This window comes from Tinamus guttatus, unplaced genomic scaffold (assembly GCF_059628265.1).
Source record: "Tinamus guttatus ecotype Peru unplaced genomic scaffold, ASM5962826v1 Tinamus_guttatus_pri_ptg000314l, whole genome shotgun sequence".
Classification (NCBI taxonomy): Eukaryota; Metazoa; Chordata; class Aves; order Tinamiformes; family Tinamidae; genus Tinamus; species Tinamus guttatus.
The window spans coordinates 11,987,903-12,270,204 of record NW_028288848.1 but is presented as its reverse complement, the minus strand read 5'-3'; the positions used below and the strand labels follow the sequence as shown (position 1 = coordinate 12,270,204).

The window sequence follows — 282,302 nt, the reverse complement described above, 5'->3', positions numbered from 1 at the left end:
TCCTGTCTGCACACACGCAAACCCCGGCTCCCAGCTTCCTCCTAACAGAGCCACGCATTCTCCAAAGGGGACACCCTCCCCTACCACCCACCTTCCTAGCCTATATCTGCTGCTTCCCTTAGCTTCCTACACACCCTCCTGACTTTCCCTGTCAGGGCACCGGCGCTGGGCTCCCACGGCACCACCCCATACTCTCCTCCCACTGCTTCCCAGGTCTGGGAGCAGAGCAGCTTGGGACAGGGTTGGAGAAGGTGAGGGCAAGAAGAGCTCTTAGGACTGTGATATTCAAGCCTAAACATCTCTCTTCTTCACCGGGGATGTCAACTACTTTGCCAGGGCTTTGGTTTTTAACCAGGGTTTTACAGTCACATCTCTATGGATCTGCTTTTTATTTTTCTTCCTTTCCCTGAACCTCCTCCTGATGCGCATGCATTTTTCTTGGGTATGCGTTGTTGTTTTCGGGTTGTTTTGTTGTTATTGTTGCTTGCAGCCACTAGAGAGTTCCCCTTCCTCTGGTTAATGGTCCATTAACTAGTTCTCTCCATGCGAAGGGTAGGCCCAGGGAATTGCTGAGTTCTGGAAAAACATCATGAGCAAGAAATGTTTCGCCAGTGACAAAATCCTCTCTTTTCACGTGGGGCTCTGTGCAATGGGGCGGTGCGGGGGGGACAGGCAGGCAGCCCCACGGCGGGAGGGCTGCGGAGCGGAGCCTGCAGGACCAGGAGGAAGGGTGGAGGGAGCCTGCCTCGTCGCTGCTTCTTCGGGAAAGGAGCTGGCGGTGGGCAAGAGGGGGGAGAGCAGACAGGAGTCGGATTGTTAAAGGATTCAATGAGCTGTGCCCAATGTATTCGAAAGGTGCTTAAGACAGGCAAAGCTCCTCACAAAACACACACCGCTGCGAAGCAACGCAGCCCACACAGCCCCGAGCAGCGGGCACGCACCGAGCCCGCTGGCTGCGGAGAGACGGCCCAAGGCCCCCCATGAGATCACTACCCAGGGAGCAAACCACATCTGATCAGACTGGACCAGGGGTGCTGCGTGCCCCAAGCATCCTGGTTATGTCCCCACAGATACCTGTCCCACACGCTGCACCCACCCCTACAGCACAGGCACCCCATATCAACAGCAAAGAGGGGGGCCAGCTCAGCCCCATCTCCTGCCTCCAACTATACCTTCCCAAGCAGGAGGTGAGTGACCACTTTATGTCATCGCATTCAAACAAACCCCAAGGTCAATCCAGAGAGGAGATGCAGGATTTTGCATAGACCTGAAAAAGGGAGGAAAAATACAAATTCTGGAACCAGGAAGACTAATGGAACATGAAAGCATTATGTCCTGATTCCTTGGCCTTGCTCCACTATGGTTGTCATCACCTCAGCTGACAGCCTCACCTTCAGCAAGCCCCGTTTCCACACACGGCCCCCCAGCTCATTTGCTGTCACTGGCTCCCAGCCCTGTGCTGCTCCGCCACTGGACACACAGATCCTGGCTGCCTGGCACAAAAGATGTGCAGACCTCACCATCACTGGCTTCAGTAGGAAACTTCCTTCTTTAACTTGCCATTAATTTTTGTTCATCTGTCAGGAGAGGAATAGTCTGGGGGGTCCTTCCCCTCTGTCAAGTAAAGTCTTGTTGACAGACAAGGTTGACAGGGAGTTTAGGCATTATTGCGGTGGGCAGGGAGACAAATGACAGACAGTGCAATTGTTCAAGCTTTGTTTCCTTGAGTGTAACTTAGAGAAAAGGGACAGTCTGTTTCATTAGGGAAAAGTTTAGATTCATAGTCATAAGCAATCGGCTCACCACAGCCTAACAAGTTACTGCCCATCAGTGAAGCTGCAGAAATCACTTTTCTTGGGGGTCCTGTGGCCCAGCTCCACTGCAAAGACAAAAATCTCTCCTAGGAGGGCTTCTGGAAGGTGAAGGGTAAGAGACAACCAGCACATACCCAGGGTCTGTCACCATGGATCAGCCAGAGGGTCTCGCAGAGGAAGCCACACAGCCACAAACCCATTCCTGAGGTGCTAGTGTACACTCACAGAAGGACATGGTTGATTTGAATGATATGTAAATACAATCTCAGCCTAACCCGACTACCATGGGCTAGGCTGGAAAACAACAGGACTAGTGTTCTTCTCTCCAGTTTCCATTTTCAGCCAGCCAACCAGTAGGTGCAGTACCTAGCTCACCTACAGATCACTACAACTGATAAACCTTCTGGTTTTCATGCGCCTCAAAGTGCATCACAAATGAAGTAAGCAGTCATGATTACCCCCACTAAAGACAGGGAAACTGAGAAGTGGTGGCAGGGGCAGCAGAGGTGCCCAAGTTCCTTGAGATACAGTCTGGTCCCTGTGCACCAGGAGCTCCACCTCTGGGTCTTTGCCATACACATGGGGTTTACCGTGTGATCCTCATACTCGTCCTGGTGTCGCCTTGCCTTACATCAGCTTTAGTCCAGGGTGGTCTAAGACTTGAGGGTGGCAGGGTGGGAAAGGGAAATTCCCTGACAAGCTTTTGCCTCATAGAAAGGCCTGAAAGAAAGTTCAGCTCAAGGTCCTGGTGAAAAGGATGTCTTCGGGCCCACCCGCACTGGCCTCCAGCCACTCCAAGGCAGTGATGTTGCTCCCTGAAGTTCTGGGGAAGCGAAAAAAAACGCCTGTATGGAGACCGAAACTAGCCCCACTGACTGCTCACACTGTTTGACATTAAAAAGTGCTGACAGGGGAGAGGGAGGAAGGGAATGGAAGAAGGGCCACTTTCATCTCATGACAGTATCCTGCCAGCCCCCAGCCACTGTGTCTCCCGCTCGCCCCACCCCTCCTGGCCCCTTTCTTTACGAGGCATTTTATTAAGTAGGGTCACAGCCTGCATTAGAGTCCCTCCCACAGCCCCAGCAAAATGAAAACACTTCCCTCCTCTCCCAGATCTCTGGCTCCTTTGCGGTTTCCCCCCACTCGAGAACAGAGATCCCCACACTACTACAACCTTGACGTTTCCCAGAGAAACTTCAAGGCAAAGGGCTCCAGGGAGGGGAAAGGTCTCTCCTTGCTTCTTTTTTCTTACATTAATTATCTCATTTCGTTGAAAGAAAAGTCCAAAAATGGAGCTTTCCCTCAGCAATTTACAATGCTGGAGCAGTAATTTATGGCTTGATACAATTTTATTTTTCTCATCTTTACACACACACACACACACACACACACACTTAAGGAGACACTAACCCGAATTTATCACACTAAGTACCTGCCTGCTGAAAGTAAAAGCCTGGACATAATTTACAGAGCAAGATGGGGAGGAGTTTGTGTGAGCGCGGGGGGGAACATTTAGAGGAGTTAATGTTTGAAAGTTGGTCTTTGAAGGCAGGAGGCTCCTCTGATAGAAAGAGAAAACCCAACTAATTAAAACTGATGTATCAGTTTCAGGAGAAGAATGTGCTGGTAATGAATCTGTGCATGGCTGCAAATAACGGCAGGCTGCGTTAGCAACAGCAGTTTAGACATCTGCTAGGAAAAACATCCCAATTTCAGCATCAGACCAGTAGGATGTGAGGCCTCTTTTACCAGAGCGGTAGCCAAAGTGACTGGCTTCATGAAGGTGACAGGACGTGGGTGCAGGAGGAAATGTGGGTCGTTGGTAGGGTTTGCATCATGGCCATGGCATGCCAACAATGTAAACCCTTGCAGCGCTGGTTATGGAAAGTGCTGGGAACTTTCTGCTGCAGTTAACTCTGCTGTTAACAGTATTTCAGGAGCAACCAGTCAACTGTGAATGGCCAAAGGAGAGGACAGTGCCTGCCCCAAAATACTGACAGGCAAGGCAGGGAGAGCAGAGGGCACAGAGGAGGGGTAGGTGACTTGTCCAAGACCACCTTGCACATCATTTGCAGAACTGAAATACATCTTGCTGTGCTTACCTCTTTGCAGACTAGACTGCCTCCAGGAGAGCTGGAGGGGGAGATTCGATGGAAACATCCTGGTTCGTCTCTTGCATCTTCCAGAGTATCTTCCTGAAGTGTCCTCTTCCCACCTACAGATGCTGGTGCCCCTAGCACCTCCCCAAGCACTCCTCTCCAAACCACTTGGCTTGGTGACCTTTGTGTCCAGGGAAGAGCTCCCTCCTCGCACTCTGTTCAGGAAGATAAAGATGGTGGAGTCTGAGCAATTAAGTATGCCAAGAGGAGAATCACGTGGAAGGCATCTCAACCACTAGTTGTTTTGCTTCTGTGCACATGAACTTCTCTAACTTCACAAAGAGTCTCCATCTACCTTCCAGCTAGGAATCTGAGCCATAGAATCCAGGTTCTCGAACATAGGTCATATAGCAAGCAAATGTCTTTAAAGCTATGACAGCCAAGTGCCAGGTGAGTCCCAGGCGGTCGGACAGGTCTTCCAGTTTGTGCGATCTCCAGCTGACTTGATTAGGCACTGGCCTTAGCCTCTATCCCACTTTCTTTGTATGGGATTAAGTGCACAATTTCCTCTGTATCACTGATTTCCCTTAACACTCCAAAATACTGAAAATCACTAGAGTGGAAGGTAATTGTGGGGATGGAGGAAGGAGGCAAGAAGAAATGACATTTTGTTTAAAAAAAAAAGAAAAGAAAAGAAAACAGGACTACACTGTAAAAATTATTTGACAACTGCTTGTTAGACAAATGCAGATTATTTCCAAAAGTGCCTTTTGGAAAAGCATGGTCAAAGTGAGTGTCCCTTTAAAGCAATATGGCTTTCCATCAGGCAAAGGTGTACAAGACGAGAGCCCGTGCTTGTCAATCTATGCAGCAAATTTCTAGAGCAAAACTACAAAACCCCAGAAAGTGATTTGTATGTTAAACACAGAACACCTGCTCAGTTTGGTAGGAAAGGTGTTATTTTTTCTTACTGCTTTTTCTGTAGACATCAGCTTGTTCACGAATCTTACACCAACCACAGCAGTGGCATTAAACAGGTGAGGAGAATAAGGGTTTTTTCTTATTGATTTAGGGGCAGTTCCATTTGTAAGCGAAAGGGCAGCTGTCAATAGACTGCATGATCTAAGCAGCAATCCAGGAAAACGCTAAGCACGTGAGCACTCTGAAGCAAGTATCAGATCTGGGGCTGCCGAATCGGGGCCAGCAGCTCAAAACATGTTTTATTTCATGTTGCATCATAACTCTACAGCATGAATGAGAGAGAAGTATTACTAAATGGGAGCCTGGACCGGGAAGAAGAAAACATGCCTATTTCTTGTCCAGTAATCTCAGTAATATATTTATAAAAACAAAACAAGACTAATCTTCCTTCTTCTGTGCTTCTCAGGGAGCCCTGTCTACATTGTCTGTTTTGCTTAGATTGCACACTCCTCACAACAGAGATTATCTATATTTTCTGTCTGGTAAAGCACTGGACACTTTTATATAATCTATATAATATATAATCTATAAAGTACACAAATAAAAGGATCAGAGCAAGCAGTAATATTGCAGAATTGTTTCTGCCTGAAATGAACAACAAAAATTTAGTTAAAAATATCTGTGTTTGTTTAGATAATAAAACAAGTGTGTGTGTGTTTCCATAAGCCTGTGTGGGTATACATAGGGACATTCAGTGGGATAAGAGAGACAAGGAGTGAGTAAGTCCTTCAAAGCCCCTCAGCATCATGCAAGTGCCCCGGGCACAATCCAAACCAATGGAGGCTCCGCAGGAGGCAGTGAAAATAGGTGGGATATTAAGAGCAACAAGCAGTCTGGCTGATGGCATCTGCCCTTGCAGAAGGAAAGCTGAACCAGTGCATCAACTTGGATTGCCATTACCCCCATTTGGGAAGCAGGGTGGTGCAATGCAAAGTACTGGTAAGAAGCAAGGAAACTGGGATATCTGGATCAGGGATATCCCTCATCCCTTAGGCTAAATCAACTCAGCGCCTGGGACCAGCCTCTTTCCCTCACCTGGTCCTGCTTTTGTCATCCTGAACATGATGCTGATGAGTTTCCCCTGCTCTTGGGGTGTTTGAGCAGAGAAGTCTGTGTAGGTGCAGCCCTGAGCCAAGGGAAGGGTTTGTGGCTCTGCGATGGGAGTTTGCGGCACGGGAAACACGACGGCTGCCAGGGAGAAAGGAAGGGTTGAGAGGGGAAGGCCTATAATCCCCTTGGTAAATCCATGCCTGAACTATAAAAGGATAATCCATGTGCAACCCTGGCCCCACTTATAGGATTTAGCTCAGTGTGGAATACTAATATTTGGCCGTTTGTTTATGCCTGTTAACTAATTTGGCAGTTTCTTATGATTCTCATAAGGAGAATTTATTCTTATTTTGATATTACTCAAAGCCTTGGGTCCCAGAGTCAAAAGATTATATGCAAAGCTTGGGGCAGACTTTTTTAATCCTTTCTCTTCAATAACTATTTGATATAAGTGCAGCAAAATGCTTAAAAACTGGCCTGCTGTTCCAGGGCACAATGGCACCAGAAAAGAAGCCACACAGTAATTACATCTTTTGAAGGCAGAGATTTTTAAGCCAGTTTCACAACTGGTGGGGATCGATGCCGTGGCTTGGAAGTGTCGGGTGTCCTTGGGCCAGGCTCCCTTCACAGATACTGGCTTGCAGAGTTTCAGCACCCAGTTGCCTGCTCCTAGCCCAATGGCATTGCTTTGGGACAGCAGTGTCACAGGTAGCAACAAGATCCTGCCAGGTAAGGTAATATGCAGTCACTGGCGAGGAAGGGGGCAGAGGGAGAAAAAAGCCACGTGTTAGGAGCAGGAATTCAACCTTCAATTAAAAAGTAACTTTCTAACTCTGGACAATGTGGAGAATGACTTGAAAATGTGACACACACACCCCTTAAAACAGAAAGCTGGGAAAGGAATCCCAGCTATGTTATTTTTATAATCTTGATAATTTGAGGGCTGTTTCTTTCACTTTTGAAGAGTTGAAGTTGATGATACTAAGAAAGCAGTAGGATTTTTGTTTTGTTTTTTAAATGCAATACGTAGTTTACATTGCAAAGTCTAAAGAAATGGAATGAAAACCACAATTCTCTCTCAATGCATTTGTGATTGTGCCTCTCCCAAGTAAAAGAAATTAAAGGTTGTAACTACAGTTAGCAGTATAGTTGTAGTATAGCTATAGTTAGCAGTAAGGCAAGTTACAATATTTATTAAATATTTGCCTCTCAATTCAGGAAAAAATTTATTTTAATTATATGCCCAAGACCATCCATTTCAAGAAGATTTAAGCACATGTCTGAAGTTGAATAACTGCAGAAGGGCTTCACCAAATCAAAGGAGGAGAAAGCTGTCAAAAAGATAACAAAATTTATCATGACAAAAAAATTCTCCCTTGGTAAAAACTGAGTAAAAAATTCCTAAAAAAACAAACCTTCATAAATCAGGCAAACAAGACAGGCAGATGAGAATCACATCAGGCAGTGGAAATGAGGCAAAAATAATTTAAATTATTCACACATTTTGAAACTTTGCTGTGCTGAAAAGGGAGGGTGAAACCCTGTTGAATAAATCAGAGACACATCCAAAATCTGTGAAAAGCAGTTTAAATTGGAAACATGATGTACAAACACCAGGAGTCCAACAGTGGAAAGTTTTTAAGGGATGCGACTGCATCATCGGTACCTGCTTTTTTGCCTCCTCCTCATATTGTACAGTGCCTGATTCTCTCTCGGGCTGCTCGCCTTGCAAGGCTGCCTGGACAGCAAACTCTGCTCAAGGCACGTTTACTTACCATGTAGCTGGGCTTCTGCATGGGAAGAGCGCAGCAGACGGGCAGTGGAGTGGGAGATAGGATGCTTGGGCACTCCGTAACGCTTCCGCTCATTCCCGCCAACACCCAGAGAATCTACGTGTGGTTAAATACACAGGTCTCTTGTCATTTTTACTCCTCGTTCAAACGTTGACAGGCTGTTCCTTCTCTGTTAAGAACAGTTAATAATTAACCTTTAATGATAGGGAGATTTGAAAAATATTTTTACATGAGTCATATTTTCCAAAATTTATTACAAAGGCGATGGGAAGAGGAACAATGTGTTCACACAGACAAAGGGCAGGCAGTGTTTGGCTGTCTGCTTTGCAAGGGTTTGGACTTCTTTTTGCTTTTCACCTTTTTTTTTTTTTTCCCTCAGCTTTATTTTTAGGGACAGAATTGAAGTACCCCCAACATTATCCCAAATTAGGGTAAAAGCATATTACGCTAGAGATTTGAACATTCATTTAGTTTATCAGAAAGATCAAGAGGTGACTTGCTTCCTGCATATAAATTCCTTCAAAATATCAGGTACTAAAAAGATCCTTAATCTGTCTGAGAATGGCACAAGAAGTCTGAAGACAGACTATTTTTATTTTATTTTTTTACAAGGAAGTCAGAGTGATTAACCATTAGACGAGGTATTAAGGGAAGGGCTACAGTCTCCCTTTCTTAACATCACCAGATCAAGACATGCATTTCTTCTAGAAACAGAGATTTATTTACACAAGTTATTGCTTTTAATAAAGGGGTAACGGGGTGACAATTTCTGGCCCATGTTACCCAGGAATCCAGTAAAATCATCATAAAGTGTCTGATGAGCTTAAATTGCACGAACAGCCTCAGGACCCCCAGCTGATTTTAAACAGAACATTTATTTTAAAAATTAAGGAAAGTGAGAAGCAAAAAAAAAATCCTGAAAACAATTATTTTTATTAAGGAGAAAAAAAAAATATGGCAGCGGATCTGAAGCGACAAAAGATCCTGGGATCTGGGCAGAGCCCTGGCATCAAGTTCGCGGTGCCCAGGGCTCCGCGCGGCTCCGTCCCCCAGCGCCGGTGGCCGCGGGGAAGGAGCTGCTCAGGCTCCATGGAGAATCCTGCCCTGCCGATTTCCAGCTGAGCAGCTTTCCACACTCAATGGCCGTCCCTGCTGCTTTCATGCAGGGATGTACTCTAGCTCGAAAGAGAGCAGTTCTGTTTAGATAGCCCCCAATCCTAGCTTTACCTCATCCCTTCCAGCAGAGTCACTGTAATTAAGATTTGTTAAGGTTTGGAAGAAATCTCATTAATCAGATAAGATCTGAACTTTATTTTCTTTTTAAAGACCCAATTTGATCTCTCTTGCTTGTGATAATTGCTCTCTTCTTCTGACATGGAAATTCATTTTCCAGGCACATAAAACACAATGGATTTCCATTGTCAACAGCAGCAACCCCAGGAGAGTTGAAAATATTCCTCCAAAGGCTAAAAAAGGGTGTTGGGAGCAAATCCAGACACAGCCAGCGAGAGGGAGAGAACAAGGCCTGGAGATTGTTGGAAAGTGATGGCAGGAGAGAATAGGGATTGTATGGTCCAGAAAAAGGGGCAACAGGAGAAGGGAGGCAGCAAGAATCCCATTGCAGCCCTCAGGATGCGAGTCTGAGCTAGCAGGTCCCACCTAGGAACTCTGCAAAGAGGAGGGGAAAGTTGTTGTCATTCTCAGCCCCTGACCTGGGGGGGAAAAAAAAAAAAAAAAAAAAAAAAGCCCCTTCTCCTGAGTTTATCAGAAACTAATGCTTCAAAGAGCGATCAGAAAAGCTCCTGGAGGGTTGACATTTCACATGAGGCAGCACCAGGATAAATGACACAGTGTGAAATATACTCTACTGCATCAAATCCTATCAATCAGCAGGATTCCTGGTTTCTAAATGTCGGGTGTGGAACATGAACTCCTTGGGAACATCTGAATTGGAGGGTGGCTCCCTTTGCCACAGCTCTCCGCTGGTTCCTTGTGGACACCAGTGGGCTCCCCTGCCTCTCCTCACCCGTGGGCAAGGGAACAAGAGCCTTAGCACAGGTAGATCCTGAAGTGGGTGGACCACGGGACAGAGGAGGAGCGGGGATGTGGGGTAGTTGCAGATGGAGGGGATCTTTCAGAAGAAGGAAGCACCTTTCGCCCCAGAGTCCATGGGGGTGGACAGGGATTGCATATCATCCGCCTCATCCATCCCTGCTGTCCACAGCCTCCTCCAGCTGCAAGTACAGCATGGGAACGTGCTGGGAGAAAGGATGTGGAAGGAGCCCAGCTCAGGCTTCAGCCCCATGTCTCCTGCTGAACGCCCATGGGAGATGAGGGCAGTAACACCCAGCATGCCAGCTGGGCCTCACCCAGGGAATACATTGCACACAGGGAAAGTGTCACCCATGGACTACAGGGACAAAGGACGAGAAAACCAGGGAGAAAGGAGCCACAGCAGCCATTCTGCCCCCTCCTTAGCCTATTGCACCCTCACCCTCACTGGGGCACCTCAGGCAGGCAGAAGGGCACAAGAGCGGGAGCTGGGCCCATGCTCTTCTCGCTGCCCAAAACCCTGTCCCCTGTAACCCTGCTGCATGCCAGTCTAACACCAGTCCCATGTCAGTCCCCTCCAGCATGTGCCCTGCTCCTTCTGCCACAACAGGGCCAGGAGGGCCCCAGCCCCAGCTGCACCAAGAAGCCCACAGCTAGAGGCAGCCTCAGCTGTCCTGAGCTCTCACAGAAGAGACTAAAGCTGAGCTGCAGTTTTTTCAGCACTTCAACAGGGCCCCAGGATCCTGTGGAGGCAGCAGGCTCTGTCACAGCTCATCCTGGCCACCTTCCGGAGATGCTGATACCCAGGCAGGAAGAGGCAGCGATGGAAAGCACTGCACCTTGGTTCCTAGAGCCTCCTAGAAATTGCTGTCTCCCGATGGCTGGACAGCAAGGCCAGCAGTGGGTTAGCAGGTGAAAGAAAGTAGGAAGAGCCGCTTGCACCATGGCCACGGGGAGACAGAGACCGGACACAGCTGGACACAAGGACAGCAGCACTGCAGGGGTGCTAATAGAGACCTAGGGTGAATGTCCTGGCCCTGCCTGCCTCTCTCCCTCTTTGCAGAGAGAATCTGCAAACATATTAATCTCATCTCACACACAAACCCTCCGTCCTGATCCCAGAATCCATATATTAGGAGATTTACATAAATTACCAGCTATCAATAGGGCACATGAGGTGCAACGGCTGAAAGCCAGCACCCTTGCCAAGAAAACAGTACAAGAGGATTGGAAAGGAGGGAGAGGGAGGGGGCTGCACAGGGGGCAGAGTGCACTGCCCTGGGGAGCAGGAGGGCTGGCTGGCAGTGGCAGGCTGTTGTCCCTAGGTTTCTCCCTTTTACAGCCTCACCTGCTCTGTGGAGGCAAAGGCCTCCTCCTCCTCGCTGTAACAGCTTCCCTCAGCATCTACCCTGCAAAGAACCTGGGCAATCCTGCCCTCCCTGCCCTCCATTGCCCACCCCAGTGAGCACCGGGGTACATGCTCTGAGGCTACAGCCTCCCTAGGGTAGTGGTTGCCTATCTAACAGGGCCTAGGCAGTGGGCCAAGCTCTTCACAACACTGCCTTGCTTCATCTGAGACTACATCTGTTGTCCAGCTTGAAGCTTGGCATGGTCTGTGGTCTCCCCAGGCCACAGCATCCTACCACATGCACCCCTGCTAGAGCATTCAACAGCTCCTCCACTTCCACTTGTTTCTCCCAGTGTGCTTTGTCTTTGCTGGAAAAGCAGCACGAAGGGCACATTTGCTCAGTCTCTGACCTCCCACCCAGCCACAGCAGAGTACTCCTCACCTTCCGGTGCACTGGAAAGGGCACTAGAGTCTCACTGAGCTGCAAAGTGCATGGGTGATGCTAAATGAGGGCTCTGAGAGCCAGGTACAGAGGTTTGGCATGTACGATCAGATTAGAATCCCAACACACTTGAAAGAATCTCGCTTCCAAAATGCTTCCCAGAAATATTCCGCAAGGATGCTGATGGCTGAGTGCAAAGCAAACCTGGAAGCGCTCAAACATGACAGCACACCAGGTTGATGCTAGTTTGCCAAAGCCACTTCCTTGGCACCGGGGCCAGCACAGAGCCTCATATCCACTGCTACAAGTGTCAGGTGCACAGAAGAGGTGCCCGTCCTGGGCAAGCCCAAGGTGAGCTCTGAGCTTGCAAGGGATGGGGATAGGTCCTTCCTGAGAAGGCCAACGTGCCTCACCTCTCCTGCAATATTTTTAATATTTTTGGACTATAGCCCTGGAAAACTCTCCTGCTTCTGAACAGCCTGGAATTGGCATCCCTTTTGTCACTAGCCGTTGGCCACTTCAAGAAGACCGTTTTTCCCGCAGTGTTTTGCTGCCCTCTCGGGCCCAGCACACACATTGCAAGCCTCTCTTGCCTGCTCCTTCACCAGCACCTTTCTCGACAGCACCGAGGCACATCTCCTGCTAGAAAAAGGTGCAGGTGGAAAAAGGACCCAGGTGAAGGGGACAGAGAACAGCCAGAGAGGCATCAAGGAAGTCCTGGGGCAGGTCTTGGTCCCAACCCCACAACTGTGGAAAAGGGTTGGGACAAGATGCAGTGTTCATAGGAGCTAGAGCTTCCTCTTTAGAAGGGCATTACAGGACACCTGTCATTCCTCCATTCCTCTAGACAAACAGACATCACCATTGCTCAGCCTAACATATCCATGGACTCCTGGGGTTTTCTACGTCTCATGCATGTGCAGTGCTGAATAGAGCATGATCCTGGCTGCCTCCAAAGGCTGGGCCATATTAGTCACCTGAAAGTTTTCTCTCGGCCTAAAGCACATCCCGGTGTTACTTCTAGTACTGGGAAAGATCCTGCTGGAGAAGAAAAATTAAGGGGAGAATTTTTCTTTAGCTTTCCTTTTCCACTACCATAAAGAATAGGGGAGTGTGAAAAGTCAGCATTAGTTTACATATACACACCCTTCCTCCTAGCAGTGAATAGAGTACACACAATCCTCAGCAGAATTACGTTGCTATAGGACAAAATGTGACACCACAAAAACATGACTTACAGCAAATGCTCCTAATCACAGTCAGACAATGCTTAACTCACCAGTCAGCACCGGCCTGCAGTGCAGTACCAAGGTGCAAGTAAGTACCTGCTTCCATGTATGCTCCCAGCACCCGTGTACACAGCCTAGGAGATATCAACTCAAACCAAATCTAGCATTTATATTCCATAAACAGTGACTGAAAATGGATTCAAATTTAGACCCATTGCCTCTGACACATTAGGACTGTGCTGGCAGGAGACACATTTCATGGGAAAGCTACTGCTATGAGATCTGAGATCAGAATTAGATTTTTCACCATTCTGAAATTGTCTGAACACACCTGCGAGAATTTTGGCATCTGGAGCACAAGCCCCTTTCCCTCAATACCTCAAGCCTTGCAAAGCCTAGGAGATGGTGCTCGAGTTTCACCTCTCCTGGCTGAAGGAAGCGTCTGAGGACCACCTTACCAGAGCATTGCCCGGGTGCCTGCAACTCAGCGCACTGAGGGAGCTGGGAGCTCCCGGCTCTGCTACCCTACCACCTACAAGCCACCTCTAAGGCAATGAGCCACCAGGAACCTGAGCTGCCCTCAGCTGCAGGCAGTAGTACCTCCTCCGGTGTTTCCAGCAAGTCCCTTTGCACGCGCCCAGGCCCCTGTGTCCGTGGGCGGCCTGCGCGTGGCCCACGGTGCCTGTGCAGCTCTGTGCAGATCATGGGCTCCACACTGTGGCCACACCGCGGCACCACACAGCAACCCGGGGACAGGGCTGCCAGGGAGGCCCTGCCCCATCCTGGCACCCTGTGGCGCCGCAGCTTTGCCTACAAACACCTCCACAGCTGCAAGTCCAGATCCCTTCCTTAATGGGGAGGATCATGGTTTTGTCCCTTTGTGTCTTCTTTCTCAGAAGAGTTTGTTCTCCTCTCTGCTTATTCCAGAGACCTGGCTGGTGGCCCGGTAGTACTATCCATACTAGCGTCCAGAAACCAGATTGTGGCAGAGCCCAGGCGCTTCAGAATTCATCCCTTCTAGGTCTGAACTCATCTCTCCTGCTCCCACAAGACAGCTTGCTGCTTGCTCATTCAGTTGCTGGCCAGCTCTGAATTTTAGTCCCACTACGAGATTCTCTTTAAGCTTTTTTAAAAGAACGCCATGCCCTGAAGTGTCAGATCCTAGGACTTTCACGCCCCAGCACAGTCACTCTCTAACTGAAATGCCCCTGTAAGCGCAGCATCCTCTCATAGGACCATATGCCAGGGCTGGGAGTTACCACAGAAATTTGCCATCTTGGAAGCACCAGAAGGTAGCAGGTTTGAGTGCTGCTCTGCTCCAGGAGGAGGGAGAGGTGCCTGACAGCTGTACAGAAACTACCAGAGGGAACAGCATTTCTTGGCCAGCTATACCAAGAGACAGCTCATCACAGTGGCTCCTGAGATGAGGAATGGCTGCCACAGAGCTGAGGAGCCAGTTTAGGAAAGATTGGCGTTCACTGGAGCAGCAGAGTGGGCCAAGGGAGTGCTCTGGTTTCTATCAGGTTCTTTATGCTGACAGGAAAAGAATAACCTAAAGAAGCAGCAGAGCAGTACTCACTGGCAGTGCTGGGAAGCAGAGAAACCAAGGAAAAATGGGAAGAGTGAGCAAGCAGTCTCAAGACCACTGCATTCCCTTCTTTCCCCCTAAACCAGCACCTGTTTTCCTTCTCAGGCAAAGGCCTGAGCTTTGAAGGCACTGACCACCCACAGTTATCTGCTCAAGTCAACTGTACCTGTAACAGTAAATGCGAGAGAAATGAAGGGTAAAACTAGTTGGAAGAGCTCTGCCTGGTTTACAGTAGTTACTCCTCTCTGATTCAGTCTGGATAAAAACACTGAAGAGTCAGCTGTCCCTCCAGACCCATATTGGCTTCTGAAAGCATATTGAAGTAGAAGGAGACCTTGTCAATGGGGCAAGGGCTCCTCTTGCTCAGCCTTGGGCTGCAGTAACTGAGAGGATCAAATTTCCGCTTTTGGCTTGTATTAAGAACATCACTAATTGTCCATCTCAGAAGAGCAGGGGACTGTGCCAATTCAAAGGGAGCAGTTTTCTGGTTTACCCACTATCTGCAAAGTCTCCATCACATTGCTCATGGGCTTACACATGGCCATAGCCCAGAAGACCAGGGTTGTTGCAACTGTACCATAACCCTTGTGAAAAGGGGCAGCTGCCAACAAAAGTACAACCAATTTGCGCTTCAGGTTCATGGACAGAAAACAGTTGTTCACATGAAAGCATGAAGTGCCCCCACTCTGTTAGTCCTTCTCCAGAAGGACTTCTCCACACATCTCAGACAAACACACATTAAAAAATGCCTCAGAAAATCCTACTACTCAGCATTGACATATTTGAAATCCAGGGAACATGGAGAAAACCTAGATCACTGTGGAGAGCTTCAAGAGGCCCATAAGTCCTAAGCATGAATTTTTCTGCAGCACAACATCTGTAAGGCTCACAACACAGAGGAGTTACATGACAGACAGGGGAGAGGACAGGTATTAGCTGGGAATTATGATACTAACTTACTCAGATACAGAAGGTATTACTGCCTTACTTTCCTCTGCTTTCCTGTGAAAATTGAGCAGAACATCCCCATCCAAATCCCAGCAGATGTGATTCTCTGTCTCAGCTGACAAGAAGTTAGAGCTGGTGCTCTCAGCAGAGAGCTGAGATAGATGGATAAAGACTCTGTTGCTCTGGGCACCATATGTACATGGTCTAGGAGACCCCTGCCTCCAGATCTATGTGCAGACTGATGAGACAAAGCAGGCAAAGGGCAGGGATTATTAACCCCTTCTTTCATGTGAGGAATTGAGCCTCAAAACTCCTGGACTTAGTGCTGCCGCAGTATGGAAATACTCAGAGAAAAGATTAAGCTGGCAAAAAAGACACAGTCCATGGGTAGCAAAGCAGAGAATGGAGTAGGCAGGGAGCAGAGTTCAAACAAATGCAGAGCCTGTTAAAAGGTGCAAGCCTTGAGAGGAACTTTACAACTGAACTTGATCACAGAATATTTTGCAGGTTTTCTGGGCAATCCTTTTAGGGTTGCCTTTGCTTGAAGGTTATAAAGACAGAGGGGGATTCTGCAGACAAATATATATATGTGTATTGGCAAGACAAGATTAAAGGTGAGCATTCCTCAGGTTTATTTAGCTGTAGCATCTTCCCACTTTTGTTAACTTAAATGATCTCTGTGTTGAAGAACTCAGTCTCTATCAACATATATCAAGGAGACACATATCAAGGAGACTACAGCTGCTACTGTAAACACGACGAGTGCCTAAGATGGCAAGGTAACATCAAGGCAAGAAATAAAATCTTTCTTTTTCACATATCATAGTTAAGGAGCTAAGACCAAAAGAAAAGATTTCTTAAAAACAAACAGGTAATGAAAACAAACAACACTTGAAAGCAATTTATTAAAAACTTCTCCTACCATCATGCTCAGTGAATCTATCCAAAGATGAGTACTTAAGATTGGCAGGAATGGTACCTTACCTTAAGTGCAGCCCCAGGGAGCATGCCAGATAAAGCTAAAGACATCAAGACAAGTCTGCCATAATGTCATTAAATAGACACACTGCCAATAGATAAGACGCTTGGGTTTCATTCCCCAGAATCTCGCCCCACATGCAAGAAAAGGCCTGTCCTCATGGTTGTCTATATGTTGGCATCAAAATGAAAAGTCCTATGGTGAAAGGTAGAGAGACCCTCTTGCCTCACCCACAAAAGCGTAGGGCACCACTGTGTCCTTATGCTCCTGCAAATCAGTCACTTGGGACCTATAGCCCAGAAGCAACATCTCTGTCTAGTTTTATTTGGGAAGATTTCTCCCCCAAAAGAGTCCAAATCACTCGAGTCTTGCTTGAGCAATTTTCCATTTTGGTACAATTTTCACTCCTTCAGAAGCTATTTCTCCCTCCAACTGCCAAACAAACGTGGTCACCAGATCCAGAACATTAGGGCTGTCAGGAGCTGTCAAAACTGTTTTTCCTAGTACTTGAGCCACGCTTCACTATCTCATGGGATAGGTAATGACAAGGTGCATTTCTCCCTACCTCACACTCACAGGTAATCTGCCTAATGTCAGAAAAAGGAAAAATAGCATAGGTCAACAGGAGAAAAAAGCACCTCTTTGGTACTTTGGCACTTTAACCTTTTGCTTATTCAGAGAAAACCACTTTCATATACTGGTCTGACATTCCTTTGTCCCCTATACGCACCTGGATCAAAGCAGCAAGTTTGGAGACTGACCACCAGCTGAGGCAGTGAAGTCCCACAGTGCTAGATAGTTCAGCTCCAAGAACTGACACAGCTCCATAGAGGGGCACAAAATGATGGCTCACAGGAAGAACCTGAACTGTTGCAGGCTCTGCAGTAGGTCAGAACACGCTTCCCCCAGGCAGTGTCAGCAGACAGAGATCAGAGGCACAGAAGTGAACTGGATCCACAGCTGCTTTTTGAGAGGCCAGGCCAGCCATTAACATGTAGTGACTCCATAGCTCTTGACCACAGCCAGACGTGATCCACCTAGCCCATCAGTTCTGCCTCATTGACTGCAGGCAACCTCTTCCAAATGCTGCTGTAAACAGGAGGCTCTTGGAGGAGGCTGGAAGGTGGCCCTTGCGAGGTTTGCAGGCCACCTCCTGGCTCTCTCCTCTCAGAGCACAGACACCTTGCCATGTGAAGGAAACCTTTGGCAGCTGTCTTGTGCTGCGAGACAGGGCTTGTTGAGCTTGGCTGAGTAATCCCAGCCGCTCCTGTCACTGCAGCTGTATGCATCCTCGTTCTCCCAACCCAAGGATCGCTGCCTCGCTGAATCACCCCATTAAATTGCTAATATCTTATTGTTCTTTAAGATTTCGAAACTTGCTGCGAAACGTTTACAGATAATTTTTTTGCCTGCAGTCACTGTGCCTAATGCCCAGTCATTGAGTGCCATATGTGTTTATATGCACTGCAATTTTCCACTTGATTACATTTTACCACAAACACTTTCATCCACTCCGCAAAGACAGCAGCAACACATCCATAACATTCAGAGCAGCCCAGACAGACAGAGCCCAAACACAAATGTCTCCCACTGGCCAGGACATCTGAAAATGTTGGATTCATAAACCCAGCTGATATAACCTCCAGTTCCAAAGTCCTCAAGGGCACAAGCACCTGCCACCTAAAAGCAACACGCAAAGTTGCCCTCATGCTTCAGTTTTCCTGTTAAGCACTGAGTGCTGCTCAGCGGTATAGAACTGCTGCACAAGGTGGAGATGTTTGCACATAACCAAAGATGTCTTAGATCTTCCAGGAGACATGGAATGACCCAGGCCACTACAAAGATGTTTAGTTCGTGGACCCAAAGCTGCAGCAATTCATGGAGACATGTCGCATGCAAGAAGATTTCATTCCTTCTTCTCTCCCTGCAGCACAGACCTATTCTGAAACTGGAACCTGCACCCCTGAAAGTGAGCCTCCATCCAGCTTGTCCATGCTGGGGATTACAGCTCCTGATTGCAACGCCCACCTGTTCGCAAATAGGCAAGTCATTTTACCACACCACTGCAGCACAGCGCACCCTGCCAGGAAGGTCGGCCATTGCTTGAGGACAACACTCCCCTTAACTCCAACTGGCTCAGGGCCACAGAGGCGGTTATACGGCTGTAAAGCCTTCCAGGATAAAACTGGCAACAGATTCACCTACACAGCAGCACTGATACCCTTCTGTGAGCTAACGCACTAACTGAGCCGAGGATCTGACTCAGCTCCAACAGTGAGACCTGAGCAGTGATGTAGGCCTCAGCGCTGTGCTGACGCAGCAGCACTGCTTCAGCCACGCAACCAGCTTGGTCCCAACCCTGGGCTGTCCCCACACTCTCTGCTGTATGCTCACTGGGGAGAAGGGACAAACCAGCCGGCCCTACTAACCAAATTTTGTCACTGTGGTGATACATGATGTCAAGCCAGGAGTCCCCGAAGTAGGCAGGAATCCCTAAAGCATACATCCCATTGCAGGTTATTCATGACTTGAAATAGGCTTCCTAGGATCGCCAGCACTAATTGCATTGGTTAGAGTTCATAGCTATCCAAAAAAATAAAATTAGATCTCTTTTGTGGAACTAACTGTTCAGGAACAGGTTATTTTCTGCTGCAAAATAAAGCCCTACTAATGAATGACTTGCAGTCCTAACTGAAGGCAATGGAGCAAATATAACATCTTCAGGGCCTCACATTGGAGACAAGACTGGAGTTGGTAGTGACTGCTGGCCTAGAATCACAAAGCCAGCCTTTCTCACCATTGACTTGCGAGTACGAACTGGGGAAAAAACGCCAGATCTGCTAGCCTAACTGCCAAGAAAGATCAACATTGCCCTGCCAAGCATCTACAGGCCTCTCCAACAACACTGTTTAGCATCACTGGCACAAAATCAATATTTCCTTAAGTTTAGAGCAACTCAGCAGTGACCTTGGCAGAGGTCACTCCCAAGTTGTGGGGCAGCACGTCTGTCAAAGGGAGCGCACACTGCCGTTCGATCTGCTGGCAAGCGCCGCTTAGCTCTGCTCTGCTTCAAGTCTTCTTACCTGCCAGAGATCTGATGCAGAGTAAGCCCCCAAAGGACAAAAATGCTTTGTCCAGATGAGTTCATTGCTTCTTGTTTGGACCTGGGCTGCATAAGCTGTTAGCTCTGTACTTCAAAGGAAATCTTCTCATGATGAGAAAACAAACAACTGGATGTTGTAGAAAGTTGGTGGTGTTTATTGTCCTAAGCATCTGTACTGAACATATCCAGCCTGGCACTAGTGAGCCCTGCTGCAAACACTGACTCTCATGCCACACATGTAAATCAAGAAATGAGGCTCACCTGCTAAGCCATATCTACTGATACTTCATAAAAGACTGTGAGCTCGCAAATAACTCCAGGAAGCGATGACTTGTGGTTAACTCCTCAGAGAGGTGTAACTACATTGAGCTGGGGGTATGGCCTAGTGTTGCCACATAGCTGTCGTCTCATCTCAAGAAGTGGCAACTTCTGAGCACAAACATCCATTTCCATTTGCCATGCTCTGTGCCCATCCTGAAGAGTTAGAGCAGTCTCACCCTAGGGCTTTTCAATCAGGATGATCCTGTTCACTGTCTTCTGGGCTCAATTCAAGACTTACTGAATTGCATGATAGAAATATGAGCCAAAAGGACCCTTTTGGACACTGTGTTGACTCCCTTGCCTTATGGTATGCGATTACCTTATGTAAAAACTCCACATCAAGTTCCATCTGACTTACAGCACTGCATCCTTCACTTCCATTTCTGTTTTACCATTTCCTACTATAAGCCTTTATCACAACTTATTGCTCTGCACAAAGGGCCTTCAGATCTCCTTAGAGCCCCTGGAGAGAACTGATTTATCCTGGAGCCTCTTCTTCCCCCGAAGAGAATATCTGTTTTCCAAATCTATGAACTTCCTTCCTCACAGCAACAGGAGAACACTCTCCCTTCTGGGAGTTTAGCTATTCCAACATGATGCTGAAGTAGCATAGGAATAAAGGGCATTTATGCTAAGAGGAGGAAGAATAACTATAGAAGCAGGGCATCCCTGATCCAGCGCAGGGAGGTGGGTGAAAGATGTACAGCCTGATCAGCATAGACTAGATCAAAATGCTTTGAGAAGTATGATATTCCCCAGTCCACCCCATATCTATTCCAGTCTGGAGGCTGCGCACTTGCAATAGCATTACCATGTCCACAGGGCTCCCTTGGCTGCAGATGGATGGAAAGCAACTTGATTACAATGTGATAATCCATGTGAACCATAGCAGACACTCAGGGATAACTTCCATCCTGCATGGGTCAAAGGGAAGTTTCCCAGGGCGGTTTCAACTCCCATCTGCCAAACCATCCCCATTTCTTTTCCTCTTGATGATCCCAGCCTGTTCTCCTTCCTTCTCCCATAGCTTTTCCCTCCAGCCACTCTGTTGGAAGCTAATATTTTTCTGAGCAGCCCGATTTCTTCCCAAAGTGCCTTTGCACTGAAACCCAGATTTGAAAGGGAGCTTGGGGAGAGGGAGAAGGCAAAATATGACACATTCAAGCTATAGTGAAACAACAGATTCATCACAGCTAAGGGGGGCCCACATGGTGCCTCAACTGGATACTGCCCCGATGCCCATTTCCCCAGCTGGCTCCGCTGGAGCTCTCGCTGCTGCTTCCCTCCTCCTCTTTGCAGTGGTGTCACTCCAAGAGAACTGGCTGGTCTGATTGGCGAGGGAACACTAGGGGTGTCAAAGAAGGTGCTCACAGACATTTCTTGGACGCCTCAAGGAAATAAAGGCCATTGCTGAGCCTGTCAAAATGATTAATCGCTTACAGGGAATGAGGGGGAGGGAGAGGGAAGGAAAAGGAAGGAGTAGAGACAGATGGGATGGGGAGAGCTATAAACAAACAGCAAAAAACAAGAGACACAAGATTGCCTCTGTGCTGGGGACAAGGTAGAAGCAAGGAGCTTGAAGAATGCTTCAGGTTGTGCTTGCAGTGAATTGGTGACAGATGAAAGGGATCCATCAGGGTCCCAGATTCACTCAGATTTCCCCTCCTATTCACCCCAGAGTTGCATCAAGCCTGAACATAAACTGAAAGAGTATTAAAGTCTGCCTTGCCCAGTGGTGTCAGACCTGACAAGCCAAGGAATGCTCCCATGTCACTGCCCAGCCCTTCAAATCTCTGCAGTTCACATGAATGAAGAGCAGAAATTTATTACCTAAGATTCCAAACAGGACTTTACTGTCCTTGTACCCTCCAGCTCTACAGCTTATATGGCTGTCATTAAAACCAAGGTCTGCCAGGACCACTATTTCTTTGTTACCTGAGGCTTATCACCCCTCTGAGGGGATACAGGATGGGCAAGAGCAACTTCTGAGAGACTATTGAAAGCTTGGACCCTGGCAAAGGAACTTCAAGCAGCCAGCCTTGCTGAGAATCAGTTCGGCATCCTTGGTACAAAGCTTTCCCACAAGAAACACTCCCTGGGATGCCACTGTTACCCTCTGATAAACCTTATCTGCAGCAAGACTGCCATTTTTTTTTGAAAGACAGATGATTTTACCTTACTCCTTTAGCAGCTTTCAGCTAACGCAATTGCTTATTGTAGCTTATTGCATGAAGTCATCTTTGCCTAAGAAGTTCACAGACTACCTAACTTCCAGCAGATCTCATTATAACATAATGCTGTGTAAGTACAGGACAGCACATACTCTTTTCCCTACCCTGGCTTTGCAAGGTAGTTCTTATGAAGACTTTCAATGATCCAACCCTGGCTATCCAAGGGAAAAAAAAACAAATGAGCAAACCCATAGTTAGATCCTGTTCTGAGATCTGTTCTTTTCTCTTTTATTTTTGAATTCTTCTGGTAAACAATACCAGCCACAAGAAGAGGCTAAAAATCAAATCTGCTATTTGTCTGATGTTGGACCCAGCTGGGCACAAGAAATTGCTCAGCTGTCCCCTCTGCAGATATCTGCTTTGATTTCTACTCGCAGACCGAATAATCACCCTGGAGACCTCTGCCCTGAGCGTACAGCCTTGCAAAGACACAAGCCCTTACTGAAACCAATGACTTCAGTAAGCTCATGCCTCAAGACAACACATCCAGCAACTTTACATGTCCCAGAACTTGCCTGTCATTCACCCCAAATTATTTTGGCTGATTTAACGATCAGCAGCCTCTTTCTGGAAACCATGCCCACTTGTTTACTTCTGCAAAACTTTGAAATACAAGTTTATTTTTCCTTTAAGAGAACTAAAACATGTCCTTCAGCTTTCCTTCAATAAGACACCCTTCATTTCACATGAGCCCTACTCTCATTGCAATATGTTCATAGCATCTCATATTTGCTATATCCATTCCCCTGTGAGAACCTCCTGTTCTTCTTTTGACTTTAGCTATCCTGTCATACTCTTTCTCTTCTAAATATTCCTTCTGTGTTCATCTTGTTGTTTCTCTAGATAAGAACACCGCAGCCTGTGACCAATTCCAACCCATATGCGTGCGGCTGACCAACTAGCTACAGCCTTCTCCAAATGGCGAGAGGAGAGTTGTCCTTGTACTCCCACTAAATAAGGTCATTAGGATGGTCTCCTCTACTAAGACTCTAATTCTTGTCATGTTCCTACCAGGTAAGTAGCTTTAAGGTCTGTAAGCTTTTACTGAAATAGGGAAATAGTTCAGGAATTGCAAGGAAAGACACAGAGAGACTGATCTTGGGAGGCGGGGGGCGGGGGGGTGTAGGCTATCATATACGTACAACTATTTCTCTTTGAGAGGTGTGAAATATCTTACCCAGTTTCCTCAACTTTTCTCCTTACAAATATTTCCCTCTAGACAGGGAACTTGAATGAAATAGTGAATGGTTAAACGTCTCACCACCAAGTGAAAAGTTGAGAGAGACAGTAAGCACCACACATCCTTTCTTTGTGGTGAGATAGGTAGACCTCCAGGCCCCCTCTCTCATATATATATTCCTCATGGAATGTTCTAGGAACTGTAAGAGGAAGAGGTATATGTTTACTCTAAACAAGTTTATGCCATCATGGAAAATAAATGTGGGTTTTTCCCCCCCCCCCCCCCCCATTTTTTGGCCCCCCCTCCCCAACTTGATTGCTCTGAGAGGGTTAATAACCACTGGTTGATTGCTACAAATGTATAGCATTATGTCTGGCAAACAATCAGAACTGTATTGAGCATTGAGATCCAAGGGTCATTCCACCAAAGGGAAGGAGGTTGACAAAAGTTGTCCTATGCCTACAGATCAGCCCAGCATAGGCATTGAAGCAGGGAGCACAGGTGCCCCTGGCTGCCATGTAGCCATTTATCCTTGCACTTGACCTGTCCTCTAGCCAAGCCTTGCTTTGGTAGAACATCAGCCCTCACCTGGGGGATATGAGTTTGCTTATCGATGTAAAGCTGAATATGTTCTGGTCACTATATCCCTGTCTGTGCCTCTGGACAGCAGCATTCAGACAGAATGCCTTCAAAGATGGCAGTTGTGAGAAAAAACAGGTAACAGCTTCATGTGTTCTGGTAATTTGATCAAAAAACACAAAAACAAATAAATGCATATCACTCGATTGTGCTTGGCTGGATGAGCAGCTAAGCCAGCAAATGACAGAGAAACAGAGCAGTCACAACTGTTTTCTTTTCTTTACCAGTCATGCGCCCATCAGGTTCTTCCCTGTTCTCCTAGCAAATGACATTATCAAGCTCTTTTCGTGAACTGTTTTTGTTTTGCTCATCCTAATCTTTCTGCATGCCAGTCAAGGCCTCTTTCTGCTCTTCTCCACTAGAAGCTGCAAGGCTGTATTCAAGGTGTGGGGAGAAACTGCCAGAATGTGCATGGGATTTTTTGTCCCTGGCTGTTTGCATGCAAGCACTGAAAAGAAAGCACGAAGTGTTGACAGGGCAGGAGGAGGGTTCCACAATACCGTCTTGGTTATAGAGCAGTTTGCTGAGGATCGCAGGAACAGCAAGAGAAGGATTCTCCTGGCTCCGTGCGGAAGCTTTTCGGGGGAGCCGAGGCCCTTGCTGCCGCTCCGCGGCTCGGCGGCGGGGGCTCTGCAGAGCAGCACTGGCACTCCGGAGTTGCGCGACTTCTGGACTTGGCCGCGGCTCCTGGGGCTGCCTCCATTGTTTGCAGGATGCTCTCCCCCCTTTCCTTCTTCTAACAAAGATTCTGATTAATGATCGCTCATTCCTAATTGTCAAATTTCTTTTCCTTCATCCTGTGTCTAATCACCAGTGACAGAAGCCATTACGCAAATGAGAGCAGACGACTTCCCACAACTGTTCTCGATGGTAAAAGCCTTGTAATTTAAAGCTCTGATTTGTAAAGGAAAGCTGCGCTTCCCCAAGGCGTCCGGGCATCTGTTCCACTTACGCTCCAAGAGCCTCTACTTCCGTTCCCTCCCCCCACAATTAGTCCTCCATTTGCAACAAATATTTGACTTTGTGAGGCAGTAATTAGAACTTACTTTGCATGTGTTTGTCACAGTAGCAGCATCTCCTCTTCTTTTCTTTGGCAGGAACTCCTACGTAGCAGAAATGCAGAAAAGTGCATATGGAAAACAGTGACTTCAGACCTTGCCAGGACATGGGCAGAAGCAATGCTGGCTCCGCAGCAGGAACAAAGATGGAAACCATGAAACAGCGCCAGGAAGCTTCTCACACCGATGTAGCAGGAGGGAAGCTTTGAGGAAAGCACTATGTGCCAGGGCAGTACTGCCCACTCCAGTTACTGCTCCTCTTCCAGGGGAGGGAGAGCAGCATGATTTGATCATTCACTAGCGCTAAGGCCTATTAAGAGATTGTCAAGGCCCTGAGCACAGTCTCCCCCTTCCAGGACTTTGACAGGCCAAGCTGAGGAGTAGTTGGTTTTGTTCAAGCTCAGCTTGTTTGCCTGTTGGTAAAAGGTGTTGTGAAGCAGAAAGCCTCAACCTGGGCTTACCTCTGTCTTTCTTGGGGGTTGCTTCTAAGCAGAGGCTCTACTTCCTCAAGTACCTATGGAGTGCTAGTAGCTGATGGGCGGGGGGAGAGAAAAAAATATGCTCTTCTCTTTCTACAGGAAAGCTCTGGTAGCCAGGACCTAAAAGGATTAAAATAAATATCTCTCCTCCCTGGAGAAATCCCACTTTTCCAAGAACTGGGTAATGGAGGAGGCAGAAGTTTTTAAAAAAAAAAAATTACAAGATCTAAGAGAAATAGCAAACCAGAAAGACTGGAGGTACTAGGGAAAACCTTCAGTCTTATCTGGTTTTCAAGCATCAGTTCTCATACCTCAACTCCCTCCATTCCTCTGCCCTCCTGGAAATGTTTCTAAGCTTTGCGGTACCATCCATTCGTGTTACCCAAGAGGCATGTGGAGAACACAGACCACAGGATCAGACACACCGAATACAGAGCAGTGTATTTGGTAGACCATTAACTGTGTGTTCAAAGAGAGGATGATCCCAGCATGCACAGCATGGATGGGCAACTGCCCATGACCGTAGAACCACATCCTCCTACCTTTCCTGCTCTCTCCATACACGTTGGCTCTGAGGGTGTAAGGAGAAAATGTCAGTTGTGAGACCTGAGTACCAGACAGCCGTTTGACACACACACACGCCCCCAACACCTCTATCCAGTTCTCCCCCATAAACAACATTAGAGTCTTGTTCAGATTAAGCCACCAATGTTTCATTGATGGTTGTAGGCCAAGGGGCCTGTAGAGCTAATATTACTGTAAAATAACTTTATTTTTAAAAAAGTAGATCGGATTTCACCACCTGAAGCTGTCAACACACAACATATGTACAGAAGAAGCCTACCATACAAATCATTTTGTCCAAAGTGTGAACCAGATAAAGGACCAAGGGGAGGACAAGATATCCCAAAGGAGAAGCTACTGGCAATTCCTTACACATGATGGTGTCAAGCAACTGGAGCATAAATCTCCTACTCGGCCAGCAGTGAAGGGAATTGTTTCATACTTGACAGAATTCCAGGATACAGTCTTATTCCCAGCTTTTTTTTCCTCAGACTTATGGAAATGTTCATGGGAAAATGGTGCACACAGCAATGAAGATAGCATTGCTATTCTGAAGGCAGTCTAGAGACCACAAGCCTTCACTAGCTAAGAATACAAGCAGAGTTATTAGAAAGACTGAATGATAACTTCAGGTGCACATCTCCTCGAAATGCAATCCTATATAGACACAGAAAAAGAGCCGCACACTTCTGTTGTTCAACGTTGGTTGTATTTAAGAACTACACTTCAGAAGGTACCGTGTGTTTTTTCACACCCCACCCCCTGCACACACACCGCAGCATAGAACACACACAGCTTCCCAATACCATGGCAAGGGGCATTGAAAGCACAAGGTGAAAAGGGAAGGGGGGAGTCAGTCCATCAGTGCATTGTAAATGAGCTTTCACAAAGTCAAGTGCAGCAAAAACTGTTCAGACACTTAGTTAGACCTTTGGCAAATAAAGTAAAAAATCCGTAAGTTCCACATGTACCATTCTCTCTCCACAAGGGATGTGAACTCCCACCCTGAGCTTCAAGAACTGATGGTGCCTAACAAGTAGTACTTGAATCTACCATGTGCTAAATAAGTAGCACAGAGCTGGGATTTCACTTGAACATCTTCCCACTAATGCAGAGGCTATGCATGTAACCCAGATTTCCTGGGAAGGCTTTGTTTTTTGCCGGAGTCTGTAGCCTGGCTTTCTTCCCCACCTGCCCAAAGGCTGCATATTGATAAGCATCCAGCTGACTGACCTTTGTCTTTTGTTTAACCAGAGCTCTGGAGAGTCTGCAACTAGTATAGCAATCAGATTACTCAGTGATGTGAACATATATTGTAATAACAGCCCTGGCAGCTGCCAATTACGCTTCATATTTTTTTCTCCTGACCTGTAAAGCAGCTAGAGAACAAGCCCCTTAGACTCCCATTAGAGAAGTTTTCCACCTTTACACAAGAGAAGCTCACAGCAAGTGGTACATGAGCAGTCTCAGGACAAGATGGGACCTGAAGCCAAAGATAAAGAGTGCTTCCTCAGCAGCCTCTTCTCAGCACATTTATCAGAAAACCATGTCAGAACAAGCCCTGAAGAACAAAGGAGAAAGCATGGGGAAGCCTAAATTGAACAATCTCCCACTAGTCTCTGGGATGAGTTAGATGGGGTATGAAACAGTTTCTCCTACCTCTAGCTCCTGGGACCCATTTCAACCGTACCAAGTATACAACTCCCTTGCTCCATCTCCAAGTCAGGAACAGCCAGGTGGTGCACAGTAAGGGAGGAAAAACAGCCTCCATATAAGCCTAAGGCTTTTGCATGGAAGAGGAGAAAAAGCACACGACTTTTCAGGGTTACTGTTGAAATGCCTCTAAACAGAGACTCTCCTGGTTACTGTGCCCTGTTTTTTGTAAGCTTTTTGCAAGCTTCCTGGCTTGCTATGTCAAGTCCCAGAACAGATAAAGGATGACTAAAAACTTAACCACGTTTAAACAGAAAGCCCTGACCTCTTTTACGTGACTATACAAAGAAGGGAATCACATACTGGCATGAATTTCCCTGATGGACAGGAGCCATACAACATCACACAAACACACACACCGCTGCGCAGCCACACACACACACACAAAAGTTCTTGCAGTTTCAGTAAAAAGGGCACTTCCCATGGTAGTCCAAGGAGCCAGCACCCTTGGTGGGGAAAAGGGAGGCTCTGTACCTATCTGACATGGCAGTTTGAGCTTCTAAGCTCATCATCCCTGGAAAACTTCTTTTAAAAATGTAGCTTAAACATCCAAGACTTGAAGAGTGCCCTGGTGTTTATGCATCTCCCTTCATAATGCTACATCCCCTTTTAACTGCAGCTTCAAAACAGCAGGAGAGAATCCTTTACTCTGCAGAGAAAGCTGCTGTCAGAAGGAAGAATGTTTTTCTATATTTCTACAACACAGATGTCATTTGGACAGCAAAGGATTCCGTGCATATGAATTCAATCTGATCTCTCTACTCTGTACCAAAGTTCCAAGAATAAATGTCTTGAGTTGAAGGAAATTAATAATTTGTCCAGTTGCTCCTCACACACAGGCCATCATGTGTTCATTTACACTATACAAAAAGGTGCCAAAATTGAGCATGGACAGGTCCTCTAACAACAGAGGACTGAAATCTAACATTTCTCATCTTATATCCACTGCAGGCACCAACACAAACTCAGACAGGGAACCCAAACCCAGGAGGCTGAGGAAACAAAACGACTCCTGGTTCCTCTCCAAGCTCTTCTTCAAATGCCTGTAAAATCCTTACGCAACATATCTGAGTGCCAGAAGCCATGCTCTTCGTTGTGGCAAACAGGGCAGAGGGAGGGGGAGAAAAATTAACAAGTTAGTGAGCATGAATCCAGCTTCCAGTAAGTGCAGACTCTTTCTTGGGAGGTTCAGTTAGATGAGAGTGGAGGATGGATGGGATACTAATGGTTCTGCAGTTCCAGAAGCCCCCTGTATTGTAGTGGGGCAGGGACAAGGATGGGCCAGAAAACCCATCAGTCTCTTAAGTGCTGCGTGCAAGACTAGCGCTCAGTATCTTCCATTGCTCGTGAACAAAGCAGCTCCAACATCAGTCACCCGGGCAGCCAGCCATTAGTCATACCGTCCCTTAATCATCATATTCAACAAGGGACCCACCTGTTCAAAGCAAAGACAGATCATTAGGCAGGACAGGTACACAGAAGTGGCAGCAGCACAGCTTGCTCCCTCCCCTTCATAGCAGCTTACGAGTTGAAGAGCTCAGGGTAGAGGATTTCAACACAGACTGAGCCTATGCTGAATCAATTTCAAAGAATTTTTTGCATTAAAACTTCAGGAAAACCTGAGCACATACTCAAACACCCTACCACAGTCACAGGAGTTAACCAGAACTCTCAATGAACCACTAATCTGGACTGTCACCAAAGCAACCCACTTGCAATTGGTTGAAATTTTTAACTTCCTACTCTAGACTGGAGCTTTCTCATGAGGTGCAACTAAAAAGTCAACAGCCATCAGGGGCTGCTTTTCAGAGGACAGAGAAGGAATGCTCTCAGGAATGTTCTGGTCCTTGGGGTCACTTGGAAGAAAGTCTAGTCTAGGCCTGAAGTTTTTGCTATGGTTTTGTTTTTCAAGAAAATTTCTCAGCATTGCCTGATCACTAAGGGAAGAACTTCAGCCTGCTATGGCATTCAGAAGACCCCAAGGAAAAAGCCTGATCTCACATGGGTGTGCTCAAGTTTGTTGCAGAGAGCATTACAGACCATGAAAATACATCGGGTATTTCCACTTTCATATCTACCGATCTTCAAAAATGATACCCTTTGTACTTCAAACCACTGTTATTTGACACACCAGTTGGTTAAAGTTTTAATAAAATTCAGACAAGGCTGGGACAATTGGTGAGAGGGAAGCACATGGCCAAATAGATGGGACTGCTCAGGTGTCAGAAATCTGTATTGAACAGGTAGAACACTTTCATTGCTTTGACAAATTCTGCGTATCTATTTCTCTTGTGGCTGCACCAAAGGCTAATGAGAGTTTGGGAGCAAAACCTCTTCCTGGTAGTGCCCAGAGCCAAAATAAACCACCCAGGTACAAGAACAATTATTCCCTTGTTTGTAGTGATCTTCTCCAGGATAATAATTTAAGGAACTTGCCTTTTGTAGCCCAAGGGTATTTTGAGAACAGAGCATGAAGAGCAGCAGCACAATGCTGCTTTCTGCCACCCCACAGTGACACCTGCAGAGCCAACCTGGCATCTTGACTTTTGTACTAACCCACAACCGTTTCAACAATACATTTCTCTTTCATACCTCTTGTGGATTTCCTAGGGCCTCTCCCAACATCTTCTCAATGTTTCTCATTATTGCCACTTTCTGATGAGCCTTTAATGGATATTCAATTCTCTTTGGGGTAGGGGCACCCTGAAACATGAAAAATAGCTCCTTGCATGTTTACTGAATTAACAGATTATTCCATTCTCTCCCAGCTCTTCACTCACAACATAAAAGGGAGAAAGCAGCCTTCAGCTTATGACAAGTCCTAAGGCACAGGATTTGGTGCGCTGAAGTTCTCACATGGCAGCACCTGCCATACATCTCCACCTGAAAAAAATCCTCTGACATAGAGCTATCCAAGGTGCATAGAAGGGTGCATATACTCACCTTGTACCAGAAGTTCACAGTGATGGTAATCCCCCCATTCAGGAGAGACTCAATGTGGTGCCACCTGCACAGAAACCACACATACACACACACAGAGGAGAAAAAAATAAAAGGAAAAAAAAAAAAGAAGAAGAGAAATGACTGCTACAGCCCATGGTTAAATACCTTGAACAAAAGTGTTCAGACTGCACTAAAGACCTTCATCTATTTTTTTTATCAACAAAATCAGAACTTCTGGAAAGCTCTGCTTATTTAAACACAGATAATTTTTGCACATACTAGTGGATAGCCTACACAATGTAGCACTAGAGAGAATTATCACATACATTTTACAGACAGGAAAGAGAGTCCAGTCCAATGTATTCCAACAAATGCCATATTGCTGGGAAAGTTGAAACAAAATTCTCTTAAAAGCCAACCCAAGATTAAAACAAACAAACAAAAAAAACTTTTAAACTTTATTTGCTGGTCACTGTGCACATCCTTCTTACCAGTACATAGGTATGTAGAGCACATCGCCTGGACCCACCACTGTTTCATAGCCTACAACACTCCGGAAATTTGGAAACTTCTCGTAGTCAGGATTGTCGAAGTCCACCTAGCACAAGCAGAAATAAGAAACTCAATTTCCTTTAATGACAGACCTCATTATAGGCTTTCAGTATCACATCCTCCTGATATTTTTCCTACTTTGCTTTTACATTCTCATTAGTGCCTAATTCTAAAGCGAGTTGCTGCAGTATCCTCAAAGCACCACCGACTCAAATAGGCATCCTGAAGCTTATCAGCAAGTAACCTGTCTTTTACCAAGTGAACAGTGAAACAGAACAGACGAAGCGGTAAGAGCTGCCCAGCCACACCACTGGTAGCAGATGCTTGTAATCCTAGTGCTTTCCAAGTCGGGATTCAAAATCTCTTGACCAGAACAAAGACTGCTGCTTTTTCCATTTATTTTCAACACGCTCTTCACTTAACAAATCTGGACACAGCTATTGCAAAGGATCAGAAAACCACGTGTGACTAATTTCAGTGCAGCTTCCTCCCACCCTGCATTTTCACAAATGTCTCTTTTCAGCATGGTGAAGAGAGTATCTGCTGCTCTCACCTGGCTCTGCCTATCGCATGGATGGTGCACAGGGTAAGGGTAGAGGCACTCAAACTGATCAGGAGGAAACAGGATACATCTTTTGTAGCCCTTAATCTGGGCAAAGAAGTTCTGCTGCTCATCATAATGAGCTGGTGTCACATTCCCTGCAAAGAGAAAAGGCTGATAGTCAAAACAAGACATTCTTACATATACTTATGAAAGATAGTAACAAGATACATTCTGTGCTGGGGCAAAGACAGTAAATACACTTCCACATATAGAGAAAACTAAACAAGGAAAATATTACATGTTACAAACTGATCATTATATCAGTCAGCCTTTACTGGAGCAGTTGCTACCCTGCTTAACAATTTCAATTCAAAATTCATATTCAGCAACTTATGCTCTGCAGAATTTGGATTTCCAGCTTATCTTCACAAACACCAGATGGTGATTGTTGATGAGAAGCTTTTTTAGAAAACCACTCCATTTAGTTGACAAATTGAGGAATTAATTTTTACAGAGCACTATTAGTTCACAGAAAGTGAGTCCTATAAGTTGATTTAGAAAAAAATCATAGTAATTGTGCAAAAAAAAAAACAAAACAAAAACAAAACAAAAACAAAACAAACACCAAGTGAACAAATCTTGTCATTGGACCTTCATAATACAATTGCCCCTCCTCTAGCCCGAGGACTGATTAACTGTTACTAAGCCTGACTTCCACCATTGGGTCTTAAATACATTAAAATCTTAAAACATAGCAGGTCAGTTTGTACCCCTATTAACTACTTTTTAGAGTTGTTTGACAATTCACTACACTTTCTATTCGTATCCTGTCCTTGTGGGCACTGCAGTAGTATCTATGTGAAGACACGTTATAAGTGTCTTCAAACTTCTCAGCACCCTCTAACTTTGCAAGACGAAATTTAGGTCTTTTTTGAAAAATAGTTCCTCCCCAAAAGGGAGCTTTGCTCAGCTTGTAAAGCCTTAGGTTCTAGACACTTTAAATCCACAGTATCTGAAGGGTTCAAATGATAAATAGGGATCCATCTCAGAATAAGATTAACAATCACTGGAAACATAGCCCTAACAGCACTGCATAGAGTCTTTGCATGAGAGTTGACCTTCAAGCATTCACTGATAGCAAGCTATCTTGTGTTTCTCTCTATACAGCCCAATTTAAGTTGTGACAACGCTCCTCTCCCAACCAAAGTTTTGCATTGCTTGCTCTGAAGAGATCATTACAAATTAGTGTAAAATTCACATGGAAGATGCTCTGGAACTGAAATACACAACTGCTGATCAAGTTGCTTACCTTCCATGCCAATAAGAAGCAAGTTAGAGGTCAACTGACCCCAGCCACGTTTCCCTTGCTGTTTGTTAATCCAGTTCCAGTTGAAGCCAAGAAAATCCACCACAATTTTCCTTCCAACTGTGTCATTCAGGGTTTGCTGCAGGTATAGCCTGTATTTCCCCAAAGCCAAGCAGAAATTATTACGCTTTTCCATGTATAAAAAGACACCTCTTTGCTCACCTTCAGAAAGGCACTTACTTGCCCCGCTATATACATACCCCTTCACTATACACAAGACATTCTAGGGCAGAAGACTGTTTCATCTACAGAAAGCAGTGAAAAATACTATCCTCCTCTGTACAGCATCAAAATCACATTTTCAGGGATTTTGTTTGATCATCATCCATTACAAATAATCACAGATGCAAGCAGCTTCAGCGTTCCCCCTCCCCGCCAAACTTTGCCCAAAGATTTCTTGGTACAGAACATTGCTCTGTGGGAACAAGCACAGGGGAAAAACTTTAGATTTTTACAACAAGAACAATCCCTGATGAGCAGGATGAGAAAATTCTCATCAAGTGGGCCACAATCAAATACCAAAAATACTCATGAACAGCCCCTGGAAAAATGCTCCAAGCCATTTGCCGTACAAATTACCTCTTTCACAGTGTAGAAGGGCAAAAGATGTCTCAGAAAAAAGCAGCACTTTTCAGTATTGAGTTATCTTAAAGCCACACATACACGTAGACACAGGAAATGGCACAAACAAAACTTCTCTATTAACAATCTTAGTATTACAAACTATTGTCTGCAATGTTGGGAAAAAAACAAAAATAAAAACGATTTTTAAAAAGTGTTTCTAAGCTTAAAGACTGCCTTCTCCCTTGGGGGAAGTATATGCAAAGCTGAGAAAGACAAGGGCAAGATAACCAGTAGACATGGACACACAGAGATGCTTCAAAAAGCCATCTGTAAGTCCTTCGAGAAAGCTATTTGGTGACTAGCAGTATCAACCACAGATATAAGTTGAGTTGTTAATAAAAAAGAAGTTCCTCTTGCTAATATACAGCTGTAAGCCATCTAGGTCAGCAGCATAAACAACATGCAGAGTACATATTCCACTCTTCCTCATCTTCCTGAGGAAAAGGCAACATTAATTATCACAGCATCCTGCAAAGAGTCGAGTGTCACTGCCTTTCTCTTCTCAGTGGCTACCTAACCTCCTTCTAGCAATATCACAGTCTGGCAAAATAAAGCAAAACTGGGGCATTCTCTACGCAACTCTTGCTATAGACAAAGCAGGAAAAAAACATCTCTGCAGACAGACAATTTAAGCAGTTTGCTTAGCTAACAGCATGACTTCAACCTGATAACACTACACTGTGATAGTACAGGTTCTTGAAATAACAGCTCCATCAACGGTCATTTAAATGAAACTTATTTCCTACTTAAATGTAGAAAGTCCTACATAATGCTTACTTCTCAGCACTCCCTTTCTGTTGTATTTCTTTAAGTCTGTCCACAAACTCGGCAAACTTCATCTCTTCTCTGCTCGACTTGGGCTTGAAGTTCTTGAAATTGCCCATCTTCTTCTCATCGTAGTACAGAAACTTGTGTGTGCTGGCACTATACACTGAGAAGTCCCCACTGCCAATGTTTTCTTGGAGGTAGTCCAGGTCCCATTTCAGAGCAGGATAAACCAGGTTCGTATCTGTCAGCACCACTGGCTCCTGGAGAGACACAGGGAGTTTATTGATTCAAGGACCTCTTGAACTTGAGAGCAAACACACTAACTACTGACACCACAAATTCCCCTCTAAACAGGGAATTGACAAAGGCATACAAAAGTAACAGATAACTTTGCCTAAGTAGAAAAACATGCAAAAAAATACAGGTAGTTTTAGGAAAGCAGTGGACTGCTCCCACAGCAAATTTATAGCAGCAATAGGAGGGACTCCCCTATCTAGTTTGTTAATCTCTAACATAAGGTTAGACAAACACTAACTGAAAACAGTTTTAACTCTACTTTGTCCCTCCAGGGAGACGCAGTAGACCCTGTCTGCTTGCTTGCAGCCCCGGCTACAGAGTCATAAATGGTGATAATAACATAGTTTTGAATCTGGAAAAAAAAAAAAAAAAGAGAGAGAGAGACAGCACAAGCCTCTTCACTGATAATCTCACGGGTAACTTCAAGAAAGAGCATGGGAGAGCCATTTCTCCATCTGTTGAGCATCAAAATAGAGCCACCGCAGGAGCAAAAAGAGGTGAACACTTGCCTTCTCGAGCACAGGCACTAGGAAAGCCAGGTGAGGGTAGCAGCTACACTCCCCAGCTGCACGCACACAACTCTCCTGACACTCAACTTTGCCACGATTCGTACCCCCAAATCAGGGCACTCAGAGCAAACGTTTCCCGCGAATTCTGCAGTGAAGCGCCCAAGGCGCCTACGGGGCACCGGCCGCAGCCGAGCAGAGGCTGCACGGGAGGGCACGGGACCGACACAGCCCTGCCCGACGGCCGCGGCGGCGCCCCCTCCTCCGCTGCGCCCCTGGCCCGCACCTCGTTCTCGATGAGCTCCTCGGCGCGCGGGTCGCTGTGGCTGAGGCGCGGGATGGGCCGCGTCTCGAAGGCGTAGCGGCGGAACTGCGCCTCGCTCCAGCCGGGCCCCGCCGCCGCCGCGCCCGCGCGGCCGCCCCCCGCCGCCGCCATCGCCGCTCCGCCGGGAAGCCGGAACGGCGAGCGCGGAAGCGGAAGTCTGCCGCCCCTTGCAGCGCCGGAAACGAGCGGGAACGGCGGCTGGGCGGGGGCACCATCGAGGCGCGCGGAGGGAGCGGCGCGGCGCGCGCGGCGCCCCCTGGGCACGGGGCGGACCCGCGGCGGGAGCAGCTCGCGCCGCCCTCGCGTCCCCGCCTTTCCTTCCCCAAAGCGGGGCTTAATGACCGTCCGCTACGGGAAACAACAACAACAACGAAAAATGCAGCTCTGTTCGGTGTAACCTCTGCCCCGGCACCATGCAGTGAGCGGGCGTTGTTTGATTTGTGCTCCGAGGCCGGAACTGCCAACACCTTTCTGTGGTGTGTGGTGTGTGTGGGAATCCAAGGCTACGTTTTGCAGTTACTGTGAGAGAAGCGAGCGCTACGGTCTCTCTTTCCCAGGAACGAGTGCCAGGGTTATGCATCACTTCTGAGGAAAGGCTGGTCTCCGGCACTGAGTACTGCTCATCTCACAGCTGATGGAGCTGTTGTTCTGGCCACGGATATCTCTGTGGTCACGAGAACAATGTAACTTATTTTTCTCTGTCAATCTAAGATTAATTAATATACTTAGTTATAGAAAAAGAAGTGCCCCCTTAAATCTAGGGGACTACTCACGCAGTTCAGGAAAAGCTCATGCAAGGCAATAGCAAAACGGGGCTTCGGGAAGCTTGAGTGAGGCCAAGGAAGACTCTGAGCATCAAGTGAAGGGCCCATGTGCAGAGCAGGAGCCTTAGTCCAACCCCAGTACGAGGGACAGCCTGCTGGTCCCCAAAGCGCCAGGCACTTGTGGGACGACGGCACCAAGATCCAGGTGCCTCTGTGCCGGCGGGCTGGGCTCCAACACCGCCGCTTGCCTAAGTAACTGATGCGGCAGCTTCCCTGCACGCTCGGCTGTTCACTGCAGTGGAGTCGGCCGGATTAACACACCGTCCCCGAAACAAGGCAAGGCCCTTCCTTGGGTTCAGTAAAAGATCATATTCTAGCCTGCCACAATGCTTCCCACCTCCGGCACGCTGGGCTTCAGATAGATCTTTGCGGTTCATTGCTATCTCAGTTAAATTACCAGGTTTGTAATTAATGTTGTTATTAGAACAAATGGCCCTAATGACAAATTATCCGTGATAGTTTTTGATCCGCAAAGGTTTATAATGCAGATCGTTATAGAGACATTACCCATTATGGCTGATGTGAATAACTGAAGGAAAATGAGTTCAACTACCACAGAGTTTACATAATGAAGTAAACTGCAGATCCCTTAATGCTGATATTGATCTTATCTGCAATAACACATCGCTTACATTTGAAAAATAACACCACTAAATTAACATGCCATTTCAGCTGGTCGCATTTCCCTGGCTCCACTGAGATAAGACAATTACATCCCAGTATTAGCTTTAATAATATTGATATTAATGCAAGAAAAAAATCAAAAGGCAATTTGCATAGCACGGCCAGGCATCGAATCGATCTTATTTAACATCGATCCCACTAGCCCCTGAGAGGCACAGGGCGGATAACGGCTACAGCGAGGCCTCCTTGCGCCGCCGCAGATGGTGGCGGCGGGCGGGGACGGCCGCGACGCTCCGCTCGTGACAGACAGCGGGGCCGGCCCGGCCCGGCCCGGCCCGGCCCGGTCCCGCCCGGCCGCCATTTCCGCACGGGCCGGGCGCGCCCCGCCCACCCGTCTCGGCGTCTCCCGGCAGCGCCCCGCCCCGCGCCTTTCTGTCCCTGCCGGCCGCCGTCGCCGGCGCGTGCGCGGTGGGGCGGCGATGGCGGCGGCCCGCGGTGTCCTCTGGCAGCGGGTGGGCGCCCGGCTGTGGGCGGCGGCGCCGCGCGGGGCCCGGGCAGGTCAGCGGCGGCGGGAGCGGGGGCGGGGGGAGGCGATGGCGGCGGCGCTCGGGCTGGCGCTCAGCGTGCGGCGTCCGTGTCCCGCCAGGCTCGGGGCTGCCCCCGGAGCTGCTGCCCGGCCCGTACCCGCGCACGCCCGAGGAGCGGGCGGCCGCCGCCAGGAAATACAACATGCGCGTGGAGGACTACGAGCCCTACCCCGACGACGGCTTCGGGTGAGCAAGAGAAGCGTAAGCGCTGGGGAGCACCGTGGAGCCCGTGAAGCGCTGGACAGGCAGGGGGCTGTAATTGCAGTCGGGCTCGTGTTTTCTTCCAGAGAGTGGGGCCTAAAGAAGCAGCTGCAGAGAGTGTCCTTTGTTAGGAGGGCTGATCCTGAGCTGACAGTCGTGGCACTAGTTGCATGCATGCATTTCAAGCATGTATATGCCATAGTTTGGGAGCTGCAGAAACTAGGAAAAAAAAGTATTGATTTTTTTCCCTTTAATAAATCTATAGTATTTTTGCATGTATAGAAACTAACATAGATTTTTTTTGGTTGTTTTTCATAGGTATGGTGACTATCCCAAGCTCCCTGATCGATCTGCACACGAGAGAGACCCCTGGTACCAGTGGGATCAGCAAGACTTGAGACATAACTGGGGGCAGCCGGTAGGAATGCTAGTAGCTGTTTCCAAGTTGCTGCTCAATTCTTCTTCTACAGAATGGTTACATACACTTCCATGTGGTGCTTTCTTTTTGTAACCTCGTAGGGTTCAAAGTCTTCATTGTAATCATGCCAGAAACAATCGCAGGAAAACCCTTGTGATGATCCTGTATTCTTGTCCTGCCTGGCACTGGCTTGTGTAGATACTCCTGCCCTTGAAGTGGGATAAGGTGTTGATTTGTAAGAAGTGTCTTTTGCTTATAACTTCTAGTTTTGACAGAACTTTGAAAAAGTGCTTGGAAACAGGGGAAAAAAGTGTTCCTCGATATACCATTGCTTATTTGGGATGGCTTTGTAGCATGGGAAGCAAGGTTCAGTTGCCTAAGCCTCTTACATGCTGTAGATTGTCTGAGATTATCACGTGGGCTTGGCCTTTTCTTATGTTTTTAGATGCACTGGGACTTTGACATGTATGTTCGGAGCCGCGTTGATACATCCCCCACTCCGATTCCCTGGCACACCATGCGCAAGCATTTCCTTATCTTTTTGACCTTCATGCTGTTTATGTTTGGTGTTGGAGAGATTTACCCATCTTACAGGCCTGTGGTGAGTGATGCCCTTGGGCAAAAGGAAGAAAAGTAGCTGCGTTGCACCTCACTTAAGGTGCCCGGGGGAGGGTTAAGCTAAAGCTGGGTGATGAGTGCGAGTGTGAAGCCCTGCTCTGAGCAGGCTTGGGGATAGGAGTTTTCCTGCAGTCCAGTCCAACCTGAAGTGTTCTCTTGGCTGGCTTGACTTAGCACGTTTTTGTCTCACAGTGAACAGAAGATGCTTCTGCTGTTGCTGTCATTGGAGCTAATTTTAAATTATCTGACTTACAGTTTTCTTTCTTTGGCCTACACATTGACTTTCCTGTGTGCCTGAGATGCATTTTTTCCCCTCATTTGTCTAGGCCAGTGCATAGAGACACTTTCTGTGCTCAGTCTTTTTATGAAGTATTTTGTGCTTCATAGAACGGTATTCAAAATGAATGCTCGATATCCTCTCTCTTTTCCTGGCTGGTGCTTTTGTTTACATCTTATATAAATTTGGTCATTTGGAATAGTTTTGATGAGTACGTCTGAATGTACATATGACTTTTGCAATATGTTATCCTTGTACTGTGCAGTGAACTGTTGATTAAGGTCAAGTGCGAAACTACCATGGTGTTTCTGTTAAAGGACATGAATTTATATTGAAGACCTCTATCCATCTCTGAACTTGCAGACTTTCCTACTGCTCAGTATTTCTACTGAAACACTTAAGAAATAAGAACTTAGCTGTAACTGGCAGCCCTTGATTGCATGTGTATGTGGGAAGATATTTCTCTGTTTTCCTGTGAAGTGCTTGTTTGAATGTAGTGAATTTGCAATTCATATCTGTCTGTCTTTGTAGGGACCGAAGCAATATCCCTTCAATAACCTATATCTGGAGAGAGGTGGAGACCCGAATAAAGAGCCACCAGAGGTGGTGCACTATGAAATCTGAAACCCTAAAAGCTATCGGAAGTACAAAGTTTCTTCTGTGTCAGCTCCACTTGGGATGGCACCTTCTTTGATGTTCACTGTGGCTTATGTTAATGTTTGTTCTTCAACGTTTATCCACTAACTGCAGTGAAATATATTGATGATACCTCATGTTGTTTGTCTTCTGTTGGTTTGAAAAGGTTATGCGATAGCCAATGAAATTATAAAAATGGAAAAGGTCATTTAAACAGGTTAATATCTGTGGGGAGACAGTTCCTCTTGGAGTACTGTCCTAGGACTGCTGCTAGTCTGTCTATGGTGTGCAGGTATACAAGTGTTTCTTAGCAAAGCCTGCACTATTCAGGTAGGAATGTTGCCTGTTACTAAGTTACCTTGTTGCTGCTGGGAAGTGAGGAACTAGTTATCACTTAATGTGAAGGGGCAGCACAAGCAGACTGCTCAGCCCTGGTACCTGGGAGTCACACACCACATGAATAACTGTCCTTCCTCACTGAAACTTGGCTCTGGCCTCTTTTTTTCTTCAGAAAAGCTCATAAGTGAGGCTTATAAAACCAGTGGGCAGCACTAGTGCGGTGCAGAGCCTTGCTGTGTATGACTCGTAGCTGGCAGGGGAGCTCTCTATAGCAGTGATACAACAGACTAAGGATGCAAGTCCAGCGCTGGCCAGACGTGTTTTGCTGTGCCCGAGCTTCGTTCCTGGGTTGAAGTGTGCAGACCCTGATCTGGTTGCTGGAGGCCAGCGCTGGCCTGCCAGCATTGGGGTTATGTCTGACCATGAATGAAGTGGGCCAGCTTTGCCGTAAACTAGTGTTTTGGGGCCTTCTGTGGCCCTAAATGGAAAAAAGATTAGGGCAATAATAGATGCTAAGACTTGGTCTGTGCTCGTTGGTCTGTGTAAAATTTAGTCACCACAATTGTATAGTCCTGAGCTCGCCTCAGTTCTGCTTATTGTACAGCAGTCCCGAGGGTGGCCCTGCCCAGCAGCGTCCTTGCTGCTGTTGCTGCGGTGTTGTAGCTGTGAACCTCCACCCGTGACTTGCTCTATGAGGTGACGTTTTCTGCACGGGAAGGCGTAAGTGCGAGGGCAGAGAACAGGGCTCAGAACTCCTCAAGAGGGCAGCCGTGCTGCGGGAGCCGGTGGCAACCTGGCAGCTAAGACAAGGCCAGAAGGCTGGTGCGCCGGGAGCGGGACGAGGCTTTTCGCCTCCAAAAGGCGAGCGGGGCTGCGGGCCGGGGGCGGGGCCTGCCGCCGAGGGGCGGAGTCGCGGCAGCGCTTCGCGGGCGGCGCCTTTTGGGCTCCTGGCGGCCGCCGTCGCGAGGTTGAGCTGCGGGAGGCGCCGGGACGGCCCGGGGCCGGTAAGGGCCGCGCTCGGGACCGCTCCTACCGACCCCTCCCGGCCCCAGGCTGCGCGCCCGGGCCCGCCCCGCGCGGATCCCGCCGCCTGCGGGCCCGGGGGTCCTGTCTCCGCCCCGGGCCGGGAGGCCTCGCTGTGCCGCCGCCGGCAGGAGCCGGGCCCAGCGCCGGCGCCGGGGGCCGTTCGCCCCGCGCCCTCGGGGCTGCGCGGGGAGCGTCGGGGCAGCGCAGAGGAGGGCGGAGCGAGGGGCTGGGCGGCCCCGGGCTCCCGCTCCGGGGAGTTTGTGCTTGGCCGCTGTGTCACGGCCGAGGGGCGTCCTTTAGCGCCGGGGGTTTCATCCCGGTGACCTTGGGCACGTCGCTTCTGCCCCTCGTTTCCCCACAGCGAAGGGGGGTGAGGCGGCCGGCTTCCTTCCCTGCTGGGCTGGGAGTTCAGCCTCGGCGGGAGCTGCTCGGAGAGGAGGGTCTGGAGCCCCGTGGGAGGTGGGGGGAGGCCGTAGGAAGGGATTTCAGACCTGCCGTGTGTCGCTGGTGAGCAGGAAGGCGCCGCTGGAGCGGCGCCAGGGCTGATTATCAGGGCAGCGCTCAGGTTCAATTAGCTAAGACAGTATCGACCACGGTCTAAGGCGATGCGCTCTAAGCAACAGGTATTTCAGGTTAGCAGGGGTGAGGTGCTTTTGCCTTTGTCAGCGCTGTTCGCGCGATCCACTGCGATTCGAGCGCGTGTGCGTTTAGTTTCGACTGCTGAGCTGGGGCCTCCCCGTGCCCCGGGTGCAGGGAATGCTCCGGGCCGCTGGGTTTCGCCTTGCAGACGGCATTACCGTCTAGGGACGTTGCGCAGAGAGCCTCGGTCGGGGGAGGCTTCGGGGAAATGCTCCTCCTGTCTGTGACTCCTGTGGGGCTGAGGCTCGTTAATACCTTAGGTCTGTAATCAGAGGTCTCTCTGCAGAAGGAGGAGGAGGATTGTCATGATTAATTAATTAGACGTGCTGAGGAAATCATGAGCTTTCTCAGAAGCCTTAGATGCTACTTGGGGAGTTAACAGCAGGTGGCAATCTCTCCTATAAATTTTCTTGTGGAACAGTGCAGTGCTTGTGAATTTTTGCCAGGTGTCCACAAGAGGTTGCTAAAAGCAAAACTTTTCTCCTGCTTTAAGGGGTCATAAGTCTGGTTCTGGATGTAGAGGTATAAAGCGTATGGAAGAATCTCCTCTTTCTGAGGAGACAAAACAAACTCTTTTCAAAGAGTTTGCTCAAGAGTTTGAGTTTGCTCAAAACAAACTCTTTTCCCTTTCAAATTTGGAGTCTATTAATATGCGGAGGAGGTGCTGCAATGAATCTCAGCTGTTAGAAGATGCTTGGGAGAGGGTGGGATACTGTGACCTTTTGGCTTCTTACACATCTTCTGTAGGTCTTCCCAAGTCTGTCACTGCTGCTTTGCCTTCAGGCAGAGGGACATCTGTGTCTTTTCAGGGGTTGTGATCTGTTAACAGAGCACTGACCTGAAAGGTGCATGTTTGCTTTCCTGTGACTGGCTTGGGTGCGTTGTGCAAGGTGCTTTGCCTTCCCGTTCTGTGCCAGCTTAATCTTGTGAAATAGGAGCACCAGTGTTGCCTTTCTATGCAGAAGGCTTTGTGATCTATTGAAGGGTTGGACGACTGATTACTGCTTTGAACATCTTTGTGTCTTGACTTTATATTTGCCTGTTGAATGTGAGTTGTGCTGCGCAACCAGTCTGGCATTGAGGGAAAGACGGAGTTGGTGCCATCGCTTAGCTAGTCCCTGATGGTTGTGCTTCTTGTTGCTTCCTCACCAATTAACTTAGGTGAGGGGAGAGGTCTCTTGGCCATCGCCCCTTAATTTTGATGGATTCGCAGGGGAGCGTGTGTGTGCAGTGAGCTCCCAAGGTGATGGATTGTAACTGGAGGAGGAAAAGGCAGGAAAGGGTCTGGTAAGGCCTTGACTAAGTTAGAATAAAGCTAATATGAGACTAGAAATAGGTACTTTGAGGTCTGAGAGATTCTGCTGTAGGCTAACGCTGACAAGCATTAAAGCAATTCTAATCAATCAGCATGTTCTGTGATGAGGGAATAGTGCCTGGAGGGGAGAGGGATGTCCATATCTTCTGGCTAGTGTTAGTAAAAAGAGTATGAGTTACTAGTCAGCAGGCCCAAATCCAAGAAGTAATGCCAACTAGATCCCCCTTTCAGGTAATTGGAGACCAGAACTTCATGTAAGCCGCAATAGATGCCTGAAGTTTCCTTCAAACTTTCTCTTTTATGTGGTTTGATCAGACAGTGGGTGTCTAATCATGTTTACAACCATGTTTATGAATCTGGCTCAGAATAAACATATATTCTGGTTCAAGTAAGACCAAGCTGCCAAAACAGGTGCTTGTAGCCCTGCATCTGAACAGACGGCCTGTGTGATGAGAACTGGGGCTTTGCTTTTAGCCTGGCTAAAGCAAACAGCATTGAGTAACCAGGGTAGATTAATCACAATGAGCTGTCAAGATGCAAAGGGTTTTGGTGTGCTGCCAGTTTTGCTTTATTCAGCACAGTATCAACTGAAGGCTCCGTTAGCAGCTCTGTTCAGCTAGAGTTAAGTGATTACAGCCAGATTTGAAAGGTTTAGGAGGCGCTCGTGAGCATGACCCTGCTAGCCTGTGAATGATGTATCTTTTTGAGTATCGCTACTGCTATAAGTTATTTATATTACTGACAGGCCTAGAAGGTCTGGGCGTAGCCTGAGTCCCAGAGGTGTTGGGGGCTTTATCCTCAGCAAGAATGGGGTCCTACATGAAATTGCAATTTGAGTGTTGCAGGCTCCTGGCTGCCTGTTGTTGAAGTTTGACTTACAATTATCCTGCTGCATTACCACCGAGCTAATCCCTCTTCAGTGCCATGGGGGAATTCTGATGCCCTTCTATAGGTGCCAGTGGATCTAACCACGGTTAATTAAAAGAATTGTTGTCAGAGTTGAGATCGAAATGCCATAGTTCCTTTTGGATCACTTGCCTTCTACCATTAAAAAAATTCATTTGACTTTCTTCTTCAGTTTGTTTCTTTGTGTTTTTTGAGCAGAGTGAGAACAAAGTACAGTAACTAAATTGGCACTTGATTGTATTGTACTTTGTTTTCTCTTGCCACGTCACTTTGCTGTTTGGAATTTAGCCTGTCCTGAGATTTTTTTCTGCTTCTTTTCCGCCTAGGTATATACTGACATGAGCTTATTCAGAGAGAGCAAGTAGAGCTTTGCAAAGACATTTGTTTAATTTCTGCAGCTGATTTAAATGAGCCTGGACTGAAGACTTGAGTATGTTGTTTAATTTAGATTCCCTTCCTTTTACTGGAACTCTCCTATAATGGGGGCATAGGAAGAAAAACTCTCCTATAACTGGGGCATAGGAAGAAAAGAGCTATGTATGAAAGAAAATCTGGGATCAAACATATGGCCTTTTATTTTATTTTTTTAATGAACTCTAGAATACCCTAATTCATCCCAGTAAAAATGTATTAACTAGCTTAGGAAGTATCAAATAATTCCTCCTGTAAGGGGAATATTTTGTTACTGGGGTGGTTATTTTCATGTTAACTTTGTCAGGCTGTTCTAACCACTGTGGGTTTTTTGTTTGTTTGTTTTGTTGTTTTTTTGTTTTTTTTTTCTAGAGCTTGGAAAATGAAGCTAAAGGAAATTGAGCGAACAGCTGTTCAGGCATGGAGTCCAGCAAACAACCACCCTGTTTATCTAGCAACAGGTAAAATTCTTCATAATTCAAGGAAATTAAAGTATGAGTCAAGGAGAGAGATTATGTGGTAGCAGTCATATCTTTTAACAATTCCCACCGAAATAAACACTGGAAAAATTAGAAGGTGTTTTTTGTTTGTTTGTTTTTTATTATGCCAGTTTTTGACTCCTTAAAGGACTCTTTTTTTTTCAAAGGGTGAAATTAGCTTCTAATTATGTCTGTTTGCTTCAAGTGTCTGAACTGTAACACCTACTTGCTATAAAAAATAAATTAAGGTTGCTTATTTGGTATGTCTGTGGAGCAAAGTTCATTCTAATCACATCCACTTAAGCTCATTTTTACTTTCCTATGTTTCAGACACTATCACTTAACTTGACAGCCCAATCATAGAAATCTCTCTCCCTTTTTTTTCCCCCTAAAATTGCCTTTTTCTGCTTACTTTCATTTTTTAATACTTCCGCAAACCTTTAAATTTGCATTTTGTTGATATTATTCACTTTTCTCTATTCGTATAAACCTTTTATTTCCTGAAGCTCAAAGTCAGCATATTCACCGAGTTGGCGGTAGGCCAGTTTATTGTCGGTGTGGAACTCGTGGCCTGAGTTGTTTCCCCAACACGAGTGAGCCATCCCTGCTCCTGGGTGATTGCACAGCACTGGATGTTGTTGCTGTTGGTTTTTTATGGGGCTTACCACTGGAGAATGTGACTAAAGTTCAATGTTGCCTTAAAAGCAACATTACTACTTTTAGGGAAGATGGTCTATTTTGTGATTCTCTAATAAGGCCGGAGTTTTTGTTATACCAAAGGCCTTGGCCGCATTCTACTTTAAAATAGAAACTGCATCATTTCATAATTTATTCTGTTTTTTTAATAGTCCCTTGGGCACTTCCCCTCCCATAGGCACTCATGGAGGATCGCTGTGGTAACTGGGCGATGTCCCATTAGACAATCTTAAATCTATTTTTAGATTCTATAAACTAGGGAGAAGCAAGGAAGTTGTCCCTGTGTGACTGCTACCTCCTTCTGTGTTCTCAGTGAACTTTTAGGTGGCTAAGTTTGAAGAACTTTTGCACTCGGCTAGGTTTAGAAGGCATGATCAAGACGTTCTCATCGTGATTGAGGACCCGCATACAGAAGTATTTGAGATCATAATATATGGGGTTTATACCTGGGTTTCATTACACAGTTGTGTTTGTGGCTTTGTAAGGACCTATTGTCAATGGTTGTGGCTGTTTGGAAGAGCCATATGAATTGCATCTCCCCAAAAAGAAAAAGGTATTTTTGCATCAGTGACCTGGATGTTCAGAATTTCTTGAAGTTTTGAGTTTTCAGAGTATTTGCCTTAGCTTTTGGCTCCTCCGTCTGCGCTATTCAGACATGTCCTTTCTTTGAGCAGGCAAGGACATGCTGAATATCAGTCAAGAATTGATTTGTTGGTGAACGATTGGTTGCAGTGCTAAAGCCTTGCTGCTCTTGTGTCTCAGGTTCACGTGCCCCCTTTTAAGTGTTCCCCTTATACTTCTGCTAGGAACGTCTGCCCAGCAACTGGATGCATCCTTCAGTACAAATGCCACCTTGGAAATATTTGAGGTTGACTTCAGGGATCCCTCTCTGGACATGAAGCAGAAAGGAATCCTTCCTGCCTCAAACAGGTACTAGAAGCTGTGGAACTCAAAAGGGTTTTTCTTAGTACAGGAAAGGGGAGAGGGTAAAGTCATGTTTTCTGGGTTTAAAGTGATCTTTTGGAATTACAGAATCACAGAATGACAGAATAGTTGAGGTTGGACGGGACCTGTAGAGATCATCTAGTCTGACACCCCCTGCTCAACCAGGGACACACAGAGCACATGGCACAGGGTGGCATCCAGGCGGGTTTGGAAGATCTCTAAATCACTCTTAACCCTCACCCTACTCCTGCTCAGTAGATATTCAGGGGAATATATGGCAAGGTCACTTACAGTTTGACTTAGTGTGCCTTCTACATATCAAAATACTGCTTAAGACAAATGTTATGAATGCCTAAAACAATTCAAACATAATTAGAACAGGAAAAATCAAAACAGCAGTACTTTGGAGTGGGCCTACACGCTTTGTTTCTGTTCTGAGAGAAACTGATGAAATTCCATAAACTGATGGAATGAGAGAGTTGAATTGAGAAAAATACATGGAAAAGCAGTGGGAAGACAGCAAGAAGGAATAAAGAGGGAGGTGAAGGCACCAGAGTGGGGCCCTGCTCACAGGGAAAACCATATTTAGACAGACCCAGAGGACAGACATCTGGCTGGTAGTGAAAGAAATTACCTTGTTACGAAGTAGGGAGAGCAACAGCTCAAATACTGCAGGAGATGTCCTAAACAAGGAGCATGCCTTCCTTCCGATTGCATAACTCACAAGAATTCTACCTCCTTACAACAATATTTCACAAAAATATTGAAAAAGTTTTGGGGAAATGTAAAGCAAATTATGGGCATTTCTCTGTAACCTCTAAGATTTTCAGTACTCTATGAGATTCTGATAATGTTATCATTCCTAACCTGCCTTTTTAACTTGTTTTCCCTCGGGCCTATTGCCTGTCTTCCCCCTCGGGCCTACTGAATTAGTTTGCCCTCTGCCTTTAAGGACCTGATCATTCTTAGCTTGAGACAAATCATGTTGGGTATGGAATGTCTTTGCAAAGGTACAGCAGTTGGATCAGTGGAGAAGCCTCAAAGGGCTTCTGTGGGGTGGGTTCTTCTGTCCTGTAAATGGGTCATGTAGATTAGCTGGGATTTTAGGTTTACAATTAAAAAAAAGGCAGTAGAGTGATGCTTGCTTTCTAAGAGGAGTGAATTTATTACACTTGCTGGGGATGTTTGTACTCAGTGCAAAATAGTTACCTTTGATTTGTAATTAGCAGGTTTTACAGTGAATAAGCTTTTTTTTTTTTTTTTTTTTTTTTCCACGTTTGAAGGCTGGGAAGAGCCTAATCCTACAATACAAGCTCCTAATCTTACAATAATGTCCGTATTGTGTAGTTCAGAGTATTTCACTTACCAAATGCCATGTGAACTCCTAAACTCTTTAAAAAATAAAAATAATTTTAAAAAGAAATCTATTGTAGCTTCCTTTTTCAAAGACACCGTAAGGAAGCTCATTTCTTTTTGGGTGCAGGAGCCACAGTCAGCTTCAAATGAGGCAGTTATTTAAGGTGTACAGTTTGATGTGTGTGTTTGATAGGGTGGAATATAGATGTGATTCTTGCAGGGTATCTTGACTTCCACTGAATATTGTGGCTTATGCCGGCTTCATCATCTCCTCCTTCAGGTTTCATAAGCTGATCTGGGGTAGCTTTGGCAATGAGTCTCCTGAGTCCTCTGGAGTGATCGTTGGCGGAGGGGATAACGGCGTCCTGACCATGTACAGCGCGCACCGCGTCGTGACTGCCAAGAGCGAGCCTGTGATTGGGCAGACGGAGAAGCATTCTGGCCCCGTTCGAGCCCTGGATTTCAACCCTTTCCAGGTACGCAGCCTTGAGACACTCGCAGCTAATGAAGGTTAACCACCATGAATATTTCCCATCTTTATGCAGATGTATAAGCTGAAGGAAGGGATTTAACCTGTGCGTGGGTTAAATGGCATAGAGGCATGGTAGTTGTGATGCAGGACTGGTCTGGAACTACATTTTTAGTTCTGTTTGTTTTGTTTTGTTTTTTCACTGAGTTCCCCAGTGGCCTTGATTAAGTTGTTAACTTCTTTGTAAATCAGCTGTTGCTGACTTCAGGAGCTTTGTGGGGTTTGTTTGTTTGTTTGTTTTTGTTTAGACTTATTTTTAAGAAGTCCATCCCTGTGAGCAGGAAACTCAACTGAGCTTTTACTTTACTTACAGAGTAACCTCTTGGCCTCTGGAGCAAATGATTCTGAAATTTTCATCTGGGACTTGAATAACTTCAATGTGCCTATGACACCAGGAACTAAATCACAGGTAAAGGAGTTTTACTCTGGGCAAGACCTCTGCAGTTTTGTATCTCAGTAAGCAAGATGAAATGATAGGAGGGTGTGGAGTGATCCTGCTGTATTCACTCTCTGAAGGAAGAATCCTCTTGACCTCTCTCAGGAGAAAGATGAGTCAGAACTGACTAATTAGCCTCATTCTGGGGAGGTGGAAAGAGTGGTATAGAGGGAAGGGAGTTAGGCTGTCAGCTTTGGAGGGATGTACGTTGCATAAATGGGTAGGCACTTTGTGGATTAAAATTGAGTTACAGATTGGTTTGTCTTGTGACTCAGCTAGGTTGTGTGTGTGATGGATTAGGAAGGCTTATTGGATCTTCTCTGAGGTGTGAATTTGCTTCAGCTGAAGCTTTTCATATCTTATGATTGTAATATTCCCAGCACAGCCAGTGAACCACTTAGTGCACCTTGGCCATTATTTCCAGATAATGTTTCCTGAGCTTGGAGGAGAAGCTTCTGCTCTTCCGATCCCAATTATGTTATTCGGGGCAATCAGCTCCCGAAAGTGGAAAGATCATAGTAAGCTTGCTTAAAAGCAGGCCAAGTTATCCTGCAGTAAGCATCCTGTTTGTTTCTTTGTCCATCTCTTTCACTGCTGTAGATAAAATAAATAATAGGAAAAAATAAAAAAATAACAAAAAATAGCCTCAAATGCCTCATTAGCCATCTTGCTGTACTCTTGAAATGTTGCACAAGGTCATTTTTCCATTTTAAGTTCACCTATGGGAGCCAAAGTAGAAATATCTATGTTGTCTCTGGTCTACAGCCTAATCAGTGTGGGCTGTTCTATGTGCATCTATTGCTTTATTGTGGAATTAATAGTTTTGGATGCGTTTGGCAAATGCAGACACTGAGTAGAACCTAATACCTCCTCGCAAGGTGCAAAGGAGCATTTCTAGATGGCACTCCCCTCTAGAAGTATCCTGTTCACTGCACTTTGCGTAAAGGATTTCCCCTGCTTCCTTGTGTTTCCCGTCAGTGTTACTGTTTCCAGTTAGTTGATCAGAGATTGAAGAGGGGAATCTATAGATTTGCAAATATTCTAATCAAGCTGCTGACAGAAACCTGCAATTGATGTTCCCTCAACATGGGGGTAATGATCTGTGGCCTTTCCTATCTTGGCAGCCTCATGAAGACATCAGTGTGGTGTCCTGGAATCGGCAGGTGCAGCATATCCTGTCCTCCGCTCACCCAAGTGGCAAGGCCGTGGTTTGGGACCTCAGGAAGAATGAACCCATCATCAAAGTCAGTGATCACAGCAACCGAGTGAGTGGAGGAAGGTTGTGATGGGCCTGCGGCATGTCCTGTCAGTGACTGCAAAACACTGGCACGGGCTCTCAGGATAAAGTGTTTTTGTATTGTGGGAGCTGTTGGGTTGGTCCTCTTGGAGCTGGAAGACTTTTATAAAAAGGCAATGGTGTGGGGAGTGGGAGTGAATTGTTCCAGAACATCCTTAAGCTTTAACAGTTCTGTGCTGCTGCAGCAGTGCTTAGAGACCCTGTTTGCAACGAGGGGAGAAAAGTTAAGGAGTAAAAGACTGTAGAAACAAGACATTGCCTTGCTCTTTGGAGTCCTTGTCCTGGGTCAGAGCATGAGGTGGCCAACTATGTGCATAACTGATGCTATTGCCGTGCTCTGGTTGTTACTCCAAAACCAGCATTTGGCTCATTTTAAAGCATGGAAAGCTGGAAATAAATGCAGCAAACTGTTATTTGGGAAGATATTTCAAGTTGCTGGGGCCTGAGAAAGATCTGGTTGTTGACACAAATCTCCTGAAGAAGGAAGTCCTAGGGTTTTGTGTGCTTGTGCCTACAGGCAGATGTTCATATGACCTTGCAGCGGAAGAGTTGAAGTTCGTAAAGGGATGTGTAAGGAAATCTTCCTATATCCAAGACGGGACTACCAATTGTGCAAGAATAGAGTATAAGTCCTTTGATTCATAAAAGAATGAGGTGGGGGAGAAAAAAAAGTTGTGATTGCAGATCTCTTCCTAGGCAAATGTAGAATTAGTGTCTCAACTTCGATAGGATGGGTGGTTTTTTATGTTCTGTTTTGCTGTGTTACCAGTCTGCATTGCTGAATTTTCAGCCCATGCTATTTTTGTCCCTAGATGCATTGCTCAGGCATGGCCTGGCACCCAGAAGTTGCAACCCAGCTAGTTCTTTCCTCTGAGGATGACCGCTTGCCAGTGATCCAAATATGGGACTTGCGTTTTGCTACCTCTCCTTTGAGCCAGCTGGAAGGGCACACGAGGTAAGGGCCTGCTTGTCATGCTGCCTTTTCAAGACCTCCGTCTTTAAAAGGAAGGCAGCTGGGAGACTGAGCTTTGGCAAGCTCTGACGTTTTTACAGACTGCTTTGTTTCACTGATTGATCTGGTTCAGGCAGAGATGAGAACCAGTATTTTTGGGCTTAAGTGCGAATGTATCTTGCTTTCTTGTTGACAGGACAGGAAATTGAATTGACTATGAAGTATGACTGTAGTTTCTTTCCGCTCCATTTTAGGGGCATTCTGTCTGTCTCTTGGTGCCACGCTGACCCTGAGCTGCTGTTGAGTAGTGCCAAAGACAACCGAATCTTGTGCTGGAACCCAAGTATGGGGGAGGTACGTGGCCACAGCTAGAAGGGCACATTGTCTGCTTTATACAGAGCTATAAACCAAGCCATGTGTGTCCCTTCTGTGTATTTGTGTGGATTAACAATGTCACTTCCTACAATTTGTCTTCTGCGCTCTTCCTGGCCAGAGGGAATGAAGTTGTCCATGTGCAAGATGAAAACAACAGAGACTTTCAGATATTTCCTCTGCCTGTATGCAGAGGCCATAGAAGGAAGAAAGTTTAAACTAAAACTTAGTTTCAACTAATCTTGATTACTTCTTTTTTGTTCATATATGTAGTGGATCGTATGACTTTTTGTATCTTCTTTCTCCATCCCCTAGAGTATTCAAAAGCTGTAGGAAAACCTCAAGAATAATGAGGAGCATTTGTTAGGGTCACAGAGAGTTACACTGTTCCACTAAAGATGTGTACAAGCTTTCTCCAGTACAGAAGTTTCACAAATGTGTGTTCATTGTGTCATGCATCTCAAATACCATCTTTGAAATACCTAGGCATCACAGCAGTTTTAAACATCTAAAATAAGGCTGTGCAAAAACTTCTCTCCTGCCTATTTATTCAGCGCAAAGTTTTTAGATGAAACTGGATTTTGAACTTTGAACAAAATTTGCTCAGTTGATCTTGATGATAGCATGGGCAAAGTACCCTAGTAACATCAACGAAGACCAGCTGGGAGCCCTAGGCCAAATGCATCTTATGGGACAGTTTCACTGAGCTGACCACCTTTTATTTGGAGGCAAGGAAAAAAGTTAAGCCATTTTGTAAAAGGTGTGAAATGCTTCTTTTGTGGTCTGTTGTCTTTTGATGCTATTTCTGTACAGATGTCTAGTGGCTAGCACAGATTCTGATTCTGTAACTTTCTTGGTGGCAATTTGTAACTGAAGTTAACTCCTGAAACACTGTTGTTTAAGAGAAGAACTTAAAAGCCAATTTTAGTAGAGATGGGTTGTCTTTATATGCATGCTTCTGTAGATTTGCAGGGTCTAAATTTAAGCGGGATGTTGTGCAGAGATGGTTAGGAGTCTGTACTTCAGGGGACTATTTTAGTGTCATGTGCTTTTGCCTTCTCTCTTTCCGTGGTAGGTGGTTTATGAGTTGCCCATCCGGAGTCAGTGGTGCTTTGATGTCCAGTGGTGCCCTAGGAATCCCACAGTCTTCTCTGCTGCCACATTTGATGGGTGGATCAACGTTTATTCGGTTATGGGTGGCAGTTTAGAGGCTCAACAGAAGACTCAGGCTGACAAGGTAAAGTCCTGTGGACATGCTAGGGCTTGAGGCATTGGCAGCTTTTTGCCTGGCTTCTGAGAGTGTGAGAAGCACATCCATGTAGCAGCAGGGCTTTAAGTGTTACTGTCATCTCATCCACAAGAATGAACTGCTGTGTGGTATGTGTGAGAGCCAGAAGCTCTGTGGGCGAGGACTTAATATCCATACGATTCCAGAAGGGTTGTAAGCCTATATTCCCTCTTGATAAAGAGTTTTCTTGGTATATTTTGTAAAATTCATTGAAGTATATAAGCAAAACCTAAATCAAGTGGAGTTCTGATCATACATGTGTATTCTGTGATTGCTACTACTAGACTAAAACTAAAGCAAAACAGCTATTAGAGTAACAAGCCTTTCTTGCCTTTAAATTGAAGTTAAATAATACTAATTAATACAACAATTTTTCCCTTATTAGCTCTAAAGAAGATCTTAAAAAGTTGCTTATTATCCAAGTCAGTTGACTATTAACTTGGAATGACTTAACATTTTTGAAACTAATAGCCATTATCCATGCGATGAATAGATGGCCAAACTTTGATCAAATTAAATGCCAGTGTTGTCTAAAATTTTAGTTTCAGCTTGGTGTCTGACCTGTTAACTCCTTTATTCTCTCCCAGCAAATAAAATATTAAAATACAGTTTTAAAAGAACACAGATAAGCATTTTCAAGTGCTACTTTATATAGTAATTTGCTTCTAAGTTTTGTTTCATAAGACTTGCATGAGAAAAGTCTTTATGGAGCAACAGCCATAGGAGATTAAGGATTTATATAATCCACGGAGAATTTTCTTTATGTGTATGTGACTACTCTTCCACATTTCAAAATCGAAGAATAGTAGTGTAGAACAACTCCCAGGTAAATAAAATAATAAGTACAAAAGTAGAAGGCGGTAACAGTACATCTACAATAGTAGAAGACAGTTGTTAAAGAGACAGGGGAGTTAATGACCTCTTAAGCTCTCTGTCCTCTGGATTTCATGGTATCAGGACGGAAACTCTTTGGCAAAGTTCTTCATTCTGATGTTCCTGATAACTCCATAGTGTGTATTTTGTTTTTTAAAGCTTGGCAGGGGGTGATCTGTTAAGTACAAGCTATTCCCCCAGGAAATGATCTCTTTTAGAACTATTTTCCACTCAAGTGACTCAGTGAGTTGAAGGAGAAAGCATCTAGGTGTTGCCTGCAGTTCTTCGTTTGGCAAGCTTGCCTTGCTCAAACTTTGCTTCCTTTCAGGTATGCCAGTTCCTTGGACCTATGCCCCATCATCCAGTCCCACTTCAATGGGGTTCTCCTTTGTAAGCGTCAAACCTGTGCCAACAATGTTAAAAACTGTGAATCCTTGCAAGCAGCATTGTGTATTTATAGTCACTGACTTCTTAAACGTCAGAAATCAAGGTTGGGGCCACTCCTGACACACTCTTGCCTAGACAAGAAAGTATGAAGAGATTTATTTCACCAAGCTCATCTGAAGTCCTATAAAAGCTTGAGACAATCCTTAAAACTAATGCTTTCAAAAGACCCCTGCAACAGAAAAGTGGTCATCATTTTTTTTTTTTAAATGAGCAAAACAAGAAATAAACTGGGCAACTTTTGACCATATGTAATTGCAGTCTTGCATAAAGAAAGTAATTTCGTAACTCTTGTGTTTGAGCTGGGTGCTAGGCCAAAAGCAGTGTTTGTTAAGCAATTTATATCTTACTAAGGAAAACTCATAAAATCTCTCAAAGTGGACCTTGCTTAAGAAATAATTTCCAGCACTGTTTGGAAATACTATTTCTCTCGTATAGAGGGTTGGTGACTCTCCAGAAAGAGGAGTAATAGTCTCTTCTTCTGCAAAGAGGGTAACTAACTACTAAGCAGTAGTTGAATATATTTATATCCTAAAAAGAGGAACAGAATTATATTTCACCCCTTTCTGCATTTGATCCTAGATCTCCTCCTCCTTCAACAATCTCGATCCCTTTGGCACAGGACAGACCCTTCCTCCTCTGCAGGTGCCGGAGCAAGTAGCTCAGACCACCTTGATTCCACCTTTAAAAAAGCCACCCAAGTGGATTCGTAGGCCTGTGGGGGTTTCATTTGCAGTAAGTAAATGGATCATCCCTAGCTGAAAATTCAATAGATTCCTCTTTTGTGATGCAATCCATTTCTCTTGTAAGAGAAACCTTTTTATTTTCCTAGTACTTGCTCTTTTTAATGCATGTGTAGGGTGCAGTGTGATGTTGCATACAAGAAACCTCTCTTGCCCTATGTTCAGATACGTTTTGAACAACGTCCTATAGCAAAGCATGTAAGTTGAAGGAGTTTGTGGAGCTAAGGAAAGCTTATACATTTTCCTTGTTGGCTGTAGCATATGCATTCCCACTTCTCTCTGTCTAATGCTTGCCATTCACATTATGCCTTTTAATCAGTGCAGCTGCCTGTCAGTTTCAGAAAAGAACAGTTTAGAGCAGTATTTCTTCCTCTGTGCCTCTCTGGCATTTGCAGTTGGCTATGCCTGATAGCACATACACAAGCATCATGGTTGTCAGTGAGCTCAAGGGCTTGTGATGAGAGCTCCTTCAGTGTCACTGGCATCCATAGGCATGCAGCTGTTTGTGTTCTTTGTGATTATGCCTGGAGCTTGAGTCAGCTTTGCCAGATGAAAAGCTGAGTTTTACATTCACTTAAAAGAATGCTTACTGTGTTTCCTTTTGTTCTTCTCAGTTTGGAGGAAAATTGGTTACCTTTGGTCTTACCAAAGTTTCTGGACAGCAAGCGCAGCAGACTTGCCCTCGCCAGGTGTTCATCAGTCAAGTAACTACTGAAACAGAGTTCCTGGTCCGATCCAGAGAACTGCAGATGGCCCTGCAGTCAGGGAACCTCCTTGAGTACTGCAAGGGCAGGATCCAGACAGCCAAGCTGCAGTTCGATGCTAACCTCTGGAACTTCCTGAAGGTAGTATGACTGTGGAGAAACCCAGGTGTCACTTCTTTTGCATTCTTGAGGTGGAATGTGTCTGTTACACTCCTCTGTAGCTGTACATGTTCCTATTCTACAAGACTTTAAACTGTACTAGATAGACTACTTAATTCATCTAAAGAAAAGTTTTGACAGTGGAAATTTTGGAGGCTGTCTCTCTTTTTAATTGCAATGGTCTTTATGGTAGACTATGTTTGGCTTCCTGTCTATACGCTAAACAGTTATAGCTTTGATAGCCAGCTATACCACACTTATTACTATGTGATGACTCAAAATTCACCTGTATATTATGATTGTAATGTAAATTCCAGAGGCTTTGGAATTAAGGCTGCACAGTACACAGTAGTCACCAAGCGGATTTGTCATAATTGGGTCCAAACTTTAAACTTTGCTGCAGAAGCAGTCAAGCATTGGAGCATGAAGTTGACGTTTTCTTCTCTTTTTCAATTTCCTTTGGGATCCAGGTGAATCTGGAGCAGGAGTCCAGGACTAAACTCCTCAAGCTGCTGGGCTACAGTAAAGAAGATCTGCAAAAGAAGGTAAGCAGTGTACAGCAGAGAGAAACCTATACAGGACTAGGGCCACTGAAGGCAAATGATGGGCTCCCTGCTGGAGATGAGTGAGTGATCTTGCACCACATGATGGACAGTGAATTATGAAATCTCACGTGAGGGGTATCTCCTTCCCCAAACTGAAACCTAGTGCATTGATCAGGGAACTACTCCGCAAAGAACATTCTGTAGTTTCTTTTTGGACTAGAGGTGCAGTGCTAAATCAGTGTATGATTGTGAAGCCTCTACTGAGCTCTGAGGCTTTCTCCCCAGATTTGAAAGATTAACTGCTTATCTCAAAGCAGACCTTTGAGAGAGTGTGTAAGAAGAAAAAGTCTGAAAAGGCTGTTCAGATTTTTTTTTTTTTGATTATGCTGGGCCTAGATCTCCTGAATTCCTATTGAAAAGCAAATGTTGGCACCCACAAGAATAAAACAATAGCTGTGCAGAATCAGACCAAAGAGGGCTTGAGGCCAATATTTTATCTCTGGTAGTTGATGCTCAGAGAAGCATATAACAATATGGTAGTTGAGAGACTGTTCTAGCTTCCAACTGTCTGCCTCAGGGAATTCTTCAGTGAGAAATAAAGTGATAGATGAAGGCAGTCTGCCATAGCACTGATGGAGCTGTGGCAGAAGAGACCCTTGCAGCAACATGGTCTGTGTCCTTATGAAAACTAAAGACAAGCTATTTGTCTCTATCTGCTACATAACTAAATAGTAGACAGAAATAGGGAGAGGTGGAACTTTTCAAACAGGTGAAAGAGCCAGGGGAATAGCCTGTGACTTGCTGGTCAGTTGGTTCTTTGCTGCCTATGTGTTTAACAGATGCTTCATCCTGTGAATATCTCCTCTTTTGTAGATCTCCTCCTGCTTGAATAATGGGATCCCAGATAAACAGGCCCTTCCTGAGGCAGATGAGAGGGATACTGTGCAGCCAGGTCAGGTATGTCCTATGCATAATTCCAGTCTGGGAAAACAGTGGAGGGCAGAATGGTAAGGTTTACTTCCAACCACAGGTTATTGGGCTCAATGCAGAAATCGCAGAGGGCAGTTCACAAGCCTGTCTGACCCTCACAGGGTCAGACTAAACGCTCATAGAGGTCCCTTCTGGCTTTAAAACAAATCAGCGAATGATGAAGATGGACTCCTGGCTGTTAACACTGCATAAAGGCTTGCTCCACCAGTGCTGGTTTCTCCAGTGATACAATTAGCCTCACCCCAACTTAACTTCATCCTGCAGTTCTGGATTTCCTCTGTGAAGCTTCTGCTGTGGTACCTGTTGTCTTTACTTCTTTTTCACCTCTGTTCTTTGAAATGTTAATTTTCACATGATTTGGGATGACACCCTTCAGATGCCTTCCAGGGCTTTGTTTAACATCCACCATTGATTTTGCTCTTCTAAGGTATCTAAAACTGCTTCACTCAAATTAGCAATCTCTTTTGCAAACTTTAAACACTTGCTGAGATGTTCTACGGGTAGCATTTTTAATTGCATTTCTATTGACTACCCAGCATGGCTGTGATCCTAGATGTTAAATACAGATATGACATGTTGGGCTTGTTCATATTCCATCCAAAACTGTTCAGCTTACTCAAGGGCTGACAGTTGAATGGATGAAGGCTGCCTACCAGTGCTGTTGTCACTGCATGTTTTACACCAACAGCTTTCCTAGGTTTGTCAATAACAGTACTGTTTTTATTACTGCCTCACTGAAGCTGTACAGATTGATAAAATAGTGACATGAGGCATGAATGATTTCCAGGCGGAACTCTGATTTATATGGGCATTCTCAACCAAGTGGGGAGCACCCCATCCTATTCTGTAATCCACTAAATTATGTTGGGAAGGAACTTGTGTGTTCAATGAATTAACTTCTTGTGCTCTTTGCACAGCTTTTGATAAATTCCAGTGATGATGTAGCTGCTGTTTCCTCCTCTTCAGCCTTTTTTGACAACCTCATCCCACAGGACTTGAGCACTTTGGAGATTCCTGTCACAGCAGGTGTGTTACGAGATATGTGTCTGCTCTTCCTTAAGGAAAGAGGAGGAGGAGAAAATGTGAAAATGGTTGAGACTGGAGTGGGGAGGAAAGGGGAAAACAAACAAAAGGGTCCATTAGATAAATGCTTCTAATACTTGTGACCAATCTCAATGTCTTGCAACATCTGTCTGCATTTTGCAAAAGAATACCCTTCAGAGATAAGAGACCCATGAAGGGTATGGGAGAACCTCCTAACTGTCAGAAGACTTACTTTCAAGTCAGTGATTTTTTTGGAGATACAAAACCTGATTTGTATTTCCAAATGTTCCTTAGGTTATTGTACTTACTAACTGCTCTATGAAAAGAACATGATTAATGTGTCTGGATGGTGCCCCCGTGGCTTAGGTCTGCTTTCTCACCTCTGCAGATACTGATGGACTCATCAGCCAGGCCCTTTTGCTGGGGAATTTTGAAGGTGCAGTGGAGCTATGTCTGCGGGCAGAACGCTTTGCTGATGCCATCATCTTAGCTATTGCTGGGGGGGAGAATCTCCTGAGAGAGACCCAGAAGCGCTACTTTGCCAAGAGGAAAACAAAAATTTCCATGGTAAGTGATGGTCTGATGTACCCACTGAGCAGTGGAAGGTGTGGGGTATCTTGGCAGATGTTTGTCCAAATATGTTGAAATGCTTTCAGGGAGAAGTGAAATGCCAGAGTCTGTTTTTCTTTTTGGCTAGACATTTATTTTCCATTTACTTAATACTTTATGCATGACAATTTCATGCTACCCACTTAGGACTTCCCATTCTCTGTTCCTTTCTTTTAATGATTTCTGCCTCAGCTGTCTGTGCCTGTAACCTGTGGAAAGTACTGTTCCTTTAGGGCTCTTGGCCATGAAGGTCATAGCTTACTAATTACCAGTTAACGGGGTTTGGTCTGCCCTAACCCAATATTCTCATCATCAATGCTAGCGGCTGTGAAACAGAATGTGTGCTAGATATTTGGTAAGGCCATTTTCATATTCAGTCGTGCACTTTAGTTGGTGCCTTTTTTAGCATTAACATGCCAAGAGGTAGTTGCTGAATATGTAGAAGCATGTCCCAAAGTGAGCTATCGGTATGGATGCCCTTGCTCAAACAGTCAGCATATCTTAGTCTTCCGTGACTGACAGATCACCCTCTTCTCTTACAGCTTCTTTCCTCCATTGTGCAGCAGAAGTGGCAAGATATTGTTCACACGTGTGAGCTACAAAGCTGGAAGGAGGCACTGGCTATCTTGTTAACATACTCAAAGCATGAGGACTACACCCAGCTTTGTGGTATGAAGTTTACTCTGTTTTGATATGGTTTAATTTAGGGAAGGACACCTCTGGACTACTTACAAAAAGAAGTATGTGGAAGCTGTGGAAAGACAGGTTCTTGCACATAATAGAACTCGTATCTAGCTGGAATTTGAAATTGTGTGGACTGTTGAATTAGGAGAATTAATTATGCGTGTTGCAGCTGAGAGTAGTGATGTAAAATGAGACATGCTGATATTCTGTGACACTTTCATCAATAGCATGGAAAGATCAGAATAGGTATTAAAAGAGGGTGATATTTATTGTTTTATTTGGGGAGAGGCTTCTGTGACAGAAAAAGGTCAAGTCCTCTCCATAGAGAGAGGTTTCCTTCTGCAGATTCCTCTCACTTTTAAGCTCATAAACTTGGGCTGTTTGGTGGCTTCAAAATACTTTTTGATGGCTTCAAAAGTTTACTCAGTCCTGTTAATAGTCAAATATACTAAGGAACCAGTAGCTCAGAGTTAGGGGGCAATCCAGGGACAGAATCACAAAAAGTTACTCAAATTGCTTTCGTCTGGTAAGTAGCTGATGGCTTACAAGAGAATGGCCGAGTGATTTGGGAGAAATGCCAGCACTTAGTGCAAGGGTACATGAAATGCAAGAAAACATGTCATCTTGTGTTGAACTAACTGTAGGGGGTGGAGAGTGGCTGTAGTGGTAATGAAAATTGGAAAGCACCAACACTATCCACTTTTGCTAGACCTTGATAACTACCAGGTTACTAGCTGTGGTATTGTATTGTCTACTATTGCATTGAGATACACACACGACTTTAGAAAGAGAAGGTTGGATTTTGTTCACTAAACTCCTCTGTCCTTTTTAAGGATTTTCCTTTATTTTGTATGTCTGGGCAGGCATATGAAAATGGACAGGTTTTTGAAAATGAGGGTGTGTTTTTTTTTTTTTTTTTTTTTTTTTTTTTTTTCAACCAAATTGGCTTTCTGATTCATTAATGATGTCTGTTTCTCTGTTATCCCAGAATTAGGTGCCGTTCTTAAGTTGTCAACACCTTTTCATGCCAACCCCAGAGTAAGATTGCTGAGAGAAGCTTGGGGTTAAAGAGATCTCCAGAACGAGACAGTTAAATGTCGGCTGTGCTTCTTCCTCTGTAGACATGCTGGGTGCCCGCTTAGAGTCGGAGGGAGATGCAGCCCTGTGCGATGACGCCTGCCTGTGCTACATCTCCTCAGGCAATGTGGAGAGGTTGGTGGAATGCTGGGTAAAAAACCATGAGACTTCGTCACCCCTTGCCCTGCAGGTACAGGTGCTATGATGTTGGTTTGACACCTCTCTAGGCCAATCTGTTTGCATTATAACACAATATTTGACTTTGGCAGACAGTGCTGTCACCTGGGTGTCTCCTCCTAGTCTGGATTATGTGGCTACATCTAAAGCTGACTCGCACCCTTAAATGCTAAGGGGTTTGTTTAGAGGGTACTGATTGCACTTCATGTAAATCTAGCTACACACAGGAGCTCTGAGCTACCTACCTGTCTTTGTATTTACTATTGTCCTCTCTAAGCTTCCATTTTAGTTAAAGAATTTTAGATTATTCCTGTTATCTGGCTAGTAGTTGCCTGGGAGCACATTTCCTGCTGTGCTATTCACGTTTAACTGTGATATACCTGTTATTTGGCTCTGCCTTCATCTGGAACATTTTGCCTCTGGCAGAATAGTGTCTAGACTGAGTTCTTCCCATTGCCAGCAGAATGATCATGTAAGGAAAGTCAGACAAGAGCTTGAGGGTGAAATTAGAGCTTCTAAATCCTAAATCAGTGTTGTTGTTGTCCTGTTCACTTAAGTCAGTAGCCCTTATTGGGTCCATCGGGCACTATAATGAATGAGACAAGTCTTCCACTGAGATACCTGCAGAAAATACTCTCTGCTATAGAGGTTCCTGGCCCTGCTGCCCTGCTAAGGAATGGCAGCAACAAAAAGGCATCTTCAGCATTCCTGCTTATGTTTAAAATTGTCCTTGTCCCCCTCTGTTAACAGCTAGTGCTGCTTACATCATTCCATAGTTACAAACATTACTTTGAATTTGGGGAGATGAAGGAGCATAGAATAGCTAAAGACCTGGTTGTTCTGTCAGCATTAGCAGTTCCTCGCAGTTAAAGTCTCCTGGTACAGCTTTCCCTTCCAAAGTGATATCTTGTAACGGCTAAAATTACAGGAGGAACCCCCCCCCCTTCCCTTTACTATAAAAGCAGGCACGTCAGGGTCTGCTTCTTGTTTTCCTCCACTAAGTTCCTGTGTTTCCAGCTCTGTGAATAAATGCTTTTCAGTGATTGCAGGGGTGTCAAGTGGATTAACTTTGAATCACCTTGGCCTCCATGTCAGCTGAAGGTGGAGAAAGCTGTCTGGCACTGTCTCAGCATGAGACAGACCAGTAAAGCTAATCTGTTTGAGGAGTCTGTTTATTCCCTGAGATTTTATTTCCCTTCCTGCCTATTCAGGATCTGATAGAGAAAGTGATGGTGCTGAGCAAGTCCATTGAGATGCTCCGAGGCACAGCAGGACCAGCACCAGGGCCCGTCTTGGCAGAACGAATCACCCAGTATGCCAGCCTGCTGGCCTCACAGGGATGCTTGGCAGCCGCAATGAATTACCTGCCCAGCAGCTCCAAAGAGGTGAGTGAGAAACAGGCTGTGGTAGGTCAGAGCAGTTTATGTGGAAGGGGGATACTTTGTGCAAAACACTTGTAAACTTGGGTTTCTACTCACACCAGGGCTTGAGGCTTCAACTTAATTGTGATAACTTGAGAGTATAGCTTTTAGTTTTTCTATGGTGCAGCTTTATCTTTTTTTTTTTTTTTTTTTTTTTTTTCCTCGCAATACCTTTGATTTGGAGAAAGCAAGAGAGCTCTAGTGCTGTAAAATGGTTCCTGGAAAGCAATGCTGGGAAGCAGCTTCCCAAGGAAGATGCACCTAATCCTGAAACCAGCTGTTGGAGGAAGAGGAAGGGAATGGGGAGGTCACCTTGTGGTTCCGAGTGAATGTGTTTAGCGTGAAAATGTTTGTGAAGAAATACCATAAATACTGGGGGGAAGGATCAGTGAAAGCTGGTTGAAACCTCTTCTGTAGAGGAGGTGATAGGTGGTTTCCCTGTGGCTTGCATTTTTTTTTCTAGGGGTTATTTGAGAAATGGTTAATTCTGCAGGTTGGTGCTCAGGGCTTTTGGTCAACCTGTACTTTGAATGCTTCAACAGCACCCTCAGTTTGAGACTCTGAAGATGCTTCCCTAAAGTGTATTTTGTTTCAGCTCCTGATCCAACAGCTTCGTGACCGGCTCTTCCACGCTCAGGGAGACAATGTGGCTGATCAGCAGCCCCCACCTTTTCCCTACGCTCGTGTCCGTGTAGGTGGTGTTAAACATGCATCTCCAGCAGCCAAGAGCAGCTCCACCCCTGAAGGAGCAGCCCACAAACCAAGCCCCAGACGTCCAGAGAAGGTATGTCTTAATCTCAGGCGTTCATGGCCTGAGGGAGAAATGCTAATGGACTGGGGAGGGGTGTCATGAAATTAGAAACCTGGAGGAAGACATGGTCCACAAGTCTCAAGGTGGCAGAGAGGGCAGCACCCAGTCCTGTGCTCTTTGTCTCCTCCTGCCAACCATGGTAATGGCGGAGGAGATCCTGTGTGTTCCTGGGAGCAGTAGGGCCTTTGTTCTGATCTCTCCAGAGCACTGACAGCAGCAGCAGCCTCCCTTGGCTGAGAAGTGAGAAGAATAGAGTAGAATAGTATCCGCTTATGAATGTGAATGCACGTGCGTTCCTATGTGTGTCTGTCAGCAATTAGAAGGATCTTACTTTTTAATTGCAGCCCACCTACTCGTCATCATTTACCCCTTCAGCACCTGCTCAGCCTTCTGTGCCTCCCCTCTTCACACCTCAGCCAGTGCCAGCGATGTCTGCACCACCTCAGACCAGTACTGGTCCACAAACAAGCATCTATTCCAGAGGGTCCCCATACCCGCAGTACAACTTGGGCATGGCGCCGGTGGCAGTTCCAGGACCAGGTAAGCATTGTCCATCATCAGTTTTTCAGGCGTAATTTAGGTTTTTTTGGACCAAAGTGCCCAGCAGAGAAGGTTACTCCTTCCTCATAGGTCTACTGTTGCAAAGAACAAGTTGCAATCAAAGTGCCTTTTCAGTGCTTCTGCATAGCTGGTATAAACAGCTGTGCTTTACTTGCAGCCATGTTAGCCGCAGATAGGGGTGGAGAAGCTGGAAGCTGCTGTGTCTTCTGACAGGGTGTTTGACTGATGCTTTTAGGGGAATACCCAGGATTCTGGATCTTCTAGGGCACGGTTTGTAGAAGGAATGCTTAGTGGCATGAAGGTGAGCAGTTGGAGTAGTTTGGACATGGGATACGTGGTGCTGATACATTCTCTCTCATTTGTAGTGCTCGCACAGTCTCAGCCGTTCAGCCCTGCGGGAGCCGGACCTGCTGTTCCAACGCCCTTCCCCAGCCAGCCTCCTCTCCCAGGACAATCCATGGCCATGGCACCTCCTGGTGTGCCACCACCTGGACCCACCCTCTTCTCTCCAGCCTCAGTCCCATCATCGCAGCTCCCTGCAGGTTGTCCTCTCCCTGTGGCAAACCAATCTCCTCTTGGTTTCTCTTCTGCACCATTCAACTGCCCCATGAACATGGGTTATCCTCAGGGAGGCCCTGGAGCTCCATCTGCTAAGCCTCTGGCAGCAGCCAGCATCCCTCCACCTCCCACAGGTAATACTGCATGTGTGGCACGTATCCTGGCAATCCTGGATGGGATTTGCAGTACTAATGTACGTTGGCCTGCTGTGCTCTGGTCTGTCACCATAAAGGCTGGATGTGGTGCTCTCTGGAGCTAATGTTGCAGCTCTGTTGTGCTGAGTCTTGCTGTGGTGCTGAAACACAGCGATGGTGACAGTTTCAGGCTATTGAGCTGTTCTGTCCCCCAGGTTGTTGTTATAAAGCACTGTCTCTTCGGGTTCCCAGTGTACCCTGAGTAATCCTCTACTCCAGAGGAACCTTTTCTGACTGAAAGGGTGGTGGTTTCCAGGAAGTACCCTTAGACCTTGGGGGAAGGCTTACGTAATGCTCTTATCTGTGCTATATAATTTAATAAATGCATTTGGCATCTTGAGAGAGAAGGGGAGGGCAGTGTTCTTTTCTCTCAGTTGGATGCCTATTACCTGGCTTCAGGATAAAATTCCTGTATCTGCTTGCTCTGGTTCACCCAGTTGCTTCCTGTTGCCATAAGGTGCTTGCCTGGAAATCTCTTCTGAATCTTTCTGTATTCCAGATTCTTCAACATTCCAGATTTGGAGCCTTTCCCCTCTGGGTCTGTAATTTGAATCCAGCCCAGCCTGCAAATCTTGTGAAGTCCTCACTAGCACAATGAAGAAAATGGAGAGAGTTTTTGGAGCTAGTTCCTAATTGATGGGTAGCCCCTCTTTCCATTTCCTGCAGCATCAGCACCACTGGTGCTTGTTAGTTGTGTTTTGTGCCTCAGGGAAAAGATTTGGCCAGGCTGTGGAGAGCCCTCAGGGAAAGACTGATGGTCCTTAGGTCTTCAAACAGCTGTTTCTCTGAGCCACACTCATAGTGAGAGAGAAGTTGATGCTTTGTGGTTTGCCTCCACCTGGAGACTGTCACTAAGCTGGGTTTAAGCATGGATGGCAAACCCCACAGCGTGAAGCCTGTGGTGACTATATGCAAAGACTCTAAACTTAGGCTGGAGAAATCCCTTCTGAAAAACTACTGGGATGTCAGTCAGGGATATTACCGCTAAGTAAAAGTTATGGTGACAATGACTCTTACTCCCACCCTGCCTTGATTTTTTCAGGTTTCTTCCCTTGGCTAGATCCACACTTGGATCGTGCAGGTAGTACACAGAGAAGCCTCCAGAGCTGTGGAGGAGGCAGTGCTGCTGCTTTCAGTGCAGTGTGGGGCTGTGTGCACGTGTGCATGCAAACGTGCGGCTGTTTGTTGTGTTCCCTGCATGCCTGGGGAGATGTGTGCCTGGCTGGTGCCTCTGTACCAAGTGATAGCAAGTGATGTTTGGGGGTGTGCCAAGGGGATGCACCCTGGAAGGGGTGCAGTCCTGGAAGGATTAGAGCATTTCAAGTCTATGTGTCCCTTCTGACAGATGCTGGGCAGTAGGATGGGGGCAATGGCTCTGCTACTTTCTTGTGCTTCTAAGCAAGGAATAAACTAGCAGTTTTAGCTCACTGCTTGTGTTTTTTTTTTTTTTTTTTTTTTTTTTTTTTTTTTTTTCTCCTCCCCACTGCACTGCTGGCTTCAAGGATGACTTTACTTGCACTTGTGTTCTCTTCAGATGGGCTGGAAAAAGTGGGTCCCAGAAAGGCAGATGAGACCTTCCCCAGAGAATCTGGGGACTCTGTTCCAAGGGGAATGGGAAAGCTTTTTTGGCTTTAGTTGCAGGGCAAGGTTTGGGTTTGAATCTCGCTTGTGACACCTAGCAGGACCTGCTGTGTGGAGTAAGGCCGTAGAAAAAGGATTGTCCCTTCAGCAGAGAAACATAAGATAATTCTTTTGTTTCTCTGCTGAAAACAGAGATATTGGTCATTTCCTCAGGCCGAAGGTGTCCCGTGAGACTCCAGTGATGGGAAGTTCTCTTTCCCTGGCACGCATTTGCCACAGTTAGTTTTAGTGGAGTGAAAGGCAAGCCCAGATCAGCATATGCAAATAGACTTCCTTCTTCTTTGAGACCTTGAGAGTCTTTTGTTTATTTTCTTTTTCTTTTCCTTCCCTTTTTAATTTCTCTTAAACACTGGAAAGAATCTGTAAAGTCACTGCTTGGACTTTCTAGCTTTGGAAATTCTCCTAGCTGAACAACTTGTGGACAAATTCTTACTAACTTAGTGAAGAGAAACCTTGGAGAATGTCAGGACATAATGAAGGACAGTGACCTGTTGGCTGATCTCCTTTCTGGCCAGGATAATCCCCGTTTACATCCTGTGACAATCTCAATTTTTCCAGGGCAGGCACTGCCAGAGATTGCTGCCATAGCGCACTTGCTCCAGGGTTGGTGAGAAATCCTCTTTCACTGCTAGTGTAGGCGAGTTAGTCAGGGTTTCATTCCAGGAAAATGCAACAGGGTTCTGTCATCTCATGTCTGACGACCTCAAGTGCCTGGCTTAAAGACGGTAATTTAAATAGCTGTTTCCTCTGAGGATTAAAAGTGTCACTGAGCTGGAGCAGTGCCAGGGCTTGCTAGGCCACATGCTCAGTGGGGGCCAGCAGAGTTCTAGGGCATGAAATCCCCAAGCTAGAAATAAGTGCCAACTTAATTAAACTTCTGATTCAAACTCATCAGAGAATGAGCCTTGAAATCATGGGAAAAGGAGGGAAGGCAAAAAGAGGCTGCCAGAATTGTAATAATAAAAGTAATTAACGTAATGAAGCACCTTTTGCATTTTTCCCTTTTTTTTTTTTTTTTTTTTTTTTTAAAGCACAGTTCAGGATCAGTGGCTCATTAAGTGTGGCACCGCACTCTAGAAATTCTTCTGATATTGCTTCTTAAAACTGTGCCACTTTCTCACAGAATCCTCCCATCATATCAGCTTGAGGTTGATCCTGGGGTGACAAATAAAAATAGTGGGATTTTGTCTAGAGATCCAAATCCCCTTAAAGAACAGCAACAAGCAAGATAGTTGGAATTTGACCTTAGCAGAATGAGATGTGGTCACAAGCTTTCCAATTTTATGTTGTCTGATGGATTTTTAATTGCTTGGATTGAGGTTAAAAGCTAAGTACCACAGAAACATCTGCCGAGATATTTGTGTGCTCCCAAGGAATTTAGCAGTTAACTCTGCTTGCTTTCTAGCTGGGAAGCCAGCAAAATTTCCCAAGCTTTGGTCCAGAATATGCTTTTAGAAGGGGAAAATTAAACCCCAAATGCAGTCCTTCTCTTATCACAGCAGTCTGCATTGCTTTGATTTGCCACTGCAAGGCACCTGTGAGCACTGGTGAGAGACCTTCTGTCACCCGTAGTCCAATTTTTGCTGCAGGACCACAGCAGTACATTCTGTGCTAGGGAACCCCCAGGCAGTCCCTGGGCCCTGGTGTGCACCCACATGCAGGGTCCGACCAAAGTTGGTGCCTGAGTCCCCATCTGACTTCTGCAGCCAATGCAGAATGTGGAAAACTTGTAATCGCAGATAAAGCCGTGTGCGTGCGTACCAGGACATTCTCATCAGCTGTCACCTCCTGCAGTCTGTGCACATGCTTAGATGTTGCATAAGTATTTGAGAAAGGGAAGGGAGAGTAGTTCTTGTGTCATAAGCTAGGCCCTTGGTCGAAGTGTTTGAAGATGCAGTGATTGGGGAGGGAAGGGGGAGGTAAAGAAATCAGAGCTGTGGGTCTTTTTCCTGAGGGAATTTCCAAACCATGAGAGCAACCACAAATTGCGACTCTGGCTGCCTTCTTGAAGTCTGACATCCTTGTCGTGTTCTCTGTCTTAGCAGCTCAGGAATCTTGGACTGATCCCTCTGTTGCAAGAGGAGGCCTTCAGAAGAAAAAGGTAAGCTTTCAGCCTAAATATCTTCTGGTTGTCTTTCAGCCAGGGACAGCACCATCTGAATTCAGATAAATGCTCCTTGTTGCACTTAGCAGCTCTTCTTCCATGTAGGTCTGTTCAGTTCTGCATTGTGGATTCAGCTAATGCTGGAATCTGCTGAGTCCTGTCCTAATGCAATACAGACGTGCATGCCATTCTCCAGTGTGTCTGGCTTGCATTTTTTCATCTGTGGTGTTGCAGTTTGTCAGTATTTTCCAGGCTGACTGCAGTTAATTTTTTTCTAGAAATACAGATTTAACCTCCTTACCCCTTTTCTCACCCACCTTTTCTGATGGGCTGGAGAGGTCATCCTCACTTTATATCTGACAGTTGGGGGCAGCATTTCCCCTCAGCACAGTGAGAACCACAGTGATTTTCCTCAGATGATACCAGCTGTGTGGCTCCTGCTAAAAGAGCTGTAGCTGTGAGCTGCCTGCCCCATTGGCCCTCTGCATTCTGCCTTGCAGTGATTCCACTGGAGGACCTGTGAGCTGGGCTGCTTTGCAACAAATGTTTTTCGTACCCCACTTCCATCATTGCTGCCTGCTGGCAGATGTGATGAGAAGCTTCTTTGGCATCATTCCCACCCCCACTCCTGTTCTTTAGCTTGGAGTAGACTTCTAGCCCTTTTTCTGGCAACATAGCTGGGAACCTGCTTCAGGCTGTGCTCACTACAACAGGATTAACCTCTTGTTAAAGCCATCTCCTTTTGATCTAGCCCTGTTGGAGCGAATCTATCCTGACTCTGGCTTAGTAGGGGCATGATGAAGTGTTTGCAAGAGGATTCTCCCGCCGTGTTGTGGGATTTCCCCCAGCGCTTCCTCCGTTGGACACTTTACTGCTGCTAATCTCTACATTCAGGACTCGTGCCGTTGCAGACCCAAGGCGGCTTTCAGAGGACCAGTGCTTCTGGGGGCAACAAATCTGTTTGATTGAACAATTCCAGTGGTGTTTTCTTGCTGTCTCTTTGGCTGTTCATCTAGGCTGTTAGAGGAAGGACCCTGAGCTCAGGGTCAGTGAGCTGAAAGAACAGGGGTATATTGCATATCACCTTGAGAATTAGGGACTCTGCCAGTTCAAAAGGATATTAAATTCAACTGGGGAGTGTGACCAACTCTCCTTCCTTGGACTTGTTTTTCTTGCAGCACTGATTTTTTTTATTTTTTTTTATTTTTTTCCCCCCTCCTCATTTTGCTTCTTGCCTTTTGCTGGCAGTTGCCAGAGCAGTTTACACCTCCAGCCCCCATCACAGCTCCTGTAATGAACCTCCCTGCGGAGCTCCAAGGGATCCATCCTCAGCTCTCCAGAATGCAAGAAGTTGGCCAGTCACCCCCAGGAGCACCCAAGGAAGGCAGCCTGCAGGTACCCAGGGAAACAGGGGTGTTCCCTCCTATCAAACAGAGGAACAGCTCAGCTTTTGAGATTCTCGTGGAATGGCAACTACAAGTCTTATATATGTCCCTTTGCCTGGGACAGAGAATTGTTAGAGTTGTTGAAAACGACACCTGGACAGGGTAGAGTAGAATGAAGGCCAGACAGGCAGTTAGCCTGCTGGGAATAAAGAATGCACAGGGACCCAAAGCTATACTACAGTCTCAAGATAATATAATCCAGTGCTTCCAGATGTTCTCCAAGTTTGCCAAGATGTGAACTTCTTTCTGTCCATAGTTGCAGGTGGGGATTCTGCCTGTGCTGGCCTTTCATGCTTCTGCTGCTTTCACTCAGCTACTTGTTTCTCTGTCAGTATCACCAGCTGCCCACGGAGAGGGTCGAAAGGAAGGAGGTGCCCCCTGAGCACCAGAATCTGAAGACCACATTTGAAGAATTGGTGCAACGCTGCTCTGCTGTTGCCACTGATCCAGTAAGTCCTTCCTTCTCTGCTGTTGGCTGTTTTTTTTGTTTGTTTGTTTGTTTTCGTTTTTTTTTTTTTTTATTTTTATTTTTCTCTCGTAGACCTCTGGCAGGCACTTATTTCTTTTGGTAAGAAAACAGGAGGGAAGAGTTCTCTCCTTGTATGCAGGTTAATCACCATCTGCCTTCTTTCTTTATGCCATAGGATTGTCCTAGGGAGAAGCCTTGGGATTTGAGATGTTTTCTCTAGCACTCATTCATTGTCTCTAGAATGTGCTTGGTTGTGCTTGCTCTGAGGAAAAGAGAAGAAACAACCTAGAAAATTCAGCCTGTTTTTTCACTTGCTTGATCTATAGACAGCTCCTGCAGAGCTGGCCATCATCAGGCCTTAGAGGGAAAGGCAGGAATACCCTGGCTAGAAGAGGAAGCCAGTCAATCTTTAAGACACTCGTTTCTCCACCCCTGACTCCTGGAGGGCTACTGGCATGCAGGCTGTGTTACATTAATGTATCAAGCTTGACTGAGCCTGGAACCAGAAGAGCAGTGTTTACAGCATTGTGGTAGGCTGCTAAGTCTTCCCAGACCTTGGGACCACCATGAAGTCACTCGGATAGCCTCTGCTTAGTGGTGTTGGGACTAGGATGAAGTCCAAACTGTCAAGCCATCCTGGAATTAAACAATTTGTATATAACATCAGCTTCAGCTTGTTTACTCTGTATTTTCTAGGAGTACAGAGCAGCAATTTCTGTGAGAGAATGTGAAGGTTCTCTGTAGGGACAGAAAGGCATGTTGTTTTGGGCTCAGTCATTCTTTTAAGGTGACTTTAAGGAAGTTGAATAGCTGGGTTGACACATCAGCACATTTGAGCTCTAAGCTCTGCCCAGGCCTGTTTCATCGTTGCCCAGAGCCAACCATTGCTGTTCACAGTAGTTTACCTGTAAGTGGATTACCCTGGGTGAGGATAGTGTAGTCTGTTCCTCCAGAGCTTCAGTACTCAGTCTCTTTTTTTGGCAGTTATCTAGTGGGAGAAGGATATTCCCTCCTCTCCTTGAGGCGACAGGGAGTGTGCTATCTCTGAGGTCAGCCAGGGTGAGGCTGTCTAAATGCCCATTTGGTCATTCAGTGGATGTTTCTCAATCTTCTGAAGTAGTGTTTCTGTTCCATGGTCTGCAAACACTGCCAAAAGGGAGATATGCCTGGGTCAGGAGATGGGGAAAGTGATAAATGTAACTGCCCATCTGGAGAAGAGAGCACAAGCATGTACATGCCTGCACAGTGAGAGCATGGCATGTTGGCTTGTGTTGCAGTCCTTGGCTCTGATCCATCTGTCAGAGGCTGGGATGCAGCTGAATTGCAAGGGGTTTGGGGAAGAAGGGAGGAGATACGGGTTCAGCTGGGTCAACTTGATTCTGGGAGAAGTAAATGAGGAGCCCTGGCAGAGCTGTCAATGCCTTTATCACTTCAGAAAACTCGAAGGAAGCTGGAGGATGCGTTGCAACGGCTGGAGTGTTTGTATGAGAAGCTCCGCGAACAAGTGGTAAGTAGACACCACCTTTCCCAGTAGTTCAGCTGGCTTCTCCATCCCTCTGTTGTGCTGGGTTTGTTGTTCTCAGCTTCTGTGCAAGCGTCTTCAGCACAAATGAAAAAATCAGAAAAACAATAGTTTTCTCTCTTGCAAGCAGCTAGAGGAATGCCAGACACTTCTTGAATCCAGGCAGCCTTATCTCCCTTCCTTCTCCCTTCACCTTGGCCCAGAGATTGTACAAGGAAAACCTGAGAGGGGAACTGTGTGGTGCTTTTTTCCCCAGAAGTGTACTGGCATACAGACAGGTTCCAGACAGGGATGAGCAGCTTGTAAAGGAGTAATTGGGAGTGGTTATTACACTAGGGGAACCTAGTGAAGTTAGTGTAAGCTTCAACTTGGAAAGCTCCTAAACTGCTGGAAGGATATATATCATAGGTAGAATCCATATAACACTTTCCTCAGTGTCCATATTAGGCTTGAACAGAGACAGGATTTTGTGCTAGTTGGACCTGTGGCCTGCTAAAATACTTCAGATAAGTAATGCTGAAATGTCCTTACATGAGATTTATGTTTACTATAATCCAGCATGAGTACTGGATTAATGTATGTTTTATGCTGGGCCACTGAGGGAGGAAGCAGTCTAGCCTTTAGCAATGTTGTCTCTGTAGATGTTTGGTGAGGACAAGGAGTACAGCAGAAGGGAAAGGTTGGGAGGGAGAAGGCCTGTGTTAGTGTTGAGTGTGCTAACTAATGCATTTCTTTTCCTTCCCTACAGCTCTCTCCAACCATTCTAATGGGTTTGCATGAGATTGCTCGCTGCATTGAGGCTAGGAACTACCAGCAAGGTCTCCTGGTTCATACCCAAGTGGTGAGCAGCAGCAGTTTCAGTGAGGTGTCTGGCTTCATGCCTGTCCTGAAAGTCCTCATGACTATTGCTGGCAAGCTGAATGTCTGAAGTCTGGAGCAGCTGGTGCTGTGATGCCCTGAGCTGGTGGACTCCCTTACCTGTCAATGTGCTGCAGGTTGTGGACTCTCCTTCTGGCTCTGGAGAAATAAGTCTGCGCCAGTGCCTGGAACTCTGTCAGGCCAGCACACCTGCTCCCATCTGCTCTCCAGATGGCCTGGATTTCTTGGAGACTGTTCTTTCTCTTTCTTATTGGTCTGAGGCTGCTTTCTAGCCTAGGAATCTTGATATCAGGCTTCCCAAGTTGCACAGAGATCTTTCCGGAACTGCTCCTCTTCCCTGCCTCCCTCCCCTCAGAGAGGGGAAACGTTCCTCCCAAGCTGATTTTTGAGTAGGAGGCAAACAGTGCTGGCACTTTCAGCACCACCAGACAGAAGAGCCTCAGGCTGTATTCCCCACTCCTGTGTGAACTGGTCCTGAGTGACCACTGGGCACCCTTGGGACTTAAGCTGAGGTGTTGCTGCTCCACTGGGCCACAGTCAGTTCTCTGATTCCTTCTTTCTCTTCATTCTAATCCTTGAATCTTTCCTCTCTACCCCCTTACCCTGCTACCACTTGGGCTGACTACCAGGCTACTCCGGGCTCACTTCGGTTCCGTCTTTTTCTTCAGTTCTCTCTCTTCATAGTCTTCTCTGCACCCTCTACCCCTTCCTTTATCTCTTTTTTTCCCTGTAAGCCCCAGGTTTGAACCTTTTTTTGTTTCAGGTCCAGGACTGTTTCCCCGCTTCCAACTCTGGGGACCTCAGGAATGCTGGCAGGTTGGACTCCTGCTCAGTGCTCTCCTCCCCAGAGCTAATAGCATCCTGTGTTTGGGCTGAAAGCTGCCCTGTCTGGCTCTTGGCCTTTTCCACTTCCTTTATGTTAGCACAGTTGGCCTGTTGCCAAGGAGTGTTATCTAAAGGCTTCCCCACATTGGGATTTCTAGACAGTCTAAAGGGCTTTAGAAGCAGCAGGGGTTGTACAAGTCCCTTAAAGAGTCCCCTTAAGCTGCTGTGAGCAAATTTGCCCAAATTTGAGCAGGGGGAGCCAGCTTATTGCTACAAGTGTGGTGGTGCATTCTGCCTGTAGTAATGGATATGTGTGAGGGTGGTTCTCGAGAGCCCCATGGCACTGGGATGGTAGGAACATGCTGCTGGGGTGATGCACTGGGTCCTGAAGAGACAGGTCTGATTTGAGGCTTTTCATCACCGTGGTGTTTCTTTTGGGATGGAACAGAGGAGTGAAGCATATTTGTCCTGCAGAAGAAGCCTGGGGAGGCAAATGGGACTTTTAGGACACATCTGTATGTGTGTGTCTTTTTTTCCCTCCCTTGCTCTTGCTCCCTTTTATACTAATCAGGCAGCATAAATCCTTAGACCCTAACTGGGAGCAAGGCTTCTTCACACCGTTTGGTTGCAGCCTGCCCCTGCTTCCTCTCCTTGCTGCTTGAGTGAAACTGCTGTTATGGGTCTCTGGTTCAGTGACTTAGGCAAATCAGCCTGCTCCACCATGAGGGAGGGAGGAGGGAGAGGGCAGGGTTTGCTCTCTCCTTGCAGGTCAAAGTGCCTCCTTGTTGCTGCTGTGTTCTGTTGCCATTGCTGCGGTTTGATGCACTGAGAGATTACAGAACGATGAAATAAAAGCTATGTTTTGTGGTGCTGCTAGCGTCTTTCCTAGACTTGGGCCTAGGAAACCTGGGGACCTCTGGCTTCAGTAGACTTGTCTCAATCTGTAAGGCCCCCCTCTGAGTTCTCAGCTATAGCTTCAAAAAGGTTTGGGACAAACCGGGTTCTGGGCTCTGCTGGTGTGGGCAGCAAACATCCTGGCATGGTAAGATCTCAGGCCATACTGCCCAGGGCTGCAGGTCAGAGAACTGCTCTTCTCCAGATCACCTTCCTCAGTTGTAACTGTTCATCTGCGTCAGATACAACTAAAAAGGGCCCTGGCATGGCTGATGTTCTCTTGGGTTTTTGTTTGTTTTGTTTTTTTCTGCTCAGGGATTTTTTTTGTCACAATCTTGGGGTTTTTGCACCTTATATCAGGACTTGAAAGTATGTTAGCATCAAACAGAGGAGCCAGCCATCTCTGCTGGCTGGTAACAGCTTCTGGCTTGTGGCTACTTGGTGTTGCCTCCTCTCGTGCAGGCACCGTTAGCATCCTGCACCGCGCAACGGCGAGTGTTTTCTGCAACGGCGAGCGTTTACTGCGGGATTTCTGCCTTCGAGTTGACAAAGAGCTGAGTTGGGGGGGCATGGAGGGAGCTGAGCCCTAATCCTGTTGCAGATAACATCATGTCTGCAGGCTAGGCTTGTGTGTGTTTGGGGGAGCTGGAGGGGCTGAGATTGTTAGGCAGTATTTGTTTGTAAAGCCACTTGCTCTGAGGATAATGCTTGCACTAACTTCTATTGAGGGAGCAGTGTGAGTCCCCACAAAGTCCTTTCCCAAAGTGTCTTTGAAGCCAAGAACCCATTGAAAGGAAGAAAGGCCTAGAGAGGGGATTAGTTTGTTCAGCAGCTGTGAATTTCAGTGGGAGGCTGATGAACTCCAAAGTCTTTGTTGAGATTTTTTTTGTAAGGAGCCCTGCTGGAGGGAGAGACCCACACGGGGGCCTCGGCCTTAGACAAGAAGGAATCTGAAGCGGCAGGGAGCTGTAAACGGGCCACAAGGACTTTTCCCAAACACTTTTCGGAAAAGGTGTTGTGAAGAGAGCGGAGGGGGATTAGCATGTGAAATGACACTTTCCATTGACTCCACAGAGGGGAGGGGAAAAGGGCTGGCTGGCTGATTTATTAGCATTTTGTTCCCTTCTCTATTCTGCTCCCTCGGCTGCCCCCCTCCCTCTGCTCCCTTCCTCCCCGAGCCCTCTAAAGAGGTTTGGATTGGGAAAGGGAGCGGGGGGCTGCCTGTTTGTGTGTCATCTGGGCGAAGGTGACCACCTGGGAAGCTGAATGTAAATATTTCTCCTCTGAGGAATGCGCCTTCATTAAACCGAAATGAATACATGGAAGCATCCAATCCCGCCGCACAATGGCAGCAATGCCTTTCCCGCTATGGGCTCCTTTTGCCAGGGACCAGGACCCCTCCGGGCTGACCCGCTGCCGAGGTCAGCACATTTTGCAGCTGCGGAGCCGCCATTTTGTCCCTGAGAAGCAGCGTGTGGTGGCGCGGTCGCTCAGTGCTCCCTGCGCGCCCCTCGCCTGGTGGCCACGGGTGGGAGCCGGGCACCCCCATGGCTGTGCCAAGGGGGTACATCCTGGGCCGTGCTGTATCCGGCATGGGGCAGTCACGAAGGCAAGAGAGGAAAGGGACCGCGTGCCCTGTCACGCACTGGAAATGGGGAGCAGCTTCTATATCGCTGAGTTTTCCATCTTGAACTGGTCTTGGAAAGGGTGCCGAGAAGGCCGGGAAGGGGTAGGAGCCGTTTTGTGCGCCTTGCAGCGTGGCGCCATGCGAACCAGCTATGCTGGGCAGGAGGCAGCAGCGCTCTGCTTTTCTGCCCAAGGACATTTCCCCACTGCAGGGAGATGCAGGGCAGGATGAGACATTGGTGCAGACCTGCTCACACTGGTACAAAGGAAATCTAGGACAGGGTCCTTCTGCTGATAAAGAACACTTGTGCTAACAAGAACCCTTGAACAAACAGCTGGTGGCTTGTGTGTGAAGTGGAGGTGTTCCAGCTTTCCCTGAGGATGGGCTCACGCCGTTTCCTGCAATTTTGAAGGGGCAAATTCTTGGTCTCCAGGTCTGCACTATCTTCAAATTCCCATCCCCAACAAGGTAGTCCTGATATCAAGGTGATGTTTGCTAATTAAGAGACAAATGGGTTGATAGGGTTGGTAAGTGTCCTTGATCTGTGCAGTTGTGTCCCTTTGTGCCCCTCCCCATTAGCCACATTGCACTTGGATGCCACCTCAGACAAGTTCACAGAGCAAGCAGACCCTTGGCCCTTGAGGGAGGAACAGAGGTGGTACCAGGTACAGGGAAATGGCACTTGAGGTGTCTCCCCACCAAGGGGTAAGTGGCTGAGTCTTAAGCCTTGAGAACAGTAGCCTCATATATCCGCGTGCCGTTGGATGTGAAAACACGTACCCACTAAGACACACCAACATTTTGCAAGCACTTGGCTACCGCTTTATTGCATTGGCTATTAGTTTACAAACATTGGCTACAAGACAGGTCTAAGGGCCAGTCACTTAGCTCTGCTGGCTTCTGACATCTGTCTAAAACACCCTTCAAACAGCAATGTAGACAGAACCTCCCAGGCCAGGGGAAATCACTGTGATGGGCAGAGGGCTGCCCCTAGGCCTGCAGCTGACAGCCTCTTCCCTCCTACCTCAGCTAGGGCAAGGGAAGAGAGATGCATCAACCCAATCTTCCTGCTGCTTGCTTAGCCTTTAGAATATATACAATAAGTGGTAAAGAAAAACTGTTATGTATACCTCACAGTAACTGTGCAATAAATTAAACTTCAAAGTGCTTCACTTTCCTATTTACAACACCATTAAATAGTAACTGTCCTTATTTTCTCAGGCTAGGAAGAAAGTTAGTTAGCTGACAGAATTAAGAGTGCTTGGCAAGTATACCAGGAGATGGGGAATAGGCTCAGCTGGTAGCTCTGCTCTAGGGGAGATTTGGGAGTGAAGAAGGGGAAGGGAAGTATGAGGGTGTCTTTCTGGCATCAGTCAAGGCCTTTGGTTGGTGTGCTGGGTGATGAGTGCCAGTCTTGGGGGCTTAGAAGATACAGAGTAGGTGTGTGAAAGCAAGTGATACGACCCGTCTTTTGGACAACTCTTTAATGGGTAGGTCATGCAGCAATTTGAAATCTTTCTGCTGGAGTCTCTCAACTGCAAAGTAAGGCAGGGGAGAGCTTGGGCAATCTGTGAATGGATGGGAGGTGAGTTTGTGGCCCTCTTGGAGGTTGGCTTGCTGCAGAAAGGAATTAACTCCCTAACTGTGACTTCCCTCACAGTGCAGGGTCTAATAAAAGACAGTGACAGATTCTTTAGGATACAAGAGACATCAACCAAGCCTCTTCTGCTATAGAGACTACCGCCCTGGGTGGCCCAAATCTGCTCGTGTCATCTGAGCTTAGTCATATCTTCTTGAGTGGCAATCTGCTCAGAAGTCCAGAGCAGGTGCTTGCCTGGGGAAAGAGAAAAGCTTGAGGAAAACAGAGGCCACACCACCAGGCTATATGTTCTATAAAACCAGAGTCACCAGAGTGACTGCAGGTCAAAGGGAACAAATTTCACTTTGCTTTGTCAACACCTGAGGGTCTTGCCACAAGTCATAAGCTGCTGCTCTGATGGAGGTGCCCCTATGTGGGCATGGCCCTGGGCCTCACAGCAGTACTTTTCCATTATCCAAGCTCTAGTGAGATGGGGGTGGCTGAAGGGATCTGTTGTGGAAGCGGGACAAAACTAAGCCAGAAGGAAATGGGGCTGGGGGCTGCTGCAGAGAGGAGGAGGGAAGGGAAAAAGATGGGCAAACAGGACCATGGAGGAGCAGGTGGCAGTTAGAGCTTGCTCTTGAGCTTGTGGCTGGCCTTGCCACCCCCGCTCCGCTCGCGCTTCTCCTTGCGAACGCAGAAGTACTTAGTGACCCGCTTGCGGCACTGCTCGCACCTCACGGCGCAGCACCAGTGGAACTTGCAGTTGCAGCTGGACACCATCTCGGCCCGCCTCTCCTCCACCGCCAGCCCGCAGTCCCCACACAGCCGCCGACAGCTCCGCTTCTCCCACTTGCTGAGCGCCTTGCCTCGCTTCAGGCACTCCCTGCCCTCCGTGCCCAGCAGCCCCAGTGTCTTGTTCTCCAGGCAGTAGTCAGGAGAGTCTTCTAAGTGGACCAGCTCTTTCTTGGAGATGGAGCTGAAGGTCTCGGCAATGGCCCCCCGGCTGGCAGCGCTGTTCCCTGCCCCCTGCAGCAAGTCTACCTTCAGGGCCTTGTGGTACCTCTCCTTGAGGTAGGTGCCCACCTCCCGAAACTCGGGCAGCTGCAGCCAGCAGGTCTGGGTGGTGCAGCTGCCAGACACGCCATGGCATTTGCACGTCCGCTTCATGGTCCCTTTCACGGCCTGCAGAATGAGGAGAGAAAAGGTTTCAGGAAGAAGCCTGGAGGACTTCATGGGGTCATTTCTATACTGCAGCTCAAACATAAGTTTGGCTCCAAGCCCATGAAAGGACTTCCTATGAACAAGAGCATTGCCCAAGGATGGTTGTTTTAAAGCTCACAAGATTGTTCATCCAAGATAAAATATTATTTACAATGCGAGGAAGGAAGAAGAGGGCACCAGGCAGGAGCTCACACTGTAATCACGTAGCGTTGGCTATGTTAGAACAAATGACGTGAATCACGTCAGGACTGATAGCATGCCTCTCCTCAGCAAGGTAATCGTTTCTTTTGAGCACATGCTTTTAGCCACAGAGAAAGCACAATTCTGCAGTGAATAGCCACAGCAAAGCTGGTACCCAGATCTGGAAGTAGAGATGGGACTCACCTTCCTACCAGCCTCGTTGTTATGCAAGTTCATAGCAGCTCTGGCATCTTGTCCAGTCTCCAGAGCATCCACAAACTGTTTGGAAATGGCTTCCCCAAAGCCCACGTTATCGCTGCAGCCTCCCCACAGCCAGCCTTGACCCCCTAGGGAAGGAGACAAGGTGAGCACTCTCAGGGAATCCCTTTGATTCCTGGCTTGTGGCTCTGAGGATGAGAAAGGGTCTCGGAAGAGATGAAAGGAATGGAGCTGTGGGAGAAAATCCAGCTTTTGTCTAGTGATATTCCCATATTTTCTCTACTTTATGCTATTTCTAAAAAGATTTATATATGAAGTACTTCATGCAGGCAATGGCAGGGAAATGTCTCGTGTTACCAGACCAGGGACTTCCCTGCTTTCTCTAGAGGATTTCGAAATTATTATCATGCATTATATCCCCTTCCCTCAAACTTCAATTTTAACTTTCACTCTGACTTGCAGAGACAGCATGTGCTTGTGTAGCACATGTTGCCAACTTGGATTAGTCAGCTTAGACAGATTCCTCTTCGCTAGGAAACAAACCAAGCCTGGTACACATGTACCTGTGAGTTCCTCTTTAGTATACCCAGGATCCCAGACTGATCTTCAGCATCTCAAATAGCTCTAATTTCATACTTAGCACGAAGAGACAAAAGAGACAGCTCAGAATGGGGAAACTCCATAAGAAGACATGGAAGTTAATTTTTCTAACCTGGGCTTGTTCATTTGACATAAGTCACATAGCTTGTTTCTTTTTCTCCTAGAGAAAAATGTCAAATTCTCTGTGAAGATTTGAAAACTGGAATATTCTGACTCTAAAGTATCTTGGTGGTACATGTTGGGAATTGGGGTTTAATGCCCATGTGCCTCTCTCCTCTCTGAAAGGCCAAACCTTTCACTGGACTTCCACAGATCATTGCAGTCCCCTGTCTCAGTGAAAGGAAGCAGTGTCTCAGGGGAGGAGAGTAATTGCAGTAGAGGATGAGGGCCAGATCAAGAGCCCTGGGCCTTACGGAGCATGGAAACACTAACAAGCCTAGCTATAACAACTCGGGGGCATCACAGTGGCATTTAGAACTGGATCATATTGTTTTGGACCAACCCGTATTTTCCATTGCCTTCCAAGGTTTTAAATTGACAATGGAAAATTTTCATGGAAAACAGATCTTTCTTTGGGGGGGGTGGGAAAGTGTAGCATGACTAACTCAATTTTCCAGAGTAGCTAAAATTTGGTGTCTCATTGCCCTAAAATCCTGCTCTCTTAGAGACTGGCCGTCCCAGACATCAGACACCCAAGAAGCACTGGTTGTTTTTAAGACTATTAGTCAATAAAGCAAATTACCAAATATTGGGCATTTCTGTTGAGTTCGTCATAAACTGACTAGTACTATTGGGCAGGGAATTGCTGTTAAGAGATTTTGATCATTTGAGAAGTGGCTTCTTTTCAGTCAAAACATTAACATTTTTGTGTTATGTTTTTTGTGAGAGATGAGTGGAGACCTGGAACTTTGAAGCCTGAAGGTCCTGGGATTCCCCACGAAGGGAAGGCCCATGGCTGCAGGCCTGGCTACAGCTGTGACAGTAATGAGATGAAGGCTGCATGCTGCCACAATGCTTCTCCTGACTGTGCACACCACACTGAGTAATACCGATGAAGTTTATAGCTGCCACTCTGCTTTCTCCTGCTTGGAATTCTAATAATTTGGTTCCTGGGCTATCCTGGTGCTGCAGACCTGGGAGTCCTGAGATCCCTGGATCTGCACTTTTCAAAGCAGACATGCTATTTAGATTTACAGCACCGTATCAATTCTTCTACTTGTCTTATGTTTCCATTCCCTCCAGTGGTTTAAACTGAGTTGTTCTTGCTTTGAACCTGAGGAGCTGCCACCTCCTTCCACCTTTCTGCTCATTTTATTTCCCTAACAGAAGGTAATGGAAAACATCAAGGGCCTCAACTGGTGTAATTTGGAGGTGGCTCCATTAGCTTCCGCAGAGCTACTTTGATATACAGTGAAGGAGCTGTTTCTCCAGGGCTCTGTGCGGGAGAGGAGAACAGCTTTCCCCAGAGTGCAGGGCATGAGAGAGGGGCCGCAGCTCGTCCCCTTACCAAGCTGTCCATTGCGGGAGTCATCGCAGCCGCAGTTGTCAAAATCCCCGAGGCTGCAGTTGCGGGTCAGCGTGTACATGACGCCTGCCGAGCTGATGGCGTGGACAAAAGCAGTTTCTCGGTTGGCTGTCAAAGAGGAATACATGGAGAGGGGACGTGCTAGGAATTTCATAATGAAGACAGAGTTAGAAATGCTCCTGCCATACAGGAGACTGTAGGAAGAGATTTGCAGTTGGCAGGCCTCTGTGGGTCGGAAATGAAGGCCTGTATGTCAAATTAGCCTGCTTTTGGCTCAAGCTATAGAGGGACGGAAGATTGACTTGTGCCATTTCCAAGAGCATAGATGAATTTTGGCTGTCACCATGGGAGCTCTCCAGCAGGGATGCAGTGTAGACCAGTACATTTCCCACCTCCCACTAATACACTTCAGAGAGAAGGGGGCTCTTGGCAAGGATCAGAGAGCTCATGCCCCACAGCCTACTCAAATCCATGGCTCTGGGAAATGTCCATGATGGCCCACTGGGATCTGTGTGGTGATTATCAGCTCACTTCCCTGAGCCTTTGCCTTACATTAAATGCCAGCAAGGTCTGGTTTTGAGCAGATAACTGAGACAGGAACAGTTCTGGGACCTGCTCCCTATCTCAGGAATGTCACTCAATGCCGCAGGTTCCTTCTTTGTGACCCAGGCAACCTGTCTCGGGTTTTGAAACCTCCATCCCTCTTTGCAGAGGTCCTTTGTCTACTGACAGCCCCCCCGAAGCCCTCAGGCTCTCCCACTGCAACCGGGTCCTGCCTGTGAGTGACAGGTATGACCCCAGCAGCATACAGGTGTTGAGAGGATTCACGTCTCTACGCTGAAGCATTTCCTGGCACCTGCAAATAGGTAAAGAAAGGGCAGGCAGAGAAAATGCCAAAGAACAGCCACCAAAGAGCTCTTCATTGCTCCCTTCAGCCAAATCCCTTTGCTTGCTTCTCCCTCACCCCCTGTTGGCTTTCAGCTTAGGGAACAGTTTTGCCAGGGGCATCCTTGGGCCTGGCATATGTGGCAGCTGGGAGACTGGTTCCCAGCGGATGTGCAGGGAAGGGGACTTCCCAGGACAGGGACATGCAGGAAGAGAAGAGGCGCTTGTGAAGAGGGGAGGGACGCCGGGCCCTGGCAGCGGTATCCGACGCTTTCCTTACCGCTGCGCAGCCCACCGTGACTGGAAAGCTGCAGCGCCCGCTCGGGGCAGTTCCAGCGGTCCCAGGCGAACTGGAACTTGCATTCCTCGATGCCACTCTGCGCGCCCGCCGCCACGCTGCTGGAGTAGATGAGGTAGGCCTAGGAGCAGAGCCGGGTCAGCGGGGAGGCGCCGCCTCACGCACGCTGTGGTGGTGGTGGGGCGGCCATGCCTGGCGCGGGGACAGGCTCTGCTCGGTGCCCCTGGGGCTGCAGGGCTGGAGCACGAGTCCTTGGCCAGACAGCCCTGAGTGTAAGGAAGGGTTTCTGGGAATTTCCCTGGGCTGCGCCCAAGCTGCTGGGGTTCTGGGGAGCCACTGGTGCTCAGGTTTCCACCACAGAGCAAAGTTAGGATTGTCCCAGCCACTTTCCACCGAGCCACAAGGCTGATGTGGCTGTAGTTTTCTTGCCCTGCCAGGTGGATGTGCTGTGTGCTGGGATGTTGGCGCCTGCAGTTTAGATGGATACAGAAGCACAAACCCCAGGAGAGCACAGCCCCGGGCCCCCGGGAGGCGGCGCTTCAGCCACAGTCCTACACCCACCGGGCAGGAACAAGACACGCAGAACCGAGGGACTTTCCGGGGTTTGTACCCCATGGATCTGTGGTTGCTGGCAGTGGCAGTAAACACATTTTCTGCTGTACTGGTTCAGAGCATGTGTGTCCCTGGAGGGAGAAAGGCAATGGAGATGCTTCCTGACAGGCACATTGGGGAAATCCTGGCTTTCCCTTCGAGAGCGGGGAGCTCAGCCTGCCTCCCTTCCCATGGCCTCAGGGGGAAGGCTCTGCCTGGGGGCAAAGTTCCTCTACAATAATGTGGGGAGATTTGGCAAGAGCTAGCCATGCCTGCAATAGCATGAGGGATACCTAGGTTTTATAAAGATGATTTTTTTTTAATAGGGGCAAAAACCTGGACAGCTGGTTCTGTCTAGAAAAAAAAATCATCTGAAAGCAAAGCGTGAGGAGGAAGGGGTCAAAAACACTGAAAAAGCACCTGACAAGTCCAGCTGAGCTCCTTGGGGAAGTATGTTTAGCAAGACACACAGAAAGTGCCCTCCCACCTTGATGGGCACAGGCCGTGATATGACCTGATCACTGGGGAGCAATAGATGACAGGTGAGGTTCTCAGCTGGTGCCAATAGACACATCTCCAAAACATGACCCACCCCCACCACCCCCACCACCACCACCACTACCACCACCAGCTTAAAAGAGCCCTTAGGCTGCTTTGGATCAAGACTGTCATAGCTAAGGGGTAAGGAAAGGCTGATTGTACTAGTTTATTTCTGGGTTTCACTTGCATTTTGTTTGGAAAACTGGGTGCCAGGAGAGTGCTGGCCAGGGCTGTGGAAGAGTAGAGGAAAAAGCAGAGCCTCCTCCCTCTGTTTTAATGGAACTGGGGATGAACATCAAAAGAATTTCTCTTACCTTGGGGCCCGTCATCAGGAAATTATTCACTGACCTGGAAGGGAGAGAGACGCAGTGTGAGTGGGGAGGGGGTGATGGTAGAGGGCCTGGGGAATGCCTGGCATCCTCGGGCTCTCCTCTCACCCCTGGCTCCAGGCATTTTTGACCTCATCCTGTTTCTTTTTGCAGTTCGCTGCATGAGGGGATAGCGGGAGTGGGATCAGTGCCTTGTCCTCCTCCACTTCCCATCCAGGCTGTCGCTTCTCTGTCTCTGGGGCCTTTCCTGCAGGATGAACGTGTTGCTCCTGTGCTGCTCTCCCCTACTCTCCCTCCATGACTGCTCCAGACCTGGAGTGTGACACCCTCCCCCATTCTCCTCTCCTTTCCAGCAGCCCAGGTGCCTCCTTTCCTCCCCGAGCTGCAGTTCTCACCCTTCCTCACCAATCCTTCCTTCTGCTTTCTTCCTTGAGACTGCCCTTCACTCCAATAACCCGATTTTTTTAGTGCTCTCCTGCTCCCACAGCTTTTCCTTTTGCCTTCCCAAGTGTCTGCTCAGCTCAGCCTAGCGTTGTGGGTACCTCGCATCTCTGTAAGGGATGCAGTAGCAGGGAGATCACACTGCTGCTCCTTCCCAGCATTCATCCCCATGGGATCCAGGTCCAAGCATCCTTGATCTCCCTCAGCCCATAGGCTCTCTCTGGTGGCCATTGCTGCACTAGCCAGGTGCCTCACTGGGCACGTTTGTTGTCCTGGCCCTGCTGGGCTGTCCTGTCACCCCCGGGTGCCAAGGGAGGAATGTGTGCATTTGCCTTGGGAAGCAAGTCAGGGAGTGGAGCTGAGCTCCTGCCCCTGCGGCCGGGGCTCCTGTTCTGCAGCTGTGTGTGCAGGGCACTGATGAGGTTTAGGGCACTGGGTTTGCTGTTGGGTTCCTCTAGAGTTTATCGATGAAATAAGTAGTTTGGGATCCTTTTATTCCTTATCTAGAATCAAGATGAAAAGTAGCAATTTTGAAAAACTAAAATGGGTCAGTATGTTCCAAGTTTCAGCTGGCCTCAAAAAAATAAAAAAAAAAAAACACAAAAGGGTTTTCTTTCTGTAATGTGGTATCTTTTCATGCTTAATAATAGCCAGCTATTTTAAAAGTGCTAGTGAAAATTAATCTTTCTGATATTTTTAAGTGAAATATGAAACTCAAGATGAGTTGTTTCAAAAGTTGTCAACTTGTAAGTATTCCTGTGAAACATTTCATTTTGGCACTACTAATGGAAAACTGTTCCACTGAAAAGGTGGGGGGCTGTTTTAGAAATTCTAAGTTTCAAGCCCCAGGAAACTTCAGCTCTGGGGGGTCATGTGAGCATCCTGTCTTTGTTCTTTGGATCAGCAATTTCTAGTTTTTTGTACAGAAGGAGAAAAATTTCAAAATGTGGGCCCTATCCTTAAGGATGTTGGAAAACAAATAAAATGGACTCTAATACTAATTTATTTATAAATCACAGAGTCAGTTTTGCAGCCTTCTAGCACCTGTTTTTGCTTCCCAGTGGCTTGCCATGGTATGACAGGTCATTAATCTAGTCCTCTAGCTGCCAGGTGGGAGGGAAAAGTAAACTGGCTTGCTCAGCTCATTGCCCCCACCTGACTCCTCCATGCCCGAGGGCCCTGGCCATTGCTGCTGCTGTGGGGTGCTCTGCACAGCTCACGGCAGGGGCCTAACATCAGCCGCAGTGATGGGAGGTTTTGTTCTTCCCTCAGGCAGATTATCCCCTGCACAAGCCCCATTCTGGTTGGGCAGCAGACAGGGCTCTTCTGGGCACAGCAGCCTTTCCCCCAGCAGAAAGGAGGGAGAGGAGGCAGCTGTGTCATGTGCCCCACTTTCACACTCAACAGAGTGAAAGGACTGAAGTAATGCTTCGCTGGTAGGCAGGATCCCTGCATTTTTCCTTCCAGGGCGCTCTTCTAGACTTGTCCCTAAACTGCTTTTTAGTATGTGCCATGTGCTGGATCAGGAGAGCAGAGACTGGAGCAGCTGAGGGTGCTGCTATTGCCCCTGTAGCCTACAACCCTTAGGCCAAGCCACTTGCCCATCCTGGGTTGCAAATTGCTTCCACTGGACTTTTGTTGAGGCATATAAAGGCCTGAACCCCCAAACCAGGGGAGAGGGGTCAGCAGTGGTAGGATGGGACTAACAATTCCAGTTCAGTTCCCGCTCATTGCCCCGACATTGGCATTTGAAGCCAAGGAATCTCTTGTGTTTGCCCACAGGCCTAAGCTGAATTCCTGTTACACCTCAAGAAGGAGGTCTAGCTACTGTAGCTTGGGCGAAATAATAGGGAACCTGGTCTTTGTTATTCAGTGAAAGTATTGTACTTTGTTTAGAACTAGTTGAGAGTTTTAAATAGCTGAGAGAACTAGTTCCTGAAGTTCTCTTTGGAAAGGCTAAATTATTTTTATGGAAATGTACCCATAGTGAAGCTTTTATTGGAAAGATTCCTCTGGGTGAAGATGAGAGAGTCAGCTGCAGCCAGGGCATGGAGTAAGGGTTTATCCCTTTGTTCCAGGGCAGAGATTCAAACCCGGCTGTTCTTCGATCCCTACGGGTGCTTGTATTCTAAGCCGATGCCTGTTTTGCAGTGGAATTTTCCTCTGGGAGCTGCTTCTGCATTGTGCAGCTAATTAAATATTTCCTGGCACTCAGAGAGATGGGATCTGTCGCCTGGTGATTAGAGCATCGTGTGACCTGGATCGCATAGGGGCATGAACCTGGGGCTTTTCAGACTTTGCAAGCTCTGTGGGTCCCCATCTCAATGCAACTGTGTAGTTGCATGAACAAGTCATTTTTCCTTCTGTTTTCCTTCACTCTTTGCCTTTTCCTTAAGCGCCTTGCTAAAGGGACAGCTCCAGCTCGCTCATCACACTGCCAGTGCAAATGTGACCCCCAGGGAGCAGCTGTGAGAATTCTGGTAAAATGCCCTCACATAGGCAAGGCTAAGAAAAGCCAAGTCCTGTTTTGGCTTGCTTTTGAGACTAAGATACAGAGATACATCCCATCTGCTTTGCTTCCCACTTCCTTGGTAGGAAATGCTGAATTCACAGCATGCCACAAGTACCTGCTTCAAAGCCTTGGTGGCCCCTCACCTTGGATTAGAAACACCTGAGCAGCTGGAAGAAGGAGAACAATAATCCTCAAATTCAGAATTTACAAAGAACTGTCCCGTTAGCGGGTGTCAGTTGACGCAACCGCTTTGAAGCAGAGGGTCTGTTCCTCCCAGGATAAACCTCGAGGTTCACGAAAAGGCCAAGTTCAGGATATGCCAATTCACCATCTGCAGCTGAGCAAACGGTACAGTAGCAATTTCCCAGCAGGATATTCTAAACATTTTTATTGAGTTGGGGAGACGGAAGCATTTCCCCGGGCTCTCCGAGCAGCAGGCGGCTTCGCAGGGCTTGGCCGTGCAAAGGAGTCGTTCAGAGTGCTTAACCCCGCGCGTTTACCTCTTGCAGCTGCAAGTGGGCTGAGGAGAAGGGGCAGTGGGATAACTTGGCTTTCAGGATGCTACATGCTGCAGGGCAGTTGTATGGCTGAGAGGTAGCTGGAATTATTTCAGTTATTTCAGGAACAAAAGGTAAAAATGGAGGCAAATTCTCTGTTTTGTCTTTGCCCATATCGTATAGCTGAGAAATCACTGGATATATTCTCCAGGGATGGCAGAGAGTGTTTTTGCCTCTCACGCCACAAACGTAATGCAACATAGAAAATAGCAGTAGAGTTATGTATGCATTATCAATGGGAACTGGTATGAAAATGAATCTCTCTCCATTTTTGCCCCTAAATTTTTTTTTTGTAATACTTATCAATGACACCATAAAGAAAAGCAGAATCTAACCCTAAACTAACCAGTCAGACACACCAGCAACAGGTGTAAAGCAGCCCAATTCCAGCAATTTCAGTGTTGCCACGCTGATTAAAAACATGAAAGGAAGCTCTTGATATGATTTTTCTCCTTCAGCAGAGCCTGTGGGGATTGCAGTTATCTGAAATGCACTCATTCCCTCTTCAAATTCCAGGAAAGTGTTATTGGACTAAAACAGAGGCACGGATAGACTGTGGCAGGTAGCGAGAGAAGGGTCCCACTGAGAGCTCTGGTCCGTCTCGCAGCCTGACCCGCTTCTCTAGCCGCAACCCAGCCCTCTCCACCCAAGGAAAAAACAAACCTCTGAATGTATCTAGGGCAAGTGAGGTTTCATGGCATCCTATAGCACCAAATTACAGTTATATCAAAGCTAGTGTATGTCTATTGCAGGAGCTGAGATAGCTCTGTTGGAAACAACTGCAAATTACCCTGCCAAGCAGCTATCTCATCATATTTTATACAAATGAAACACTAATAAGCTTTTGACAATTTCAACTCTGTTACAATTTCGCCAGTAAGTGTGTTCCCCTCCTCAGTTTCATTAAATAAGCATCAATCCTCATCACTGAGAATATGCCCCAAGAGTCTTGTTAGGACTCCCATTAAAATATCTGTTTCATCTTTGATCATCCACTAACAAGTTAGGGTGCTGCTGATCCAGTTCTCTCTTTTTAGAAAATTTTATAGTTGCATTTAGATCCTTACTGTCATTACTGTAAATATGGGAAATGGATCCAATGTCTCTTTGTTCACTAGTTAAAAAGCCAACAAACAAACAAAACCCCTCAAGTTATTGGAGAAACAGCAGCACTGGAAATGTAGGTGCAACTTCATAGCTGAAGTGAAAAAAACAACTAGAAGCAAGTTGCAGTGTTAGAGATTGCTGCATTATTCCTACAAGATAGGAGACTATCCTATAGGATAGGAAGCAGCTTGCTAGCATTTTAGGCACATTTTTATTTTCTCTTTTTCTATTTAGTTGTATTTTTTTCCTGAATGCAACACTGATATTTTACTTGTCTAGAAATACACTAGCCATGCAACCTAGCCAACACAGCTGAATCACCCGAGGTCTCTAATAAACATTCAGAGAAAGGAAGTGAGTACCTATATAAAATTACTAGATACTGATCTAAATGTCTTTTCCTCCCTGCAAATTCATGTGATTAGGTCACAGAAAAAAAAATTGCATTTTAAACTGTTGAATCAAATAAAGAACAATAAGAATTGCAAGCAGGGTTTTTGCATGATTTCCATGAACTTCTTTTTTCCTCATCCAAGAATTAAGGGAGAGGGTCTATAATAGGATAATTGGGATTTTTTTTTTTGCAGTATGCCCTGAAATACTTTTATCTCAGAAAATCATGACTTATCAGCAAGAAATCTAGAAAAGCAGCACTACCTTGAACAATAACCATTTCTCTTGAATAGAAACTTCCAAAATGCACAAAGAGCACTTAGGTACCCAACTTGCATTGAAAGTGTCTGGGATTTGTTTATTTTACTACACTTTGTGCTTCTGAAAATTCCACCCTTTGATTTTTACCTAATGAACCCTTTTTTTTTTTCTTTCCTCTTAGCATATTCTAAACCTGTTTATACTGAGACAAGCAAGAGAAATATACAGGGAGATAGAGAAAAGCAAAAGCGAATCAGCACAAGCTCTGCATAAAACTGCATATAGTTCTTGTGCAAGATGGGGCATTTATCTTGAGTTCGCTATATTTGCTATATTTTTAAATATATACAAACAGTTGCATTTTTTTAAGGAAGGGAAAAAAGCTCTGAGAGAACACAGATTTAATTTCTAGCCTAATGGAAGTGGATTCCTCTTTAGTTTTGAGTTTATCTCTCTGTCATTTTGGCTTTTCCACTCATGGCAATAACTCTAGAGATCAGCTATGGGGCAGGCAGGGGATTTTAGTCACTAAATGAGAAAAGACTTTCCTTGCTGTTACATACAAGGCTGTAACCCACCGCACATATTCCCAAGGGCATCACAGTACTCAGCATGGGTACTCAGTAGAAATTACATATGAAAAAATAGCTGGAGAGACAGGTCACTTGAGTCTATCTCCATATGAGAATGTGACAGATATACTCCAGAAAGAATTTATAGTCGTTTTGATGTACAAAGTGCAATCTTTTTCTGTCCAGCTTGTAAAATGTTTCTGGAAATCAAAGTAAAACCACCCTGAAGATAGAACAATAGGCCCACAGGGAATGACCACTGGTTTATACTGGGGCAACTGGTCTGAACAGGGTCCAAGTTGTTGGGAACCATTGAAAAGGAAGCCAAACACCAGGAGCAAACTCTGCACCAAAATTTCCTTCTCACAGAAAATCCAAGGACCTGGATTTCAGACAAACATAATCCTGTCCCCGTGCCTGCCAAGGAGTCCGGGTTTTGGTCTGTTCTTATGGAGTGATGCTCCTACACATTCAACTTATCCCTGCTGTCTCTGAGCTCTTAATCAGTGAATGTCGTCTTTAGGGAAAATGAGAGAAGACCCGTTTGATTAAGACATAAGTAGACTGTGAGCCTTTAAGGGGAAAAAAAGAAAAGAAAGAAGAAATCCCCCAGATTTCCAGTTGAGTTGTCTTCCCATTTGGAAATGAGAGGCTAGATCTTTATGCCTGCTCTCAGAAAATCTACTCTAATTTACGTTAGACTAGAATTTGGTCCATAAAATTACTATAAAAAGGTGAGGGAGCAAAAAGGGGCTTTTTTGCTTAGATCAAACCTCTCCAAGACTGAGCATGTTTCAACTTAGTTAAATATCTGATCCCATTAACGGCCAGAACTCAGTTAGGTGGAAAAGAGGGGACATTTAGGAAGGTGAAGAGGAATATCCTCGGGGTCTCTGGGAAGAGCACCTGCCTGTGACACAGGCTGAGGTGCTTCCGATACTCACCAGGCACAGCAGGATTGGAAGAAGGGAGTGAGGAAGAAGATGCCCAGATAAGGGTCCATGTGAAACATAAAATCCAAATAAACAGGGAGAAAGGAGATCCTAAAAAAACGCTTGGGTACCACCACCAGGGAAAAGAAAACAAATGAAAAAAAAGAAGAAATGCAACAAAACTGGGGAAGGGATGCAGTTATTTTCCACGCGGTGCTCCTGGTGCGATGAAGACACATATGCTCCCTGAATCCCAAATTCTGTGAAGGGTAACCAATCCCAAAGTAAGAGCTAAAGGGGGTTGGTGAAATGGAGCCGCAGAACTTCCTAAGAAGAGATTATCTACTTAATTAAAGATTTTTTTTTCCCTAAGTCCTTCAGCCAATCAGGACTCAAGTGCCAGAGAGAGATTGAACTAATGAAAAGAACACCCCAGGTTCCTCGAAGACAAATGCACCGCGAAAGGGATAAGAGGGAGGGAAAAGAAAAAAAAAAGGGGGGAGAGAGAGAGTGAGAGAGGGAAAAAGAAAGAGACAGAGCAAATCCCTTAAAGTAATCACTAGATTCAATCCCCACCAGAAATGCCTTCCTCTCCATCCCCCAAGGCGACTGGAAGGGCTGCTTTCTGTGAGCCCCATCTCGTCTTTGGGACACGGCTGAGAGCGGGGTTGGGGTCCCCTGGGTGCTGTGAGATGGGGCTCGCAGTGAGGCTGCCGGTGCCCATCTCCAGCCGCTGTGGAGGGTGCCTAGGGAGAAGGCTGGGAAAGGAGGCACTAGCACTGCCTCTGTCTTCTGGAGGGCCGTAGGGGGAATCGGGGCCAGATCCAGCTGATCCACCCTCAGCATGGCATCCTGCTCTTCCTTCCCAGCTCCCATCTGCAATGTGCCATCCTTGCCCGGCAGAAGAGTCCTCTCGCTCCCTCCTCGTTTTTCCGCTTGTTTTTTGCAATCAGGGCTTCCTGCAACATGCACAGGAGGGGATCTTTGGTTTGGGAGAGTTAGGGATTTTTCTGGGTCAAGAGTTGTTGGAGCTGCTTGGAAATGCTGCCAACCTGGCCCTCCTGGCTGTGTGGGGCACGCTGCAGTCACTGCTCTGCTGCATCGATGGCACCTGGCCTCACTTCCACATCTGCTTCAGGAGCCACAGGAGCATCCTCTGTGCCAGGGACATGCAGCCAGGCCTGTCAGGGCTAATGGAGGCCCACATGCAGCTTGCAGAGGTGAATGGCAGGGCACAGTCACCCACTGTCCCATGTCCCTGTCCCTTCCCACCACCAGGCTCAAGACTTTGCCAGCAGATCTGCCACCAGAGCCCAGGCGTTTTACCCGTTCATGCACTGAGCTGTGTTTTTCCTCTGTGCTGCCCTCCCAGATGTGGGTTGCATCTCCTCAGCCCTGCATGGCTGCAAGGTGGATATTTGTAGTGTGGATGGTGATTGGCTCAAAGCTGAGCTGAGACCTCAAACTCATTTTGCCTGAATTGCATGCGTGCGCTGCCCTGGGGCAGGATCCAAACCCCAGGGAGGGCCTGAAGCCTGCAGCTGGGGAGCTGCTCTGTGCCAGGTGCTGGGTCAGGTGGCCAAAATGTTTCTCCTGGACCATATGATTTCAGAGAGGTTTTGGAAGTCCTGACCTGGGTCACAGCACAAGTATCATGCACAAGTATCATCTCCTTCAGTGTGGAGCTGCTGCGACATGCAGAGGGGATGCGAGCATGGGGCATAACTGTTGCTTTCCAAAATGAGGGAAACCCGCCTGTTTGTCCATCCTGGTGTCCCGTGGAAGTTTGCTTCCAGCTGGACTTTGGATGGAGCCAACCTGCCTGCCCCAGGTCAGGGAGCTGCAGCCGGGTGCACGCAGGGTGCAGCACGCAGGAGCCTGCTGGCAAAGCGGTGCCTTTGCCCCCGCCGCTGCCAGGCTGCCTGGTGGAAGCCTCCCACAAGGGGGTTTGCATTACTGTTTGCAAACTTCTGTGTGAGAGGAAAATGCAGCCACTGGCAGTATGTGCCAGGGCCAGTTGTGCCTTCTGCCTTTCCTGCACCGTGCTGTAGGAAAGCTGATGGTATTCGGCAGCAATTAAAGCCCCAGCTGCTGGAGCCCTAAGCACTTAAAAAACAGGGAGTTACATGCACTGAGAAAAAGCTTGAAAATGTATCTAGTCAAGTTAAAGCTCTAGGGACAGGAAGGCATAGGAAATAAGCCAAATTATCATTTTAATGCTTTGCCATTTAGCACAATCAAGTGGTTTTAGCGACCTAACTCATACCTCCGAGGTCCTCGGCAGTAGTGAGAGAGCCCTTCCCTGCCAGCAGCCCTTGTCCCAGGTTCCAGCGTGGGGCGAAGAGGCTGAGGGGGAGCATGGCACAGAGCAGACATGAGGGCTACACTCCCCCTGCCCAGGAGAGAGCCGGGTTGGGGGGCATGGAGATGCTCGTGAGGTTCCCGGGTATCTGTGCCCCATGTGGACAGAAGGGTGGCCCCTGAGGAAGGTGCTAGCGCTGGTGGGGTTGAGGCTGGAGAAGTCAAGCAGAGCCCCAGTCATGGTCTAGCTGTCCTGGCTCCACATGTCTCCCTATGTCCTTGTGCACAGCGTTGGGTCTTTCTTCCCCAGGAGTGAGCCCAGAATGGAAGAAATGCTACAAACAACATCTTTTTTTCCAAAATGCACTCTTCATTTGGCAGATGATTTCTGTGGCAGGGCAGAAGGTGATTTCGAGTTGTTTCTTTCGAGTGTCCAAATGTTTGTTTCACTATTCTTGAACCAGAGCTTCTTGGTTCCTTGGGTCAAATGCCAGTAGCATTTTGAATTCATGCAAAACTTCAGAGAACCCTTGACCAACTGAAAAGTATGCATATATATTCTATGAGCTATTTTTATTTACTCCAAGCCAAATTATATTTGCAGTGTGCAAAAGTGAGGAAAACATAATTGTAGGTAGATCCAAAACACAGATTGAGTATTTATTTTTATTATTCCAGCTCTGACAAGAGGCAGTCAGGTCTTTCTCATGGCTCACAAAACACCAAGATCACCAGGATGCTCCAGAGCCAGAAGCCTCCCCAATTTCTGATCTCGATTACATGCAATGGTCACCTTCCTGTAAACAAACATTTTACAGCCAAAGAGTCTGGAGGCAAAGCCTGAGAAGAAACAGCCCCAAACACGTCTCAAAGCAGTTAACTGCAGCTTTTAAGGGCTATATAACAGAACCTATGAGGTACTCTCTAAAATAATAGGCCCTAAAATTGTTTTATAATGTTTCCCAAATTTTGCTATAGCTACTGACAAAAACTCTGTAATTTGTCTAAAATGGACCCAGAAACCATTAAATACATTTTATGGCTAGAGGGATTGGTTTATTATCCCCTCTGGCCTGCTGACTAATACAGTTCTTTCTCTACTGACCCTTGCATTGAGTTCTGTAATGCTTGACTATTTGCACATCTTTCAGAAATGCAGCTGAGGTTTGAGGGCAACAGGAGATATAGAATCTACCACCGCCTGTGGTAACTAGTTCCAGTTTGCTCAAAAAAAAAAAAAAAAACAGTGTGAAAAAGTATAAGATATGTGGCTTTAATTTCAAAAGCACAGAGAAGATCTGAACTTTCGTTCAATAGCTTGTAAAAGTAATCATGGAAAGTCTAAAAAAATATAGTCTCTATTGCTCTTGCCAGCTCACATCCTGATATGACTTTGATTTATGGATATGAAAAATGGAGTTAGGAAGCTGCGGTGAAAATTCTGGGCCATTAGGGATCTCAGACGGTGTCAATGCAAAGTGCCCCAATGAACACTTTTTTAAAAAACAAAATGATCATTAAAAAAGATCAAGAAGCGATTACAAGTCGCTTCTTTTAAAATATATGCAAAAAGGTAACAAAATTAAGGGTTAAAAATGAAAGAAAATTAATCATGTCTAGGGAGTGCAGAGACTTCAACCCTGAAAGAGCTAGGAAAAGCCGCAGGAAAGACTCACTTACCAAAGCAGCCACCGCCTTAGACTGACTTGGCTGCAGTTTTGCCTTTTACCAGCTAAGCAGAGTTTCAGTAGTATCTAATGCCTGTCAAAATATCCCTATATGGCCTCAAGGAAATGAAGTGTTGTTTGCAACATAACCAATATACTGTAATGCTCTTACAGTCACATGGTCTCAGAACAGCAAGACAAACATTGGGGGATATTTCATAGCTTTTATTAGAGTGATTGATACAAAATGGAAGAAACAAATGAGTTTTTTTGAGCATTCCAGCTCAGGCAAAAAAAAAAAAAAAAAAAAAAAGAGCTGGTGTGCCCAGAAACCTGGGTGTTTACTGTTTTTTCAGCTCTGTTGATAAGAGATGGGGCTGCTGAAAATGGTATTGACACGCCTGAACATGCAAGTGGCTGTGTGGCCTTCATGTTTTAATCACTGCTATCTGCATGGGTGACCCATGCTCAGCCCGTAAGATCTGCTTGTGCTTTACCAGGATGGAAGGTATCCTCATAACTGTAAGTTCACCTAGGAACAGACTGAGCAGGAGTCGGACTATACAGCTGACATCCAAAGCAGCTTGCCTTTACTAGGACTAGGAAGCGTCTCAGGAAAAAAAGAAGCACTTTTTAGATTTATTGCCTTTTTCTTTACGCCTTTTTTTGCAGGGAGGGAAATACCTTTGGAAAAACTGCCATTGTGACTGGCTGCCTGCATGCAAAGAAAACACCCACCACCAAATCTTCTCCCTGTCCCTCCCAGGAAGACTCTGCCAGGAGAGAGGAAAGAAAGTAGGGAACAAAAAGATGCACATGTGTCATATGGTTTCTAACCCATGGGACTTCATCTCCTTGGGAAAGACCCTGACTCGGGACAGGGATCATGTCTCAGGGTCTGATTCCTGTGCAGCTGGGTGGTTGGTTCCTGCAGTTACAAGCAAGAGAGGAAGGGCAGAACCAGCCTGCTTGTAGGCAGTAGGAACCATCCTGGATTCTTCAGTTCTCTCATGGGCCACCTTGGCAAGCAGGTGAAATAGAGAGGCAGTTGTCTATTTGCTAGGCAGGGATTTCACCTAGAAGCTGTCCAACAGCTGTTGGATGATGCTCACTCCCTAGGATACTTCACTTAGACTAAGCTTGACCGTTTGGATTCTCTATTTGCACTGACACACTCTGGATAACCACTTGTGATTGGACACAGACATCACATATCTCAGAGACAGTGACTTCTACTAAATGTGTGGGAAAGGTGGGCCAGCATGTTAAGCTGTTTTTCAGTTACTGGAAACATCTTAATGTACATACAAGAAAACAAATTTGCTTCAGAAGGGACAGGAATGTTGCAATGGCTATAGAGAACCTTCTCAGGGTTCAAAATATAGGTATTTACAGAACATTTTCCTTCTGCAGCACTCAAACTGCCTTAGTGCAGCAGTTAGCTCACTTTTCCCATTTTATGCAATGTGAAACTGAGGCACTGAAATGGGAAGCATCTTGGGGATAGATCCAGTCTCTAAGCTTGCCCCGGCCTCCATTTGACCAGGCTGCTATCCAAGGCTGCCAGCCTCAGGGGAAAGGCAAAGGTCTCCGAGGAAAAGCAGTAAGCTATGCCCAGAAGCAAGTGAGTTCTGAGCACTTAAAAAGCTACAGTTCATCCTTCAGCTGTAGGACTGTAATTCCTTAATCCCAAACTCTTAGTTATAGTAATAGAGGATATTGCTTCTAAATGCCTTGACTTGCTGTGGCAGTGACTTGTGCAGCCTCATGCTGTGTTGCCCAGAAAAGTATTCCTTCTGAGAGTCAGAAGCAAGTATGGGTCCAAAGCACCTTTCCCCAGCACCTGCCAAGGGCAGTAAGAGGGAAAGGGACAGGAATGCTGAGAGGTAAAATTACTGGGCATCACCTAACTCTTAATAACCAAAGGAAAGCACGGAGATGTCATACATTGAAGGACTGACTGGATCAGCTTAGAGAGGAAGGTCTGTGACGGTGGGAGATACATTATGTACAGCATTCCAGGAAGGTATAATTAGGAAACAGGACTGAGCAAGCTGGAGAACACCATTGGCTGGCTAGCGGGTGGCAGTGCCTGCTGGGCTGGCGAGGGGAGCCGTGCCGAGCTCTCGTGTCCAGCAATGTACCCAGCCATTCTTCGACCATAGCTCGCTCCCACCCTGTGCAGCCCACGGACACCTGTGTGCTGATGTGCACTGTAGCATGGTGCCCCCTGGGCTGGGACCCCGGCCACGTGCCACCTCTTGGCTAGGATGCAGCCACAGCCACAAATGTTTTCTGGGCCATGGGATGCCACTTAGTGCACAAGGGAGTAGTGTTTTGGGAACAGCTGCAGGCAGCATGGGGAAAGGATCATCTCCTCAGCCCCGAGGAGGGCGTTTCCCCCTGCACATTAAGATTTGGGGCAAGGCAAGGTCAGGAGAAAAAAAAAAAAGGTGGAAGATAAACATCATTCTGTGTTGGCCGGAAGGATTAGCTGCTGGAGTGGAAAGGGATGTGGGTTTGAGAGGTGTCTGGAGCTCTGTGGGCCAGAGGCTATGGTAGGTCAAGCAGGAAGGTGGCTCAGTAGAGCAGTGTAAATAATAAGACCTGAGAAACAGGAGAAAATCTGCATGGGAACTGCTTAAATGGAGTTAGTTAGACCAAAGAGTTACCTTTTCTGTCCCTTTCAGGCTCCCTGTGCTCCCTTCAACATTATTTTATCAGGAACATTTGGAAACAAAACTTCATTTCAAACAGAGCAAAACCAAGCCCTCTCATTAATAAGTTTGCTCAGGGAAACGCTTCAATTTTTTCAGCTTCACCTATGACTGAGCCTTGCAGGAGCTGAGACTTAGATCTGCGTCTCCTTCCCTGAACCACTTTGCTCAGCCTAATAAGAGTAACATCCACCTGTCCTGGAGTCCCTTTCGCCATGCAGATGGGGAAGGTTTATCTAAGGGCTGCGTTGATGCTCTCATAGTTTTTGTAGCTAATTTTCTACGCAATGAAAGGAGGACGCCTAGGCCTGCCCTGCTGCGGGCCGACTCCGCTGGAACCTCTCGCCGTCGGTGCAGCCAGCAGATGGTGCTCCCGGCCCGGCCTACAGCCTCCACCTCAGCGCTGGTCTGGAAGTGTCACCGCGTCGCGCGAGTCCAGGGGAATGCCGAGTGCGACACTGACAATGTGGTTTGCAGGGAGTCTGGTCTCCTGAAAAGCAGCTCCCCTCCTCCTTCCCCCTTCTCCAGACCAAAGCATCCTGAGTCCCAGCACCACTGTGTGCAGCCATCGTGTGTTGATGGGGATGTTTCTCTGTGGTGCAGCCCTGGCAACCGCCAGGGAGGCTTCCTCACTCTGGCCTTTGCCTGGGAAGGATCAGGTGTTTACAAACCTCACACATGGAGATGGGTGTACAGTCATCACATGGATGCAAGGAAGATCTGGAACTAGACTCCTCCCCAGTCATGGTCCCTACTAAATCTCAGGGTCAAATCCCATGGCCAGAGACAAACAGGTCTCACTCAGGCCTTTGCCCTAAAACATTGGTAAAAATCATGCTCACATAAGGCCCGTTCTTCCTCTCTTCCTAACGATGACTAATATTTCTAACCCTAGGCAGTTGACCATAATGAGCCAGTATCATAATGCTGGCTTGAAAATAATACACAGTGGAAGCTATTTGTGTTCCAGCCTTTAAGGTACTCCTGGGGCTTCTTTCCCCTGGAATAGCAGGCTGGGAACATGCTGTTCCATGAAATGAAAGGCAAGCTAAGAGTTTGGGCCTCAAGGGATGGGGCTTTCCAAAGATCACCAAATGTCAAAAGGCTGGCAGTAAAATGTGAGAATAAAATGCTGAGAAGCGAATTAGGACCTTTCTGAGCTATCCAGAATTTGTTGAATGGGTAGCCTCCATAATTGCATGAGAGATCTCATGTGTTCAGTGCTCGCACATTGAAATGCTAGATCTTCTCCACTTTGTGCTTGGTCAGGAACATCTCCTGGCCTTTAATCTATTACTTGTACTTTTCATCATAGGAGTGGCTGTGTTTCAGTGGTGAGGATCAGGCCAGCCTGCAGGGTGCTGTGGGTTCCAAAGGGATGCAAGAGAAGCTGTATTGTTTCATAATAAAACGCAGGGTTCAAGTGCTGGCTCAACTCCAGGGTTCTGTACTGGGTGAGATCATCTCTTTCACCAAAATATTCAGTCATTCCCAATAAAAGGCAATAATCAGGAACTTGGAGGCTGAATCAGACAGCTGAGATGAAGAAACAGCTTCAAGATGGCTGAGGTAAACAGACACCACATAGTCCATTGCAAATTCATTGGAAATGTCATTGCCAACAAAGCCAGAATACAGTTTCTTGACAAAATCTTGAGCAAGAGGCATTTTTATTTTTGGGTGTTAATAAGATTTGTGGACAGCCTGTTGTTGGCCAACCCTGACCTTTTTCATAAAAGTATTCCAACAAACATAAGGCCATCTAAATAGTTAACTGTTGTGTAAAATAAACAGTTATGTCGGCCTGTTGGGAACAAGACTCTTCACTTTGATACTGTCAGTCTGGACAAGGTTTCAACCCTGATGAGGATCAACACAGAGAGAGAAGCTTTACTGAAGCATAAGACTATCTGGGTGTGTTTCTTTTCCTTACTGAAGGGACCAGATCTTTTGGTTACAGGCTGTGAGCATGGTCTGAGGTCTGCTGTACTTGAACCAATACCAAGTCCTAGAAGATAAGAACCTGACAGTGAGGGAAAGAGAATCGTATCACAATAACATTTTTGCTCAGTGTGTTAGTAAACAGCTAGGAAGGAGGGTTTCGTTCTGCTTAGGTGCTGCTGAGAGGGGTCCATACATGACAGCTAACTTTCTTCTGGACATTACAATAATTTGTCATGACTGACAGCAGTCCAGCTTGCTTCATAGCAATGATTTACGAAGCCATCCTTATCTTACCTCCATCGCTGTGGCATCTCTGGACACAGTCTACCACTACTTCTCGGTATGAAGTGTCAGCTCTAGACCAGAAGCAGGGAACTGATGCACATGCAGATGACTTGCCTACAGTCAGGCAGTGAGATGGCAGGAGCTGAATGCTGGTCTCCAAAGACCTTACCCAACGCCTTCTCAAGTCGAAAGTAGAAGAACTGCAATTCTGATTCCTTGATGAATATGTGACTGTTGCATGCCCATATGCTCCCTCTGGCATAGCCTGTCGTTTAGGAGAGGTGAGGCTGCTCACTGCGATATGGTGCTGAGATGGGGGATAACCCACAGAGGCAGTTGCAAGAATCCTGTGAAATTCTGTGAAACGGGGAGCTTCTGGTCAGGGCTTGTTTTGGGCTGAGACTCCAGCGCACTGGAAGCAAACCATTTCAGGAGCAAATGTATCTTAAAAAGAAGATTCTTTATACAGTATAAAGATCTCAGAATATATATCAACAGTGATGTTTGCATTGGTTTTATACTAATACATGCAAACTAGGAATGAACTCCTGTGTTTAGATGGCAAACCCGTGCCTGCCACACCAATAGAGATCAGAAGACAAAGAGGCCCAGCTGTCACCACTTTAAGAAGAGAATAATGTTCATATTAATCCATCACTGGATGGTATTTTCTATACTTTGACCCTGTCCATAACTACTATGCTATAACCCCAAGACTTTCTGCTGTCAGGTTTCATAGCAGTACAGGTCTGCAAGAATTGGAGGTATGACCGAGAGATTTAGACCTCACGTCATCAGGCTGAATAAGGAGGAATGAGTAACCCCCAGTGGCACTGCAGGCTCGTATTTGAGACAGGCTTCCGCTGCAGTTCCCTCTCCAGCTCGGTGATGGCGATACTGTCTCAGCTTTCCCTTCAGCCCAGCAAGCGCACTGTGCACGCTGCAGGGCTTTTATAAGCACCACGGGGCACGCTGATATTTGACTGCATATGACAGGAGTCATTCTTACAGCCAGAGCCAGTCTACCATTGCTCATTCCAAAGCTTGAATGCAGCCGCTGGAACAATCCTACCCACCAATGGCTTGTAACCAGAGAAAGAACAAAATGTCTTGAAGAATTAAGTGTGGCTGGTTTCTGGGAGGCTTTTTACTAAAACCTTTCCTGCTTTTATTAAAAGTAGAAAAATTTATATAGTATATATATTATATATATATAAAATTTTATATTATTTTACTAAAATTTATTTATTAAAACCTAATCTGCTTTTTATTTGCAGACTGTATCAGTGACTGGTAGGTGATGATGTGGAGGGGAGAAGGCAGGCCCCAATCAGGACACAGTGGCTTCTAGTTTCAGCCTAGCCCTTCACTTTGAATAAATTATTTTTCTATCACATGTCCCAGTGTCCCTCACCAGTCAAGTATCTACTTAGACTGTAAGATTTTGGAGACAGTATCTCCCAGTGTGAGTTAGTACAGCACCTAGCACAATAGAGACCTTGATCTTGATGCAGCTTTCACTCATTATCTTAATAATATGCATGAAAGTATTTATAGAAATAATTTATTTGGACACTCCCTGGCCACATTGACTCTAGATCAGATGTGTGATGAAGAGTGGCAGGGGAAGGTGTCCATCTGTGTGTGTGTGCGTCTCTGTGCGCGTGCAGGTTTTTAAAATCACTTTTTAGGTTTGGTGTGAGGAAGGTGTGACATCTGGGTTGAGAGTGGAGAGGACAGTGACCTCATGTACAGAACATGACCTTATCTGCACTGCCTGCTGGAAGCTTTCCTATGTGTAGGAAGTCAGCTTCTGGTCTTGGATCCTGAAATGTGATATTGTAGCAGTGGTGGTGGTAGAAGGTAACTCGTTAGAGAATAGGCTAATAACACCCTAGCACTGAAGGATAAACAGATAACTTCATCACAGAGAGGTACATCCCATCTGAAGAGGGAGCAAAAGACAAAGCCTGGAAGAGACTAGAACTTCCTGTTCCTTTTCCTTTCCTAACTAGAGACCAGAAATAGCCCTGGAGGAATCAGTCCTTCTGATTAAAGGAAGGCTCAGAACATTTTAAACAGAGGTGTTTGTCCTTCTTCCATAAGTAATGGAGGAGCAGTGAGGACTGCTAATCCTGTTCTGCTAGTCTTTAAGAGCATGGCAGAATAACAAAGCCTGAGAGCCTCACTTCCAACAACAATGCTGAGCCACAAGGAGCAGGTATGTGCACAGTTCATACTAGGAAGAGCTTCACTGGCTTGTTCCCTCTCTCGACCAAGACATCAGCCACTCATCCCAGAGAAGTGGTGTCATTCCTCACTCTGCTTCTTCAGGCCAGGCTTGTGTCTTGTGTGTCTCCTCTACCCCAATTTAGTGGAGCAACATCAACACTGCAGAATCTGGCATCACTGGGTATCCTAAAACAACAGTGAACCTCTGTTCCTCAACTACCAGCCAGTTTCTAATCCAGGCGTTGCTATTTTTATCCAGTTAGGATATCTCTGCTCCCTTGATAAATATAGAATTCTGCACTCTCTCAAATGTCTGGCATAGACAGGGCAGTTTGCAATCATTGCTGCCCACACTGGCAGCAATGACTGGCTGATGACTGAAAATAACTGGCTAATGAAATGATATTTGGTTCATTGAATTGATTCCAGTAGCAGTCTCCTCTCAACGGAAGGATACACGTCAGGACTCTAAGCATTTCTACCAAGTGTGGATTCTTCTCCTTGTCTTTCAAATCAGCTACATTAATCATGCAGTGCCAGGGGAGTTTAGCAGAGTCCTATCATACCAGCCATCTCTGCCATGTACCATAGGAGCCCCAATGTGTTATCCACTTGCTACCTCTGATGGAGAGCTTTTGGGAACAAAAAACACACACACAAAACCCCTCTAATACTAGGTTCTGATAAGAACCCTGAAAACAGGGTGCTTCACAGTTTCACTAGCAGCATGTCCAATATCACTTCCAACATACATGAACCTTCAGCTGGATATTGCCTAAGCAGAATGAGCCTCATCTGTGCCTGCTCAAACCACCCCAGTGTCTGAGACTGTAGTAATGAGAGATAGAGAACAGCTGATGAATTGAGCCTTTCACCTAAAGGAGTCTGCTGGCACAAAGGAAGGTGATTTGGAGTGTGAGGTGGCCCTGGTAATATTAGGGGAAAAATGTGCATGAGAAAAACTCTTAAGGGTAAGTTTTGTGATTGAGTCTCAAAAATCTTAACTATGAGTTAGATGTCTACTTAAGACTGATAATCTAACTGCTAGGAAAAAAGGGGGAGATTGTTTGTTTGGAAAGTATTTCTTATGGATAATTTCCTTAAAAGGACTGGAAAGCAAGGCAATGCATGGGCTGCTTTTAGAAAAAGAAAGCACCTATCTTTTGAGAGAGAGTAAGCTTTTGGTATTTTTTCTTGTCTGTTTCTACTAGGATTAGGTAATGTTCTGGGGTGTGTGAAAGAAGGTTTTAAGCTCTGGTATTAGAAACCTGAAGCTATCCTGATGCTCCTGGGCTTGTGAACATTTTTGCAAGCGTAGATTATGTGCCTGCTGCCCTTGGGGAAAAGGTACCTTCATGTCCATGTGTGCAAGGAAGGTTTTTGGGAGTCCTTTTATCTTCTGATGATGTGATAGGCAGGTATCCTAGATGGTATTTCTTTGTTCACTACTCGGATAGTCCTAGGATTTAGAAGTCAGTGAACTGACTGTGGGTAGAATTGCTAGCAGAGGTGGCTCTTCTCAGGAGTCTGGGAGAGCTTGGTCCTCTGCTGTCCTTTGTACAATTCCCTACTGGACCCACAAGTTCCTATGTATGCTGGTAGCATGGGTCTGCTGTAGGACCTTTTGTGACAAGCCAGTAGCAGGTCTCAGCTGGTGATCTTTCACATGATGGGTTGGAGGACAGAGCTGGGGAAATGTCACCTGAGTAAGCAAAGGTCATCTAGATGGGTGGCCAAGGCCACTTGTTTGAGGAGGTCTGTCTCTGAGCTGCTCTCTTTGGGTGATTTTTCCCAACACTCTTTGGGTGTTTGTGAGCTGACAGTGCTGGGAAGTGCTTTTCTCTTTGGTAATGTCTTTGTTTCTTTAGTTTCAGAGCAGGAGATGTCAGTCAGCCAGATTTTTTGCCTGCCTGGCATGAATCTTATCATGCATTAAGTTTACTGTTCTTGGGTTTCTGCGGTCAGCCAAAGATTCAGTAGCTCCCTGGCTCTTGTACTTATAGACAAAATCGGGCACATTTTTTTTCAGTATGACCATGTCACTGAGGTATCTGGCAGACTGTCATGTCTGAGGGGTATTTGGATCTGTTTGATATCCAAACAGTGTCAGTGTCTGTAGGGAATTTTCCTAGATTTGAATGGCTATCAGGCTATCATATCTCTTGATATCTGAACAGCAGATATGCTAACTGAAAGGTTTCCAATATCTATATTCTCTTCTGTTTAATCACTAAGCAAATAAATCAGTTGCAAATCTTTATTGCTTAATTTTTTTTTTCTTACAGTTTAATTTATTTCCCCAACTTCAAAAGATCTTGGGCAAGAATGCAAAATCAAATGGACTTTGGGATGCTTCAAAAACAATTGCCCAAGCCTGGGGAGATCTAGGGTAGGTCTGGTTATCCCTTTAATGTGTGAGGCAATATCTGTGATTCTGTGATATAAGCTACAGAAAGCTTATTTCATTTGTATGGAGTTGAAAATATAAAAGCTGAAGGAAGAACAGGAAAGCATGGCTATTCTTTTTTTTTTTTTTTTTTTTTTTTTTGTATATAAGTAGGGATGGGCACACAAACTTCAAGTTCCCATCTAGGTCAAGTTTCATGCATCAGATTGGGGACGGGGGAGGGCGCAGAGGAGAAGAAAGGAAGAGAGAAGAAGAAAAAAAAAAAAACACTTTGATCCCTATGGGAAAGGGGAGATGAGCATTTTTACCCTGTTGGTGGAGAAGCTGGTATGTTCACTTTGTTACATATAGGCCTAGAGCAGAGACACTTCTCTAGGGTGAGAGAGTAGATGTCCCCCAGGTTTACCTTGATTAGGTGTGTTGCTTAATTACCTGATACAAGTTCCCCCATGCACTCCTTTCCTTCCCACCTGCACTCTAATTAAACTCCTAAAGTGAGGGGATTTGATCTTGTGGTTCTTGCTGGTTTCTCTCTAGCAGGGCTGGAGATAAAGCCTTGAAAAAATCACCTGATACCTTGTGGCTTTCTATCTGCCACTCTCTCTCATAGAGATGACATGTTCTTGAGTACCCGTTGCTGCTATGTCACCAGGTACTCTGCTTGGTGATGGCCAAAGGGAGTTAGAAGGAAAGATGTATTGTTTTCTGAAGGAGGAACTTTTCTCCTGATATGGGGAGGTTGGATAGCGTTTTGGCACCGGTAGAGAGGACTGGAAAACAGTCCATTTAGCTTTACAGCTGTTGACTTCCCCCAGGTTTTACTGGAAGTTTGAGACGGAAGTGGAAGTGTCAGTGCTAAGCAAAGTTTTCAGTCATGTCTCAGTACTTCTGGCATCACCTATTTCACACTGAGGAAAGAGGAAAAAGGAAATAGAGAGCAAGCTTTGTAAACTTTCGGTGAATAAAAATTAATGACCACTGTCACTGAAGCACAGCTGAGGTAGCTCATTTATCCCATGTTCTTTGACTGCATCTAATTTATTTTTTTACTTGGCCTTTGAATGGATTCAGTAGTTTTAGGCAAACATGGACTGGGGGGAATGGATTATTTTGCTGTCCAAGTGAGGCACTGGCCTCCAGTGTTAAGTACTATTATCTGCATGAAGGGCAGGTGGAAGTGTGAAGTCAGCAGTCTGGTTGCAGATGTTTACTGACTACAGCAGCTCACTCTAGAGATCCAGCTCTGCCTGAACCAGGAAAGCTCTCACAGCCAAGATCTAGTGGATAATGACAATGGTGGGAGGGAAAACAAAAAACCCTTCTGTAGATCTTAATAGATCATGATGTTGCTGATAATTGTGCTGGGATTGAAGGAGTTACCAGAGACAACAGGAAATATGTTCCCCAGAACAGATGGCTTTGCCTGCTTGCTGCTGCAGCTAGGCGTGTGTGTTCTGCTGTGCTTGTGTGTGCTCACAGAGACGAGGTGTGCTTGTGAAACTTCAGTGATCAAGGCTGGATCGCCTCCAGAAAATTTGGAGTTAAGTTGCAGCTGTCAAAACTTTTGTTTTTTTTAGCTTGAGTGTTTCCACTATGTTTTAGACAGATGATTTTGACAATATAATCCAGGAGCAGGTTTTAAGAGGTTGTGTTTGATTCTCAGCTTTGCCGTTAATGCTGTGAGCTGCCTCTTACAAGGCAGTTCCATGCCTCAGTTTTTAGCTGCACAGAAGGACTGTGCTCACTTTGGTTATAAGCTTTCTCAAGGGCAGGAGCTGCTTTTATCCTGTGCTTTGGTTGAGGCGTTTCAGCACTTACACAGGAGGAGTGCTTCACAGAGGATGGGCCTACTGACAATTAGACACACAATGCTCCAGATGTCATCTGCCTGCTCTTCTTGGGGCTCAAAGCATCTGCTGCTGGCCCTGGCTGAAAAGAGGATACTTCGTTTTTGGGGCCGAGCACCTTGCAACACATGTTGGTTTTTTGCCTTAGAAGTACTGAGCATATACAGTTTCTCTGGTCATCAGTGGCAGTCCTGAGGCATCACCTGTAGAAAGACTTGGAATTAGCATATAATTTAGAAAAAATGCAGGTTTGACAACACATGTTTATGTGAGTGACTCTGTGGCCGAGTTGGGTCTGCCAGTTTGGTTTCCAGTGACGCACTGAAACATGCCAAGAGGACAACGTGTGGGTGTTGGAGCAGACAGAGGTTAGCCAGCTCTTACGTGGGACCTTCTCCCTTTGACCCGACTTTACCCTTATAGACACTTACTCACTTGCTCACTCGGTTCCTATCAGATTCCTCCTGAGAGCTGTTTGACTGAATTTCCTACAGCATGTTTCAGGAGAAGGATATATTCTCTATGTCAAGCAATTTCTTCTGGCAAGCAGTAGCAAGGATTTCATGGCTAGTGGCTTGCTCAGTCAAAGTAGTTGTCCTGTGCAAACACTGTCTGTCCTAGCTGGGTCTGTAAATCCCACCACCAACCACCAAGATTTTCAACTGTCACACCATCTTTAATGCGTTTCTCCCAAACAGCTGTAATTTCCCCTTTCCTTGGTATAGGATAGAGCTGGGAGGATACACAGACCACAGCTGCTGTTTCTTCCAATATCTATTATTCACAGCTGAAGTAATTAGTAGAAAACTGTTATTAATAACAAATAATTACTCCCACAATTCACTTTCAACTTGCCTAGTTTGTTTATGCTGACTCTTATTACCCAGCTGGAGCAGCAGTTGGGAGGCCAGCCCCAACTTGTACATTCAGAAGCAGGAGGTCATCCTGCTAGGGTTCTTTTGGTAAGTGCTTGGAAATTCCTTCCCAGGACTTTATTTCTTCAGGTGTATGCATACTTCAGCAGTCTTCATCTGGGTATAGCAGCCACCGCCCTCAGGTGTGACCCAGGTTATAAAACCTGTTGTTGATGTTAATGTGTGTTAGCAGCCTTGCACAGTGTTAGACTCTGGTGGTCCAGCAGTTCTTTCAAATTTATCAGGACTACTAATCTCCAAAGCATATCAGTCCTTGGGAAATGCTCATATCATCTCTCCTTAGCACATATGTTTCTTCTCTTGCTTATGTTGTTTTTTTGGGGCACTGTTTCTCCATCCAAACCTATAGAAACGTGCAGAGCTCAAACATATAAAACTCTCCCAAATGGAGCTTTTGTAACACTGGGAGGTTTTGCTTTACTAGCGTAGAGGCAGGCAAAGCCCATGTGAAATTGAATCAGGACTGTTTGTCCCTGTCAGTCTCATGCATCTAGGATGAAGTGAACAGTGTTATCTCCCCACGCAGAAAAGGCAGAGCACAAATAAGCAGCATGCCTGGTAGCACTGAGTTGTTGCTAAGGTATCACCTTGGCAGAGCATGTAATGCTGGGGGCAAGATGTGAGCTCAGATTCTTTGGGAATAAGCCCAATCAATAGGAGGATGGGTCAGCCCTTGGGCACACCATTGCCATCTCTGTATGGATGGGCTCTCTGCACAGCTCTACCAAGTGTTTTGTTTTGCCAGACTTCCCTCCCCCTCTCCCTTGCTGTTCCCTGTATCGCTCTACCCTTGGAAATTTCCTTCCCTCCCTGTTTTAAAGTCTATGCTTAGACTTGCAGCCAACCTTCTGACCTATCTTTGTCTCTATCCTTCTGACCAAAACTATTCAGTTACCCCCTTTACGGATGTGCCAACACTCGGAACAATTCTGGTTCCTGATTTTTAATAGTGTCTGTGGACTTCTGTCCTGTCTCGGCATTTTTGTCTTCAGGATACTCCTCCTGATGCTGCATGGAACTGTATCGGGACAAGCAGAGGTTTTTTTTGGATGATATCATTGTCTCATATGGAGCAATGACCTTCTCTGAAAGGTTCTTTGGTAAAGCATAGTTACCCCATCAGTCTGCTGATAAGCAACAGATTCTTTGCAGACTCTAGAAGGATTAAGACGGGCAATATAACCACATGGTATCCAACACTAGTAAATTATACATCTGCCATATATGGGATCGTAGCAGAGCAGGATGGCCCAGGCTTTCAAACCAGGAGACAATTCTCTGGGCGCTTAGCTGTACGGGATTCTGCATTGGCTGCTAGTGAATAGGTTCACTTGGGGCTTTCTTAAATGTGGCTAATGAGATGGTCTGATCCTTCAGTAGGTCTCAATTAGTCTGACTTCTTTGCGAGCAGCACTGGCTTAGTCTGGCAGCTTCTCCAATGGTCTCTGTTGGCTTTTCTTAATTTCACTCAGACAATTCTTGGTCTCCTGCTGCTGCAGGAGCAAATACCTTTGCCAGCTACACGGCAAGTGTTTCTAAAGAAGTCTGGGGTGTAGTTGGTGTATAGCTGGCGAGCCTGAATTTAATGCCAGCCAGCAAGCCTGGAGAGAGGACTATTACCATCTTGAGTTTCCACAGTGGAGGAAGGGGTGAGTGCTCTGAAACTGTTCCTGTCTATTCCCCTCCTAGGAGCTTGATTCTCCCAAGAGGTTCTTGCCCTGAGCAGTCAAAGGGGCTGAGGATAAGGGCTGCGTAACCAAACACCGTAATGGAAAATCTGTGGGCTACTGAAGAGGCTCCTCATCACTGCTGCATGGGTTGTTCCCCTTGCCCTGAAGGGGGTCTCAGGGCATCTCACCAGGAAGGCAGGCTGGCACGTTGGCTGAGTTTCAGCGTGACTGGAGAGCAGCGAGGAGAGAATCGCCTTGTCGGCTGCCAGCCTGGTGGTTGTGGGCAGCACCTACAGAGACAGGTCGCAGTCAGCAGGAGAGGCAGGGAGAGTTTGTAGGGAAAATTAAGAGGATTGTGCTGCTGCATTTGACATCAACGGTGTAGTTATGACCTGTGATGTGGGTAAAGTCAGCGTTGTGCAGGTTAACATACATTCAGTCTTTATGTTGTTGGCATTTGCTGTTGTGTTTGGAAAAATGTTCAGAAATTCCAGGCACACCTGGAAATTAAAAGCAGATGGTTGATGGTGGTTAGTATGATAAATATAAACCAGCAGGAAAGCATGGAAAGGCCTCCTTGACATGGCAGTGAAGAAGAATCACTAACTGTGGACTTAAGTATTAAATGAAATGATACCAGTTGTTTCACAAAGCCAGGTTCTTGCCCTGTTATTACAGAATTAATCATTTGGAGAAATCAGAGACGTATTCACCCCACTTTGGCAGACCCTGGCTTGCATGAACTTTGCTGGATGTTTGCAATGCTGATCACTTTCTCCTTTTTATTTGAAGATATCACTGCGGTAAGCAGGGTGCAAACCATGGCAGTTGTGTCATTTGTCGTCATGCCCTTACCTGGATTTAACCCCCGCTCCCACTGCTGACTCAAACAGCTCAGGCAGCTCCAGATTATTTCATGGCGCTCTTGTCCTGCTGCCTTGAAGTTGGAATATCTTTGTTTCAGTGTAACCATTTTCCTCCACAAGAAGAGCTGCCTAACCCTGTTGTCTTGACCTTGGAGATAATATTCCAAATACAGGAGTTAGGTTAGGATGCACTTTTTTCAGTACTTGTAAACTGTGCTTTTACTGGGAGGTGCTTTATCTATGCTATCTGATCTAGAGTGTCTCATTCTTTTCACTGAGGATGAGAGGGATTAGCTTTAAACTAACTCACTTCCTAAGTGAACACTGCTCTCTTTTACTGCTGCTGGGGCCCCTTCATGCCTGTGAATGGATTCTCTTCCCACAGAACCCTTTCTTTCAGAGGGGAACTGAGAGCATTTAACAGGCTAATGTGCACTGAAGTGAAGTTTGCATGAAAGGGGCAGTGCCAGATCCCAGCCTCATCTTATAAATATTTACTGTTTGGTGTGCCTTGACCAGTCCTACGCATTTCAGTGCGGCAGTAAGCAGCAGGCACATTTGCAAGTGTGTGTGTGTGTGTATGTTAGGGCTGGTGTCATGAGGCCAGGAAAGCTGTCTGCCCTATCTCCTGGAGACCAGGGAAGAGTAAGAAGCGCTGGTTTTGATACCACTCACTGCCCATGTGGGTTAGAAATACCTGCATGTGCTGGCCATATGGAATTGAAGTGTTTCTTTACTGTATGATTAAAGGGCAAAGAATGTATTTAGCAGGGGCTGAGCTAAGAGTTTGCTTGTGCCATGGGTCCAGTCACTGGATCCCACTGGGCAGCAAAGCAGGGCTGCATGGAAGACAGGGGAGAGTTTCCCCACCTCAAGTGAATGAAATCTGCTGTACCCCAACGTGATACTGAGGCTGAATGAACCTAACACAGCAGGGCAGGGAAAATTCAGCTGAGTTGAACTAACTGACAAAGATGTGCCAAGCAATTAGTGAGCCCTGTGGTATGTCCTGTCTGTGCTCAGGTAGGAGGAGCTCCTAAGGAATGAAATATGTCCAGTTTCCATGGCAGAGGCTTTTATTACCAGGCTGTGCTATTCTGTTAGGCCAGGACATCCAGAGGAAAATACAGGCACAGAATAAACCTGGCTCTAGAAGATCTGAATCTCAACCCTTGATCATTCAAAACATTAAATATTTAAATGTGCACCAGTTATGACTGATTTAAGACTCTTGAGAGAAAGAAATGCGCATGCATATCCTGGAAAAAGGTGCTTTAGTTTCAGTGCTTATTGTATTTCCTTCTTGCACAGAAGTATGGCTCTGGAAAGGATTTCTGAGGAGAGAGGGGAAAAAAAAAAAAAGTAAAAAGTTACACAATTCATACTATCCTGCTCTCATTTTCCTCAAAGGCTGAGGGGTGGCTCAAGATCCTGCAGGCCTGCCTTGGCCACCTCACAGAAACAGGAATAGTCAAATTCCAAATAGACAATATAACAGAACTTCATTTCATGGTCACTAGGGTTATGATAACATTCCCCTAAACAAACTCAGACTTCCCTGTGCTACTGGGAAAGGTAAAACTTCTACTCCAAAGAGCATGAATTTGGGAAGTAGGAAAGCAACATCTGTGCCAATTCTGGATGAAAACCTGGGATTAGTCATGTAAGAAGTTGAAAGCAGAGTGAGGAACCAAATGAATAATTCAAAATGACTTGTGTCTTCTTCCTGACCAGCTAAATTTCACTGAAGGGGCTCCTTGCTAGCAGATAATGTAGTCCCATCAGAATTGAAATGCCTTCTGAAACCTAGGTGTTGCCATAAATATCATGTGGGATGATAAAAAAGAAAAAGAAGTTCTGGACATGCTTAAATGTTCTGATTTTGGTATTTTTTTTAAACATGTTTAGCTCTTGCTTGGAAGGGCTCTTCAGTTATATTTGTGTGCAAAGATGCCAGTTGTATATTATGATAGAAAGAAAAAAAAATGAAAAGAAAGGAAGCTGAAGGACAGAACTGCCTCAAGAACAAACAGCCAGACAAGAAGTCTGCAAGATCCCAGCTCTCTTTGTCTCCAAATGAATCCACAGTGTGTTATTTTCTTTTGGTTTTTCACACATAGACTATGTCCTGAATGCAAATGAAACCCGTACTGAAATAGGTACTCTTTCTAAAACAAAAATTTCCATTTTTGATACTCCTTGAATACAGTTCCTCATGCACTGCCTGCACATGACTATGCTTAATTGGAATTGGAGGCACTAGAGATGAAGAAAAATCTCATAAACATAGAAAATAAATCCCACGCAGACATTAGAACAAAGCTTGTGCATTGTTAGCAGTGTTTCTAAAGAGCCTTGATATTTCCTGAAAACTCCCATGTGTCTGCAACATCTTCCACCACATCAATCCCAGCACGTTATATGGTCATTAGTCATTAGTCCAATGAACATATTCATGCATTTATGAGTTTAAGATGGGTTTGTTAGTCAGGAGTGGCAAACTGAGTTATGAGCTTCATTCCCAAAGTTTCAATATTTATTGCACACTTGATAAATTGGCAGCTGGGCTTTGCAGAAAGTTGTAGTACTAGGAATGAATTAGAAGATCTAAAAGGAGTGATGGCAAAAATAGGAGTGTTGCCTTCAACACAGGTGGGATTCTGGAGTAGGAGCCTCTGTACACCCAAGCTGTGATTAGAATGAAGATGGGAGGTGAATTAACTGCAGGATAATTCCTGGCAGTAATGTGTTAGCCTGCTGTATCCATGTGGGAGTAGTGTGAAATTTTCCAGAAGAAATGTTGCAGCATGTCACACCAATGATCCATCTTTCCCATTATTTTGTCTCTGTTGGTGGCAACCAGAGAAGCTTTTTGGGGATAGATTGTAAGCCTGGCTGCTGTCTGTGGCCTATTCCCCTCATCCTGTACACCTTGAACTTACCTAAGGGCACATCCCTGCCATTAGCTCCTGCTGAGAGCCCTTGTCACCTGTGAATTCCTCTAATTCCCTTTGTGATCATGTTGGTGCTATCTACCTCCATTTGTTTCCAGTGAACAAATTCCAGCACTTCATAATTTCCTGTGTTTTTTAAAAAAAAATCAAAAAACACCTCTTGTCAAAAACAACAAAAATCTTCCAGTTTCAAATGTTTCAAGTTACTATTAACTCTTGGATCATTTTAAACTTCCCCAGATGAGGAAGCTGAGTCATAGACAAGTGCTACTGTTTTCAAGAGATGTCCTGACTAACATGTGTCCGAGTCTGAGCACTTGGAGCCTGCGTTGCTGTTGGAAAACCAAGGGCTCTCTGTGCTTAAACTGCAGGAGTGAAATTCATTGCATCAAACTCGTCCTCTAAATGACAGGCACCTAGTCACTCATGTAGGTGTCTGAGTTAAAGATGATCCTCCAGAGGATGAATCACGCTTTTCTAAAACAGGTATCTAAGAGTCCTGGTGAGTCACTCCAAGAGCTGCCTCGCTGTCTTTCTTGACTACAGATGATGCCTGTTAAACCACAGTAGGTTTCACAGCTAGGTTTAAAATTGCTGAACTTAGCTGAAACCTGTCCCCACCATCTTTGCCTAAACTTTAAGTCATCTTAAAAGAATTTTGGCTGAAGGGGAATGCTGGAAGGGTGGATGCAATGTAGCCTGACACTCAGTCACCTGCCCCAGATGTGAGGACCTCTTTCTAAACTCATTCACACCTGTGGTGTTTCAGGACTTTAAAAACAATAAGCTTGGTTACTGAATGATGTGCTTTCTAGTGGTCACCCACAAACAATGCATTTAAGCATAGTTCTTTGAGAATTCAGGCTCAGGCTAATTCAGTATTTTGGGTGATATAATGGGTTTAATTGCTGTTTTATCTACCTCACCGATGTTTAATTAAGAAACTCAGACAAGGAAGAAGCCTGGTGTTATGAGTAGGTAAGTCTTCTCCCTCTTTTTGCATGTTAAAAATCACATGGCAGGTGCCACCGGAATCACCTAATTAGTTTATAAACCATGGATTTAATATGTCTAAGTGTTGCAGAATGTGAAAATTCTATCCAGATGAAGTGACAAACGTTACAATGATTTGGTCAGAATGCAAATTTCACTTAGCTTGTAAAATGCCTGAAGGTCACAGGCATTTTGGGAAGGGCTAGACATTTTTCTCGTGGAGTGTGAAAGACCAGGGTTTTGTAAAAAAAGCTATATTAGGAGAGCCAAAAAAATGTAGAACAAGCAGATGTGTTTGTTATAAGGCCAAATTGGCATGTAACAGCTGTCATCACCATGGTCTCCATTATGAAATATTGTTTGTTCTGCAAAGTACTATTTTTTCTATGCAGTTTAGAAAGAAATAAAAGATACATTTTTACAAGTTGCTGCTTTTTTAGTTATGAGTCTCATGTGAGGGACGATTTCATTGTTTTTACATAATGCCAATTTACAATATGCAGTCACTAAACGGGTTTCATAACACAACTAGCATGTATAAAAATCATGGGATTTTTTTAAGACTATCTTGCAAGCCGAAGATACCCTGTTTTATGGTTGATATGTGCATATATATGTGTTTATATATATATTCTACTGTGTGCGCCCATGTGCATACTGGGTTATATTTGTCGAATTTCTGGATTTTTTTGCTTTCTTATTAAAGCTAAAATTGGCGATCCTTTTCCAATGACAGCTGAGACACTCGTAATTCCCATGACTCCAGTAACGGATGATTTAAGAGAAAGCCCGAGGTGGGTGGCAGTGATTGCACGGGGTGGAAGGCATGCACACCCAGGAGGGCGGATGCGGGGGACAACCACCTCCACAGGGGAGGACGGTTGTCCCTTTCCTGGTGTCCTGCTCTCTCCGTCCCTTGCTGAGCAGGGTGGCATGGAGGATTTTTTCAAGGAGGCAGTGCGTGCTGCTGCAGGGTGATGCTTTGCCTGTGCGGGGAAGAGGCTGGGCGCGGTAATTCCCTGGGAGAGGAGGCTGAGGCAGCGGGGCGCCGATTGGGCCGCGCAGAGTCAGCCAAGGCAGGCGCGCCGCGGATTGGCCCCGCCGCGGTCAGGAGCTGTAGGCTGTTGTAAACACAGAGCCGACACGCTCCGGAGGCCGTGGGCTGACCGACAGTAACCTTTGGGGAAACGCAGCCAGTTTTGTGTTTTTCCCCTGCTTCTTTTGTGCACTGTCAGCCGGCTGTGGCTCCTGCGGTGGCAGGCGGCCCAGCCAATGGCTGGGAGGGGTGTGCGAGGCGCTCTCGCCGCTCGCAGCGCCAAACACGGCTTTTCTGGCCAAAGCCGCTTTTGTTGCGGTGGCCTCTTTCCAGCATGAGCAGATGGGGCAGAGCACCCTTACGTAAGGCAGCGTGGGAGGCAGCACCGACCCGCTGGGGACAAACCCCACCGGGCTGTGCTCTGCAGGATAGCCCAGGGAATTAATCCCCTGGGCCTCCCCACATATGCACAGGGCTGGGGGCCTCCCTCTGCCTGCAAATTCCTGAGGATAGGTAATGGGCTGGAAATCTCTGGGAAAGAGCCATCACCACCATTGCGGCCAAGGGGCACCCTGGACCAGGAGGCAGCATCTCTTGGGGCTCTGTCCTTGTAGCGGCAGCTGCCCCCAAGCTCCCACCATGCCAGGTACCTCTCTGCTGCCTCCCCATAGGCAAACACTTGCCCTTACCAGTGGCTGTGTCCCTGTTCTGGGAAGCCAAGGGCATCCCAGTCTGGAGCCTGGACACCCCCATAGGTCACGTTTGCCTCTGCATGTTTGCTTGAGGGCTAGCTGATAGGGCAAACCCTCCTCCACGTGGCTGATCCGCCTCAGCTTCCCCAAGCCTGTCCCAAACAAGCAGGCACTTGTTCCCCTCCTGGCTTTCCCAGCAAGCGGAGTGCAGAGCTGGCTGCCCCGTTAACCCTTCCCTCCCCGGATTTTCAAAGACGCAAAACTGAGGCCCCCCAGCACTGTAGCCCGAGCCCATGGATTGTACAGGAAATGGGTGGCAATAAGCTCATGCACAACAATCTAAGGGAGCAGCCCCAAAATGCTGAGTTGGCGCTGCTAAAGGGCTCAATATTACAGAAAGACATATTTTGGGCGTGGGATTTAATAACAACCTTCAATACTGAGGGAGAGGCAGTGATCTGAGTTCTGCCTTCATAAAATTCAGGCAGAGGGATCATTAATTTTATTTTTAGCCTTGTCTGAATAATCAAGAGGCTTGAAGAGCTGCCTTCTCTGTTTCCCTCTTTTAGGAGGGGACTGCAGGGATCAGAAGAGCACTAGATGCTCATGAGCAGCAGCTCTGTCACTGCCAGAGAAGGTTTATCTGCGAGCAGCGCAAGAGCCGGAGCCCTTTGTTTTCAGGGCCCAGGGCAGGCGCATCGCGTCACCCATGTAGGCTGCTCCCTCAGCTCCAGGCGGGTGAACGCAACCGCCAGAAACAGCCTAAGCTCTCCCTGCCACCCAGCCCCAGCGCTGCCCCCCCACAGTGGCGCGTGTTCCCGCTGGCGAAGTGCCGCTGGCCACCCAGCGTGCCCGTGGCAGTGGGAGAGCCAAGCGTGGGCCGGGGCAGGCTGGCTCTGCGAGGGAATTCAGCATGAGGCACACATGGGGCTGGCCATGCGTCGCATCGTGAGGTGCCTCAGTGCTGCGACTGGTCGTGACCAACAAGGACACCCGTGAGCCTCCTCCTGAGGGGAGGGATGTGGTGCAGTCCTTCTGCCAAAGCTCCATGGGGCCTTTGAAGACTGGCCAGGTGGGAAAGTGGGGAAACATCAATTAAAATGATACTTGGCCAGGGGACTTCCCCCTTTCCTTCTCATTTCCCTGCAGCTGCACGAGGTGGGGGAGCTGGGGAACTGCCTCTTCTCCCCATGCTGAGGTTAATGAACTCCTGTGGCACAGCCCTGCTGTGCCCGCCACAGAGACAGGCTGCCGGTATTACGTGTTATGCTGCATGTAGATCTGCCAGCCACAAAGTCTTGGCAAGAGGCCCTGGGTGGAATTAAACTACAGTAACCCCACGTAAAGGGGACAGCTCACTCTCGCTTGCAGGGGCGTGACGGCCAGCGCACGGTGGAGTATGAACGCCATTATAATCTGCTCATTCAGTGCGCTTAAAGAGGCAGCGGTTCCACCCTGCTCTCCAATCTCCCAGCTCTCCCGGACCGGAGGCGGGTTTGGGACGGTAACTCTGGCTTTGAGGATGGTAACTGGTAGCTCTCCCCATCCCAAGGGGGAGTCTTGCACTTTACTGAGCCCGGTCCACCACACCATCAGCCTGAAGAGTTTTAAAGTAATGTTTTTATTATGAACAAATAAAATTTCAGATCAGCACAACCAGACATCTGTTTCCATATTAGTAGAAATTACTTCAAAAAGTTTTTTTTTTTTTTTTTCTCATTTCCGGTACACAAAACAGAGATACTACTATGCAGAAATCCCTAAGCTGTGAAAATTGTATCCTACTCATGTTTCACTAGTGACAGAGCTTAGACAATGTGCAGATTCAACTTTCCAGTCCTCCCCTAAACACCCAACACTTGGACATCTGCTTTTCACAACACCATCGAGGCTGGGAACAGTCTTGGAATACACAACCAGTGAGGGCTCCTGGCAGCACTGGTGAGCGTCTGCTACACCTCCTTCCTCCTGCCCTCCACACAGATCTGCACGAGGCCCCGGAGGCAGGGCGCAACTCCATTATGCAGATTGGAACTGAGGCACAGAGCACTTTTAAGTGACTTTACCTGATACCAAGTAGTGAGCAAGTAGCTAAGCTGGAAACAGAGCCCAGGAGAATCACCTGGGGCCCACTGCCATGTTTCCTGTTTCTACCTCTCACAGACTGAATCAAGCTAAACATACAGAGGACGCGTCCAGGATACAAACATGCCACCAAATATATATATAAGTGTATATATATATTTAGCTAACAAAGTTCTACTTAAAGTGTTGCATCTGTTTCTTAATCTAACAGAAATTCTAACTCAAGGACATTCAAAATCACCTGCACCCAGAGTTCAACGTAGGCAATTAAATAATTAAGAAACCCCTCGAATGTTCGTAGTTCTACAAAAAAGAAAGAAATATGGCAAATAGCTGTTAATACTCCTATGTATATTAAAGAAAAAATTAAGGCACCCAGAGATATTTGCCCAGCTAAAGTGACCGGGCAAACACCAGGACTGTCTGGTTACTGCTCCTCAGTTTCCACCCTAATTCCAGATCTCTTGATCTCAAGTCGAATTTCATTTGACTTGAAATTTGAAGGGAACCCTTGATGTCAAATCCTGCTTCTCTGCTGAGAGGATGTGAAAAATTGCAGCATGTCGTGGCACACTTCTCTGTCACAGGGTATGTCACACTACAGGTTAAGGGCACTAGGAGCAGGAAAATCATTCTCTTCACCTTCTCCCTGCCCACCTGCCTTTCAGATTCCTGGATGGAGCAAATTCATCCTCTCTGGAGACTTCCATGATTGCACAGGGGTTTAGACTAAGATAAAGTCAGTCCACATTTCAGAGCTAGTAGCATTTCTCTTTTTGTGTGATTTTTTTGGGGGAGGAATAGAGCAATACAGTTGTAGCCACAGCCCCCTTTGCACCACACAGCTCCAGGATTGCCATGAACCTCATAGCAGTGCTCAGGGGTGCTGCCTCCTGCTGCTGCCTGTGTTTGGGACATCAGGTGCTGAAAGGCCCCCTCTCTGTTATGTCTCTCAGCCAGCAACTGCATCAATCCCGGAGGCATCACCACTGAGCAGAGTCCCACTGATGAGCTGTAACAAGGCCATGGAAGTGACAGAGAGGGTAAAGGAGAGGAGGAGGACTTCTTTTCTGAACAAGTACGTTCTCCTCCTCATGGAGAGTATCGCAGAGCTGCCCTGGATCCTGGGGCATTTTGCAGTTGGCAGGAGAAAGCAACTTTGTGGAGACTCGCTCCAAAGACTTGCCTGGATGTGGCATGGCACAGCAAAGGTGAGGAAGTTGGAATCTACTCTGCTTCCGCCTTCCCTTACCTGCCCAGACAAAGGAGATGCTACAAAACCTGCTACAACATCCAATCTTTCCAGCTACCCTTGGCCATATCTTGTGCTTTCCTCCAGCTCCGTTTGATGCATTTAAGCAAAAAAAAAATACTAATGCTAATAACAATAAAAACTAAAATAATGGGGAAAAAAAGCTGTGTTCAGCCTGGTGTGGGGCTGGAGACCACTACACCCAGAACATAAGCCATGGTTTATACTCAAACTGTGGTCTCTGCAGCTTGCAGGAAACAACGCCCATAAGGATTTTTTTTTTTAATCCAACACACCCTTGCATCCTCACATGTCTTGGGGCCTTGGATGAGGTAACTGACCTTTAAGCAAACTCAGCCGCCCTCGCCATGCGCCGTCATGGGGTGAGCGGCATGCTTGCCAGGCTAGAAAGTAATGTGGTGGTCACCCTGTACTGAGAGGCTCTCCACCATGCTGCAAGCTACGAGGAGAGCACTCGCTGCTGCTGCTCCAGCACTGGTGGGGATGGCCTCAGGCACCAACCCATAAAATCACGTTGAGGGACTGGCAAGGAGCTACCCTCTCCCTCACTCTCCCCCCTCCCAGGCTCTCTGTAGAGGAGAGGAGCTGAAAAAAAACAATTGCAAACCACGTTGGCAGACCACAGGTAGGAAAACAACTAATTTCCAACTCCTCTCTTGGTCTTGCCCCAACTCATTACAGAGGTGGCCCATGCTGGGACCAGCATCTTGCTCAGGAGGCCTCAATTCCCTCAGACTCTCGGTTCCACCTGGTCCGTGTTGTTTTTTGGCAGGCAATTGTTAATCAAGAGAGTGGAGCCCATGGAGATAGAGAGACCAGTTCCCTCAGCTCTCTGATATACCCTTGCCTCCTTGCTATGTTTCTAGGCTGTTCTTTGCTGCCTGGACCATTCAGATGTGACACCAGCTCTGTGTTCAGTACCAGGGGGTCCATAGGACACAACTGGACAGAAGGACATGTGATTGCTGCCCATCAGGAACCCTGCTTTTTTAGCACATCAAGCAGCTTAACACAATGGTGGAGCTTTGGTTTACAGCCTTCTCCCTCTCTCTGTTTTGGCAAAGTCCGATTTGCTGGCAAAATCTTGATAGGATCTGAAGAAAACTACCCCAGTCCAGCCCAGTCCTGAGGCACTGGGTGCCACAGCCCTCCATCTCCCAGTATGGCCCTTCTCTCTGCAGCTTTCTAAAGGGCCATGTGGAGTCCAGTGCCTGGTACTGCATCCAGTCTCTGCAGGCAGCCACAGCCCCAAGGCACAGCGGGCTAGTGATGGGTAGGAACTTGTGACACTAAGGAGATAATAAGGCCGCTGAGGCTCCCTGCCTCCGGTGCTGTCAGCTGCCAGTGTACCCCATGACTGACTGATGGACCTTCCTGGAGCTCTTCAGAGACTTTTGGGGATCTCATCTCCCCAGCTTCTCCCAGCTTGACCTCCACCTGTGTGGGTCAGAGAAGCCCACTGCTGTGAGGTGCAAGGGGGAGAGAGACAACTTCACGCTCTCTCTTTCTGAAGGCAAGGGGAGGGGACGGGGATGCTTTTCCCAGAGAAAGCAGTTTAGTGATGCCAAGTGTCAGCAGCCCTTGAGAAAGGAGGAGGGACAGAGGAAGGAGGGGGAGAGTTTGTGGGGTGGTCCATGTGGGAAAGAGAATCACTGACTTTGGCTCAACTCTTCAGCTGGCTGGTACAGACTTCCCTTAACTCCATGTTATTTAGCCGGCTGCAGTGGGGACACCCTAGGTTACTTTCTACTAGCTCCTCTGCCAGGAAAAGACAGGGATGAAAGTAAAGAGAAAGAGGGACTAGCGGAGCTAGAAGGAAAAAGAAGAAGAACAAAAGGAAAAAGAGAGGAGGGAAAGGGTGGCCTTGCATTATAAAGGCAGAGTTCTAGTTTTTAAATACATCACGTAAAATACAGTGTGGGAGGGGTTAAAACTCATTATTGTTATCTTAAGCAAACTGGTAGCAATATTCAGTAGTTAGTAAACAGAACATTAAATCTCTGTCCAGCGTGTTCAGAGGGGTCAGGAAGGGAGAAAGGGAGGAAAAAGGAAGGAGAGGTGTGGATATATGTGTAAGGAGAGCAGGAACTCAGCCACTCTTCTGACGCCCTTCTCCAGTCCGCATTTTTCGAGCCAGGATGACTTCCTTGGAGACTCTCTTGCGATCGCTGGCCAGGCCCAGGAAGCACATGAGGTCGATAAAAACTGTGGTTAAGTTGAAGTGCCAGCCAAACTCACTGGCAGAGTAGTCATAGGGGAAGGTGTGGTGGTAGTTGTGGAAGCCTTCTCCTGCAAAACAAAATCAGGGAGAAAATGTTGCACAGTTTTTGGTTAGACCTTCTTGCACTGGACCCAAAGCACCATGTTCCTGAAAGAGACCATCAGTATGAGTACCAGCTAGACCTGCAGTGAGTCTGTGACAAGCCAGGGGAGGCTACTCCATACTCCTGTAACACAGATAGTCCTAATACCAAAATCTGAAGGGCATCTCCAGAAGGGAGTAATGCAGATGGACTTCCATTAAGTGACCTACCCTGCTCTGGAGGGGGTTAAGGCTGACCACGGTGTTCACCCCTTCAAGGACATTCTCTGGACGATTGCTCCTATTCACTGAATCTCTGCAGCTCAGATCCCTTCCTACTAAAATTCCAGGAGCAGATCCTTCAGTGGTGGGAATCAGTGGAGTCCCAGTGACGTTCAGAGTGTTGCGGTGATGCAAACCAGCTAACAATCCAAGGCAAATGCTAATCTTGGGATGGCCAGGCTAACCTTGGGGATAATTCCATAGCATTTCTGGGGAAACACAAGAGATCTGGCTTGTCTCACACTCAAGCACCCCAAAATAATCAGCTGCTCCCAAAAACATGTTCAATGGTGCACTTGCTGCACTTGCTTAGATAAATCTAAGGCAATAAGCAGGGACTGCAGTACAAGATATTCAGTCTGGTAAATGGGTCAGGGACACGTTGCATCAGGGTAAATAAAATATTGTTTTTGAGATAAGAAGGTGCTAAGTGTAGCAGAGTGTTTCCCAGCCTGGAGGGAGACTGGTGCAAGTTGATAACCTCATTGCCCTTGTGTACTCAAAAGCCATCCTGGGAAACATCCCCAGAATGCAAAGGCTGCTGGCCTGGATGGGAGAGGTACAGGGGGAATTGAGGACATCTGGATTCATAGGGCTAATCCATTTCAGAGGAACACCTGAGGTATTAACTCTTACGTCTTCCTGGGCTGGGTTTTTGGGTAGTATAGATTGGCCGAGTGTGACCTGCCCTTTAGAGATGAATGGTGTCTAGGTCAGCCCAATGGAGCAGCTTTCTTTGCTCCACTCCAAAAGTATTTGAAGCCCTGCCAAGGGTAGACAGGGTCAATCCTCAACTCTGAAGTCTGCAAGCAGGGAAAGACACAGACACTGAACTTACCTAGGGCTCCCAGGCTGACCAGAGAGTTCTCTCGTGGGTTGATGTTCTTATCATATGGTCGGTTGCCAAACATGTGAGCAGCACTGTTCACTAACCAGGCAGCGTTGAGCCCTATGACATAGCGCAGGATGGATGGAATGAAGAAGCTGATGGTGATAGATTCGTCCCAGAAGTACCAGGGCACTACAGCAGGCATCATGAAACACAGCAGCACCACTGAAGGCTTGTAATACCTGGAAAGAAGGGGACCAAAAGTAAACAGTTTAGTGGTAGAGGCATGGAAGGAAGAGCTGATTCAATCCCACCTTTGGAGGATTCATGCTAACCTAAGTAATACAGAGAAATCAAGTATAGAAATACGTAATTCCTTACCCCTTGCATCTTTTGCTCTGGATGCATAGAAATGCTTCTTGGAGACTCACAAGTCTTACCACTGGACAGAAGACAGACTGAACTCCTGATTTCCCTGCCTCAGTCTTGCATATGTACAATCCAATATCCCTTTCAGCATGAGTCCATACACCAGCTGCTGCTGTTGACCTAAACTGCCATTTGCTTCTCTGCTCTGCGGGAGTCCCATAAAGGTATCCGCACACTGGAAAGTCCCATAGAAGATCTCCTCCATAGCTCCTCCTCCATAGCTTTGACCTGAGGTTGCAAATCCTTATGGACTTGGCCCTGTGTATCATACACCCTCCTAACAGCAAGTACAAGCAAGGAACACTTTTTCCCATCAAGGACCAGACATGTGGAGCTTCTCATACTGGAAAGATGGGAATGGAGAGAGCCAAACCACTCTGATGAGCTGCCAGAAAAAAATCAGGGTGCGAAATGGAGGAGAGCTATAAAATTTTCCTGCTTCATCTGGGACTGAGTTAGGGACCTCCAGAATGAGGACAGTTACCACACAAGTTCAGCTTCCCATTCCCACAGTCCTGGTAACAAGTCTGTGGATCAGATGCATGTAGGAAGGTGCTTTACTTGATCACAGAACCCTTGTAGTAGGCACAGGGTAAGTGACAAGCCATCATGGCTCAGGCTCATGCAACCAAAATCCCAGTTCTGTCCCTGAGCACAGTGGCTTATCCTGGCCAGCGGCTCTCACAGCTTAGACACACCCCACACAAGAGGCATCAATAAATCAAGGCTCCTTCTCAATGGTTGCCTCTCTTCTGCTCCCATTTTCAGCCTCTGTTTCACCACATTGCTTGCAGGAGACTGACGGGAGAGTAGAGAAGGCTGTTGTCAATAATATCTCCAAGAAGTGGCCTGGAGGCACCCCATGGGCTGACTCATAACCAGCCGAAGTGACAGGCTGGACGAGTGCAGGCAGTTATGCAGGTATTTGACAGCAGGAAGCTTGGCCCACTTCCAGGGTCCCCACTCCATTGCACACCAGCTCGGCCTGGGGCACCCCTCACCGCTCACCTCCGTTGGAACATCACCACTTTGTCAGCCCTGACATCGCTCAGGTCGATTTTCTGGCCCTTCTCTATGACATCGGGGTGCTTGCGCACCAGCAGCCAGCCGATGTGGGAGAAGAAGAAGCCCCGCTTGGCATTGTGAGGGTCGGCATCTGTCTCGGAGAACTTGTGGTGAACACGGTGGTCTCGGACCCACTCGTAGATGTCATTCTGCAAGGCAACAGGAACAGAGAGTCAGGGCTAGGGTGTAATGCTCTCTTTGAATGAACAAAAGAGCCTAACACATTTAAAGCACCTAAATTCCATGACCTTAGCGCACATTAGCCATTTTAACTCTCTTCAGGATTCGTGGATTTTTTGGGTCTTTTTAAACAAAGAGGTTGGACCTTCTTTGTTCAACTATTTTATTTCTTCAAAATCTGTGGGTTTTTTTTTTTTTTGTGATCATTCTTTCTACTCATTAAAAAAAAAAAAAAAAAAGCTTTGATGTCACTCTGTTCCCCCTACCCCTGCAGCAGCCAGACCTAATTGGCCAGACACTGTCTTCGCCCTCAGATACTCGGCTCTGATTGGTCACTTGTCCCCTGTTTCTGTGCCAGCCGAGACTGGTCATTTCTGCCCCTTCCCTCTGCTTTGACATTTTCTATGGGTCAACTTGCCCTCACCTTCCCTAGAATTGCCAAATCAAATGGTACTGTTTAGCTGGGGATGAGTTTTTTTAAATGTTTTTTTTTCTTAAAAATCAAATGCTCTAAAAATTATTTTCTCTTTTGAAATAGGATAAACACACAATTTCAATGACAATTATCAAAAAATAATCCACCCTTCCACCCCTTGAAGAGTTCAGTTCAGGCTACAAAATCAATAGTTTGAAAAATGTTGAAGTTTTCATCATTTGTATTAAGAAATGATTGTTTTGTCTAGTTTTAAGAATCGCATCTAAATTAATCCCCTATGCTCATTCCTTTATACCAAGATTTCAATCTGCTAAAAGCCATGTATTATCCTGACCTAGAAAGCAGCAAACTGAAATCCACACATTCTCCTATTTTCTGCACTCTACAAGAGGCTCCTTAATCTCATAAGCACATGGGACTTTTCCTCGAAGCACTTAGAAGGCAGGGAAGCAGCACAATTATCTCTATCTTATGCCTTCCAGGATTAAGTGACTCGTCCATATCCACACAGGGAACCTGTGGCAGAGCCAGAACTCCTCCTGACTTGTTCTCTAGTGCCATAGCCACCAGACATTCATCCTTCAACTGAGAAGAAATGATTGCATGAGCCATGCAATGAGACAGTGATAAACGTGGACCAGGAGTCATCTCTCGCTTCTATTCAAATACTGAGAATTGTTGCCTTCCTTTCTTCTAGCGCACCCTGAACACATCCAAGAATCACAAGCCCCCACTGCTGTTAACTGCAACTTGGTCACTCAGCATCCCCCAAAAGAGAGGGGCTCAGCAGTCTTCCCCATCCATTAAGCAGAGAAGCATAGTCAGTACACATGCTGGAAAGATTTCATCTATGATGCTAAGTCTTTTTCACATCCCAGACCCTGTATAGCACGAAGTAACTTGAGAAATCCCAGCCTGATACTGGACATCTTGAGTTTGCCCATGTGGGGATGCCTTCTTTGTCTCCTGGAATCCTTTCACTGGAATTAGAAGGCACAAATTTGGAAAGAGACCATGTACTAGTTGGATAATGGCATGGTAGCTGGAGAATGATAACACCTCCTCCATCACGACCTGTGCATAAACACTCATAAATCAGAGGCTTGAAAATTAGGATCTTGACCCAAACATTAACACATTGAATTTCTACAGATCTTAGTTTAGGGCCACCTCTAACTGGGACCTTGTCTGAAAATCATGGCTTTATCAGACTAGCCTGCAGGCCTGAGGAGAACTCCTCCTTTGTCAGGAGTTTCAAACTACAGGGTACAACCAGAGGAGCTTCTGCTGTGCTGCAGCTACATGGTCTTGCAGGCAGAGGAGCTGCCATATGGTAGAACTGTTGAACTCCCTGAAAGCACAAGTCACTGGCCACTACTTCAGCAGCCAGCAGGCATTCTCTGCAGAACCTCAGATAAGATAATTTATGGTATTCTTTGGCTTTAAAAGTTACCAGATAGATTTTAGAGTGGCTGCTACTAATGGCAATGAGGTAAATTCAGAATAAACCTTTTGATCTCATTGAAAATAACTATTAGCAAAAAAATCCATGGGGCATGGTATTGAATTTTCAGTAAAACTTTGGATTAGTTGCTATTGAAGCTGAAATATCTGTCCATCTCACATCTTTGTCTATCCTTATCCCCTACAGCAATAGCTCAGCAAATTCCCCCTCTGCCCTACAACCCTGCAAAAGACAGTCTTTGTGTAGGACGGGCCAATACCCAGTAACCCGTCCTCTTTCCTTGCTTTGCTTGCGATCAGTAGCTGGAATCAGCAGCATGGTCCTTCCTGTTTCTTATGAAACACTCTGGTTTGGTACTAACAGGGAATAGGAATGTGACTGATGTTTCAGAAAAAAAAAATCAAGACTGGAAAAAAGCATCTATACCCTATTCTGATTTTGTGACAATGAAATGACATCCTCTACGGCTACACAGTGGAGAGAAACAGATGATGTCTCTGAAATACCTGGTCCTCTTGGACTTTACTCTTCTGCCCCAACTCAGCTGAAAAATCAGTTAAGGGCATAGCACTGACCCCTTTTTGTGCACCTTCTTCTGGCAAAAGGTGTTTCACCCTGCCACATTCCTGTGCACTTCCTAGGACATTAGCAAGACTGTACAAAGCCTTTCTGAGCACAGTTGGAGGACAGAGTGCTTGGAGCTCTCTCTCACAAGCAGACATTGGAGATCTCCATGTTTTTTTTTTCTCCACCAATCCAATTTGAGTTTTCACTGTAGCTTCAACTAAAGGGCCACCTCTGCTACTTTCCACAGTCTCTAAGAACTTCCTGGTTTGCTTGCTTCATAAACCGTGAAGTGCCCCCTCATGAGTGGTTAGGCAATATCTTAAGGTGCTTATTAGCTGCCTGCAGTCACTCCGGCCACTCTGAATGGGCCCAACCCTTCTCTCCTTGGAACGGCATTGCCCTGGGATGACTCTGGAAGCTGGTGGCAGAAGCTAACAACTTGTTATTAGCTATCATTATTCTTACTAGCCACAGAACTATGCCCTAAATGCATAATCCCAACAAGTGCTTGGTCCTTCCACAGCAGCAATTTCTACAAATTGCTCTCAAAATGTGCAGATGCTCCCCTGCCCCGTTATTGCCAGTACAGCAAGGAAAAGGCGAGGCAACTCGAACAACAGGAGAGTACTTGACACTTCTACATGTCCTTCAAAGGGCCTGAGAACAAGCAGGGGGAGACCGCACCCCAAGGGAAAGGTACATTCCTGCTTTGGAGAGCTCTCCTACCCCTGGGCTTGGCCAGCAGTCTTCCCCACCTTGTTAGGAAGCTTTGTCCCAGAGTCACCCTCTCAAGGGACAAGGTGAGGACACTGAGGCAGACTCCAGCACTGGAGTGTCAGGAGGAAAGGGTAGGTTGTTGCTTGACAAGAGGTAGCAGGCAAGAGGAACCTGTCTTCAGCTTGTGCCTAGTATTTGACACATGGACTCAGGACAGTGCTTTCTTCTGAGGACTGACAGCATGAGGAAGATGCTTACCTGGAAGGCCACAGAATTTGCAATGGTCAAGAAGATTCGCAAGGGCAGTGTGGCTTTGTAGGTGCGATGGCTCCAGAGGCGGTGAGCTCCAGCTGTTATTCCCAGAGCATTCACCACAAAAACCACGACAGCTGATGAGGAAAAGAAAGTGTTGGGACATTAGAGCAAAGCAGCTTGTTTCAGGCAAGTTCCACACAAAGGCAGGTCTTCCCCTAAAGCTCTGCAGGCAAGACAGGAACTTGTGGAGAGCCTAGACTGGAGGTGTAAAATCAACAGTGAGTGCCCTTACTCCTGGGCTATATGAAGCAAATAATTTCAGCTTCTCAGGTGTGACTAAAGGAAGAAAGTCTCCTTTAGAAGATTCATCACAGGGGTCAATCCTTCAGCATACTGGTATCTGACATGGTAGAGGATGATGAAAATTGTTAAGAGCTACTCCTGCTACACCGCTCTATGCTAACAGCCCTACCAGGTCTCTGTATTAACAGCCCCACCAAGGTACAGCTTTCACACCATTTCTGCAAACCCCATTGATCAAGGTCTCGCTTACAATCAGAAGAGAATTGTATCTGAAGAGTAACTGTTGGGATTGGCCCTTGGGATAAAGGAAATATCCTGTTTCCCCATGGGATACTTTCTTTGGTATAAATCTTTGGATTTCAGCCTATTAGATCAATCATGCAAACAGCTCCTTATTCATATACATATATATGGCCTATGGATAGGAGTCTCCAGCATGCTTGACAACACCACTTAATCTTGCCAAATGGCTCTAATCAACTTTATCTTGAACCCATAAAAAAAAAGGATATTGATAAAGAAGGAGATTTGAGACGTGCAGGGCACTGGTACCTTATTCTTTTGTTCAAAATAATGCAGGCTTTATTTCCTATCATCTCCTGCTCCCTCTTCTTTCACTGTATCACCTCCTTTTTGTTTTTCTGCATTCCAAGCCTAATCTCGTATCGGCTAAAAGCCAGTCTCAGTGGATTTAACATTCTCTTCTGGCGTTTTAAACTTGGATAAACCCGCCTTGCTCCCACCCCCCTGTATGACAGCCACCCTCCCTGTCTGCTGAGCTGACCACGACTTCCTGTCTCCTTCTTCTCCCTTGGTTCCCCATCTGACGCGGAATCCAGAGCAAGCCTCTGGCCAGCACATCTCTTCCTCATGTCACCCAAAGCCTCTGCAGTCTCTCAGAAGAGCCAAGAGGTCTCTGGCCATAAGTGATTTACAGGGCACAAGAAGGGATCAAAATAAAAGTAAACGCAGCAAGATCTGACTTGTGCTATAAAGCTCACAAAGCTGAGCAAATCGGGAAGGGAAGAGGGAAGGGATGTTAAGAGCAGGGTGTTTGGTTCATGTCTACCTTTGGCTTACTGACGGAAATATTTATTCCAGATACCTTGAAGTTTTTCCTAAGGCCAGTGATGCTGACTTGAAGTTAGCTCATGACAAGTTTGCCATTGGTTTTAGATTTTAAGAGTCATTTTAAATCATTCTCTAGCCACACAGATTCATAGAGAAGAAGAAGGAAAAAAAAAAAAACCCTGAGAAAGCACCTAGCATTTTACTCTGCTTTGCAGAACCTCTCTGGCCTCAGACACTGCAGTAACAAATCGACCCACTTCCAGACACTTCCAATGCCTCCTATCAGTGTTCGGAGCACAACACACCCCTTATGTTCGATGCTGTACTCGGAAAGTCACAGGTCACAAAAGCTCTGAGCAGCTTTCTACCAACTGTGCACACTTCCTTTGGTGGGATAAATTTATAAGGATGACAGCAACTTATGGCAGAGTTGAGGGATCTGGGTTTAAACCCCAACCTATCTGGACACTGTACAACAGGAAGTCCACAGGAAACACCGGCAGATCACAATGGACTTTGAATCAAGGATGTAGGGGGCAGCTTGCTGGGAAAAGACCTAGGCTTTCCATGGTGGGACCAGCAGGTATGTGCAGGGGACAGCTAATTAAACTATGTAATCGTTCATTATCTTTAATAGCACTGGAAAGTAAATGTCAGGGTAGGTGAGTACGGTGTGTTCAGGCTTCTCTCCCTGACTTTTTTTTTTTTTTTTGGAAGATTTTTTGAAGGGTTTTTTTGAAGATACAGTAGCAAGCACAACGAATCACAAATATATATATATAGCTGGGACACCAGATGATCCAGAAACCTGAAACCTAGTCCTTGCTATGGTTCCTTCCAAATAGAAGTTTGGAAGAACAACCATTGCTTTTGTGTGTCTTGGCATAAAACATCATGCAAAGCCACTGTGGCCACAACTTTAATTTCATGCTGCCTTTCCTACTGCTTGTATGCTACAGCTGTTTTTTATCTAAGGAGAAGACACGTTGTACGGCTCCTGTATGAGCTGAGTCTCAATCTGAGCACAGATAGTTCCCACTGAAAAAACCCAGACCTTTGCGGGTACTGGCTTCATCACCTAAGAGTTGTCGCAACAGTTCAAATGACAGCAGGAACAGGATTTTAACAGTACAATTGAAAAGCCTGGTGGAAAGCAGAAAAATCAAGCAACTTAATGACTTAGAGGACTCGCCCTCACAAAAGGCACAATAGTGATCATAGCTTAGACAGAGAAGGAGCATTGCACTCCTTCATGCATTCAGAATGAGATTGGAAAAGAGGATGGAGAAGGTGAAATAAAGTAGTGCTGATAATCATAGCTCCCTTGTGAATCTGCCTCAAACTGGAGGACTAAGGCACTCCATCAGTACCACCAGTTGAGATTTCAAAGCCACATTCCACACCATGGCATGACCTTGGCTGTGAAGTATCCAGGGAGCTCTAGATAAAAGATTGTCAACTCACAGGTGATGTTAACAGTAACCCAGTCAACTGGAATACAAAGAATTATGACTACTGGTAGTAATACATACTCAGTGCTTCAGAAATGAAGCCCAAAACAGTTCAGATTCAGTCATGTCTACATGATTCACTGCCCTTTACATCTTTGGGACATGGATTCAGACTTCCAGTTATGAAGGGAAGCCAGGAATGTTTGTCACCTGAAGTCAGCACTGATAATGTTTGTATGGAAAGGTATCTGAGCTCCGGAAGGTGTCAACAGACTGCTCAGCAGGAAGGAAAACTCCAGCTCTAGTCTGTTCTGTCCTTGACACTCAGGCCCTACTAGCTGGATGGGTTCTAAGAATAGCAAGAAAATTACTATGTTGAAGAGAAAGATAGCAAGGGTAAGGAAATGTATGCAGGCTGCATTAGAAGGGAACAGTGTTTAGAGGGAGCAATTAGAACTAGTGCGGCTAAATCCTAATTTCTCTGTCAGACAAAATAGGAACTTCCTCTTGGCACTCAGAGAAGTGTGCAGCTTGCTAATTAAGCCTGCAGATATACCAAGTGGAGAGGTGTTGCCAGTAGTAGCTTTTATGGGAAAGTAGCAAGGGACTTCTGTAAATATTATCTGGAAGCATCCCTAGCGGTAGTACAATTGTTTTCTTCATTATTGGCTGCAATTTTTAGATTGTGAGAGTTACCTAAATTATATAGCAGGATTCTTTTTGGTCCAAAAATGATGCAGCAGCAACAACAACAACAACAACAAAATAGTATCAACTCATTTCCCCTACTACTGGCACTGCAGGGAGCTGAGGCACTATCAGACCACCAAGCCAAGAGGAATCATCACTGTTTTATAGTCACTTTTGGTCAGGCTGACAAGGGTTAACACAAATAAATCAGTCTGCTACACCTGAGGGCCAGGAACCTGCAAATCATGTTTTCGGGGAGGATGACAACAGTGAGAAAAGAAAGAGTCAGTCACCTTTGCCTCTTGCCTTTTGGCAAATGACATGAAATCTTCTCAAGATAACTAAAGGCTAAATTTTGCCAAATGCAGTGGGGAAGACAGTAAAACAGAGAGGAGCTGGCTAGACAGCAATAGTGTAGAAGGGCTTGGAGCATTCTGGCTACGGTGAGATCTCACCTGATCAGCCAGCCCAGCTCGTTCTGGGAAGCTCTGTACCAGAGAGAGATCAGGGGATACAATGGACACAGCAGTGCGAACAGCAAACAATGATGAAGGCAGGGCTGGAGAGCTTGAGAGACAAAGAGGAATTAGCAAACAGAGAAATGAAAACAAAAGAGGACATAGTCACCAATATAACTGGTTTCAGAGAGACAGAACATCAAGAAGACCGTACTCCGGATGAGGAAGGTAAAATCAGGGATTTCTGTTTATAAAAATATAGTAGATAGATCATCTACCAGGCAGCACAGCTGCCCATAGCGTCCCTACAGAGAACACACAGGACCATGTTAATTCTGTATTATAGGTATGTACCCTAAGGAAGGGATCATCTGAAAATGAAGAGCAGCTCCAAGACTAGCACTGGGAGAACTGCTCTGCCAACCCATGGTGTACCACAGGGAACAGTATAAATCTCTGCACTGCCCTGTCCTTATGTGTAAAATGGGAACTGTAGTCCTGTCCTTGCTATCAGGTGTGCTGGGAGCAGCAAGTTACTGAGAAGACACATTCACAGAGGCCCTCTATATCCCAGAGAGAGGTTCGATCTGAGAAAGGGGAAGTACAAGAAAAAGCAGGGAGCATTCCTGAGAAGCCAGACCTGTGGAGTATCCGTGTAGCTCAGCTCCAGTCTACGCTCATGGAGAATGGACTAATGGGTGACTGTTTGGGCTGCTGTGTGCAAAACAAGATGGTCCTTTCCCACAAATGCTGTGATCCAAGGCATGAAGCTCCCTGGAGCTATTCCAGTTCTGTTAACGTAAGAGAGCTCTTTAGCCAGCTCAGAGTGCAGCTCCACCAAACCCCATGCCTTCTCCCATTCCCAGTTCTCACAGCATTTGTCACTCCAGAAGCCACCAAGGAATCACACAGTGCCTCACAGTGGCAGGACCAGCATCCGGCTCCTCACATGGCGAGGGTACCAGGAGGGTTTGGGGTCAAGAATACAGGATAAATCCTTACAAAACTGTCATGGGATGCCCTATGGACATCCTGAACAACATGTGATTGTAAAGACAGTGCCTCAGAGGCACTTTGGTGATAAGATGGGGCTTAGTAGAATGCAAAATAGCATTAATCTTGTTGAATCAAGATGCTTAAAACCAGCTCAGGCATTCTAGGGGACTTCAAGGGAGAAGGGTTGGCCCGATGTGGAAATCATGGCACATCTTGCCACCCTGAACTGAAACTGTGGAGCCCAGTTCATGTTGTCCCTCTCCCAGCAAAGTTTCTTTCACAGTGCCCCCCTGAAAAGCCACGCTGTTTCTTCAGTTGCTGTAGCCAACCTGTGACTCAGTCCTATATCCCTGGGTGAAGCTTATCACCAAGGCCTTTGCCTGTGAGAGATTTGGATGCCTGGAGAGGGAGAGACTCAGTTGAGCTGTGTAGGGAGGCACCCTGCTGCAGCTGGCATTTCTGCTCCAGGTGCAATGCTCCCAGCTCCATGCTGTTGGGAGGAAAGCACAATAGATCCAGGAACCCATCTGGCTGGGGCAGGCAGGAAGAGCACAAGGCTCCAGGTGGACCTCTTCAAGGCTTGTCTGCAGCTTGGCCAGGCTGTTCCTGCTAGCTGTTTGCCAGGGCATGGGTTTAGGCTGCTTCCAGCTCCCAGCTGAGCATTTGGAAGGAGCACACTGAAACCAAGTGCTTTGCCACAGTGCCAGCAGGTCTCAAATGTGACCAGCACTTTTTGTTTCAGTACGGCCCATCTCACAAGCAGGCAGGGGCTGGATACAGTTTCTGGACATCCCCACGGGGAACAATTTAGCCAAATCCCCCAAAGAGGCCACACAAAACCTCACAGAAAGCCCAGCCCCCAGCAGCTTGGGCCCTGAGCCCAGCTCCCTTTCACACAGTCAAGGGAGAAGTTTGGTTCCTGCACTGGGCAAGGTCTCAAAGAAAGGGGAGTTTTGCCTAGCTACCTCCTGCTTGGCTGTGCTTTCCATTGGAATTCCCTGCCTGGAGAGCCACTTAGGCATTTTTTTTTTCTGCTGCTGCTGCTTTTTTTCCTTTTTGAAAGTTGTCAGATTAATCTATGCTTTTGGAAGAAAGATAAAAGACTGAGTTTCAGATTGAATTTTTGCCTTTTACCTTCAGCACAATTGTATTTTGCCTCTCTCCCCTCACAGAGGCATGGAATCCCTGCAGGGTATACGTCCTCCCTTGGAAAGAACAGTAATGGTTACTTTGAGGCAGTAGCCTCACTACAAATAATATCCTGTATTGTGCCTCCCTATCAACTCCTGAAGATGCTCTTACTAGCATCTTTTTTTGTGAATTTTGGGGATCATCACTATGCTCCATCATTTTTTTTTCTGTGCTTCATCCCAGATGTGGCTGCATTTTTACGTGTGGGCTTCCTCCCTAGCAGGAAGCCTTGCAGGCCACATTTATTGCAAGTTTTTAAAATTTTCCTTAGTCAACATCAGAACTGTTCTGATTGGGCCAGTAAAACCGTCCTCACTTTTCCCACCTCCCATGGTAACAGAGGACCCTTGTGAGCCAGCAAGGATAGACAGAACATGAGGAAAGATCCCTCAATATCTCATCTAACGTCTGTGCATCAAATCTGCTCTTTAAGTAACCGGGTAGTTCCCTGATGAATCTTTCCCTGCTGTGACTTTACAGCAGACATGAGCAAGCCCTGCCACAGTTTGCTGTGGCTGAGCAGTGTCTTCTAGTGGAGGACCTCCATTTCCTTCTTTCTCTTCCTTGAGTCTCAGGACCTAGAGTCAAGAAAGACACAACAACTAGGTTGCAGATGCCAACAACAAGTAGAAGTATGTACTTACCCCACGCCAAGGTCTGGATCTTTGCATAAGGTACCAGTATCAGCCCAAATATGCCCCCCAAATGCAGCAGGCTCATGAGGATGATATTTCTCCAGACGTATTGCAGCGGGGGCTTGGGGCCCTCCTTCTCATGGTAGGTGTCATCAAAGGTATCATCCACTGAGCTCTGGTCTCCTGCCAAGTCCTCCTGATTGAGGACGGCCTTCTCCTTGACGACATGCCCATTCCTGCTCACCTGAGAGGTGAGGGTGCCAGCAATGGTAGTGGTGTGAGGGGAGGAGAAATCCTTGGAGAGGCGGCAATTTTCATGAAAAGAAAAGGGAAAACAAAGCAAAACAAGAAGTTAGTGGTAACAAATGCAGGGAACTGAAAAATACAACAGCTGCTCTGGCAGTACCAAGCCTTGGAGACTGTGGCTCTCCGGCAGACTCCTTTCTTGCAGCTTAGCTGTTGGCATCAAGACCAGCCTGCTCTAGCTCCATGGAGCAATGCCTGTGAAAGGGAGTAGGTCTGCTCCTTTGCTGGGAGGAGTTGAATAGTGCGCAGGGTGCAGAAAGTAAAGCAAAAGTCCTGAAAGCCATTTTTTTTCCACCACTGACGTTGATGAGTTCATTTGCAGGATGCAAAGATTTTAATTTTCCTTCAGTTTTATTTGTGGGCAGTTTTAGGTGGGTTTGCAGTACTGGCCTGTGTATAAGCAGACAACAATAAAGAAAATCTTTTGAATGAAGAAAGAAGTGGGAGAGAACTATGATCTAAAATAAGATTTTATTTTAAATCACTGGGCTGCTTCTGATTCGACACCCTTGTGTCACCCCACTTGGAATCACTAGGTGAAGAGAGGACATCTCTTTGTGGTGCCTCTTTTATCTCCCTGTGCCTCACCACCATGGTCAGACCAACGTGCTTTGGGATCAGCAGGGGGAAGCTGCTGAGTGCTTATGTTTCCAGTCAGACTTGCAGTTCCTAGTTCATGGCTGGTGTTTTCCCTCTTTTCTCCCTCTCCCACTTTTCACCCAGAAGCAAGCTGAGGCACAAGGAAGAGAATCCTTCTGGCAGCACACGAACAGGAAGACTTAAGAGTCAAGTTCAGTTGCTCTGGCTCGCGGCTCCCCTCCTGTAACCAGGATACATCATTCCCGCTCCACATGCTTGTTTGCCCTGGCTGAGTGACAGGCTGCCTGATCAGGCATGCATGACGAAAGGAGTTGGCAGGAGTGACCCTAATGAGACAGGTCATTGAACCCTGAATCACCAATTTCCATTTCTGCAAAGACAGTCGCAAATTTGCTGATGCTTGTATGCATTTGTCGGGTCCAAACCCAAGCACCTGATGGGGCTCGATCTCAGCAGTGCGGAGCACATGGGATGTGAGTGGTGAAAGGGTAGGCTACCCCCATCCCTCACCTGCCCTCTTGGGAACTGGCCTGGACGGTTCTAGCGCCGTGCTGGCCGCTGCAGCCACTGCCTCCGCACGCTGAAAGGCAACAGAGGTTGTGCCTAGCAGGAACGGGAGAGTGACCTTGGCAAACCCTGGAGTCTGCAGCTGGGAAAGTTCACTTCCAAATGGAAATCCTCCCTGAATTAAAAGCTGATTTACCTCCAGGCATCTGGAATTCCTAAAAGACCACTGCTCTGCCCTGGCCTAATTTCCTGAGGCAGGCATTAAAATCAGGCCAGGCAGCTTACGTGGCCACCCCAACTCCTCCCTTTCCCAAGGGTAGAAACTAGAGGCTTGTAGATACCTTCCTACAGGGAGGAGTTGGGAAAGCCGAAAGATTCCCCACATGTGGTAAGTCAAATGCTCTCTTTATAGGAAACCTTATAAGCTTTTTCTTCTAGAATCAAACATTCTCTGATTTGAAAGGGAAAAAAAAAAGAAAGAAAAAAAGAAAGGTAAAAAGGATGTTCAGTGTCCTGATGCTCTCAGCGAATGCAGGCAACTGGTGAGCTTGGAACCAGCCTTCTCTGCATGCTGGCTATGTCTGCCTCTCCCTGCTTTTCTAATTAATGTCAGTTTTGTGGGTGTGATAGTCTGAGCTGCTGGAGATTTTATTAGCCATTCTGAAAAAAGAAGCATGAGAAATGGCTTCTAATCCAGAGATTAGGCCAATAAAATTCCTGCTTATTCCAAAGTGTCAGATATTCTCATCTGACATTTTGGCAGAAAGGCAGAGTTTTCTTCCTTGGCTGGAAGACAATCTACCAAGAAGACCTAAGACTTGTCTATGCAGGAAAAATTCTCAGCAGAGATCTGGTGATATAATTAGAAGGGTAACACTCCCCATATGGACATGCTGATTCCAGAGCAAGAGTGTGGGGTTCGAGTTGCATTTTTCTCTTCTGTGGTAGCTTATGTCACTGTCAAAGTTACATGGCAATAAAGGAGGAGGGACAGTGCAAAGAAACCAGCAGAGAGAAAAAAGGCTTCTTCTTGGACAGTCGGAATAGTTGCATAGGGAATGCTACCATAACTATGCTGCTAGAATTACACTGATATAAACTGGTCGTTTCTTACATGTAGACTAACCTTAAATCAAAAGGGCTGTAAAATGGCTGTAAACCTCAGCTCCACCATTACAGACATGGTGGGGAGAGGATGGGGGAAGGAGGAGGGAGAGAGCGGGCAGCTATTTAGCTGGAAATCAGGGAAATGAGCAGGAAAGAAAGAGGATTTTTATCCCTTCATGGCACTAGTGGCTCCTACTGCTTCTCCCAAGAACTGTGGGACGGGAATTGATTTGGGGGCTGGAGCTGGGAGGGGGTCAGCCAAATCATTTTCATGAGTTTTCGCTCATTTCGGAATGACTTGGCAGCTCTCATCTGCAGAACAGATGTGTTCCCCCACCTCCGCCCCCACACATACCCTACCAGCGTTAAACACGCTATAGGTTATCCTGGCAAGCAGCCAGGGTATACAATCAACTGGAGCTCAGAGGCTCCAGCCCTGGCTCAGCCTGGGGCCCCAGGGCACTGAATCTCCAGTCCAGTGTATTTGAATGTGCCCATGGATAGGATTCCTTTCAGCCTTGAGAATATACAAGCCTAGACCAAGAAACATAGCCTGAGTGCACTGTTCTTGGCACCCATTTCAGAGAAGAATAGGGAGTAAATTCTTCACACTGTAGCGTCTTTGGAAGGTCACAGCACCTGCACCAAAGCACGAGGAGGGATCCCGTGTGTTGAGGACAGGCAAGGGAGCACAGCTGTGATTTACCTCCTACTCAGCATTGCTGGAAGAGAGACTGGAGGAGGATGCAACAGCAAGAACATCAGAATCAGCCCCTGCTTCCCCTCAGCCGAAGGGGGAATTTCAGGAGACAAAGAAAAAGAGGAGGAGGAAAAAAGTCTGTAAAGATCCAACAGCTCTGCATATCTTTCTGTTGCTGGGTCATTATTCAATCCTTCCTGTGCCCAAAATGGGCTGTTCTCCCCATTGTACGTTTGCTCAGCTAAGGCAAAGCAGACACAACCATTCATCTCATCCGGGCAGCTATAGTGGCTTTCACCTTGCGTCTGTCCTAGAGGAGCTCCGTGCTGCAACACTTGAGTTACCAATGCTGTAAGAAAACCCCTTTCATAAGAAAAGAAAAAAAAATCTCAGTCTGAGTGTTACCAAAAAGCACAGTATGTCTTGGCACAAGAAACCTTCCCAAATGACTCTTACCAGAATGCTTAGGTTGATGTTTTTAAAAAAGGCCTATATTTTCCTCTCAGTCTATTCCAGGGCACTCCCTCTCACTCCCCAGACCTTCTCTGGGGAGATAATCCTAGTGGCAGATATTCCTGTTTCATTCACTGTTGCCCCATGAGGCTTGAGTGATGTCTCAAGTTAGCACCAAATGCCTTTAGCGATTGAAAAGTGACACGCAGCGCATACCTGCACACGCGTGTGCACGCGTGCAGACGTATAGATAAAACAATAGATAGAAATCTCCCCCTAAAAGAACAACCACCCAAACCGTCATCAAGTGAAATCGCCGAAGAGAAAAAAGAGGAAGGAGCGAGGCCTGCACAAAGAGCGGAGAGCGGCGGCGCGGCCGCCGGCATCGCGAGCCGCGCGCGGAGCCCCCGCGCCGCCCGGCGGAGCCTCCGCGCCGCTCGGCGCCTACCTCCTCGTGCAGCAAGTGCGCAGGCATTTGGCGGCCGCGCTGTGTCCCAGCCTCTGGCTCTGCTGCTCGGCGGCGCTGCGCGGGCGCGCACGTCCCGGCTGCGCTGTGCTGCGAGGCGCTGCGCTGCGCTGCGCTGGCTGCGCTGGCTGCTGTCGGCGCGGAGCCCGGTGCGCTGTGCGAGCGCTCGGGCGGGCGGCGCGGGGTATTTAAGCAGCGCCCCGGTGCCCCCCCGGCTGCGCGGCGCTGCGCGGGGTCAGCGCGGCGGGCGGCGAATCGCGGCGGGGCCCGGCTGCCGGCGGGGCCGCCAGCGGGGGCGTGACGGGGCGGGCGCCGCGAGGATGCTGAGGGAGAGGAGGATGCCGAGGGCCGGGCTCTTTCCTGATGCTCGTCTTTTTTTTTTTTTTCTTTCTTTTCTTTTTTTTTTTTTTTTCTCTCCTTCCCCCTCGCGATCCCATTGGCTGCGGGAAATTTGGTGCCACCTCGTCCTGCCCTCGCCATTGGCTGCCCGCAATCTGCTGTTCGCTCCCCGCGGCGCGCACCCTGCGCGCCCTCGCCGCGCGCGCCGCCCGAGCGGGCCCCGCGCGCGCCGCGGAGCGCCGGCCCCGCCAGCCTGGCTTTGTGTGTGCGTGTTCGACGGAAAGCATCTCCTTTGTGCAGCGCAGCCGCGTGCACAACTGTATAGGCACCTATAAACTGTGCATCTCTACAGAAAAGCGCTCGTGTGCATACCCAGAGAGGCAAGTGCCTCTGCAGGGATGTATGTATCTTTATAGGCTGGAAACAGTCTGGAAAACACAGGCTGTGCCTTTCCATGTCTTAACGTTTTTAATTCTGGCCACTTTCCACAGTCTCTTGAGGAGGCGAAGGCTTGGGAGAGATGGGAGGAAGATCAATACTCATCCGTCTGCTGATGAGTATTTCACATAAGAACTTTGCAGCCAGCCCCAGCAATGCCCGTGACAGGGAAATCCACACTCTTCCTCAGAAGACCTTCACTATTAGGACCTAGTGAAAAAGAGGGCCTTATAAAACGATCTGTCCGTGGCAGAGCCACATGGATGTGCACATGTGGAGATCCCTGTGTGATCTCCGTGCCAGAGCCGGAGCTGTGCAGCAGCAGGGCCTGGGGCGCCATGTCCTCTCGCCCTGGTGCCATTACCCCAGCAAGGGAGTGTTCCCACTCCTTTCCTACCTTCCGAGGAATTCCCTAGCCGAATGAGTGTCCCATATTCAAGCATCTTTCACCCCGGCAAACATATCACTCTGTCCTAGCGGCTATCCCTCGGCAAGGAGTGATGGCACTGGCCACACGAGGGATGCAGAAGGACAACCGACTCCTTGCAGTATCTGCCCCTGGGCTGATCCTGCTCAAACACGTTGGGGCTGATTCCGTGATAGCTACAGGAGTAAGCTGTGTTCAAATTACTGGGAGGGAAAAGCGACAGTGGAAAATAACAGCAGCTCAGCTGTTCTCTGCAGTTAAACTGGTCAACAAAGGAAAAAAAAGTATCTCCTTTTTTCATTTTTTTTGTCATGGGTGAGGAGATCTGAAAGGTGTCTGTGTTTTACGCTTTACATTAGGATCCTGAATCTTACCTGTTCTCTGAGACGGAGTATTAAACCAAAGAGCCCACATCCACAGAGCTTCCTCAACAGTGAAAGCTGAGAGGAATCAGAAAGGGAATTTTAGCCGTATCTTCTAAGACTCTTTGTTAAGTGTTTGATTACCCACAATGATGGCTACTGAACTTCAGGGAGAAATGATGCTTTAGTTAAAGATTCTATCTGATTTCTGTGTGAGCATTGGAGCAACCATAAACTGCTAGAAACTACATTAGGGAAATCAGACTCCTGCTATTTCAATGAGAAAAAAAAATAAGACAGAAAGAAAATAAAGAAAAAAAAGGGGGAAAAAGAAAAAAAATATTATTGAAAAAAAAATCAGGAGCTCATGCCACCTGGAGGAAATAATTCCAATGTGAGGAAATAGTGGGAGAGTTGGAAATGTTACTGTTTGGTGAAAATGAGCCTTTGGGGGAGTTTGCAGTTTGCAATGGCTTTGGGAATGATTCCAAGTTTGCAGTTTCACGGGTATTCAGACCCATGGGAGCCCTTTGCTTTCTCGCTGATTCTATTCTCCAGACACAGAGCATGGCTAAAAGAGACCTTATAGCTAGAATTTGCCACTCTCTAAAAATAACATTATTTCTGGCCATTCCCACAAGACAGGGATGAGTTTTATGAACATTCCTCTACCAAATTATCTTGGGACTTGACCATCACATTTTTTCTTACATAGAGGGAAAGACAGATGTGGACCACTTTCAAGATGTGGCTCGCCTGGCTGGTTTCTATGTTCACATGCAGCACACTGCTCATAAAAACAGTGAGGAGACCCTTGGCAGCGTGATTTGCTCCTCCAGCTATGATTTTGATCACTTTGGAAATAGCTTAGTGTTCTTGAACATGGCCATGGGGTGCAGGTGTTGATAGCTTGGAAAGACTCATGGGGTGAGTTACTTTTCCGGTGCTTGCATTGCACAGATCCAACCTTGCCTGTCAAAGACGCTTCTACCCTTTGAGAGCTGGGGGCGCGGGCCCAGGTGAGGTGCAGCGGCTGCGCGCCAGCCACATCGACAAGGCTCCCTCTCGTGGAGAGCGGCCGCTGGCCTGACCCGAGGAGCCGTCCTGCATCCCGTGCATCCCTTTCCCGCACTCCGCCCGCGGTGCTCGGGCAGCTGGTGATGCCCAGCACCTTGTCTGACACGTCCCTACCACACTGAGCACACTGCAGTGTCCAGACGACAGGGTCTGGTGTAGGTGGGCCACCAAAGCTTCACATGGAGCAGCCCTCAGGGCTCTCCAGAGCTGCCACGGAGCAGGGGAGCTGGATCCCAGGGCAGGAGGAATCAGCCAAGTCACGAGCTCCCATGTGGTGGCTGCAGCCTCTGCTGCAGAATTCAGCCACATTAGCGTGTTGCTCAATGCTTGGGACGAAAGGGGGGGCCACTGGTCAGCTTGAGTGAGATGCCTATTAGAAATTCCTAATACAAACACAGCAGTACGAGTTAAACTGGGTACTTCTCGTGGCAGTGTTTATCTCTTCAGACAGTATTTTATTTTTTTCTTTTCTGCTTTGGTGAACAGCAGTGGAAGCATATCTCTGGTGCAGTTTACCAACACTTCTTAGCAAGGATTCAGCTTTACTCATCCTCCTCAGGAAACTGATACAAGCCTTCTGTGTCTTGTGACTGCTGCTTCATGTCATGGTCCTCCATAAATGAACTGATGCAATGCTAGGGGACTTGCCACTGGGCACTGAGCAGCAGCAGCAGCCGTGCCACAGGCAGCACAGAGCAGGAGCTGCAGCTCCTTCTTTCCTCAGAAATGCACAGTGAAAATTTAAGGTTGCTTTCACATTCACAAGGAATGTGAATTTTCCAAGGATTCTAGGCACGGCCAAGGCATTGCGGTAATGCAAAACTCACGCAGAGCACTTTTTGTCTCAGGGTCTCAAAGTGGTTTATCAAGGCTGGGGAAACTGTGCCACAAACCAGAGTGAGATTTGCTGTAAGTCACTACTGGAGAACAGAGCCCAGATGAGACAGAATCATTGCATCTCTCTCTGAGGCTGTGCTGACCAGTCTGACTTTGGTGCCAGTGCCAGGATGCATGAAAAAAGCAACAAGGCCAAGCTAAAGACTTTGTATCAAAACATTTTTCTTCTGACTGCCCCTCCACCAAAAAAAAAATATTGCTTTTTCAATTTATCAGGAAGTTTTGCAAGACGATTTCCTCTGGTGTTGACACCTTGGAAATTTTAATGACTATCCTCAGTGCCCCCCTTGAAAAATATGGAAAAAATTACACACACATAAAAAAAGCTTGCTCTAAAGGTTTTGCAAGATTTGTTTCAAATTGTTTGTTTATCTTCTTTTACAGCTTTTCTTGTCTTCTATTTCACTGCTGAAAGTTGAAAAATATAAGAGGAGAATTAAAGAGAGATGAGACAAGCTGAAAACTGGAGAAAGAGCTGAACTTGCCCCTTTTCCCTCTGCCAAAACTAAAGGTTTGCAAATAATATCCTAGGATTATTTTCTGCATCTCTTGCTTTTTTCATGAAGAAGTGTGAAGCAATTCAAACATTTGAACCTTTTCTAAAGATAGGAGAATATCTCCATGGGCCTTTCATCCAAAGAAAATTGCATTTTTTTATTTTATTTTATTTTTTTTTGTCATTCCACCCATTCTGCTTTCTTCCTCCTTCCTCCTCTCAGGAAAAATCTGCCCTCCCAAAGGGATCTATCCATGTAGATGAATGCCAGTGTGATTCATCACTGACCGCCAGCAATTTCAGAGGTTCATGGTTCTCTGGTTTTCACTAGAGTTGACTTCTGTGCACAATCAGGCATTGCAGAGAAAAGAGATGCTGGCCCAGAATGAGCTGGTACAAGATCTGGCTCAGAAAAAAATGGAGTTCACAATTAATCCTTGCTTGAGAGATGGGTGATGGCAGCAAGCAGATCCTTCAGGATTCTCCGTCATAGGAATTCAAATATCATGAGGTCAAATCCCCAGAACGTCAGGATTTCATCCCCATTTAATGTTGCCTTCTTCCCCTGTGCTGTCTTTCTGCATCTGCTGATCTTGTATTGTATTTTCCTGCCTTTTTCTTCAGCCAAAAGAGCTTGCAAACACCTTTCCTTTTTGAAATGGAAAGCTAAGAACTTCGTGTAACCACCAGACTCCAGAAACTGGGACTTGAAAAGTTAGGTATCAGGTGTTTATTAGAAGCAAAATTTACTTTTGCAAGACCTGACATCATCTTGTCTACTTGCTTTCTATCATGTTTCCCCATGCATAAACATCATCTGTTACTTCATAAATTCAGTGGATCCCACAGATCCCTGAAGATTCCCTGCTCCATGCTCTCACTTAGCATGTTCAGCATGTGAACTGATGGCCACCTGGGCTCTGCAGGGTGCACATGCTGCTCGGGAGCTCCCAGAAAAGCAACAGTGGCCAAAATGATCACACAGGCCAAGGGGAGGCCGTTATATTCCTGACGGCATCGAAACACCAATGTCAATATTGTGTGCAGCTCAGCGGGTGGTGGAGGGCTAGAGGGAGAGGATAGGGCAACAGAAATCACTGGGGTCTTATTGCCAGGGTCACAAGGGAAAGCAGGTGAAAAGCAGATGATGGACCATGCCTCCAGGCTGTGACCAAAGTGGCTAAAGTCCCTGCAATGCTATAATCTTATCAGCACCCAGAATTAGGCTGATAACAGGCGGATGGCTGGGATAGAGTGCTTATCTCAGCACTTTGTCCCATCCCTTGCCGCCTGACTCGGTGCCAGGACCCCTACCCATCCTCTTGCCCTCCTGTTACCCCAAATGTGCTCCGCTCCCAGTCCTTGGGCTGCCAGCAGCAGGAACCCAGCCGGGATTGTCTAACCATGGTGACACAATGGGCACCATTGTTGACTCTGGATTTTTGCCCTCATTAGAGATGACCTCACAGCCCACCCCTTGGCCACTTCAGCCGGCCCCTCGGGACTGTGAGGCTGCCTTTTTAGTCATGGTAAATAAATTGGGAGGGGAGGGGGAAAAAGGGATGGTGGGGCAGAGGAACACAGCAGGCTTTGTACTGCCTCCCCCTCTTCAGTGCTGGTGCTCTCTGGTGTCTTTCTACCCACACTAGACACGGCAGGCCAGGTGCCAAAGAACCGGCATGCCGAGCGCTCATCCCCACATTCCCTGGCCTGTGCTTGCTGGCAGCGACATCCCCCCTGCAGATTGAAGCTTCCCCTCTGTAAGATGCAGTTTGTCTGGTCATCCCTGTGTCCTCTCTCTCCTTCGGGCTGTCTCTCCCTTCCTTTCTGCACCTGCAGGCCACATCTCCTGCCCTAATGTATAGCTCGGGATCATGCTCTCAAGCACCCCCATCTTCAGTGCTGTGGAAGTGCCAAGCAGGGTCTGGGGGAAATAGCACCCAGTGGGTAGAGAGGTCGTCTCACTCAGCTTAGGTGACCCAAGCAATGCCCCACTGCCTCCTGCTCTGTGATGCCACCCAGGTTTGGATGCTGCTAACACAGGCACACGTGCCAGCTGTGTCTAGCTCAGGTCTCCATCATCTGGGGAGATGGGTGATGCTGCGGTGCTGGGATGCAAGGAGTACAACCCTAGGTGCATATTGCTGCACAGTCAGGAAAGGGGTAGATTCCAGAAAGGATGATGGCACAGCTGGGCTCAAACCCACCCCCATGGCTCTTGTGCTACCCAGAGGCTGTTGAACATCTCTAAATTGTTCCTGCTGGGGACTCTAAACTTTCCCCCCATCCCATTAACCCCTAAAAGGCTTAATTTCTTTCTGAATAATATGTCTCACTTAAAGTCAAGGATTATATTTAGCTACCTTTTCATAGCATCACTATCTTGCTCATGGGGTGAAGATATTGACAGTGTTGTCTAACTTCTGTCAATCCTGAGGACATCTGATCTGCATTCAAATTTCATGAGCCAGTTTGCAAATAGCCACCAGCCAGCACCTGGCAGGGGGAACACAAAAGTGACTTTCCAGTTTGCCACGTTGCGCGGTTGCCGCTGCAGTTATGCCTCTCCACTCAGCCTGAGTATACTCAGTCTCTGGAAGAGGAAGAGATAGACAAATGCAAAGGCTAGAATGGGTAGTAGCAGTGCAAATCATGCCATGTTAGCCCCCCATCAGGTTCTGAAGATGGCAAAATAGTGTGTTTTTACAAATCTCCAGGGATAGGCACTCTCTACTGTTAAGAAAGAAAGATGGTCCAGGCCCTGATGCTAATATATATGGAGCCTAAACTGTCTTTGCTGCAACTTCAGCAACTTACACAGTCCATGACTAACATGGATTTTTTTTCAATTGTTCTTTTTTGTGACAACATTTCAAATACAGTAGTTGGAAGAATTTTGTTTGTTTGTTTTGGTTTTTATCTCTTTTCAGTCATAGATGAAGAAAATCTGGTTCTTGCAATTCTTTTCCATACAACGTGGTAGCTGGATCTTTTGCCATTCTTCTTGCCTTCTAGCTTCATCCACTCTCTTAGGGTGTGATGCCCCATATAGGACATATTTCTCCTAGTGACAGGATGGTGACCTCTGATACTTCTGCTCCCACAGCCAGAGATTTGTTGGATTATTTAGCAACCTTCTGGCACTGCTAACTCGTGTTCAGCTGTGGCTCCACAAGGCTTTCTGGATAGGGCAGCACAGGACAGCACTCTGGGCACTCACTGCCTTGTCCCCTTTGTGCAGCCAGGTTCTTCTGTCCATGTGGCCTCCTCCTGGGTTGGCTTCTCTCTGCCTGGGACTGGAAGAACCCTAGGCCCACCAGGACTCACCTCCCATCCCAACTTGGTGTTCTGCAGACTCACTCAGCTACTGCAGACTCCATCATCCTGGTTAATCAGGTAACAGGGACCTGTGCCAGAGGGCTCATGTGCTGGGAACAGGAAAGGCAGACTCTCCTCAAGGAAGTAGCAAGGGAAATGGCAGGGATAGACCCAACAACATCCAGTGAAGTCCAGAATCCCTACATCTGAGGACTTGGGACCTTCCAAGCCCCTGTCATGAGTCTGGGGAAGAAAAACAGAACAAGGATTTCTGACACATCTGGGAACTGAGACAGGGATTCTCTGGGCACCAAAGAGCTGCCCTAGTCTTATCTCAGTGTGCCTAGTGCTCAGTGCACCCACTCCAAGACGCTGGAGCTGGCTAAGTCCAATTCCCATGGGAGCTGCAGTTTCTCAGAGATGTGCAAGGGACAAAATATCCTGCCTTAGAGTGTTGCCAATGGGAAATTCTCTGTGAATATCTCTGAATAAGCACAAGATCTTGTTCAGCTCCTGGGAAACACAGTCCACCAGGTTAAATAGGTATTTGATGAGACTGGGACGTAAAGAAAGAGAAGGTCGTAAAGAGCAATTCCAAGAGCTGTATTGAGTTTAGAGAGTGCCCTTAACTGGTTCCCAGAGATTTTTAGCAGAACAGAGTGGGCTGAGACAGGAAAAGCAGTCTGAGATAATAACAACATATGGCAAACTTTCCATGCTAGCAGTGCCAATCCCACAGGTCATGGGCCCAGAGGGTGGTGATCAGCGGTGCAGAGTCTAGTTGGAGGCCTGTAGCTAGCGGGGTCCCCCAGGGGTCAGTCCTTGGTCCAGTCCTGTTCAATTTATTCATCAATGACCTGGATGAAGGCACAGAGTGCTCCCTCAGCAAGTTTGCTGATGACACGAAACTGGGAGGAGTAGCCGATACCCCAGAGGGCTGCGCTGCCATCCAGAGGGACCTGGACAGACTGGACAACTGGGCGGTGAAAAACCTCATGCAATTCAACAAGGCCAAGTGCAAGGTCCTGCACCTGGGGAGGAATAACCCCAGACACCAGTACAGGCTGGGGACCGACCTTCTGGAGAGCAGCTCTGCAGAGAAAGACCTGGGTGTCATGGTGGATGACAAGTTGACCATGAGGCAGCAGTGTGCCCTCGTGGCCAAGAAGGCCAATGGGATCCTGGGGTGCATTAAGAAGAGCGTCTCCAGCAGGTCGAGGGAGGTGATCCTGCCCCTCTACTCAGCCCTGGTGAGGCTGCATCTGGAGTATTGTGTCCAGTTCTGGGCTCCACAGTACAAGATGGATGTGGAGCTGCTGGAGAGAGTCCAGCGCAGGGCCACAAGGATGATCAGGGGCCTGGAACATCTGCCCTATGAGGAGAGGCTGAGGGAGCTGGGCCTGATCAGCCTGGAGAAGAGAAGGCTGAGAGGGGATCTGATCCGTGTCTATAAGTACCTCAAGGGAGGGAGTGCAGAGGATGGTGCTGGTCTCTTTTCAGTGGTGGCCACTGATAGGACTAGAGGAAATGTTCAGAAACTGAAGCACCAAAAGTTCCACAGGAACTTAAGGAAAAATTTCTTAACAGTGAGGGTGACAGAGCACTGGAACAGGCTGCCCAGAGAGGTTGTGGAGTCTCCTTCTCCGGAGATCTTCAAAACCCGCTTGGATGCAACCCTGTGCCACGTGCTCTAGGTGACCCTGTGTGTGCAGGGGGGTTGGACTAGATGATCTCTAGAGGTCCCTTCCAACCCTAAGCATTCTATGATTCTATGGGGCTAAGAGTATGCAGTCAGATCTTGAGGAAACACAGTTGATGCCACTGGAGAGTCTTACAAACATTTCCTGCACACCTGCGGTTTAACTGATGTGTCTGCGGGGATTTGCTGGCTGCAGAATAATTGCCTCAATGAAATCTCCAGAAATTCTCTGTAAGGGTTACCTTACAATGCCACCTCAGATACTTCCAGGTAAAGGAACAAAGCAGCAAGCCTTTTATCAAGGCCAAGTGTCCACTGCCCTCATTGGATTAGATGCTTGGCTCTTGCGTGCAGGCAAATCCCAGCATCATGTAGCAAAGCAGCCTTTTATGGGCAAATTGGACTGACTGAGAAGAAGAAATAGATCTGGCCTGGGGTATCAAAGATGGAAGAATAGATAGGACAGGTAATATGTGGGCATCATGTCCTAGCTCCCATCTGCACTCCATAGACATCTTCCATTCAACCAAAAGCCACAGGGACAGGGTAGAGACAGTTATGCCTTCTTCTACACTGGTAGAGTGGTTAGTGCCCACTTTCCAAGTGGACTTTTACATTTTGGGTCTAGGTAGATTTTCAGAAGTGACAATTAGTCCTTCCATGATGTACTCAGAGTTTTCCTCTCTGAGTGGGTCTCAAAGGATTCTGGAAGGAGATTGTATGCTGGAGAATGATATCATGACACAAGCTGGCTGAACCTTAAGTAAGGATGAAAACAGATACGATGGTCATAGGCCTGATTTAGGATTGAAGTAAGGCTCAGGCAAAAATATCAATGGTGAAGCCAGTAGGAGTCACAAATAAAGAGCCAAGCGTCTCTGAGAACTGTTAGTATTCCATCATGAAGGATGTACATTGCTGATCTGAGAAGAAGTTCACAATGAGAAACAAACAGTGGCAGAAGCCAGGCATCTTGATACCCTTTCCCCACTCCAGCCAAAGGGAGAGAGGAAGGGAGGAACAGAAAGGGTTAAATCTGTGGACCAACCTCACCTGCTCAGGTGCAACTCCACTTTTATCATTGAGTTCACCTGAAGGATGGGCTTAGCCTTGCAAAGTGGGTAATAAATACAAATGACTGGGGAAAAGACTCCTTTACTGCTTAACAGAAGAACCTCAGGATAACAAACCACAGATACCCTCTTTCAAAGGTAAATTTCAGCCTGAACTATGTATGCCTATTTACTTCTTCAAAGCCATTATGGATTTTTATTATCCTGCAAAGGGATTGAGTTTATTAGATGGTCTTTGAAAGACCTAAAGTGAGGTCTGAGCAGCTTATGAGGGATAATTAACCCAATGCTGTGTGGGACTGGAGAAAAGGCCCGGCAGAGGACATTGCAAAGCAAGGTCGCACTGTAGAGCTAGTGAAAATATCTGACAGGGATAACTGATAAGTGAAAAACTTCCTTGGCAAATTTATGTTTATAAGATTCTTCTTCAGTGCCTGAAAAAGAGGGTATATGTGTATGTGTCTGCAAGCATGGCACATTAGCATACAAGGCTGATATACTGGCTTAACAGCTCTTCCCAAAGAGTTCACACTGCCTTCCAGATTTATGAACCTAGTGAGAGGTGGGGGTTGTTTCTCCTGTACCTCAGAGCACTAGTACCAGAGAGGATGTGATGGGACAGCAGGAAGAAACTGTCAGTATTCAGGCTGTGGAGGTGACTTAGTGAAAAGCCTGACATGGTCAGAGACCAAGAGTGCAGGAGAGGCAATAGTGGGGGGCTTCCCCTCTTGTCAATGGTGCAGTTCTTATCCAAGCTGCAGAAAAGCCAGGCAGGAGCAGCAGGCTCCCTGGGGAAGACCCTGAGCCCAAAGGCCTGGTGAATCACACTTCTGCCTGCAGTGGATGATTTTGGTGACAGAGAGGACAGCACAGGGGAAGGGGAGCACCATGTTCCCTGTGATGGTCCACTGCTGAAACAAGCTTCTTAGTATATTTTTGCAGACAGTTGGGATCCCACTTTCACAGCCAGTCCTTGCCTTTTCTCTGTAGGGTCAGTCTGCTGCTGGGCACAATGTGGTAGCCCATGTGGCTCTGCATTCTTTTTGTGCATGTCCTCTGCATCATTTGCTTTCTTCCCTGTGTCTTCACTGACTATAGCAGTCTCGGCATCTGGCGACTGCCTGACACTCACAAGAACTGAAGTCACTTCCCAAAGTTAACAGTGTTGAGTCTAGAGGGCAGGGAAGCATCTCCCTTCCAATCTGCTGATTGAGTCGCATTTATTCTTTCTGGAGAGGTTTCTGATAGACTCCTGATGGGGAAGCAGGTGTGCCTCAAGTGGAAGGCAGTAGTGGGGCTGTAGCATACAAATGCTGTAGGTATGAGAAGCAGGAAAGATGATGTGGGAACCTGCTGGAATCTCATCCCACCCTTTCCCAGCTCTATGCTTAGCAGTGTCATGCAAGGGAACACCTAAAAACGGGGTGCACCTCTCTGCCATCCCTCAGCCTCACCTACATCCATACCTCAGTCCCACTTCAAAGTGAATACTTCCCCTTTCCTCTCAGGTAATGGGACTGCAGCAGAGAGCAGCCTGTGTTTCTCCAGTGGTCAGCCCTGATGTTCTGCCTCCACCTTTTTTCTCATCTCACTGAAGAGCTGTGCCGTGGGATCAGCTGCCAGTAAAAGCTACTGGCCAAACATAAACTCTTCTGAAGGCTGTAATTTGTTGTGCTAGTTTATATTACCTGTTTATATTATATTAGAATTGCCTGCCTTGGGTTATTTACAAACATATAACATCTTGGTTGGAGGAGCTGGGGCAAAGGAATGCTCTTGATTTACCCCAGAGGGTGTTTGGGCCACAAGATTAATATTCCTGTATTCCACATGCAGAAGATTGAAGCCAAAATAGTCATTAGACCACTGGAACATTACTTGCTTGCAGGGAGCTGCAAAGCTTGACAGGAAGTTTCAAGCAATTAGCCACCAACCTTGTTTAATCTGACACTAACAAAGTAATAGTGGGGCCCTGCAGTGATTTCTGGGTTTGAGGAAATGTACCAAGTTGTACATACTAACCTATAGGCACCTTTGGATAAAGCAGGCCAGATTAGAGGCATCAGCCCTCACAGTCAGACAAGGACTGCTCATTCAAGGTACAATTTTATCTGCTTCTAACTAATCATCAGGCTTAGACCTCTGATCAGGTTGCAGCTGGCCTTCTCCACAGCTCTTAGCTATCTCCCCAAAAAAGCTTAATGGCACAAGCAAGAAAGCCACAGCTGAACCTCACAGAGCAGAGCAATGGCCCCGCATGGGTGGGAAGGGTCCTAGCCAGGAGCAGCAAGCAGCTTCTCCTGGCATCTCATTCTTTCTGTCTCTAACACGGGGGATGGCACTTGTACCCTTTGCTCAAGTGTATTCACAACTGAAAAATCCCTCAATTTCTACTTGAGCAGAGTGGCTTTCCACTGTGGGATGTGATGGGCTGAGGCAGCCTGCATGAGTAGACAAGAAAAGGATATTTGGTGTCCTGAAGAAAAGTGGTACAAGCTGTTGTGTTTCTGACCAGAAAAAAAAAATAGGTCTGCTTGCTAGGAATGAAGCCCTTACCTGACTGCCTGGTTTTGCTGCCTTTCAGGTCTTTAAAGAACCTGTCTACCCTGCCTGCTTTAAAGAGTTAGAGTTGGGAACACACTGTTCCCTTTCCACATCCACTTCTTTCCTTAAAGAAAAGGGTTGCAGACCCATGATGATAGTTTTGGTGCAAGACACCTCATGTTAATTTGGTGTTTGTTTCTTGATTGTTGATGGAGGATGATTAGTTGCAAGCATATAAGAAATCCTGGACAGGCTAACACTTAAGAGACTCTGCAGCCTAATATTTACTGACAGCTATTTCTCATCATCTTTTTGAAATTCCTTCTTTCCATCTCTTAAGTCTTGTGACAGCGCCAGCCTCAAATTGCATTCATGAGGTCTGTCTACAAGACCTTCTCAAAGTCTGGACCTCATGGCTCTGGAGAGCTGCAGCAGATTATTCATGTCACTGCATGCATTCACACAACCTGCATTCTACATGTTGTGGAAGGGACATAATTTGCTCCATCAGACTTGTGTTTGAGGGGGTCATATTTATAGTGAATTCAGGTATGAACTTCAAGTACCACCACTTGGGGACAGAAATATGTCTTCAACTTTCTCTAGTTCTCTAGCTGATAAGAACAGGGCATTTTGCCAAGCATCTTTGTGTATAGCTTTTTTTTTTTTCTCTCCTTTCCCTCTAAGTTATTCTCAAATATTCTGCATTAGCAGGTTTCTTAAAAGACTGCCTATTTGGCTGTAAAACCTCCAGCCATGAAAGACTGTAGTATTTTCATACTTCTATAAGCATTCTAGCTATGAAGTTGTAAGTATCATAGCTTCACTGACTGTTGGCATCTATATACCCATCTGAGTGCTAACCACCTTATCCATGAGTCCTTAAGAAAAGGAAGCTTCTGCAGCCAGTGTGGAAACTGAACAGTGCATCCAATTTACCAGAAAGTGTGTCAGAATTCACAGGCAAGAGCCAAGCAGTAGAGCTGTGATCGTCACTGTGGCTTTTATGTTCACAGCTATTCTTTCTCTCCCAGTTCACCCAAGTGAGGATGGTTGCAGAGGTTTTGGGAAACCATTTTCAGAGCACCCACTTAAAATTTGAGGATTTCAGGAATGGTGCAGGGATTCACACCTGAGTTCAGGCTGCTCAGTTTTCCTCCTGATGTGCCTGGTATAAGACAGATCAAGTTTCATAATTTTTCAGATTATATTAAACTATGAAGAGCAGAAAATATGTTGGAGGTCACCCTGCTTAGATTTCCAGTAAGATCTTGGCAAATGGGATTAACTGGAACATTAACTGGAATAAATAGGCAAGTACAAAGTTCTAGTTTGAGAGAGGAAGAGTCAACTGCCTAAATCTACATTGGGAGAGTAATTTGGCAAGGCAACTGTTCTATAGATAAGGGTCTGGGGACAACAGTGGGCACATGCTTGTAACACTGGCATATGAAAAACACATGAAGTAACCATCTGGTTTTGCTTGATATTGGGGACATCTCATCTCTGAGGTTTTGCTTTATTTGCTCATTGCACCATCATGCTTTTTGAAATAGTCTGCTGGCTCTGTATCATGCCTTGGGAATAACAACTCTATAAAAGGAATTTTGAGTAAAGATTAGCAAACCTAAAATTTGGAGAGTCACCCTGACCGGAAAAGTAATGTGCAGGTAGATCTCAGGTGAACTTACCTCACCCAGCAAGGTCTCAGCTGCACACAGAACACACCCCAGACTCTGCAGCCCCAGGGGTGCCTGTTGGCTAAGTACCTCTTAGACCAGCAGCAGGGGACTACAGTGTCCTTTAAAAGCCCCCACAACTTCATAATCATGTGGAGGCCACCCCACAGGGACCCCATGGACTCTAGCTGATGTGTCTGCATGGTTGGGTAGGATGGGTCTGGGAAGCACTGGAATAGGTAACAGCTGGTGTGCAAACATCCAGTGACTGGTAGGGCCTGGGCTCCTCTTTCAGTGCTGTTCTCTCAATTGGTCAAGTTTATTCTTGAAGAATTTGTTCAACCATATGATTTTTCACATCTCTGAGTATCAAGCACATGCACCATCTAATCTAACCTCTTACCTTCTTTCCCTACCTATAAAATGGGGCTCTCGTGTTAATAGAAATGTCATGGCCAGGAATGAATAGAAGTACTGCACAAAAGACTGTGCACATTCAGCTCATGCCATTGCTCTGCAGGCAGATCTTCATCTAAACAATGATTTGATTAGAAAAAATGAGTAGACAGAGGTAGAAAGGTAGTAAATCATCTGTAACTCCCAAGAGACTTGCCCTTCTGCTTTCTAGCGAGGACTTGGCCAGCACCAGCCCTCACAAAATCAGTGCTCATGGCTGGACCTCCAAAGGCCCCAAACCCTCAGATATAAGTATACAAGTCTTTCCATGATGCTGCTGGTTCTGTCGCACTGATTTCTCACACTCATGAGGTGACTGTGTTCTTCAACACATGAGTGATAATGTGCATCTTGGTCAGGACTGGGACAAACAGTACCAAAATGCCAGCAGCTGGCTTCTGGAGGAGAAGCAGAAGCAGCAGGCCTCAGGCTTCCTCTGGCTATTGCTCTGGCAGTTCATGTTCTTGGTGTGTCTTACCTTTAGAGCTTGCTTGGGCATGACAGGAACACTCAAGTGTCAGTTCCCCAGCTGCTATTACATGGTATTTAACAGATGCTGAGCATATCAATCTGAAAAACTAATCCAGCTTTATCCTCCCATCCAGCCCTACCCTCGCTTATCTGCATGGCCAGAAGACTCTGTGCTTTCACAGGATGCACTTGCAAATGGGGTGGAAGAGCCTCTGCCAACAGGCACAATTGGACCATGGTGGGGCTGTGTCTTTCAGCATTGCAGCCTGCCCTTTGAGAAAGTCTTGCAAGCTGGGAGAGTTCTTGAGGCTTTTCCCCTTGTCCTGCTCAGATGCAAGGATTTAACTGGCAAGAGTCCAACAACTATCTGCAGGTGGCTGCTGGTGAGGGCTGAGGTACAGCCTGGCTGATATGTCTCTCATGGAAGAGCACTCCTGATAGGTAGGGAGCAGTCATGTGCTAGTGCAAGCTTTGCTGGTTGAAACAAACTCTAATTCCTTCATGACAAATAACAGCACTAGTGCTGCAGCAGAGATGGTGGCTCTGCATAGCTCTTGCAGAAGACCTGCAACCTTTCCCCTCACTTCTCCTGATTTTCACCATGTTGGCAGATATCTTGGGAACTCCATACTGGCAGGGGCAGATGGGTCTTGTTAGAACTGTGCTGGCAATGCTGATACTGTCTTTATTAACCAGGATGGTATAGAAGGCACTGAGTGAGTTTGTAGAAGACAACACCAGGCTGGGATGAATTCTGATGGGCCTGGGATTCCCGGTGTTCTTGGCCGCTGGGGCTTGCAGTCCCAGGCAAAGAGAAGCCAACCCAGGAGGAGGCCACATGGACAGGAGAACTTGGTTGCACAAAGGGGACAAGGCAGCGAGTGCCTGGGGTGCTGTCCTGTGCTGCCTGACCCAGAAAGCCTTGTGGAGCCACAGTTGAACATGAGTTAGCAGTGCCAGAAGGTTGCTAAATAATCCAACAAATCTCTGGCTCTGGGAGCAGGAGCATCAGAGGTCAGCATGTAAAGTCATCCTGCCACCGGCAAAGCAAGCTAAATAAATGTGTCCTGCATCAGGCACTGTGCCCTAGAAGGAGAGAATGTTGGGACAACCCAAAAGGAAGTGAGGACCATAAAATTTAGCTAAAAGAATGCAAGGTGTGTGCTAAGCTAAGAGCTGATTTGTGGTGGGGGGAAAAAATGAGGAAAGGACAAGACTGGATGGAGAAAAGAGATTACCTTTGGCACTGGACGAGGCATGAGCTTGTGTTGCAGCTAAAGGAGAGTTAGGTCGGCCCAAAGCAGGGCACCCAGGGGCTCCTGGGCTGCAGGAGGGACGGGGTGTTGCTGCCCTCCGGTGGCTTCCGCCTCACTTTACACCATTGTTGTGAAACAAAATTGCCATCTCTTGTAAAGAAGCAGGGTAGGACATGTTAACTATATGATGGAACAGCTTAAAAACAGAACCCAAAACCCTCCGAGGTTCCCGCATGCCCAGCCTTTGCGCTGTGCTGACAACTTTCCTGAGAGCCTTTGAGGGAGTGTGTTTCCTTAAGTTAAAAATGGAAACCAAGAATTATGTCAATGCTAGAAAAATTCTATATTGTCAAAATAGGATTTGTACCTGAGTCCATAGCAAGCTAGTGAAAAAGGTTAGACTTAACTCAAGTTCAGAGGTTGTTGTTTACAGGGTCACAATGATATACCCTCCTCTCAGGCACCTCTAAGATACATTCTGTGTCACTGAAGAGTTTTGTTATGAAACAGGTTGAGTGAAAACACCTCATCCCTAGGCAAACTTTTGCTGTTTTGTTGCTCTCACTTGCCCAATGGCTTCCTGCAATGTCTAAAATAAATCTCCATCCCTGCAGTCACACAAACAGATTATCTTTCTTCATGATCTTTTACTCAGCAGAACACCATTACTGTGTTCTTTCCTGTTCCTTACCTCTGCCTCATGACAAATTTCTAGATTCACCTCAGTGCGTTAAAATCTGCCCTTATAAACAAGCCAATGAAAAAGAGAGCACGAAGCCTGGGTTCAAACACCCCTCAATACAACACACCAGATCAACAGAATTAGGTGACTTGGTCAACAGTTGATGTGATCAGGGCTGGTGTGGCAGTTCAGGTTGGCCAGACAAGCTTTATGTCTCAGTCATCCAAAACAAATGGCTTGTAAGTGTTTCATACCATGCCACGTAGATAGAAACGGTTTAAGGTTCTTTTAAAGCAACTCTGGCTGCAGAAGGTCTAGAGTGAGGGAAATGTTCTACTGTAAATGCAGGGCCCTGTAGTGGTTCTGGTTCCGTAGGATTTTTGTTGGCCTCTGGTAGTGAGCAATCTTGTTGAGAGTCTGTCTACTTGGGGAATCTTGGTGCAGTGAGTGGTCAGTCCAGAAATCACTCCCATGCTGTATTTTAAGGCATTTATTGTTAGGAAAACTTCTGGGTTCGTGCTCGTTTTGCCCTGACATGCTGAATCTTGCTGTAATGATGGTTTCTCGTTTTGTAAACAGTCTGGGGGGGAAATGGACCTCAGCACAGAAAAAAAGAATGGAGAAGAGAAATGATGATTGCTTGTTTCCACAAGAACTGAAGTTTGGTGAATAAGACCCAAGGGATGGAAAGGAACAAATGTGAATGTGTGATGGCACAAAGGTGCCGTCAGATAAGACAGCAAATATTTCTGCTCCAGATCATTTATATCAAATGCTACTGAGGGTAATATGCAATATGGCAATTTGTTATCCTAGGGTTTGGGTCACATCTGACATATCTCCATGCACTGACTGTAAAACACTTCTGGCTCCTGGCAATGATGTGCTTGTAACATTTCACAAACTGGAGAGACAGCTCAAGCCCCACCTAGATTTCCCTCCAGAACTGAAGTATGCATTAACAGTACAGTTAAAATGTACAGACTGAAAAGGACACTTTCACTGATCTGCATAAATGAGTCACGCCAACCTGCATGCAAAACACTGGGTGTGTTTCCTTAAGTATAGGGTGCTCTTTGTTCTGCCTTGTGATAGGCTGTTCAAATTCAGGTGATAAGATGAGATGACTTTGGGGCCAGCTGGGTGACTCAGTTTTCCATAACAGAAGGTTAAGGTTGTCCTAGCTCTTGCTGTCTGCTTTGTGACTGGGCCAGCATGGAGTCAGTACACCTGTGATGTACCTGGGCTGAAAAAAGACATGAAATGGTGCTGTGCTACAGGCAATAGCACTGAAAATTAAAGGACATGTTCCATCCAAGTAGCACCTTAACACTATGATCCATACTTTTTCACATAGGTGAGTATTCATTATGTGGTCACATGGAATGTGAACAGATGCCTGGATCTATCATATGGTGTTTCATGGAGGCCTTGTCCCTCATTGTTGTAGGTACTGGACACCTCTGCACATGGTCTCCATCTCTTCACTCCATTGACTCTATTCCTCTTGCTCTCTTTTGGCTAATGAGTAATAAAATACAACAGGTACTAACAATACTAGAATCTGTCCAAGGATCCAGCCAAGTCTCCAGTGACCTGCCAACTGCAGCTCTCTTGCTGCCTTTTGACAGTCTGGTCTTGCCTATTATTCAAGTGGCTGCTAAAGGTCATTATCAGGTGGGTGACCAAAGGCAAGGACCCTGCACACCTCCGTTGGCTTTGACACCACCCATATGAACTTGATAGTTCAGACAAAATACTGACTTGTGCCCTCTGGTGCTGCAGGTACAAAACTCATGTTGCTTCTCTGGATAAAGTCAGGAAACACCACTATCAGTACCTTTGGAGAAGTACCTCTTTCAGGTTATACACTCAGACTTGAAGAGGGACCAGGCTTAGGCTATACATTTATTTACCATTTTGCCTCAGGGGGGAAGCCCACTGCTTCCATTTTTCTCTTCCACAACATGGACAACACCACTTCTGTGAAATGGGGCCTTTGGCTTTTTGTAGCAGTATGACTGCCATCCCTCTCCAGACATTCCAGACCCACCTAAGATGTTTTCCAGTAGCAATGCTCCTACAGTAGTGTCCTCCTGCTCCTCCTCAGTTCTTCTATCAGTAGTATCATCCAAAATGTCCTGCCTGTTACCTTAGAGTTAGGCCACAACCTGGCCTACCCCTGCAGCGCTACAAGCCTCATGGCATCCTCAGGGCCTGGTATTACTGCTCTGCTGCTTGCTGGTGGCCAACAGATGAATATCAATACTGCCTGGCTAATTTTATTTACAGTATTGTCTAATGTGAGCCTAGTTTTTCTCAGGCTTGCCTTAGGACAAGCAGGTATGACAGAGCTCCTGGGAAACCTGCAAAAGCAGAGGAGTCCACTCCTGGTTTCTTTAATGAAGACTAGAAATTTGTTCCTGTTTCCTATTCCTGGTTATAGCAATGAGATGGCAAAGAGGAAGCTGGGGAAATTTGTACTGGGATCATGTTTTAGGCCGTAAACCAGCTTCTTACCAGCAGCATGCCCAATGCTTGCAAGGAAAGCGAAGCCAGAGAGCCCAGCAGTTGTGGCAGTGCTGCTAGCCTCCAGCTCCCCCTGGTGACAGCAGCTCTCCCCTAGAGAGAGTTTCAGCTCTTTGCATCCAAAACGCAAAGTTTCCACCATCCCTCCTGTTCTGCATTCCTGTCTGGCTCTGCTGGACTCTGTGCCCAGCTGAAGGCTCTCTAGGAATATCCAGTCCTTTTCTCTGGACAGCATTTGCACTGGGATCACAGTCCTTGTACAACCCAGCTGGGGATGCACCTGGAGCTAATCTGGGCTGCCCCAATTTAATCAGGACAGCCCATTTAAATCTATTTTCCTTTCATCTCCCCTCTCTGCCCATCTCAGCAGATTTCCCCATCTCTGCCCATCAGGTATCTCAGTTGGGAAGCAGAGAGCATCTCCTGGATGTATCCATGTTCCTAGAAGAATAGGACTGACAGCAGCCCCTAACAATGGGTAGTGCCAGCCCTTGATGAGTGTCACAGCTCAGCTGGTATAAAGCGGCTGGGATGCGGGCTGTCTGTGGGCAGCTGGTGCTGTGCCCTCCCCTAGGCTCCTGAGGCAGACGGACTATTTTGCTGTGGCTGATTTGCTCTCTGCTAGCTTAAAACTCCAGCCTGGACAGGCTGCCCCAGAGATCTCAATTTTAAAAGTATTTCAGTCACCAGTGAATAGACATGAGCTCTTCTCACTTAAATAGCAGGGCTGAGAGCCACTTTCCAGCCTCCGAGGAGCATGAACTGGAAGCAGTGGGGAAGAAAGCTTGGGATAATCCTGTTTACAATGGCTCTCCCTCAACCTCCTTGAAGATCCGAGCCATTTACAACCCCAAGTCCATTCTGGAGAATCCCTATGAGAACTTTGATGAGATGGGAGACCCACTGCCCTGCCAGGAGCAGCAGAACAAGGCTGTGGATGGGAAGACAAGTCCTTTCCCCAAATGCTGCTTCTACATCTTCAGAGGCATCCGAGGTAAAGGTGGTAATAATTTTGGGGAACAGTGATGAATGTTGGAGAAGGGGAGGCACGCAGAAGGAAGAAACCCCAGGGTATCTGTATAGCCTGGGAACCTGCTCACTATAGACTAGCATTACTGGGAGATCATCTTCAGCTGACTGGGAGGAGGATCCTTATTCCATGTGCCTTGCTTCAGCTCCAAGGTCTCTCCTGTTATCATTCCTAATGAGGAAGAGGTACATACAGACTGAGGGGGGTGCTCAAAGTCGCACAGTGAAGCTGATGACAGAATCTATGGCAGAACTTAGGATATCCTGTATTCACTGCAATCATCAATTTGCTAATGAGAATATTTCCTCTTTATAGGAATTCCACAAATAGAGTAGTGCCCCCGCTCCTAACCTGTGAGCTGACATAACTGTCCACTGGAGAAAATCTAGAGCTGTCAGGACTGAAATACAGACGATAGCAGGAATGTACCAGACAGGGCTTTGTTTTAAGGCTGCTGAATGACAGAGGTGCTAGCTTGAAGGTAAAGGGGAATTAAGCAATGTGTAGGCTTGTACAGAAGCAACTGGCTAAAAGTTGGGAGCATCCATGTGCGTTGCTGGTAAGGATACAGCCCTGGACAAGGCTGCTTGTTAAATTGTTTCTCATAGAAGGCATAAGTCCCAATTCTAGAAAAACAGAAAAAGTAGAGCGAGGAACTTTCTGTCTTAGAGAAATGATTTTGCTTGTTGGGGAGGGGGCTTTGTTTGTCAATACCTTTTTCTTTCTGACTACTTTCTATCTGCAGCTCTGCTTGCTGGTCTCACAAGAACCTCTGTGATCTCTACAGCAGCACAGTTTGGTCCAGAATTGAACAGTCTCTGTGATTAGTTCTTTCTTAGCTGTCATTGCAGTTACAGTCCAGCACCATCGATTCATATGAAAGCTACAGCTAGGCAAGACTTGGAGGGTAAATACAGATCATTCAGAGAAAGTGTCTTATATACCTGTTTTATTCTAATGTCCTTTGCTCTAGGAATGTTGCAAGGCTAAACAAATTTTAAAAACTCTATACTTGAATGCCAGAGTTCCCATTTGAGATGCCAGGTCTGAAACTGAAGAGTGCAAATGAGCAGCTCTCAGGACACTACAGCATTCCTTTCTGTCATGGCTGTTGCAGCAGTGTGTCCTGCCAGTGAGGATGGTAAATGCTGTAAGGTTGCAGAACAGCTCACAGCTGTGCAGGTGAGAAGAGGCTTCTGACAGCCTCACACATACTGGATGGGGAAGGATAAATCACTTGTCTAAGGACAGAAAGGGACAGTTTGTCTATCTTGCTAACAACCATTCCTTGGAGTTACTTGTCCATGGCTCTTGGGTTTGTTTGCTGAGATCTTCCTTAATCCTCACCAACTATAGGACTGGACTACAAGCTGTCATCCCACTGGTGAGTAGCTGCTGCTTCCAGTGTAACTGCTCAGGTCTGCACCTCTGAACTGATTTCAAGCAACTCTGTCCTGCAGCTTCTGCCTCCTCACAGGCAGCCTACAGACAGATTTTTCCAGCTGTCTTGGGTTCTCATGTGGGTTCGCACTGCCTTTGGAAAAAGAAGGTGTACCTGAGACTGAGCTTGGCATGTACCTGCTTCACAGGTCTCATTTAAGAGCAGCCTCAGGAGATAATGTTGAAGGAGGACAAGAATTACAAATGAAACCTGGGCAGATTTTTCTGTTGTCTGGTTTCTTTTTTTTTTCTTGCTCAGCCTTGCAAGGTGCCATGAGGAAGTCTGGATACTCTCTGGTCTTGAGCATCCTTCTAGTCCACATGAGCTCCATTCCCAGCTATCCAAGGCAGTGCAATGACAAAAGAGACACAGTATGGAACGTGATTCAGTTAGGTGTAATTTCTGGCAATTCTCTGGACCAAGTTTTTAGGCGTATTTGGGTATCCTGGAATTCTGGTTTCTGAGTGCACTGTTTTTTTTTCCCCTCCTGTAGCGAAGGAACTCCTGTTCGCAGAATGGGAATTCTAGAGATTCCTTGCCTCATGGAAGAATATTTTCAGACTGTGACATGCTCTCGTCTACAGTTGGAGGGACTCATTTAAAAGTAACCTGAACAGATGGTTTGGCTGCAGTAGACTATGTTTCCATTTTCTTGTTGTTCATTGCTCAGAACACCAACAGGAGAAGCTAATTCAAATGTAGAATGCTCACTTGTGCCCCCGTCTGAGTAGCTTGCCTTTCCTTTCTACTTCCCAAGCCTTACCTTTGGCTCTCACCTAGTGGGTCTCTGTTCTTGTGTTCTCTGCTGTTTTTCTCTTTTGTGAAGGGCCTTGTAGAGTGCATGCCACTCTCCTGCACAGGAGTTAACCCAGATGACCTCCAGGTTTTTCTTGATTTTCTCAGCAGCATCAGAGCAGGCTACTGTTTGTCTGCTCAGAAATGGGTGAGGATGCTAGCTAAAGGTGTAAAATGCTCTCTGGTCTGAGATTTATTTATATATATATATATATATATATATAAAATATCAAAAGGACTGCAACTCTATATCACACATATATAAATATATATATATACAAATACACACACCAATTTATACTATCACTTTTGGTATCACACAGAACACTATACCACTTTGCTTGATCCAAAGCAAAAAGCTTTTTCTCTTCCTCTGCCAGGGGCTGCTTACTTTGTGTGGCCTTTGATCAGCTTTGATCCTGGCTTGCAGGGGATGATGGTTGCATGCTAATCAGGGTGGGCATTGGAGCTGAGCTGTCTGGGAGCTGCAGAAAGGAGCAAGTCTGTCAGCATTATTGATGTGGATTCCATCAGTACACTTTCAAGCGAAAATTCTTGTGCTTTTCAGCTTCAGGAGACTCTTGGCAATCGTGGCAGAAACTCACTACAGCAAGAACAAACAAATAATTAATGGTGTGAGGTGGTTCATCGACACCAATATGGCAAAGTTCACTTTAAAGTAAATGTTTCTCTCCTTTTGCTCAACCCTAGAGATGTTTAATGACTTGATTTTGCTGTGTGAAGAAAGCAGATCATTAGCTGTTGTAAAGAGCCATGACTGCAATGAAGTCAATGGTTCTCCATTGGCACATATCCTGCCATCAAATTCTATTTGAAATATTGACTTGAGGTATTTTGATCAAGTCTTATGACCTACAAGAAATCTGCGTGGGTTTTTGAGAAAGCAAGGGACAAATATTTGAGGACAGATAGTTCCGTATATGCTGAAAGGACGGAAGTGTAGGTATAAAGCTAGTATCAAATGCAGTTCTGCTGCTGAAAGTCCTATCAGGAGGTTGTGTGTTGGCTTGTGCATGAGTGAGTTGCAGTTTTGTGGTTTCAAGAATATGTGTGACAAAGACTGATTTTTCTGCAAAGTGTTAGCTGAAAAACTGGCCGAAAAGATAAGACTGAAACTGAAGCATAAACCAGGAAAGTTTTTTAGCAAAATAAGAAACACAACGTATTTTACTTTTTGTCAGTGACAAATCTTAGCTTACAATAGAATGATTTTCAGCTTTTAGTGAAGTTTTGAAACAAAAAGTGTGTTTTAAATGAAAGGTTTTCTTTTGACAGCAACAAAATTGCAACAGCTCAATAATTCTTTGGAGACAGGGCTTCAGCTCCTCATGAGGCCTCTGAGAATGACTGTCAAACTTATTTCTTCTCTCCACCTAACAGGTCTGTGGGGTACTACACTGACCGAAAACACAGCTGAAAACCGAGAGCTCTATGTAAAGACGACTCTGCGCGAGCTGCTGGTCTACATTGTGTTCTTGGTGGATATCTGTCTATGTAAGTAGCTATGACATCTCATAGGTGGCTTTTCTGTGCAGAGTGCGAGAGGAGGAATATGTGGTCTTGTAACTGGCCTTCTTCCTGCTATTTCAGATGTTCATTTTATTGAACATGTACTCACTGCAGCACAGACATGGTGTTAACTGATAAAATAGCTATTGCACTCATAAATGAAATAATTTTATGTAATTATATAAAATTATTATAATTTAAATATAGCTTTAGACTATACTGGAACAGGCTATGTTTAAGCAGTATTTTCTGCACTACTGCATGGGTTCTACCCATCAGCTCCACAGGGCTACTGAGAGCACCTGCCCAGGAACTGTCTGCAGCTTCATGGCAAGCACCAGAGAGAAGCTCTAGAAACTTCCTAGGATCCCAAAATACAAGAATCAGAAATATTTTCCCCTCTCAGATTTGGGTGGGGGTGGAGCTGAGGGGATAATGCAGGTGGCAGTTCACATTGTTGTCCCTGTGTGGATTTAATGCAGCCGTGTTCCAACTGCTGATGGCCTTTGTGTAGGTAGAGCAATGGCCGTTTGTTTTGGGAAGCTTCATTTTTTTATCACAAAAGAGCACCTGTGTCATGAAACAGTGAAAAGGCCTTTATTTCATGGCCGCTATGGCAGGAGAGATACGCAGACAATGCTGATCTGAATTACTATCGCACGGACCCAGGGAAACAGCGTCCCAGTTGCTCTTGCAAAATAACCATAACAGATACATGTGCACACGCAAGTGGGCTCTGACTCATCTTGGGGGCAGTGGTTGAATGTCAGCTGCTTTATGGTGCCCATTGAGCAGTAGGACGTGTTTTCAGGGATCACGGTAATGGATGCTTTCCTGCCCAGAGTGCCCTGAGGAGCTGAAGCAACATGTTCAGTGGGCTTAAATGACCTTGCTCTTTTCTGAAGTTCCTTGGTAAATGAACTGACTTGGAGCTTAGCTATGAGGAAGTGGGGTAATCTCTGTCCCTTCATAGCTTCAGATCAGGACTAAGGTGTTCAAAATACAGATATGGGATCTGTTCTGCCAAAGAGAATTTCTGAGAGAAATTTTTTTCACAGAAAAATTATTCTGTGTCACCCTGGAGCTTCATTTACATAATTTAATGGTCTTTTCTGTCCTTTAAACTCAGTCTGTCAATCTGATCGTTTAAATCCCAGAATACACAACAAATAAGGTTGCAAATCCCTTGATAAACAGGAAGCAATGTGTTTCTTCTTCAATAGAAATCTCCTCTGGGTCAAATCCAGGACTGAATTCTGAACTTTTGAAATTTAGTGCTGGAATACAAGGCTAAACTCCCTTAAGTGCTTAAATACATCTGTAGGACCTTCAGTGTGAATAGCCCCTTTGAATTTGGATAAAAGGTCAGGAGATCAGCGAAAAGGAATAGGATTCCCTGCCCTCTTCCTTACCATGGTAGAAAGAGAGGAGTCAGGACATTTGAGGCTTTGAAGGTGAAACCAGCCTTGCAGGAGAGCTGCTGCTCTGAGGAAGCAAAACAAGCTAAGATACCACAGTGAGACAGAATAGTCAAGGGTAGATTTAATGGCAGAAGGGAGTGAAGAAGCTGAGATTGCTCTCATCAGTGTTGCCTCAAGGGCTCTGGGCTCTGAGGCACATGGCTTGATCCAACAAACGCTTTCTCTGCCCAGACTCTTCTCCAGATCATGTCTTGCTGGGAGAAGCTGAAGTATTTTTGCTTAGCATCAAGCTCTTTTCTTTTTCAACTTACCTGTGGTAGCACAAGCAATGCAGACAGTGAATGTAAATCAGGATCTAGTATTTAGATACAAGAGAAGACTCCCCTCCCCTCTCCTCTCCTCTCTTGTAGTGACATATGGAATGACAAGTTCCAATGCCTATTACTACACAAAAGTGATGTCCGAGCTCTTCTTGCAGACCTCTTCAGACAGCAGCATTTCCTTCCAGTCCATCAGCAGCATGGCTGATTTTTGGGTGGTGAGTACACATCTGGCCCAGTGTAAGGAGTGTTGGAAATCTGTTGACACTAGGGCTCTCCACTATAGCTCTCTGTACCTGTAGGATTTTGTGCAGTTGGAATACTAGCTAAGATAGGCATTGTGAGTGCCTGGAAGACTCCATTTCCCCAGAAACCTATCACCTGAACAGACAGGATATAACAGGAAAAAGAAACTGCTGGGATGTGATGCTCATCGCACAGACGAGGGAACTCAGGCCCAGAGAGGGCAGGTGAATTTCTCCAGGTTTCCATGTGACAGAAATGGCTTTGGATTGTATGGTGAGGTACGCGAGCAGTGTGCATAGCTCAAATTTCATGGGCATCTGTGGGAACTGTATATTTAACCTGTCTATAATGCAGGCCTGGACCAGCCTGATCTGTAGATTCTTTATGAGGAAGCTCAATTAAATTGTGCACTAACTTTTATCAGAATAGGAGAACAGTGCTCTAGAAGAAGGACTAAAAAGGAATAAGATGGGCCACAGTGAAGGCTGTTGAGATACTGCAGTCACTTCTGCCAGCAAGGCAGAAACTGGCTGTCAATTTTCTTTGTCTTTTTCTGAAATATTAGAAAAGTACAATGAACTCTATGGCACTGTTTTCCCCGCTATTTCCATGGCTCTGGTACATCTCTCTTCCATCCTGTAATTCCCAGCAGGTGCCAGGGCTACTACTGCAAATTTGCACTCACTGAAGAGGAAGGGACAAATAAGTGTGTAGGCCCTTCATCTCTTTGTTAGCACAAGGTACAAGCAAGTGTATTTATAGGCCTATGAGGAGCCAGTAGCCACCATCCTGTCCAGCTCTTGTCCAGCATCTTTCTTCCTCCCTACAGCTCCATCCAGCCCTGGTCATTCCCCTCCTTAGCACATGGCCAACATGAGCTCTACCACTTCCCAGCTTGGGGAGTGGAGAGAGCCAGGTCAGGTCTCATTGCCTCAAGCCCAGGCCAAGAAAAGCTTTCTGAGTTGTGGGCTATGAATGAGATGCTCTCGTCTCCCTTTCTGGCAGTATACACAAGGCCCCCTTCTGAATAATCTTTACTGGACCAAGTGGTACAACAACGAGTCCCTAGCAGCTCACAGCACCCAGTCATACATCTATTATGAGAACCTGCTGCTGGGTGTCCCGCGTGTGCGGCAGCTGAAGGTAAAGAACAATTCTTGTGTGGTCCATGATGACTTCAAGGAGGAAATCTCAGGCTGCTATGATGTATACTCAGAAGAAAAGGAGGAAAGAGTCTCTTTTGGACTTATCAATGGAACAGCGTAAGTGAATCCCCTTCTACTATTCAGGGCTAGAAAATCTGTTTGTGTGTGTTTAATTGCCCCTAATTGGTCTTTTCTAGCTAAAATGAGATTTACTGAACTGCAGGATCTGGGAAATAAGTTTCTTGCATAAGGCTGGAATTCCCTTTGAGACAGAGACAGTGAGTCCTTTGTGTCTATCAATAAAGCCAAGTGTGTCTCTGACGAAAAGTAGAACAGAATGAGGGGCAGTGAGATATGTTGGGGAAGCATCAAGAAAACAGGAGGAAACTTAGGTATAGAGTGTGTGTGTGTGTGTTGTTTTCTTTTTCTTTATCTTTTTTTTTTCTTTTTAAGAGAATGAGGATAGATAGAAACCTTTGGGATCAGATCTAACAAATGCATGACATTATTTGCTTCCCTCCTGGAATTTAGGAGCTGGAAAAAAAGGAAGTGCATCCTTTTCACCTTGAAAAAAAAAAAAAATCTGGCCTGCTTTCCAGGTTAGAAGTGTCTAATCGTTTTCTTAAGACACAGTGCTCCTAACTTCCTTACTGAAATAGCATGGAACCCGTAAAACCAGTGCTAGGTTTTTTGTCTCACACTTGGATTTTTTTAATGATAATTCATGTGATTGATGTGGATTTTCTCTATACTGTGACCCCACTGCAGCTTATTAACTCCATGATCACTGCATGTGTCTTGGTCTGTGAAAGAAAAGATGTTGCTTGTAAGACAAAATAAATGCACGCATGTAGAAAACAATACAGCAGAACCTGGAAGTAACCTCCAGCCAAAGCAGGCAGTGGAATAGCCTACGAACCTGCAGGATCATCCCTCTATTACACAGCAAGTTATGTCACTGCCAGGAAGCAGTAGTTCATAAGTCTATCAACAATGAAGAACTGATGTAGCTTCAGATCCAGAATAAAGAGTTAGGTGGCAACTCATGAATTAAATCCCTTTGTCCCTCAAGAATATAGCTGTGTGTTTTCTTGCCTGCTAAGTTATATCCAAGCCTGTGAAATGTGATGCTTTTGCTTGTGGCTTGTCTCCTGCAGGTGGAGGTACCATTCTGAGGAGGAGTTGGGTGGCTCATCTCACTGGGGAAGACTAACCAGCTATAGTGGGGGAGGATACTACATAGACCTCAAGTTGACCAGAGAAGAGAGTGCTGAAGCCCTGAAGGTCTTGAAAGAGAAGTTGTGGCTGGATCGGGGGACACGTGTTGTCTTCATTGATTTCTCAGTGTATAATGCAAATATCAATCTCTTCTGTGTTCTCAGGTAGGCTGTCTCACTGGAAACCCTTCTGCCTCTCTTTTCTTCCTCAATGCCAGAGATTCTTATAACATAAATATCTGGTCTGTTGCAGGTAGGACTGAGAGGCATCAGTATCTCTTGCATGTATTAGCAAGAAGGCTCCGTCTTCCTGATGCAATAGTCATTCTTGACTTCTCTACCTGTCCTATTATAAACAGAGAAGCATCAGAGATAAGATTGCAAACAACACATGCACATCTTTTCCACTCCTAGTTTGGTGGTTAGCTCATGTTTAAGTCTGATCCCTCTAAAATTTATTTAGGAGTGTCCATCATCCCATTCGTAATTATACAAATTACAAGGATGTGTGTGTTCATTTGTTTCAAGGTTAGTGGTTGAGTTTCCAGCCACTGGTGGTGCCATTCCCTCCTGGCAAATCCGGACAGTCAAGCTTATTCGATATGTCAGCACATGGGACTTCTTCATTGTTGCCTGTGAAATTGTCTTCTGTGTCTTCATCTTCTACTATGTGGTAGAGGAGATCCTGGAACTGCGGATCCATAAACTTCAGTATTTCAGCAGCATCTGGAACATCCTGGATGTGGTTGTCATTCTGGTGAGGATTCTTGCTTGTTTTGGGAGAGCAATGGCAGGGAGCTATAAGGGCCCAAACCAAAAAAGGAACAGGGAAGCTGGCCAGATAAGACAAAAGTCGGCCTGTGTTTTGCTCCAAAAGCAAAATGAACTAGCAGAACAAGGTGAACATATACTCTTCAATTGCTTATTAGGAGAAAATTATTTCCATAGGGATGCTTGAGGGCCTATGAGTTTGGTCAGGGCATTATCCAGTGTATTAAGATCTTATCTCCATCCCCATATTTGGTTACAGCTGTGCAGCAATACCAAGGAGTTATGTGACATTTGAATTCATGTGGAAACCATATGCACAGCAGTCACTGCAGACGCTTCCTCTTTGCAGCTCTCCATTGTTGCTATTGGGTTTCACATCTTTCGCACCATCGAGGTGAACAGACTGATGGGAGAGCTGCTGAAACACCCTGACACCTATGCAGACTTCGAGTTCCTGGCATTCTGGCAGACACAGTACAACAACATGAATGCAGTCAACTTATTTTTTGCCTGGATCAAGGTATTATAGGGGTCTAAGAGGTGCAAGGGCTGCAGTCTCAGACCTCTTCCTCTAGATAGTTCAGTGTTTGTCTCTCCTGAGTGGGAGGGAGTAAAAGCTATAGAATGGAGAAAGACCTCAGAAGTACGTTCTGTTTATGAGAAATCCAGACAGATTTTCATGTGGACAATCAAACAAGCCATGTTATTTCTTGATGGCCACCCGACAGCTGAAAACAGTTTCTCTGTTTGGGCTCTCTATTTCAATGAAAACCTCACGACATGGTGGAAAACCATGCCACACCAAGAGCTTCTCATTATCCTCAATTCATAAGTCCTTACAGGGGTCCCTCTTTATGTTTTCCTGAGACACAAGGAACAAATAAACTTGCTTTTGGTTCCATAGGAAGGTAGTGATGCACCTGGGGCAAACATCTCAAACCCTAGGCCACCAGTTCCCCCAGCCTCTTTGTATCTTTACTGCCTTGGTATTGTAAGGACCATCTTGCCTTAGTTAGCATGTACATATGATAGCTAGCATGTTAGTTGGCACGTACATATGATGGATTTGTCCCTGATCTATCTTTCTTGCAGATATTCAAGTATATTAGCTTTAATAAAACAATGACCCAACTGTCCTCCACACTGGCACGCTGTGCTAAGGACATCCTGGGCTTTGCCATTATGTTCTTCATTGTCTTCTTTGCCTATGCCCAGCTGGGTTACCTTCTTTTTGGAACACAAGTGGAAAACTTCAGTACCTTTGTCAAATGCATGTAAGTGTGTAAGTCATACTTATATTTTTGTGATTTTCAGCTGTCGGTACCAGAATTTTAACTGCTTGACAACCAGTCTGCAATCCCAGTTGCACCCAACTGCAAATCAGTGTGTCAGTTCAGGATCTGTAGAATCTCATGTAATAAAGCCAGTGTGGCTAATATGGCTGTCCTGCTGCTCTAACATCCTCAAGAAAAAAGAAAGCAGTGAGAGGGACAGGCAAGACAAGGCTTTATCAGCCTTTTCAGGCAGGACAAGGCCTTATCAGCACAGGGCTCCACTGCTGGTTTGTGGGTGTGGAATTTGGAGTTTGTTTGTGGTTGTGTGGGTGTGGGATTTTTTGTTTTTTCTTCTTCTTCTTGAGAGTCATTCCACTGATCCATTTCCAAAGCAGCCCTGCAAATGATGCATCTGGGCACCTGAGATGGTGAATGAACAGTGGGAAGAGAGAATAGGCGGATGAGTACCTGCAGAAAGGGGTGGCAGTGAAGGAACTTTTGCCAACTTTGCCGCTGAATTTGGTCACCCAGAAAATAGTTTCCATGGGACACCTGCTTTTTCTATTACTGGTTGCAAATTCAACTTGTGTAATAAATACAGACAGTTAAGTTTAGTCTTTCAGGATAATTTTTTAGAAACGTCACATTGTGACTTCCCACAAGAAAAGGAGTTGGAGGAGAAAAATGCTGCAGAGAATGACCCAAGTGCATCTGACACAATCCTTTAGTCGACACATTCCCTTAGGCAATGTGTGATGTTCAGGAAGACATATAGGCACAGCAATAGTTTTCAGCCTATGCTCTACAGATCTGTCATCCAGACTTTTTAAAGGGTCTGTGGGAGGTGACTGGAAAGAAGGAATCTTCTCTTCATTAGACTTGCTTTATTTTAGGTGTTATGAACTGCAAAAGGTTGCAAATCACTGGCCTGTAGTAACATTCTCCCCATGTTTTCATAGTCTGTATCCATGGAAGGCTCCTATGGTCCTGAGTCAAAATGCCATTATAAGGGAAAATTCCAAATTTATTCTTTAACTCTTCTTTGGAGCAAATGTACTTTAGACACACAAAAAATTGTGTGGAAATGAAGTTTTACTTTCCAGACAGCTCTTGCTCTCATCAGCTCAACTTCATTTACCCCTTGCACTAGGGGTAAATTTGCTTAACGAGTCAGACTGAGTGACTTAGACCCAATTCTGCCTTATGTCTGTGGCCATTCAGGCTGTGGGCAGGTTCAGGACTCAGCCTAGGACTGTCTTAGGTAGGATAAATGTCTATGCATTTTTGTAATCTTGTGTTCTTCCTTTCTTCCAGCTTCACCCAATTTCGGATCATTCTTGGTGACTTTGACTACAATTCCATTGACAATGCCAACAGGGTCCTTGGGCCTATTTATTTCGTCACTTATGTGTTTTTTGTTTTCTTTGTGCTCCTGGTAAGCAAGAAGGGCTTCCTTGCCTCTATATCAAGAAGAGTGCTTGGCAGGCCTCTCGTGGCAATCCCTCCCCCATGTTTGATGTGATATAGATGCTTTGAGAATGTCCCTGTTACATTAGCTGCACAGCACAAACAGACCAAAGTAGAAAAGGAGTATTGCAATTGGAGATTTGAGGCTCAGAAAGACTAAAGGCCAATTCATAGTATTTGTGGTAGAGCTTAAGAATGACGGGGAATACCACTAGTGCAGTAAGAATTCAGGATGCTCAGACTAGCTGCTGCTTAATAGGCAGGGAGGAAAGCACAAGGGACAGTCCTTGTCTTCCTTGGCAGTGTGAAGGGATGTTCACAGTGCCAAAATTTAATATATAATACAATAACTAGGAATCCAAATAATGTTGTACAGGGTAGGCTAGCAGAGATGGTATTTGAACTAGGATCAGCCTTTCATTTGTCCCTTAGGAACCCCCTAAATGAGAATAGCTTCTGTTTAACTGAGCGCTGCATGGCTATGCTGGTCTCTTGCTGCCTCAACTGCTGGGATAGACAAGGTGTTTCATATTATTCCATCTCTTTTTTTCCTTTCTCCAGAATATGTTTTTGGCCATCATCAATGACACCTACTCAGAAGTCAAAGAGGAGCTCTCAAGCCAGAAGGATGAGCTACAGCTCTCAGACATCTTGAAGCAGGTAATGAAGATGGCAAGTTGTACTACTTGAGAGCTTAAACCCAAAATGTGTTCTTGGAATCCCTGACCCATGTGAAACTTGTCATAGGAAAAATCTGGTTTCCAAATCCAGATCTCCCTTCATGTAGTAGCATCTGGGGTGCCAGTGGTCCCCATCTGAGGTAGATCAAGCTAACAGACCCTTTGGCAATGAAGAGATCAGAAAGTAGGGGTTGGAGGAAGCTTCTCACTTCAGCATGAGCAACCAGAAGTATTTCCTAGATACTTTCCTTCTCATGGCAATCACTAGATAAAGTTCCTTCAGTCACCATGACGTGGTGCATTCTGATTTGGAGTAAAGGAAGTGTCAGGCTCTACTTTGCAGAGTTGAGCATTTTACAGTGGTGAAAATATGGTGGGCGGCATCCAGATTTTTCTTCAGCAAAACTCCTGCAAAGGTCCTGGAAGTTCACAGATGTCTCTGCTATAGACCAGTATCCAGGAAATGAACAATATTTGAGACATCAAAATTGCTTGCTGGAAGTTCTGTAAGCTCAGATAAAGGAGGAGAAAGGAGAAGAAAATCAGAGGATATTTTTTTTTATGGGCACAGGGTATCATATTGATAACTCTTTAAGAGGTGGTTCTAATTTAGAGATGGGGCCCAAAATGCAGTGTTGCATTTTGCTTCTGGAAAGCTTGAAATCTCTCCAAATTACTAAGCATCAGTATTCCTTCAGCTACCAGTATTCCACTGCTAGCTCTGCCTTATTTCTCACTGTTCTACCTTAATTCGATGTCTATTTACACCTTTAAGAGTTACAACCGGACACTGATGAGGCTGAAACTGAAGAAGGAAAGAATTTCTGATGTACAGAAAGCACTGCAGAATGGAACAAAAGAACTGGACTTTGAGGACTTCAAGAACAACTTGAAGAAGTGAGTCAACTTGAGGGATGCTCTCTTACCCTTTTCTCAATACAAATAATTTAAACTCTGTGACTTTCAAGGTCTGGACAGAAGTTAGCTCATTTCTGGATGACATAAGACATAGAAATGGTAAAGGCCTCCTTTCCTGACATGTTTAGTCTCCTGTTCTAAATTGAGTTGTTTTGCTGTTGTCTTCCTATTTGGAATGCTTCTGCTTCTCACTGGCAGATGTCAACAATGTGTCACTTTCAAAAGCAAAGCTCGTTGACTGTTAAAGCTTACCTATGTAATTTGGAGCCTTGGGCTTTCTCTTCTTTTATAGACTAGGCCATACAGACAAAGAGATCACAGCAACCTTCTCCAGGTTTGACAAAGATGGCAACCAGATTCTTGATGAAGAGGAGCAGCAGCAGATGAAACATGACTTGGAGGAAAAAAGGGTAAAAGGATAGCGAAGGAGAAAACTTTGTACAGGCCACTCTACAGTGACCTTTAGAGTCTTTGAGCTGGAGGTGAAAACTAAGCAGGCAGCACTGCTCTGTCTCTGCTGGGAGAGTAGTTGAGTGTGTGACAGTTTGAAGCTAAGCGTTGTTCATGGTGAAGCTGGTGCAATGTTGTTATCCATCTTTGCAGAAGTTTCTGTATCTCTCTTCTAGGTTGCTTTGAATACGGAGATTGAAAACCTGGGGAAATCCTATGATGGCAACAACTTGGATGAGAATCTGGCCTACCTGGAAGCAAAGACTAGCCATGCCAATAAGGCCAGCTGGGTCTCCAAAGAAGAGTTGCAAGTGTATGTTGGTGCTGGTAGTTTAGTCCCTCTGCAAATGAAGGGTGTGAATCTCTGTTGCTTCCTTCTCTGCTGTAACTGTTTACGCTGGTGCTGAGCAGCTGCAGTGGGAGCTTGTCCCTTTTTACATGCACACACGTAGATGAGCAAATCAGAGAAAAACTGGGACAGTTCCTGTGCTGTACTCTGCTTGTTTCCATTAAAGACTGAACTGAGTAATTTTCTTCTATGCCTCTTAAATAATCTCTGCAGGTGCCAGCTGGCCATGGATAGGTAATATGTTGTCATGCTTCAGGTTAAAGATGGCCTGGACAACATTTCACAGAACCACAGAATGGTTGAGGTTGGAAAGGACCTCTGAAGGCCATCTAATCCATCCCCACCCCTGCTCAGAGTCACCTAGATGTAGGGGAAGTTGATATCTTTACAGAAGATCCTGAGGGAATAAATATACTTGGCTTAGAGCCTATATGGCCTTCACCTTCTAGATCTGAGAATAATATAAACCTGTTTCTTCTGCAGAATAACATGGATAAATACAGTACAGAAAATCAGGGCCTCCCAATTCTGCTGCAGAGACACACAAAACTATCCCCATAAGGCCTTGTCAAAGGAGAGGCAGGGACAATAATAAACATAATGAAATTACATTGTAGATGGAATGTGATCCAAATTGTTTGGGATCTGCCTCAGTAAAGTCACAATTACAGCTGAAAGCCCAGTGCAGCATTACATGTACAGTGGATATGAATCAGTTTCTGATATGGAACATGTGCTTCTGTTGTGACATCTGACTTGTTGTGCATGAGAGATCTGCAAATCTTGGTGTCAGTCATAGGAGAAAGTTTAAGAGTGTTCCCACTGTCTTCCCCAGACTCCTGCAACGTGTGCTGCAACTGGAACAGTCCATCAACAGCATCAGCTCCAAGATCGATGCGGTGGTGAGCAAACTGGAGGTGCTGGAGAAAAACAAGCTAAAGTGGAAGGACTTGATAGGCAAATCTTTGGATAACGCTAGTAAGGTTGGTAACCCTCCACCAGGCATCTGGACTAGCTCCAGGGCAGGTGACCAACCCTGCTCTGTAAATGGATCTGATATCACCTATGCTTTTCAAATCTCCATTCAAATAAAAGTTGGGCATGATCTGCATCAAACACCTTCTCTTTGAGGACAGTAGCATCAAAACTCTTGCTTTATACCCCTCAGTTAACCACAATACCATTTAAAACATCTTCCAGCTCCTTTGACACCATGCTCATTTTTGTGGCAAATGGATGCAATTCACTTGTATTGTACTTGCTTATCCCCAGCCACCAGAAAACACCAAGGGCAGATAATGATAATTCTGTGGACTGCAGAATGTGTGGACTATGGATCCACAGAGTGGAAGACGGTGTTTGGCTGCAACCTCTCATTGTAAAGTTGTGACTTTTGCTGAAGACTGCCTGTATTGCATGAGCCAGCACGTTTAGGCATTCAGCTTTAAAGACAAAGGCAATAAGTAGGGGTCCCACAGGACCGTTTTCTTGTTTTGATGGCTCACATAACAATAATAGCCTAACAGCATGCACTGAGCCAGAAGGAAGATTATCTTTTGGGCAGAGCATTCTTGTGACCATTTTCTCTCTGAAAGAGTGTGTTTAGGTCCTACTTCTGATGTGAACAGGCTTGCAAGCTGCTTTGAACATTTGCTTGCAGGCTTGCCTTGTCACAGCATTCTTGTGGAGGTGAGAAGGACTGATTTTTCTCATCTGTCCAGTGTCTAAATGTTCATTCACCAAAGTATTGCAGCAAGCAGTATATTTGATCATTAATAGAAACTTGTACTGATTTCAGGAAGAATGTGGGAAGATATTCAAGGATTGTGCACAGCCTTGTCTTGCCGTTTGCAATATTGCTAGACTTCTTGGTGTGTTCCTAACAACACAGTCACTATTTCTCTTGGTTAACAGGAGGAAGAATCCAGTCAGGAAGAACTGGTCCACCAGAACCCACATGAGCTAGGAAAAGGAGAACCAGAAGGCTGGGGAACGGAGTGTTTACGAAGAAACAGCTTGAGTGGCAGCTCTGCACAAAATGGGATCTGTCCCAGCTTGTCCAGGTCAAATTTACCAGGGTCTTGGGTGCCCAAGAACACCTGGCCTCAGTCAGTGCACTTCTAGCAAACAGCCCTGTACTTCCATTCCGGCTCCCAAGGTACTAAGTCAATGTCTGTGGTTTCCCTGCAATTAGAATAGTCAGCTGAGCACAGACACCACTGTTGGCAGGGACTGGTGATGTGAAGAAAGGATGCTATTTTTTTCCAAAATAAGTGATGACACCATAAATGTAGAACTTCTAGCCCCAGTATCTCTAGACTAAGAGAAGTGTGGAAACAGATTTTCTGTTTGAATTCTATCTGTCACAGGCTGGTCCAAACTTACCCTGTCTCAGGAACTGAAGATGCCAGAGCCCTGGGAACACTTGTGTCCAGAGTTGCACATTGCAACTTGTTCCCAACACCTACAAGCTTATTCTTATTGTAGGACAAAGTTACGTAAACAAGGGTCATGTAATCATCAGTGTGAGATGGAAATAAGAAATTAGTTATTTATATCTACCTGATTGTTAACAGTATTTTTTTTTCTATAATAGTTTACTTTCAGAATGCTTTGGTAACCCTCGCTCTACCTTAGAGTCAGAATTTAGGAGGAAGATAATTGAAATGAGAGTTGACTCATGCTGTAATTAGGAGGAGATTTGAAATATCATAGGGATATTTCAAATGCCTATAGAAGGAATTTGTTACTGGCTAAGTCCTAAGTCCTGAATGTTGGAGAACCACCTTCTGCTAACATGGTTTCTAACACAGCTCAGTTTTTCAATTTGCTCAGTTTTTAGGCTATTTAACTTCATGAATCATAAACTTCAGTCCAAGACATTTCTCAAAACTGGCATCATGTCTCCAAAGTTATAATACATTTTTAAACCAAGAAAACTTTTTTTTTGCAGTTGTGGGTGTCAACACTGTTTTATTTCAGGAATGTTGTGAAAATGAGATGAACATCAGTTTTTCCAACAGGTGTAAAATGCTTTTCTTTTTCCTCTAGGCATTCATCATTTTACTGAGGCTTTTCCCCTCCTCTGTAACTGATGCAGACTATTGAAGTTAGTATAACTCAACACTGCACTTAGTGGGTATATTCTGATTTACGCCTCTGGAGAATCAGGCCTTTCAGTCTATTCTCCAGCTCAACAGTTCTGTTTTGCATGACTTGGGTTACTGCACTCATAACAAGCACACCAGTGGTTAATATCTTTGCGAAATGTTGGCACAAGATCTTTCATCGAAGTGAGTGGGGATAAGACTTCACATGTTAGTTGGACTAATTTCCAGTTTTTACAGTAAACTTCATCCTGGGGCTATCACAAAGCTTATAGGGCTCATTTCCGTTCACTGCTGAAAGGCAATGAGCTCTGGGGTGAAACATGTTCATGATAAATTTCAGGACAGGACCATACTAAAAATATTTGAAATAGCTTGTCTGTTTCTATTCAACAGTGGTTAACCTCAGATAAGCTCTGTAGAGTTAAAACTTTTGGAAATGTGATTTGTACCAGACTGCTAACAACTTACATTAATGCTTCTATGCAGAGTGATAATGTAAGTGTGGTGGTGTGCAGGGGCATCCCATGTTGCCACTTCTGAAAGATTGCTATGTTCTGGGAAAAGCATCCCTTGAGAATTTCTGAGGAACCTCAGGAGCAGCCATGGAGCAAAGCAGCCTGACCGTAGCTATACAATAGCTGTCCATAGCTATACGATAACTCTGACAAACCAAAGGAGAGAGTCGTTGAGGCATGAGAGCCTAGCAGGAGCTGTGAGACCTGGTAATAGGCACTAATAATAAACACACAGTTGCTTACAAATGTCAGAACTGAAACATGCTCACGATTGATGGTGTGAAGCTTGCTGTTAATGAACTGTGTGTGTGCTGAGATGAATAGAGGAAGGATCTTCCTTATATTGTTTTGGCTGGGAGACTTTGTTCTGCCTTCCTGCCTCCTTTCTTGCAGAAAGGCCACTCAGTGTTCTGCTTTGGGTTGTGCCAGCATCGTTCTCAGTGTAAAACAAGTCTTGATAGTGGTATACATCTGTGCCTGCATTAATGTCTTCTCTCTTACCTGTACAGCTCTGTGCAACTGTCTTGTCTGTTCCTTGTCGAACATGCTGCCATATATATGATGTGTCCCAGAGCAGGCAAGCCAAATACACATCCCAAGCAATCATTTGTGTGTCACTGTTAACCGTTTATTTAAGCTAGTTGAGAAATATATACATAAATTCACTAGTCAATAAGTCCTTGCAGCTCCTACTTCCAAATGTGTGTTGTTGGGTCCCCCCTTAGAAGGTGGGGCCATTTAGGTGATATGTCTCATGGGAAAAGTAAAGTATTTTTCCTCTGTGGTATGTGCATGACTCTCTTTTGTTTCAGTTTGTACAAGGTAACCATGCCAAACTGTCCTGTCTGGCAGAAGATGGCTGTGGGCTGAGCTACTTAAAATCTTCAGAGGGTGATCTGCACAGGTTTAAGTAAAAGGTGCTCAAGAGACATGTCCACAAGCCTGTGCCAGCAGCAGCACCCACAATCACGATGCTCCCTGACGTGTGGGCTCTGACTGAGGGACTGCCTTAAAGAGCTCACAGTGTCAGCAGGGGTAGAGGGCAAAGTCACAGCCACAGTATCAAGCGGAGGTGAGGCAGGGAGAGATGTACTGAGTTGCACAGGGTGGACAAAAAAAAAAAAAAATGGTAGGAAGAAGTGCTGCAGAGATATCTGAAGCCAGGCTCTTGCTACAGAGAGGTAACAGCACTCAGTGGTGGCCGTGGGCATGGAAAGCTCCCTCCAGTGTCTCTTCCCTGCACTGCTCCAAGAACGGGCTGCATTCGTCCAGCAAAGAGCAAGGCTAACTCGGCACAGTTAATGTAAATCTCCAGATCCCACATAACTGCAACATAAGTTTAGGAGTTTCCTTACCAAATCTGTGTTCAGTTCACCAGTAGATGTCAGCCAGCAGCATTAGCAGACCCACATGCCTACAACATCTCAGTGTCATTTCCAGAAGGAGTAAGTAGCAGATCTCCCTCTTGTTTTACTGAGAGAAACTGAGACATAGAAAAATGACTTTTCCTGAGGCTGTCTTACAGATCGGCAGCAAAGACAACACAGGCTTTCCAAAACACCCCTTATCACAGTAGAGCCACCCATGCACATTTTTCCTGCAGACTCTGCCCATCTCTGTCAGGTTACAGTTCTTCAGTCTTTCTCCATTATTTAAACAGGGTTTGTACATGTCTCGCTTGTTTTTGCACTGTTTTGGCTAATCTGCAATAACAGCTGTTATTAACATATAGCTGTTGTTGACTGGTCGAAGTTTAGCCTAGGGGCTTGTCAGCTGGAGATCTCACTGCCTCTTCCCCTTTTACAAGCAGGGTGCAGCAGGAGTCATTCACAACAACAACAACAACATCAAGGGACAAGTCCCTCAAGAACAAACTATATTAGAAACTAGAGAAAACTACCTGAGGAGCAAGCATCATGTGATAATCCGGCTGACTGCAAACTCATGGAAAGTGCTATGCAGTCCTTCTGCTGGTCCAATGCTCTACTGCAGGGCCTCCCTACCTGAAACCACGGAGCCTGAACAGGGAGAACAGATGAATTTCACTGGGTGCAAAGGTCCAGCCCCTACTTGTGAGCCAAGAGACACATTGAAAAGAACACACTAACTGTTGGAGAGATGTGGTGAGACTCAGAGGCTTTGCTCTGGGGCTGGTTTTCGGGGTGGCATGTGCCAGGCATAGCTGCCAGCCAGCTGGCCATGCTGTGCACCTGCAAGCCCTGGAGCGGGTGGCAGGGCCGTGCCAGCCCCAGGGCGGGGTGAGCTGTGACGGGGCTGCACGAGGGAGGAGTGCAAATGCGGTGCTGGTAAAACAATGTGCGGGACAGGTGCCAGCTCTATGTCACGGTCAAAGCCACGCTCATGACGGCACATCGCAGCAAGTCACTCAGGGAACCCATGTGCCTGGCAGGGTGACAGGCTCCACAGCACAAGCCATCTCAATCCAGCCACGAATGGAAGGAGAAGCATGTGGCAGAGCCAGCCATTCTGGCGCCATATACTGCCATCCCCCAAAATAACCAGTCATTTCTCTGCTGACGTGCTCATAGAATCATAGAATCACAGAATGCTTAACGCTGGAAGAGACCTCTAGAGGTCATCTAGCCCAACCCCCCTGCATACGCAGGGTCACCTAGAGCACGTGGCACAGGACTGCATCCAAGCGGGTTTTGAAGATCTCCAGAGAAGGAGACTCCACAACCTCTCTGGGCAGCCTGTTCCAGGGCTCTGTCACCCTCACTGTTAAGAAATTTTTCCTTAAGTTCCTGTGGAACTTTTGGAGCTTCAGTTTCCAGCTATTACCTCTAGTTCTGTCGGTGGCCACCAGTGAAAAGAGACCAGCACCATCCTCCTCACTCCCTCCCTTGAGGTACTTATAGACACTGATTAGATCTCCTCTCAGCCTTCTCTTCTCCAGGCTGAACAGGCCCAGCTCCCTCAGCCTCTCCTCATAGGGCAGATGTTCCAGGCCCCTGATCATCCTTGTGGCCCTGCGCTGGACTCTCTCCAGCAGTTCCACATCCCTCTTGTACTGTGGAGCCCAGAACTGGACACAATACTCCAGATGCGGCCTCACCAGGGCTGAGTAGAGGGGCAGGATCACCTCCCTCGACCTGCTGGAGACGCTCTTCTTAATGCAGCCCAGGATCCCATTGGCCTTCTTGGCCACGAGGGCACACTGCTGCCTCATGGTCAACTAGTCGTCCACCATGACACCCACGTCCCTCTCTGCAGAGCTGCTCTCCAGAAGGTCGGTCCCCAGCCTGTACTGGTGTCCAAGGTTATTCCTCCCCAAGTGCAGAACCTTGCACTTGGCCTTGTTGAATTTCATGAGGTATCAGAGGGTGCAGCTACCAGCAGCTACAGAGGATGGCTAAGACATTTCACAGGTCTAGGTCTCTATTCCCATCTTTCATATCAGACCTCAGTGTTTCACACTCCTCTGCCTGTCTTATCTCTCTCCCTTTGTCTGTCTAGACTGGGAGATAAAGGAGTGTCCCCTGTATCTGTACTGTACCTCAGATGGTAGCCCTAGGTTCTCTGTAACACCACAAATAACCCTAAGTTGGAGCTGTAAGCATACATGTTAGTTTTTTTTTTTTAACTACTGAAGAACTGGAGCAGTGGTTTAGATGTTCTAAATGCTTTAAACTGCACATGTTTTATCCTTGCCTGATTATCCATTTTACCCAGATAATGCCCGTGTGTAGTTCTGTTGACTTTAGTTTAGCTATTTACAATTTGTCAGGCTCAATGTACAACACTAGTTATATATTGATATTCTTTACACATAGATTTGCTTGAATCCTTCTTTATCTTTCAGTGAGTAAGGATTCAGGGTTGTTATGTATTCAGATAACAGACTAAATGATTAACAGAATTTTACTTAGCCAGATTTCTATGTAATATGCAAGTCTTGCAAAAGCCAACTTCCCAAAGGCATGCAGCACTTTAACCTAGTAATGGAGGCCAGTCAGCACTAGCTTTGGCGTGATGAGCAATCAGCATGGAAAAGGCAGTAACTCTGTGCCTAGGGTGCTGAGCCTCTATGTACAGCACAGCTGTTCACATCAGTACAGGGTATATCTTTCAGAATGGTTTCTGGAGCTTTTGGTAAAGAAAAGCTAGGAAATATTTCTCACTCATGCATCCCCATAGCTGATACTAGTATTCTTCTCCATTGATCTCAGCTGCTTTGCACAGAGTACTGGAATCTTCTTCTTGCTGCATTCTGCTGGGAATGCAATAATAATTCATAGGCATCCAGCTCCTCCCACATGTACTTCTCATTCACTCTCTTGTTGGCTCAGGTCCCTGAAATATTTTATGAACTTTCTGAAATTCAGTATTAGGCTCGATTGAAACAAGCTGGATCTTCAAGGCAATGAAAGAGGGGTCCCAAGGAAAGCAGTGGAGAAACAGATCTGAAAATATTGCATCTCGTGAGTGTGCTAGGCAAAGCCATAGCTTATTTGATTAAGTGTTCACAAGTCTTGGTCTGAGCGGAGGGCTGGGCTAGAGGAAAACTCCAGCGATCTCTTCATCCAGTTTTTCTGTGGTTCTGTGACTCTGCAGGGTGACAGGAACCGCTGGCAGGAAGAGGTCCATCACCTAGATTGCAGCTGCTCAGCAGCTGCAGCCATCAGGAATAACCGGCAATCTCTAACTGCTGCTGTAGCGAGTGGTTCTTCTTTAGCAAGTGGTTCTCTGCATTGCTGTGCTGGCACCATGTGGAGCTGCAAGCTCTGAAGAAGCCTCCCTCTGCTCCCAAGCCCACAGACCTCTTTTCCCGCTGCCCCATGCACTTCATGAAAAAGCAGTCACTGCAGCACAGAGGGGTCTAGTGAGTGCGTAAGTCTGAAATACCCTGGGAAATGAAGAGATGTGCATTTTTTGTTGATAAACTAGAGCAAAAGTCTTCAGTGTTGGCAGATTTTACTCAGAAGAGGAAGTTAAATAAACCAAACGAACTCAACTCTGTTTCTGCCCCATAAAGTGACTGAAAATAAACTCCCTATTCAGCAAGCTGTGGCTGTACCTAGGGCAAAACTTGCCTTCCTTGCCTTTGTGCCTAAAACTCTTCAGACACCCCAATAATCCCACCTACTCTGGACTCCTTTCAGCCCTGTAGAGCAATGAGAGATTCATTGTGCATCGACTGCACAGATTAACAAGTATATTCCTAAAGGGAGACAGATGTCACTCAGGAAGGCGATGAACTTGTGGAGTTTTTACTGCAGGTATTGATTGGATAGCTAGAACTACACTTCCACTTATGTGAGTCTTAAATTGACCTAGCAAGAGGTGTACTTGGAGAGATGCAGTGCTGCCCAGAGGGAATCACTTCTGTACAGAGCTGCACAGGAAAAATCAAACCAAAGGTAGTCATTATGGTGACTTAACAGCATGATACAAATAATCTTTATAAAAACCTAAAAGTAGGTCTTTCCTGAACTTGTGGCACCAAGGAGTCTGGGGACAGCGAGCTTGTTTATAAGGGCAATATTGCTTGGGAACACGAAGCTGAAGAGGAACCTTGACAACAACCCAACGGAAATTGGGTTTTCCTGCTTCCACACGTTCACAAACTGGAAACACGTGGCCAGTGCTGAGAGGTTCCTCGCAGACAGCAGACAACTTGGAACCCCTCGGGCTACCGTGACCCCCTTGGGCACAGGGAGGGGGAACACCCACGAATCACACTGTCACTAGAGAGGCAAGATTAGTGTGGCACTCTCACCCTGAGTTGACCCAGCTGGAAAGACAATGATGCCTGGGCATCACAGCCTTTCCAGAAGACACAAGAAAGGGCAAGCTGGCTGCTACCTCGCACCCCTCTAGCAAGCACAACCCTCCGTGCTGGAGGGCCTGCAGAGGCCACAGGGCATTCACCCCGGAGCTGCTGGGGAGATGCCCCTATGCCGCAACCCCCGTAGTGCTCTGGTACCTCCCCACAAGGCGCCGATCCCGCCCCTCTCTCCTCACCCCGGGCCGCGCTCCCGCCCGCAGGCGGGTCGGGCAGCGCCGGGGGCGGCCCCGCTCCCCTCCCACCGCCCGGGCCGGCGCGGGGGCCTCGGCGGCCCCGGCAGCTGGAGGCGCCGGCGCGGGGGCGGCGCTGCCCGGGGGTCGCGCAGCCGCGGCAGCCTCGGCCCGGGGGAGCCACGTGGGGGAGCGGGGCTGGGGCCGGCCCGGGCGGGCGGCTCCGCAGCATCCCGGCTGCCGCCGCCGCCTTGCCCGCGTCCCGGCGGGGTAGCGTGAGAGCAGGGCCGTCGCCGCCGCCGCTTTATGTAACGCGCCGTTCGGACCCGATTATAAAACGGCGCCGAGGCAGCGCCGCGCTCAGAGCTTCGCGCATGGAGGTAACGGCGTGGGGAGCGGCGCCCCAGGCGGGCTCGGGCTCCCGCGCGGTGGGTCTGGTGCGAGGGGAGCTGCTGAGCTCGCCGTGGGGAGCGGGACCTCCCCGCTGCCCCGCGCAGTGGAAACTTGCGGCAGCTCCGTGCGGGACGGGATGGGATGGGAACGAGCCCCGAGCAGCGGAGGGACGTGGCGGTAACGGCGCGTGCGGTGCTCTCGTGTCGTGCGCTCTCTGCTAAGCTCCTCTCATCTTCCCGTCGTCCTTGCCCGCGGTAATTTGCCCGCGCTAAGCAGTAATTTAGCAACCCCTCCTTCCCTCCACGCCCCCCCCCCCCCCCAAAAAAAAAAATTGCTTATGCTGCTATTGTTCAGATAAGTACATGGCTGTCCAGAACACCTAAGGCTTACAAGACAGCCAAGGATTCAGAAGTCTAAGCAGGTATTTTCATTTAACATCATGGTCACCCTGCCTTTTTTCCCCTGCATGTGTTGTGCAACTTTTCAGACCTTCTGTTGCTGATGTAACTAGTAGATCTTTCCTTGCTTCCCACGGGTAAGGCTTTCCCAGGGGTGACCAGCCTTGGAGTTCAGGATGCACCCAAGTTAGAGAAACAACCCTTTTCCTCCAACTATTTTTTATCTTATTTAAGCAGTAAAAATCACCGCATTTTTCAAACTTATGTGTGTATCCAATAGTCTTTCTGGGATCCTTCATACAGGTTTGTTAATGGTTTGCTTGCTTGGCTTTGCAGAGGGGTGCTGCACCTGGAGGAAGGGAAACTGAGTCTCTGTAGCTTGAGTGGTAGCAGCCTGTGTCTGTAGCTCCACTATGTCAATAAAGATGCCGACCGCCACACGTGGGCTGGGTTTTCATCTCGAAAGAAATCCTCTGAGCTAGTATCACCTCTTCAAGCACATCCATGCTGGTTCTTAAAACAGGCTATGCATTTAAACCCACTCACCCCACTAAATCAGAGGTTTTCTGCCTCCCTGAGGATTACTGACTGCTTTCTAGTGTGGATATCCATCCTTCCTCAAACCTGGCCCATGCAGAGGGTGGTATGTGGGATCTTGCTTTTTCCAAGCAATGTTCTGCATGCTTCTTCACCCAGATCTCCTTCCTTCCATGTTTTTGCAGGGTTTGCCCCCACACATGGGAACTGCCCAAAATAACAGTGACCTCAAACTACCTGTAGTGGAGCTTGACCTGTGTAACAAGAACATGATGGCAGACAGGTCTGACCACAGCGTTCTTCCTGTTGGAGAAGAGGAAGGAACAGGCAGCTTCCAGCGTTCGTTCCCAACACGAGAATCCATCCGATCCCCACGGGGCTCTGTTGTGAGTTTCCATAACATCCAGTACTCTGTCAAGCAGTCCAGTGGATTCCTGTGTAAACGGAAAACTGTACAAAAGAAGATCCTTCATAATGTCTAGTAAGTGTTTTTCTTTGTTTAAAGAAAGTTCTGGAGGGGCAGGAACTGACCTGTTGCCGTGGAATTGTGACATTCATGTCATCTGCCAGATTCAGGTGTGCTGGCAAGGAAGTGACTGCCCTCCTGCCAGTTTGCAGTTCATGTGATCACCTCCTAATTCACTGCAGTGAAATAGCTGGGATTTAGCTGGAGCAGTTTCAGTTAAATATCTCTGCAAATTAGGACCAAAGCTCATGTGGAAGAAGATCTGAGGGTATGTTTGAAGCTGGACTGGGAGGAAAAAGAGCAGCAGAAAGCAGTTATTTCTTCTTTCTAGACCCAGCTCAGCAGGGAAGACACCTTAATTTCTGCCTGCTCTAGACTGTTTTTATGTCCAGCGCTGATTCTGGCCTGACTGTCTGTCTGGGACAAGAAAGGAAAAGTGATTATTGATTTGAGATTTAAGGAGAAATTTGTAATCTCAAGTTTTCCTTTCAATAGCATTTTGTTCACATCCCATGAATTTCATATGAACAGGCCCCCATTTGGGAACAATCCTTTCCTTTTTCTTCCAGTGGCATCATGAAGCCAGGCTTGAATGCTATCCTGGGGCCAACAGGCAGTGGTAAATCTTCGTGAGTATTTTCTTCCCTTCTTCCAGAGTCATCTGCTTGAAGGGGATGGGGGAATCTGTGAGGGCTGGAGAAGACCTGAGAAATCTCAGGCTTGGGTCTTTGGTGTGTGCATGTGAGAAGTCCCATGAAGTGGTTGTGGCATCGTGTCCTTCTCCATCCTGCACTGCTGGAGGGTCCTCTCCTGCAGTATCGCTGCCAATGGTGTCCCCACCTTCTGACCTCTGTGGTTCTGTAGGCTACCTCTGTGGCCTGAGCTGAGATACCCAGCTGAACTGGGGTGACCATGAATGCGGGTGGATACTCTGTCCTGCTGGGAGGAGGGACATGGTCTTGTGCCAAGTTGCTGCAGCCTTTGGAGATGCCGGGCTGTGCCCTCCCTTTTGAGGACTACCAGAAAAATGGCAAAATGTCTTTCTGTAGAGCAGCTACTTTGGATCATCACCGCAATCTGTCTGTGGCATCACAAAGGGTAGGGCAAATATTTTGATTTCTTTGGATGAAAGCACAGAGAAGTATCTTGCAGATTCTCTCCTATGCTATTTCCTCTCCACCTTTAAGGGACAGAAAGATGACTATAGTTCACACAGGTGTGTCTTCATGGTGACCCCAAGCATCCCTTTTTAGGACATTGTCAGTTAATCAGGATATTTTCAAAAGCAGAGTCTCAAGGCAGTGTTTACCTAACTAGCAGACAGGCCGATCTCTGCATCTGCTGTAAGGAGAGCTCAGAGATATGTTAAAATTGCTTTTACATGGTTGGTCTGAACAGTAGTCTTGCTTATACCTATTTGGATTAATTGCCTCGAGATCAAAGCCGTTACTTTTGCGCTCTACTGGCTGCAGAGCAGGCTCCAGCTGCTTGGCAGGGTGCTTTGGTGTGTGTTTTCACTTGAGGTTAGTTGTTATTGGGGTGACAGTTAACATCTCTAGTGGGTTGTGACTGCTGTGAATTGTGAGGGTCTGTAGATCACTCAGACTGCTGGTGAACAATTTGCACTTAAATCCTGCGTCTTCACCAGTCTTTCTGCACAAACAGTTAAAGCCCTGGAGCAGAAGAAACCTCTTCCCATGATCTTTGTTTGTTTTGCAGCATGCTGCTAGCAGGCTGTAACAACAGATCTGACTTATGGTATTTTTTCAGTCAACAATTATAGCAGTGTATTATGGCAAAATCTAATGTCTGGTGTTTATCTGAAGTCTCCTAGATGTGCTGGCTGCCAGGAAGGACCCAGCAGGCCTATCTGGAGAAGTGCTTATAGATGGCATCCCACAACCTCCAAACTTCAAGTGCATCTCAGGATATGTTGTGCAGGTGAGCAACCGAGCCTCCAGTGGGGGCCCGGGAGCCCTTGCAAGGGAGGACTATAGACCAAGAGCATTCTGTAGTGTAAAGCCTTCGAAAGGTGTCCTGCAGAAGTGAGAGGTGGTACATTAGAGGGAACTTTGTGAATGCACATGGTGCACACTTTGTGAATGACGGATTCCAGGGTTTTCCCTTGTGAGCAAATAAAATGGGGATGGGGGAGAGCAGGGTGAGATGGGGATGGAGTGCAAATAGCTTGGAAAAAAAATGTAAGGCTCTGTCACACAGGATGAGCAAACCTAACCTCTTGATCTTGAGTTAGGAAATGTTCAGTAAGCCTTACAGAACTAACGTGATAACTTAGATGTTAGGGTCTTTTCCTGAGAAAACAGAGGATCAAGCTCTTCTAGACAAGCATGGCGGTGTTTGTCTTCCTGAGGCCACATGGATGCTCTAATACTGGGCTGTTTTGGCTTGTTCTTTGGGCTTTGTCAGGGTTGGGAGGTTGGGGGGAGTGTATGGAAGGGGAAGCACCAAGCTCTAAAATTCAGAAATAGTTTTAATTGGCAAGAAATACCTTCAAACTATTGGAAAATAATTTGAGGAAGTAAATAGACTCCTGCTGTTCTTCCTCTGATTCTGGCAGGCTAGGCAGAGCTTCATCCCAGTGTGAGACAGGAAAAGGCAGCTGAATCTGGGGAAGTAGGTGGAGGCCTGGACCAATTATAGATCCTTGAAGTGCTGGGGGAGCTGAAAAGGAGGGGATTCTTGGCAGCTGTATGAGCAGCCACATCTGGAAGCTATCCAGGACTTCTGATTGCAGACAGACACTGAATTTGGAGCTTTTTCTGAAAGCTGCTAGTTGCAGGGCTTTCAGAGGATGCATTTGAAAAGACTGATGCTGAATCTTGATCTTCCAGTTCAAAATCTCCCAAGTCCTCAGTGTCTCATAAATGGCTAGAAAGACTCTTGCAAGGGAGTCCAGTCTGAGACATTGCTCCAAATTAACAAAGCAACCAAACTTAACCATGAAATGGTATGCAAATAGGCAAAACATTAAACTCTTCTCCTTTCCACCCCCAAGCACTACTTTCTAGATTGAGAAAGATTGCCCAAGTAGTGAAAACAAACACTTAATGGCTAAAAGTATTGCACAGATATAAGGTGAGTTTTGCACAGGAGAGCATGCAGATGTGCAAAGCCATTTGCACTCCTATATAACTCGCAGTGGTCTCTCCATTCGTACCCTGCAAGTGAGGGTGTCATTCCACTGTTTATTAGGTTTGGTTGTTAAGGTGGCTTAAGAGATTCCCAGCTGAGCTTCCAGTGCAGTGTCAATGAGTTGTATTGGTGGATCTGAGGGTGAGAAATGCAGGAAGGGCTGGGAAGAGAGATTGAGGGTGTGCACAGGCAGGGAAATGGTGGTAGAATTTTCCTAAACCAGCTTTGACACCGAAGCCGGTTTTTAATAAAACTACAACCTGAGTGTTGCCTGTCACATACCTCTAGCACAGCAGCACATCAAGGTTCCCTGTTTACTCCAGGACCAAATGGGCCAAATACAAAGCCCAGCCAAATCAGCCCAGCTGATCAACTGTATCTGATGTGGGAGGGCTCCGAAAGCTGCCCAGCTACCTCTGCGGAGCTGGGGAGGCCTCCCTGGAATTGCAGCTGAACTCAGTGAATGCTCTGTGGCACAGCACAGTGTAGCTTGTAAATGGGAACTGAGCTGATTTGGGTGACTTACTGGCTGCCCTGGGTGCTGAGCTGTAGCAGTGTCCATTGACCTCAGATAGACTGGCAGCACAGCTCTTTCCAAAACCAGCCAACTGTTGCACCATGGCTTGTATGGAAAATGAACTACCTGTACAACTCCTCTGCATTCAAACTCCTGATCCAGGAAGCAGGTTGAGTTGGTAATGGCTGGTGCTCAGTGAAATTTGGGAGCCCAGAAAGCTCAAGTCTATCCTTGACTCCTGTTGTACAACCTTGAACTTCACATGATGTCCTATAAGTTTTCAAGTAGGGATTATCATTCTATCTAGTTTCCACTATGGCTCCCAAACATTTTATCCAGCAACTGCCATTACAGAGGTTCTGGTGCCCTGTCAGGTAGCTGGGAATGAGACTTTCCAACTGTCACTTTGTGTTGCTTTCAGGATGATGTTGTCATGGGCACAATGACAGTGAGAGAGAATCTGCACTTCTCTGCTGCCCTGCGATTGCCCAGCTCCATCTCCACTGAAGAAAAGGAAGAGCGAGTCACCCAGATAATCAGTGAGCTGGGGTTAAGCAAAGTGGCTGATGCAAAGGTGAGCAGAGAGAATAGCAGTCCTAGAAATTCTTATCTCTGGAAAACAAACGATTCAGTGCTGGGTAGTCTGGCAAGCTTGTAGCCACCCTTGGCTAAGCATCAACCTGGCTAAATTGTATTGCACATAGGAAATCAGTCCGCTTTAGAGACAGCTTAGAGGGGAAGATCTTGGACCATGTCCAAGTATTGTATAAATGCAGAGGGGAAAAGTTGCCTAGCCATAACACCTTCGAAAGCTGCTCAGTCACTTCCTGACTTTGTGGGACAAGGAAATTGTTTTTGCAGTGGCAAAAACTGAGGGATGGAAAACTGGCTGTGGTGGAGCTGTTTTGTGCAGGGGCAGTGTCTCCACTTTCACTTGGGCAGCAGGCGAGCTACCTGTGAAAGGCATCCCTGAACACCAAAGCTCTGACAGCTGTGGCCTCATTCAGGCTCTTCCTTGTCAGTGCCATCTTTGTTCCCTGAAGATAAAAGGTGTTGGCACCTCTGAAAATAAGATTATCTTCTTATTGCTACATAATACCCAATGTGCCCTTTAAGAGTCAGATCCATCATCTGCCGCTAGCTCTAGCGTTTACTGATGGTACTCTGAGAATGAAAAGGGTTCCTGGGTGTGGTGAGCCCTGAACTCCACACTAGGTGCTGGTGGAGTCTTGTTGCAAATGCCTGACACTTCTTTCCACAGGTAGGAACCGAATTGATCCGGGGAGTGTCTGGAGGGGAGCGGAAGAGAACCAACATTGGGATGGAGCTCATCACAGAGCCACCAGTCCTTTTTCTAGATGAGCCAACAACTGGCCTTGACGCCAGCACAGCCAATGCTGTGCTCATCCTTTTGAAGAAGTAAGAGCTTTGGGGGTGTTTCCTGGGATTTTTTTTTTTTTTGGCCAGCTTATTTTTTAAAAAGGGAATACTGCTATGACTGAGTGGCTACAGAGGGGGTAGAAAGCTGGAATAGTAGACTCAGAAGTGGAAGCTAATTCTTTATCTGGGTCTTGTTTGAAGCCCTTTGAAGTTGATGGGAAACTTTCCACAGCAAGCATTGGACTGAAGCCCAAAAGGCAGATGTAGCTTGGACAGCTTCCCTTTGCCACAGAGGAATGGGCTGGAGGGTCAGGCCCCATAATCGTAGTTTCTTGACCTTCCAGCTGAGTCTATTACAAAAGCTCTCCTTCCACAAGGGCCTGGGGCTGAGATCAGATTTCATCTGTAAATTTACTCTAAGCACCCACTAAATCTGCTTTGGAAACAAACTAGCCTGTGGTATAAACAGGACCAAACAAGGCTCACTTGATGAGAACATGCCCCTAATCCTCTTCCTCTGTTTGTCATGATGTCTGGTTTATCTGAGGGGATATTTAGCTCTGTTATTTGTTGGTAGAGGTCTTTGATCAGCAAGGATATTTGGGTATCAGAGCTAAAGCATTTGAAAAGAAACAAACCTGAAGGAAAATAGTTTTGACTTCTCTAGGGAGTATGCTTCTCTACTGAACATTGCTCAGCACAAAAGCTAAGAAAAAACTTCCAGGTTGCTTACCTAGAAGTGTCTGGAAATGTCATTTAGTGCCATAGGACCATTTGGATGGTTTAAGTTGAACCCTGATAATAAAAAATGCCTGATGAGTATGCAGTAGCTGTGGTCCTAAACCTTTGCTCAGAGGCGACATCATATGTTGACTACCTGAACTGCAACAACAGTTATAATAGTTGTGGTCATATTTGTGATCATGCATGCTGCCTGAAGGTCTTGCAGTGTGTGACACAGCAAGAGAGAAAATGAAACTACTGTTTTACTGAGCTGAGACTCTTATCTAATAAACGCTTGTTTCAGATTTGGAGGATTCATTTTTGAGTCAACATGCTCTTTCCAAAATGCAAACTGTATTTTGTTTTGAGAGAGATTTTGTTTCTATTTCAGGCTCTCCAGAAGAGGCCGAACCATAATTTTTTCCATCCACCAGCCTCGTTATTCCATATTCAAGCTATTTGACAGTCTAACATTACTTGCGTTGGGAAAGGTGCTGTACCATGGACCTGCTAAGAAGGCCCTGGAATACTTTCATTCTATTGGTAAGTCTTCTGTAACTAATGCTAACTGTTCATAGAGAGCTGTAATGTTGTTGTAGGGGGTGTGGAAAAGTGATGTAGTATTTAGGCCTGGCCTTCCAAGATGAGTTCTCTGCAATACAAACAGGCTGTGGTTGCTCTTTTGAAAGGATATGAATGTGAACCCTTCAACAACCCAGCTGACTTCTTCCTTGATGTCATAAATGGTGATTCAACTGCTGTGGCAGCAAGCAAGGAAGATCATAGACCTGTGGACACAAAAAAAGGTAAAATTGTAAGGCAGAAATCCACTGTTTGGAGTAGAAGGGAAACAGCATGTGGTGATAATAAGCTTCTCTATTCTTTTCTTGTAATCTGAGGTTTCCCTTTCAATATACTTTCCCTTCTGATAGATACCCTTTAAAGGGGATTTTGTTTCCTTCAATAATATGAGAACACATTGAGAAGTATTAGTACTGCACAAAGCAAGGCACATGGGAAGGACTGAAGAACTAGAATTGCTTAGATGCAAGGGGCAGCTGACAGAAGACAGAAATTTTCAGTCACGTAAGTGACTGCTGCAGAGAAGACAGGGTAGATTGGCCAAGGAACAATGGATTTACATAGCAGTGAGCAACACTGGAACTGGATATGAGAACAAACTCTAATACTATACTGAGTGAAATATTGGAAACACTGGAGATGCTGAATTATAACCATGACTGAAGGATAAGAATGTGTTAGACACCTGATAAACAACTTTGCTAGTGGTGCCTTTGGTGCACAGGGAATTTTTTTTTTCTGATGGCTGTTTCTGAGATGGAGGGATGTTTGTGCCATAAGCAGCAAATAGGTTGGATTAAAATTGTAGAGAAATCCCCTCACCCAAGCTAGCCTCCTGAGTGCAGGCCTGAGGTTTGAACAATCAAATACTCTAAGCATTCCTGCTATTTTATCCAGTCTCCATAGCTGACCCCTGTCTGAAGGTAAGGTACCTGGGGAATTACAAGCCTTATGTTGTCTTTGCTGTACAGAGGTGAGTGGCGAAAATGGAGTGGCAGAGGAGAACACGGACAGCAGTGTGGTGGATGAGCTGCACCAGAAGTACCTCAACTCCAGTCTGTATCAGAGCACAAGGGAAGCATTGAGGAAAGTGGAGCTTGGGCAGGAAAGCAAGCAGGGGAGATCCAAGAAGGGACATGAGATTACCTATGCGAATGGCTTCCTCACCCAGCTGTACTGGGTGTCCAAGCGCTCACTGAAAAACCTCATCAGGAACCCGCAGGCCTCTATTGCACAGGTAGGTAACAGTTAGTAAAGGTTACAGATTGTTCTTAGTTCTTTAGTCTCTGTACTGAACACTGGAGATTCAAGGGAAATGCTCTATCCTTGAGTTCATATGTGGAGTTTCCAGGGTGATGTTAATTCTGTGGCTTGAGTCTCAATAGCAAAGGTTTTTAGGCAGATCTGAAACCCTGCATGTACCTCAGTGGCTGAATGCTGTCTAATGACTTGTCCTTATTCACCCTTTTGAAGCATTCCCTTCTCTATTTTTTTTTCTTTCCACTTCTAGATTGCAGTGACCATAATTCTAGCTCTGGTTGTGGGTGCCATCTTTTTTGGTGCAAAACTGGATCGAAGTGGCATTCAGAATCGGTAAGTGGGAAAGCTGCAGCCTGCTCACTTCCCTGCAGGCAGCTTTCAGCAGGAGGGAAGGCTCTGCTTGGACCACCATGAATGTTTAGCAACAGTAGCATGTATATTCCTGGAGTTTGTAAAAGGACCACCTCCCTATCAGCCTCTGAGATATGGACCGGGAAAGGAAGTGCGAAGGGGAAGACAGAGGACTAAGCCTGGTGTTACAGCTGAGATCTGCAGTAGTCCAATTAAGTAGCTCTGTACTGTGGCTACAGACAGAGAAGCCATGACTCAACTAGTGTGGTGACCTGTTCTGATATTTGCTGTCTCCTCACTTCTTGACTGTTGCGTTCTGCTTTTCAGGGTTGGTTCTTTGTTTTTTGTCACCACAAACCAGTGTTTTTCCAGTGTCTCTGCAATTGAGTTGTTCATCAGAGACAAGAAGTTATTTGTGTAAGTAATTTGGGATTTTTCCCCTTGCCTCTCTCTGTGTTGGGGGAAGAGGTGGTGGGAAGGGACAACATACAGATACCTTGCAGGATAACCAAAATGACTTTAACTTGTCAGTGTTTAAGAGCTGACTTCTCCCTTGCAACAATGGATTCTAACAGTAACACTGTCTGCCCATAAAATAGGGAGAAAATATGGAAAGAGGCAAGTGATGGGGAGAAGAAAGGAAAATAAAATCCTTTTATTTGCCTGCTGCATCATGGGTACTTGGGAAGAACTTGTCTTACTTTTGTTAACATCTAGTTTGATGTCTGTTTGGCCCTGCCAGGGCAGAGCCTGCCTTTACACTTTCAGGTATGAAAAGTTACCCATCAATGATCCCACAGGGGTAAGAAGATGCAGAGATGAAGGGATTATTGGAGAAGTTTCACAAAGGATGCTGAAAGGGAGAAAGCTTCTGGCTGCTTTCTAAAAGTTCCCTAGCAGAGTCAAGTGCACCCCTATGAATGGGTAGAAAATGTAGTTTGGAATAACTTCCAGTTTACTGGATGAGAGAGCAAGAGACATGTTCTGCAGTAAAAAGGAAACTAAGGCTTAGAGCCTGTAAAATGAGTATCACTTCCATAAGGCACTAACATGAGAGTCCTGAAGTTTAGATGTACCATAGGTTTACCAGAGCTTGCTCAGAGCAGCTCAGTATTGACCCCAGGGGCTGTCCAGGATTAAAGCCTCCTGCCCAACATTTCTTGTCAGGCTGCCTTGCTTACCACCTTAAGTTTACGGTCTGTGACAGCAGGGATTTTGGCTGCTTAGCAGCCACAGCCTTTCAGTTACCTCCAAGTGTTTTTGGTGTCACTGCTAGGGGCCTGAGATCAGCATTTGCCCTTATTTGACAGATGAGGAAGTGATACCACCAAAAAAAAAAAAAATCTAACTTGCATATAGAGAGGGAGTCAGTGGCAAAGAACAGAAGCTGAACCAGGACAAACCACATGCATGTACTATCATTCCAACATCACCTCTAACCCTATACAACTCCTCTTTCCTGTCCTTGCAGCCATCAGTACACCAGTGGATACTACCGTGTATCTGCCTACTTCCTGGCCTTGATGATAGGAGATCTGTTGCCCATGAGAACTGCTCCAGCCATCATATTCTCATGCATCACTTACTGGATGATTGGTAAAGAATTGATGCTTTCATTGAACCTGTCATCTTCCAACATGCTTGATTTGTGGCTCAGCCAGAGTTAATTCCTACATCCATACAACAAAGCTGGCTAAATAAGTGCCTGACATCAGAATAGCTTTGGAGGACTCTGGGATGGGGCAGAGACACCCTCAATCTAAGGCAGCAAGTCGCTTGACCATGCCAAAGTTTGCTGGGGTATACACAATTGCTGCATCTCCAAACTGTTTCTTTTCCAGCTTTCCATGACTTCTGCAGGAGACTAAAGGGATTCATGATGTGGCTATTTATTAGGCTTTTGCCTTTCTGATTGTTTTTTGGTCAGGCTACCAGGCTGTTGCAGGCCGGTTCTTCTTCTTCATGCTGACCCTGGTACTGGTATCCTACACTGCCACCACCATGTCTCTGGCCATCAGTGCTGGGATGGAAGTAGTGGCTGTGGCCAATCTGCTCATCACTATTTGTTTTGTCCTGATGCTTGTAAGTGTATAAGAGTCTGTGTCTGTGTGTGTGCTGCTTTAGTGGTGGAGGTGATGCAAGAACTGACAGCCAGCTGGGTTTAGGAGACAAGGTGAGAAGACTGGAATGAACCAGCCATAAGTAGGCTGAAAATCCTCAGTCCTGAGATCAAGTGTGAAATTATCACTCAGATGCAATTCTGTAGACTCAGTGCCACCAGAACTGTGTAAACCTGGTGTCCCCCAAAATGTTCTCTTAAAAATTTTCTTTACAAAAAATATATTAAAAAAAAAAACTTGAGTTCCCAATATTATGAATCTAAGCAATCAGCTAGATCACTTAAGAAAACCAAACAACTCAGACTGCGAATATTTCTTTGTTATTGTATTGACTTTCTGCTCAGTGTGGTTAGGAAGAACATACCCTCTCTTTATTTTAATTCAGTATTGCTTCAATATATTTTTCAAGAAATTCTAGGGAAGCCAGCAAGTGAGTGAGAAAGTGTCTTTGCCTACATGCAAATGAGGGACGTAATTTCTTTTTTAAAGTGATGATGTTAGTGATAAAGCTTCTTGACTGTGAGGCCTACAGAGTTACCATAGCATAAAAAGCTACCTCTTGTCACGAGATTCCTAGTAGTATTTTGTACCCATATTCAGAGCTCACAGCAAAGGTGAGGAGTAGTGTGTGTGGAGTGAAGGACAGCTGATATACAGAGACTGTAAGAGTAACTTTTTTATGGATTTTTTTTTATATATAACAAATGGCTTACCCTGATGTCTTTTAGGCTAGAAATAAGCACAAGAATACTATAGATAGAGCACACTCTGAAGTGTCATGTTTAGCCATGAAGACAAATTGCACTAAGAAATGAAATAACAAATTTTTTCAGGCAGCAAGGAGCACAGTTGGATGTAAGTCTAGAGGAGGAGCCAAAGGCATTAATAGCTCCTAAGGCTCCCCATAATTTCCTCCTTGCTTTCTTCACTTTCTCATCTTCCAGTCATCATTCTTCACCTTCTGGCTGGCTTTACCATAGTCCACAGTCCCCCAGAGTAAGATTTTGCTAGCAGTCCTAATGTACCTGACATGCAGGTGTAGAAAACAGTTCTGTCCTCTCTGCAAGCGGTTTGCAACTGGATACTTAGGTGTGCAGTTAGGTCAGCTGAGAGCACTGCTGCAAGGTTAACAATTGTGCCTGCCGGCACAGCCGTAACAGTGGCAGGAGGCCCATCCATCACAGTGGGTAGGGTACAATCATCTATGCAGAAGTGGTAGTGCTGGCAAGAACAAGAATGTGTGACTTTATAACATCTTATTATGTTCTCCTATTTCAGATCTTTTCTGGCCTCTTGGTAAACCTCCCTTCTGTAATGGGCTGGTTGAACTGGCTGAAGTACTTCAGCATCCCACGATATGGCCTAACTGTGAGTAAAAAGTAGTATCAGTCTTTTGTCTATAATGTAGCCCCCCCAAAAAAAGGGAAGCAAAAGATAATCTATGTGTAAGAGGTGAAAACCACATACTAAAAAAATCATTTGAAGAAAAAAATTGGTGCTGCACAGACAGCTGCAGAGCAAGCTGTCTCTGTGAGGTCCTTGTTCCTAATCTGAATAGCTGATTCCTGTCGTTTAAAAGAAAGTGAAATATTGCATGGCCCTTGGAGAAACTATTTAGGTGGTCAGTATGAGGTTAATGACTGTGTTTAAAGTATTTACCATAATACCTGAGTGTGCCAGTCTTCCCTAATGCTTATTTGGTGATGGGAAATGTGGCTAATTATCACTTCAGAATAGTAAGGAGCCGGGGTACCTCTCAAAGACTGATTTCCTGTCTTTGCTGAGTTACATTTGCTCACTGAAGGGGACAAATGAATACCAGAGCTGGTGCAGCAGGGAGGACAGGAAGGGTCAGAGAAAGATCAGGGAAGTGGGGAGAGATGAGACCTTTCCTGGTTTGGCATCACTGAAAGGTTTTATCAGTGTTGCTGCTTGTGGAACTGTCTCACAAGGCTAAAAGGAACATGCCTGAGTATGTATCTCTTAAATAAGCTCTATGCGGCGTTTCAGCTCTAGTGCCCCAAATCACTAACTCTTTGTGAAAAATGGTGTCTGACTCTTTCCCTAGGCTCTTCAAGTAAATGAGTTCAGAGATCTCTACTTCTGTGACAAAAAGAATCCGAATGATACAATGCCTATAGGCAGCTGTCCCCCAGTTATTTCAGGAGAAATGTAAGTGTCTACTTCATGATGGTTCTTAGGCCTAGCTGTAATGTCTCCTTCAAAGAAATGTTTTTCAACTGTATACACTATTCATTTCTTTGAGGGAGTCTCCTCAAAGATACGTCACAACATAATGTATATTTGATCACAGTTACTTAAGACTGAAGTAGAGACAAGACCTCTAAAAAGGGGCAAATGACCTAAATGAAATTGCTTTGTATTATTTGGCCTTGGCTTATCAGTTTTCTTAAGAACAAATAACCCTGGAGTTACTTTACAATAGCAATGCAATTTGTGGGCTACAGTTTCTGGACTTGGTGGGAAGCAGTAGACTTGTTATGAGAAACATACCTGTCCCTCAGAGCTAATTGGTAAATAATGATATCATCCCTACAGATACAGAATAAAGCCAAGATAACTCTTCATGTTACTTCCATACTTTGCTGCAGTTTAATGTATCAATAGTTATAATACTTAGTGTTTCATCATGATGGCACATAGCTGGTAGACTGAGGTTACTGCAGGGGATAGCACTACAGCGGTTTTCGTAGCTTCTGGGACCTCAGCTTTATTTTGTAGACCTCCTGTGACTGCTGTATGAAATGAATGCTTTTGTGTATATCATGGGTCTAATATGATCCTAAGGCTTACTCATACATCACCAGCTGTCTGTTAAAAACTAGGACTATTTCGGGGATGATGAAAAACACATCTAGATTTGTTCTTTTGGGTGTTTGTGATGCGTTATTAAGCTACTCTACTTCTATCACTTCTGTTTTGTTGACGTGTGACTAGATAAATCTTTGTGGAACAGGAATAGAAGATATGATGTGGAAATTCACAGTACCAGGCAGCCCATACTAACTTTTGCACCATGTTTTTCTGCAGCTGTTTTGGTGAGACACATCTCTGCAGCCAGGGAATTATGCCTACCAACTGGGCCATGTGGGAAAACATAGTGGCTCTATTCTGCATGACTGTTATCTTCCTTATAATAGCCTATGCAAAACTCCGATTTATGAGGAAGTTCACCTAGACTCTGTCTCGCTCTGTGACTTCTCAAGGCTTGAAACTGTAAAGGTTTTTAGAGCCTACTGGAGGCTGACAAAATATTTTAGCTGATTTCACCAGACTTCAAATGGGACTCTTTTCACATGGAAATCATGCTTCAGACAAGGCAACATGAGGGTTGTTCTTAACATTGAGAAGGTGGAATTTTAAGGACCTGAGAGGAGAATATATTTTCTTAAGTACTTAACAAACTACATGTCCTACACTTTCATTCTTCTGTCGCCAGCCTTGAGTATATTTCAGGAAACTTGTCCAGGAACCATTCAAAGGGAACCATCCCCTTGTGAAAGAAGGAGCTTCTCCCGTTCTGTGAAGTACAAGGTTGTGATGGCCTTTAGGCATGGATATGCTGCTCCTGGTGTGTGCCCAGGGCAGCACTGGAGGTGGATGGCCGTGGACAGGACTGGGCAGGGTGACCAAGGTCCTGCATGGCTCATGACAGGGATGTGCAGCGCCTGAGCCTCTCTCCAACTGCCCTTCATGTGTGACTGCACCATTTACGACTTAAGGGAATTTCCTCCCCTCATTTTATATCAATAAATCCGATTCTGTGTACTTAGTAACAGCAGCTTCTTCTTGAGCGGGCCCTGCTTGGGCTCCTCTCTAGCCCTATGGCGCCATTGCTGCCCCGGCACTGCGGGGGCTGCACGAAGGGCGATAACGTAAACCCAGGCTCTACACCCTGCCAGGCTTCCGCCCGCGCAGGCGCCACGGCAGCACTGCGCAGGCGCGGCGGATCCCGCGGGGGGGGCCCACCCCCGCTCTTGCGCCGCCGTGCCGGCCGCGCGCATGCGCCGCGCGGCGGGGCGGTGCCGCCGCGGGGCGAAGGCGGAAGCGGCGGCGGGAGGGGGTCTGTCGCCATGGCGACCGCGGCGGAGGGGCTGCCCGAGGCCGGCGCGCAGGCTGCCAAGCGTGAGGGCCGCGCGGGAGCGGGGCCGGGGCGCGCGGGGCCGCCGCGGCCTGGGGCGCCCGCGACGCGGCGGGGGGCGGCTGCTCGTTCTCCCGGAGCGCAGAGCCCCGGGGTGGCAGCAGGAGGAACCGGCTTGGAAGCGGTTCTCAGAACGGAAGCGGAGGAGAGCAGAGACCGCGCTGGCCTTGGAGGCAGCTCCGCGCTCCCCACACGGTCTTCCAAAATTCTGCTTTCCCGTCGCCTAGGCATAGGAGCGGGCGGGTATCTTTGTGTGCCGTCAGAGCAGGCTGCTGTTCTTAACCCTAAAATACGATTTTAAAACTATCTTGATAGGACTTTAAGGAGCCTGCCTAGGTTATGTATCCCTTAACATAAAGTATATGCGTGGAAACTAGATGTGGTCTATTAAAAACTATATATGCATATATATATACACACACGTACATATATACCTGTGTGTATATATAAATAAATATATAAAAATAATAGTTTTTTTCTGGGCTGTTTCTGTACTTGCTAATGTCCCCTTAACTCAGTGATGTCTGTTTGTATCCTGTTTAGAGGACCCTGCTGTTGAAACAGCAGAGGAAGCTAAGGAACCAGCAGAAACAGACATCAATGAACTTTGTAAGGACATGTTCAGCAAAATGGCCACTTACTTAACAGGTGAACTGACAGGTAAGGTATTGCAATACTCATCTGCAAGTAACATTTTATTGTGTTCCTTTTTTAAAAAAATTAAAAATAAATTTGCTGTCTAGTTTATATAAATTTTACCTATTTAGATCGTATCTGTCAGGACAGGTGGTTCAAGTCTGGCAAGGTGCTAGACTACTGGCAACCCTGAGATTAGTCATGTTAATGAAGTCCCAGATTAGCACAACATTTTTTAAAAAATAAATCAGGATTATACTGAAAACTGTAACAAGATATTTCTAGTCTGGCACAGGCTTGTGTGAGGGCAAACACATACCAGATCTAGGCTAAGAAGGACTGGAGGAGGAGGACAACTGAGAGTAGCATTTGTGCAGTTCTTTTATTTCTGAGTGAGGGCAAGGATTATGTGTGTGTGTTCCAGCCATCATGCCTTACAATAAACTACTGTGCAGCATTAGCTGGAGTAAAGTGAAATGAAATGCCCATTTCAGGAGCCTTCCTCGGGTTTATAACATTATAGCCTTGGAGGTTAGTTAAATTCCTTGTGGGTTAAAATGATCAAAGTATAAATAGCAATGTAGAACGTAGTTGATGACTGTTCTTTATGTCCTAAATGCTTCACATACTTAACTTTTAAAAATCTGCAAGACTGTCCAGCTCTTTGGATTATATATCATAAAATGCTGTGATAATTTACATCAGAAGGGATGTCTGCAGATCACCTAGCCTAACTCACTGCTCAGAGCAAGGTCAGCTTCAAAGTTAGGTTGTCTAGCTGAGTCTAGCTAGTCTAGCTGAGGTTGTTCTTACTCGTGCTTTAGCTCTAATGTGATTATATCCACAGGCTGGTGTAAAGGTATAGAAGATCAGTTATCCCTATTTTAGAGATAGGAAACTGTGAAATTAATGATCTAACTACTGTTGAACTGATATCTGGAGAATTTGGGTCTAAGTTACTTTACTGAGATAGGCAAGGAAGCCTGTGAAGCTTAGAAAGCATTAGAATTATCCAAATCTCAGTTTGTCATTTTAATCCTTGGAGTGTCTTTTCTTTTTATGTTTTGATGTATCAGAGGCTGTCCTCAAAATTTAACAGTTTAAAATTTCCATTCTTAAGGAGTTTCCTGTGGTATTTCTGGGCAATGTATTAATCTTAGTGTTACAAAGTCTAGCCCTTCTTCCCCTGCTTTGTTCCTTCAGCCTCCCACCTCCACCCACCCACCCCCCAAAAAAGAAGGAATAATTGAAAGCATTCAGTAAGTTAACCAAATCTTTAGGCTCTAGTTTCAGAAGCACTTCCCATCACTGTTGATTTGTGTGGGCTGGAGGGTATATGGTCAGACTAACTGTCTGAATTTGTCTTATCAGTTTTGTAAACAGAAGCATGTGACTGTCAGAATAGAAAAAATGTGTGGAATGGGGCATTTTTTTTTCTTAAATGCCTTGCAAGTGCAAGACAAGTCCTGCTGATTTCTCTACCCTGCAGAATGTGGTCTCTTTTTGCATAGCATTCTGCTAATAAGTGTATTACTAGCTAAACTGTTTTTAGTTACATTCAGGTATATATATTTTTGGAAATCTCTAGTGCTCTTGAATTGTATGCCCCCAAATCAGACTGTACCAACTTTCAAACAAAATAAAATTTATTGTTTTTAAGCCACCAGTGAGGACTACAAACTCTTGGAAAACATGAACAAACTGACTAGCTTGAAGTACCTGGAAATGAAAGATATTGCTATAAACATCAGTAGAAATCTGAAGGATTTAAATCAAAAATGTAAGTAAACCAAGAAAGGGAGGAGTATAATAAACTATACATTTGCACAGTAAGTAAAGCATCTAAGCATGGTTTACACTGCAGTAGGCTCTGAAGGAAAGAAGGCTGCAAAAAATACATGTTGTTACACAATGCCAATCTTGTGTATTTCTTTAAGTCTATAGACTACATAGTTTCAGAAGTATAGTGATATTTCCTCTTACACTAGCCTATGTCATAACTATTTTACCACTGATTTCAGAACTGGTTGAGATTGAGTAACACTTTTTTGATTCCCACACTATTATATTAGTGTTGAGTTTGAAACTATAGGTTAAACTTCTCATTCTTCACTGAAATAATGACTATCAGCATCACCACTTGATTTTGGAGACAAGTGAGGAAGGAGTTTTTAAAATATTTTATCCAAAGAATGTCCTTATGGACATAAGGAGAAATCCTTATGTTTTGAGCGTGAATTGCTTCCTTGAGTGAGTGAATAAGAACTGATAAATATGATTTCTCTGCTTTTCAAGATGCTGCTCTTCAACCTTATCTGGAACAGATCAACCTGATTGAGGAGCAGGTTGCAGCTTTGGAGCAGGCAGCTTATAAATTGGATGCATATTCCAAAAAACTTGGTAACTATTGCCCCCTACTGTTACTCGCTATCAACATAACTCCTTGTGAGGGGATTTAACAAGGTAAAATAAGTTTCTCTGAGCTTCTCTACTGTCTGAACAGCATGGCATTGACCTGCATTTAGGCGACTGAATACTGGAGGTGCATGGGAAGTGGCAGACACTGGTAAAAGACTGATGCATCAAGTTATATGGAGGTAGACTTGTGCAGATATTCTTGAGATACAGTCTCTTGAGGAAGTTTGGTTTCTTGTTTGCAATGTCCAGTGATCCAAACTCCCAAGACAAAATCTTGAAAGAGAGATTTTGATGTTCCACTGGACACCCAATCCCCTTGGCCTATTTTAATACTAACTGTTTGACCTAAGCATCTACTTCTTAAAAATCCCACTGGACAACTAGATTTTTTTAAGTACTTCCAGGAAAATATAGTCCTCTAAATTAACCTGAGTTTTAAGCTGTATAGCACCCTGCAGGTTTCAAGCCTTTTAGCCATGCATTTCTAAAATATTGTTATTTTTCCTTCTGCAGAAGCCAAGTACAAAAGACTGGAGAAGCGATGAAATCTACAACAGAGACTTAACTCTGTTAAGTAATACTGAACTGGAAGTTGGGTTATGAGAGCAACTGATCTCTGTTTAAGTTGCATAACAGCAATTACATACCTTGCCAAGGAGCTGATTACAGCTGACATCGACTGGTAACTTTTTGTATCTAACCTTTGTGAGGCAGAATATCAGCCTCTTCTCAAATATTTCTATTGCCTTGATTACTATTTTGTAGTGGGAAAAAAAGGCAAAAACATGAAACTTTTCCCTAACCCTTCTGCTGATACTGGGTGTCTGTGTCTTAGTTCTTTGTCTCCCATAATGTATTCTACCTAAGGAAAACCCTCCATTACTTGGAAATATGTTATTCCTCAGTAACAGGAGGACCCAAACCTCTTTCAAACCTCTTTTTTTTTTCTGTCATTCTTTCGTTTTTTCCTTTTTTTTTTTTCCTTCTCTTAATTGTGTCCTGCACTGAGGATATCTCCCCGGCCTTTGGAGTTGTCAGCATGGTCCTGAAGATGCTTAAGTTTGGCCTCCATCTTTATGTGCTTGAAATAGAGAGACTAATTATGATACATTTGCAATAAAACTAAACATGCTGTATTTGTCTCTCTGGAATCTCACACTGCTACTGGAAAGGTTGTGCAAGCTGTCTTTTTTTCTTTTTTTTTTTTTTTTTTTTTCCAAAGGATGTGTTAACAATGACAAATTCTTTTCAGCTACTGGGGACTGTAGAAGAGAACATGCTTTAAGCTCTGCATCAAGTGTTTCTGTACTCACATGCCTTGACTCTCTGGACCTCAGGTGAAATCACAAGGACATTCTTAGCCACATGGTCAACTGATTTAGCAGATTCTTTCTCTGCTTCTGTCACCATTTAGTTACAATAGTTTTTGAAGGCAGATGCCAATACCAAATGCTCTTTCTCTACCACATCAACAATATTCCAGATAGCTAGTTCAGCACAGTCCTATTTGCTGAACAGCTGCTCCTAATCCTGGCTCTTTTATTCTCCTGTATATTGATCTGGACTAGTTCAAGTTCTCCTTTGAGTGAGTTGCAGAAGAGTAAATGTGCTGAGGTAAGAATTAAGAAATTGAAACTTCGTGCTAACTAGTCGGAAGAGTGGTTAGGCAAGTGCTGATCTGGTAAAGATTATGAAGCTGTCGGTTGGTGTATATCAGCTTTAAATAGTCCAAATTGACACTTGGCTCTTCCCTTGGGCTATTTAAGAATAATGAAGTGAGAAATTCGTGAAAGCCTTCAATATGGCTTTCATAATCTTGGATTTTTAGTCTATTCTAGATGGCCATGATGTAGGATTTAATGTATAGGGTTAAGTTAGGAGAAAGGCCTTTTTGGAATGAGCCTCTTTAAAGCACTGTGTTAAGGCTTCTAGAGGGAACCAGATGTTTACTGCATTGCTGTTCTCTATTCTTAGCTCACTGGTAAGAGTTTTACTTCTGAAAGCAAACTAGATATTTTAGTACTGTTCAGAGAAACACAGATCACAAAATGGTTGAGGCTGGAAGGGTCCTCTAGAGACCACCTAGTCCAACCCCCCTGCGCCAGCAGGGACACCTAGAGCACATGGCACAGGGTGGCATCCAGGCGGGTTTGGAAGATCTCCAGAGAAGGAGACTCCACAACCTCTCTGGGCAGCCTGTTCCAGCACTCCAGTGATTGTTATCAGTCACCTGACCCAAAAGCAATAAGTATCAAAAAACAAGTTACCATTTCTGTGTTGGAAGAAATTGTACCATGAAAAACAGCAACTACCTTTAAGAGCTAAAAGATCATCGTCATCATCTTAGGATTGATGGTATGTTCTTAGCTCTTCTGGAGCACAGGAGCTACCCAGCCAGATCTAAAAATCTTTGTGCCATGTTTTGACATATTTTTTTACCAGTGTTTTCTTGTAGTACCATCTTTCTTTTAGCCGCTCTGGAGGAAAATCACAGATCTGCTGCTGATGATGTAGAAACTGTATTGAGGATGCTGCTCGGAACTTATCTGTCCTTGGGAGGAACAAAGATTTTCATTACAGCACTGAGCATTCTAGGGAGGCCTGGAACTTAGCCCCAGATCCACTGTAAATCCTCTACTTGCAGAATGCTGCGGTCATGTTCACTGCTATGTGGCAGTGCTGGGTTGTGTGAGGCTTTTTTTTTTTTTTCTCCTTAGTTGCCTTTCTTAATGCACCTGCTTTGCTTCACTGTGGACTTGGACAACCTAAAGTTAGTACTTAGCAACTCCAGGTGCCTACAAGGTAATAATCCCCAGTGACTGTGAGGTCAGCAGAAGAATTAGCACTTGCAGCAGCTCTGCAAGTGTCACTTTTTTGTTTCTAGTCACTAGTCAAAGTCAATTGAGTAATTACTAATTGAGTGGAATCTCTAGTGATCCCACATGGAAGGCCCAGAGCAGTAGCAAAACTGCTACGTGTGGAAGTGGATCTATACTAAGACTCAGTCTGGTGTTAATTTATTTCAAAAGAGCCCTTTCATTACTGTGTAACCTACTTATGTTCCAAAAATTAAATGTCTGCAATGTAAAAGCTGTAGTCTTCTGTGGCAAACTTCACAGCAAGAAGAATGGTGCCCCATTCACAATGTATTTGGGCTTAATATCTGCTGTGGTACTGTATGGACCTGATGTTTTGCAGAAAGCTGTGACTGATGAAGGTGAACAGAGACTTATGCCACTCCTACAAAATTCTCCAGAGGAACAGGTTGCATTTCCATATACCTTTTTAAAGTGGGTAGAAGTTCCTTCTCAGGAAAGGGGCTCTCACTGGGATAGAGGTGTCCTTGTGGGAGGATTTAACTGAAAAGTCCAAAGTGGAATGAGCTGAAGTTTTAATTAGTACAAGAGCTGAGCCTGGTTGAATCTAGAGATATCTTGTGCTCACAAGAACAAATGGTTCAAGGTTCTTGCTGTCATAGGTGATAGCTACTGTGTCCTGTAGGGTCTGGGTTATGATTTGGAAAGCAGGTGGCTCTGGTGACATCATCACCCAGCTTTCCATGCTAGGAACTGGGCAAATCCCAGTGCAACCAACTCTATCCTAAGATATACAGGACTGTTTTTCACATGGGTTCTATTGCCTTCCTCACCCCGGACTCACTCACCCCTAACAGGATATGCTAGGAACAAGGGAAGTCCAGACAAGCTACTTCTGTTACGTTGTACCAAGTTAGAGGATTTTACTGAAAGTTTTAACAGCACAGCATAAGAATAGGAGAACAGCACCATAAAGATACACAGTAGGAAACCCTGAGGAGACCATGTGTGGGAATTGCTTCTAGATAGTGATTTATGTAGCTCCAAACCAAAGTGATTGGCTTCATGTGCAGCAAGAGTATGGAAAAATCATGAAGGAAGAGGTTTAATGTGAACTTTGTGCTTTTTTCTCTTTTTAGTTGGTGAGGAATCATATCACAATAAACTAGATGTTTTGCTGTACCTTTTATTCATATTCAGTGCCTCTGTAATGCTCTGCTACCAACTTGTGTTATGTCAAGCATATCTGATTTGAGAGAAAAGAAGTTTTGGGTGCTTTACATAAACAACTAATGCCATTGTGATAATGTTGCTCTTCTTGTCTTTTCATGCCTAGCGCAGGTTCACCTGCCTGTCTTCGCTATTAATTATATATCACAGGTTCAAATGGGAAGATACAAGCTGCTATTTCTCTACTCAATGCCACTGTGGGGGTCCCACAATTGTTTCAGGAAATTGGTGCATCTGGTATAATTAGTTGTCCTGTTTTGTCCAATGGACAGCCCTGTAACTTCAATCCTAATATGCTCAGTAAGGTCAGTGTGGTCTCATAAGGCGGATTGTACTCTTACATTGTCACCAGGAAGGAAAGTTTTTTAGGTCATAGACTAGCTCAGTGTTCAAGCGAAGAATAACTTCCATATAAATGAATGAAGTAAAATAGTCATGTATGTACAAGCCTGGGAATACAGTTTGGGAGTCTAGGCTGTGTGGAGGCAGGTTATCCACCAAATCCCTTTGTCTAGGATCTGAGAAAAACAACAGTCCAGTTTATTACTTTTTCTTCATTTTGCAAAATAAAAGTGTAATTTCACAAAACTATAATTCTATTTTAATCATATAAAAGGAAACCCATATGCCTAGTCATCAGATAAACTCCATCCCCAGAATATATATACAAGAGTACAGCATCTGCTGAGCCCCTGAGTTGTGAAGACAGTTTGTGTTTGCTGTTACAAAATAGGTCACAAAGAAATACATGACTACAAAAAAAGACTACAGAGCAGAGACATGTACCTCAAGCTGGTTCTGGGAAAGACTCTGTAGTACAACTGTTTGTTCCTGTTGTGCTGAGAAATCTGGTGCTCTGGACAGCATAGCGGGACTCTCAGAGCCCTAACTGACATAGAACCATAGAATCATTATGGTTGGAAAAGAGCTTCAAGATCATTGCTTCCAACCACAAGCCTTTCAACACGATGCTTGTGTAGAATCATGGACTCCTTATGGTCGCTAAAGACCTTCAAGATCACCGAGCCCAACCATAAGCCATGTCAGGAATCAGATAGGAATCCGGGGCAGGTGAAGTAGGGATGGAGGAAAGCCTGTATAGTTTTGCTGTAGGGAGCTGCCTCCTCCCCGTGCAAGTACATATTTGCCATAGAGCTGAATATGTACAAACATTTTCCTCTAAACTAAAAGGATGATCTTTCTTTTGATAAAGAATCTAGTGTTTCAGTATTTCCAGATTAGAAAATGATTGTCATTTGATGAGAGCTTTCAGAAGCTTGTGGGCTTACAACTGTGTTCACTTGGTTAACGGGGAAGAAAAGAGACCTCATAAGGTTTGGACACATTTAAAACAGTGTTGACTGCTGGAGAAATGTCAATGTCCTTGCGATCTTTGACAGGCTTCAAAGTAAAATTCTGCAGGATGGATGCAAGAAATAAGAATAGCTCCATGCGTGCCAGACCTTCTCCTGCACAGACACGTTTTCCTGCAAGGAAAAATAAAGAAAAGTGGGAAGATAGTGGAATGTTTTTCTAGCAACTTATTTTGATCATTGCTTCATAAAGGTTCAGACATCTCAGAATAAACAAGCAGCACTACAGAATTTTGGAGAAGTGAATGAATTAAACTCGGGGGCTCAGTGTCTAGAACAACTTGGAAGTGTTTGGAGGGCAAAAACACTTTGAAGGTTTCAGCTTCTCATGTCCTGCTGCTGACTGATACTAAGTTTGGAGAGAAGGGACAAGTGGCATGGCTGTGGGTTACGCATCATCCATCTCTTTATTGTAGATTCAATTGGAGGAGATCTTGCAATGGTAAAGGACGAAATCAACTGGAACTCTAGTGCAGGGTTTAGAGCTGCCCAAAAGTGACTGTAACAGGAGATCACTAGCATCACTGTGGAGATCCTGGTGGCAGAGCCACTGAAATTGTCAAGAATCTCTAGGAGAGGAGGACTTAGGTTCTGAAATAGGGAGATTACTTACCTGTAGAAAATGGCAAGAAGTAGTCACTCTTTTTAAAGGTACCATTTGCATTTAAGAAGTGTCCTGGGTCAAATTTTCCTGGATTTGGAAATTCCTTGCTGTCATGCAGGACAGACCTTAGCACAGGAAATATCAGAGTGCCCTGAATTGGCAAAGAGAGAGAAGAGAGTTTTAAACAGAGATAGTCTAAAGCAAAGTGGCATTGTGAAGTTCCCTAGATGGACCCATTATGTACAGCCTTCAGTAAGAAGTAACAAGGTTAAAATTGCATGAGACAAACTAATACCACTTCAGAGGAGCCACATCAGAGGCCTAGACCATTGCCAGTCTTGGTGCATATTCATGCCTCCAAAGGACTCTTAGTTTGAGATATGTGCCTCCCTCTAAAGCTGAGACTTTAATTCTCAACTTCCCAGCTTTGAAATTAAATAGGAACAGAATCCAGCTCCAAAGTTTGTGTGGGGACAATATCTAGCCAGCCTGAAGTCCAGCACAGGAAGCTCCAGCTTCTAGTTGCCTCTTTCTCTGTTCTCTTGCCTTGTGCAAGCTCTATGGTCATCTCAGGGGGCAGCTGAAAGTGAACAATGCAAAACATAGCAGAGCTCTGGGCTACTGAGGTCAGGGTACCTAAGACTGCACATGGACCTGTGATTTGGTGACTTAGGAAGCTGCCCAAATAAATCTCTACTTAGCACATAGATTAAATAGGTATCAGGTGGATAGAAATGCTCTTTCCCTAAGCAAAAGAGCACAGCTTGAAAAGCGTTATTACTGATCATGGATTCATGCTCCTTTACTCTTCTAGCCTGTAAAAAGCTAGCAGAACTTTCTAATCTAACAAATCAAAGCTTAAGTGAGGAAAAATGTGTGCCACCAGTCTATGTAGAAACTAAGCATGGCAAAAACTCTTTGCAATGCAGTTCAATGTCAAGAGTGGTGAGAAAATTTAGGTTTTTTTCCAAAGAAATTACAAAAGCTTGTTTGCTTGCATTTGTGTGAAATAACAGAAAACTTCCTTCTCACACAGAGGATGGAAAGGCTTTGTTCAAACAGAAGGAGCTGGAGCAGGTAACATCTAGATGCCCCTTTCAGACTAAATTATTCTATGCTTAATTTTCAATGTTGAAAAGAAAATAGGATGCAATGAACAGAAAGCAGAGCTTTGCCCTCTTGGGGCATAGGATCCTGACTTTTCCCAGAAGCGCTAGAACTGACCTTGGGGATAAAATAGCCTCTGAATTTGGTGTCCTTGGTCACAGCATGTGGGACATTAAGTGGAACTAAATCGATGAATCTCTGGATTTCATGGACCACAGCCTCTGTGTATGGCATCTTGCTCCGATCTGCCATGCAGGGACTTCGGTCTCGGCCAATCACCTGGTCAATCTCCTTGTGGATTTTCTCTGTTAGAAAATAAATCAGCGTTGAATGGACAAGCCTCCTGTGTGTTTGCCTGGACCTATCCTGTGTGTACAGCAAAACTTGCTTTGTGCACACCAGCAATAATCGTTAATCGTTTCCATTTTGTAAAGACATGTTTCCTGAATCAGAGAAACATTGCCCCTTGTAGTAATGACATGAGTTGTTCAAATTGATACAATGACATAAAAAAGCTTTCAGTTATTTATTCCCTTTGTATTACCTTCTATCTCTGGGTATTTCGAGAGAATCAGAAGTCCATATCTCAGTGTGTTGCTGGTTGTTCCTGTCCCAGCAAGGAACAAATCAAGTGTGGTTCTGGTCAAGTTCTCAGCATTAAAATATGAATGACCATTTCCTTTCTCCTGGAAAAAGATTTGGCAAATTGAGAAACTTGTTTACCTAAGTTATCTAAGGCAATGTGTTTATGAAGGAATGTCCTGTACCCATTATACATGTTCTTAGATACATCTAATGTCCATTCTGAAATGCAACATTCACTCTCCAGAACACCAGCAACTACAGTATTTTTACTGACTAACATCATGACTTTTTTAAAAATTTTGAAGGAACACTTGCTTACATCAACCTCCTTGATCTTCAGCTTTCCTAATGAGTGCTGCATGTCATTGTTCTATGTTTCTCTCTTTCTAAAATTCTTAGTAAGAAAATGGAGAGGACAGACTGAAATTGATGTGCCATGAAAAACAAATGTGCAATAGTAGAGTGCCCTGTGAGAACTCTAAGATCCTGGGATTCCAAACAATGTTCTTATTGTAATCTAAAAAGACATCTGTTACACTACCTGTTCCATTTTGATAAGAAAAGCATCAATAAAATCTCGAGGACAGCTGGGATCCAGAGTTTCCTGGTGGGCTCTTACAATTTTATTAACAAAATCATCAATTTCATCGAAGTTTTTCCCCATTTTATGATGAGGCCCAGGTAAGCGTTCCAGGACACTTGGGAAGAAATTGTATAACTGTAAAAATAAAGTGATGGAAAAGCACATCCTGGTTAATTTGAATGAGGCAATGTTTTCTCTTAGCAGTCATTATGAAAAGAGATCAGTTAAGCCATTTTGGAACTGTAGGTCTTTAATATTAAACTAGAATATAATGCCTTTTACAAACTTCATGGTGTCACGTGGTGTCAAGGAAACAGTTTACTACACTTTGATTACTTTTACAATGATATCCTACTTTGGACGTATAATCAATGGCAAATTGTTAAGGAAAAAAAAAGACTGAGAAATTCTTTGCTTAACTGCTTTTTTGGCCTTTAGAAATCATCTCGTACTTTAGGACAAACAATCTCAAAGAAAAACTAATAACATAAATATTCACTAATAAAATATAGTCATTAATATATTTATTAATAAAAGGAAACTTTGCACGTACCGTTGTATACGTAGACTGCTGGTTTTTGCTATTTTCCTCTAGCAAGTCAAGTAAAGTCAGAAATTTTTTGTCCTCATAATCAAACCGATCCCCAAAGACGATGGAGCAGATGATGTTGGAAACAGAATGGGTTAGGTAGTTGGTAGGATCAAAGGGCCGCTCTGTAACAAAATCAGCATCTTGCATTAGTTGTTTTGGTCCAGCGTTCCCTCCCCTGACACTACTGGGGAGCTTTGCATCTATTGTATGATGTACATCTCTCTCGTTTACAGGATGCTCATTAGAGAAGGCCCTGAGTATCCCACCAAATCCCGTGGTCGTGGAAGTGGTGTTCCAGCATCCTTTTAGGTTTGTCTGTTTTTTTCTTTACAGAATAAGCATATGTGAAGGCTGGTTGCAGAAAGGAACGCTGTGGTTCTTGCCAGGACTGTGACACTCTCAGGGGAGATCCTTAGAAGAAATAGTTTTGACTGATAAGCTACCAGAAAAAGCTTTTATGGGGTGAATCCAAAGGGGTTACCCTATGCCCTAGATAACAGCCTGTAGTAGCCCCCATCCCCGACATCACATCCCTAAGAGTTGGGAAGTATTGTCTAGTATTCAGAAGACTGGGCCCAAAACCAAATAGCTGGAAATTAGTTATCTTGTCACCAGCTTCTTCAAGACCCCTCGGACTAGGGAGCAAATTCAGCAGCCGTGTGCCCACTTCTTGTGTCATGCATTTGGTGAAGCAGCTCCACACTCTTCACGCTCTTTGCCACTACTAAGCTGTCCTAGGAGCCACAAAGTTCACATCTTACCGCGTGTGTTCTTGAGCCTCTCCACCAGAAAATGAGCTTCCTCCTGGATCCGCTGCTCAATGCTTTTCTTCCCCATCCCAAAATCACGCAGGGTGGTGAGGGCAAATCGTCGGAGTTGTTTCCAGACCTCCCCATTGCCAGTTGCAATGCCTAACAGAGGAAGGAAAAGCAGAGATGCTGTGAGGAGACAGACTTTTTTCCTCTGTTAAGAGTTACACAGTGAATACCTGACATGCAAAAACACCTTGTTGTGGACATTTACTGCAATTGCTATATGCCCCAAAACCTAATTCTCTGCACTTCTGAAGATGGCAGATCTGTTCATTTGGATTGCCACAAGCTGAGTAAAACACCAGGACAAAGGGAAGGAGGAGCATGAAGTAGTCTTTGAAAAGGGGACTGGGGATGATGTTCCTCATTATTGGATGCCACCAGGCTTTCTCTAAGAGTGCTGCTGAAATAATCATTACAGGAAAGGGCTGCTTGTTTATTGTAGAAGGTGACGGCATCTACTGACTGTGAGGTTGCTTGAAAATCCTGACAATTCTGTTTTCCCTTGTTTTCTAGCCTTCTGTCTCCTTCATACACTGGAATAGCTGTTTACTTAGATAAACAGCATACTGGGAACTGCTATGCTGAATGAACCCATGGCATAGCTTTTACTGGCCTTGGCCTAGGCCTGTGTTTAACTTCCCTTTATTGTGCTTTGGAATTTGGCTTTTGGTCTTTCCTTAGCAGTCTTGTATTGCTAATGTTTTCAGAGACAGGAAAAGTTTACCAGCATACTTCATGAACAATATTTTTGCCTAGAAATTGCAGACTGCTGAAAAAAACAAGGCACTCAGTGAAGCCAGCCTACGACCTTAAACAGCTTATGTGTGTTTGTACGTGTGTATGTGTCATTCCCATTTACTCAAGGATCCAAGTAGAGAATTTGGCTTTTTGTCTTTCATTTTGCCTTTTTTCTTTTTTAATATCTGTCAATAATAAACAAAATCCCCACACTGCCTCTTTCACTTCCTTCTCAGCCCTTTCCTGGAGCATTGAAAGCATCAGCTCTGCACGCTAAGATTACCAGGAACGTACCTTGGCCTTTGAGGAATTTCTCAATTAGTGGTAGAATGCCTCTTCCACTGAAATCATCTGCCTGATCAATCAGAGCTTCTTTCACAGCATCATAACCATAAAGGACCACAACCTCTTTTGGGCCAAAATGTATTTTGAAGACAGGACCATACTTTTGGCTGAGCTGTAGGAAAGAACACAAAGAAAATCACACTAGAACTGTGTCTTCACAGCACCTTTGGGACAGTCTGGACTCCTTGGTACAGGGGGGTAACAACAGTTTACACAGGCTCAAAAAGCAGTTAGTTAGACATGGTCACAGAGGTCCATGGAGGGTTTTCAAACAGAAATGCACCACGTTTATTTTGAAAAGCTTCTGAGCCGCAAATCCCTGGGCACTGGAAGAGTATACCAGGGAAGAATCTCTGACTCCTTGTGCTGGTTACGTATGCTATCCTGGGCATCTGCATTGGGCTTGCAGTTGAGAAAAGAACATGGACTTTTGGTGTAACCTGAAACACATTTTCTCATGTTAAGCCTTTGAGAGCAAGGTAGATAAAGTCCTATTTTTTATCATAGAAAAACTGAATAACCTAAAATAAAGCAGGATGCCTAAGGAATGCTTAGGCTAAGGAATGTGATTATCAACATTCACAAGCACTGAGGCAGAAAGGACCTCTTATATGTGTGTTTGATAGTGTACACAGTGATGCGAGCCACCTTTTTGGCCCAAAGAAGTGAATGCTCTGAAGCAGTTTTGTAAGTCCTAACACTTCATGAAAGTGTTGTGTTTTTGGTGGTGGTGGTGGTCTTTTTTTCTTTTTTTTTTTAACTGTGGATGTATATGTGGATGCCACCCCACCATGACAGACACAATGTTCTCTTATGCTCCAGTCCATAAAATTGGTTATCAGTGTCCAAACTGGAGGCATGTAGTCATTGGACTGGAAAGACTGGGATTATGCTTTTCCCAGATGAATCTCAGTCACTGTTAAGGGTGCATGAGAAAAGAATCGGAATACATTTAGGCTCAGGCATATTTAATCTACAAGAGTTTCCTTTTAACAGTGCCTAACATGCAAAATTCCGAGCTCTCCACAGACTCTATTTTTGGAGGAACAATGCTTCTGGTATAGAGTTGCTGTGTGGAGACAGATAAATGGAGACTGAACTATAGGGGTTGAAGTAGATTGCTGCCAGTGGTTCTGAAAAGCCTTCTACTACATGACCTGTTGGCAGGTGCAGCTGTGTTACCCCTTGTCCTTCCCCTTCTCTAAGAATTCATACTTGACAAAATGCTACAGTGCCACCATGTTTCCACATACTGGTGAGACTTGCAGACTTGCTGAGCCTGTAGCTCAAGCCTCGAGCTTCTCAGCTGGTCTGAATTCCTGGGAATACTGCGATTTGTCCCCATGGAGAGGACCTCAGTTCAAAGTGTCTGGAAGCCCGGAGACCTTTCTCATCCATTCATTATCTTCTCCATCTACTCATGTTGCAGCTGCTCCTACAGAACTCCCAACACACAGGTTTGTGTTTGACAAATGTGTGCCATTAGCTGGGAGAAGAAACGAGTAGCACACTTCACCTCCAGAATTTTCTGCTTCACACTCTACTTCTCCTCTTAGGAGATCCCATCTATCTATGTCTATCTGCTAGGAAGGAGAGGCAGCAAAATGGAGTGGAGGTCATTCCCAAAGCAGGGCTAGGCAATGTTGCCAGAGTCATGTGGAGCTGGGCACAAGAAGACTACCATGAACTGCATCAGTACCTTGGCTGCAAAGCCATTTCAGTACTGTCATGAGATCAGCAGAGCACTCCTCGTTATGATTATTATAATAGATAACATACAGATTACAGATGCACACATTTTTGAGAAAGTTTCTTTTTTAGTGCTGCTGACATTCAGTTAATGCAGCTTTGACATTGTCTGTTGCATTGAGCTGAAAGCCCATCTGTACTGGACTTCATTTTAAATGCAATAGAGGCAACGTAGGAAGAAAAGAGACAATCCCTTACCTTCTCCAGGCTTTGAGGCATGTTTCGTGGATTCAAATGGAACACGCTTCCAATTAAGGGGAGTGCTAAAGGACCAGGAGGCTGCTTCCCTGGATTAGATTTACCTTTCCATGCTGAAAAGAGAAGGCATGAGAAACAAGTCATTAAGAAAATAGTGGTCAATCCTAGGGGCTCCATGGTGGGCCAAATAAAAGATGTCAAGTTTCAGAAGAAACTGAAACTGGACCTGCAAAGCCAGTTATATATATATGTTCTAGCACTGAAACACATGGGAAAATCAGCCAATGACACCTCTCTGTTTCTGATGAGATAGGAGGTTACTTATCAACCTGCAAAAGATAAAAAAATGAACCAATTGGAAATGAAGTAACTGTTGACATAGACGATTTGTGTGTTTGTGTGTGTTCCTAGCTTGTGTTCCTTTGTGTAACACAGAACATAAGAAATCAGCTTCTAATGCTATCTAAAGAACTTGAAATACATTTTTCTTGATCTGTAGTAATCCTTGTGACAAGTGTAAATAGAGTAATGCTGTCCTGGTGTGTTCCTTTACAGAATAAAGGTAGTGAATGGTAGAGAGCCAAGATGCATTATGGACCAGAAAAAATAGAGCCTACTGCAGTGTATATACCTATATAGTCAGTTCTTGCTGTTTGTCCTCACTCGCAGAGTAACCACCACCAGTCACTAAGCACAGTGGAGGGAGGGAGGAATTGTGGCAGAAGAAAGGACATAAGCCTTTCCACACTCTGTCTTGGCTTGTACTTAACTGCTCTGTGGCTCTTTCCCTCAGACCCACGGGGTCTCTGGTCTTTTCTCCTTCTCCGGAGACACACCAAAATGAGACCTCAGAAATGAGTGGAGAGTGAGGTGGATTGAGTACTAGCTGCTGGATGGCACAGCCCTGAGGGTCATGATAAATGAGGCCGAGTCTAGTTGGAGGCCTATAGCCAGTGGTGTCTCTCAGGGATGAGTACTGGGCCCTGTACTGCTCAACTTGTTCATCAATGACTTGGACAAGGGGACAGGGTGCGCTCTGAGCAAGTTTGCGGATGATACCAAACCGGGTGGAGTGGCCGACACTACCGAGGACTGTACTGCCATTCAGAGGGACCCAGACAGGTTGGAGAGTTGGGTGGAGAGGAACCGCGTGAGGTTCAACAAGGAGAAGTGCAAGGTCCTGCAGCTGGGGAGGAATAACCCCAGGCACCAGTACAGATTAGGGGTCGATCTGCTGGAAAGCAGCTCCGTGGAGAGGGATCTGGGAGTCCTGGTTGGCAACAAGTTAACCATGAGTGAGCAATGTGCCCTCATTGCCAAGAAGGCCAATGGGATCCTGGCCTGCATCAGGAGGAGTGTTGCCAGCAGGTCGAGGGAGGGGATCCTCCCCCTCTACTCAGCTCTGGTGAGGCCGCACCTGGAGTATTGGGTGTGATTCTGGGTTCCCCAGTACAAGAGGGACATGGAGCTTCTAGAGAGGGTCCAGTGTAGCACGACAAAGATGATTAAAGGACTGGAGCATCTATCACATGAGGAAAGACTGAGTGAGCTGGGCCTGTTTAGTCTAGAGAAGAGAAGACTAGAGACTTAGTCTAGAGACTGAGAAGACTAGACTGAGAGGGGATGTGATCAATATGTACAAGTACCTGAGGGGAGAATATAGGGAAGATGGGGCCAAACTCTTCTCAGAGGTGGCCACTGACAGGACAAGGGGTAATGGGTGCAAGTTGAAACAAAGGAAGTTTCACATCCATATGACAAAGTACCCGTGTGTTTAAAAGCTAGATGTGAGTAGGCGAGTGAAAATGAGAACAGCCTTCCAGACCATGTCTGGAGGCATGGTGGCATTGGGCTGGCAATTTTTCCCCCTTCACTTTTGCGGATAAAGTGACTTTCAGTGCCTGACTGGCAACACCAAGGCTAAACAGCTGCTGTGAATACTAATCCATTGGAAAAACAGGGCTTTGCTTACAGCTAAACTCCAAGGTCCAGGCACTCCCTTTTTAATGAACTCAATCTAGGCATCAGCTGATAGATTCCACACTCACTGGGGAAGAGGGCAGCAGCTCTGCTCCTGAGAGCACGCTAGGGACTGGGGGATGCAGAGGGGAAGGCTACAGGGACAGGCACCCCTAGGTGACCCATCAGGGGGTACTTCCTCATTCCCTATGCCCAGCCCACAGCAGCCACGCTTGGCACACGAAAGGTTTATGAACGTCAGGGAGGGCTGACGCATTTTCCTACCTGCCATGGCAGGTGAATGACATTGCACACTGAAGTACGAACACCTGAACTACAGATTGAACTGCCATGCCCTGAACTCCCTTGGCCACAAACAGGGGTTGAAAAGTAGCAAGGGTAAGAGGGCAACTGCCTAGTGATCAAGAGCAATTGAAAGGGAAGAACAAACTTAAATGAACAAATGCAAAGAATCAAAACACGTAACTACAGCTATCTGTCTAATGCATCTAACCATGGTATAAAATTTTTAAAAGGATTTTAAGCTACTTGTCTAAGAGATCATTTTTAAAAATTAAATTTTGTATTGCTATACATATGGAAATTTCTTGTCTATTGGCTTCACGGATATTCAGCCTTCATAATTTTACACATGCCCCATCACTGTGTAAGCAATAATCTGATAGATTGGTTCTGGCTGCACTGGCTTTGAATATTTTTAGACAAAAAAGAAGAATCAAAAGAGAAGGAAAAAAAAAAGAAGAAGTTATTCCTCATATTTCAAAACATCAGGCTCCAAAGCTAAAAGGCTTACATCTCGTCTGGTGGTCTACACCTGCACTAGAGTTAATGGGATCAGTCAGGAATGTCTTGAGATAGAATCATAGGTAAGGCAAAGTGCTCCCTTAAAACCTTAAAATGCCCATTTATCAACATTACATTCATGACTGTATGTCCAGAAAGTCCAGTATTTGCATCAAAATATTTTTGGTTCTTAAAGAAGACTGCAAAACCAAAGAGGACCCCGGAGAGTTGTGTCACTGAGGACAACCTTTGCAGTTAGCCACTTTGCTTATCTCCCCCCACTCCTTTTCTGGTCCTGGCATCCTTAGACACAGCCCAAGGAGAGCTTTTTGGGATTCAGTTCTTGTTAATATACAAAATACTCTTCAGAAACACCATTCCTCAAGCAAAGGTTTGTGCTGCAGTGGCTGAGGTGCTGCAGACTTGCTCCTTTCTCAGGTGCTCTGCAAGTAAGTGGGAAGGTTCTTTCTTCTCTCCAAAAGCCTTCTTTGATCAAGGAATTGCACTGTGTTGTACAGTCTGATTAGCCACATGTGTAATTACATTATGATGCAGAATCATGCGGACCATATCTGATACACCTGAGCCTGCCAAAGTTGTAAAAGTTGCACCATGCAAATCTATGTGATGTTTGTTTAGTACATTTGCTAAAAATCACTTACTTCTTGACAGAGAAACAGCACCAAGACATTGATGTCTTTGTGCCTATTAAAGCTGGGTGCCTGCGCAGGTGGTTTATTACCTGAGTCCTGGAATTTTTTTCTTCTCTTATTGTTTCTGCTGTGTCCCACATGCTGCTTTCAAAACAAGCTCATACAGGACTCAGTTAGTGCTGCCATTTAGTGCCAAATAATTCTTCATATTCTGTTCATCCTTAGAATTGGAGAGGGATTTGGGAGTCCTGGTTGACAAGAAGTCAACAATGTGCCGTCGTGGCCAAGAAGGCCAATGGGATACTGGCCTGCATCAGGAGGAGTGTTGCCAGCGGGTCAAGGGAGGGGATCCTGGCCCTCTACTCAGCTCTGGTGAGGCCGCACCTGGAGTACTGGGTGTGGTTCTGGGCTCCACAGTATAAGAGGGATGTGGAGCTGCTGGAGAGAGTCCAGCGCAGGGCCACAAGGATGATCAGGGGCCTGGAACATCTGCCCTACGAGGAGAGGCTGAGGGAGTTGGGCCTGTTCAGCCTGGAGAAGAGAAGGCTGAGAGGGGATCTAATCAGTGTCTATAAGTACCTCAAGGGAGGCAGTGAAGAGGATGGTGCTGGTCTCTTTTCAGTGGTGGCCACCGACAGAACTAGAGGTAATGGCTGGAAACTGAAGCTCCAAAAGTTCCACATGAACTTAAGGAAACATTTCTTAACAGTGAGGGTGACAGAGCACTGGAACAGGCTGCCTAGAGAGGTTTTGGAGTCTCCTTCTCTGGAGATCTTCAAAACTCGCTTGGACGCAGTCCTGTGCCATGTGCTCTAGGTGACCCTGCGTGTGCAGGGCGGGGTTGGACTAGATGATCTCTAGAGGTCCCTTCCAACCTTAAGCATTCTATGATTCTAAGCCAGGAGCTTAGGTCCAACACTCTCACCCCCCAGCGCTGTCTGAAAGGCTTTGGCATAGATGAAACCTTGGTCTAGGCCAGCTTTGGCTGCTGGCTGTTCTGGTACTTCTCTCCACCTATGTCCATCCACACATTGCAGGATGGGTTTAATTCACCTAAAGACGAGGCTGAGAGTAGAGGGCAGACAGAAGAGTAAATCTTCACCATGAAGTAGCTCCTTTTTGCTGTCTTCTTTTTTTTCTTTTTGATTTCCAGCTTTCATCAGAAAACTCTAGCAATGTTTTTGGGGGAACACAAATAAATCTTACCTGTTCCCACAGGTGTTTCAGTAAATAAAATCACATTTTATTCCCAAAGGCCATAAACTCACATGTGAACCCTGAATGCTTTTGAAAGTGAGTGTAGAGTCCAGCAGAAGAGGAGTCCTTGCGGCACATTCGCTGAGGTAGTTTCTGTAGATTGTTGGGTTTCCACCTAACACAGACACATTTTTCTGGCTGGAGGAGAAAAACAGCCTATTGAAAAGCTGGCAACTGGCACTGCAGTAAAGAAACTTTGGCAGGACCTTTTACATTAACTGATATTGAGTTGTTATGAGAAATGAGCAATTCCCGCTGCTTGGCTAACCTGTTAATAATTCCTGATCAGGTCAGATGGTTACAGAGACACGATGTACCTTTACTGCTTGATGCCACCAATGGCTGTGCGAGGTCCCCTGAGTTTCTGGAGTGCTGTGAGATCCCAGTGCTCTCTCCTGGCTGGTGCTGTCTCCATGTGGGTTTCCTCAAGCTGCCAGGGAGGGGTTGGCAGAAGCCTTTGTGCAGCTCCACAGCTCTCATCTTTACTGAGGAGCATGGGCCATGGGAAGCAACCGTGTCTCCCCTGCAGCATGGATTCCCACAGGAGTCCTCCTCTCTCCGGGACCCGTGGGGCTCCCCAGACACCTGTGTGTTACGTGCTGGTGTGTCAGCAGCAGCACGTGCTGGGCTGCCTGAGGGTGCTGTGAGCAGCGCACCATAAGATGAAGCTGTGCCAGTCAGAGCCCTCACCCCAGCAGCCTCGCACTGCCGTTTTTCATTCAGAGCTTCGAGTCTTTATTTCAGTTTTCCATATCCTCCTCTCAGATTTTAGGAGATATCTTCCACAAAATGCACAGATAGAGACAAGCAACAAGCAAAAATTCTGCTTGTTGCCGTGTGTCAGGTTAAAGCCAAGCAAGCAGCTCTGCAGGGCAGACTGTGTTTCATGACTACTGTTTCATGACTACTATTCATGCTAAAATTTACAGTATCTTAGCTTTTAAAAGCCTTTAATGAAGACACTTAATGCCATTTTATCCTGACCACATTCAGGAAAATGTGTTTAGCATGGTGTGGCAGGTGTGATATTTCACCCTCACCTGATGGAACTACCGAGGTCTGGGAGTCCAAATCACATCCCTCCCCAGATGCCACAAGCAGTAATACAGAAATCACAACTCTGCACTGCAAACTGCTTAACGAGGGCCCTGCCTTGCAAAGAAGAGGGCAGATGCAAACAAGACAGGGTGTCTGACCCCCAGAGCTTATGGTCTTTTGACTGCAAAACAGGCTTTTTATCCAATTCTTCATTCTTCATTCACGGCAATAAACTACTTTGCAGCACTTCCAGTCTCCCTATGGGCTAAAAGTCTTGTAAAACAGTCTCTCAATGGAAATTGTTAGCCATTTTTTTCTAATGCTGGTCTGCTCTTTGAAGTGCACAGAGGGAACAAAAAGCCAAGTAACACTACCATGAAACACTTCATACAGACAGTTAGAGCCACATGATGATTTCCCTACTCAGGAAAGGAATCAGCATGAGGAAGTCTGCAAAGATAATAATCTCATTCCTCTAATTCCTGAGGGAGTGAGAAGGTGACTCCTATTTTGTATTTTCCAAGACCCCAGGTGACATGACAAATCCAAATACCAGGCAACATGGCAAAGAAAACCTTTCCACAGAAAAAGGACTCTTTATTCCACTACACTGGCATAAGCATGCAGAAGTTCTCTTGTATTCAGAAGAATGACTCCAGATTAATAGGAGGATGAATAAGAGCAGAATTACCAGCAGTGGCTCATCATCTTCTAAAACACCTCTCCACGGAATGATCACTGATTTTGAGCAGATCCAGGGAAAGTATGGTCTATCATTTAGTTCTAGGGTTATTATGAAAGAGAAACAACCCATTGATTATAGATAGAAAATGATTCTGCTGTGGGGCTCTTCACCTCTGTTGCTTACAGGAAGAGTGAAAATCGCTCATGGTGAATCAGAAGCTCCCTAATACCTCCGTGAATATTCCCTATTTGGGGTCTGTATCTGTTTTCAGAAAGAAGGAAAACTACTGGCAGAAACCTTTCTCTGCCTGCTTTGCTCCAACCAAGTTTTTACACAAGGGATCTGCACACACACATCAACCTTTCTAACAGGAGCAAAATTACACTTCTCACTTATACTGCAACCAGGTCTGAAGGAAAGAAGGCTGCAAAATATACATGTTGTTACACAATGCCAATCTTGTGTATTTCTTTAAGTCTATAGACTACATAGTTTCAGAAGTATAGTGATATTTCCTCTTACACTAGCCTATGTCATAACGATTTTACCACTGATTTCAGAACTGGTTGAGATCGAGTAACACTTTTTTGATTCCCACACTATTATATTAGTGTTGAGTTTGAAACTATAGGTTAAACTTCTCATTTTTCACTGAAATATGACTATCAGCATCACCACTTGATTTTGGAGGCAAGTAAGGAAGGAGTTTTTAAAATGTTTTATCCAAGGAATGTCCTTATGGACATAAGGAGAAATCCTTATGTTTTGAGCGTGAATTGCTTCCTTGAGTGAGTGAATAAGAACTGATAAATATGATTTCTCTACTTTTCAAGATGCTGCTCTTCAGCCTTATCTGGAACAGATCAACCTGATTGAGGAGCAGGTTGCAGCTTTGGAGCAGACAGCTTATAAATTGGATGCATATTCCAAAAAACTTGGTAACTATTGCCCCCTACTGTTACTAGCTGTCAACATAACCCCTTGTGAGGGGATTTAACGAGGTAAAATAAGTTTCTCTGAGCTCCTCCACTGTCTGAACAGCATGGCATTGACCTGCATTTAGGGGACTGAATACTGGTGGTGCATGGGAAGTGGCAGACGCTGGTAAAAGACTGATGCATCAAGTTATATGGAGGTAGACTTGTGCAGATTGTATCTGGAGATACAGTCTCTTGAGGAAGTTTGATTTCTTGTTTGCAATGTCCAGTGATCCAAGCTCCCAAGACAAAATCTTGAAAGAGAGATTTTGACGTTCCACCGGACGCCCAATTCCCTTGGCCTAATTTAATACTAACTGTTTGACCTAAGCATCTACTTCTTAAAAATCCCACTGGACAACTAGATTTTTTTAAGTACTTCCAGGAAAAAATAGTCCTCTAAATTAACCTGAGTTTTAAGCTGTATAGCACCCTGCAGGTTTCAAGCATTTTAGCCATGCATTCCTAAAGTATTGTTATTTTTCCTTCTGCAGAAACCAAGGACAAAAAAACTGGAGAAACAAGGAAATCTACAACAGACACTTAACTTAATACCAATACTGAACTGGAAGTTGGGTTATGAGAGCGACTGATCTCCGTTTAAGTTGCATAGCAGTGCTGTATGGACCTGATGTTGTGCAGGAAGCTGTGACTGATGAAGGTGAACAGTTCAGCAAAAGCAGACTTATGCCACTCCTACAAAATTCCCCAGAGGAATAGGTTGCATCATCACATACCTTTATAAAGTGGGTAGAAGTTCCTTCTCAGGAAGGGGGCTCTCACTGGGATAGAGGTGTCCTTGTAGGAGAATTTAACTGAAAAGTCAAAAGTGGTATGAGCTGAAGTTTCACTTAGTTCAAGGGCTGAGCAAGGGCTTCATGTCCAGCAAGAGTATGGAAAAATCATGAAGGGAGAGGTTTAATGTGAACTTTGTGCTTTTTTCTAATTGGTGAGGAATCTTATGACAATAAAGTAGATGTTTTGCTTTACCTTTTATTCATATTCAGTGCCTCTATAATGCTCTGATACCAAGTTCTGTTATGTCAAGCATATCTGTGATTTGAGAGAAAAGAAGTTCTGGGTGCTTTACATAAACATCTAATGCCATTGTGATAATGTTGCTCTTGCTGTCTTTTCCTGCCTAGCCTAGGTTCACCTGCCTGTCTTTGCTATTAATTATATATCACAGGTTCAAATGGGAAGATACAAGCTACTATTTCTCTAGTCAATGGCACTGTGGGGGTCCCACTATTGTTTCAGGAAATTGGTGCATCCAGTATAATTAGTTGTCCTGTTTTGTCCAATGGACGGCCCTGTAACTTCAATCCTAATATGCCCAGTAAGGTCAGTGTGGTCTCATAAGGCGGATTGTACTCTTACATTGTCACTAGGAAGGAAAGTTTTTTAGGTCATAGACTAGCTCAGTCTTCAAGAGAAGAATAACTTCCATATAAATGAATGAAGTAAAATAGTCATGTATGTACAAGCCTGGGAATACAGTTTGGGAGTCTAGGCTGTGTGGAGGCAGGTTATCCACCAAATCCCTTTGTCTAGGATCTCAGAAAAACAACAGTCCAGTTTATTGCTTTTTCTTCATTTTGCAAAATAAAAGTGTAATTTCACAAAAATATAATTCTATTTTAATCATATAAAAGGAAACCCATATGCCTAGTCATCAGATAAACTCCATCCCCACCAAAGGCCAGAATATATATACAAGAGTACAGCATCTGCTGAGCCCCTGAGGTGTGAAGACAGTTTGTGTTTGCTGTTACAAAAATAGGTCACAAAGAAATATGTGACTACAAAAAAAGACTACAGAGCAGAGACATGTACCTCAAGCAGGTTCTGGGAAAGACTCTGTAGTACTACTGTTTGTTCCTGTTGTGCTGAGAAATCGGGTGCTCTGGATAGCATAGCGGGACTCTGAGAGCCCTAACTGACATAGAATCACAGAGTCATTATGGTTGCAAAAGAGCTTCAAGATCATTGCTTCCAACCACAAGCCTTTCAACACTATGCTTGTGTAGAATCATGGACTCCTTATGGTCGCTAAGACCTCCAAGATCATCGAGCCCAACCGTAAGCCATGGCAGGAATCAGACAGGAACCCGGGGCAGGTGAAGTAGGGATGGAGGAAAGCCTGTATAGTTTTGCTGTAGGGAGCTGCTTCCTCCCCTGTGCAAGTACATATTTGCCTTAGTGCTGAATATGTACAAACATTTTCCTCTAAACTAAAAGGATGATCTTTCTTTTGATAAAGAATCTAGTGTTTCAGTATTTCCAGATTAGAAAATGATTGTCATTTGATGAGAGCTTTCAGGAGCTTGTGGGCTTACAACTGTGTTTACTTGGTTAACGGGGAAGAAAAGAGACCTCATAAGGTTTGGACACATTTGCAATACTGTTGACTACTGGAGAAATGTCAATGTCCTTGCGATCTTTAACAGGCTTCAAAGTAAAATTCTGCAGGATGGATGCAAGAAATAAGAATATCTCCATGCGTGCCAGACCTTCTCCTGCACACATACGTTTTCCTGCAAGGAAAATAAACAAAAGTGAGAAGATAGTGGAATGTTTTTCTAGCAACTTATTTTGATCATTGCTTCATAAAGGTTCAGACATCACAGAATAAATAAGCAGCACTACAGAATTTTGGAGAAGTGAATGAATTAAACTCGGGGGCTCAGCGTCTAGAACAACTTGGAAGTGTTTGGAGGGCAAAAACACTTTGAAAGTTTCAGCTTCTCATGTCCTGCTGCTGACTGATACTAAGTTTGGAGAGAAGGGACAAGTGGCATGGCTGTGGGTTACGCATCATGCATCTCTTTACATTCATTTGGAGGAGATTTTGCAATGGTAAAAGATGAAATCAACTGGAACTCTAGTGCAGGGTTTAGAGCTGCCCAAAAGTGACTGTAACAGGAGATCACTAGCATCACTGTGGAGATCCTGGTGGCAGAGCCACTGAAATTGTCAGAGAATCTCTAGGACAGGAGGACTTAGGTTCTGAAATAGGTAGATTACCTACCTGTAGAAAATGGCAAGAAGTAGTCACTCTTTTTAAAGGTGCCATTTGCATTTAAGAAGTGTCCTGGGTCAAATTTTTCTGGATTTGGAAATTCCTTGCTGTCATGTAGCACAGACCTTAGAACAGGAAATACCAGAGTGCCCTGAATTGGAAAGAGAGAGAAGAGAGTTTAAAACAGAGATACTCTAAAGCAAAGTGGCATTGTGAAGTTCCCTATATGGAGCCATTATGTACAGCCTTCAGTAAGAAGAAACAACGTTAAAATTGCATGAGACAAACTAATACCACTTCAGAGGAGCCACATCAAAGGCCTAGACCATTGCCAGTCTTGGTGCATATTCATGCCTCCAAAGGACTCTTTGTTTGAGGTATGTGCCTCCCTCTAAAGATGAGACTTTAATTCTCAACTTCCCAGCTTTGAAATTAAATAGGAACAGAATCCAGCTCCAAAGTTTGTGTGGGGACAATATCTAGACAGCCTGAACTCCAGAACAGGAAGCTCCAGCTTCTATTTGCCTCTTTCTCTGTTCTCTTGTCTTGTGCAAGCTCTATGGTCATCTCAGGGGGCAGCTGAAAGTGAACAATGCAAAACATAGCAGAGCTCTGGGCTACTGAGGTCAGGGTACCTAAGACTGCACATGGACCTGTGATTTGGTGAGTTAGGAAACTGCCCAAATAAATCTCTACTTAGCACATAGATTAAATAGGAATTAGGTGGTTAGAAATGCTCTTTCCCTAAGCAAAAGAGCACAGCTTGAAAAGCGTTATTACTGATCATGGATTCATGTTCCTTTACTGCTCTTGCCTATAAAAAGCCAGAAGAACTTTCTAATCTAACTAATCAAAGCTTAAGTGAGGAAAAATGTGTGCCACCAGTCTATGTAGAAACTAAGCATGGCAAAAACTCTTTGCAATGCTTTTCAACGATAACAGTGGTGAGAATATTTAGTTTTTTTCCAAAGAAATTACAAAAGCTTGTTTGCTTGCATCTGTGTGAAATACAGAAAACTTCCTTCTCACATAGAGGATGGAAAGGCTTTGTTCAAACAGAAGGAGCTGGAGCAGGTAACATCGAGATGCCCCTTTCAGACTAAATTATTCTATGCTTAATTTTCAATGTTGAAAAGAAAATAGGATGCAATGAACAGAAAGCAGAGCTTTGCCCTCTTGGGGCATAGGATCATGACTTTTCCCAGAAGCACTAGAACTGACCTTGGGGATAAAATAGCCTCTGAATTTGGTGTCCTTGGTCACAGCATGTGGGATATTAAGTGGAATTAAATCAATGAATCTCTGGATTTCATGGACCACAGCCTCTGTGTATGGCATCTTGCTCCGATCTGCCACGGAGGGACTTCGGTCTCGGCCAATCACCTGGTCAATCTCTTTCTGCATTTTCTCTGTTAGAAAATAAATCAGCGTTGAATGGACAAGCCTCCTGTGTGTTTGCCTGGACCTATCCTGTGTGTACAGCAAAACTTGCTTTGTGCACACCAGCAATAATCGTTTACTGTGAACACAACCAAGATAGATTGATACACCTTCCATTTTGTAAAGACATGTTTCCTTAATCAGAGGAACATTGCCCCTTGTAGTAATGACATGAGTTGTTCAAATTGATACAATGACATAAAAAAGCTTTCAGTTATTTATTCTCTTTTGTATTACCTTCTATCTCTGGGTATTTCGAGAGAATCAGAAGTCCATATGTCAATGTGTTGCTGGTTGTCCCTGTTCCAGCAAGGAACAAATCAAATGTGGTTCTGGTCAAGCTCTCGGCATTAAAATATGAATGACCATTTCCTTTCTCCTGGAAAAAGATTTGGCAAATTCAGAAACTTATTTACCTAAGTTATCTAAGGCAACATGTTTATGAAGGAAAGTCCTGTACCCATTATACATGTTCTTACATACATCTAATGTCCATTCCGAAATGCAACATTCACTCTCCAGAACACCAGCAACTACAGTATTTTTACTGACTAACATCATGACTTTTTTAAAATTTTTGAAGGAACACTTGCTTACATCAACCTCCTTGATCTTCAGCTTTCCTAATGAGTGCTGCATGTCATTGTTCTATGTCTCTCTCTTTCTAAAATTCTTAGTAAGAAGATGGAGAGGACAGACTGAAATTGATGTGCCATGAAAAACAAATGTGCAATAGTAGAGTGCCCTGTGAGAACTCTAAGATCCTGGGATTCCAAACAATGTTTTTATTGTAACCTAAAAAGACATCTGTTACAGTACCTGTTCCATTTTGGTAAGAAAAGCATCAATAAAATCTCGAGGACAGCTGGGATCCAGAGTTTCCTGGTGGGCTCTTACAATTTCAGAAACAAAATCACTAATTTCATCGAGGTTTTTCTCTATTTTCTGATGAGGCCCAGGTAAGCGTTCCAGGACACTTGGGAGGAAATTGTATAACTGTAAAAATAAAGTGATGGAAAAGCACATCCTGGTTAATTTGAATGCGACAAAGTCTTCTCTTAGCAGTGATTATGAAAAGAGATCAGTTAAGCCATTTTGGAGCGGTAGGTCTTTAATATTGTAGGTCTTCAATATTGAACTGGAATATGGTAGGTCTTTAATATTCAACTAGAATTTATTGCCCTTTACAAACTTTATGGCGTCACTGTATGCAAGGAAACATTTTACTACATTTTGATTATTTTTGCAATTATATCCTCCCTTGGACATACAATGGCAGGAAAAAAATAATCAATGACAAATCATTAAGGAAAAGAAAAGACTGAGAAATTGTTTGCTTAACTGCTTTTTTGGCCTTCAGAAATCTTCCCCTACTTTAGGACAAACAATCCCAATGAAAACTTAATAACATAAATATTCACTAATTAAATAAATTTATTAACAAAAGGAAACTTTGCACGTACTATTGTATACATAGAGTCCTGTATATTGTTATTTTCCTCTATCAAGTCAAGTAAAGTCAGAAATTTTTTGTCCTCATAATCAAACCGATCCCCAAAGACAATGGAGCAGATGATGTTGGCAACGGCATGGATTAGGTAGTTGGTAGGATCGAAGGGCCGCTCTGTAACAAAATCAGCATCTTGCATTAGTTATTTTGGTCCAGCGTTCCCTGCACTGACACTACTAGGGAGCTTTGCGTCTATTGTATGATGTACATCTCTCTCGTTTACAGGATGCTCATTAGACATGTCCCTGAGTATCCCACCAAATCCCGTGGTCGTGGAAGTGGTGTTCCAGCATCCTTTTAGGTTTGTCTGTTTTTTCCTTTACAGAATAAGCATATGTGAAGGCTGGTTGCAGAAAGGAACGCTGTGTTTCTTGCCAGGACTGTGACACTCTCAGGGGAGATACTTAGAAGAAATAGTTTTGACTGATAAGCTACCAGAAAAGGCTTTTATGGGGTGAATCCAAAGGGGTTACCCTATGCCCTAGATAACAGCTTGTAGTAGTCCCCATCCCCAATATCACATCCCTAAGAGTTGGGAAGTATTGTCTAGTATTCAGAAGACTGGGCCCAAAACCAAATAGCTGGAAATTAGTTATCTTGTCACCAGCATCTTCAAGACCCCTCGGACTAGGGATCAAATTCAGTAGCCGTGTGCCCACTTCTTGTGTCATGCATTTGGTGAAGCAGCTCCACACTCTTCATGCTCTTTGCCGCTGCTAAGCTGTTCTAGGAGCCACAAAGTTCACATCTTACCGCATGTGTTCTTCAGCCTCTCCACCAGAAAATGAACTTCCTCCTGGATCCGCTGCTCAATGCTTTTCTTCCCCATCCCAAAATCACGCAGGGTGGTGAGGGTAAATCGTCGGAGTTGTTTCCAGCCCTCCCCATTGCTGGTCACAACGCCTAACAGAGGAAGGAAAAGCAGAGATGCTGTGAGGAGACAGACTTTTTTCCTCTGTTTCCTCTGTTAAGAGTTATACAGTGAATACCTGACATGCAAAAACACCTTTTTTGTGGACATTTACTGCAATTGCTATATGCTCCAAAACCTAATTCTCTGCACTTCTGAAGATGGCAGATCTGTTCATTTGGATTGCCACAAGCTGAGTAAAACACCAGGACAAAGGGAAGGAGGAGCATGAAGTAGTCTTTGAAAAGGGGACTGGGGATGATGTTCCTCATTATTGGATGCCACCAGGCTTTCTCTAAGAGTGCTGCTGAAATAATCATTACAGGAAAGGGCTGCTTGTTTATTGTAGAAGGTGACTGCATCTACTGACTGTGAGGTTGCTTGAAAATCCTGACAATTCTGTTTTCCCTTGTTTTCTAGCCTTCTGTCTCCTTCATACACTGGAATAGCTGTTTACGTGGATAAACAGCATACTGGGAACTGCTATGCTGAATGAACCCATGGCATAGCTTTTACTGGCCTTGGCTTTTGTGCTTTGGAATTTGACTTTTGCTCTTTCCTTAGCAATCTTGTATTGCTAATGTTTTCAGAGACGGGAAAGGTTTACCAGCATACTTCATGAACAATATTTTTGCCTAGAAATTGCAGACTGCTGAATAAACAAGGCACTCACTCAGTGAAGCCAACCTACGACCTTAAACAGCTTATGTGTGTTTGTACATGTGTATGTGTCATTCCCATTTACTCAAGGATCCAAGTAGAGAATTTGGCTCTTTGTCTTTCATTTTGCCCCTATTCTTTTTTATTACCTAACAATAATAAACAAAATCCCCACACTGCCTCTTTCACTTCCTTCTCAGCCCTTTCCTGGAGCATTGAAACCATCAGCTCTGCATGCAAGGATTACCAGGAACGTACCTGTGCCTTTGATGAATTTCTCAAGTACTGGTAGAAGGCCTCTTCCACTGAAATCATCTGCCTGATCAATCAGAGCTTCTTTCACAGCATCATAACCATAAAGGACCACAACCTCTCTTGGGCCAAAATGTATTTTGAAGACAGGACCATACTTTTGGCTGAGCTGTAGGAAAGAACACAAAGAAAATCACCCTAGAACGGTGTCTTCACAGCACCTTCGGGACAGTCTGGACTCCTTGCTACTGGTGGATAACAAGAGTTTACACAGGCTCAAAAAGCATTTAGTTAGACATGGTCACAGAGGTCCATGGAGGGTTTTCAAACAGAAATGCACCACCTTTGTTTTGAAAAGTTTCTGGGCCACAAATCTCTGGGCACTGGAAGAGTATACCAGGGAATAATGTCTGACTCCTTGTGCTGGTTACGTATGCTATCCTGGGCATCTGCATTGGGCTTGCAGTTGAGAAAAGAACATGGACTTTTGGTGTGACCTGAAACACGTTTTCTCATGTTAAGTCTTTAAGAGCAAGCTAGATAAAGTCCTATTTCTTATCATAGAAAAACTGAATAACCTAGTGCTCTAAAACAAAGCAGGATACTTAAGGAATGCTTGTGATTATCAACATTCAGAAGCACTGAGGCAGAAAGGAGCTCTTATATGTGTGTTTGATGGTATACATGCCGATGTGAGCCACCTTTTTGACCCAAAGTAGTGAATGCTCTGAAGCAGTTTTGTAACTCCTAACACTTAGCAGTTTTGTAAGTCCTAACACTTCTTTTTTTTTTTTTTTTTTCCCTCTGGATGTATATGTGGATGCCACCCCACCATGACAGACAAAATGTTCTCTTATACTCCAGTCCATAAAACTGCTTATCGATGTCCAAACTGGAGGCATGTAGTCATTGAACTGCAAAAACTGGGATTATGCTTTTCTCAGATGAATCTCAGTCACTGTTAAGGGTGCATGAAAAAAGAATTAGAATACATTTAGGCTAAGGCATATTTAATCTACAAGAGTTTCCTTTTAACAGTGCCTAACGTGCAAAATTCCGAGCTCTCCACAGACTCTGATTTTGGAGGAACTTCTGGTATAGCGCTGCTGTGTGGAGACAGATAAATGGAGACTGAACTATAGGGGCTGAAGTAGGTTGCTGCCAGTGGTTCTGAAGAGCCTTCTACTACATGACCTGTTGGCAGGTGCAGCTGTGTTACCCCTTGGCCTTCCCCCTCTCTAAGAATTCATACTTGACAAAATGCTACAGTGCCACCATGTTCCACATACTGGTAAGACTTGCAGACTTGCTGAGCCTGTAGCTCAAGCCTCGAGCTTCTCAGCTGGTCTGAATTTCTGAGAATACTGGGATTTGTCCCTGAGGATTTTTTCACCCCATGGAGAGGACCTCAGTTCAAAGTGTCTGGAAGTCCGGAGACCTTTCTCATCCATTCATTATCCTTCCCATGTACTCATGTTGCAGCTGCTCCTACAGAACTCCCAACACACAGGTTTGTGTTTGACAAATGTGTGCCATTAGCTGGGAGAAGAAACGGATAGCACACTTCACCTCCAGAATTTTCTGCTTCACACTCTACTTCTCCTCTTAGGAGATCCTGTCTATCTATGTCTATCTGCTAGGAAGGAGAGGCAGCAAAATGGAGTGGAGGTCATTCCCAAAGCAGGGCTAGGCAATGTTGCCAGAGTCATGTGGAGCTGGGCATAAGAAGAGTACCATGAACTGCATCAGTACCTTGGCTGCAAAGCCATTTCAGTACTGTCATGAGATCAGCAGAGCACTCAACGTTATCATTATTATAATGGATAACATACAGATTTCAGATGCACACATTTTTGAGAAAGTTTCTTTTCTAGTGCTGCTGACATTCAGTTAATGCAGCTTTGACATTGTCTGTTGCATTGAGCTGAAAGCCCATGTGCCCTGGACTCCATTTTAAATGCAATGGAGACAGCATAGAAAGAAAAGAGACAATCCCTTACCTTCTCCAAGCTTTGAGGCACATATCGTGGATTCAAATGGAACACGCTTCCAATTAAGGGGAGTGCTAAAGGACCAGGAGGCTGCTTCCCTGGTTTAGATTTACCTTTCCATACTGAAAAGACAAGGCATGAGAAACAAGTCATCAAGAAAATAGTGGTCATTCCTAGGGGCTCCATGGTGGGCCAAATAAAAGATGTCAAGTTTCAGAAGAAACTGAAACTGGACCTGCAAAGCCAGTTATATATATATGTTCTAGCACTGAAACACGTGGAAAAATCAGCCAATGACACCTCTCTGTTTCTGATGAGATAGGAGGTTACTTATTAACCTGCACAAGATAAAAAAATGAACCAATTGGAAATGAAGTAATTGTTGACATGGACGATTTCTGTGTGTGTGTGTGTTCCTGGCTTGTGTTCCTTTGTGTAACACAGAACATAAGAAAACAGCTTCTAATGTTACTGAAAGAACTTGAAATACTTTTTTCTTCAGGACTTCAGGCAATGTTAAGATCTGTAGTTATCCTTGTGACAAGTGGGACTTGTAGATAGAGTAATGTTGTCCTGGTGTTTCCCTTCACAGAATAAAGGTAGTGAATGGTAGAGAGCCAAGATGCATTATGGACCAGAAAATAAAAATAGAGCCTACTGCCATGTATATGCCTATATAGCAAATTCATGCTGTTTGTCCTCACTCACAGGGTAACCACCACCAGTCACTAACCACAGTGGAGGGAGGAAGGAATTGTGGCAGAAGAAAGGACATAAGCATTTCCACACTCTGTCTTGGCTTGTACTTCAACTGCTCTGTGGCTCTTTCCCTCAGACCCATGGGGTCTCTGGCCTTTTCTCCTTCCCCTGAGACACACCAAAATGAGACCTCAGAAAACAGTGGAGAGTGAGGTGCATTGAGTACTGGCTGGATGGCAGTGCTCTGAGGGTTGTGGTAAATGGGGTCGAGTCTAGTTGGAGGCCTATAGCCAGTGGTGTCTCTCAGGGATGAGTACTGGGCCCAGTACTGCTCAACTTGTTCATCAATGGCTTGGACAAGGGGAGAAGGTGCGCTCTGAGCAAGTTTGCGGTTGATACCAAAGTGGGTGGAGTGGCTGACACTCCCGAGGACTGTACTGCCATTCAGAGGGACCCAGACAGGTTGGAGAGTTGGGTGGAGAGGAACCGCATGAGGTTCAACAAGGAGAAGTGCAGGGCCCTGCAGCTGTGCAGGAATAACTCCAGGCACCAGTACAGATTAGGGGTCTGCTGGAAAGCAGCTCCGTGGAGAGGGATCTGGGAGTCCTGGTTGGCAACAACTTAACCATGAGTCAGCAATGTGCCCTCACTGCCAAGAAGGCCAATGGGATCCTGGCCTGCATCAGGAGGAGTGTTGCCAGCAGGTCGAGGGAGGGGATCCTCCCCCTCTACTCAGCTCTTGTGAGGCCGCACCTGGAATATTGGGTGTGATTCTGGGTTCCCCAGTACAAGAGGGACATGGAGCTTCGAGAGAGGGTCCAGTGTAGCACAACAAACATGATTAAAGAACTGGAGCATCTATCGCATGAGGAAAGGCTGAGTGAGCTGGGCCTGTTTAGCCTGGAGAAGAGAAGACTGAGAGGGGATGTGATCAATATGTACAAGTACCTGAGGGGAGAATATAGGGAAGATGGGACCAAACTCTTCTCAGTGGTGGCCACTGACAGGACAAAAGGTAATGGGTGCAAGTTGAAATACAGGAGGTTTCATCTCCATGTGAGAAAGAACTTCTTTCGTCTGAGGGTTACAGAGCCCTGGAACAGGATGCCCACAGAGCTGTTGTGGATTCTCCTTCCCTGGAGATCTTCAAAACCCACCTGGATGCGACCCTGTGCCACCTGCTCTAGGTGTCCCTGCTTGTGCAGGCGCATTGGACCATATGATCTGTAGAGGTCCCTTCCAGCCCTAGCCATTCCATGAATCTGTGGTTCTGTAAAAAGCACAGACCATACAGGCTTCCATTCAAACCATTCCCACAACATGGCACAGCCTGCCTAGCCCGTGGGCAGCACACTGTTCTGTGTAGTGCAAGGCTGATGGGTCTGCTCCTCAGGACTCTTCACTATGCAAAGATGTGCCAGGAGGAGAGGGGAAATGGCAGGGCTGCTTCCACCACTCTCACTCACTCGAAACAGGACACGGAAGAGGGAGGAATGAGAGACAGGCCCACATTTACGCAGCATCCTTAAGACAACCCCGATGGGTGGGATTCACCTCACCAGTGCCTGCCTAGAAAGGAAAGCAACTGGGCCCAGCCCTCCCACGGGCACCTATCTGTAGGGGGGCCCAAACAGAGATCACTGCCCTCTAGTGATGCCTCTCTCCCTCCACAAAGTGGAAAAGGAGCTCAGCCCCATTCTTAGACAACCATTATCACATGAGGAGGATCCCATCCAAGCTACCACATTAGTGGCTTCCTCGAGGCCATCAAAATGGTCCAGAGAATGATTCGGCTCTTTTCTTCCATCCAGATCATCCCATTATGGCCTTTGAGATACATAGTAAAAGAGATACAAAGTCTTAGATGTTATGACACTGGAAAGGAATGTTAAAATTGATAGGACAGAAATAGAAAATATATAAAACTTGGAGGACATTTGCATGTCTGTCAGGTCATGGCAATGAGCTGTGAAAGGCACACTACACTCTTTCTGTGTAGAAATTTTTCCTAATATCTATCCTGAGCAAACCCTGGTGCAACTTGAAGCCATTTCTCCTTGTCCTATTGGTGCTTATTTTGGAGAAAAGATCGACCATGCTTCACTACAACCTCCTTTCAGGTAGCTGTAGAGAGGCATGTCTGGCTGTTTTGAAGAAGGTGATTCTGATTCCCTGTGCATCTGACCTTGTCCTACCGATGTTCTTTACCAAACAACAGCCTTGCTGTTGTTTCTAATACAATGGCATTGGTTTGCCTACTGTACACTGAAGGTACCCATGTGTTTAAAAGCTAGATGTGAGTAGGCGAGTGAAAATGAGAACAGCCTTCCAGACCATGTCTGGAGGCTTGGTGGCATTGGGTTGGTCATTGCCAACAGAAAAAAATGAAGATGTCTGCATTTTTTCCACTTCACTTTTGCGGATAAAGTGACTTGCAGGGCCTGACTGGCAACGCCAAGGGTAAACAGCTGCTGTGAATACTAATCCATTGGAAAAACAGGGCTTTGCTCACACCTTAACTCCAAGGTCCAGGCATTCCTGTTTTAGTATCTCATTACCCTCTAAGGAGTTTCAAAGCAGTGTGCAGTAAAGCCAGAACTGTTCGGAGGACTCTGTGAGTTTCACTGGGAAGAAATGTTAATTCAAAAGGTTTTGGGTCACCTCTGATGACAGAAAGAAAAGAACCAAACCTCAGGCTTTTCTGAGTAGGAAAGACCTATCCTGAGGCAGTTCATGCTCACAAGAAACACCTGAAAGATTCTACTTTTTCCAGCATGGCATGAAAGCAGATGCTGGAGCATTACAAAATGCACCATCCTCTGGCTGCCTGAGCTATTTTCTGTTTGAATTATCGGGCTGGTCTCCACTGTGTGGAAGCATTGGACCAGCTTTGAAATTCTAGCCCTCCTTCTGGATATGTCTCCTGAAAGCTCTTGTTCTGCTGGCTCCAATTGATCTTGTGTATGGACTTGCTCTTGGAATGCTGTTTATATGGAGCCTTTGTGTTTATATGTAGCCTTTAATATACATTACATACATTTCTTAATGTTGGAACATACGTTTCTTACATCTGATACTGACCCCTAGGGGACACCACTAGCCACAGGCCTCTAACTAGACTTGGCCCCATTTATCACGACCCTTTGAGCTCTGCCATCCAGTCACTTCTTAACCCACCTCACTGCCCACTCATCTAACCCACACTTCCTGAGTTTCCCTATGAGGATATTATGGGAGGCAGTGTTGAAAGCCTCGCTGAAATCAAGGTAGGGAACAATGTGTTATCATTATGCAGATTGGCCTGTGGAAATCTTGTCTGCTCTGCTGTGAGCAACAGCTCAGCTCTTAAAGAATTCTTTCTTTCTTTCAGAAATGACTCTCCTTCCTCTCTTGTAGAAAATGACTGTGTCGAGCCCCGTCTTAATCCTGTCTTAATTCTGATAGCCATTGGACAGAGGATCTGCCAAGACTAGCATGTAATAAGGTTCAGTCACTGCAGCACCATCAAGCGACATATGTAACACATACATTTGTAACACGCTGCCCTGCTAGCACTAGAGATAAGATATGATTGTGTTGTTGTTTTTCAGATGATGACAGTGCAAAAGTCTTGGTTAAATATTTGTGAACATTTGTGAACAAACTCATTTTACCCAAAAGACAACTCATTTAAGCAGATGAAATATCTTCTGTTCATCAGGGATTTCAAATAAATTGCAGATTGCTATGACCTTGTTTAGATGCCAGGAGGGCATGGAAGTTCAGTAGGTTTTGCTCATAGCCTCTCATTGTGTAACCTGCACTGGGACTCTACCAACTGTTAATCGTTCTGCAGCTGCTGTTGCCCATGACCTTTGAGTATAGGCAAGTTCCTTAGCTTTAGACTCTGTTCAGAATCAAATAAGAGTAGGTCCTTCCCCGAGTCAGGCAGAAGAAATTCAGGAAATTGGAATGCAAGTTCCAAAGTAGAAAGAGGCACAAAGTTGAAGGCTGCCAAATTGCAAAGGAGATGGAGATGGCTGAGCACGAACTCCTGAGGTTGCTACTTCCTCCTGCCTACCCCACTTCAGCTGCGTGGGCAGCTGAGCTATTAGGAAAAAATTCTACACGGAAAGAGTAGCCAAGCATTGGAACAGGTTGCCCAGGGAAGTGGTGGATTCATCATCCCTGGTAGTGTTCAAGAAATGTGTAAGAGAGGCACTTAGGGACATGATTTAAGAGGTGTGGTGTTGAGGGGCCTACAGCTGGACTCAAGAATCTTGAAAGTCTTTCCCAACCATAATGGTTCTATGATTCTATGAAGCACTTGTTGAACCACCACAGTGCACAACGGAGCATCTGGAAGGCCCACGTCCTGGGAGATAAAGTGAAAGGGTAGATTCAGTAATGATCAGGTAACAAAAACATTGCATCTACTTGGTGATATCAAGTAGCTACCGTTATGAGAAAAGTAAATGAAATTATGCATTTAAATCATAAAAAGTAACTAATGGTAACACCAACTGATTTAGCATATGTTTTCAGAACACTTTGTCATATTTTCAGTCCTGCCAGAGAGAGAAGCACAAAGTAGCAGTATGGTTTGGCTAAAGAAGAAAACTATGGAAACAGGATAATCCCAAGAAGTTATCTCACATCCTGGCACAGCCAGCAATGGCCATTTCTTGCAGGACGGTGCTCTTTCTTCACCATGGTGACACCATCTACCCACTGACTATGTAGGAAGTGAGGCTAGGATAATTTCCTCAATATCACACAGGAAACCACTAGTATGTTACGATGCAAATATTTGTGGGAGAATATGCTATTGGTTTTTTGTCTCATCAGCCTATTACACGTTTGCACAGAGAGATTTACATATTTTCTTACCATCCTGGAGGCCTCAGTTTTGGGACAGAAAGAGTTTTAGAGATTAAAAGTATTCTAACTTCATGTTGATAGGTAGTTGTATCTGTCTGACAGTAAGGCTTTTCTAAACAAGCCAAAATACATTAGGTGCAGTAAAAGTGTTCATCGCCTTTCCCAACTCTATATCTAAGTAACTGAGGAAATGCAAATTACCTTGAGAAAGAGGAGTGAGACAGCAAGTCAATGAGCAGTGCACAGAGCACAGGATAGGATGGAGGGCACTGCTGGTAAGGGGTGTTTCTCTGACCAAGTGTCAAGTTAGTAATTGGGCAGTGGAGGCTGCAGGTACAAGCGTGGAGACTGAGCAGCACCAGTGGTTGCCTTCATGAAAGATCTCCAGGTATTGCTGTGCTAAGGCCACAGGAAGAAGGAAAGTTTGCAAGGTCAAGCAGGCATTTCCGAGACCTGATTTTCTGCTCACCATGGTGGAAGTCAGTTATGAAAACTCTGTCTGGAACAGCTGAACTGATACAGCCTGATCTTTCATGACCTGCATCAAGACCTCCATGAAGTGACAAGCAAATAGGGGTAGCAGATGAATAGACAAAGTTTCTCTGGCAGGGCACAAGCAGCAATGACTTGGAAATCAGCATAAAGAAATGAACTTGTGAATGGACCAAAGCCAGAGTTCACAAGATTAAACCACATATCTGTGTACTTCATGCTAAAGAGAGATTTTTTGAAGATACTCATTGCATTTGACTTTCATTTAATGTTTGATAGTGATTGATTTAAAGGCCACATGGCCCATTCTCTTCTTTGGCAGCTGTCTTAATTCAGGGCTTCATTCTTTTGTCCCATCCCATAGCCATGTCACAAGCTTTTCCATTCTTCTCCACTGCAGACTTTCTGCGTGAGTAAACAAGGCCCAGATAAAGACTCCTCTGCTTTCTGACTCCTGTGTGGAAGGTGGTTCAGTCCATCCTCGAAGCCGCTGTCTTCTGCTGCACATACACCCCCTCTAGCAATGCCAGTGCCTAATGCAACCTCTGTCATAAAAATGAGAGACGTCCAACATCATTTGGCTTAAATGGAGTTGGACTAGAGGAAGAGAATGACATCAGCTGTGATTTATTTTTTTTCTCACTTGAAAGATGTCTAAAATATCACATTTCAAAAAAGAAAAAAACATGTCTAATAAAAAGAACTTCAAGAATTGGTTATTCCGTCTTCAAGAGGGGTCTTCAAAGAAGGGGTCCTTGACGTTCAAAGAAGGAGTCCTTCACTGAAATAAATCTCCCAGTAGTGCTAAGGCAAAATATATACACAGATTCATATGCAGCACAGTACTTCAAGTTCTGTGAGTGTTCAATAGCTGTGATGATACTGTCACCACAGAGAAAGGAGCACTAAAAAAGAAGCTAAACGGACACTTCGCAAGGCCTATGTGGTATTCCCCAACGACTTGGCAGGAAGGATATTTGATTTTTGAGTGCCAATGGCTGGGTTAAACGTTTGCTAATGAACTCAATCTAGGCATCAGCTGATAGATTCCACATTCACTTGGGAAGAGGGCAGCAGCTCTGCTCCTGAGAGCACGCTAGGGACTGGGGGATGCAGAGGGGAAGGCTACAGGGACAGGCACCCCTAGGTGACCCATCAGGGGGTACTTCCTCATTCCCTATGCCCAGCCCACAGCAGCCACGCTTGGCACACGAAAGGTTTACGAACGTCAGGGAGGGCTGATGCATTTTCCTACCTGCCATGGCAGGTGGATGACATTGCACACTGAAGTACGAACACCTGAACTACAGATTGAACTGCCATGCCCTGAATTCCCTTGGCCACAAACAGGGGTTGAAAAGTATCAAGGGTAAGAGGGCAACTGCCTAGTGATCAAGAGCAATTGAAAGGGAAGAACAAACTTAAATGAACAAATGCAAAGAATCAAAACACGTAACTACAGCTATCTGCCTAATGCATGTAACCATGGTATACAATTTTTAAAAATGATTTTAAACTACTTGGCTAAGAGATCATTTTTAAAAAATAAATTTTATATTGCTATACATATGGAAATTTCTTGTCTATTGGCTTCACAGATATTCAGCCTTCATAATTTTACACTTGCCCCATTACTGTGTAAGCAATAATCTGATAGATTGGTCCTGGCTGCACCAGCTTAAAAAATTTTTCAACGAAAAAGAAGAATCAAAAGAGAAATACAATTTCTCTTCGTTATACACTTCTCTACTCACCTCTATCATTTTTTCCCTTTACATCCAATAACGAAAAAAAAGGTTATTCCTCATATTTCAAAACATCAGGCTCCAAAGCTAAAAGGCTTACCTCTCATCTGGTGGTCTACACCTCCACTAGAGTTAATGGGATCAGTCAGGAATGTCTTGGGATAGAATCATAGGTAAGGTGAACTGCACCCTTAAAACCTTAACATGCCCATTTATAAACATTCCATTCATGACTATATGTCCAGAAAGTCCAGTATTTGCCTTAAAACATTTTTGGTTCTGAAAGAAGACTGCAAAACCAAAGAGGACCCTGGAGAGTTGTGTCACTGAGGATAACCTTTGCACTTAGCCACTTTGCTTATCTCCCCCGACTCCTTTTCTGGTCCTGGCATGCTTAGACACAGCCCAAGGAGAGCTTTTTGGGATTCAGTTCTTGTTAATATACAAAATACTCTTCAGAAACACCATTCCTCAAGCAAAGGTTTGTGCTGCAGGGGCTGAGGTGCTGCAGACTTGCTCCTTTCTCAGGTGCTCTGCAAGTAAGAGGGAAGGTTCTTTCTTCTCTCCAAAAGCCTTCTTTAATCAATGAATTGCACTGTGTTGTACAGTCTGATTAGCCACATGCGTAATTACATTATGATGCAGAATCATGCAGTCCATATCTGATACACCTGAGCCTGCCAAAGTTGTAAAAGTTGCACCATGTGTGCCAAAAGGCTACAGATATGTGGGTAAATCTATGGGATGTTTGTTTAGAACATGCGCTAAAAATCACTTACTTCTTGACAGAGAAACAGCACCAAGACATTAATGTCTTCGTGCCTATTAAAGCTGGGTGCCTGCTCAGGTGGTTTATTACCTGAGTCCTGGAATTTTTTTCTTCTCTTATTGTTTCACCTGTGCCCCACATGCTGCTTTCAAAACAAGCTCATACAGGACTTTATCCTTCTGCCCAGTGCTCAGTGCTGCCATTTAATGCCAAATAATTGTTCATATTCTGTTCACCCTAAGAATGGGGAGTCCTGGTTGACAAGAAGTTCACCATGAGTCTGCAGTGTGCCCTCGTGGCCGAGAAGGCCAATGGGATCCTGGCCTGCATCAGGTGGAGTGCTGCCAGTGGATCAAGGGAGTGCATCCTGCCACCCTACTCACCTTTGGTGATGCCGCACCTGGAGTATTGGGTGCAGTTCTGGGCTCCCCAATACAAGAGGGACATGGAACTTATAGAGAGGGTCCAGGGTAGAGCAACAAAGATGATTAAAGGACTGAAGCGTCTATCTTATTAGGAAAGACTAAGTGAGCTGGGCCTGTTTAGCCTAGGGAAGAGAAGAGGGGAGAGGGGATCTGATCAATATGTGTAAGTACCTGAGTGGAGAATGTAAAGAGGATGGGGCCAAACTCTTCTTGATGCAAGTTCCATCTCCATGTCAGGAAGAACTCCTTTCCTGTGAAGGTGACAGAGCCCTGCAACAGGCTGCCCAGAGAGGTTGTGGAGTCTCCTTCTCTGGAGATCTTCAAAACTTGCCTGGACAACACCCTGTGCCACATGCTCTAGGTGTCCCTGCTTGAGCTGGGGGTTAGACTAGATGATCTCTAGAGGTTCCTTCTGACATTAACCATTATGCCCTTAATGTCATGGATTTGCCAATTAACCTTACCAAGAAATATGCCATTGAAATTTTTTACTACAGCTGCCCACACAAGCCCAGACTTCATCTTCATCCAGGGCTGGAGGGATGAAGAAAGCCATGTCCTCTCCCTCAAACTCTGTCTTTTGACTCTTCATCAGCAAACAGAGGGACTGTTGCAAGAAACCAGGAGCTTAGGTCCAACACTCTCACCCCCCAGCACTGTCAGAAAGGCTTTGGCATAGACGAAGCCTTGGTCTAGGCCAGCTTTGGCTGCTGGCTGTTCTGGTACTTCTCTCCACCTATGTCCATCCACACGTTGCAGGATGGGTTTAATTCACCTAAAGACAAGGCTGAGAGGAGAGGGCAGACAGAAGAGTAAATCTTCACCATGAAGTAGCTCCTTTTTGCTGTCTTTTTTTTTTTTCTTTTTGATTTCCAGCTTTCATCAGAAAACTCTAGCAATATTTTTGGGGGAACACAAATAAATCTTTTCTGTTTCCACAGGTGATTCAGTAAATAAGATCACATTTTATTCCCAAAGGCCATAAACTCACATGTGAACCCTGAATGCTTTTGAAAGTGAGTGTAGAATCCAGCAGAAGAGGAGTCCTTGCGGCACAGTCGCTGAGGTAGTTTCTGCAGAGTGTTGGGTTTCCACCTAACACAGACACATTTTTCTGGCTGGAGGAGAAAAACAGCCTATTGAAAAGCTGGCAACTGGCACTGCAGTAAAGAAACTTTGGCAGGACCTTTTACAGTAACTGATATTGGGTTGTTATGAGAAACGAGCAACTCCTGCTGCTTGGCTAACCTGTTAATAATTCCTGATCAGGTTAGATGGTTACAGAGACACGATGTACCTTTACTGCTTGATGCCACCAATGGCTGTGCGAGGTCCCCTGAGTTTCTGGAGTGCTGTGAGATCCCAGTGCTCTCTCCTGGCTGGTGCTGTCTCCATGTGGGTTTCCTCAAGCTGCCAGGGAGGGGTTGGCAGAAGCCTTTCTGCAGCTCCACAGCTCTCATCTTTACTGAGGAGCATGGGCCATGGGAAGCAACCGTGTCTCCCCTGCAGCATGGATTCCCACAGGAGTCCTCCTCTCTCCGGGACCCGTAGGGCTCCCCAGACACCTGTGTGTTACGTGCTGGTGTGTCAGCAGCAGCACGTGCTGGGCTGCCTGCGGGTGCTGTGCGCAGCGCACCATAAGATGAAGCTGTGCCAGTCAGAGCCCTCACCCCAGCAGCCTCGCACTGCCGTTTTTCATTCAGAGCTTCGAGTCTTTATTTCAGTTTTCCATACTCTCCACTGAGATTTTAGGAGATACCTTCCGCAAAATGCACAGATAGAGACAAGTAACAAGCAAAAATTCTGCTTGTTGCCATGTGTCAGGTTAAAGCCAAGCAAGCAGTTCTGCAGGGCAGACTGTGTTTCAAGACTACTGTTTCATGCTACTATTTATGCTGAAATTTACAGTATGCTAGCTTTTAAAAGCCTTTAATGAAGACACTTAATGCCATTTTATCCTGACAACATTCAGGAAAATGTGTTTAGCATGGTGTGGCAGGTGTGATATTTCACCCTCACCTGATGGAACTACTGAGGTCTGAGAGTTCCAAATCACATCCCTCCCCAGATGCCACAAGCAGTAATACAGAAATCACAACTCTGCACTGCAAATTGCTTAACCAGGGCCCTACCTTGCAAAGAAGAGGGCAGATGCAAACAAGACAGGGTGTCTAACCGCCAGAGCTTATGGTCTTTTGACTGCAAAACAGCCTCTTTACCCAATTCTTCATTCTTCATTCACATCAATAAATTACTTTGCATCACCTCCAGTCTCCCTGTGGGCTAAAAGTCTTGTAAAACAGTCTCTCAGTGGAAATTGTTAGCCATTTTTTTCTAATGCTGGTCTGCTCTTTGAAGTGCACAGAGGGAAGAAAAAGCCAAGTAACACTACCATGAAACACTTCATACAGACAGTTAGAGCCATATGATGATTTCCCTACTCAGGAAAGGAATCAGCATGAGGAAGTCTGCAAGGGTAATAATCTCATTCCTCTAATTCCTGAGGGAGTGAGAAGGTGACTCCTATTATGTATTGTCCAAGACCCCAGGTGATATGACAAATCCAAATACCAGGCAACATGGCAAAGAAAACCTTTCCACAGAAAAAGGACTCTTTATTCCACTACACTGGCATAAGCATGCAGAAGTTCTCTTGTATTCAGAAGAATGACTCCAGATTAATAGGAGGATGAATAAGAGCAGAATTACCAGCAGTGGCTCATCATCTTCTAAAACACCTCTCCACGGAATGATCACTGATTTTGAAGAGACCCAGGGAAAGTATGGTCTATCATTTAGTTCTAGGGTTATTATGAAAGAGAAACAACCCATTGATTATAGATAGAAAATGATTCTGCTGTGGGACTCTTCACCTCTGTTGCTTACACGAAGAGTGAAAATCGCTCATGGTGAATCAGAAGCTCCCTAATACCTCAGTGAATATTCCCTATTTGGGGTCTGTATCTGTTTTCAGAAAGAAGGAAAATTACTGGCAGAAACCTTTCTCTGCCTGCTTTGCTCTGACCAGGTTTTACACAAGGGATCTGCACACACACATCAACCTTTCTAACAGGAGCAAACTTACCCTTCTCACTTATCAGACCATCACCCACTTGCCACCATCAAATCCACACAAAGGCAGTGATAGAAGATTGCACTTGTGCAGCATTAAAGAGGTGCATAGAAAGAAAAATATTGTGTCTGAGAGGGATCTTTTCTCTTTTTACATGTACAGCAGCAAAGACACACCAGGCTTTCCAAAATGCCCCTTACCACCCATACACACCCATACACATTTCTCCTGTAGACTCTGTCCATCTCTATCAGATTACAGTCTTCCATCTTTCTCCATTATTTAAAGAGGGTTCGTACATGTCTTGCTCATTTTGCAGTGTTTTGACTAATCCGCAGTGACAGCTGTTACTAGAATATAGCTGTTGCTGACAGATCAACCTTTAGTCTATGGACTTGTCAGCTGGAGATCTCACTGCCCCTTCCCCTTTCACAAGCAGGGTGCAGCAGGAGTCAATCACAACAACAGCAAAAAAGGCAACATCAAGGGAGAAGTCATTCCTGAACAAGTTACACTTGCACAGTAAATAAAGCATCTAAGCATCTAAAGAATCTGATAGTTTACACTGCAATAGGCTCTGAAGGAAAGAAGGCTGCAAAATATACATGTGGTTACAGAATGCCAATCTTGTGTATTTCTTTAAGTCTATAGACTACATAGTTCCAGAAGTATAGTGATATTTCCTCTTACACTAGCCTACGTCGTAACTATTTTACCACTGATTTCAGGACTGGTTGAGATCGAGTAACACTTTTTTGATTTCCACACTATTATATTAGTGTTGAGTTTGAAACTATACGTTAAACTTCTCATTCTTCACTGAAATAGGACTATCAGCATCACCACTTGATTTTGGAGGCAAGTGAGGAAGGAGTTTTTAAAATGTTTTATCCAAGGAATGTCCTTATGGACATAAGGAGAAATCCTTATGTTTTGAGCGTGAATTGCTTCCTTGAGTGAATGAATAAGAACTGATAAATATGATTTCTCTACTTTTCAAGCTGCTGCTCTTCAACCTTATCTGGAACAGATCAACCTGATTGAGGAGCAGGCTGCAGCTTTGGAGCAGGCAGCTTATAATTGGATGCACATTCCAAAAAACTTGGTAACTATTGCCCCCTACTGTTACTAGCTGTCAACATAACCCCTTGTGAGGGGATTTAACAAGGTAAAATAAGTTTCTCTGAGCTTCTCTACTATCTGAACAGCATGGCATTGACCTGCATTTAGGCGACTGAATACTGGAGGTGCATGGGAAGTGGCAGACTCTGGTAAAAGACTGATGCCTCAAGTTATATGGAGGTAGACTTGTGCAGATATTCTTGAGATACAGTCTCTTGAGGAAGTTTGGTTTCTTGTTTGCAATGTCCAGTGATCCAAGCTCCCAAGACAAAATCTGGAAAGAGAGATTTTGACGTTCCACCGGACACCCAATCCCCTTGGCTTAATTTAATACTAACTGTTTGACCTAAGCAACTACTTCTTAAAAATCCCACTGGACAACTAGATTTGTCTAAGTACTTCCAGGAAAAAATGGTCCTCTAAATTAAACTGAGTTTTAAGCTGTATAGCACCCTGCAGGTTTCAAGCCTTTTAGCCATGCATTCCTAAAGCATTGTTATTTTTCCTTCTGCAGAAGCCAAGTACAAAAAACTGGAGAAACGATGAAATCTACAACAGAGACTTAACTTAATAGTACTACTGAACTGGAAGTTGGGTTATGAGAGCGACTGATCTCTGTTTAAGTTGTATAACGGCAATTACATACCTTGCCAAGGAGCTGATTACAGCTGACATCAACTGGTTACTTTTTGTATCTAACCTTTGTGAGGCAGAATATCAGCCTCTTCTCAAATATTTCTATTGCCTTGATTACTGCTTTGTAGTGGGGAAAAAAGGAAAAAACGTGAAACCTTTCCCTTTTACTTTAAACTTTTTGCTTTAAACTTGGATCAAGTGTTTCTGTACTCGCATGCCTTGACTCTCTGGACCTCAGGTGAAATGACAAGGACATTCTTAGCCACATGGTCAGGTGATTTAGCAGATTCTTTCTCTACCTCTGTCACCATTTAGTTATAATAGTTTTTGAAGGCAGATGCCAATACCAAATGCTCTTTTTCTACCACATCAACAGTATTCCAGATAGCTAGTTGAGCACCGTCCTATTTGCTGAAGAGCTGCTCCTAATCCTGGCTCTTTTGTTCTCCTGTATATTGATCTGGACTAGTTCAAGTTCTCCTTTGAGTGAGTTGCAGAAGAGTAAATGTGCTGAGGTAAGAATTAAGAAATTGAAACTTCGTGCTAACTAGTCGGAAGAGTGGTTAGGCAAGTGCTGATCTGGTAAAGATTATGAAGCTGTCGGTTGGTGTATATCAGCTTTAAATAGTCCAAATTGACACTTGGCTCTTCCCTTGGGGTATTTAAGAATAATGAAGTGAGAAATTCGTGAAAGCCTTCAATATGGCTTTCATAATCTTGGATTTTTAGTCTATTCTAGATGGCCACGATGTAGGATTTAATGTATAGGGTTAAGTTAGGAGAAAGGCCTTTTTGGAATGAGCCTCTTTAAAGCATCGTGTTAAGGCTTCCAGAGGCAACCAGATGTTTACTGCATTGCTGTTCTCTATTCTTAGCTCACTGGTAAGAGTTTTACTTTTGAAAGCAAACTAGATATTTTAGTACTGTTCAGAGAAACACAGATCACAAAATGGTTGAGGCTGGAAGGGTCCTCTAGAGACCACCTAGTCCAACCCCCCTGCGCCAGCAGGGACACCTAGAGCACGTGGCACAGGGTGGCATCCAGGCGGGTTTGGAAGATCTCCAGAGAAGGAGACTCCACAACCTCTCTGGGCAGCCTGTTCCAGCACTCCAGTGATTGTTATCAGTCACCTGACCCAAAAGCAATAAGTATCAAAAAACAAGTTACCATTTCTGTGTTGGAAGAAATTGTACCATGAAAAACAGCAACTACCTTTAAGAGCTAAAAGATCATCGTCATCATCTTAGGATTGATGGTATGTTCTTAGCTCTTCTGGAGCACAGGAGCTACCCAGCCAGATCTAAAAATCTTTGTGCGATGTTTTGACATATTTTTTTACCAGTGTTTTCTTGTAGTACCATCTTTCTTTTAGCCGCTCTGGAGGAAAATCACAGATCTGCTGCTGATGATGTAGAAACTGTATTGAGGATGCTGCTCGGAACTTCTCTGTCCTTTGGAGCAACAAAGATTTTCATTACAGCACTGAGCATTCTAGGGAGGCCTGGAACTTAGCCCCAGATCCACTGTAAATCCTCTACTTGCAGAATGCTGCGGTCATGTTCACTGCTATGTGGCAGTGCTGGGTTGTGTGAGGCTTTTTTTTTTTTTCTCCTTAGTTGCCTTTCTTCATGCACCTGCTTTGCTTCCCTGTGGACTTGGACAACCTAAAGTTAGCACTTAGCAACTCCAGGTGCCTACAAGGTAATAATCCCCAGTGACTGTGAGGTCAGCAGAAGAATTAGCACTTGCAGCAGCTCTGCAAGTGTCACTTTTTTGTTTCTAGTCACTAGTCAAAGTCAATTGAGTAATTACTAATTGAGTGGAATCTCTAGTGATCCCACATGGAAGGCCCAGAGCAGTAGCAAAACTGCTAGGTGTGGAAGTGGATCTATACTAAGACTGAGTCTGGTGTTAATTTATTTCAAAAGAGCCCTTTCATTACTGTGTAACCTACTTATGTTCCAAAAATTAAATGTCTGCAGTGTAAAAGCTGTGGTCTTCTGTGGCAAACTTCACAGCAAGAAGTGTGGTGCCCTGTTCACAATGTATTTGGGCTTAATATCTGCTGTGGCGCTGTATGGACCTGATGCTTTGCAGAAAGCTGTGACTGATGAAGGTGAACAGAGACTTATGCCACTCCTACAAAATTCTCCAGAAGAATAGGTTGCATTTCCATATACCTTTTCAAAGTGGGTAGAAGCTCCTTCTCAGGAAAGGGGCTCTCACTGGGATAGAGGTGTCCTTGTGGGAGCATTTAACTGAAAAGTCCAAAGTGGAATGAGCTGAAGTTTCACTTAGTACAAGGGCTGAGCCTGGTTGAATCTAGAGATACCTTGTGCTCACAAGAACAAATGGTTCAAGGTTCTTGCTGTCATAGGTGATAGCTACTGTGTCCTGTAAGGTCTGGGTTATGATTTGGAAAGCAGGTGGCTCTGGTGACATCGTCACCCAGCTTTCCATGCTAGGAACTGGGCAAATCCCAGTGCAACCAACTCTATCCTAAGATATACAGGACTGTTTTTCACATGAGTTCTATTGCCTTCCCTGACTCACTCACCCCTAACAGGATATGCTAGGAACAAGGGAAGTCCGGACAAGCTACTTCTGTTATGTAGTACCAACTTAGAGGATTTTACTGAATTTTACTGAAAATTTTAAGAGCACAGCATAAGAATAGGAGAACAGCACCATAAAGATACACAGTAGGAGACCCTGAGGAGACCGTGTGTGGGAATTGCTTCTAGATAGTGATTTATGTAGCTCCAAATGAAAGCGATTGACTTCATGTGCAGCAAGAGTATGGAAAAATCATGAAGGAAGAGGTTTAATGTGAACTTTGTGCTTTTTTCTCTTTTTAGTTGGTGAGGAATCATATCACAATAAACTAGATGTTTTGCTGTACCTTTTATTCATATTCAGTGCCTCTGTAATGCTCTGCTACCAACTTGTGTTATGTCAAGCATATCTGTGATTTGAGAGAAAAGAAGTTTTGGGTGCTTTACATAAACAACTAATGCCATTGTGATAATGTTGCTCTTGCTGTCTTTTCCTGCCCAGCCCAGGTTCACCTGTCTGTCTTTGCTATTAATTATATACCACAGGTTCAAATGGGAAGAAACAAGCTACTATTTCTCTAGTCAATGGCACTGTGGGGGTCCCACTATTGTTTCAGGAAATTGGTGCATCTGGTATAATTAGTTGTCCTGTTTTGTCCAATGGACAGCCCTGTAACTTCAATCCTAATATGCCCAGTAAGGTCAGTGTGGTCTCATAAGGTGGATTGTACTCTTATATTGTCACTAGGAAGGAAAGTTTTTTAGGCCATACACTAGCTCAGTCTTCAAGAAAAGAACAACTTCCATTTAAATGAATGAAGTAAAAGAGTCATGCATGTACAAGCCTGGGAATACAATTTGGGAGTCTAGGCTGTGTGGAGGCAGGTTATCCACCAAATCCCTTTGTCTAGGATCTGAGAAAAACAACAGTCCAGTTTATTACTTTTTCTTCATTTTGCAAAATAAAAGTGTAATTTCACAAAACTATAATTCTATTTTAATCATATAAAAGGAAACCCATATGCCTAGTCATCAGATAAACTCCATCCCCACCAAAGGACAGAATATATATACGAGAGTACAGCAGCTGCTGAGCCCCTGAGTTGTGAAGACAGTTTGTGTTTGCTGTTACAAAAAATAGGTCACAAAGAAATATGTGACTACAAAAAAAAGACTACAGAGCAGAGACATGTACCTCAAGCTGGTTCTGGGAAAGACTCTGTAGTACAACTGTTTGTTCCTGTTGTGCTGAGAAATCTGGTGCTCTGGACAGCAATAGTGGGACTCTGAGAGCCTTAACTGACATAGAATCATAGAATCATTATGGTTGCAAAAGAGCTTCAAAATCCTCGAGTCCAACCACAAGCCTTTCAACACGATGCTTGTGTAAAATCATGGACTCATTATGGTTGTTAAAGACCTTCAAGATCATCGAGTCCAGCGTAAGCCATGCAAGGAATCAGATAGCAACTCAGGCTGGGTGAAGTAGGGATGGAGGAAAGCCTGTATAGTTTTGCTGTAGGGAGCTGCTTCCTCCCCGTGTAAATACATATTTGCCTTAGAGCTGAATATTTACAAACATTTTCCTCTAAACTAAAAGGATGATCTTTCTCTTGATAAAGAATCTAGTGTTTCAGTATTTCCAGATTAGAAAATGATTTATCATTTGATGAGAGCTTTCAGGAGCTTGTGGGCTTACAACTGTGTTTACTTGGTTAACGGGGAAGAAAAGAGACCTCATAAGGTTTGCACACATTTGCAATACCATTGAGTACTGGACAAATGTCAATATCTTTGCGATCTTTAACAGGCTTCAAAGTAAAATTCTGCAGGATGGATGCAAGAAATAAGAATAGCTCCATGCGTGCCAGACCTTCTCCTGCACAGACACGTTTTCCTGCAAGGAAAAATAAAGAAAAGTGAGATGATAGTGGAATGTTTTTCTAGCAACTTATTTTGATCATTGCTTCATAAAGGTTCAGACATCTCAGAATAAACAAGCAGCACTACAGAATTTTGGAGAAGTGAATGAATTAAACTCGGGGGCTCAGTGTCTAGAACAACTTGGAAGTGATTGGAGGGCAAAAACACTTTGAAGGTTTCAGCTTCTCATGTTCTGCTGCTGACTGATACTAAGTTTGGAGAGAAGGGACAACTGGCATGGCTGTGGGTTACGCATCATCCATCTCTTTTCTTTACATTCATTTGGAGGAGATTTTGCAATGGTAAAAGATGAAATCAACTGGAACTCTAGTGCAGGATTTAGAGCTGCCCAAAAGTGACTGTAACAGGAGATCACTAGCATCACTGTGGACATCCTGGTGGCAGAGCCACTGAAATTGTCAAGAATCTCTAGGACAGGAGGACTTAGGTTCTGAAATAGGTAGATTACCTACCTGTAGAAAATGGCAAGAAGTAGTCACTCTTTTTAAAGGTGCCATTTGCATTTAAGAAGTGTCCTGGGTCAAATTTTTCTGGATTTGGAAATTCCTTGCTGTCATGTAGGACAGATCTTAGCACAGGAAATACCAGAGTGCCCTGAATTGGAAAGAGAGAGAAGAGAGTTTAAAACAGAGATACTCTAAAGGAAAGTGGCATTGTGAAGTTCCCTATATGGACCCATTATGTACAGCCTTCAGTAAGAAGAAACAAGGTGAAAATTGCATGAGACAAACTAATACCACTTCAGAGGAGCCACATCAAAGGCCTAGACCATTGCCAGTCTTGGTGCATATTCATGCCTCCAAAGGACTCTTTGTTTGAGGTACGTGCCTCCCTCCAAAGCTGAGACTTTAATTCTCAACTTTCCAGCTTTGAAATTAAATCGGAACAGAATCCAGCTCCAAAGTTTGTGTGGGGACAATATCGAGCCAGCCTGAAGTCCAGAACAGGAAGCTCCAGCTTCTATTTGCCTCTTTCTCTGTTCTCTTGTCTTGTGCAAGCTCTATGGTCATCTCAGGGGGCAGCTGAAAGTGAACAATGCAAAACATAGCAGAGCTCTGGGCTACTGAGGTCAGGGTACCTAAGACTGCACATGGACCTGTGATTTGGTGAGTTAGGAAACTGCCCAAATAAATGTCTACTTAGCACATAGATTAAATAGGAATTAGGTGGTTAGAAATGCTCTTTCCCTAAGCAAAAGAGCACAGCTTGAAAAGCGTTATTACTGATCATGGATTCATGCTCCTTTACTCCTCTAGCCTATAAAAAGCTAGCAGAACTTTCTAATCTAACTAATCAAAGCTTAAGTGAGGAAAAATGTGTGCCACCAGTCTATGTAGAAACTAAGCATGGCAAAAACTCTTTGCAATGCATTTCAATGTTAACAGTGGTGAGAATATTCAGGTTTTTTTCCAAAGAAATTACAAAAGATTGTTTGCTTGCATTTGTGTGAAATACAGAAAACTTCCTTCTCACATAGAGGATGGAAAGGCTTTGCTCAAACAGAAGGAGCTGGAGCAGGTAACGTCGAGATGCCCCTTTCAGACTAAATTATTCTATGCTTAATTTTCAATGTTGAAAAGAAAATAGGATGCAATGAACAGAAAGCAGAGTTTTGCCCTCTTGGGGCATAGGATCATGACTTTTCCCGGAAGCGCTAGAACTGACCTTGGGGATAAAATAGCCTCTGAATTTGGTGTCCTTGGTCACAGCATGTGGGACATTAAGTGGAACTAAATCGATGAATCTCTGGATTTCATAGACCACAGCCTCTGTGTATGGCATCTTGCTCCGATCTGCCATGCAGGGACTTCGGTCTCGGCCAATCACCTGGTCAATCTCCTTCTGGATTTTCTCTGTTAGAAAATAAATCAGTGTTGAATGGACAAGCCTCCTGTGTGTTTGCCTGGACCTATCCTGTGTGTACAGCAAAACTTGCTTTGTGCACACCAGCAATAATCGTTTACTGTGAACACAACCAAGATTGATACACCTTCCATTTTGTAAAGACATGTTTCCTTAATCAGAGGAACATTGCCCCTTGTAGTAATGACGTGAGTTGTTCAAATTGATACAATGACATAAAAAATCATTCAGTTATTTATTCTCTTTTGTATTACCTTCTATCTCTGGGTATTTCGAGAGAATCAGAAGTCCGTATCTCAGTGTGTTGCTGGTTGTTCCTGTCCCAGCAAGGAACAAATCAAGTGTGGTTCTGGTCAAGTTCTCAGCATTAAAATATGAATGACCATTTCCTTTCTCCTGGAAAAAGATTTGGCAAATTGAGAAACTCGTTTACCTAAGTTATCTAAGGCAATGTGTTTATGAAGGAATGTCCTGTACCCATTATACATGTTCTTAGATACATCTAATGTCCATTCCGAAATGCAACATTCACTCTCCAGAACACCAGCAACTACAGTATTTTTACTGACTAACATCATGACTTTTTTAAAAATTTTGAAGGAACACTTGCTTACATCAACCTCCTTGATCTTCAGCTTTCCTAATGAGTGCTGCATGTCATTGTTCTATGTTTCTCTCTTTCTAAAATTCTTAGTAAGAAAATGGAGAGGACAGACTGAAATTGATGTGCCATGAAAAACAAATGTGCAATAGTAGAGTGTCCTGTGAGAACTCTAAGATCCTGGCATTCCAAACAATGTTTTTAATGTCATCTAAAAAGACCTATCTGTTACATTACCTGTTCCATTTTGATAAGAAAAGCATCAATAAAATCTCGAGGACAGCTGGGATCCAGAGTTTCCTGGTGGGCTCTTACAATTTCAGAAACAAAATCATCAATTTCATCGAAGATTTTCCCTATTTTCTGATGAGGCCCAGGCAAGCGTTCCAGGACACTTGGGAGGAAATTGTATAACTGTAAAAATAAAGTGAGGGAAAAGCACATCCTAGTTAATTTGAATGAGGCAAAGTTTTCTCTTAGCAGTGATTATGAAAAGAGATCAGTTAAGCCATTTTGGAACTGTAGGTCTTTAATATTCAACTGGAATTTAATGCCTTTTACAAACTTCATGTTGTCACATGGTGTCAAGGAAACAGTTTACTACACATTGAGTATTTTTACAGTGATATCCTACTTTGGACGTACAATGGCAAATTGTTAAGGAAAAGATTGAGAAATTGTTTGCTTAACTGCTTTTTTGGCCTTCAGAAATCTTCTCTTATTTAGGGTAAACAATCCCAATGAAAAACTAATAACATAAATATTCACTAATAAAATATAGTCATTAATATATTTATTAATAAAAGGAAACTTTGCACGTACCGTTGTATACGTAGACTGCTGGTATTTGTTATTTTCCTCTAGCAAGTCAAGAAAAGTCAGAAATTTTTTGTCCTCATAATCAAACCGATCCCCAAAGACGATGGAGCAGATGATGTTGGAAACAGCATGGATTAGGTAGTTGGTAGGATCGAAGGGCCGCTCTGTAACAAAATCAGCATCTTGCATTAGTTACTTTAGTCGGTCGTTCCCTCCACTGACACTACTGGGGAGCTTTGCATCTATTGTATGATGTACATCTCTCTCGTTTACAGGATGCTCATTAGAGATGGCCCTGAGTATCCCACCAAATCCCGTGGTCGTGGAAGTGGTGTTCCAGCATCCTCTAAGGATTGTCTGCTTTTTTCTTTACAGAATAAGCATATGTGAAGGCTGGTTGCAGAAAGAAACGCTGTGGTTCTTGCCAGGACTGTGACACTCTCAGGGGAGATACTTAGAAGAAATAGCTTTGACTTATATGCTACCAGAAAAGGCTTTTATGGGGTGAATCCAAAGGGGTTACCCTATGCTCTAGATAACAGCCTGTAGTAGTCCCCATCCCCATCATCCTGTCCCTAAGAGTTGGGAAGTATTGTCTAGTATTCAGAAGACTGGGCCCAAAACCAAATAGCTGGAAATTAGTTATCTTGTCACCAGCTTCTTCAAGACCCCTGGGACTAGGGAGCAAATTCAGTAGCCGTGTGCCCACTTCTTGTGTCATGCATTTGGTGAAGCAGCTCCACACTCTTCACGCTCTTTGCCGCTACTAAGCTGTCCTAGGAGCCACAAAGTTCACATCTTACCGCGTGTGTTCTTCAGCCTCTCCACCAGAAAATGAGCTTCCTCCTGGATCCGCTGCTCAATGCTTTTCTTCCCCATCCCAAAATCACGCAGGGTGGTGAGGGCAAATCGTCGGAGTTGTTTCCAGCCCTCCCCATTGCCGGTCACAATGCCTAACAGAGGAGGGAAAAGCAGAGATGCTGTGAGGAGACAGACTTTTTTCCTCTGTTAAGAGTTACACAGTGAACACCTGACATGCAAAAACACCTTTTTGTGGACTTATACTGCTATTGCTATATGCCCCAAAACCTAATTCTCTGCACTTCTGAAGATGGCAGATCTGTTCATTTGGATTGCCACAAGCTGAGTAAAACACCAGGACAAAGGGAAGGAGGAGCATGAAGTAGTGTGTGAAAAGGGGACTGGGGATGATGTTCCTTATTATTGGATGCCACCAGGCTTTCTCTAAGAGTGCAGCTGAAATAATCATTACAGGAAAGGGTTGTTTGTTTATTGTAGAAGGTGACTGCATCTACTGACTGTGAGGTTGCTTGGAAATCCTGACAATTCTGCTTTCCCTTGTTTTCTAGCCTTCTGTCTCCTTCATACACTGGAATAGCTGTTTACTTGGATAAATACCATACTGTGAAGTCCTATGCTGAATGAACCCATGGCATAGCTTTTACTGGCCTTGGCCTAGGCCTGTGTTTATCTTCTCTTTATTGTGGTTTGGAATTTGACTTTTGCTCTTTCCTTAGCAATCTTGTATTGCTAATGTTTTCAGAGACGGGAAAAGTTTACCAGCATACTTCATGAACAATATTTTTGCCTAGAAATTGCAGACTGCTGAAAAAACAAGGCTCTCAGTGAAGCCAGCCTACGACCTTAAACAGCTTATGTGTGTTTTTACATGTGTATGTGTCATTCCCATTTACTCAAGGATCCAAACAGAGAATTTGGCTCTTTGTCTTTCAGTTTGCATTTTTTTCTTTTCAAATCCTTGACAATAATAAACAAAATCCCCACACTGCCTCTTTCACTTCCTTCTCAGCCCTTTCCTGGAGCATTGAAAGCATCAGCTCTGCATGCAAAGATTACCAGGAACTTACCTGTGCCTTTGATGAATTTCTCAATCAGTGGTAGAATGCCTCTTCCACTGAAATCATCTGCCTGATCAATCAGAGCTTCTTTCACAGCATCATAACCATAAAGGACCACAACCTCTTTTGGGCCTAGATGTATTTTGAAGACAGGACCATACTTTTGGCTGAGCTGTAGGAAAGAACACAAAGAAAATCACACTAGAACGGTGTCTTCACAGCACCTTCGGGACAGTCTGGACTCCTTGGTACTGGTGGATAACAAGAGTTTACACAGGCTCAAAAAGCAGTTAGTTAGACATGGTCACAGAGGTCCATGGAGGGTTTTCAAACAGAAATGCACCACATTTATTTCGAAAAGTTTCTGGGCCACAAATCCCTGGGCACTGGAAGAGTATACCAGGGAAGAATCTCTGACTCCTTGTGCTGGTTACGTATGCTATCCTGGGCATCTGCATTGGGCTTGCAGTTGAGAAAAGAACATGGACTTTTGGTGTGACCTGAAACACGTTTTCTCATGTTAAGTCTTTAAGAGCAAGCTAGATAAAGTCCTATTTCTTATCATAGAAAAACTGAATAACCTAGTGCAGGATGCTTAAAGAATGCTTGTGATTATCAACATTCACAAGCATTGAGGCAGAAAGGAGCTCTTATATGTGTGTTTGATGGTGTACACAGTGATGTGAGCCACCTTTTTGGCACAAAAAAGTGAATGCTCTGAAGCAGTTTTGTAAGTCCTAACACTTCATAAAAGTGTTGTGTTTTTGGTGCTGGTGGTGGCTTTTTTTTTTTTTTCTTTTTAACTCTGGATGTATACGTGGTGTCACCCCACCATGACAGACACAATGTTCTCTTATGCTCCAGTCCATAAAACTGCTTATCAATGTCCAAACTGGAGGCATGTAGTCATTGAACTGCAAAAACTGGGATTATGCTTTTCTCAGATGAATCTCAGTCACTGTTAAGGGCGCATGAGAAAAGAATTGGAATACATTTAGGCTCAGGCATATTTAATCTACAAGAGTTTCCTTTTAACAGTGCCTTACGTGCAAAATAACGAGCTCTCCACAGACTCTATTTTCGGAGGAACAATGCTTCTGGTATAGAGTTGCTGTGTGGAGACAGATAAATGGAGACTGAACTATAGGGGCTGAAGTAGGTTGCTGCCAGTGGTTCTGAAGAGCCTTCTACTACATGACCTGTTGGCAGGTGCAGCTGTGTTACCACTTGGCCTTCCCCCTCTCTAAGAATTCATACTTGACAAAATGCTACAGTGCCACCATGTTTCCACATACTGGTAAAACTTGCAGACTTGCTGCGCCTGTAGCTCAAGCCTCGAGCTCCCACAGAACTCCCAACACACAGGTTTGTGTTTTGACAAATGTGTGCCATTAGCTGGGAGAAGAAACGGATCGCACACTTCACCTCCAGAATTTTCTGCTTCTCACTCTACTTCTCCTCTTAGGAGATCCCGTCTATCTATGTCTATCTGCTAGGAAGGACAGGCAGCAAAATGGAGTGGAGGTCATTCCCAAAGCAGGGCTAGGCAATGTTGCCATAGTAATGTGGAGCTGAGCACAAGAAGAGTACCATGAACTTCATCAGTACCTTGGTTGCAAAGCCATTTCAGTACTGTCATGAGATCAGCAGAGCACTCAACGTTATCATTTTTATAATAGATAACATACAGATTTCAGATGCACATATTTTTGAGAAAGTTCCTTTTTCAGTGCTTCTGACATTCAGTTAATGCAGCTTTGACATTGTCTGTTGCATTGAGCTGAAAGCCCATCTGCACTGGACTTCATTTTAAATGCAATGGAGACAACACAGAAAGAAAAGAGGCAATCCCTTACCTTCTCCAGGCTTTGAGGCATCTTTCGTGGATTCAAATGGAACACGCTTCCAATTAAGGGGAGTGCTAAAGGACCAGGAGGCTGCTTCCCTGGTTTAGATTTACCTTTCCATGCTGAAAAGAGAAGGCATGAGACACAAGTCATTAAGAAAATAGTGGTCAATCCTAGGGGCTCCATGGTGGGCCAAATAAAAGATGTCAAGTTTCAGAAGAAACTGAAACTGGACCTGCAAAGCCAGTTATATATCTATGTTCTAGCACTGGAACTCATGGAAAAATCAGCCAATGACACCTCTCTGTTTCTGATGAGATAGGAGGTTATTTATTAACCTGCACAAGATAAAGAAATGAACCAATTGGAAATGAAGTAATTGTGACATAGACGATTTGTGTGTGAGTGAGTGTGTGTGTGTTCTGGCTTGTGTTCCTTTGTGTAACACAGAACATAAGAAATCAGCTTCTAATGCTATCAGAAGAACTTGAAATCCTTTTTTCTTCAGGACTTCAGGCAATGTTAAGATCTGTAGTTATCCTTGTGACAAGTGGGATCTGTAAATATAGTAATGCTCTCCTCGTGTGTTCCTTCACAGAATAAAGGTAGGGAAGGGTAGAGAGCCAAGATGTATTATGGACCAGGAAAAAAAAAATAGAGCCTTCTGCAGTGTATATGTATATATAGCAAATTCTTGCTGTTTGTCCTCACTCGCAGAGTAACCACCACCAGTCACTAACCACAGTGGAGGGAGGGAGGAATTGTGGCAGAAGTCTTGACTTGTACTTCAACTGCTGTGTGGCTCTTTGCCTCAGACCCATGGGGTCTCTGGTCTTTTCTTCTTCTCCAGAAACACACCAAAATGAGACCTCAGAAATGAGTGGTCAGTGTGGTGGATTGAGTACAGGCTGGATGGCAGAGCTCTGAGGGTCATGATAAATGGGGCAGAGTCTAGTTGGAGGCGTATAGCCAGTGGTGTCTCTCAGGGATGAGTACTGGGCCCGGTACTGCTCAACTTGTTCATCAATGACTTGGACAAGGGGACAGGGTGCGCTCTGAGCAAGTTTGCAGATGACACCAAACTGGCTGGAGTGGCTGACACTCCCGAGGACTGTACTGCCATTCAGAGGGACCCAGACAGGTTGGAGAGTTGGGTGGAGAGGAACCGCATGAGGTTCAACAAGGAGAAGTGCAAGGTCCTGCAGCTGGGGAGGAATAACCCCAGGCACCAGTACAGATTAGGGGTCGATCTGCTGGAAAGCAGCTCCGTGGAGAGGGATCTGGGAGTCCTGGTTGGCAACAAGTTAACCATGAGTGAGCAATGTGCCCTCATTGCCAAGAAGACCAATGGGATCCTGGCCTGCATCAGGAGGAGTGTTGCCAGCAGATCGAGGGAGGGGATCCTCCCCCTCTACTCAGCTCTGGTGAGGCCGCACCTGGAGTACTGGGTGTGGTTCTGGGTTCCCCAGTACAAGAGGGACATGGAGTTTCTAGAGAGCGTCCAGTGTAGCACAACAAAGATGATTAAAGAACTGGAGCATCTATCTCCCTCAGCAAGTTTGCTGATGACACGAAACTGGGAGGAGTAGCCGATACCCCAGAGGGGTGTGCTGCCATCCAGAGGGACCTGGACAGACTGGACAACTGGTCGGTGAAAACCCTCATGGAATTCAACAAGGCCAAGTGCAAGGTTCTGCACCTGGGGAGGAATAACCCTACACACCAGTACAGGCTGGGGACTGACCTTCTGGAGAGTAGGTCTGCGGAGAAAGACCTGGGTGTCATGGTGGATGATAAGTTGACCATGAGGCAGCAGTGTGCTCTTGTGGCCAAGAAAGCCAATTCCCACTGGCTTTCCTGGGGTGCTTTCCTGGCTTTCCTTTTTTTCCTGGGGTGCATCAAGAAGAGCATCTCCAGCAGGTCGAGGGAGGTGATCCTTCCCCTGTACTCAGCCCTGGTGAGGCCACATCTGGAGTATCGTGTCCAGTTCTGGGCTCCACAGTACAAGAGGGATGTGGAGCTGCTGGAGAGAGTCCAGCACAGGGCCACAAGGATGATCAGGGGCCTGGAACATCTGCCCTATGAGGAGAGGCTGAGGGAGCTGGGCCTGATCAGCCTGGAGAAGAGAAGGCTGAGAGGGGATCTAATCAGTGTCTATAAGTACCTCAAGGGTGGGAGTGCAGAGGATGGTGCTGGTCTCTTTTCAGTGTTGGCCACTGAAAGGACTAGAGGAAATGGCCGGAAACTGAAGCACCAAAAATTTCACAGGAACTTTAGGAAAAATTTCTTGACAGTGAAGGTGACAGAGCCCTAGAACAGGCTGCCCAGAGAGGTTGTGGAGTCTCCTTCTCTGGAGATCTTCAAAACCCGCCTGGACGCAGTCCTGTGCCACGTGCTCTAGGTGACCCTGCGTGTGCAGGGGGGTTGGACTAGATGATCTCTAAAGGTCCCTTCCAACCCTAAGCATTCTATGATTCTATGATCACATGAGGAAAGACTGAGTGAGCTGGACCTGTTTAGTCTAGAGAAGAGAAGACTGAGAGGGGATGTGATCAATATGTAGAAGTACCTGAGGGGAAAATATAGGGTAGATGGGACCAAACTCTTCTCAGTGGTGGCCACTGACAGGACAAGGGGTAATGGGTGCAAGTTGAAAAAAAGGAAGTTTCACCTCCATATGACAAAGTACCCATGTGTTTAAAAGCTAGATGTGAGTAGGCGAGTGAAAATGAGAACAGCCTTCCAGACCATGTCTGGAGGCTTGGTGGCATTGGGTTGGCAATTTTTCCCCCTTCACTTTTGCGGATAAAGTGACTTGCAGTGCCTGGCTGGCAACGGCAAGGGTAAACAGCTGCTGTGAATACTAATCCATTGGAAAAACAGGGCTTTGCTCACAGCTTAACTCCAAGGTCCAGGCACTCACTTTTTAATGAACTCAATCTAGGCATCAGCTGATAGATTCCACACTCACTGGGGAAGAGGGCAGCAGCTCTGCTCCTGAGAGCACGCTAGGGACTGGGGGATGCAGAGGGGAAGGCTACAGGGACAGGCACCCCTAGGTGACCCATCAGGGGGTACTTCCTCATTCCCTATGCCCAGCCCACAGCAGCCACGCTTGGCACACGAAAGGTTTACGAACGTCAGGGAGGGCTGATGCATTTTCCTACCTGCCATGGCAGGTGAATGACATTGCACACTGCAGTACGAACAGCTGAACTACAGATTGAACTGCCAAGCCCTGAACTCCCTTGGCCACAAACATGGGTTGAAAAGTAGCAAAGGTAAGAGGGCAACTGCCTAATGATCAAGAGCAACTGAAAGGGAAGAACAAACTTAAATGAACTAATGCAAAGAATCAAAACACGTAACTACAGCTATCTGTCTAATGCATCTAACCATGGTATACAATTTTTAAAAATGATTTTAAACTACTTGGCTAAGAGATCATTTTTAAAAAATAAATTTTATATTGCTATACATATGGAAGTTTCTTGTCTATTGGCTTCACAGATATTCAGCCTTCATAATTTTACACTTGCCACATCACTGTGTAAGCAATAATCTGATAGATTGGTCCTGGCTGCACCAGCTTAAAAAATTTTTCAACGAAAAAGAAGAATCAAAAGAGAAATACAATTTCTCTTCGTTATACACTTCTCTACTCACCTCTATCATTTTTTTCCCTTTACATCCAAAGACAAAAAGAAGAAGGAAAAAAAAAAAAAAAAAAAAGGTCATTCCTCATATTTCAAAACATCAGGCTCCAAAGCTAAAAGGCTTACCTCTCGTCTGGTGGTCTACACCTCCACTAGAGTTAATGGGATCAGTCAGGAATGTCTTGGGATAGAACCATAGGTAAGGCAAACTGCTCCCTTAAAACCTTAAAATGCCCATTTATCAACATTACATTCATGTCTGTATGTCCAGAAAGTCCAGTATTTGCATCAAAATATTTTTGGTTCTAAAAGAAGACTGCAAAACCAAGGAGGACCCTGGAGAGTTGTGTCACTGAGGATAACCTTTGCACTTAGCCACTTTGCTTATCTCCCCCCACTCCTTTTCTGGTCCTGGCATGCTTAGACACAGCCCAAGGAGAGCTTTTTGGGATTCAGTTCTTGTTAATATACAAAATATTCTTCCGAAACACCATTCCTCAAGCAAAGGTTTGTGCTGCAGGGGCTGAGGTGCTGCAGACTTGCTCCTTTCTCAGGTGCTCTGCAAGTAAGAGGGAAGGTTCTTTCTTCTCTCCTAAAGCCTTCTTTAATCAAGGAATTTCTCTGTGTTGTACAGTCTGATTAGCCACATGTGTGATTACATTATCATGCAGAATCACGCGGACCATATCTGATACACCTGAGCCTGCCAAAGTTGTAAAAGTTGCACCATGTGTGTCAAAAGGCTACAGATATGTGGGTAAATCTATGGGATGTTTGTTTAGAACATGTGCTAAAAATCACTTACTTCTTGACAGAGAAACAGCACCAAGACATTGATGTCTTTGTGCTTATTAAAGCTGGGTGCCTGCTCAGGTGGTTTATTACCTGAGTCCTGGAATTTTTTTCTTCTCTTATTGTTTCTGCTGTGTCCCACATGCTGCTTTCAAAACAAACTCATACAGGACTTTATCCTTCTGCCCAGTGCTCCGTGCTGCCATTTGATGCCAAATAATTCTTCATATTCTGTTCACGCTAAGAATTGTGAATCCTGGTTGACAAGAAGATAACCAGGAGTCAGCAATGTGCCCTTGTGGCCGAGAAGGCCAATGGGATCCTGGCCTGCATCAGGAGGAGTGTTGCCAGCAGGTCAAGGGAGGGCATCCTGCCCCCCTACTCAGCTCTGGTGATGCCACACCTGGAGTATTGGCTGCAGTTCTGGACTCCCCAGCACAAGAGGGACATGGAGCTTCTAGAGAGGGTCCAGTGTAGAGCAACAAAGATGATTAAAGGACTGGAGTGTCTATCTTATGAGGAAAGCCTAAGCGAGCCGGGCCTGTTTAGCCTAGGGAAGAGAAGACTGAAAGGGGATCTGATCAATATGTGTAAGTACCTGAGCGGAGAATGAAGGGGCCAAACTCTTCTTGATGCAAGTTCCATCTCCATGCGACGAAGAACTCCTTTCCTGTGAAGGTGACAGAGCCCTGGAACTGGCTGCCCAGAGAGGTTGTGGAGTCTCCTTCTCTGGAGATCTTCAAAACTTGCCTGGACGTCACCCTGTGCCATGTGCTCTAGGTGTCCCTGCTTGAGCTGGGGGTTAGACTGGATGATCTCTAGAGGTTCCTTCTAACATTAACCATTTGGTAATTATGCCCTTAATTTCATGGATTTGCCGATTAATCTCACCAAGAAATATGTCATTGAAAATTTTTACTGCAGCTGCCCACACAAGCCCACACTTCACTTCATCCAAGGCTGGAGGGATGAAGAAAGGCATGTTCTCTCCCTCAAACTCTGTCTTTTGACTCTTCATCAGCAAACAGAGGGACTGTTGCAAGAAGCCGATACCCCAGAGGGCTGCGCTGCCATCCAGAGGGACCTGGACAGACTGGACAACGGGGCGGTGAAAAACCTCATGAAGTTCAACAAGGCCAAGTGCAAGGTTCTGCACCTGGAGAGGAATAACCCTAGACACCAGTACAGGCTGGGGACTGACCTTGTGGAGAGCAGCTCTGCGGAGAAAGACCTGGGTGTCATCGTGGACGACAAGTCGACCATGAGGCAGCAGTGTGTCCTCGTGGCCAAGAAGGCCAATGGGATCCTGGGGTGCATTAAGAAGAGCGTCTCCAGCAGATCGAGGGAGGTGATCCTGCCCCTCTACTCAGCCCTGGTGAGGCCATATCTGGAGTATCGTGTCCAGTTCTGGGCTCCACAGTACAAGAGGGATGTGGAGCTGCTGGAGAGAGTCCAGCACAGGGCCACAAGGATGATCAGGGGCCTGGAACATCTGCCCTATGAAGAGAGGCTGAGGGAGCTGGGCCTGTTCAGCCTGGAGAAGAGAAGGCTGAGAGGGGATCTGATCAGTGTCTATAAGTACCTCAAGGGTGGGAGTGCAGAGGATGGTGCTGGTCTCTTTTCACTGGTGGCCACCGACAGAACTAGAGGTAATGGCCGGAAACTGAAGCACCAAAAGTTCCACATGAACTTAAGGAAACATTTCTTAACAGTGAGGGTGACAGAGGACTGGAACAGGCTGCCTAGAGAGGTTGTGGAGTCTCCTTCTCTGGAGATCTTCAAAACTCGCTTGGACGCAGTCCTGTGCCACGTGCTCTAGGTGACCCTGCATGTGCAGGGGGGTTGGACTAGATGACCTCTAGAGGTCCCTTCCTGTTGCAGCTTGGAGCGGGTCAGGAATGCCAGACAACAACTTCATAGAAGCTGGAACTGACTTCGTCTATTAGCTTACATGCAGTACATTTATATGATTCTAACAGTTAGTGATGTAATTACACAGGCTCCTAATTGGTAGACAATGATCTAACTAAGACCCTTACAGCCCCCCTTACTTGTTTAGCTCATCCTTTTAGTTCAACAGCTCTTTTATTCCCTCTGACCTTGGTCTACTTCCTTATCTCCTAGTTAGCAGTCCCTTTGTTCTTTCACTGAAACCTGAAGGCTGGAATTGAGCAGGCCTGCTGGGCAGCCATGTCCGCGGCTCTCTAACCATTCCTCTACACCTTCCAAACTTAAGCATTCTATGATTCTATGATTCTAAGCCAGGAGCTTAGGTCTAACGCTCTCACCTCCCAGCTCTGTCTGAAAGGCTTTGGCAATAGATGAAGCCTTGGTCTCGGCCAGCTTTGGCTGCTGGCTGTTCTGGTACTTCTCTCCACCTATGTCCATCCACACGTTGCAGGATGGGTTTAATTCACCTAAAGACGAAGCTGAGAGGAGAGGGCAGACAGAAGAGTAAATCTTCACCATGAAGTAGCTCCTTTTTGCTGTCTTTTTTTTTTCTTTTTGATTTCCAGCTTTCATCAGAAAACTCTAGCAATATTTTTGGGGGAACACAAATAAATCTTATCTGTTCCCACAGGTGTTTCAGTAAATAAAAACACATTTTATTCCCAAAGGCCATAAACTCACATGTGAACCCTGAATGCTTTTGAAAGTGAGTGTAGAATCCAGCAGAAGAGGAGTCCTTGCGGCACAGTCGCTGAGGTAGTTTCTGCAGAGTGTTGGGTTTCCACCTAACACAGACACATTTTTCTGGCTGGAGGAGAAAAACAGCCTATTGAAAAGCTGGCAACTGGCACTGCAGTAAAGAAACTTTGGCAGGACCTTTTACAGTAACTGATATTGGGTTGTTATGAGAAATGAGCAATTCCCGCTGCTTGGCTAACCTGTTAATAATTCCTGATCAGGTTAGATGGTTACAGAGACACGATGTACCTTTACTGCTTGATGCCACCAATGGCTGTGCGAGTTCCCCTGAGTTTCTGGAGTGCTGTGAGATCCCAGTGCTCTCTCCTGGCTGGTGCTGTCTCCATTTGGGTTTCCTCAAGCTGCCAGGGAGGGGTTGGCAGAAGCCTTTCTGCAGCTCCACAGCTCTCATCTTTACTGAGGAGCATGGGCCATGGGAAGCAACCGTGTCTCCCCTGCAGCATGGATTCCCACAGGAGTCCTCCTCTCTTCGGGACCCGTGGGGCTCCCCAGACACCTGTGTGTTACGTGCTGGTGTGTCAGCAGCAGCACGTGCTGGGCTGCCTGCGGGTGCTGTGCGCAGCGCACCATAAGATGAAGCTGTGCCAATCAGAGCCTCACCCCAGCAGCCTCGCACTGCCGTTTTTCATTCAGCGCTTCGAGTCTTTATTTCAGTTTTCCATACCCTCCACTCAGATTTTAGGAGATATCTTCCACAAAATGCACAGATAGAGACAAGCAACAAGCAAAAATTCTGCTTGTTGCCGTGTGTCAGGTTAAAGCCAAGCAAGCAGCTCTGCAGGGCAGACTGTGTTTCATGACTATGCCTTGGAAATTCATGCTGAAATTTACAGTATGTTAGCTTTTAAAAGCCTTTAATGAAGGCACTTAATGCCATTTTATCCTGACGACATTCAGGAAAATGTGTTTAGCATGGTGTGGCAGGTGTGATATTTCACCCTCACCTGATGGAACTACTGAGGTCTGGGAGTTCCCAATCACATCCCTCCTCAGATGCCACAAGCAGTAATACAGAAATCACAACTCTGCACTGCAAACTGCTTAACCAGGGCCCTGCCTTGCAAAGAAGAGGGCAGATGCAAAGAAGACATGGTGTCTGACCCCAGAGCTTATGGTCTTTTGACTGCAAAACAGCCCCTTTATCCAATTCTTCATTCTTCATTCACATCAATAAATTACTTTGCATCACTTCCAGTCTCCCTATGGGCTAAAAGTCTTGTAAAACATTTTAGTCTCTCGGCGGAAATTGTTATCCATTTTTTCTAATGCTGGTTTGCTCTTTGAAGTGCACAGAGGGAACAAAAAGCCAAGTAACACTACCACGAGACACTTCATACAGACAGTTAGAGCCATATGATGATTTCCCTACTCAGGAAAGGAATCAGCATGAGGAAGTCTGCAAGGGTAATAATCTCATTCCTCTAATTCCTGAGGGAGTGAGAAGGTGACTCCTATTATGTATTGTCCAAGACCCCAGGTGATATGACAAATCCAAATACCAGGCAACATGGCAAAGAAAACCTTTCCACAGAAAAAGGACTCTTTATTCCACTACACTGGCATAAGCGTGCAGAACTTCTCTTGTATTCAGAAGAATGACTCTAGATTAATAGGAGGATGAATAAGAGCAGAATTACCAGCAGTGGCTCATCATCTTCTAAAAGACCTCTCCACAGAATGATCACTGATTTTGAGCAGATCCAGGGAAAATATGGTCTATTATTTACTTCTAAGATGATTATGAACGAAGGCCTTCTTAGAGAGAAACAACCCATTGATTATAGATAGAAAATGATTCTGCTGTGGGGTTAAATCTTCACCTCTGTTGCTTACAGGAAGAGTGAAAAGCGCTCATGGAGCTCCGTAATACCTCAGTGAATATTCCCTATTTGAGGTCTGTATCTGTTTTCAGAAAGAAGGAATATTACTGGCAGAAACCTTTCTCTACCTGCTTTGCTCCGACCAAGTTTTACACAAGGGATCTGCACACACACATCAACCTTTCTAACAGGAGCAAACTTACACTTCTCACTTATACTGCAACCAGGTCTGAAGGAAAGAAGGCTGCAAAATATACATGTTGTTACACAATGCCAATCTTGTGTATTTCTTTAAGTCTATAGACTACATAGTTTCAGAAGTATAGTGATATTTCCTCTTACACTAGCCTATGTCATAACTATTTTACCACTGATTTCAGAACTTGTTGAGATCGAGTAACACTTTTTTGATTCCCACACTATTATATTAGTGTTGAGTTTGAAACTATAGGTTAAACTTCTCATTTTTCACTGAAATATGACTATCAGCATCACCACTTGATTTTGGAGGCAAGTAAGGAAGGAGTTTTTAAAATGTTTTATCCAAGGAATGTCCTTATGGACATAAGGAGAAATCCTTATGTTTTGAGCGTGAATTGCTTCCTTGAGTGAGTGAATAAGAACTGATAAATATGATTTCTCTACTTTTCAAGCTGCTGCTCTTCAACCTTATCTGGAACAGATCAACCTGATTGAGGAGCAGGTTGCAGCTTTGGAGCAGGCAGCTTATAAATTGGATGCATATTCCAAAAAATTGGTAACTGTTGCCCCCTACTGTTACTAGCTGTCAACATAACCCCTTGTGAGGGGATTTAACAAGGTAAAATAAGTTTCTCTGAGCTCCTCCACTGTCTGAACAGCATGGCATTGACCTGCATTTAGGGGACTGAATACTGGAGGTGCATGGGAAGTGGCAGACGCTGGTAAAAGACTGATGCATCAAGTTATATGGAGGTAGACTTGTGCAGATTGTATCTGGAGATACAGTCTCTTAAGGAAGTTTGATTTCTTGTTTGCAATGTCCAGTGATCCAACCTCCCAAGACAAAATCTGGAAAGAGAGATTTTGACGTTCCACCGGACACCCAATCCCCTTGGCCTAATTTAATACTAACTGTTTGACCTAAGCATCTACTTCTTAAAAATCCCACTGGACAGCTAGATTTTTTTAAATACTTCCAGGAAAAAATAGTCCTCTAAATTAACCTGAGTTTTAAGCTGTATAGCCCCCTGCAGGTTTCAAGCCTTTTAGCCATGCATTCCTAAAGTTTTGTTATTTTTCCTTCTGCAGAAGCCAAGTACAAAAAAACTGGAGAAACAAGGAAATCTACAACAGAGACTTAACTTAATAGCAATACTGAACTGGAAGTTGGGTTATGAGAGCGACTGATCTCCGTTTAAGTTGCATAGCAGTGCTGTATGGACCTGATGTTGTGCAGGAAGCTGTGACTGATGAAGGTGAACAGTTCAGCAAAAGCAGACTTATGCCACTCCTACAAAATTCCCCAGAGGAATAGGTTGCATCTCCACATACCTTTATAAAGTGGGTAGAAGTTCCTTCTCAGGAAAGGGGCTCTCACTGGGATAGAGGTGTCCTTGTAGGAGAATTTAACTGAAAAGTCAAAAGTGGAATGAGCTGAAGTTTCACTTAGTTCAAGGGCTGAGCAAGGGCTTCATGTCCAGCAGGAGTATGGAAAAATCATGAAGGGAGAGGTTTAATGTGAACTTTGTGCTTTTTTCTAATTGGTGAGGAATCTTATGACAATAAAGTAGATGTTTTGCTTTACCTTTTATTCATATTCAGTGCCTCTGTAATGCTCTGATACCAAGTTGTGTTATGTCAAGCATATCTGTGATTTGAGAGAAAAGAAGTTTTGGGTGCTTTACATAAACATCTAATGCTATTGTGATAATGTTGCTCTTGCTGTCTTTTCCTGCCTAGCCCAGGTTCACCTGCCTGTCTTTGCTATTAATTATATATCACAGGTTCAAATGGGAAGATACAAGCTGCTATTTCTCTAGTCAATGGCACTGTGGGGGTCCCACTATTGTTTCAGGAAATTGGTGCATCCAGTATAATTAGTTGTCCTGTTCTGTCCAATGAACAGCCCTGTAACTTCAATCCTAATATGCCCAGTAAGGTCAGTGTGGTCTCATAAGGCGGATTGTACTCTTACATTGTCACTAGGAAGGAAAGTTTTTTAGGTCATAGACTAGCTCAGTCTTCAAGAGAAGAATAACTTCCATATAATTGAATGAAGTAAAATAGTCATGTATGTACAAGCCTGGGAATACAGTTTGGGAGTCTAGGCTGTGTGGAGGCAGGTTATCCACCAAATCCCTTTGTCTAGGATCTGAGAAAAACAACAGTCCAGTTTATTGCTTTTTCTTCATTTTGCAAAATAAGAGTGTAATTTCACAAAACTATAATTCTATTTTAATCATATAAAAGGAAACCCATATACCTAGTCATCAGATAAACTCCATCCCCACCAAAGGCCAGAATATATATACAAGAGTACAGCATCTGCTGAGCCCCTGAGGTGTGAAGACAGTTTGTGTTTGCTGTTACAAAAATAGGTCACAAGGAAATATGTGACTACAAAAAAAGACTACAGAGCAGAGACATGTACCTTAAGCTGGTTCTGGGAAAGACTCTGTAGTACAACTGTTTGTTCCTGTTGTGCTGAGAAATCGGGTGCTCTGGACAGCATAGCGGGACTCTGAGAGCCCTAACTGACATAGAATCACAGAATCATTATGGTTGCAAAAGAGCTTCAAGATCATTGCTTCCAACCACAAGCCTTTCAACACGATGCTTGTGTAGAATCATGGACTCCTTATGGTCGCTAAAGACCTCCAAGATCATCGAGCCCAACCGTAAGCCATGGCAGGAATCAGACAGGAACCCGGGGCAGGTGAAGTAGGGATGGAGGAAAGCCTGTATAGTTTTGCTGTAGGGAGCCGCTTCCTCCCTGTGCAAGTACATATTTGCCTTAGAGCTGAATATGTACAAACATTTTCCTCTAAACTAAAAGGATGATCTTTCTCTTGATAAAGAATCTAGTGTTTCAGTATTTCCAGATTAGAAAATGATTGTCATTTGATGAGAGCTTTCAGGAGCTTGTGGGCTTACAACTGTGTTTACTTGGTTAACGGGGAAGAAAAGAGACCTCATAAGGTTTGGACACATTTGCAATACTGTTGACTACTGGAGAAATGTCAATGTCCTTGCGATCTTTAACAGGCTTCAAAGTAAAATTCTGCAGGATGGATGCAAGAAATAAGAATATCTCCATGCGTGCCAGACCTTCTCCTGCACAGATACGTTTTCCTGCAAGGAAAAATAAACAAAAGTGAGAAGATAGTGGAATGTTTTTCTAGCAACTTATTTTGATCATTGCTTCATAAAGGTTCAGACATCTCAGAATAAACAAGCAGCACTACAGAATTTTGGAGAAGTGAATGAATTAAACTCGGGGGCTCAGTGTCTAGAACAACTTGGAAGTGTTTGGAGGGCAAAAACACTTTGAAGGTTTCAGCTTCTCATGTCCTGCTGCTGACTGATACTAAGTTTGGAGAGAAGGGACAAGTGGCATGGCTGTGGGTTACGCATCATGCATCTCTTTTTTGTAGATTCTATTGGAAGAGATTTTGCAATGGTAAAAGGTGAAATCAACTGGAACTCTAGTGCAGGGTTTAGAGCTGCCCAAAAGTGACTGTAACAGGAGATCACTAGCATCACTGTGGAGATCCTGGTGGCAGAGCCACTGAAATTGTCAGAGAATCTCTAGGACAGGAGGACTTAGGTTCTGAAATAGGTAGATTACCTACCTGTAGAAAATGGCACGAAGTAGTCACTCTTTTTAAAGGTACCATTTGGATTTAAGAAGTGTCCTGGGTCAAATTTTTCTGGATTTGGAAATTCCTTGCTGTCATGTAGGACAGACCTTAGCACAGGAAATACCAGAGTGCCCTGAATTGGCAAAGAGAGAGAAGAGACTTTAAAACAGAGATACTCTAAAGCAAAGTGGCATTGTGAAGTTCCCTATATAGACCCATTATGTACAGCCTTCAGTAAGAAGAAACAAGGTTAAAACTGCATGAGACAAACTAATACCACTTCAGAGGAGCCACATCAAAGGCCTAGACCATTGCCAGTCTTGGTGCATATTCATGCCTCCAAAGGACTCTTAGCTTGAGGTACGTGCCTCCCTCCAAAGCTGAGACTTTAATTCTCAACTTCCCAGCTTTGAAATTAAATAGGAACAGAATCCAGCTCCAAAGTTTGTGTGGGGACAATATCTAGCCAGCCTGAACTCCAGAACAGGAAGCTCCAGCTTCTATTTGCCTCTTTCTCTGTTCTCTTGCCTTGTGCAAGCTCTATGGTCATCTCAGGGGGCAGCTGAAAGTGAACAATGCAAAACATAGCAGAGCTCTGGGTACTGAGGTCAGGGTACCTAAGACTGCACATGGACATGTGATTTGGTGAGTTAGGAAACTGCCCAAATAAATCTCTACTTAGCACATAGATTAAATAGGAATTAGGTGGTTAGAAATGCTCTTTCCCTAAGCAAAAGAGCACAGCTTGAAAAGCGTTATTACTGATCATGGATTCATGCTCCTTTACTCCTCCAGCCTATAAAAAGCCAGAAGAACTTTGTAATCTAAGTAATCAAAGCTTAAGTGAGGAAAAATGTGTGCCACCAGTCTATGTAGAAACTAAGCATGGCAAAAACTCTTTGCAATGCTTTTCAACGTTAACAGTGGTGAGAATATTTAGTTTTTTTCCAAAGAAATGACAAAAGCTTGTTTGCTTGCATCTGTGTGAAATACAGAAAACTTCCTTCTCACATAGAGGATGGAAAGGCTTTGTTCAAACAGAAGGAGCTGGAGCAGGTAACGTCGAGATGCCCCTTTCAGACTAAATTATTCTATGCTTAATTTTCAATGTTGAAAAGAAAATAGGATGCAATGAACAGAAAGCAGAGCTTTGCCCTCTTGGGGCATAGGATCATGACTTTTCCCAGAAGCACTAGAACTGACCTTGGGGATAAAATAGCCTCTGAATTTGGTGTCCTTGGTCACAGCATGTGGGATATTAAGTGGAATTAAATCAATGAATCTCTGGATTTCATGGACCACAGCCTCTGTGTATGGCATCTTGCTCCGATCTGCCACGGAGGGACTTCGGTCTCGGCCAATCACCTGGTCAATCTCTTTGTGCATTTTCTCTGTTAGAAAATAAATCAGCGTTGAATGGACAAGCCTCCTGTGTGTTTGCCTGGACCTATCCTGTGTGTACAGCAAAACTTGCTTTGTGCACACCAGCAATAATCGTTTACTGTGAACACAACCAAGATTGATACACCTTCCATTTTGTAAAGACATGTTTCCTTAATCAGAGGAACATTGCCCCTTGTAGTAATGACATGAGTTGTTCAAATTGATACAATGACATAAAAAAGCTTTCAGTTATTTATTCTCTTTTGTATTACCTTCTATCTCTGGGTATTTCGAGAGAATCAGAAGTCCATATGTCAATGTGTTGCTGGTTGTCCCTGTTCCAGCAAGGAACAAATCAAATGTGGTTCTGGTCAAGCTCTCGGCATTAAAATATGAATGACCATTTCCTTTCTCCTGGAAAAAGATTTGGCAAATTGAGAAACTTGTCCTGTACCCATTATACATGTTCTTAGATACATCTAATGTCCTTTCTGAAATGCAACATTCACTCTCCAGAACACCAGCAACTACAGTACTTTTACTGACTAACATCATGACTTTTTTAAAAATTTTGAATGAACACTTGCTTACATCAACCTCCTTGATCTTCAGCTTTCCTAATGAGTGCTGCATGTCATTGTTCTATGTTTCTCTCTTTCTAAAATTCTTAGTAAGAAGATGGAGAGGACAGACTGAAATTGATGTGCCATGAAAAACAAATGTGCCATAGTAGAGTGCCCTGTGAGAACTCTAAGATCCTGGGATTCCAAACAATGTTTTTATTGTAACCTAAAAAGACATCTGTTACACTACCTGTTCCATTTTGATAAGAAAAGCGTCAATAAAATCTCGAGGACAGCTGGGATCCAGAGTTTCCTGGTGTGCTCTTACAATTTCAGAAATAATATCACTAATTTCATCGAAGTTTTTCTCCATTTTCTGATGAGGCCCAGGTAAGCGTTCCAGGACACTTGGGAGGAAATTGTATAACTGTAAAAATAAAGTGAGGGAAAAGCACATCCTGGTTAATTTGAATGCGACAAAGTCTTCTCTTAGCAGTGATCATGAAAAGAGATCAGTTAAGCCATTTTGGAGCGGTAGGTCTTTAATATTGTAGGTCTTCAATATTGAACTGGAATATGGTAGGTCTTTAATATTCAACAAGAATTTATTGCCCTTTACAAACTTTATGGCGTCACTGTATGCAAGGAAACATTTTACTACATTTTGATTATTTTTACAATGATATCCTCCCTTGGACATACAATGGCAGGAAAATAATAATCAATGACAAATCATTAAGGAAAAGAAAAGACTGAGAAATTCTTTGCTTAACTGCTTTTTTGGCCTTCAGAAATCTTCCCCTACTTTAGGACAAACAATCCCAATGAAAACTTAATAACATAAATATTCGCTAATAAAATAAATTTATTAACAAAAGGAAACTTTGCACGTACTATTGCATACATAGAGTCCTGTATATTGTTATTTTCCTCTAGCAAGTCAAGTAAAGTCAGAAATTTTTTGTCCTCATAGTCAAACCGATCCCCAAAGACAATGGAGCAGATGATGTTGGCAACGGCATGGATTAGGTAGTTGGTAGGATCGAAGGGCCGCTCTGTAACAAAATCAGCATCTTGCATTAGTTATTTTGGTCCAGCGTTCCCTGCACTGACAATACTGGGGAGCTTTGCATCTATTGTATGATGTACATCTCTCTCATTTACAGGATGCTCATTAGACATGGCTCTGAGTATCCCACCAAATCCAGTGGTCGTGGAAATGGTGTCCCAGCATCCTTTTAGGTTTGTCTGTTTTTTTCTTTACAGAATAAGCATTTGTGAAGGCTGGTTGCAGAAAGGAACGCTGTGGTTCTTGCCAGGACTGTGACACTCTCAGGGGAGATACTTAGAAGAAATAGTTTTGACTGATAAGCTACCAGAAAAGGCTTTTATGGGGTGAATCCAAAGGGGTTACCCTATGCCCTAGATAACAGCCTGTAGTAGTCCCCATCCCCAACATCACATCCCTAAGAGTTGGGAAGTATTGTCTAGTATTCAGAAGACTGGGCCCAAAACCAAATAGCTGGAAATTAGTTATCTTGTCACCAGCATCTTCAAGACCCCTCGGACTAGGGAGCAAATTCAGCAGCCGTGTGCCCACTTCTTGTGTCATGCATTTGGTGAAGCAGCTCCACACTCTTCATGCTCTTTGCCGCTGCTAAGCTGTCCTAGGAGCCACAAAGTTCACATCTTACCGCGTGTGTTCTTGAGCCTCTCCACCAGAAAATGAGCTTCCTCCTGGATCCGCTGCTCAATGCTTTTCTTCCCCATCCCAAAATCACGCAGGGTGGTGAGGGTAAATCGTCGGAGTTGTTTCCAGGCCTCCCCATTGCTGGTCACAACGCCTAACAGAGGAAGGAAAAGCAGAGATGCTGTGAGGAGACAGACTTTTTTCCTCTGTTAAGAGTTATACAGTGAATACCTGACATGCAAAAACACCTTTTTGTGGACATTTACTGCAATTGCTATATGCCCCAAAACCTAAATCTCTGCACTTCTGAAGATGGCAGATCTGTTCATTTGGATTGCCACAAGCTCAGTAAAACACCAGGACAAAGGGAAGGAGGAGCATGAAGTAGTGTGTGAAAAGGGGACTGGGGATGATGTTCCTCATTATTGGATGCCACCAGGCTTTCTCTAAGAGTGCTGCTGAAATAATCATTACAGGAAAGGGCTGCTTGTTTAATTGTAGAAGGCGACTACATCTACTGACTGTGAGGTTGCTTGAAAATCCTGACAATTCTGTTTTCCCTTGTTTTCTAGCCTTCTGTCTCCTTCATACACTGGAATAGCTGTTTACTTGGATAAACAGCATACTGGGAACTGCTATGCTGAATAAACCCATGGCATAGCTTTTACTGGCCTTGGCTTTTGTGCTTTGGAATTTGACTTTTGCTCTTTCCTTAGCAATCTTGTATTGCTAATGTTTTCAGAGACAGGAAAAGTTTACCAGCATACTTCATGAACAATATTTTTGCCTAGAAATTGCAGACTGCTGAATAAACAAGGCACTCAGTGAAGCCAGCATACGACCTTAAACAGCTTATGTGTGTTTGTACATGTGTATGTGTCATTCCCATTTACTCAAGGATCCAAGTAGAGAATTTGGCTCTTTGTCTTTCATTTTGCCCCTATTCTTTTTTATTACCTAACAATAATAAACAAAATCCCCACACTGCCTCTTTCACTTCCTTCTCAGCCCTTTCCTGGAGCATTGAAAGCATCAGCTCTGCATGCAAGGATTACCAGGAACGTACCTGTGCCTTTGATGAATTTCTCAAACACTGGTAGAAGGCCTCTTCCACTGAAATCATCTGCCTGATCAATCAGAGCTTCTTTCACAGCATCATAACCATAAAGCACCACAACCTCTCTTGGGCCAAAATGTATTTTGAAGACAGGACCATACTTTTGGCTGAGCTGTAGGAAAGAACACAAAGAAAATCACACTAGAACGGTGTCTTCACAGCACCTTTGGGACAGTCTGGACTCCTTGCTACAGGTGGATAACAACAGTTTACACAGGCTCAAAAAGCAGTTAGTTAGACATGATCACAGAGGTCCATGGAGGGTTTTCAAACAGAAATGCACCACGTTTATTTTGAAAAGTTTCTGGGCCGCAAATCTCTGGGCACTGGAAGAGTATACCAGGGAATAATCTCTGACTCCTTGTGCTGGTTACGTATGCTATCCTGGGCATCTGCGTTGGGCTTGCAGTTGAGAAAAGAACATGGACTTTTGGTGTGACCTGAAACACGTTTTCTCATGTTAAGCCTTTGAGAGCAAGCTAAAGTCCTATTTTTATCATAGAAAAACTGAATAACCTAGTGCTCTAAAATAAAGCAGGATGCTTAAGGAATGCTTGTGATTATCAACATTCACAAGCACTGAGGCAGAAAGGAGCTCTTATATGTGTGTTTGATGGTATACAAAGTGATGTGAGCCACCTTTTTGACCCAAAGTAGTGAATGCTCTGAAGCAGTTTTGTAAGTCCTAACACTTAGCAGTTTTGTAAGTCCTAACACTTTTTTTTTTTTTTTTTCCCTCTGGATGTATATGTGGATGCCACCTCACCATGACAGACAAAATTTTCTCTTATGCTCCAGTCCATAAAACTGCTTATCGATGTCCAAACTGGAGGCATGTAGTCATTGAACTGCAAAAACTGGGATTATGCTTTTCTCAGATGAATCTCAGTCACTGTTAAGGGTGCATGAGAAAAGAATTGGAATACATTTAGGCTCAGGCATATTTAATCTATAAGAGTTTCCTTTTAACAGTGCCTAACATGCAAAATTCTGAGCTCTCCACAGACTCTGTTTTTGGAGGAACTTCTGGTATAGCGCTGCTGTGTGGAGACAGATAAATGGAGACTGAACTATAGGGGCTGAAGTAGGTTGCTGCCAGTGGTTCTGAAGAGCCTTCTACTACATGACCTGTTGGCAGGTGCAGCTGTGTTACCACTTGGCCTTCCCCCTCTCTAAGAATTCATACTTGACAAAATGCTACAGTGCCACCATGTTCCACATACTGGTAAAACTTGCAGACTTGCTGAGCCTGTAGCTCAAGCCTCGAGCTTCTCAGCTGGTCTGAATTTCTGAGAATACTGGGATTTGTCCCTGAGGATTTTTTCACCCCATGGAGAGGACCTCAGTTCAAAGTGTCTGGAAGTCCGGAGACCTTTCTCATCCATTCATTATCCTTCCCATGTACTCATGTTGCAGCTGCTCCTACAGAACTCCCAACACACAGGTTTGTGTTTGACAAATGTGTGCCATTAGCTGGGAGAAGAAACGGATAGCACACTTCACCTCCAGAATTTTCTGCTTCTCACTCTACTTCTCCTCTTAGGAGATCCCGTCTATCTATGTCTATCTGCTAGGAAGGAGAGGCAGCAAAATGGAGTGGAGGTCATTCCCAAAGCAGGGCTAGGCAATGTTGCCAGAGTCATGTGGAGCTGGGCACAAGAAGAGTACCATGAACTGCATCAGAACCTTGGCTGCAAAGCCATTTCAGTACTGTCAGGAGATCAGCAGAGCACTCATCCTTATGATTATTATAATAGATAACATACAGATTACAGATGCACACATTTTTGAGAAAGTTTCTTTTTTAGTGCTGCTGACATTCAGTTAATGCAGCTTTGACATTGTCTGTTGCATTGAGCTGAAAGCCCATGTGCCCTGGACTCCATTTTAAATGCAATGGAGACAGCATAGAAAGAATAGAGACAATCCCTTACCTTCTCCAAGCTTTGAGGCACATATCGTGGATTCAAATGGAACACGCTTCCAATTAAGGGGAGTGCTAAAGGACCAGGAGGCTGCTTTCCTGGTTTAGATTTACCTTTCCATACTGAAAAGAGAAGGCATGAGAAACAAGTCATTAAGAAAATAGTGGTCATTCCTAGGGGCTCCATGGTGGGCCAAATAAAAGATGTCAAGTTTCAGAAGAAACTGAAACTGGACCTGCAAAGCCAGTTATATATATATGTTTTAGCACTGAAACACGTGGAAAAATCAGCCAATGACACCTCTCTGTTTCTGATGAGATAGGAGGTTACTTATTAACCTGCACAAGATAAAAAAATGAACCAATTGGAAATGAAGTAATTGTTGACATGGACGATTTGTGTGTGTGTGTGTGTGTGTTCCTGGCTTGTGTTCCTTTGTGTAACACAGAACATAAGAAATCAGCTTCGAATGCTATCGAAAGAACTTGAAATACTTTTTTCTTCAGGACTTCAGGCAATGTTAAGATCTATAGTTATCCTTGTGACAAGTGGGACTTGTAGATAGAGTAATGTTGTCCTGGTGTTTCCCTTCACAGAATAAAGGTAGTGAATGGTAGAGATCCAAGATGCATTATGGACCAGAAAATAAAAAATAGAGCCTACTGCAGTGTATATGCCTATATAGCAAATTCTTGCTGTTTGTCCTCACTCACAGAGTAACCACCACCAGTCACTAACCACAGTGGAGGGAGGGAGGAATTGTGGCAGAAGAAAGGACATAAGCATTTCCACACTCTGTCTTGGCTTGTACTTCAACTGCTCTGTGGCTCTTTCCCTCAGACCCATGGGGTCTCTGGCCTTTTCTCCTTCCCCTGAGACACACCAAAATGAGACCTCAGAAGAGAGTGGAGAGTGAGGTGCATTGAGTACTGGCTGGATGGCAGTGCTCTGAGGGTTGTGGTAAATGGGGCCGAGTCTAGTTGGAGGCCTATAGCCAGCGATGTCTCTCAGGGATGAGTACTGGGCCCGGTACTGCTCAACTTGTTCATCAATGACTTGGACAAGGGGACAGGGTGCGCTCTGAGCAAGTTTGCGGATGATACCAAACTGGGTGGAGTGGCTGGCATTCCCGAGGACTGTACTGCCATTCAGAGGGACCCAGACAGGTTGGAGAGTTGGGTGGAGAGGAACCGCGTGAGGTTCAACAAGGAGAAGTACAGGGCCCTGCAGCTGGGCAGGAATAACTCCAGGCACCAGTACAGATTAGGGGTCGATCTGCTGGAAAGCAATTCCCTGGAGAGGGATCTGGGAGTCCTGGTAGGCAACAAGTTAACCATGAGTCAGCAATGTGCCCTCATTGCCAAGAAGGCCAATGGGATCCTGGCCTGCATCAGGAGGAGCATTGCCAGCAGGTCGAGGGAGGGGATCCTCCCCCTCTACTCAGCTCTGGTGAGGCCGCACCTGGAATATTGGGTGTGATTCTGGGTTCCCCAGTACAAGAGGGACATGGAGCTTCTAGAGAGGGTCCAGTGTAGCACGACAAAGAAAATTAAAGAACTGGAGCATCTATCGCATGAGGAAAGACTGAGTGAGCTGGGCCTGTTTAGCCTGGAGAAGAGAAGACTGAGAGGGGATGTGATCAATATGTACAAGTACCTGAGGGGAGAATATAGGGAAGATGGGACCAAACTCTTCTCAGTGGTGGCCACTGACAGGACAAAAGGTAATGGGTGCAAGTTGAAATACAGGAGGTTTCATCTCCATGTGAGAAAGAACTTCTTTCGTCTGAGGGTTACAGAGCCCTGGAACAGGATGCCCACAGAGCTGTTGTGGATTCTCCTTCCCTGGAGATCTTCAAAACCCACCGGGATGCGACCCTGTGCCACCTGCTCTAGGTGTCCCTGCTTGTGCAGGCACATTGGACCATATGATCTCTAGAGGTCTCTTCCAACCTTAGCCATTCCATGAATCTGTGATTCTGTAAAAAGCACAGACCATACAGGCTTCCATTCAAACCATTCCCACAACATGGCACAGCCTGCCTAGCCCGTGGGCAGCACACTGTTCTGTGTAGTGCAAGGCTGATGGGTCTGCTCCTCAGGACTCTTCACTATGCAAAGATGTGCCAGGAGGAGAGGGGAAATGGCAGGGCTGCTTCCACCTCTCCCACTCACTGGAAACAGGACATGGAAGAGGGAGGAATGAGAGACAGGCCCACATTTACGCAGCATCCTTAAGACAACCCCGATGGGTGGGATTCACCTCACCAGCGCCTGCCTAGAAAGGAAAGCAACTGGGCCCAGCCCTCCCACGGGCACCTATCTGTGGGGGGCCCAAACAGATATCACTGCCCTCTAGTGGTGCCTCTCTCACTCCACAAAGTGGAAAAGGAGCTCAGCCATATTCTTAGACAACCATTAGCACATGAGGAGGATCCTATCCAAGCTACCACATTAGTGGCTTCCTCGGGGCCATCAAAATGGGCCAGAGAATGATTCGGCTCTTTTCTTCCATCCAGATCATCCCATTATGGCCTTTGAGATACATAGTAAAAGAGATACAAAGTCTTAGATGTTATGACACTGGAAAGGAATGTTAAAATTGATAGGATAGAAATAGAAAATATATAAAACTTGGAAGACATTTGCATGTCTGTGAGGTCATGGCAATGAGCTGTGAAAAGCACACTACACTCTTTCTGTGTAGAAATCTTTCCTAATATCTATCCTGAGCAAACCCTGGTGCAACTTGAAGCCATTTCTCCTTGTCCTATTGGTGCTTATTTTGGAGAAAAGATCGACCATGCTTCACTACAACCTCCTTTCAGGTAGCTGTAGAGAGGCATGTCTGGCTGTTTTGAAGAAGGTGATTTTGATTCCCTGTGCGTCTGACCTTGTCCTACCGATGTTCTTTACCAAACAACAGCCTTGCTGTTGTTTCTAATACAATGCCATTGGTTTGCCTACTGTACACTGAAGGTACCCATGTGTTTAAAAGCTAGATGTGAGTAGGCGAGTGAAAATGAGAACAGCCTTCCAGACCATGTCTGGAGGCAAGGTGGCATTGGGTTGCTCATTGCCAACGGAAAAAAATGAAGATGTCTGCATTTTTCCCACTTCACTTTTGCGGATAAAGTGACTTGCAGGGCCTGACTGGCAACGCCAAGGGTAAACAGCTGCTGTGAATACTAATCCATTGGAAAAACAGGGCTTTGCTCACACCTTAACTCCAAGGTCCAGGCATTCCTTTTTTAGTATCTCATTACCCTCTAAGGAGTTTCAAAGCAGTGTGCAGTAAAGCCAGAACTGTGCTGAGGACTCTGTGAGTTTCACTGGGAAGAAATGTTAATTCAAAAGGTTTTGGGTCACCTCTGATGACAGAAAGAAAAGAACCAAACCTCAGGCTTTTCTGAGTAGGAAAGACCTATCCTGAGGCAGTTCATGCTCACAAGAAGCACCTGAAAGATTCTACTTTTTCCAGCATGGCATGAAACCAGATGCTGGAGCATTACAAAATGCACCATCCTCTGGCTGCCCGAGCTATTTTCTGTTCGAATTATCGGGCTGGTCTCCACTGTGTGGAAGCACTGGACCAGCTTTGAAATTCTAGCCCTCCTTCTGGATATGTCTCCTGAAAGCTCTGGTTCTGCTGGCTCCAATTGATCTTGTGTATGGACTTGCTCTTGGAATGCTGTTTATATGGAGCCTTTGTGTTTATATGTAGCCTTTAATATACATTACATACATTTCTTAGCATTGGAACATACGTTTCTTACATCTGATACTGACCCCTAGGGGACACCACTAGCCACAGGCCTCTAACTAGATTTGGCCCCATTTATCACGACCCTCTGAGCTCTGCCATCCAGTCACTTCTCAACCCACCTCACTGCCCACTCATTTAACCCACACTTCCTGAGTTTCCCTATGAGGATATTATGGGAGGCAGTGTTGAAAGCCTCGCTGAAATCAAGGTAGGGAACAATGTGTTATCATTATGCAGATTGGCCTGTGGAAATCTTGTCTGCTCTGCTGTGAGCAACAGCTCAGCTCTTAAAGAATTCTTTCTTTCTTTCAGAAATGACTCTCCTTCCTCTCTTGTAGAAAATGACTGTGTCGAGCCCCGTCTTAATCCTGTCTTAATTCTGATAGTCATTGGACAGAGGATCTGCCAAGACTAGCATGTAATAAGGTTCAGTCACTGCAGCACCATCAAGTGACATATGTAACACATACATTTGTAACACGCTGCCCTGCTAGCACTAGAGATAAGATATGATTGTGTTGTTGTTTTTCAGATGATGACAGTGCAAAAGTCTTGGTTAAATATTTGTGAACATTTGTGAACAAACTCATTTTACCCAAAAGACAACTCATTTAAGCAAATGAAATATCTTCTGTTCATCAGGGATTTCAAATAAATCGCAGATTGCTATGACCTTGTTTAGACGCCAGGAGGGCATGGAAGTTCAGTAGGTTTTGCTCATAGCCTCTCATTGTGTAACCTGCACTGGGACTCTACCAACTGTTAATCGTTCTGCAGCTGCTGTTGCCCGTGACCTTTGAGTATAGGCAAGTTCCTTAGCTTTAGATTCTGTTCAGAATCAAATAAGAGTAGGTCCTTCCCCGAGTCAGGCAGAAGAAATTCAGGAAATTGGAATGCAAGTTCCAAAGTAGAAAGAGGCACAAAGTTGAAGGCTGCCAAATTGCAAAGGAGATGGAGATGGCTGAGCACGAACTCCTGAGGTTGCTACTTCCTCCTGCCTACCCCACTTCATCTGCGTGGGCAGCTGAGCTATTAGGAAAAAATTCTACACGGAAAGGGTAGCCAAGCATTGGAACAGGTTGCCCAGGGAAGTGGTGGATTCATCATCCCTGGTAGTGTTCAAGAAATGTGTAAGAGAGGCACTTAGGGACATGATTTAAGAGGTGTGGTGTTGAGGGACTTACAGTTGGACTCAAGAATCTTGAAAGTCTTTCCCAACCATAATGGTTCTATGATTCTATGAAGCACTTGTTGAACCACCACAGTGCACAACGGGGCATCGGGAAGGCCCAGCAATGACTTGGAAATCAGCATAAAGAAATGAACTTGTGAATGGACCAAAGCCAGAGTTCACAAGATTAAACCACATATCTGTGTACTTCATGCTAAAGTGAGATTTTTCGAAGATACTCATTGCATTTGACTTTCATTTAATGTTTGACAGTGATTGATTTAAAGGCCACATGGCCCATTCTCTTCTGTGGCAGCTGTCTTAATTCAGGGCTTCATTCTTTTGCCCCATCCCATAGCCAAACCATGTCACAAGCTTTTCCATTCCTCTCCACTGCAGACTTTCTGCGTGAGTAAACAAGACCCAGATAAAGACTCCTCTGCTTTCTGACTCCTGTGTGGAAGGTGGTTCAGTCCATCCTCGAAGCCGCTGTCTTCTGCTGCACATACACCCCCTCTAGCAATGCCAGTGCCTAATGCACTCTCTGTCATAAAAATGAGAGATATCCAACATCATTTTACTTAAATGGAGTTGGACTAAAGGAAGAGAATGACATCAGCTGTGATTTATTTTTTTTCTCACTTGAAAGATGTCTAAAAATATCACATTTCAAAAAAGAAAAAAACATGTCTATTAAAAAGAACTTCAAGAATTGGTTATTCCCCCCGCCTTGCTCCTATATGACGTTCAAAGAAGGAGTCCTTCACTGAAATAAATCTCCCAGTAGTGCTAAGGCAAAATATATACACAGATTCATATGCAGCACAGTACATCAAGTTCTGTGAGTGTTCAATAGCTGTGATGATACTGTCACCACAGAGAAAGGAGCACTAAAAAAGAAGCTAAACGGACACTTCGCAAGGCCTATGTGGTATTCCCCAACGACTTGGCAGGAAGGATATTTGATTTTTAAGTGCCAATGGCTGGGTTAAACATTTGCTAATGAACTCAATCTAGGCATCAGCTGATAGATTCCAAATTCACTTGGGAAGAGGGCAGCAGCTCTGCTCCTGAGAGCACGCTAGGGACTGGGGGATGCAGAGGGGAAGGCTACAGGGACAGGCACCCCTAGGTGACCCATCAGGGGGTACTTCCTCATTCCCTATGCCCAGCCCACAGCAGCCACGCTTGGCACACGAAAGGTTTACGAACGTCAGGGAGGGCTGACGCATTTTCCTACCTGCAATGGCAGGAGGAAGACATTGCACACTGAAGTACGAACACCTGAACTACAGATTGAACTGCCATGCCCTGAACTCCCTTGGCCACAA

General features: G+C 45.3%; 12 protein-coding genes and 1 long non-coding RNA gene across 18 annotated transcripts; 5 read left to right on the top strand and 8 right to left on the bottom strand.

Moving 5' to 3' along the window:
* Positions 1-27,794: 27,794 nt before the first annotated feature.
* Positions 27,795-35,662, bottom strand: HIF1AN (hypoxia inducible factor 1 subunit alpha inhibitor). The gene is made up of 8 exons (XM_088528819.1): positions 35,498-35,662; positions 34,418-34,668; positions 32,960-33,108; positions 31,660-31,805; positions 31,046-31,152; positions 30,555-30,618; positions 30,204-30,314; positions 27,795-29,046 (listed from the first exon to the last, which is right to left on the bottom strand). The coding sequence occupies exons 1-8, from the start codon at positions 35,645-35,647 to the stop codon at positions 29,002-29,004; spliced, it is 1,023 nt and encodes a 340-aa protein (XP_088384945.1). The 5' UTR covers positions 35,648-35,662; the 3' UTR covers positions 27,795-29,001.
* Positions 35,663-37,460: 1,798 nt separating this feature from the next.
* On the top strand, positions 37,461-39,858 carry NDUFB8 (NADH:ubiquinone oxidoreductase subunit B8). Its single transcript, XM_088528818.1, has 5 exons — positions 37,461-37,542; positions 37,631-37,757; positions 38,091-38,190; positions 38,636-38,791; positions 39,617-39,858. Exons 1-5 carry the CDS (start codon positions 37,464-37,466, stop codon positions 39,707-39,709), a joined length of 555 nt encoding a protein of 184 aa, XP_088384944.1. The 5' UTR covers positions 37,461-37,463; the 3' UTR covers positions 39,710-39,858.
* Positions 39,859-44,206: 4,348 nt separating this feature from the next.
* SEC31B (SEC31 homolog B, COPII component) lies at positions 44,207-72,699 on the top strand. 4 transcript variants are annotated; one of them, XM_010220230.2, is made up of 27 exons: positions 44,207-44,376; positions 44,730-44,818; positions 46,339-46,462; positions 48,114-48,309; positions 48,676-48,771; positions 49,923-50,063; positions 50,908-51,050; positions 51,302-51,401; positions 52,495-52,656; positions 54,607-54,759; positions 55,382-55,612; positions 56,101-56,175; positions 57,049-57,132; positions 58,083-58,191; positions 58,598-58,776; positions 59,361-59,487; positions 60,624-60,769; positions 61,968-62,141; positions 62,773-62,961; positions 63,333-63,528; positions 63,915-64,241; positions 65,344-65,382; positions 67,988-68,043; positions 69,295-69,441; positions 69,824-69,940; positions 71,396-71,467; positions 72,231-72,699. In XM_010220230.2, the coding sequence occupies exons 2-27, from the start codon at positions 44,740-44,742 to the stop codon at positions 72,408-72,410; spliced, it is 3,642 nt and encodes a 1,213-aa protein (XP_010218532.2). In that variant the 5' UTR covers positions 44,207-44,376; positions 44,730-44,739; the 3' UTR covers positions 72,411-72,699. The 4 variants fall into 4 exon arrangements, with proteins under 4 accessions (XP_010218532.2, XP_088384940.1, XP_088384943.1 ...); XM_088528814.1 differs by lacking the exon at positions 44,207-44,376 and having other exon boundaries at positions 44,722-44,818; XM_088528817.1 differs by lacking the exons at positions 44,207-44,376; positions 52,495-52,656 and having other exon boundaries at positions 44,722-44,818.
* Positions 72,700-77,877: 5,178 nt separating this feature from the next.
* WNT8B (Wnt family member 8B) lies at positions 77,878-90,648 on the bottom strand. The gene is made up of 6 exons (XM_088528813.1): positions 90,465-90,648; positions 83,663-83,696; positions 82,200-82,338; positions 81,017-81,142; positions 78,895-79,037; positions 77,878-78,471 (listed from the first exon to the last, which is right to left on the bottom strand). Exons 1-6 carry the CDS (start codon positions 90,530-90,532, stop codon positions 77,914-77,916), a joined length of 1,068 nt encoding a protein of 355 aa, XP_088384939.1. The 5' UTR covers positions 90,533-90,648; the 3' UTR covers positions 77,878-77,913.
* A 29,523-nt stretch (positions 90,649-120,171) lies between these two features.
* On the bottom strand, positions 120,172-137,899 carry SCD (stearoyl-CoA desaturase). The gene is made up of 6 exons (XM_088528812.1): positions 137,800-137,899; positions 133,688-133,973; positions 126,887-127,017; positions 123,207-123,412; positions 121,779-122,011; positions 120,172-120,645 (listed from the first exon to the last, which is right to left on the bottom strand). Exons 1-6 carry the CDS (start codon positions 137,824-137,826, stop codon positions 120,446-120,448), a joined length of 1,083 nt encoding a protein of 360 aa, XP_088384938.1. The 5' UTR covers positions 137,827-137,899; the 3' UTR covers positions 120,172-120,445.
* Positions 137,900-158,259: 20,360 nt separating this feature from the next.
* Positions 158,260-175,869, top strand: PKD2L1 (polycystin 2 like 1, transient receptor potential cation channel). Its single transcript, XM_088528907.1, has 16 exons — positions 158,260-158,554; positions 162,228-162,341; positions 164,188-164,315; positions 165,349-165,605; positions 166,646-166,870; positions 167,234-167,462; positions 167,826-167,996; positions 168,569-168,750; positions 170,065-170,185; positions 170,779-170,877; positions 171,673-171,794; positions 172,108-172,225; positions 172,442-172,578; positions 173,450-173,597; positions 174,529-174,772; positions 175,666-175,869. The coding sequence occupies exons 1-15, from the start codon at positions 158,260-158,262 to the stop codon at positions 174,736-174,738; spliced, it is 2,556 nt and encodes an 851-aa protein (XP_088385033.1). The 3' UTR covers positions 174,739-174,772; positions 175,666-175,869.
* A 7,877-nt stretch (positions 175,870-183,746) lies between these two features.
* Positions 183,747-197,398, top strand: LOC104573053 (broad substrate specificity ATP-binding cassette transporter ABCG2). Its single transcript, XM_088528811.1, has 15 exons — positions 183,747-184,027; positions 184,582-184,641; positions 185,839-185,953; positions 188,104-188,256; positions 188,944-189,101; positions 190,177-190,328; positions 190,475-190,591; positions 191,339-191,604; positions 191,878-191,960; positions 192,306-192,395; positions 193,450-193,574; positions 193,906-194,060; positions 195,377-195,466; positions 196,167-196,270; positions 197,150-197,398. Exons 1-15 carry the CDS (start codon positions 183,747-183,749, stop codon positions 197,295-197,297), a joined length of 2,097 nt encoding a protein of 698 aa, XP_088384937.1. The 3' UTR covers positions 197,298-197,398.
* Positions 197,399-198,113: 715 nt separating this feature from the next.
* On the top strand, positions 198,114-245,155 carry BLOC1S2 (biogenesis of lysosomal organelles complex 1 subunit 2). 3 transcript variants are annotated; one of them, XM_088528792.1, is made up of 5 exons: positions 198,114-198,244; positions 198,804-198,920; positions 200,557-200,676; positions 221,279-221,383; positions 244,907-245,155. In XM_088528792.1, the coding sequence occupies exons 1-5, from the start codon at positions 198,193-198,195 to the stop codon at positions 244,936-244,938; spliced, it is 426 nt and encodes a 141-aa protein (XP_088384918.1). In that variant the 5' UTR covers positions 198,114-198,192; the 3' UTR covers positions 244,939-245,155. The 3 variants fall into 3 exon arrangements, with proteins under 3 accessions (XP_088384918.1, XP_088384919.1, XP_088384920.1); XM_088528793.1 differs by lacking the exon at positions 221,279-221,383 and adding an exon at positions 201,192-201,296; XM_088528794.1 differs by lacking the exons at positions 221,279-221,383; positions 244,907-245,155 and adding exons at positions 201,192-201,296; positions 201,828-202,078.
* Positions 206,652-214,257, bottom strand: LOC148594003 (cytochrome P450 2H1-like). Its single transcript, XM_088528804.1, has 9 exons — positions 214,050-214,257; positions 212,052-212,214; positions 210,966-211,115; positions 210,166-210,326; positions 209,571-209,747; positions 208,989-209,130; positions 208,562-208,749; positions 207,347-207,488; positions 206,652-206,847 (listed from the first exon to the last, which is right to left on the bottom strand). Exons 1-9 carry the CDS (start codon positions 214,224-214,226, stop codon positions 206,666-206,668), a joined length of 1,482 nt encoding a protein of 493 aa, XP_088384930.1. The 5' UTR covers positions 214,227-214,257; the 3' UTR covers positions 206,652-206,665.
* LOC148594002 (uncharacterized) lies at positions 226,165-226,888 on the bottom strand. Its single transcript, XR_015913600.1, has 2 exons — positions 226,704-226,888; positions 226,165-226,263 (listed from the first exon to the last, which is right to left on the bottom strand). It is a non-coding gene; the product is annotated as an uncharacterized LOC148594002 (long non-coding RNA).
* Positions 227,309-238,520, bottom strand: LOC104566361 (cytochrome P450 2H1-like). The gene is made up of 5 exons (XM_088528840.1): positions 238,514-238,520; positions 231,217-231,329; positions 229,223-229,385; positions 228,148-228,297; positions 227,309-227,508 (listed from the first exon to the last, which is right to left on the bottom strand). Exons 1-5 carry the CDS (start codon positions 238,518-238,520, stop codon positions 227,309-227,311), a joined length of 633 nt encoding a protein of 210 aa, XP_088384966.1.
* A 4,103-nt stretch (positions 245,156-249,258) lies between the features above and the next one.
* LOC148594001 (cytochrome P450 2H1-like) lies at positions 249,259-256,757 on the bottom strand. Its single transcript, XM_088528808.1, has 9 exons — positions 256,548-256,757; positions 254,701-254,863; positions 253,615-253,764; positions 252,815-252,975; positions 252,230-252,406; positions 251,646-251,787; positions 251,194-251,381; positions 249,981-250,122; positions 249,259-249,481 (listed from the first exon to the last, which is right to left on the bottom strand). Exons 1-9 carry the CDS (start codon positions 256,722-256,724, stop codon positions 249,300-249,302), a joined length of 1,482 nt encoding a protein of 493 aa, XP_088384934.1. The 5' UTR covers positions 256,725-256,757; the 3' UTR covers positions 249,259-249,299.
* An 11,821-nt stretch (positions 256,758-268,578) lies between these two features.
* Positions 268,579-276,254, bottom strand: LOC148594000 (cytochrome P450 2H1-like). The gene is made up of 9 exons (XM_088528803.1): positions 276,045-276,254; positions 274,060-274,222; positions 272,998-273,147; positions 272,198-272,358; positions 271,554-271,730; positions 271,013-271,154; positions 270,561-270,748; positions 269,349-269,490; positions 268,579-268,848 (listed from the first exon to the last, which is right to left on the bottom strand). The coding sequence occupies exons 1-9, from the start codon at positions 276,219-276,221 to the stop codon at positions 268,667-268,669; spliced, it is 1,482 nt and encodes a 493-aa protein (XP_088384929.1). The 5' UTR covers positions 276,222-276,254; the 3' UTR covers positions 268,579-268,666.
* Positions 276,255-282,302: the final 6,048 nt, after the last annotated feature.

Excerpts from the sequence above, each read along its gene's own strand:
- SCD (XM_088528812.1), bottom strand. The coding sequence starts at position 137,826 with ATGCCTGCGCACTTGCTGCACGAGGAG. Across the intron at positions 133,974-137,799 it reads CGCACTTGCTGCACGAGGAG|GATTTCTCCTCCCCTCACAC; the intron begins GTAGGCGCCGAG and ends CGCCTCTCCAAG. Across the intron at positions 120,646-121,778 it reads GGTCAGCCTGGGAGCCCTAG|GAGAAGGCTTCCACAACTAC; the intron begins GTAAGTTCAGTG and ends TTTGTTTTGCAG.
- SEC31B (XM_010220230.2), top strand. The coding sequence starts at position 44,740 with ATGAAGCTAAAGGAAATTGAGCGAACAGCTGTTCAGGCATGGAGTCCA. Across the intron at positions 55,613-56,100 it reads ACCTCTGGAACTTCCTGAAG|GTGAATCTGGAGCAGGAGTC; the intron begins GTAGTATGACTG and ends TTTGGGATCCAG. Across the intron at positions 58,777-59,360 it reads GGAAAACAAAAATTTCCATG|CTTCTTTCCTCCATTGTGCA; the intron begins GTAAGTGATGGT and ends CTTCTCTTACAG.
- WNT8B (XM_088528813.1), bottom strand. The coding sequence starts at position 90,532 with ATGTTTCACATGGACCCTTATCTGGGCATCTTCTTCCTCACTCCCTTC. Across the intron at positions 81,143-82,199 it reads TCACGGTGGGCTGCGCAGCG|CCAACCGAGAAACTGCTTTT; the intron begins GTAAGGAAAGCG and ends CCTCTTTGACAG. Across the intron at positions 79,038-81,016 it reads CTCCCGCAATGGACAGCTTG|GGGGTCAAGGCTGGCTGTGG; the intron begins GTAAGGGGACGA and ends CTCCTTCCCTAG.
- LOC104566361 (XM_088528840.1), bottom strand. Across the intron at positions 229,386-231,216 it reads TGCCTCAAAGCTTGGAGAAG|CTCAGCCAAAAGTATGGTCC; the intron begins GTAAGGGATTGT and ends TCTTTCCTACAG. Across the intron at positions 227,509-228,147 it reads GAGGCTGAAGAACACATGCG|AGCGGCCCTTCGATCCTACC; the intron begins GTAAGATGTGAA and ends ATTTTGTTACAG.
- NDUFB8 (XM_088528818.1), top strand. The coding sequence starts at position 37,464 with ATGGCGGCGGCCCGCGGTGTCCTCTGGCAGCGGGTGGGCGCCCGGCTG. Across the intron at positions 37,758-38,090 it reads TACCCCGACGACGGCTTCGG|GTATGGTGACTATCCCAAGC; the intron begins GTGAGCAAGAGA and ends TGTTTTTCATAG. Across the intron at positions 38,792-39,616 it reads ACCCATCTTACAGGCCTGTG|GGACCGAAGCAATATCCCTT; the intron begins GTGAGTGATGCC and ends CTGTCTTTGTAG.
- LOC104573053 (XM_088528811.1), top strand. The coding sequence starts at position 183,747 with ATGGGAACTGCCCAAAATAACAGTGACCTCAAACTACCTGTAGTGGAG. Across the intron at positions 184,028-184,581 it reads AAGATCCTTCATAATGTCTA|TGGCATCATGAAGCCAGGCT; the intron begins GTAAGTGTTTTT and ends TTTTTCTTCCAG. Across the intron at positions 189,102-190,176 it reads GTGCTCATCCTTTTGAAGAA|GCTCTCCAGAAGAGGCCGAA; the intron begins GTAAGAGCTTTG and ends TTTCTATTTCAG.
- HIF1AN (XM_088528819.1), bottom strand. The coding sequence starts at position 35,647 with ATGGCGGCGGCGGGGGGCGGCCGCGCGGGCGCGGCGGCGGCGGGGCCC. Across the intron at positions 30,619-31,045 it reads CTCTACATACCTATGTACTG|GTGGCACCACATTGAGTCTC; the intron begins GTAAGAAGGATG and ends GTTTCTGTGCAG. Across the intron at positions 30,315-30,554 it reads CTGTGAACTTCTGGTACAAG|GGTGCCCCTACCCCAAAGAG; the intron begins GTGAGTATATGC and ends TTCATGTTTCAG.
- BLOC1S2 (XM_088528792.1), top strand. The coding sequence starts at position 198,193 with ATGGCGACCGCGGCGGAGGGGCTGCCCGAGGCCGGCGCGCAGGCTGCC. Across the intron at positions 198,245-198,803 it reads CGGCGCGCAGGCTGCCAAGC|AGGACCCTGCTGTTGAAACA; the intron begins GTGAGGGCCGCG and ends TATCCTGTTTAG. Across the intron at positions 200,677-221,278 it reads GAAGGATTTAAATCAAAAAT|ATGCTGCTCTTCAGCCTTAT; the intron begins GTAAGTAAACCA and ends CTACTTTTCAAG.
- LOC148594001 (XM_088528808.1), bottom strand. The coding sequence starts at position 256,724 with ATGGAGCCCCTAGGATTGACCACTATTTTCTTAATGACTTGTGTCTCA. Across the intron at positions 252,976-253,614 it reads GAGGCTGAAGAACACACGCG|AGCGGCCCTTCGATCCTACC; the intron begins GTAAGATGTGAA and ends ATTTTGTTACAG. Across the intron at positions 252,407-252,814 it reads AGCAGTCTACGTATACAACG|TTATACAATTTCCTCCCAAG; the intron begins GTACGTGCAAAG and ends TTATTTTTACAG.
- LOC148594000 (XM_088528803.1), bottom strand. The coding sequence starts at position 276,221 with ATGGAGCCCCTAGGAATGACCACTATTTTCTTAATGACTTGTTTCTCA. Across the intron at positions 272,359-272,997 it reads GAGGCTCAAGAACACACGCG|AGCGGCCCTTCGATCCTACC; the intron begins GTAAGATGTGAA and ends ATTTTGTTACAG. Across the intron at positions 271,731-272,197 it reads AGGACTCTATGTATGCAATA|TTATACAATTTCCTCCCAAG; the intron begins GTACGTGCAAAG and ends TTATTTTTACAG.
- LOC148594003 (XM_088528804.1), bottom strand. The coding sequence starts at position 214,226 with ATGGAGCCCCTAGGATTGACCACTATTTTCTTAATGACTTGTTTCTCA. Across the intron at positions 210,327-210,965 it reads GAGGCTCAAGAACACACGCG|AGCGGCCCTTTGATCCTACC; the intron begins GTAAGATGTGAA and ends ATTTTGTTACAG. Across the intron at positions 206,848-207,346 it reads CTTCTTGCCATTTTCTACAG|GAAAACGTGTCTGTGCAGGA; the intron begins GTAAGTAATCTC and ends TTTTCCTTGCAG.
- PKD2L1 (XM_088528907.1), top strand. The coding sequence starts at position 158,260 with ATGAGCTCTTCTCACTTAAATAGCAGGGCTGAGAGCCACTTTCCAGCC. Across the intron at positions 167,463-167,825 it reads TGGATGTGGTTGTCATTCTG|CTCTCCATTGTTGCTATTGG; the intron begins GTGAGGATTCTT and ends TCCTCTTTGCAG. Across the intron at positions 168,751-170,064 it reads AGTACCTTTGTCAAATGCAT|CTTCACCCAATTTCGGATCA; the intron begins GTAAGTGTGTAA and ends CCTTTCTTCCAG.